The sequence below is a fragment of the Trachypithecus francoisi genome, unplaced genomic scaffold (assembly GCF_009764315.1).
Source record: "Trachypithecus francoisi isolate TF-2019V2 unplaced genomic scaffold, Tfra_2.0 Contig01579, whole genome shotgun sequence".
Classification (NCBI taxonomy): Eukaryota; Metazoa; Chordata; class Mammalia; order Primates; family Cercopithecidae; genus Trachypithecus; species Trachypithecus francoisi.
This window is the reverse complement of record NW_022681442.1, coordinates 35488888-35750087: the sequence shown is the minus strand read 5'-3', so window position 1 is coordinate 35750087 and position 261200 is coordinate 35488888. Positions and strand designations below refer to the sequence as shown.

Genomic DNA, 261200 nt, shown 5'->3' with positions numbered 1-261200 from the left:
ATTTGCATGTTTTTGTTTAAATTTAATGTGAAGTTTTATTATTAAACAAGTCCCCACTTGGATTGATTTAGCACAAAATGATGCTGATGGAAAGATGAGGATGCCATAGACAGGCTGAATTCATACAACTCATTTCCGTACAGCTTTGAATATTTACATAGCTATTTTATTAGTTGTTCATGGTTTTTAGAATTGATAGGCTGCTGCAAGTGTTCATAGGAAGGCATGGAGGACCTTTCTATATTGTATCCTTTTTACATGTGTGTTACTTTTTCAATTAAATTTTTTCCTGAAAATCATGAAATTATCTGTAATGAATCTTTTTTTCATTAAAACGTTTCAAAATACATGATTTTAAGTGGAATGTATAATTGCAAAGTTCTTTATATCATTCCATAACTAACTACAGGGCATCTGTTACATGCCAGATACTGTGTATTATATATTTAATAATGTGCTGGAGCACAGTGATGAAAAGACAAAGACTACCGGTGTGAGGCTGACATGTTTAAAGAAGAAACAAACCACAGCAAGTAAGTGAGAAGAGTTCAGGGTGTGATGAGTGCTCTAAAGGAAACAAATAGGATAGGATGATAGAGAAGGACTTTGGTGGGGATGAAGGGTGTAAGCAGAGCAGTCAGGGAAGGCCTAAGGAGGTAACATTTAAGCTGATATTTTTTAAATGATTTAACATTAGAATTGCATTCAGCTGCATGTAACAGAAACCTAACCACAGTAGCTTAACCAAACAGGGATTATTTTTCACATATCTGCAAGTCCAGAGGAGGCAGTCCAAGTTTGGTGCAAGAGGCCTACTAACTTCATCCAATTGCTTTGCCATCTCTAAAGAGACTTCTATTTTCTAGCCCAGTGGCTTTCAAATTTCAGCAGGTATAAAAATCACCTGAAGGGCTTGTTGAAACACAGATTGCTGGGCCCCACCCCCAGGGTTTCTGATTCAGTGGGTCTAGGGTGATGTCTGATAATTTGCATGTGTAAGTTCCCTGGTGATGCTAAGACGGCTGATCTGGGGAGCACACTTTGAGAACCTCAGTTCTAGCTTCACAACCATTTTCACGGCTTAAAAATGCAGAAAAGGAAGGGGAAGACAGAGGATGGCAACTGGTTCCATTCTTTTAAGAAAGCTTACCAAGAAGCCATGCCAGTAACTTCTACTTACATCCCTTTGGCCAGAACTGTATCACTCCTAGTCATAAGGTAGCCTGGGAGATCAAGTATTTTAAATGAACATATTGCTCTCCCAACTAAAGTCAGTATCCTATTGGTAAGGAAGAAGGAGAGGGTGGCTGTTGGGTAGGCAAATCACAGAGTCTGCCACCGATGAGAGGAAGCCAGTCATGCAAAGACCGGTGGCAAAACGCATTTGAGGTAGAGGGAACTGTGACTGTGAAGTCCTTCAGTCCAGAAAGAGACGCCTGGGGAGGGGAGAGTAGTAGCACATAAGTCTGGAGAGGTAGATAGGACCAGATCACGTAGGTCTTGGTAAAGAGTTTGGATTTTATTTATAGTGCAATAGGAAATCATTGAAAAGTTTTAAGCAACTGAATAAAATAATATTTTTCTTTTTTATATTTGAAATTACTTTAAAAACTATTTTTTACAGATACTCATTATTTTATATAAGTGCATAAATGTCATGTTTTTTGAAATGCAGGTTTTATTTTTCTTTCCTGGTTTTCGCTTGGGTCCCTATCCACTGCTCTTCTCTCCCCCACCCACATTGTTCACTTCTTCTACCTTCTTAGCAACCATGTTGTATGTATCCTTTCACTTCACCAACATTCTCAAATATTCATATGCCAATACACACACATATGCACATATATGCATCTGTCTCAGCAAAATGAGATGACATGATGTATGTTTTTCTGTATATTGCTTTTTTCCTTCAAAAATAATACAACCCCTCCAAGTGAACTATTCATGTTTCCTAAAGGATGCATAACATTCTACAGTGTGGGCAGGACCACTGCATACACTTAAGGAGGTTATGCACCACATGACTCAAAAGTTTATGTGCACAGACCCCTAGAGTTGTGTAGTATGTAGAAACCTTGGTTGTAAATGTTATTTATTATAGCTTTTTCAACCATTCTCCTACTGATGGGAATTTCTTTTGGTCCACTTGGTTGACATGTTTATTTTTCCTATATCCTTGCTACTTTTGTGTCTATGAGTTCTATTACTGAAAGAGGAGTGTGAAGTTGCCAACTGTAATTATGATTTTCTCCATTTCTTTTTTTTGTTTGTTTGTTTTTTTGAGGAGTCTCACTCTGCCACTCAGGCTGGACTTCAGTGGCACAATCTCAACTCACTGCAACCTCTACCTCCCAGGTTTAAGCAATTCTCCTGCCTCAGCCTCCTAAGTAGCTGGGATTACAGGCGTTTGCCACAATGCCTGGCTGATTTTTGTACTTTTAGTAGAGATGAGGTTTCACCATGTTGGCCAGGAAGTTTATTTCTTCTTTCAGTTTTGTTAGTTTTTGTTTCATGTATTTTAAGTTCTATTGTTAGATGGACACACATTTAGGATTTATGTCTCTTTAATGAATTTTTATCATTACACAATATCCCTCTTTAGTCTTAGTAATTTTCTTTGCTCTGAAGTCTGTTTTGTCTGATGTTAATGTAGCTACTCCAGCTTTCTTTTGATTAGGGTTTATGTGTTATATATATTTTCATTTTTTATTTTTAACATACCTATATAACATTTGAAATGAGTTTCTTGTAGACAGCATATACCTGAGTTATGGTTTTTTGTTTGTTTGTTTTTTGAGATGGAGTCTCGCTCTGTCGCCAGGCTGGAGTGCAGTGGTGCAATTTCAGCTCACTGCAACCTCCGACTCCTGGGTTCAAGCGATTCTCCTGCCTCAGCCTCTGGAGTACCTGGGATTACTGGTGTGCACCACCACGCCCAGCTAATTGTTTGTATTTTTAGTAGAGATTGGGTTTCACCATGTTGGCCAGGATGGTCTCAATCTCCCGACATCATGATCCACCCACCTCGGCCTCCCAAAGTGTTGGGAGTACAAGCGTGAGCCACCGCACCCGGACTATGGTATTTTTTATACCCTCTAATAATCTCTTTTTTAATTGGTGTGTTTACACTTAATGTAATTATTGGTATGTTTGGACTTAGATCTATCATTTCATTATTTGCATTTCATTTGCTGTTTCAGTTCCACTGTTTCCTCTTTCCTGCTTTCTCAGGTTATTTGAACATTTCTTAGTATTTCATTTTAATGTATCTATTATATTTTTGACTATGTGTTTTTGTATATATATTTTTAAGTTTTTCTAGGGATTATTCTAATACACATTTAACTTTTCACAGCCTACACAGAATCTACTTTTTACACTTTTAAGTGGAATGTAGAAATCTTACCACATACTCTTCTGTTCTTCTGCTTTTATGGTATAATTGTCTAATATATTGTATCTGTTGAAGTATATGCTGAAAACACTAGAAGACAATGTTCACATTTTTGCTTTTAACCATCAAATGTATTTTAAAGAACTCAGTGGAAAAGACTGTTTACCCAGACATTTATCACTCTGTTGTTCTTCCTTCATTCCTGATGTGCCAAGTTTCCTTCTGGTATTATTTCCCTTCTGTTTAAAAAATGTCCTTTCGCAATTCTTTTAGAGCAGGTTTACTGACAACAAATCTTTGTTTTCTTTCATCTGTGAATGTCTTTAATTTCATTTCTGAATGATATTTTTGCAGGATATAGAATTCTGGGCCTGACAGTTCTTTTCTCTCAGGACCTAAAAAAAATTTCAACCTTTATTTTAGATTAAGGGGGTATATGTGTAGGTTTGTTACATGGATATATTGAATGATGGTGAGGTTTGAGATATGAATGAGCCCATCACTCAGGAAGTAAGGATAGTAACCAACAGTTTTGCAATCTTTCCCCCTTCTCTCCCTCCCTGCTGTAGTAGTACCCAGTGTCTATTGTTGCCATCTTTATGTCCATGAGTACCCAATGTTTTGCTCCCACTTGCGAGAATATGTGATATTTGATTTTCTGTTCCTGCATTAATTCACTTAGGATAATGGTCTCCAGCTGCAACCATGTTGCTGCAGAGGACATGATTTCCTTCTTTGTTGTGGCACCTCAGCATTTAAAAAATTTTGTTCTACTTCTCTCTGGTCCTCTTGGTTTCTGGTGAGAGACCCATCATACGTTGAATTTTTCATTCTTCCCCTATAATGTTTTGTTTCTCTCTGGTTGTTTACAATTTTTCTTTTTCTCCAGTTTTTAGCAGGTTTTTGTGTGTGTGTTTTTGTTTTTGAGACAGATTCTTGCTCTGTCACCCAGGATGGAGTGCAATGGCTTAATCTCGGCTCACTGCAACCTCCACCTCCTAGGTTCCAGCAATTCTCCTGCCTCAGCCTCCCAAGTAGCTGGGATAACAGGTGAGCCTCACCATGCCCAGCTAATTTTTGTATTTTTAGTAGAGATGGGGTTTCACCATGCTGTCCAGGCTGGTCTCAAACTCCTGCCTCAAGTGATCCACCTGCCTTGGCCTCCCAAAGTGCTGGGATTACAGGTGTGAGCAACTGTGCCCAGCAGTTTTTAGCAGTTTTATCATGTATGTGGGTATAGATTTCTTTGAGCTTATCCTTGTTAGCATCAATCACCTGAGTTTCTGAATGTGTAAGTTTTTGTCTTTTTCAAATTAGAGGAATTTTCAGGCATTATTCTCCCAAATATTTCTGTACCATATTCTTTCTCCGTTCCTTCAGAGACTCCAATGACATAAGCATTAGACCACTGGGTACTATCACAAAGGTCTCCAAGTCTCTGTTCATTTGCTTCCATCTTTTTTTTCAGATTGTACTATTTCTATTGATCTACCTTGAAGTTCACTGACTACTCTGACATCTCCATTCTCCTAATGAGCCCATCCAGTGAGTGTTTTTAAGTTTTGTGGATTTTTCTATCTTTTTAGTTATAAATTTTCCATCTAATTCTTCTTTACGTATTCTATTTATTTGCTGAAACTTCCTATCTTTCCATTCATTTCAAGGAAGTTTTCTCTTCTTGGAGCATTACTATAATAGCTATTTTAAAGTCTTGTCAAATAATTCTCTGTCATCTTAGTGTTGGTGTCTGTTGATTGTCTCTCCCGTGAGAATTGAGATTTGTTTTTGTTCTTCGTAGGCTGAGCAATTTGGGTTGCATCCATGGCAACTTGAATATGCTATATGTTAGGAGATTTGTGTCTTACTTAAATCTTTTGGAGAGTATTGATGTTTTTTGTTGTACCCAGGAATCAGTCTGGTTGACTTCAGGCTGCAAGTTCTGGCTAGCCTTCTGTGGGTTGTGGTTTCGATGTCAGGTCCATTTTCAAAGTCTTTCAGTGCTACTCAGATCTGTCACATGTGTGTGCTGCTTAGTGGCCAGCCAGTGCTCTGAGCAGTTCTCAGTTTTTAGTCTTTTCAGAGTGGATCTATGTATGCACAACTCAGAGGTAAGCCCAGTTGTTCATAAGCACTTTGTGGGATCATTTTCCAAAGCTGCTCCTCCCTCTCCACAGTCTCCCCAGTACTTTTCAGTTTCCTGGGCCTCCCTTTTTCAGTTCTCCAGCCATAAAGTTGTGGTTTTTAGTTACACCTCTTTGCCCACACTTCCCATTATTGTACCTCCATCCAGAGTAAGGCAGTGGGAAGACAAAGGAAAACAAACAACCACAGCTGTTCTGATCAGATAAGAAGCTTTCCTTTCCTAAGTTCTAGGCACCTGTGGGCCCCTATGACCACTGTTGTGGCTACCACCAATCTGGTGAAGATTGCCTGGGGGCTACAGCAGGAGACAGAGGAAAAAGAGAGAGAGAGAGAGAAACAAAGAACCAATGAATAAATGGGAATTGCCTCACTCTGAGCATTAGGAGACTCCTTTGCTGTTCCTCATAACAAAAGGGAATCTCCTAGGGCTCTCTCTTTCTGTGCCCTGGTGCCCATTTCTAGATTTCAGGCTTCCTGAATCCAGGCTGGGGGATCCTGGAGGAAGAAGGGGTAACTCACCACCAGTTTGGTGATATTTCAAATTAAGGTATTCTTCCCCAGTTGCCTGCTACTATTTACTTTACATTGTCTTCAAATAGTTGCTCATGCAGTCTGTCCAGATTTTATAGTTACATTCAGTGGGAGAGACAGGATAAAGCTGGCTTAATCCATTGTGCTAGCGTTCTCCAGAGAAACAGAACCTACAGAATGTGCATGTGCATATGTGTGTATTTCCCTATCTATCTGCATATATATGTGTGTATATGTGTATATGCATATACACAGAGAGACATAGACATATAAACTAAGGAATTATATCTATATCTATAGTTATATATCTATATCTTACATGATCATAAAGGCTGAGGAGTCCCAAGATCTGCTGTCAGGAGCTGGAGACCAGAAGAGTTGACAGGTAGTTCCAGTCTGAAAACCCATAGGCTCAAGATGCAAGAAGAGCTGATGTTTCAGTTTGAGTCTGAAGGCCAGGAAAGACCTATGTCCCAGCTCAAATAAGTTGGGCAGCAGGAATTCTCTCTTCCTCAACAAAGGGTCAACCTTTTTATTCTTTTCAGGCCTTAAAACTGATTGGCTGAGGACCACTCACATTAGGGAGGGCAATCCACTTTACTTACTCTATGATTCAAATGTTAATCACATCCAAAAACACCCTCGCAGACACACCCAGAATAATATTTGACCAAATATCTGGCACCCAATCTTGGCCCAATCAAGTTGACACATAAAATTAACTATCGCATCCATGTTATCCAGAAATAGAATCTTATATAGCATTTTAAGATTTGGAATATTTTTCGTAAATTACAGATTACAAATATCTGTAGATTACAAATACCTGAAACACATTTTTTATAAAGTAGACTTAAAAACTATCCTTAACATTCTTCAACATGCTAAAACAGTTTGGAAATGTGATCTAGGAACTCTTGACTATCAAGCTCAGATGTGATTTATCTTTTTATGACCACTCCAACTACTAGGTGATGAATATTTTCAAGAAGGACAGGAGTAGTTGCAATAAGACCAGTGAAGAGACTACTGTACAAGTCCAACTGAGAGATGGTAGATATGAATAGTAGTTGCAATGAGTTGAATACTACAAATAGCCACAAATCAAGAAACGAGAACCAGAGCCCAGGGCTTTTGGCTCCCAGGCCTTTGCATCCAGTAGAATATTATGCTGCCATTAAAAGGAATCCTGGATGTCCTGTTATGAAAAGTTCGCTGGAATATTCTGCATGACAAAATCTAGGTACACAATGGAGCATGTGACACACTACCATTTGTACACAAAATGAGGCAAGGGAGTTTTATATATATATATATGCATGGTTATAAATACCTGGATATCCCTGGAAGGCTACAAAACAGTAATGGTGTCGCCTCTGGAAAAAACTGGGACCAGGGGAGGGAAAGAGACTTGCTAGTCACTGTATACAGTATTCTATGGCTTGAAATCTACCTTTTTCATGCATTCGTTTAAAAAACTTAAACAATTAAAAATCAGTGCTTTTCCACTGTCTAAAGTTCCTTGAGTTACAGAAGCTTTCCAGAGAATCTAGTCCCGCCTCATCTCTTGTCAAATCTACCTGTGCCTTATGCTGCAGTCACAATAGACTCTGCAGTTTCCCTATTCTGCCCTTTATATAGATGTTCTGCCTTTTTACTTCCATTCTTTCATACCGTTGGTAATCAGTGCTTCCTTGACTTAGAACATCTTTCCTGTCTCTTCACTCCAGACATACAGTGGCCTCTATTTTCATTCCAAACATGCCTTCACTTTAAGAGTCTTTGCATGTACTGTTCCCTCAGCCTGATATGTGCCTACTGCCTCACTTCCCCTTTAGAGTCTTTGCATGTACAATTCCCTCAGCCTGATATGTGCCTACTGCCTCACTTCCCTTTTAGAGTCTTTGCATGTACCATTCCCTCAGCCTGATATGTGCCTACTCCCTCACTTCCCTCAGGCCTTTGCATGCCTTACCTTATCATGAAACAAAGTCCACCCATGGTCACTTTTTTTTTTTTTTTTTTTGAGACAGAGTCTGGCGCTGTCACCCAGGCTGGAGTACAGTGGTGTGATCTCAGCTCACTGCAACCTCTGCCTCCTGGGCTTAAGCGATTCTTCTGCCTCAGCCTCCTGAGTAGCTGGGATTATAGGTGCCCACCACCACACTCAGCTAATATTTGTATTTTTAGTAGAGACGGGGTTTGACCATATTGGCCAGCTTGGTCTCAAACTCCCGACCTTAGGTAATCTGGCCTCAGCCTCCCAAAGTGATGGGATTACAGGCGTGAGCCACCACACTCAGGCCACCCATGGTCACTTTCTAGCCTTTTTTTCTGTTTTTCTTCACATCACTCGTCACCATGTGATATGTTTTTTTGTTGTTGTTCATTCTCTCTCTCTTCCTAGTGGAATGAAAACTCTATGAGAGCAGAGACTTTATTTAGGAGTTAAGTAAATACCTTATTGTGTCCACCTTGCTCTAAAGGAATTAAAGAAATCATAATAAGCCCGAACTTTGCATTTTAAGGATTTACAATCTAAGACACACTAAGGCAAAATATATGTGTAAAATGAACATTAATCCATAAAAGGAAATGGATATTGAAGTCTTCTCATCACAAGGCAAGTCCAGAAAATAATAATGATTTCTGAACAAATATATCCCAATGAACAATATTTTCAAAGTAGAAACCATAAATACAGTCTACTTCTTATACTAACGATTATAGTCTGTACCCCATTTTTCTGAAAGTATTCTTTTTTTTTTTTTTTGAGACAGAGTCTCGCTCTGTGGCCCGGGCTGGAGTGCAGTGGCCGGATCTCAGCTCACGGCAAGCTCCGCCTCCCGGGTTTACGCCATTCTCCTGCCTCAGCCTCCCGAGTAGCTGGGACTACAGGCGCCCGCCACCTCGCCCGGCTAGTTTTTTGTATTTTTTAGTAGAGACGGGGTTTCACCATGTTAGCCAGGATGGTCTTGATCTCCTGACCTCGTGATCCGCCCGTCTCGGCCTCCCAAAGTGCTGGGATTACAGGCTTGAGCCACCGCGCCCGGCGAAAGTATTCTTAAATAGGCCCTGGACAGTTAAGTCATTTAGAAGCCAAATTATTATAAAGTTGTTTAATAGTCATGAAATGGAACCCAAGGAGGTATTATTTAAATGCCATTAAAAACGGCATGAAACTTTCAGCCTGATGTGTCTACCTTCACTCTAGAGGATCCCTGCAACTGAGAGACAGGCCAGGACAGCCTTCTCCCTGGACTATGTCAGGTTAGGCTGGGATCTGTCAACTTCAGCTTCTGAGTTTCCCTTTTCTTGCCTTTGGTTTCTGCGGGCCTGCTCTCCTGGGTATAAGCATCGTCTATGGATAGGGTACGGCTCATATGTATGTCTGCTGATAATCTTCAAATGGATGAAGATGCCACCCAGAATCACATAACATGTATTTATCACTTTGTAGTAGTTCTTTATCATCATGTATCTTTTTGGACAAAGGATTCAAAGTAAAAGGGGTGAAGTTTTTAAAATATTTACGCTTTACTATTAAGAGATTGATCTACAGTCTCAGAAAAGTGGGCAGTCTCACTGTCCTAGGGTTACCATCCACCTCTTTTGTGATAATCCACCAGAGGTTAAAATAGAATTGATTAGGTTTCTTCTAATCACATTTCAGCCCCCATATCACCTCAATTGATGTCGGAGTGTTCTCACAGTTGTGCAGTTTCCTGATTTACGAGCACAGATGGTTAATTACATCCACCATGGGTTTGACAAGCAAGGTTACTAGAAGTAATCTTAAATCGCTTCATTCAAAGCTCTTGGGAATCCCTACAGCAACGAAAATAAGGAGGGGGAAGAGATTAATTAGATTTCTAGAAGAAAGGCGGAGTTTGAGGTGGAACTTAAAAAGAGAATTTCACAGAAAAAAAAAAAAAAACCGCTACAGAAACAGCTAAAGCACATTTAGAGGGCCTGATGATCCACGGAGCAGCCCCTGGGATGGAAGGGGCTGGTGCAACATGAAGTAAGGCAAACCGAATCCATGCTGTGAAGACTTTTAAACGCCAAACTGAGGCGTCGGAACTTTGCTCCGCGGGCACCGAGGAGCCATCGAAGGTTAGCAGGTGAGTGGCCTAACTAGATTGGTCACTGCAGTGATCCACGTTACAATTTCTCCGGCACTCTGCCGACCCCAGCCCGCGATCAGGCCAGCTTCGCAGTAGGTGGCGGCTGCGCGCCGCGGCAACCGAAGCGCCAGGCCCCGCCGCGCCGTCCGCGATGCTGACCCAACCCAGGCGGGAGCCGCCGCGCCGCCGCCTGGCTCTGCACCTGGACCCGGCCCGGCCGCCGATTGGACGGCTTGGGGGCGACCCGGCTGTATCGCGAGAGGAGATTGGTAGCGGCGGGGCCTCAAGTGCCCCCGCGCTGGCTTTGTACGCGGAGCCGCCTGCCGGTCCTTTAACAATGGGCGGTGCGAGCGTCCAGGCGCTGGGCCTGAGCTGAGGCCGGCGCTTAGCGGCCGACTGTCCGCAACATGAGCGGGGCCGGCGTTCCCCGCACGCCAGCGGGGCTGGGGCTGTAAGGGCCGCGGTTCCGGGTAAGGGAGCCAGCGTGGGGCCGGGCGGGTTGGCAGGCCTGGGGTAGGCGCTAGGCAGCGGACCCTCCCGGGGTGAGGCGAAGAGCCTGACTGGCCCGGCCTTTTGTTCCCCTTTCTGAGGCCGCGCGGAACGTGCGTTTCTCGGGGGTCCCGGGAAGGAGCAGGCCCCCGACGTCTACGCGGAGACCCCCGGCCAGGCAGACGGTCACCCACGGACTTTTCCATGGGAGCGTTTCCCCTTAGCGGGGCTGTGACCGTGTCACCTCTCCCTGCTCCTCAGGACGGGCGGGAGGGCTCCAGCCCCGGACGCAGGGAGCCCAAGCTGGGCCTCCCCCAGCTCTTCCCGAGCTCGCACCTGGCTCCGCGCTTTGGCACCTCAGGGCCCGAGTGGATCCCCTTTTGCCCGACAGTCGGGCAGGGAGTCTCAGAGTCCTTCGGCGCTTCCTGAGGGGCAAACCCGGCCTCGCGTGTGGCGTTGGGGGAAACGACTCGGGTCGGGCTGTGTTGAGGAAGAGTCAGGTGAAGATGAGCAGCCACACCGGGTGGCCTGAGGTCACACCCCCTGGGGAGGGGGCGCAGAGGGTCGCGGGGGAGCCGGCAGTGACCGCGCCTGGGGTGTGTCTTACAGACTCGAGTTGCCGCGTCGGGTTGGGCGCGCCGCCGGGTCCCATGGAGCTGGAGGGGCAGTGGTGGCGAGGACAGCTGGCCGCCGACATTCACCAAGCGCTTCGCTACAAGGTAACTCCGAGGCCCGGCCTGCCTTCTCCTGTGTCTCGCGCCAGTTGTTCTGAATCTCGGCTCTCTGGAAGGTCTGGTCAGGTTCTTTACTCACTATCTTCTGGGCCAGAAAAGACGAGTTTGCTCATTTGCTCAAGGTTAATTAACTTCTTGGCTCCTTCTCTGGGATGTATCAGAAGAACCTGCAACTTGAATGGGGAGGGAGATTGTAGTTGGGCCAGGGAAGGTGGAAAGGGACGTTCTGATATCCAGGTGGATCATGAATTTGATCTTGTATTTTAAAAGATATATATACTGAATTTTTGTTGGGCAGAACAGCCCTCTTTGTTCGAGAGTTGCCGTTGCATGCAGCCAGTTTAAGTCGCTTTTGTACATAAATTCCTCAACCTTTCCGCTCCCTTGCTGTAAGACTTGGGACAAGTTAAATTTCTGTTTCTTGATTTCCTCATCTGTAGAATGAGGAATAATAAGAGTGTGCTTTATGATTCTGGCGATTGTGAAACTTAAGTTAGATTGTGAAACTTAAGAAACTTAAGTCTTTTAAGTTAGTACTGTACATGTGCTTAGAAACTGCTCTTGGTAAATAGTAAGCACAAAGTGATAACTTCTTATCGCTTACCCCTCAGGATTTGGGCTGTTCAAAAGCCCTAAGTGGAGGGAGTTGGCTGCCCCTTCCTGCTGATATCAAAGGCAGAAAGTAGACCTAATATACTTAATAGATACTGGGAAAAAAATACTTTTCCAACACAAAGCAGAGTCTGTGTATTGTTGCTATTAAGTAACGATTTTACTCTGCATGTGGCAAGGCAGATTAGGCAGATTAATGAGACATTTCTGCCTCTTTGATAACCAAAAGAGAGACCAGATCCAAAATGATCTCTAGCTTAACTCAGTTTCACCTTGGATAAAGAAAGCCATTTGTTAAATGTAGAAAATTGAGAAAGAAGCAAAACAGCTGACTCTTTCAACAAAAAGGATTCTGAATCTTGGGGTTGAGATCCTGGAATGATAACGAACTTTTTATCTTGAGTTTCTGACCAGGTCAAGTAGATTGGAAAACCTAATTCTGAGTTAAATTGTTACCCTTTTCTAGGCCTGAGATTTCTAAATGCTATTACTAATTCTGACATTCAGTTTCTAAGATTCACTAAAATACAGTTCAGCCCCCTAGGAGATGGTTTGTACCACATAAAAATTCTAACTAGTGGGATCTCTGGAGTCTTAGGAAAGAGTTACAGGTTCTTTACTTGGAAAATTGTCCAAATACGCTTTTGATCTTTTTTTCTTTGGCAGATGTCATCTTTCAACGTGCAGTGTTTTCTTTTTTAAAAAAATTAATAGAGTTGTACATATTTTGAAAAGTGTTATAAGTGTCAGCCTCTTTATCCCTCTGGTATGTGGTGAAATTAATTAGTTGATATTAAGAGTACTTTTTTTTTTGAGTTGGAGTTTCACCTGACGTCAGGTTATCCACCTGCTTGGGCCTCCTAAAATGCTGGGATTACAGGCATGAGCCACTGCACCCAGCCAAGAATACATTTTTTTAATTGGCATGACACTTAAAAGGTTTTTCTTGGTGATTTCTGTAGTTTTCAATCATTTTATGTGTGTATCATTTTAATTCATGAATGATTATCTGAATTAATTTTGTCAGTTGAGGTTGGACATGGGTTTTTTTGGTTTGTTTTTGTTTGTTCTAGATTTAGATTTGTTGAAGGCTTTTGTGAATTAGTTTCTGGAGCATCCAAGGCATAAGACCCAACCCTACACTCAAGTTGCTTATGATCTATCAGAGGACAAGGTACCACAGGGTCTGAAGGAATGCCACTGAAAGTTTTCTTGGGCCACCTATGGCCTAGTGCCCTGGGTTGTCTTTATGTTTAAGCATTATGCAAACAGTGGTTCTTACTGGCAACACTTTATAAAGAATTTACATTAATCAGTAAAACTTAAAACTTGTGGAACTGGAAAGACCACTGTTTGTAATACACTGAAGAAAACTTAAAATGGACTTTTCTCCTAGAAAAGACGTGGTAATTCCAGGCTATTAATTGGTGATTGAGTCGGATAGTCATCTGTTTTTCTTCAACATGTTGATTATTTATGACATACATGATATTACGCCAGGTGTTAGAGCAATAACAGCGAACAAGACATGATCCTTGCCTTCATAGTCTAATCTTATCTATAATTTAGAGCATCCACATTTAGGTCTTTCTTTGGGCAGTTGCCAATGAGATACTGCGGAAGGTGTTCTATGTTTAGATCCAAGGTTTGTGGAGAAATATTTAGTGTGACTAGCACTGTGTTTACTAGGGAAGAGTAAAAATGACAATGAATGGAAATCATGCCAACTATCCACTCCCTCAAAAAAAAAAAACCCTACAAAGCAGCTGTCACCTTACACCCTTTTGTCTCCTTTCTTCTCATTATTTTGCTGTGTATAGTTAGTGTGATAGGCTGTTTGAGAAAGTGTTTTTAGGAACCTTAATGACAAATGAGAACAATTCTAGCTTTGTGAGAAACATTAAGAAAGTGAAGTCCATCAGTGTTTTCCAGGGAGTCTTTAAGACCATGTTCAGGCCACTTTTTGGGAAAAACCTGATCTGGTGTTGCCTTTTTTCCTAACTCCCTAATCCCTGAGCTAGGTTAGATTTTCTTCCTAAGTGTTGCCATAATAACCTGTGATGACTATATCGTGTGATAATCTCTGTATTTGATTCACCTGCTAGAGATAGGCTTAAGACTGTTTTTCCAGCTTTTATGCCTGGGTTAGTATAGCGTCTGCTACGTGGGAGATGCTCAATAAATGTCACATGATAGCAGCAAAGGTAAAGTTGCCATTCACTTACACCATCGTAAAGATCTGAAGAAACAGTTAAGGAGAAAAAAATTCTAGGAGCTGCACGAGAAATCGGCATCTTTATGTGAAAAAAAAAATTTTTTTTTTGGCCAAGCATGGTGGCTCACACCTGTAATCTCAACACTTTGGGAGGCCAAAGCAAGTGGATCACTTGAGTCCATGAGCTCGAGACCAGCCTGGGTAACATAGCGAGACCCTGTTTCTACCGAAAGTAACTGGGCGGGACAGTGAGCGCTTGTAGTCCCAGCTACCCCAGAGGTTGAGGTGGTTGGATTGCTTGAGCCTGGGAGGTGGAGGGTGCAGTGAGCCAAGATGGTGCCACTGTACTCCAGCCGGCACTACAGAAGGAGACCCTGTCTCAAAAAACAACCAGAATTGATGTATTCTTTGGCTATACTACTAAATTACATTGACTGTTTATCCATTTATCTTAGATAATATTAATTTAGGTGAATATATAACTTCCCTTTTTCATTTATTGTAAAATGTATCATCATAAAACTTTTTTCCCCAACTTTTAAGTTCAGGGGTACGTGTGCAGGATGTGCAGATTTGTTACATAGGTAAACATTTGCCACGACGGTTTACTGCACAGATCATCCCATCACCTAGGTATTAATCCTAGCATCTACTAGCTGTTCTTCCTGATCCTCTTCCTCCTCCCACCCCAACCCTCCGACAGGCCTCAGTGTGTGGTCTTCCCCCCAACATGTGTCCATGTGTTCTCATCATTTAGCTCCCACTTATAAGTGAGAACATGCGGTATTTGGTTTTCTTTTCCTGCATTAGTTTGCTACGGATAATGGCCTCCAGCTGCAACCATATCTCTGCAAAGGATGTGATCTTGTTCCTTTTTATGGCTGCACAGTATTCCATGGTCTATATGTACCACATTTTCTTTATCCAGTCTATCATTGACGGGCATTTAGGTTGATTCCATGTCTTTGCTATTGTGAATAGTGCTTCAGTAAACATACACGTGCATGTGTCTTTATAGTAGAATGATTTATATTCCTTTGGTTATATAGCGAGTAATGGGGTTGCTAGGTAAAAGGGTATTTCTGCCTCTAGGTCTTTGAGGAATCACCACACTGTCTTCCACAATGGTTGAACTAATTTACACTCCCACCAACAGTAAAAGTGTTCCTTTTTCTCCACAACCTTGCCAGCACCTGTCACAACATAAAACTTACCATTCTAACCACATTAGGTACATTTGTATTGTTGTCACCACTATCTATCTTTAGAACTCTTTCATCTTCCCAAACGGAAACTCCATACCCATTGAACGATTACTCCCCAGTTTCCTACCCTCTAGCTTTTGATAACCACTGTTCTACTTTCTGTCCCTATAAATAGGACTATTCTAAGTAACTCATTAAGTGGAATCATACAATAAATGTTCTTTTGTGACTTTTTTCATTTAGCATACTGTCTCCAGGGTTCATCCATGTAGCATATTATCAGAATTTTCTAAGTCTGAATAATATTCCATGTATATACCACATTTTGTTTATCCATTCATCTGCTGGTGGGCATTTGCATTGTTTCCACCTTTTGGTTATTGTGAATAATCCTGTTTTGAACATGTGTGTACAAATCTCTCTTCAAGTCCCTGCTTTCAGTTCTTTTGAGTATGCTGGATCATGTGGTAACTCTGTTTTATTTATTGAGGAATGTAAAATGATGTAACAACTACATCATTTTACATTCCCACCAGTAATGCACAAGGATTCCAATTTCTCCACATTAAAGCTAACACTTGTGATTTTCTGGTTTTGTTTTTTTGTTTGTTTTTGATAATAGCAATCCAACTAGGTGTGAAGTGCTGTTCGTGGTTTTGATTTGCATTTCTTAATAATCAGTGATGCTGAACAACTTTTTCATGTTTCATGATATTTGTTGGGCATTTGTATGTATCTTTGGAGAAATGTCTATTCAAGTCCTTTGCCCATTTTTATAATCACGTTTTTTTGTTGTTGTCCAGTTGTATAAGTTATATAATCTAGATATTTACCCCTTATCAGATACGATTATAAATATTTTCATCCATTCTGCGGGTTGCCCTTTTACTCTGTTGATAGCATCTTTTGTTAAATAAAAGTTTTTAATTTTGTTAAAGTCCCCTTTCTCTTTTTCTTTTTTCTTTTTTTGCAGGGCATGGGGAGTTCTGCTTTTGGTGTCATATCCCTGTTACTTCTTCTATTGTGATACCTGTTGGGTTTAGTATCAGTATTATGCTGATCTTATAAAATGAATTTGGAAGCTTTCCATCTTTATGCTCTGGAAATATTTTAATAGTATAGAATTTTTCCAATTTTTAAAAAACAAGTTGATATAGTCCTGAGATTGAACAGTGATTTTAGGTATATGAGAGGATGATAGGAAAGGACAGATCATAAAACTGTTAAAAGGGAAACAAAATTAGAAGATACTAGTGTATAGGTACTGGTTTCTACACTAATGCAAGTATAATACTGCATGCAGCATATCCACTTATCTATTACCTTTTAACCAAAAGTTTTGAGCATCTTGGAGAGGTGTAGGGCCGGCCGTGTGTGTGTTATGTGGTTGGTTTTTTGTCAGGGATGTTTTTCTGAAAACACCTGGTAGGGAAAATAGGATTGCCTTATTAAAAATCTTTGTATGATGAATCCATTTTAGAAAGCAAGAAACAAGAACATCTATAATTGTTCACATCAGAGGTGGTTAAGAATAAGGAGAAAATTTTGGTTTTAAGTGTCATTCATTATCCTTCCACTTAACTTTTTCATTTTTGTATTCCAGTCAAGAAAAGTATGTTTTAGGCACTTGTAATACTAATGTATTGGAAAAACAATGTTAAGTCATTGCATTGTGGGGATAAGTCTACAGATGGGTCAGACTAAATGTTGTTCCTTTTGACTTAGGAGCTGAAGTTGCCCTCCTATAAAGGCCAGTCCCCTCAATTAAGTCTCAGACGGTATTTTGCTGACTTGATTGCCATTGTGAGCAATCGCTTCACGCTCTGCCCTTCTGCCCGCCATCTTGCTGTCTATTTACTGGACCTGTTTATGGACCGCTATGACATCTCTATCCAGCAGCTGCATTTAGTTGCGCTTTCCTGCCTGCTTCTAGCAAGTAAGTATGAATCTGATTTACATGACTGGAAATTTCTGATGTTTATATAATAAAATAAATTTATTTAGAACTCAGTGAAATATCATCAAATCCCATTCATTCCAGTTCACTAGTATCAGGAAGCTTAAAAGTGCTTCTCAGTGCAATAATTCTTAATCAGACATTGAAAAATGGCTTTGGAACCTGTTAAAAACATGTGCCTAAGCCGTACATCCTAGGCCACTCCAGATCTACTAAGACAAAATCTACATAATGGGTACTGGGTATTTTTTAACTTTCTGAAAAAGTTCTAAAGGTGATTTTGCTTTACCTTTCCAATTGAGAACCATTGTCTTAAAGCAGTGGTTCTAAACCAGGAGCAGTTTTGTCCCACAGGGAACACTTGGCAATATGTACAGACATTTTGGTTGTCACATCTGGTGATAGAGTGGGAGCTGCTTTTTTAGCATCTAGTACATAGAGGCCTGGGATGCTGCTAAACATCCTGTAGTGTACAGGACAGTTCCCCATAACAAAATTCTCTGTCCCAAAACATCAATGGAGCTAAAGTTGAGAAACTGTCTTAAAAGTACCATACTCTTGCCGGGCGCGGTGGCTCAAGCCTGTAATCCCAGCACTTTGGGAGGCTGAGACGGGCGGATCACGAGGTCGGGAGATCAAGACCATCCTGGCTAACATGGTGAAACCCCGTCTCTACTAAAAATACAAAAAAAAAAAAACTAGCCGGGCGAGGTGGCGGGCGCCTGTAGTCCCAGCTACTCCGGAGGCTGAGGCAGGAGAATGGCGTAAACCCGGGAGGTGGAGCTTGCAGTGAGCTGAAATCCGGCCACTGCACTCCAGCCCGGGCGACAGAGCAAGACTCCGTCTCAAAAAAAAAAAAAAAAAAAAAAAAAAAAAAAGTACCATACTCTTATATTAAAATACTTTGTACTGACTACATAATGAGTTGGCTTAATGAACTAAAAGTTAATGTGCAACTACTACAAATGTGAAAGCTTTTGCTTATGCATTAGACCAACTATGTAGTAGGCTCCAAGATACAATCTGATACAACCATATTTGTTACTCAGTACAGAAAATACTGGTGGACCTTTTGGCCCCTCTTTCTCTTTACATCTTCCTGTATCTCATTTCATTGCTTGTTGGTACTCTCACTGAAGATAGGGCACGTAAAGGAATTGAAATTGTGTTTCTTTCTTTTAATAATGTGGAAGATTGTATTTGATATGGAAGTTGAATCAGTAATATAGTTTCTATATTCATGTCATTACAGTAGAAATTTATAGTATGTAGATGTATTGATAACCTTCACTTTTAACTCCCACTTGAGGGATAAAGATTGTATTTGATATTGAAGTTAAATCAGTAATGTAGTTTCTGTATGATCCATGTCATTACAATAGAATCTTAAAGTAGTACGTAGATATACTGATAACCTTCACCTGTAACTCCCACTTGAGGTTTTGGAGTCAAATATGACTGGAATGAAATAAGGAACATTCCCCCATATCCATGCCACTAAAGTTCTTCAGCACTTTTGTCCTTGGCTGCTTACAAACCTGAAACCAAATGTAGTCCTGTGTAGTATCATTTCTGGTACTAATCTCTTCTCAGATTTTAGTTTCCGACCTTTGTTCTTCCTTTGATCTGATGACCTCAACTACTTATTTTATCCCCTGGAATGTCCTTTTGTAAGTTATTTCAGATCCATTGTAGAACCAGGCTGAATGTAAATAAAACACAGCTGCAGCATGACTTCCCACTGCCTATATGTTAAGGTGGAAACTACTTAATGTAGTGTTTGGAATCTTTCATCTGGACCTAGCCACCTTTCCAGTCTCATCCCCATGTACGTTGAGCAAAATTCTTAGAATACCATTTACTTCCTGAATATCTACATTTCCCCTTTAATCTATTGTTCTCTAAAATTCAGACACTTCACTCATCCCTCACCCCTCACCCCCCACCCAGGAGCCAGAGAGGTAATGCTTGTATATTTATAATTAACCTTTAATGTAGCTTCCAATTAAAGTTTCATGCTCGTAAGTAACCATGTGTGTAATACTGTATGTGTTTAATCACTGGCTGTGAAGCCCTTTGGGGTTTAATAGTTTGTATAAGATTGGAAAAGCTCACACTTGACAGTGTAGATGTGAGTCCACAAATAAAATGGCTTTTTGTTATTGTACAGTGTGTTTATTATAGAATCAGTTTATAGTAGAGTGTCACTGGAAATCAGACATGCAAGTTAGATTATTTTAAAAGCTTGGTATCATTAATGGAAAGTAACTGTGTGGCCATCACTGTCATTTTAACACTACCATGTCCCACCTGCTCTGTGCCTGTGATTCTTGTAGTGTGGGCCAAGTGGGAGGGTCATCTTTGTGTACCCTCTTAGGTTGGTTGGAATTGAGTTTTCAATTGTTGTTATTTTTAAATTATATATTTCTATTAGTTTAAGGTCATGAACAATTTATTTTATTGAACTATTTGGATTCATATCAGTGGTAAGATGTAGTTATTTGTGACTTTGCAGTAATTAGGCATTAGGATCTGTATTTGCTAGGGTTCAAATATGAATTATCACCTATTACTGAAAGAACTGGATACCTCCCTCCTTTTTCCGCTGATGACTCCTGATTTCCCTTTCCTTGAGGAAAGAATTGCTTTTACATTCTTCCTTTTGCACTGGATAGTAGGAATGTACGTGAGGTATTCTTAAGGAGTTCTGCTCCTCCCAAGCAGCAAGTTGTTCAAAAGAGTTTGAGCTATCAGCTCTACACCAGGGTCGGGAATTGAAGAGGTTGGCCCTTAGCAGGCAGCAGTCTCTCTACTGTTGCCCCCCAACCCTAGTCTATAACTTTACAGCAGAAGAGCTTAGGATTCTTATAAACTGATAACCTGTTTTCAGTGTCTGATTCCTGTTTTAAATTTGTAGAGTTCATTGTAATGGGAAGCTGTAGGTGGTTTGGCCAAAGATGGAGCATACTTTGTAAGTTCTAGAAGCAAATGCTTATGTCTACACTATTAGAAGAAAGAGCCTACAGATTATCTCTGATTGGAGAGCTATGTGTAGTGTTTTGGAGCAATGACCATAGTGATGGATTCCCTGGGTTGGAATCTCATCAGCAATATGAATTTCAACAACCCTTGAATCTCAGGTTATTTCTTTATAAGATGGAAATAAAGACACCTTACAAAGTTGTTCTGAGGATCAAGTGGGGGTAATATGTTTAAAAGCATGTAGGAAATGGAAACATTAAAAGATTAGCATGATAATTATTAATTCCCCCATAAGTTGCTCTGTTACCTTTAGCCTGCTTCCTTTACCCTAAAGGTTTTGGCCTATTTCAAACTGGACCCTAATTTGTCCAAGGAAATTCTCCTATTCCAACTCTTTCACATGTATGCCCTGGCTTCCCTTGGCTTCTGTGAACAACATTACATTTATGGAGCATGTGGAAGTAATCTTGGAGATAACATTTCTCATAATTTGCTCAAGATCTTACATAACTAAGAAATGATCTTGGAGTCAAGACGAAGTGAAAAGTGAGACAGAGGCTTTTAGTAGTAACAATTTGTAACAAGTACTTGTTTCCCCTTGCCAACCAATACTGGGTTAGCAAAGCTTTTTACTGATCTGTGAAAATTTGTACCTCACAGTTGGTTTAATTTACATCTCAATTTTTAATGAGCTTAGAATTTTTTTCTATGAATTACTTTTTTCTTTGCCCACTTTTATATTAGATTCATCTTATAAATTTGTGATAATTCTTAGTATATGTTAGGGATGACTTTTTCTCCTCCTACTTAGTAATAAAACAATAGAATGTGGATTGGCAGAGCACTCTGTGACATCTGATCCGTGCCCTATTCAGTATATAAATCTCTACCACATACCTACTATTCACTGCTGGCTTTGAAAATGTGTTGGTTTCCATGGCTGATATGAACATATCCTATAAAGGAAAGACAACCCAGTATTTTTGTTTCTATGGCCTCTAATTCTTTATTTTCTGGGAAGCAGATATGAATTTCCTGTGCCCTTATTTCCTGTTTGGGGCCTTTATCAATATACTCACATGGCTTCTGGTATTTCCTTTCAATTGAAGAAACTGATCTTTGTGATCTGTGTGTGGTAATGTGGATAAGTATACTTAAAATGAACATACGCATAGAAGTCAGCACAACAAAAACTATAGATATGAATGCAGGTACTCATCGACATGATCATACTTCATACTTTTTGAAATCTTTTAGTATCCATGTATCTGAATATTTATTACTATACATAATGGAACAGTTCCAAAAAATTTGAACCCTGAATTAAAACTTCAAGTATGGTTATTTATTCAGAATGCAGATTATTCTTAATTTAGCAAGATCAATATGCAAAGTCCTTCACACTTGTAGTGGCCAAATATTTTATAAATGCAAACATCCCATAGATGCTTAATAATATAGAAATCTGTCAGTTCTGGTCTAGAAGTGCAAATTTGGGAATTCAGACATAAATTTTCCTTTTGACTTCCATTTTTGGTTTGATTGAACTTATCTGACCTTAAATGGATTGGCCAACCTCACTACCTTGGTTTTTGAGCAGTGAAATTGGTCATATGCAATTGTTTTCCCAGTGTTGAAGATTTCAAAGAGATAATATGAAACATTCTTACTCCTTCAATTATGATGTATTAATTTCTTCAAAGGAACTTTAAGCATAATATAAATAAACTCATTAATTTCTACAGTATTCCTTTGAAGTATTCTGTCAGTATTGCTGTTGCTACACAAATGGTAGGGTGCTTGAAAGCTGTAATGATTCATCCAGAGACACTGAACCAAATTTCTAGGTCATTCTCCTTCTGAAGAATTTCACTTTATACTAAGAACATTGGTTTCCTCTTCTTTTTTCAGGCAATATGCTGGATAACTGTGTCATACAGACCACTTTAGTGCTTTCAACTTTAAGTATTTGCTATTGGCAAAACTTGTTAAATTGATCTTTATGTGATTTTAATTAGGAAGGGCTATCTAGATTCTTAAGGTTTGAATTAAGTTTGGGATCAGCTTCTACCTGTAGCAATATTTAGAGTGGTTTAGATATAAGGAAGTTCACCTCTCTGCCATCACTCCTGCTTCTTTGGACTTAGATTCTTCACAACACATGAGCTTAGAATCTCCTGGCATAGGAGAAAAATGCCTTTTATACCAGTTCCGCTCCCTAAGCAAAGATCAAGGCAGTCAGCAGCATTTTTCCCCCAGCTCCAAAGCAAACCAACATAAGCAAATCCCCACTGGCTCTAGCACCACTGCCTGTACACTGAGCATCTGGGCTGAGTGTAGCAACTTTAATGTGTGAGGCAAACCCATCCCCTCTAGAAGAGAATCATCACAGAGAAACTCTTCTGGTTTCTCCTGGTTTGGCATTCTTTCTGGTTCTTCTCTAAAAAAAAAATTTTTAAAGAATAAAATTATAAAATTTCCAAGGAAATGAAAATATATTGAAATATATCAAAATATTAAAATAATTTTTATATAGTACTATGTGTTGCTGTAGTAACATTCAAATGATTTTGAACAAGTATGGGTGTAAAATCTATTGTGAGAAATCTGTAATAATCATAATATGATGGTTTTAAAGCTTAAATCTAAAATAGAACACAACAGTAGGAGCTTTAGTTATAATTTCCTTTCTTTTGTGGACCACCATGGAACAAAGACCCAAAGAGGCTTGATGACAACTCTGGTTCTGTTGCTGCATCTGTAAAATCATAATAGTACTTAATAGTTTGTAAATGTTCTCCAGCCGTCAGTTCTAGAAATACTTTCTAAAATGAAGGCTTTATATATAGAGACAGTAAAATGCTTGTTTGGAAAGTAAAGTGTAAGATGGTACATAATCGATAGAAACATTCTGGGGCTGGAAAAAGAATCTTTATTCTTCAGCTGTGCATAGTTGAAACCTTACAGATAGGTATTTCCAGAAAAGAAATTAATCCCTTTGAATAATGTTCAGCCATATTGTCTTTACTATTCTGCTTTCAGTAAGGAAATTTAAAAGCAGATATAAACTATCTCCCCCATGCCCCTTTTTTCTTCAACAGACTAGATTTTTGTTTTGAATTCAGAAGAAGTGGGGAATGGGGTTTTTTATGGAATGATAGTGCTTGTGTTAAATGTTCACCCAATTTCTCCCTCCAGTCTCTCTTTCTCTCTCTGGAATTGAGATTATGTTGATGCCAAGATGAAACAATTGGAGCTTAACTATGTTTTATTTCAAATAAAGCTATGACATTAAATTGTTAAAACTATCTTCTACTCTAAAATCAAATAATTTATTTTACCAGCTACCACCCACTGCAAAAAAAAATTTCCTGAAAATATTCAGCTGATGAGATTGAGTTATTTTTTTCACTGGCACATGACTATTTCCATTCTATACTAGAACACAGAACAAAATGTTTATGTATTTCAAGCATTTTTTTTTTCCAGGGGATTGGGGAAAGGTTGGGGATGGTGGCACTGGGAAAGAAAACACAGGTTCTGGCACAACTGTATCTGTGTAAGGTAAACTACGTCTTTGGATCTAAATCCTGGCAGTAAGACAGCAAATCCCATTTTACTGACTAGACCTGTAATGATCACTTGCCTAACATTTTCTCTCCCCTCCCATCCCCTTTTCTTGTAAGGTAAATTTGAAGAAAAAGAAGATAGTGTGCCTAAGCTGGAGCAGCTCAACAGCCTGGGTTGTATGACTAATATGAATCTAGTATTAACAAAACAAAATTTGCTACATATGGAACTATTATTATTAGAAACCTTTCAGTGGAACCTCTGCCTTCCAACAGCCGCCCATTTCATTGAGTATTATCTCTCTGAAGCAGTACACGAAACAGATCTTCATGACGGCTGGCCAATGATTTGCTTGGAAAAGACTAAACTCTACATGGCCAAATATGCAGATTACTTCCTGGAAGTGTCTTTGCAAGGTGGGTTGTTGTGAATACCAGTAAGTGACTTGTGCACTTGTGACTCGTGTATTCTGTTCCTTAAGTTCATTTTTGGTGTCTCCACAGATTATGCCTTTCTAAATTATGCACCTTCTTTAGTAGCTGCTGCATGTGTGGCTTCTTCGAGGATTATACTTCGTCTTTCTCCAACGTGGCCTACAAGACTGCATCGTCTTACTGCCTACTCTTGGGATTTCTTAGTACAGTGTATTGAACGACTATTGATGTAAGCCTTTTTATTCTTGTGTTTGTACTTTCTCATTAACAGTTTTTTTCATGCATGAGGTGCCCTGAAAACTTCTGAAAGGCACAGAGTTTCTAGGTTATTTGCTTTTGGCAGCAGTTACTTGCTGCCATGAGGAAGCCCATGTATGAGCAGAACTCTGGGGAAGGAGAGTCCCTTTTGGCCATTAATCAGTTAGAAGGTGTCATTGCTAGAATGATTCTGGGCACATGATAAGGAAAGGAGCTGCTTTTTTGTGTCTGTAAGTCAGTAACTCTGAGATCAGTCCAGGCCAGCCTTGCCCCATTCCTAACATCTTTGAATTTTGGGGGCCACCAGGATGTTACCAAAGTGGCAGCCACACTTACGTGCTTATTGTGGACACATCTCCCAAACTGGAAATAATCCTCAAAGCTACCAGGAAGGTTCACATCAAGGGAAATAGCTTTAGAAGGACACAAGCGAGGTCTCACTGTTGTTGGAATTATGGTGCAGTGACTGCTCCCTCAGTAGTGGTGGCAAGTGGTGGAAGAAGCTGTTGGGGAGTTGGGGATGGGGCCTGACTTTCTTGCAAATTCTTCTCAAGTAATATTTTTAATAGTTTCCTTTCTCTCCATATTTCAGTGCTCACGATAATGATGTGAAAGAAGCAAACAAACAGAGAGGGCAAGCAGGACCTCAGTCAGCGCAACTAAGTGTGTTCCAGACAGCCTCCCAGCCCTCACGGCCAGTTCACTTTCAGCAACCTCAGTATCTCCATCAGACACATCAGACCTCACTGCAGTATCGCCATCCTACGTCAGAACAACCAAGCTGTCAGCAGATTGTATCGACCACACACACCTCATCTTACACACTACAGACATGTCCTGCTGGCTTCCAAACTAGTGTTCAGGGCCTTGGGCACATGCAGACTGGTGCTGGGATGTCACTGGCAATACCAGTAGAAGTTAAGCCCTGTCTGAGTGTTTCTTATAACCGGAGTTATCAGATAAATGAACATTACCCCTGTATTACTCCATGTTTTGAAAGGTGATTATGTGTGAAGCTGATAACTGACCCAGACTGCTTTGTGACATGAAGCTATGGGTAAGCGTTTTGTAAACTTCTGTTCAAAAAGAAAGGGATCTAAGTGACATCAGAACTCTTCAGGTACCAGCACCAGGAAGACTGAATATCCCTTTTAACGCACCATGAATCCTGGGAGGACTAAGCAAATTAACAGTATGTCAAATTCTGTTACAACAAATCCCTGTATGACAAAAATGTTCACGTCCTGGCTGATGGTCCAAATATTTCAAAAATATTCAATACAATAGAAAATTTGGACAGACTCCAATTTGCCATTTTGAGGTTTGACCTGTGGTAGCATCTGGGCCTAATGTTGGCTTCTAAGTCAAAGACTAAATGTTTATCTTATCTATGGACTTGCCAAACAGTCTTTTATGAAGGAAAGTTACAGTATTAATTTTTGAAAAGGTTTTTTTATTCTGCAATTTTTTATTTTGTTCTACACATGAATTTTTGACTAAGTTTAAACTTACGATTTGTTATGCTATACCAATCTGTGCAGTAAAAAAAATTTTTTTAGATGATTCTATATAACTTCCTCTCATAAATAGTATAGGTATCTGGATTAATATACTAAAATTAAGGGTGAAAAAGATCTTGTTTTTTAAATCATGGTCATAATTTTTCTTTTTTTCCCTAAGTGATCAACCTCAAATTTTTAGAATTAAAATAGATTTAACTCAGGGAATCTGTACTACTTGGAAACACTTAACTAATGCAACATGCCTTGGGAATGTTATAGTGTGAACTACCTTTATAACATAGGTTAAAATACTCTTGCTAGGGTGTGTTTTCAAATGAGAACGTAATATTATAGCTCAGAATGAAGTGGTAGTTCCTGTGATTCATAATACATATGTAGGTTTTGCATTTCTCAGTGCAATCTGATTTATACTCAGAATCGGCATTCTTAAAAAGTTATTTCAAGGGATGGCATAACTCTAAGAGGTCAGTGCTAGAATAAAGTCCTATAGGTTTATTTTGGAAGGGACTGTGGCCAGGGTAGTTCTCAGGTTGTGCTAGAGCAGCACTTTGTTATGTGGAAGACAGGTTTTTTAAGCAACCTTTGAATCCAGCTCTAGTCCGTCTAAGCAGGCAAAGGTAACTGATGACTAAATTTCAGTAGCTACTTTCATTAGATTGACCCTACAACTGCCCTGGGACATTTCACTGTACTGGTATTAACTGCAAACAGCAATAATTGTCATTACAGCAAGGGCAGTTTGGGGGTAAAGAATTTTGGAGGAATAACCTTAAAAAGTTAGAAAGTCATTGTAGTAACTGATAAACTGTATACATTGTGCTCCTTTCTGTGGGAGAAGAAAGATTTGGTGGAGGGAAGCTTTCTGGTTTAAAAATTAGTAAGATGTGTCTTTTTGTGTTTTTTTTAAGATAGCACTTGAATAGAAGGGAATCTGCGTGGCAGATATGTGACTGCCACAATATGCATTGAAGACAAACTTACTATAAAGATGTTGTGGGTATGCAGCAGGAGTCTCAGTAATCAAGCCAATGGCCTTTGTCAGGAAGGGAAGGGGCTCAACACAGTGATGGACTGATCCAGATGGCTCCCGGGGATGAATGTGGGTGGGTAGCTTCTGCCAGCATGAATGCTTAGAGAAATATCTTTTCCTTAAAAAGAAAATAACTTTTATATTTAGAGTACATAGGGCATGATGTGGATTTATTAGTCTGGTAGATAAAATGAAAACCACTCAGGTAAGAACACTCATGGCAGTTTTTAAGCATGAAAATTGTTTTCTGAAAGTATCATCACTTTTCCTTTTTAAAGAAGGCTGCTAATTGGATTTTGGTAGTTCTTACCTCAAGAAAACTTGAATTGTTTGGGGGGAAAGTAGGCTCAAAAGAGAATATATCTTTCACATTCACATTCAGAAGCCAGCAACCTGGAGTCCAATTTTCAGTATTTTAACTACCTCAATAATGCTATGAATGTAAGATATTGGGATAGAGGTCCCAACTTGAAACAACAGCCAGTGCCTGTGGTAACTTAAATGTCTTGTCAAATACTTTTATTGATTGGTTTATATGCCGTACTTGTTATAGAAGAATATGCCTTTTAAAAAAGCTTATTAATAACACTTTCCCAATTTATATTTTAAAAAGCTAAAGAACACTGGATTAATCATCTTTTGGGGGGGGTAGAATAAAATAATTGATTACTACTGCTGCATACCCAGGGTGGGATGGGGTGGTTGGAGAACCAGAACTATTTTTAAAACATTAGGTTTCAATATAAATACAACTCACAACTGCTAGCTTTGGGGGGTGGGGGAGCATTGTGTGGGTTTTGTTTTGTTTAATTATTGATTAGTCTTCAAAGTAGGTTTTTTTTTTTTTTTTTTTTGAGATTACTGGACCATCATTAAATGTGTACTGTGAAGAGATTAATATGTATGAAGGGCTTTACCAAAGTCCACTAAATAAACACTACTCAAGTACAGACTGCAAACCAAAATGTATCTGTGTTATGACATTAATTGCAAATAGCAAGTATGGTGCTAAAGTCTACACCAATGGAATTAGATGAGTGCTATGCACTTAATTTTAAAATAAAACTAGTTTTCAGTAAAATGGCTTTGGTATTTTTGTTTCAAATACAAACTTGTATATTTGCAGCTCTAGTGAAGCATCTCATGTAATTCAGACTTGGAATCATGATTATATTTACTAAAAGCCATCAAGATGTAGAATCTAGCCATTAGTGGCATAAAACATCTGTTCATTATGTATTCCATACTGAGCATTAAAGCCCACAAAAATATATTGGACACCATTGTTGCCTTTTGAGCTTAAAATCAGTTGTTAGTATGTTAGCATCTACAGATTCTAGTTTATTCAACAATCATGCAAGCATCAGAAAATTTGAAGTTTGATCTCAAAAGTAGGGACACAGAAAATGGTTAAAGCTGTGAGAAGGAACATAGGGTCTACAGTGAGTGAGAATGGTCTGTTTACCTGAGTATAAATATCATTTGCTACTTAATTCAACTTAAATCTTAGCAGATGGAATTTGTTTTGAAAAGTAAAATTTAACAGGTTTGTACAAGCGGTTAGGAATTTACATGCCTTTTTAAAAAGCATTTTTGAAATCAGTCTCAAAAGTATTGTATCGTCACTTGTTCTGGCACAGTGCCGGGGTTTAGCAGCTCTCAAGAGTTAATATACCATGTTCTTTAGGGCTGACTTTAAGAAAAAGAACAAGCATTCCAAACCAGGCCAGGTAGCTTTGCCTTGAGGTGATCTGAGCCCCATGTGACAAGTTTATAACCAACAACTGCCTCTCAGGCACATGGTAAAAGCCTCCCTAGCCTCAAGCAGCTTACATCTATGATAAATATGACTAGCACACTTGAAGCAATTAGGCTAGTTAGAGGCCTGCTTGGTGGCTCATGCCTGTAATCCCAACATTTTGCGTGGCTGAGGCCAGCGAATCACTTGAGGCCAGGAGTTTGAAGCCAGTCTGGGCAATGTGGTGAAACCCTGTCTCTACTAAAAATACAAAAACAAGCTGGGTGTGGTGGCAAGTGCCTGTAGTCCCAGTTACTTGGGAGGCTGAGGCACAAGAATCACTTGACCTCAGGTGGAGGCTGCAATGAGCTGAGGTCACACCACTGCACTCCAGCCTGGGCAACAGAGCTAGACTCTGCCACTAAGAATTAGGCTGGTGTAGTCTGGAACTCGGTTTAATATCGTGTTGGTTTAGGAATCACTCAACATTCATTTTTCAATCCCTTAGATTTTAAAAAGTAACAAGTACAGTCAGTTGACAGCATAAAGACCAGGCTCAGGGGTCATATGGGAAGGACACCTGCTGTCCTATCCTTGCCTGACTATCACTCTGTCTTTCCTCCCATAACACCCTCTGCCTCCCACATAAGCATCACCACCCTGAATTTAGTTCTTAAGTCCATAAAGCCTTGACATGGTATGCAATTTATATGTAAATGATTTCCCCTGTTCTTAAAGTTTTGTCATTTACTCAAAGGGACATGTAGTTAAAAATGGTAACAGTCATTATCTTGTATCCATTTACTTGCTAGTTTCTCCCTACTAGAACCTTGTGTTAGGCTGGTCTTGCATTGCTATAAATAAATACTCAAGACTGGGTAATTTATAAAGAAGAAAGGTTTAACTGGCTCATGCTTCTGTAGGCTGTACAGGGAGCATGGAGCTGGCATCTGCTTGGCTTCTGGGAGGCCTCAAGAAACTTATTCATGGCAGAAGGGTAAGCAGCGGCAGGAATCTCACATGGTGGGACCAAATGGGGGTAGGCGAAGGTGCCACACACTTTCACCAGATCTCACGTGAAGTGAACTCACAAGGACAGCACCAAGCCATGAGGGATCTGCCCCCATGACACAAACACCTCCCACTAGGTCCCACCTCCAACATTGGGGGTTATATTTCAACATGAGATTTGGGTGGGGACAAATATCCAAACTATGTCAAACATATCTTCCCTCTGTCTGCCAGGCTAGAGTGCAGTGTCGCCATTATGGCCCACTGCAGCCTCAACCTCCTGGGCTCAAAAAATTCTCCCACTTCAGCCTCCTGGGTAGCTGGGATTGTAGGCACACACCACCACATGCCTGGCTAATTTTTACAATTTTTTGTAGAGGTGGGGGTTTGCCATGTTACCCAGGCTGTCTTTTTTTTTTTTTTCTTGAGATTTTTAATTTTAGAAGAGCTTAGATGTACAGAATTATTACTAAGATAGTACAGACATTCCCCATATATCCCACAGCCAGTCTCCCTTATTAATTTACTGAAATGGTACATTTGTCACAATGTAACAGTACCAATGTATTATTAGTAACAGAAATCCATGCTTTGTTCAAATTTCCTTAGTTTTTCCCTAATTTCCTTTTTCTCTCCCAGATTCCTATGCAGGATATCACATTACCTTTAGCACTCAGGTCTTAGGCAACTCTGGCTTGTGACAGTTACTCAGACTTTGTGATGACCTTGACAGTTCCGAAAATCCGTGGTTAGGTATTTCACAGAATGAACATATGTTTCTTGAGAGCAGGGATTTTGTCTTACTCATCTTATGCCCCTGTGTGTGATAGGGATCTGAAGTATGATAGCACATCATAGGCTCTTGGGACATAGGTAACAAAAAATTGGCCAGCACGGTGGCTCACACCGGTAATGCTAGCACTTCTGGAGGCCAAGGTGGGTGGGGTGGATCACTTGAGCCCAAGATTCAAGACCAGCCTGGCCAACTTGGCAAAACCCCATCTCTACAAAAAACACAAAAACTAGCTGTGTGTGGTGGTGGGTGCCTGTAGTCCCAGCTACTTGTGGAGCTGAGGCAGGAGGATTGCTTGAGCCCAGGAGGTCAAGGCTGCAGTGAGCTTGTGCCACTATACTCCAGCCTGGGTGACAAAGTGAGACCCTGTCTCAAAACAACCACCACCACCAAAACAAACAAAACAAACAAACAAAAAAACGCAGTCCAAAAGTAGGCAGTGACTAATAAACAAATGCTGCCTTGGGTTGATTTAAAAAGTAGAGTACTCTGATCATAGGAAGGCACGGTCCCATCAGATTCAGCACTGGTTAGATCATATCTACAAAAATCTTGTGAACTGAATTTTAAGTGGAATGGTGATAAACCCAAGTTTTGCCACAAACTGGTGATGGGTCCAGGAATCATGTTATATGAGTAACAGCTGAAGGAACTGGTGGTGTTTTCATCTGAAGTTTAAGGAAGGGTAAAATGCTTGTCTTCCCAGATGTGAAAAGTCCTATTACTCCAAAGGGCAGAAGTAACGCAGTGGTCCAAAGTTTCTCACATTTCAATGAACAAAGCCAGAATGTTACAAACAGAGCAGTGCTGCTTTGAGAGTTCCTGAGTTCCTAGTTAACAGAGGCCCCTGACATAGACCAGAAATGGGATGGAAGTAATCCTTGAACTTGGGTGTAAACATCTTCCAATTTGCAAGAGCTTCTCAGGCTCTAAAGAGTTTCTGGGGAGTTTCTAAAGGCTTTATGGACCTGGGACTTGAGCTGGGTGTAGAAAGAAGGGAAAAGCTTCAGCTAGACTAGGGCAGTCATCACCCCTAGTGTTGGCACAAAGCAGACTGCAGTAGCCTGGCTGAAGCCCTTCCCTTCTTATATTCTCAGCTCAATTGTTGGACAGTGAAGGCAGACTCATTGAGAAATTGTAGAGGACATAAGGCTGAGTGAGTAGAATGAGGTTGGGTTATGGAGTTTTATTTTATTATTTTTATTATTATTATTATTATTAGGAAGGAGTCTTGTTCTGTCACCGAGGCTGGAGTGCAGTGGCGCGATCTCAGCTCACTGCAAGCTCCGCCTCCCAGGTTCACGCCATTCTCCTGCCTCAGCCTCCGGAGTAGCTGGGACTACAGGCACCCACCACCACGCCCAGCTAATTTTTTTTTGTATTTTTAGTAGAGACAGGATTTCACCGTGTTAGCCAGGATGGTCTCGATCTTCTGACCTCGTGATCTGCCTGCCTCAGCCTCTCAAAGGGTTATGGAGTTTTGAAACCCAGAAGAGAATACAGTCTTTGTGGGGTCAGAGGTATCGCTGAGGACTTGTCGTATGATACTGGTGATTTCAGGAAGAATGATGATTTTAGGAAATTGGTTTTAGAAAGAATAAGGATTTTAGAAAATGGTTTTAGGAAGAATGATCTGACAGCATCAGAGTAGCTTAGTGAGAGGAGATGGGAGTCAGACAGCTTTCTGCAATAATGACAAAGTGAGTGAGAGTGGTACACGGATATTTCATGGTACAAAGGTAAACCCTAAGAAAGAAAACAAAATTGATAGAATTGAGGGATAGAATAAAGCAAAGGAAATGTACTAACTCTGTTATTACGTATAAAAGTGAATTACAGATACTAAGATACTGGCTAAACAGAAAACAGGTATTATATAATCGGTATTACAAAGGTAAGTACAGGAACAAAAACACAAAGCTTTCTAATTATTAAAAGAAATAAGAAAACAAAGCGAACTGTCCATATAGTAAAATATACTTTAAAGGTATAAATAGCAAAAGTATAAAATAATCTGACAGAATTAAGTCCAAACATATCAAATCAATAAATGAAAACAAACTCAACTATTAAGAGAAAAAGAATTTCAGACTGAATCACAAAGTGAAAGTCAAATCTATGTTGTATGAGAGACAGGTCTAAAATAAAATGATTCAGAAAGGTTGAAGATCAACGGATAAGTAAAGAGATACCAGAAAAACTCAAACAAAGAGAAAGGATCAATATCTTATTAACAGACAAGGCTGAATTTTGGCCAAAATGTATTAAACCAGATTTTAAAAAGAACACTTTATAATGCTAAGGGTTACAGTTCATAAGGATGAAGAGTTATTAATACTTCTGGATCAAATAACTGTAGCAATATTATCCAAAAACTATAAAGGTTATACAGAGAAATAACAGAAAAACATATGGCCGGGCGCGGTGGCTCAAGCCTGTAATCCCAGCACTTTGGGAGGCCAAGGCGGGCAGATCACGAGGTCAGGAGATCGACACCATCCTGGCTAACGCGGTGAAACCCCATCTCTACTAAAAACACAAAAAGTTAGCCAGGCGCGGTGGCCAGCGCCTGTAGTCCCAGCTACTCCAGAGGCTGAAGCAGGAGAATAGCGAGAACCTGGGAGGCAGAACTTGCAGTGAGCCAAGATCGCGCTACTGCACTGCAGCCTGGGTGACAGAGCAAGACTCCTTCTCAAAAAAAAAAGAAAAAAGAAAAACATGGGTGGTAGGTAAGAAACTAATTTATTTATCTAAGTCCAAGACAGATCAGTAACATTAAAAAAAAAAGCAAGGATATACAAAACCCTAACATATCATTATGGTACATCTAATGGACACATATTAAGATACTCTGAGAAGGAAATGTTACAGACCTGGAATAACAAAGATGGCAGAGAAAACAAAGGATACTGCTGGATGTACAGAGACAGCCTGTCATGCATGCCAACAACAAAATTCTGTCTTCTAAAGAGTCCTTAGATAACTGAAATTGCTTTCTTTGTTGACCCATCTAGGTGCCTGAGATCAGAATACCCTTGCTGGCCTCTTTGCTAGCTACCAGCTAATTTGCAGCTTATCCAGTGAAAATAAAATGCATGGTTTCCAAACTGCAAAAACACTTCCACTTTGGCCTTTGTTAGATGAGGTCAATCCATTACTGGATTTCACTTTACACAACAGTATACTAATAACTGACTATATTTCTGTAAGTTTTCTTGGATAATATCAAACTCTAATGTGAAGTTTTACAAAACTATGTATTAATCCACCACAAAAAAAAAAATGCATCAATGCCAAAAAGTAGAATTAATACAGAAGACATATTCTGATGAAAATGTGACTAAAACGAAACATGTAATAGGACCAAAGAACCCAAATAATCTTTGGGTCAAATAAGAAATTGAAACTGAAACTTCAAAGTATCCAGAAAATCACTTGTAACAAAAATTCTACATATCATGAGCTCTGGGATAAAACTAAAGCAATGCTCAGAATAAAATTAACATCCAACTGAAAAAGTCTAAGAACAAGAAACCAAACAAAAGCGGGAGGAAAGAAATAAGACAAAAGTAGTAAAAATGAATTATAAAAGAGAAAAAGAAAAAAACTAATACCTACCTACACATGCAATACAACTAAACAAGAGAAAATAAAATACAGTTTAAACATTGGGAAGGAGGAGGTAAAGTTATAACTATTTGCAGAATCAATGTATACCTGGAAATGCAAGGTAATCAACTGAAAAACAATCACACACAATAAGCAAATTTAGTAAATTAGCTGGCTACACAATTAAAATAGCTCTCACATATACAAACAACCAGTTAGATTTAATGCAAGATATACTCAATTATAATGGCCACCAAAATAAGACATAATGCCTAGCAATAAATATAAGACATGCACAAGATCTACAGAAAGAAAACTTTAAAATACTTATGACACAAAAGAAAGCTGCACAAAGCATACGATGTACTTTTATAGAAAGTGTAAACTTTATAAAGATGTCAATTGTCCTTAATCTATAAATTTAACACAATCTAACAGGTAATTTTTTTAAATGACCTAAATAAGCAAAAATAACTAGGAAAAAAATTTTAAAGAATAATGAATACAGATTAAAATGACCTAAATAAGCAAAAATAACTAGGAAAAAAATTTTAAAGAATAATGAATACAGAAAAGCCTCATGACATTTTAAAATATATTATAAATCTATAAAAAATAAAACACAATGGTACTGGCAAATGAGTTGACAGACAATTCTGTGAAACAGAACAGAAATTCCCAAAATAAACACATTTAGAATTTATGACATAATAAAGGTTGTATCTTAAATTAGTAGAGGAAAATAAATATTACTCAATAAATTGAGTTAGGTCAACTGGGTAGCCACCTAGAAAAACAAATTTAGATTCTACATCTCAAAAAATTTAAGTTTTAGGCCGGGCGCGGTGGCTCAAGCCTGTAATCCCAGCACTTTGGGAGGCCGAGACGGGTGGATCACGAGGTCAGGAGATCGAGACCATCCTGGCTAACACGGTGAAACCCCGTCTCTACTAAAAAAATACAAAAAACTAGCCGGGCGAGGTGGCGGGCACCTGTAGTCCCAGCTACTCGGGAGGCTGAGGCAGGAGAATGGCGTAAACCCGGGAGGCGGAGTTTGCAGTGAGCTGAGATCTGGCCACTGCACTCCAGCCTGGGTGACAGAGCGAGACTCCGTCTCAAAAAAAAAAAAAAAAAAAAAAAAAAAAAAAATTTAAGTTTTAGGCTGGGCACAGTGGCTTATGCTTGTAATCCCAGCATTTTAGGAGGCTGAGGTGGGAGCACTGTCTGAGGCCAGGAGTTCAAGACCAGCCTGGGCGATACAGCGAGACTCTCGTATCTGTAAAAAATACAAAATTAGCCAGGTGTAGTGGTACGTGTCTGTAGTTCTAGCTACTATGGAGACTGAGGTGGGAGGATCACTTGAATCCAGGAGTTCAAGACAAGCTTGAGCAACACAGTGAGATCCTACCCCTACAAAAAATTTACAAATTAGCCAAGCATGATGGTGCATACCTGTAATCCCAACTACTAGGGAGGCTGAGGTGGGATGATTGCTTGAGCCCAGGAGTTGGAAATTACAGTGAGCTATGATCTCACCATTGCACTCCAGCCTGGGCAACAGAGTGAGACCTCGTCTCTTAAAACAAAATTAAATAAATGAATAAAACATTTAAATTCTGACCAAAAAGAAACTATGGAAGAATTATTTTATAACGTCAAAGGCAGAATGTGTAAGAATACAAATGCAGGCTGGGCATAGTGGCTGCCTGTAATCCCAGCACATTGGGAGGCCGAGGTGGGTGGATCACCTGAGGTCAAGAGTTCGAGACCAGCCTGGCGAAACCCTGTCTCTACCAAAAACACAAAAATTAGCCAGGCGTGGTGTCATGTGCGTGTAATCCCAGCTACTCAGGAGGCTAAGGCAGGAGAATCATTGAACCCAGGAGGCAGAGGTTACAGTGAGCAAAGATTGCACCACTACACTCCAGCCTGGACGACAAAGTGAGACTCCATCTCAATGAAAAAAGAAAAAAAATACAAATGAAATAAAATTTATATAAATTTTTCAAAATTTTCTGCAAAGCAAAAATCATCATAATCAAAGTCAAAAGACAAATAATAACACGGGTCAAGTATTTGCAACTAATCTCCAGACAAAGGGATAATTTCCTTAACATACAAAGATGGAAAGATATGAACAGGCAGTTCCCAGAAAAAGAAATACAAATGTCTCTGAAGAAAAGATATTCAGCCTCATCTTAGAGTTTGATAACAGTGCTGGTGAGGGTGTAGGCATTATTCTACATTACTTACGAGTGTCTGAGAGGTCCAATTCTATGAAAGGTAATTTGGCAACATACATCAAAGTTACAAAGGCAAAAATCTTTTGACCCAGAAATTCCACTTCTAGGAATGTACTCTATGGGTAAGAGTTATATACATGTGAAATGGGATAGGTACAAATTATTTATTTCACCATTACTGATAAGAGCAAAGATTAGAAACAACTTAAATGGTCATCCATAGGGACTCTGTTTTGCTATTATAATAGCATTAAAAGAACAAAATATTTCTCTATATGCATTGGTATGGATGATATACAAGACATATCAGAATAGAGAGTGTGCTACCATCACACCAACGCTTACAAGATCACATGAGGTCTTTTTTTTTTTTAATTAATTTTCACTGTTTATTTCTGACTGGTCAACATAGAAAATTTGAAAAATGGGCCGGGCGTGGTGGCTCACATCTGCAATTCCAGCATTTTGGGAGGCTGAGGCGGGCTGATTGCCTGAGTCAGGAGTTTGAGACCAGTATGGCCAAATGGTGAAACTCCGTCTCTACTAAAAACACAAAAAAATTAGCCAGACATGGTGGCGTGCACCTGTAATCCCAGATACTCAGGAGGCTGAGGCAGGGGAATTGCTTGAACCAGGGAGGTGGAGGTTGCAGCGAGCCGAGATCGTGCCACTGTACTCCAGCTTGGGCCCAAGCAAGACTCCGTCTAAAAAAAAAAAGAAAAAAAAAATTTGGAAAATGAAAAATATAAAGCAAAAGGGCATAACTGGCCAGGCATGGTGGCTCATGCCTGTAATCCCGGCACTTTGGGAGGCCAAGGCAGATGGATCACTTGAGCTCAGGAGTTCAAGATCAGCCTGACCAACATGGAGAAACTTCGCCTCTACCAAAATACAAAAAAAAAAGGAAAAAAAAATTAGCCAGGAATGGTGGCACGTACCTATAGTCTCAGCTATTCGGGATTGGGAGGCTGAGGTGGCAGGATCGCTTGAGCTTGGGAGGCAGAGGTTGCATTGAGCTGAAACTGCACCACTGCACTCCAGCCTGGGCTACAGAGTGAGACCCTCTCCCAAAAAAAATTAAAAAAAAGGGGGCATAACTAATAATTTGCTTTGAAGATCTTTCCTGTACACACATATATTATTTCTACATGGACTGCATATTAAATATGTAATTTTATATATTTTTTGTACTTCACAATATATCAGCAACAATATTTTTTCATGAAATTAAAATATATCCAAAGAATATTTTGGAAGGGTTGCCCATATAAATTATATGAATAGAATATATTTAAATCATTTTCTAATGCTTTGAAATGATTTAAATATGCTCTAATAAACATATATTTTTACCACACTTCTTCAACAATAGACATTATTATCAAACAATTTCATCTTTGTAAATATATCTACAGGTAAAAAATCTCATTTTGTTTTTACTAGCATTTCTTAAATTCTCAGTACAGATGACCATTTTTGTATGAGTGTACTAACTACTTATACTTACTCAATGAACTAGCTGTTCATTCCTTTACCAATTTTTCTTTGGTTGTTAGTTCTTGGTTTTAAAAAGCATTCCAAACAGTCAGAAATTAGCCAGTTAGCTATTTTACCCGTTACAAACATTTTTACCAGTTAACCCTTTTTTATCCTTGCTTGTATTGCTGGGAGGACACGTTCCTATCAAAATATATCTTCCTTTTTCTTTTTTTCTTGAGACAGTCTCTCCCCTCACTCTGTCGCCTAGGCTGGAGTGCAGGAGTGTGACAAGATATATCTTTCTGTGTATTGAAATCTTCTTGAAGGACCCTCAGTACAACCTTTACGTTTTCTTCATATAGATCTTACACATTTCTTAAAGTTTACTTCTGGGTATCTTACCCTTTAAAAATAATTACTGGCCAGGCGCGGTGGCTCACCCCTGTAATCCCAGCACATTGGGAGGGTGAGGCGGATGGATCACGAGGTCAGGAGTTCGAGACCAGCCTGACCAACATGGTGAAACCCCGTCTCTACTAATACAAAAACTAGCTGGACGTAGTGGCATGCGCCTGTAATCCCAGCTACTCAAGGCAGGAGAATCACTCGAACCCGGGAGGTGGAGGTTGCAGGGAGCTGAGATCGTGCCACTGCACTCCAGCCTGGGTGACAGAGCGAGACTCCATCTCAAAAAAAAAGAAAAAAAAAACCACAACTGTTAATGAAATTTGTTTTTCCACTGTATTTTATCTGGTTATTGTTTGCATATATAAAAAGATGATTATGTTTTAGAACTATATTTTATTTTCAAGGTGTTTTTAAGTATACTAACAATACATGAATACATGCTTATATTTAAACATGTAGATGAGTCAATATTACTTAGAATAAAAAGAGCTATTCATTAAACATTTTTAACTTTAGAATAACATTTTAAACTTTATATAATCATCCAGAATTTATTGAATCCTTGTTTTTAATAAAATTCAGTTGATTTCTTTAGCTTTTTCAGGTACACAGTCAGATCAATAGCAACATAATTTTGTCTTCTTTTCAAAATGTATAGCTCTTATTTCATTTTCTCAATTCATTAGCCACTCCATACAAAATTAAGTAACATAATGGTATGACAGCTGACAATTTAATCCTGTACAAGACTAACAGTAATGTCACAGGAGACATGTTAGAAGAGTACATTTTAGGCATACTGAAAGTTATAAAAATAATATATTGAATATGTGTGCACATACACACATGCTTGTATGCACACTTTTAGTGCCTAACTTTAGATATACACTGCAGGCAAACACTGCTGAACATTTTTGATTGGAGCCTGAGAAAAGATAAGGTGATGCTGCATTTTTAGGAGATAAACCTAATTAGTATCTGGAAGTATATTTAGTAATCCACAGTGGGAACTTTCTCTTTGCAAGCTATGTGGGAATGAAAATCCAAGTGAGGATTAAAGATTTGTTTATTGAGTATGAGGATAGGAGAGGAATAGGGATGTAACTGTTGATCACTTTTCTTTTTGAGATGGAGTCTTGCTCTGTCACCCAGGATGGAGTACAGTGGCGCGATCTTGGTTCACTGCAACCTCTGCCTCGTGGATTCAAGCAATTCTTCTGCCTCAGCCTCCCGAGTAGCTGGGACTACAGGTGTGCACCACCATGCCCAGCTAATTTTTATATTTTTAGTACAGACAGGGTTTCACCATATTGGCCAAGCTTGTCTTGAACTCCTGACCTCAAGTGATCCACCTGCCTTAGCTTCCCAAAGTGCTCAAATTACAGGCATGAGCCACCACACCCAGCCAGATGACTTTTCGTCAGAGAACATTAAGTGGCTGGTCATCCTCTATGAGACAGCGTATGGGGTAGGTCTGTGTGTGAACTGTGGTAGGGACTTTTCAAGGGTGATGCTAGGCAAGAGCTGCTGCTTTCCAGGATTCAAGTAAGAGCCTGACTAGCTGGCACCGGGAGAGCAGTGCCTGCAATGACTGTGCTGGGTATCAAAAGACTCAGAAAACATTGGAAGACTCGTTCCCAGGGTTTGGAGTGCCTATCCTCTTTATCAGAGTAAGGGTGTTTTGATTATAAGGCCTTAGAACCAGATTCTTAGAACGGGATTCTTCTCCAAAGAGTGTTCCATTTTCTCCTACATGAAAGCAACCAAGATACAATATAAGAGCCAGAACCGAACATTTGCTTAAACATTAACATGATTTCTATGGTACCTTTTCCTCTAATGGCCATCCACCAGGGCTCAGGGAGAGTGAAGGTTAAGGCCAGCACCAGGTGCTGCAAGATACGTGCCTTAATGTACAAATTTAAGTTTCCAAGTATAATTAGTGTAAAAAAAAATAAACTTACGTTAGTGTATGCTTTTAAGGAAACACTTTTAGGGAAAGTGTTAGCTCCATGTTATAGGTAATAAAAACTGAAGTTGAAAGATTTTGACTATTCAAAGTCAGACAGCTTTAGTGGCAAAGAAAAGAGTAAAGCCCAGAAATGTCATCTGTGCTTCTATGAATTTTGACCATCTTTATATTGGCTAGAATCTGAAGAGGAAGAAAAGATAAAACTGTTTATTTTCTTTACGCAATGCAATTCTTCCCAGTTGTTGTGGAATCTTAATGTTGAAACATATTAAAAGTCATGTAATCCAATTCCCTAATTCAGCATTTGTAAGTCATAAAATGAAATTACTGGGTCGCGACCGGGTGCGGTGGCTCATGCCTGTAATCCCAGCACTTTGGGAGGCCGAGGCGGACAGATCACGAGGTCAAGAGATTGAGACCATCCTGGCGAACAAGGTGAAACCCTGTCTCTACTAAAAATACAAAAAATTAGCCAGGCATGGTGGCAGGCGCCTGTAGTCCCAGCTACTCAGGAGGCTGAGGCAGGAGAATGGCGTGAACTCAGGAGGTAGAGGTTGCAGTGAGCCAAGACCGCGCCACTGCGCTCCAGCCTGGGTGACAGAGCGAGACTCTGTCTAAAAAAAAAAAAAAAAAAAAAAAAAAAGGGAAAGAAATTACTGGGTCGCAGCCAGCAAATTAAACAGAAAAACCATCACCACCACCACCACCACCACAACAACAAAAACAACAAATAGAAACTGTAAGATTACACTGCTCTAGTAAGTACAAATATTGTTTTTACTAAACTTATTTCTAACTCTAGGTCAGAGTCCGAAAAGCTTGAACTTACTTAGTCCTGGGTTCTCAAATGGGGTACACAAGAATCATCTGCATCTCAGGACTAAAAGATTCCAATTCAGTAAATCTTGAATAAGAATCAAGAACCTACATTTTTAAAAGACACTACAGGTGATTCTGATGGAGAAAGTCTTGAGGCCTACTTGAAAAACTATGCTCCATATACATGCATGTCCTTCTCTAAAAGGTTCCCAAGATAAAAGGTGACAAACTTTTGCCATGGAAAGCCACCCCAGTACAGAAGTGCAGGACTGGATGGCACGGGCCTACAGAATGCAGCCATCTTGTAATGGTCTGCAGATTATTCCTATACCAACCTCCATTCCATATTGGGTTACATCCATACTGGGTTACCAGGCTAGGGACCTGTCCCAGAAGGGTAACAGCCATGGCTAAGGTCTGGGTCTTTTACACAGTTAAGAGTCATCAGAAGTGACCTGGTATCAACATATGTCCTCATATGACCTGAGTTCTCTTTGACCTTGATTATTAACACTATCGTTAATACTTTCATTCAATACACAACTAAACTACTGCATTTCAGGCACTGTGGTGGGCACTAGTGGAAATACAAAGATGACTGTCCCAGGAGTTTTCACACTCAGCCACCACCACTAGCCCTGCTCCCAACACAGAGAAGGCAATAAAATGGCTCAGCAAAGGTTTTGTGTCTTTTCTTTTGGCAGAGGTACTTCATGGGTTTTAGACACAAGGGAGGGGGCCTGTCAGAGCCTGAGATAAGCGGACCATATCCTCCAATTTCACATCTCTCTTCCTTCACATACCTGAGGGAAACACTGCTCACGTCTTTCAAGGACTATGGCCTCTGTGGGTCTCATATCAAGGCATGGAAAAATAAAAGTTAAGTCTAGAATCCTAGAAACCATACTCTCCAAGAAATAGCACTGAGAAATACATACTAAAATGATTGTTTGGTTATGTGCTACCGTATTAGCAACTGGTAGATTTAGTAAGACTCACATTTTACAGATATTCCTTCTAGTAAGGTGCTAAGTGAAAGTAGTCTTTGATTACAGAGAGGCTGATAGCCCTCCCTTATTCACAACTCACTTCCTGGTAACCTAATGTGTATGTTTAACTGATTCAAAGACAACTAATTTAATTTGATAATCTGGAAGGATGTCTGTCAAAGGGTCATCATAGTTATTGCTGGGTAGTGAAAATGGATTTTATTTTTGCCTTCGCAAATTTGTGTTTTCTAACTTTTCTTACAGTAATTAAGGATTACTTTTACAACTGAGAAAATATATTTTTTAGGGAAAAAAGCTTCTTAGATCAAAAGGTAGACTGACTTCATTATATCTTAGAGCAGGTTCTAGATAAAAGCCTTAGTAGGTATTTGTGCAGATATTTTTTTTCAGTTTTAAAAAAATCCAGAGGTTCAAGTATTAAAGACCTCATTCCACGAGAACCTTCTAACTCTTGATATACAACAAAATTTGGGCCTTCCCTGGCTCAAGCAGAGAGAAGCCTACAAAGGAGCCTATAAAGATGCAAGGAACCTACAAAAATGACCTGGTCTAAGGCCACTTCCTTGTAGACTCAGAAAAATCTGTCTGGCAGATAACCTTTTCCCCTCTGTCGTCCTGTTCTATGAGGATCTCTCATGGCTGCATGAATTACCAGTGACACTCAGCATCAGTGCCCCTCCCTACTATTGGTCCTGAAGAAGTGAGCTTTCTTTTGAAAATTCAAATTTATTGAGGTACAATTTACACACAATAAAATGCACATACTCAGTAACTTTTGACACCTATGCAACCACCACCACAACCAAGATACAGAACATTTCCACTACCCTAAAAGGATTCTTTGTGCCCCTCCCACTCCAATCTCCCTGTATCCAAGCCCCTGGCCCTGGCAACCACTGAGAGAAACACCCATGAGATGAGGATTTATCAACGTGAAATAAGTCTGCCTTTCCTACAGTTTCAAACAAATGGAATTATACATGATGTTCTCTTTTGGGTGTGGCTTCTTTCATTTGGCATGCTGTTTTTAAGGTTCATCCATGTTGTTTTTATTGCTGAGTACAATACTATTTTGTTTGTACTCAGTTGTGAACGAAACCAAACTACATCATATTAGAAATTCATGATAAGTGGTATTCGGGCTCATTAGTCACTTCATTCACCTATACATCTTTCCAGTGATTCACTTTTTCCTCATCCAACAAATACTGGTCTAGTATTGCCTGTTATGCATCAGGCAATGTGTTAGCCATTGGTTAAATGTAAGCTGCACACTTGGTTCTGGGATCATGTACCTAATTTTGATCCTGGGAAAAAATATTATTTTGTGTAATATTCAATAGTAGCCCTACTTATCTATGGGAATGTGAAAACTGTGTGGGGTAGTGTTAAACTTACATGGCTGGGCACCCAGTGTCTCGGTGTTCTTTGTAGACTTTGTGAATAGTCTATTTTTTCCGTCATAAGAATGACGTAAGATGGTGCAGCCAAGATAGTATGTCCATGTTCAAGACAAGAAGAGCTAAGAAACATCTGTCACTGTTATCAGAAAAGCAAAATCTTCCCAGAAGCCTCTGGCAGATTTCCTCTTATGACTCATTAACCAGAACTGGGTCACATAACCATCCACATCTACAAGAAGGCCAATGAGGGTCTTGCAAAATGAAATAAGATGGTCATGACTGACACATATGAATCATGACTCACAGACTGAGGCTGGCAATTGTTATCCCAAGCAAAATTGAGGTTTCAATAACAAGAAAGATGGAATACATACACACAGGGTAGGCAATATGGATGCTGTGTCTACCATGACTTCTCATGACGATGTCTGCAGGGAGCCTCAGGATGACTCTGGCACAGACAGGGCAATGTGAGTAATAAAGTAGAGAATGGAAAAAGAATTCCACTAGATGGGTACAACCTTCCCTAGCCCATACTAAATAAGATCTTTGGAGACTTTCAAAAATATCATACACAATTGGGACGTTTACTTTTGTTAACAAATGGATTCACAGTCATAAAATCATAATTATGAACTTTCTCCCACTAATTATAAGACAAGATAAAGACAGATAATATTTGCAGTCCCTGCCAAAAGGTACTCTCAAGCTCGAAAGCTTGAGTAAAGCACAGTTTCTAAGGAGAAGCCAGAGTCATATCATCTTCCTTCAGCCTTATTCCCTATCGTGCTCCCTCACCTCACATGTGTGCTCCTGGAGACAGGGAAATTCGATCATGATTCTACTCTAGGTTCCAGGGGGCTGATAAATGTCACCCTTTTATTCTCCCCAAAAAGGGAGAAAAGTCAGAATCAATGCACAGATAAAAATGAGAATAAGGCAGATGAAGACCAAAGTATCAGCTTTAGAACTAATAAAACCTACCTCAAAGGACATGCCTTAGATGTGTTATCTCAGTGCGTGACCTAATAGATACTTTACTACAGAATTCAGTATTCTCAACCAGACACAGGCAGGGCAGGACAACTGTAGGCCTTCCCTACCAGAATAGGCTGTGATAAACTTCCTGCATGTATGAGTGAACCAGACATGCCCCTGCTCTGCCAATGTGAAGATCAGAAGGGCAGAGAAGCCAAACATGCCCATTTCCTTATCCTCAACTCACAGATCATATAAAGTCTCCCTCCTACCCTGAGGAGGGGGAGTGGCTGAAAGTGTTCCTCACTCCTCTTTCTCCCTACGGACTGGAGTAGAAACTCCTACCCTCTGTGGAAACAAGAGAAACTAACAGTTCCTCTAACACTTCTGTTTACAAATACCCTAAAACTGTTTGGTCACTAAGTTTGGAATTTTTTTTAAGGAATAAATAGGGCAACAATAAGAACATTAAATGTAAAGGTGACTCTGGAAAGTTCATCTAAAAAGTAAGATCTCACAGCCCCCTCATTAGCTAAGTAGTAGAGATTTCATTCATGCTAACCTATATACATAAAGAATATATTATTTGGATGAGGTAAAATGCTAGTTTGAATGACAGAGACAGTCAGCTATCTGGAGAATTAAAATGCAGGGAAATTTGGGGGAGGGGTGTTAAAGAAAGCCATTGCTAGAAGCTTTCAGTGGTACAGTATATAAGTTTATTTCAGGATCTGGGCTCCTTGTTTAGAGTGAGCCTTTAGCTCATGGCACTAGTCTTCAAATATGTTACAAATTGATTTTGTTTGACCAATCCAGCATGAATGGTTTATTTGTAGCACCGAGGAAAGAAGTTCATTATTGTTATACATGATACGAGTCTAGAGAACAGTGAATCTTAAATGCCAGTGTGCGTTAATCAAAGAGCTAATTAATGCAGATTCCTAACACCCTACCCCAACTTCACAAGGTAAGTATGGGGCAGGGCCTATGAATCTGCATTTTTAATAGTTACCCTGGGAAATTCTGATTCAGATTTTGCGAGGTCCATATTTTAAGAACCATTGCTATAGAGATGAGGTGAACTTTCATCAACTCCAAAACAGCTCTAGTTTCTTCTATTAGTAGCCAATCCACGCTCCTTCAACCTTCTTTGTCAAATATATTGTTAAATGCTATCTGACAAAAGAATTACTTCTTAATGAGCCTATTAGGTCAGTAGCTTTCTTTCTAACTCTGTGGTCCACTGGTAGAATATGAAGCAGCTTTCTCATTAATCATCCCCCTACTTTTGGTGTGCACTGTTCTAATCAAAGAGCTTTGAAGACAATAGAGGTACTACAGAAGATTCAGTTTGCCTACCCTAGCATCCATTTCCCCTTTTTTCCTTCAAACAGAAGCTTGATTTGTCACGTCCCCTTTCCCCCCACATCAACATTGCAAGCTGAACCTGCCCTCAATTACAGGGAGATGACTTAGAAGGCTAATAGTTACTCATTTTCTTTGCCAGTGCTTGGTTCAGAAACTGACACATGAGGCCAGGTGCGTTAGCTCATGCCTGTAATCCCAGTGTTTTGGGAAGCCAAGTTGGGAGTATCAGTTGAGGAAAGCAGTTCAAGACCAGTCTGGTCAACATAGCAAGACCTTGTCTCTACATGCAAAATTTTCTTTTTTAATTAGCCGGGCACAGTGGCTCATGCCAGTGTTCCCAGCTACCCGCTTGGGCCCAGGAGTTTGAGATCACAGTGAGCTATAATCATGCCACTGCACTCTAGCCTGGGCAACTGAGCAAGACCTTGTCTCTAAAAGCAAGTTCTTTAAACCTAACATTTGTGAACAATCTACTTTTCCCCTTCTCCCTCCAACCCCTACTCCCATATGCTTTGATTGGTGTCATACGAATACAATTCAGGAAAGAGACTTAACCCATCCATGAAAAGGAGAAAATGGAGTGATAAGAGCTGATAGCTTTACTTGAGAGTAGATTGAATAGGGTTCTAGCATCTACCAGGGTTCAAATGACGGGTGGGATACCAACTTCAGAGAAGGGGCGCAGATGAGAGGTTGAGTAATTCCTCATTTGATGAAGTTATTTTTAGTGTCAAGAGAAGGAAATGGTCCTGGTGTTGATATCTTGCATTCTGGGCACTATCCCTTTATGCTGTCTATGCTTTACAACCTTCTTCCAAAATGGGTGGGTGCTAAGAAGATCCAGCCCCATTTTCCTCATGTAACAGATATTTTACTCTTTTTTTTTTTTTTTTGAGACGGAGTCTTGCTCTGTCACCCAGGCTGGAGCGCAGTGGCCGAATCTCAGCTCACTGCAACCTCCGCCTCCCGGGTTCACGCCATTCTCCTGCCTCAGCCTCCCGAGTAGCTGGGACTACAGGCGCCCGCCACCTCGCCCGGCTAATTTTTTGTATTTTTAATAGAGACGGGGTTTCACCGTGTTCGCCAGGATGGTCTCGATCTCCTGACCTCGTGATCCGCCCGTCTCGGCCTCCCAAAGTGCTGGGATTACAGGCTTGAGCCACCGCGCCCGGCCTGTAACAGATATTTTAAAAAAGAATCTTCTAGCCAAAGATTTGTTATTGGGGTTCTTTCGATCACTGGAAACAACTGGGGAAAAAAGATGGTGAAATTCATGTTACTTTGGGGGCTACCAATGTTTTCACCCAGTGAATACATACTGAGCATCTACTCCAACAGAGGGCTTGTAAATGGTGAGTAAAAGCAGGTAAAACCCTTGCCCATAAAGCTGATGGTTTAGTGTTATAGATCATCAGTAGCCAGATAATCACAAATACAAAAATGCAAATGTAACAGGTGTTAGGAAAAAGCACAAGTTTCTATAGATCACCAGTAACCAGATAATCACAAATATAAAAATGCAAATATAAAAAGTCTATAACAAGAGAATTCGACTTTCTTAGATTTGGGAAGTCTCCCTAAAGTGATGCTCAAGCGGTAATCTGAAGACATGAGTAAATGTTAACAAATGAAGAGGGAAGGAATGTGTGCCCCTGATAAAAGGGCTAATATATGCAAAGGACCTGTGATAGGAAAGAACATTCAAATATAGGTACTAGAAGAAAGGCCGGTGGTCGGAGGGGAGACGAGGAGGAGGAGGAGATGACACTTGTGACCAGATTCGAATTTTGAGAAGATCTCCTTGGCTGCGATTGGAGCAAGAATTAGAGTGGGGCAGAGTAGATATAAGACCAGTCAGTCATCCAAGCATGAGATAATGGTAACTAGGACCCAGGTAGTGGGGATGGAAATTTAAGACATTGATCGTATTTAATATTTGGTCATTGGTTTTTAATATGAGTATTAGATTAGACTGTATATAATTGTTTGCTAGTATTTTAGCAGAAACAATTTGACTATTTCTTTTGATATTGAAATAAGAATTACTAGTTTAAAAAAGTGTGTGTGTATGTGTATGTATAGAAGTATATATTTTTTTACCTTTTGAAAATTACTATATGTATTTATTACCCATTCAAAACATTCTTAGTTCTAAAGCCTTTTTAAATATTAATTCAGGGATTCTCATTGAATTGGTTGAGAGCAGAGACAAATGTTAAGCAAATAAATCAATTCATAATTTCCAAGTAGAATTTTACCAAGCCACAGGTCTAACTGGTCACTGCAGCAAAGTTTCTTTTTTTTATTTGGGAAGAGCCTAAATATATTCTTCCCATATACCGAAGGACAGGGGACAGTCAGTCCACTCCCCTCTACACAATCTTCAAAAGTGCGTAGAGAAGGATTCTGTTGTACAATAAGAATCAGAAACTAAAAAACATGGTGTGTCGAAGTCTCAACCCCCATTCTGCTGTCATGAAGGTTTAGAGGAAAGGGGTTGACTTAAGAGAGGCGGGGCAGGCCTCCAACTCTCTGGGTTAAGGAAAAGTGTTGTAGGTTGAGGTTGCTGTGAAAGAGACTGTGAGCCAGTGATTTGGCTATAGGTGGCTTAATGGGGATGATTCTTGAGTGTAATGTGAATGAGGGAGTAAAGAAAGCAGAATTAAGCAAAAGAAGGAGTTAGTTGAGCTGTGATGCAGTCACAACAAAGATGTCAGGAGATCCTGTAAGGGCACTCTGGAGCTGGGATGGCCCTTCAGAGTTGTTGCAAGTTGGGGCAAGGGCACAAAAGTATACATACTTTTTTAAAGAGTCATGGAAGACTGTACACTGACGCACAAGCCAGTCCCTCCTTGAAGCCTATTACATCCATTGAATATGAATAACTAAGCCTTACTTTTGAGAAAATTGAGTCTTGGACCCTTGCGAATCAATCCTCAAACTAAAAGGTACCTCTGTGATTTTAAAAGCAATTTTTATAACCAGGGTTGAGATTATTTAGCTTGTTTAGATGGGCTAATGGAACAGTCTTTTGTTAGTATTCGACATGATTCTCTTACTGACATTCATTTTATAACCGTACCCAGCTCATTCAAATGCAGATTTAGATGTGACACTTAAAGACCTGTAAAATTGCAGGAAGAGGGTGTTTGTCTTTCTAAGTGCGTTTTCTGTAATAGTGAAGGTCTACTGAGTTTCTCACTTGAGTGCCACCAGCATGCTTTGAATAACAAGAATACTTACTATCTCTGTACATATGGCTGAATTTCTAAGATGCGCAGCTTCTTCATATTAATTGGTTTAGGACATTCATAAATTACAGCACCCACGTGGGTAGGTATAATTAGCTTAAATCTTATTTTTTGCTTCAAAAATCATAGTTCAGTAGCATTCACAACCTTAAGAGCACTAGCAGCTGTAGGAGCAGGAGCCACTAATATAACACATCTCCTCAAAAGACATGGGAAGTATAAACATCTTAACCTTAAGTAAAGAGGGGTGTCTGTGTATGTGTGTGTGTCTGCGTGTGTCTGTATGCATGTGTGTAAAAAAATCTGAGAATATTCAGAAATCCAAAAGATAGCATTTTGAGGAGGGCACAATGAAATGTACACATACCTGGCCATATTGGAGAAGAATACAGAACATGATATAAAGATATCTGTATCAGTTATAATGCTTTTGGCAGCAAGTAACAAATCCAGACTCCAAGAAGATTAAATAGTAAAATTAACTCACTGATGACAGGAACTCCAGCTATAGGGTAGGCTTTGAGGCGTGATTGCCTTTATTCACTGGCACAGTAACGTCATCAAGGGCACAGGTTCTTTGCAACTCTCCGTCATACTTTATGTTACAATTGGTGGGTGAAAGTATGTAATTCTGACTTCAACATCAAACCGTTGCAAGACAGCTGCAGCAGTTCCAGGCATCACATCCAGAGCTGGCAACATTTGCTCACAGTATTAGAAAACTTCTAGAATCCTCCCAGCGGAGTTTCCCAGTGTGTCCTTTTGGCCAGATTCTAAACATGTGCCTATTTCCTTTTTTGCTTTTAGAGACAAGGTCTTGCTCAGTTGCCCAGGCTAGAGTGCAGTGGCATGATTATAGCTCACTGTGATCTCAAACTCCTGGGCCCAAGCGGGTAGCTGGGAACACTGGCATGAGCCACTGTGCCCGGCTAATTAAAAAAGAAAATTTTGCATGTAGAGACAAGGTCTTGCTATGTTGACCAGACTGGTCTTGAACTGCTTTCCTCAACTGATACTCCCAACTTGGCTTCCCAAAACACTGGGATTACAGGCATGAGCTAACGCACCTGGCCTCATGTGTCAGTTTCTGAACCAAGCACTGGCAAAGAAAATGAGTAACTATTAGCCTTCTAAGTCATCTCCCTGTAATTGAGGGCAGGTTCAGCTTGCAATGTTGATGTGGGGGGAAAGGGGACGTGACAAATCAAGCTTCTGTTTGAAGGAAAAAAGGGGAAATGGATGCTAGGGTAGGCAAACTGAATCTTCTGTAGTACCTCTATTGTCTTCAAAGCTCTTTGATTAGAACAGTGCACACCAAAAGTAGGGGGATGATTAATGAGAAAGCTGCTTCATATTCTACCAGTGGACCACAGAGTTAGAAAGAAAGCTACTGACCTAATAGGCTCATTAAGAAGTAATTCTTTTGTCAGATAGCATTTAACAATATATTTGACAAAGAAGGTTGAAGGAGCGTGGATTGGCTACTAATAGAAGAAACTAGAGCTGTTTTGGAGTTGATGAAAGTTCACCTCATCTCTATAGCAATGGTTCTTAAAATATGGACCTCGCAAAATCTGAATCAGAATTTCCCAGGGTAACTATTAAAAATGCAGATTCATAGGCCCTGCCCCATACTTACCTTATGAAGTTGGGGTAGGGTGTTAGGAATCTGCATTAATTAGCTCTTTGATTAACGCACACTGGCATTTAAGATTCACTGTTCTCTAGACTCGTATCATGTATAACAATAATGAACTTCTTTCCTCGGTGCTACAAATAAACCATTCATGCTGGATTGGTCAAACAAAATCAATTTGTAACATATTTGAAGACTAGTGCCATGAGCTAAAGGCTCACTCTAAACAAGGAGCCCAGATCCTTAATGCCTTGAAGAAAATTTCCAATGGTAGCAAAATCTTTTTCTGGGAAAAACTGTTTTCATTTTCACTTTCCATGGGCTTTTAAAAAAAATTTAAGCCTCTTGGGGCAGTTTCAAAAAATATTTTTATAAAAGTTCTGGCCGGGCACAGTGGCTCATACGTGTAATCCCAGCACTTTGGGAGGCTGAGGTGGGTGGATTACCTGAGGTCAGGAGTTCAAGACCAGCCTGGACAACATGGTGAAACCCCGTCTTTACTAAAAATACAAAAATTAGCTGGGCGTGATGGCGCATGCCTGTAATCCCAGCTACTTGGGAGGCTGAGGCAGCAGAATTGTTTGAGCCTGGGAGGCAGAGGTTGCAGTGAGCCAAGACTGCACCATTGCATTCCAGCCTGGGTGACAGAGCGAGACTCCATCCCAAAAAACAACTTTCTGCGAAGATAAATTAGAGGCCCTGAAGCAAGATTTACAGTGATATGCATCTATTTAACACTGTGTGAGAGGCTTGAAAATGTATGCCACATTTTCAGTGTATGTTTGGCAGTGTATTTTTCTGAAGAAATAGTCCCAATATTGCTTCAGATTCTCAGTCTCTAGTACTTAATATACTGCCTGGCATGTAATAAATGCTTTATAAATACACAAACAAAAGGATGAGAGAATGAATGAAGGCAAAGCCCTAAAGACAATCAAAGGAATGACCACAGAAGTAAATTATCTAACACGAGGAAACATTGGTGTCAGTGAAGTCCAAGGAAAAGAAGATTTCAAGAAGAAAGTGGATAAACTGTCACATGTTGAGCAGAGGTCAAGTCAGAGAAGGTCTGAGAAATACCCAGTGGATTTAGAAATGAAGTGGTAGTTGGTGACCTTTAAAACTGGTGATTTCAGTTGAGGTAAAATATTGCAGTTGGTTGAAAAACAAATAGTAAGTTCAAGGAAAGAAACAGTGAGTAGAGATAACTTTTTCATGAACACTTGTCTGTGACAGAGAGGTATGAAACAGAAGAGGGAAGGGCAAATTGGCGTAGGATGGTTTTATTTTTTTCTTCTAAGATAGAAAAGATGTGAGAATGGCTAAATGCAAGTGGGAAGCAGCCATGGCTAAGTAAAACAAGAAAAATCCTGAAGAGTAGGAATGAATGGGAAGAAATCCAGAGCCTCAGACCGGAAGAGGATAACCTTTTCCACTGTGCAAGGAGGAAAGGACAAAAAAAAAAAGAAGAAGAAAAAAATGTGTTATCGATGAAGTAAGTTTGAAGATTTGGTCACACTAATTTGCTAAAGTTTCCATCTTATGTTTTCTATTTTCTCTGAGAAAATGGGAGGTAAAATAACCTGCTGAGAATGAAAGGGTAGGAGATCTAGTGAGCACACAGGAAAGGGTCTAAGGTCAGCAGAAGTTTAAAACAGCTCCTGTGGAGAATGGCAAAGAGAAGAATTGCCAGGCAAAGCCATGAACATAAATGTCATAGCACTAGTTTTCACCAATGTGTGATTTTTCTCTAAGAAGTCTTTTGAGCAGAAAGGGGTTTCTAAGAAAAATCCCTGCCACCAGAGGCTACCTTATCTCTTGTGAGTGAGAATTAAGTCAAGTGACTTAAATTCAGGTTCAAAATTGTGGTGGAAATACATTTATGTGAGTATCCCATGCAGAAATTATGGTGAATCTGAAATTAAAGGTAGGAGGTTATTGGTATTATTTTAAACATCTAAAAAATAAAAGTTTGCCTCTTTAAGGGACTAAGAATGGTGATGGGAAAGTTTTTTTATACAGGGAAATGAAAACCATTGTTGAGGCCAGCACAGTGGCTAATGCCTGTAATCCCAGCACTTTGGGAGGCTGAGGCAGGCGGATCACCTGAAAACAGGAGTTCGAGACCAGCCGGGGCAGCGTGGTGAAACCCAGTCTCTACCAAAAATACAAAAATTAGCCCAGTGTGGTGGTGCACGCCTGTGGCCCCAGCTACTCAGGAGGCTGAGGCAGGAGAATCACTTGAACACGGGAGGCAGAGGTTGCAATTAGCCAAGATCATGCCATTGCACTCCAGCCGGGGCAACAGAGCCATACTCTGTCTCAAAAACAAACAAACCAACCAAAAAAACCATTGTCAAAGCAAATCCCTAAATTAAGTACAGTCATCACGCACTACATAACAATGTTTCAGTCAACAATGAACAGTATATACACTGCTGGTCCCATAAGATTAAAATGGAGCTGCACTATATAGGTGTATTAAAAAACAAAAACAACTTTCATATTGTATTTTTACTGTATCCTTTCTATGTTTAGATATATTTAGAAATGCAAATATTTACCATTGTGCTACAACTGTCTCCATTATTTAGCACAGTAACATGCTGCACAGGGTTGTAGCTTAGGAGCAACAGGCTATAACATGTAATCTAGGTGTGTAGTAGGCTACACCAGCTATGCATGTGTAAATAAACATGATGGTGAATTCACCTAATGACACATTTCTCAGAACATATTCCCACAGTCAAGTGATGCATGACGGTACTTAGAGAGTCCCACAGGTAACCTAATAACTGAAGCAATCAGCTCTCAAAAGCTTTACCCTGTCACTTCAAGTGACAATGTCAGCATCAACAAATCCAGAACAAAAGGAAGGACATCTAGAGAGAGAAATCCAGAGCAAAGACTAGTTAGAGTGGTTTTCTCAAAACAGACAGAGATGGAAGGCAACAAGAGGGTGCATGATCCCCAGCACATCTCTCCAGGCCAGCTGAGCCAAGCCTCGGAGAGGGCAATGGAGGTCCTCAGCCCATCAGCCATGACATACATATACATGACATAATCACTCAGACTCACCTAAAATTAAAAACAAACAAACAAACAAATGGAGGACTCTCTCATGCCTATTCTACCAATTTTAAGTCAGTTCAGTCTCTAATGTTCAGTAGGTCATCAGGCAAAGGTGACATCACACTCAATCTCCAAACTGATGCCTATTCTCTTTAGCTTTTTTTCTTCCTCTGGCTACAGACACCCAGAAGCAGCTGGTGACATTAAGTACCTCATCACTGTTACTTCCCTCCTTACTTGTTTTCTGGCTTGGCTGGAGACCTACGAAAAGGGTTAGTTACAGAGCCAAGGTTTAAGATGAGTGCTTTCAACATTCTCCACCTAGCAAAACCTACTCTGTCTTGAAAACAGTACAGCAGTCCAAGTGTGGAAGCAGAGAAGAGAGCTGCTTTGAAACACAGTCTAAATAAGTGGTTAAATGCACATTTTCTTTTCTTTTTTTTTTTGAGACGGAGTCTCGCTCTGTCGCCCGGGCTGGAGTGCAGTGGCCGGATCTCAGCTCACTGCAAGCTCCGCCTCCCGAGTTTACGCCAATCTCCTGCCTCAGCCTCCTGAGTAGCTGGGACCACAGGCGCCCGCTACCTCGCCCGGCTAGTTTTTTGTACTTTTTAGTAGAGATGGGGTTTCACCGTGTTAGCCAGGATGGTCTCGATCTCCCGACCTCGTGATCCGCCCGTCTCGGCCTCCCAAAGTGCTGGGATTACAGGCTTGAGCCACCGCACCCGGCCTAAATGCACATTTTCTAAGGGCAAACTTCTATGGTTTATATCCTACTGACAGTAGACAGAAATTGAGCTTTATTTTCCTCATGCACAAAATGGAGATAACAGCGCCACTGAGAATATTAAAAGAGACAGGTAAACTTAGAAGACTGGAATACAATAAGCACTCAGTATGTGTTAGCTATTACCATAATATCTGACCTAGGGTTGTGTTTTACTGGGTAAGTCTAACAGGGAAAAGGGTGCAAGACTGTAATGGTTGAAGTGATGGGAAGTAAAAAGTAAAAGCTGACTGGGAGAGAGAACAGCACAGCCAAAGCATTGGAGTTCTTGAAGCTGAAGTACAGATGCACTGGAAGTCATTCAGCTAAAAAGCTGGAAAAATGGGCAGAGAGCAGAAGAGATTTTTAAGTTTTTAAGCGTGTAGCTGCTGACATAAATAATTATAAGATTCAGAGACTGGGTGGCTTCATGAAAAGGTAAAAGGTCACTAAATTTGAGGTCAAGCAGTTGAGAACCAGGATGTTGGTTTAGTTAACCACATGGAATTTGAAGTGACCGTCATAAAGGTGGGACTTGCGGAGAAGAGGGTAACTATAAGCCAGGTGCCAAAGTCTTCAGTGAATGAAAGGAAATGAATGAGAATGGCAGGCACAGGAAACTCAGAAAATAATAAAGTAATATTGTATGAGCACAGCTAAAGAAGGATGCCAACTGCTCTTCCCAACTCCAACTGATGCTAGCTGGTGGGAAAAGACCACAGACCCAAGGCTGGTTGCAATGCTTAAGAGAGTATAACAACAGTACAGCAAACTGACCTATCCAAAATGTTACTGTTCCTGCTGAGAAACACAGCCATCGAACTGTTTAGAGTGCCTTCTCAAAGAAGCCTGGCTATTCCGGGTGTCATGGCATCTCTGAAGCCCTTTCGAAGGATCATTTGTGTCCTCTCTCTACCCCCGCACATATGGCCACCACAGTATGGAGCATACTTTATGTATTTTTTTATTGACTGAATGATTGGAGACAAGGTCTCACTCTGTCACAAGGCTGGAATGCAGTGGCATCATCACAGCTCACTGAAGCCCTGACCTCCTAAGCTCAAGCGATCTTCCCACCTCAGCCTCCTGAATAGCCAGGACTACAGGTGCAAACCACCATACCTGGCTAATGTCTTCTTATTTTTTGTAGTGATGGGATCCCTATGTTGCCCACAGTGATCTTGAACTCCTGGCCTCAGGCAATTCTCCTGTCTCGGCCTCACAAGGTACTAGGATTATAGGCATAAGCCACGACATCTGGCCACATGAATATGTTTAAATGTCACTCTCCCATAGGTACTTCCAGGGCTGAGGCAAGATGTAGTCATCTTTTCATGCCTATCTCTTAATGCTGTGCAAGCACTTCATAAATGTTATAAAAGAGTTCTCACAGCCACCAAATCAGGGAACAGAGCATAAAAAGAATACTCTCCTATGAAGATGGGTCATGAAGCATTTAAGCTTTGACTATAAAGAATGATTTTTTTCTGGGTGGGCGTGGTGGCTCATGCCTGTAATCCCAGCACTTTGGGAGGCTGGGGGGGGTGTGGGGGTGGATCCCTTGAAGTCAGGAGTTTGAGACCAGCCTGGTCAACATTGTGAAACTCTGTCTCTACTGAAGAAAAATACAAAAATTAGCTGGGCGTGGTGACGGCTGCCTGTAATCACCTCTACCCAGGAGGCTGAGGAAGGAGAATTGCTTGAACCTGGGAGGTGGAGGTTAAAGTGAGCAGAGACTGTAACACTGCACTCCAGCCTGGGCAAGAGTGAGATCAGGCCACAAAAAAAAAAGAGAAGGGAAGGGAAGGGGAAGAAAAGAAAAGGAAAGAAAAAAGAAAAGAAAAATGATTCTCCAATAAAGATTAGAAAGGAGGTATGATATTTTTTCACCAACTGGTAGGATAACACTTTTAAATACTCCCAATGAGAAGTCATGGCTGACATCTAAAAGGAAAAACTCAGGATTTGGAAAATAAATTTGTTAGTTAACTTGGAAAATCCTTTACCCAGTACACTAAATGAAAAACAATGATGTCTTAAATTAGCAAAATCCAGTTGTATTCCTTGTTTAAAAGTTAAAATTTTTAAACTTTTTAAAAATTTACTTACCCTAGAGTTTATTTTTTTGTTTTTTTTTTTTTTTTTTTTTTTTTTGAGTCGGAGTCTCGCTCTGTCGCCCAGGCTGGAGTGCAGTGGCCGGATCTCAGCTCACTGCAAGCTCCGCCTCCCGGGTTTACGCCATTCTCTCGCCTCAGCCTCCCAAGTAGCTGGGACTACAGGCACCCGCCATCTCGCCCGGCTAATTTTTTTGTATTTTTTTTTAGTAGAGACGGGGTTTCACCGTGTTAGCCAGGATGGTCTCGATCTCCTGACCTCGTGATCCGCCCGTCTCGGCCTCCCAAAGTGCTGGGATTACAGGCTTGAGCCGCCGCGCCCGGCCTTACCCTAGAGTTTAAATGAGATGCTTATAAATTCATCTTTGCTGTAGGTAAGTAATGAGAGGGTTTTAAAATTTTGTTTCTGGTCCTCCTTTCAAGTGTCCCATGTCTTTCTGTTTTATTCTTTTGAGTCACAGATTATCTCCAAATGTCAAATTTTCAAATTCATCCTTATTTGATATAAATTCTTGAAGATGCAGAAAAAGTAGGGAAAACAAAGTGAATATATCTTACGATTTTAGCCTAGGTGAATTCACATTTTGTTGGGGTGGGGGGTTTACTGTTACTCATTTACAGGAAAACAGAAAGATGGAGAAAAACGGTGTGGAAATAGTAAAAATTTTAAAGGAAAACAATTTTCAGGGTAATACAAAGCAATCCTTAGGTACTTAAAAAATTATTGAAAGAAACTATTTGCTCCAAATGTGGTGATATCACTTCTCCTTCAGTTCTTCAAACTTGAAGGTCTTTGATTAATAAGCATAAACTTCTGTGAAAACTTCATAAAATGAATTACTTTTTTGGACTAATAAAATAATTTATTGTAGGCCCTTGGCTTTATTCTCCTTTGGGTTTGGGGAACTCAGTAAAGTATACATTACAAAGTCTGTGCAAGGAAGTAAGTACTAACAGAAGTGAATACTATTCCTTCCTCATTACTGCACAAGCATAACTAAAGAATAAAAACTGTGTTTTCTGTAAAAAAGGGCTCTGAGAAAAGGAAATTCATAGTGAAAATTCCAAGATATTCATGGTTAATGTTCCCTCAGTAATGAAGTGCTATCACGTGGTACAGAGTTTTATTTTAGTGGCGGGAATTTTTGTAATTATGTAAATGACTTTACTCCTGTATTTGGTCTTTAAAAATTGAATATACAGGCATATATTCTTTACAGAATTATGTAAGTAAAATTATAGCCATAATCACATTTAACAATTGAAATGATTTTGAACATTTGGATTATTAATATAAAATAATTTTCTGTATCTCATGTTTAGTTAAAACACTGTGGTATTTGAGGGTAAAAATTTTTTTTGTTAATTTTCCCAAATCCATTCCTGATGATACGTCACACACTGGCTTTTCTGGCCACAGCACAATACTCAGCTGATTATCTACAGAAAACAGTCTACAACTCTATAATTATTCCTGTGCCACCTTCCTGGTTCTAACTGAAAGTATAGACTATCAGACATCCATAATTATGGTTGGAATAATTTCTTCTGTTACATTATTCTCACACTTGCCCACCCCAAAACTTGAACACTTTTCTGCCCATTGACATAATTTCAATACATCTTCCAATTGTAGTTTATTATTCATAACTCAGAAATATTCAACATTATTTGGAATAATATTTGGGAAAGACAGTATGCCTAATCACCTCCAGAATACTCACAAAAATTAAATAAGCTATCAACATTTTTTGAACTTTTCTTACAATGAAGATTGCTAAAAATTAAATAATGTTCCTATACTCTGGCCAGTCTAAAAATAAATCAGTTAGATTCCTTGTTGGAAAGTCTATATGCCAACACTTCAATTTTTACTATACCTCTTCAACGAACAAAATATACCCCATACTTGATGACAACCAACAATAACGAGCAGAAGAAAAGATATTTGGAAAGAAAGACGGTTTGTAACAGTGAACTTGTGAACGCAAAAAATTTCAGTGCAACATATTTTTGCACTATTAATACTATTGCAGTCATGTGCTGCATGACATTTCACTGATGGTCCCATAAAGTTATAATATTTTTACTGTACCCTTTCTATGTCTAGACATGTTTACACACGCAAATACCATTGTGTTACAACGTCTATGGTATCCAGTACAGTCTTGTGCTATACAGGTTTGTAACCTAGGAGCAATAGGCCATACCATACAGGTATGTAGTAGGCTGTACCATGTAGATTTATGTAAGTACATGCATAACAAAATCGCTCAACACATTTCTCAGAATGTATCTGTCATTAAGCAATGCATGACTGTGTATTTTATGTCTAATTCAAGCCAAATACAATTTTTTAATGTTGTATTTGTAACGTGAAATGAAGACGTGGCGGGGCACTGTGGCTCATGCCTGTAACCCTAGAACTTTGGGAGACTGAGGTAGGCAGATCGCTTGAGCCCAGAAGTTCAACACCAGCCTGGGAAAAATGGTAAGACCCTGTCTCTACAAAAAAATTTAAAAATTAACCAGTGTGGTGGTGTGTGCCTGCAGTCCTAGCTACTTGGGAGGCTGAAGTGGGAGGATCCCTTGAGCCTTGGAGGTAGAGGTTGCAGTAAGCCAAGATTACGTCACTGCACTCCAGCCTGAGCAACAGAGTGAGATTCTGTCTCAAACAAAGTAAAAAGAAATGAAGTCTTGTTTACTTCATTGAGTAAATGTTTACTGAGCACTCACTATGTGCCAAGCATGTTCTCAGTATGGGGGATTCACAGGTGATAAAGACAAACTTGGTTCCTACTTTTCCATTATCATGAAGATTAAATTTTTTAAAAATTTATTTTGCAGATGTGATCAAATGAAATCTATGTTTTATCTTGAATCATTTACATTCAAAAATACTTAATCCTGCAATAACATGTTAAAAAGTCACAGATGTTACAGAGTTAGGGTTGAAAAAGAGCTCATCAATTCCAAGATGCACATTATTTTACATTTTGACATCTCTAAAATCAGTCACATCTTACAATGGGATCAGACTAGACAGCAATGGAGATGGAGTTGGCACTGCCTATATGTGCATCAAAACTTCAAAACACAGAATGAACACAAGGGGCTTGGAAGAAAATCCCAGGTTCAACGGTAAAGGCACCATTTTTTTTTTTTTTTTGAGTAGAGATGAGATATTGCTATGCTGACTGACCAGGCTGGTCTCAAACTCCTGGCCTCAAGCAATCCTCCCATCTGGGCCTCCCAATGTGGTGGGATTACAGGCATGAGGCACCACACCCAGCCTTAAGGATTTTTGATGATTCAAGGTTCAATAAAACATAACAGTTGAAAGTTTTCATTTATTATAGGTGGGGAAAATGAAATTCAGAGTGGTCACGTGACTTGCCCTAATTCACAAAGCTGGAGAGGTAGAATAGAGTCCAGGTCAGTTTATTCTATAGTCATTCACTCTACTACCAGTGTACAGTTATATGGAGGAAAAGGGGTGTCATACAAAATAAGTAGGTAAGAAGATGGCTCTAGTTTTGTAACCATAAGCAAGGAACTTAATCCGTCCTTGCCTCAGTTTCTCCATCTATTAAAACAGGGATTTAACAAACATAACTCACAGTACTGTTGTAAGCATTAAATAAGATATGTCTGGCAATTGTCACAAAGATTGGCATATGTTAAGTACTCCATAAATGTCAACTATTTGAGATCAGACTTTACATTTATTATACACTAAGTCAAGCCCACATATAGTTGTTTGTCTAAAGCACTAGAAAACTAAATAAACTGGTCAAATGTTTCAGGTGATAAATACAATGAAAATTTCCACCTTAACAATGTTTTGTCCAGGTACTGTGCCAAGAACCCAGCAGACCTACCTGCAAGAAACCAAACAAAAAGCAAGATTCCAGGCTGGCATGATGATCAAATTACGTACTTCAATATGTGTGAATGCATTTATAAGCACAATCTCAATACATAAACAGGGAACAAAATATTTAATGTATAAACAGATCATTTCTTTTTGCTTTATTTAAAATACTATATCAGAATCACCTGAGGAACTTGATAATTTTTTTTTTAAAAACTATTATAACTACGTATATTAAGCCTGGTTAAAACCACAAGTTTTAGAGGTTTAAGCCTTCCTTACTAGGTCAGCTCTTCTAATTTTGAGAGTTTCCGTGAAAATCTAAATTATAAAACAGTATGTGGAGTAAACCTGCTTTAAATATTAGCTTCTACATTGTTTCTATAAAAATAGTAATCTTCTGTCTTTTAATATCAACTCATCACATATTAAATATTTCAGTTAAATCAAAATTTCAGTTGAAATCTTCAATCTATAAAACACACAGTTAAGCGCTTAAAAAGTAATTTTAACCACTAGGAAATGTTTAATGATTAACTCACATTTGTTTCTGTTTCACTCCATGACAAAACCTACAGGACACCCTGCAGAGAGGAAAATTCACATTAATATATCCAGAATTTTATTTTCAGAAGCTTCTGGTAATGAAAGCCTTATTATGAGGTGTCTTCATGTTACCACCGCGCAGCAGCAAAGTTAAAATATTCTAAAGATTAGTCTATTTTCTCATACTGGTTTTTTTTCTAATGCTTTTGCTAACATGTTATCTAAATTTAAACCTTAAAACGATCACATGACCCAATATGCGAACTCTGCCTATTAATTCTAAAATTTTTAATAATAGTTTGCTTATGTTTGAGACTTAAAAAAAAAACAAAACAATAACATACTGCACTATGCTCATCCTAGATATTCTCTAGGATCAAAGTCTATCTGGAGCAGGGCAGGCTGTGGTTGAGGGTGGTTGGGTCAGCAGGGAAGAGCCTTATATCAGCTCTGATCGCCTCCACGGTGAGCGAGCACCTAGAGTTAAGAGAGACCAGGCACCAAAGGGTGGGGTAACTCAAAGTTGCATTTAGAAGACTCCAGCCTCGGCCGCCCGTGACTCCTCGACGAGCCCCACCTCTCTAAGTTCCAGCATCCGGCCCGCCCCTTCCTCCCAGGCTACCACAGTATGGCCCGCCGAGCTCCTGGGCCGCGGGAAGTGACGGAAACAAAAACTTGGTACACAAAGAAGGGCTGGGTCAGAAGTGAGGCCCCACCTTGCCAAGAAGGACGAGTTTTCTAGAAAAACTTAGCGGCAAGTTAACGGGAAGCGCGACGACACAGTTCCTAGGATTGTGGGGGGCACCCTGCCGCCAGAAAATCTCATCTTTTGTCCTTTGAGAGGCCTCTTTGAAGCCGAAGGCTCTAAGTGCCCCTGGGCAACCCTTAACCCGATCTCCATTTCGGGCCCTCACTGATGGCAGCCATGACAGTTGCATCGGAAATATCGAATAGCCGCGGCCAGAGTCTCCCGGAAGTGACGCAACGCGGAGGGATCCGCGTTCGGCCGAGGGATACCGAAGTGAGCTGGTTCCCGGAAGCGGCTGCAGCTGGGCAGCTGGTGGCGGGGCGGAGGAAGGGTGGGGAGAGAGGTTGTGGGTCTTACAACCAACCCCAACATGTTTTACGTGTCGGGCGGGCATTGTGCTGAACACCTCATTGGCAAGCCATTTAATGCCTTCCTTACTACAATCCCAGCAGTCAGGAATTTATCACTTCCATTTTACATATGGGGAAACTAAGGCTAAGAGAGGGCAAGTAAATTTGTCCGAGATCGTATAGCTGGTACTTGGTGGACGTGGTGTAACTCAGACACCTCTTCTCTGTGGTGACTCCATTTTGTAAAACCAGAGCTGCTGGCCCTTGACATCCTGGTAAGCTCCTTTAAGTTAGGCACTCTGTTGCCCAGAGAGGGGCCAACCTGTAGCCAGTGTGCTCTTTATGGTGAACACAAGGCCGAACGGTGTGCCTGGGTCCCCTTGGCTAAACCTCAGATTTCACTTGGTCTCTGACACCTCACCTTTGCAACACTCTCCCTGTCTTTGCAGCGCTGGTTACCTGAGGAAACTGTCAATGATTGCTAGGCTCTGGGGAGCATTTTAACTCTGATTAGGCCCTTTTAAATCCAGGACTAAGACAGTTGGAGGCCTCTCACCATCATCAGATACTCTAGCTGGCCGTAACAGAGGGCCAAGGATCATAATCTTGGACTTTCCACCAGATCAAGTGTTTGTTTGGCTTCTGTTTCTTTAGAATATGACTGAAAACCAATCTATTGTTTAATCTTCTTTCTGCATTAACCAGTACTCAAAGTGTGAATAGCCACTAAGGCTATGTTTTTGTAAAAACAAATTATGCATAGAAAAAACACAGGAAATACATCAAAATTAACAGTGATAGTGTTTGAATAGTGGGTGATTTTTTATCTCTGCTTTCTCGGTTGCATGTCTGCTATAATACCTTTTTAAAATAGAAAAATAAGCAAACTGGCTATGGTAAAAACATTTTTAACTGCCTGCCATTGTAATGAAGGCAAAGGCATGTTGTCACATTTTGACAAATGACCATCCTTGATACAAATCACATAGGGAAATCCTGTTTGACTAGAAAAGCATTGGATTTTTGTGAGTTGATGTATTCTCAAAATTTTTGATGTTTTGTTTTGATTCTATAATCCTCACAGGAAAAGTAAAAAAGCAAATTGATGTTTTTCACACACTTTCATATGAGAATATGCTACAACCAAAAGTCATATCTAAAACAAAGTTTCAGAGGGCATGGAATGTGGGGCCTTTGGGTACTTGAAATGCTGGAGAACAAGTATAAAAAGCTATTTTTATTCTGGCTGCTTTGGGGTACAGTTTTAAGCAATTTATTTCAGACTGCCAAAGAAAGCTTCATTCTTTTTGCACATACTCTGCTTCCCACTATTGTTTATTAGTGACTTCTAAAGCAGTGACAAAACAAGAAAAAGAAGATAGAAGGGAAAAATGAGAAGTGATCACGGGAAGAAGAAAATGTGGAGGAACAAAGACAGATGGTGATATTGGGGTTGGAGTTACTTTGGAACTCCAGGGTGGCATGTAACAACCTTCTTATCCAAGTCCTGGCACAGGCCTGGTTACCTACTAAAAGGTAAATTAGCATCTATGATGTTCCCGCTCACATACTCAGCACCCACAGTGATAACTCTTACTAAAAGTTCTTCTTGATGCTCATTCAAATTAGACATATATTTTAACAAAAATGGAGTGGTTGAACAAAAAGAAATGTAAAGTAAAATCTCATCATTTTTCCTGTTTTTTTCTCTTACCATGTCATTCATTCATCCTGTGGTTAGTAGCATAACTATAAACTGGAAGTTTTGCCTGCATTATTATAAAGCAACAACTATGAAACACCGAAGTGGGGTGCCGACAAGATGTATATTTTCCAAAGAAATGTCTTTACGTTAGTCTGACTTTGATGAGAAGTTGTGATGGGATTAAATGTGCAACAATTTTATTAGAGGAAACGCCTGTGAGAGAGAATGGGAGGGAGCCAAGCAAGGCTGGGAGAGCATACAAGTCTGAAACTGAGTGAAGGAGAAAGGTAGGGAAGGGTGGTGGAAATTTTCTAGACTGCCAAATAGTCTAAGCGAGATTTAGAAAGGCTATTGGAAATCCTCAAGCCAAAATCACCTGCCAAAGGAGTCCTTCTTTCAGGAACCAGCCTGCCTTATTATCTGTGCTGCTCTCAGTCACCGGCTGGAGCAGCCCATGGGTGAAAATGTGGCCAGGGAATTCAGAGTGCAGCAAGCATCTGGGGCCCTTGATCGGTTTTGCTCCCTGTATTGGCAGCCACTGTCCAAGAACTGATTTTGCCACTCTTGGAACCTTTCACCAGTTTCGTGGGTTAAAAGATGTTGAAAGAGATGAGTTTATGAGGTGAAGTTTTGGGGAGAGCCATTGTTATGCTTCCCTACTCACCTTCAAGTCTAGTGAAGGGGGCTTCAATAGCAATACTCAGAGAACTTGATATGCATTCCCTGGGTTTTGAGAGTTACAGTAGTAGTGTGAGTCACATCTGGGAAACCCCAGGGGCAAGAGAGATGGGCCAGTGAGAATTTTGGCATAGGAGTGAAGGAGAGTTGCTATGTTGGGATCGGTAGTCACTGCCGTAGTTTGTCAAGGCAAATGATGCCTGAGTGTTTCTTGTGCAGCAGATGTGGGCCACATGAAAAAAAGAGGAAGTTTGCCTGAGACCTTTTTGACTCTTGTGTATGGAGAGAATCTGTATGGTATGGATTATTAGAGAAACCATAGCTGCAGATGGAGCAATAACTGGAGGAATAGAATGCATTGCCTATCTAGAGTGACCAACTTGTCCAGTGTGCCTTGGACTTTCCCTGCTTTAGTACCAAAAGTCCCAAGTCTCAGGAATCCATGTTTGATCATTCTACATGTCATAGGAGTTGCAGCCTCCAACAAACCTAAAAATCACCTATGAGAGTGGGTCAAGTTTAAGTTTCAAGCAGGTCTAGAGTGTAAAACCAGTTTATGACCATGCCAGTGTTAAAGTAGATTTTATCAGAGGATAATTGGAAAATGACGCTAAAGGAAAAACTTCTTCACACTCTTTTTTTGGAGTATTAGTCTTTTGACACAGCCAAAATACCATAGACTGAGTGGCTTACACACAGAGATTTATTTTCTCATCGTTCTGGAAGTTCAAAGTCCAAAATCAGGGTTTTGACCAATTTGCTTTCTGGTGAGGGGCATTCTTCCTGGGTTGCAGCTGGCTGCCTTCTCACAATATCCTCATATGGCCTTTCCCGGTACATACTCAAGATGAGGAGGCATGGGAGAGAAACAGAACTTTCTGTTGTATCTTCTTATAAGACACTAATTCTGTCAGATCAGGGACCCACCCCTTATGACCTCATTTCATCTTAATTACTTCCTTAGAGGTCCAATCTCCAAATATAGCCACAGTGGGGGTTAGGGCTTTAACATATGAATTTGAAGGGCACACAAACGTTCAATCCATCACAGAGTGTGATTCTGCAACACAGAGATACCTTTTTGGGGGAAGGGGGGTCATGAAAACATTAGGTTTGTGTTTATGTCTCACACTCTTAAGGAGAAGTTATGCTATGGTGACTTTGCAGCCCTGTATCTTTATGAACAAATGTAAATATGATCTCTAGAGATCATTTGTGACACTTTCAGAGCTTTTTAGACATTAATCTTGTCAAGGAAAGTTGAATACCCAGAGGACCCTGTTATTTTTGCATTCTGCAGAGCAGAAGATATCACACACTAATATTCACACTACTGAACTCATGAGGAAACCCACAACAGGCTCTGTGTACATAGTGATCAGGACTTGGTCTAAGCCCTGGGGCTTGTATTTAGCTACAGGGACTTAGTAAACAGTGGAACTGTTCTGATAAGAGATATGGTTCTGCTTCTATTTATGAAATTTGATTTTTTTTAAAGTTAACACAGGATTGGTTAATCAGAGTATATCCTGTTACATCTTTCTTACAAATACGAACTCAAGTAGTTGTAGGACTCCAGCTTAAAAGGCCAGTATGTTAAGAATGAATTGCTGTTAAACAAAACAAAACAAAAGACAGACATAGATTTGAGCGTCCTTTAGCATCCACTTGATCCTTCCAGGAGGCATAGCTGTTTTTTTAATTCCTTAAGGGGTATAATAGTTGGAATTATGTTCAGCTATGATGAAGTAATATAAATTTCCAAAATAAATTTATTTAAACATGACAAACTAATTTTTTTCTTTTAAGAAGTCTAGATGAAATCAATTTAGAGTTAGTACAGTTATTCATGGTGTGAGGATTCCAGGCTCCTATCTTCTTGCTCCACTATCTGTAGTGTCCATTTTCCAAGGTCATTTCATGATCTAAGATGGCTGGTAGAGCTGTAGCCATTCCAGTGAACAGGAAAGACTAGGGGATTCAAAGAAAAGCACAGTTGTTTCATTTAAGGATGGTTCCCAAATGTTACACACAAGCTTCTGCAAGACATGTGGAAAAGGTAGTATTTTATTTTCTGGCAAGCCAGTGCCCAGCTGAAAAATTAGTTTTTATTACTCTATAACAAGGGTCAGCAAATGATGCCCAATTGGTCAGTTGCCTGTATTTATAAATAAAATATTGGAACACAGCCATGCCCATTTTACCTGTCGTCCATGTCTACATGTTCTTTTTGTTTGTTTTTTTGTTTTTTGTTTTTTGAGACGGAGTCTCACTCTGTCGCCCAGACTGGAGTGCAGTGGCACGATCTCGGCTCACTGCAAGCTCCGCCTCCTGGGTTTACGCCATTCTCCTGCCTCAGCCTCCCGAGTAGCTGGGACTACAGGCGCCCGCCATCTCGCCCGGCGAGTTTTTTGTATTTTTTAGTAGAGACGGGGTTTCACCATGTAGACCAGGATGGTCTCGATCTCCTGACCTCGTGATCCACCCGTCTCGGCCTCCCAAAGTGCTGGGATTACTGGCTTGAGCCACCGCGCCCGGCCTACATGTTCTTTTAAACGATTTTATTGACATAATTCACATTATACAATTCACCCACTTAAAGTGTAAAATTCAGAGGCTATTAGCATTCACAGAATTATGCATCTATCACCACAATCAATTCTAAAACATTTCCATTGTCCTGAGAAACGCCACAACCTTTAGGTATTTCTCCAGTCCCCCATATCCACCACCCCAATCTTTCTGTCTCTCTAGATTTGTCTACTTTGGACTTTCATGTAAGTGGAATCATACAATTATATGGGTCTTTTGCGACTGGCTTCTTTCACTTAGCATAATGTTCTCAAGATTCATCCATATTGTAGCATGTATCAGTACTCCATTTCTTTCTGTGGCCAAATATTCCATTATATGGATATACCACAGGGTGTTTATTCATTCTTCAGTTGATGGGCATTTGGGTTGTTTCTTTCTTTTAGCTATTGTGAATAATGCTTCTATAAACATTCATGTACACATTTTTGTGTAGACCTATGTTTTCATTTCTCTTGGGTATATTCCTAGGAGTAAAATTACTGGGTCTTATGGTAAACATACGTTTAACCTCTTTTTTTTTTTTTTTTTTTTTTGAGACAGAGTCTCAAATGTCTGTCCATTGAGGCAAAAGAACTCATGGTATTAATTTAAATGCCACATACTGGTTCTTTAGAAATCATTTCCCTCCTCCTTTAGAAATCACTTCTTCCTTCACCTAGGACAAATCACAGATAACTGCACAGGCTCTGTAAATGGTTCCAAGAAGTCTTCAGTGATGACCCTAAGAGCATATTTGGCTCCCCTCTGGTAGATTAAATGCTACCTGTCCTGAAGAAGGCCCCCTGAGTACTGGTCTTTTTCTCCTACCACGAGAGACATACTGTAAAAGCATTAGGCATCCAGATGTTCTACTTCTCATTGCTTTTCTAAATGTTTTATTAAGATATACCTTCTACTATAAGATGACTCATAGTTAGGCGTTATTTATCAAGCAGCTATGCCAGTTATCAACTGATTGCCTCTCAGCCCCAAATTTGCCTTTTGCCTCATCAGTAAAAATGGACCTGGGTTCTTGAAATATTTCTCCTTAGCCAGTGGGCATGATGTTAATCTTCTTAAGAACTGGGAGCTGGAGAGACATTGTCGGAGGAGGAATTTTTCCTTCCTGGTCCTGGTAGCTTTTATTCTCTATTAGTTGGCCTCTATTCTCTATTGCTTTTATTTTCTATAGCTTGGCCTGTGTAGTTTTCTCTGGTATGAGGTACCTAAAGGAGGCAGATTTCTCCAGTGGCTACTGTGTCAATTTCTAGACTTGGGTGACAGAGGCATAGCCAGGAGAATGGCATGAATTTGTGCCTTCCCAGGTCACTGCTCTCTTCACCCACTCCTCAGACCCACAATGTGTACATGCCCGGAGCCCTGTAAGCTGGCTGTGAGGAGCCCTGCAAGCAACCCTAACCCTGGCTCTAGTGAGCCAGCCACCCAAGCTTTGCCTGTGCAGCTGCTCAGAGCTGCCCTTGTCCAAGCCACACACAGAAGCACTAGTTTCCTGTAGCTCCCAGTTCCAGCAGCATCCACAGTGGTGCTCTGTCTTGTTCTGTGCACTTGACTTCCTGCCTAACACCTACCTACCAGTTTGAGCTTGCCTGTACCCTCTGGCTTACCCAACAACTAGGCATAAATACATCTTTGCAACTTTGCATCTTCCAATTCATGAACATTGTATATTTCTTCATTTATTTCATTGTTCTTTGGTGTCTTTTACTAAAGTATTAAAGTTTTCTTTACAAATATTTTACTTATTATTTAAACATCTATTCCTAGTATTTCATATTTTAATGCTAATAATAAATGGCATCATCTTTAAGTTTTTAATTTTTAACTGCTTGGAGTGCAACAAATTTGTATATGTTGATTTTGTATATCCAGCGATGTTGCTAAACTTTCATATTAATTTTAATCATCTATACGTAGATTCTGTTTAATTTTCTATATCCCTCGCCGGGCACGGTGGCTCAAGCCTGTAATCCCAGCACTTTGGGAGGCTCAGATGGGCGCATCACAAGGTCAGGAGATCGAGACCATCCTGGCTAACACGGTGAAACCCTGTCCCTACTAAAAATACAAAAAAAAAAAAAAAAACTAGCCGGGCGAGGTGGCGGATGCCTGTAGTCCCAGCTACTCGGGAGGCTGAGGCAGGAGAATGGCGTAAACCTGGGAGGCGGAGCTTGTAGTGAGCTGAGATCCGGCCACTGCACTCCAGCCTGGGTGACAGAGCGAGACTCCGTCTCAAAAAAAAAAAAAAATTTTTTCTATATCCCAAATCGTATCATCTGTGAATTATTCTTTTCTAATCTTTATGGTTTTATTTATTTTTCTTGTTTTATGTACCAGTGAAGACACAAAATATAATGTTGAGAAGAAATGGTGTTAATGTCTGCCAGGCATGGTGGCTCACGCCTACCATGCACTTTGGGAGGCCGAGGCGGGCAGATTCCGAGATCAGGAGTTCGAGACCAGCCTGGCCAATATAGTGAAACCCAGTCTTTACTAAAAATACAAAAAAAGTTTAGCGGGGTGGGGTGGCACGCACCTGTGGTCCCAGCTACTCGGAAGCCTTAGGCAGGAGAATCTCTTGAACCCTTCTCTTTTCTTTTTCTTTCTTTTCTTTCTTTTTCCAGATAGGGTCTCACTTTGTCACCCAGGATTGAGTGTAGTGGTGCAATTGCTGCAGCCTCAAACTCTCAAACTCAGATGATTCTCCCATCTCAGCTTCCTGAGTAGCTAGAACTACAGGTTGCATCACCACACCCAGCTCATTTTTTTGTATATTTTGTAGAGATGGGGTTTTGCCATGTTGCCCAGGCTGGCCTCAAACTCCTAGGCTCAAGAAATCTGCGCACCTCAGCTTCCCAAAGTGCTGAGGTTACAGGCTTGAGCCATGGCGCCCAGACAAAAGTTTGGAATTTTTCAATCTGGGCCTGGAAAAGACAGATTAGTCTTTCTCAACTGATAGAGATATGAGGGTAAATGAGATGCCATGAAAGACTTAGAAACAATAACATTCTTTACTATCAGGACAAAATTTTTTTTTGCAGTGAGATAAAGCTGACATGTAAAGAGAAGCTGAGATAGGAGATTGATGGGAGGAGATCTGTAAATTTTCACATCACTGTTTCTGGGATCTCCTGAGACCCAGTATTATGTGTACCCTTTCAGTAGTTATGTATTCAACCCTTCATTTCATTATGAAGAATATCATACCTTGATATTTTTTCAATAAATTTGTATTTTCAGCCTAGTTTGTTTGCAACCATAAGGAAGTCTCATTGCATACATGATTGTTGCAAAAACGTACAAAAATTATCAAGCAAAAAGCAAGGATTTTCCCCTCTCCTTCTACATTACTGTTCTGATTATAGTATTAACTACTCACAACAGTTTTCTTAATATCTTTCCATGTTCATTCTATGCCTATTACACATGTGAAATTATATCTTTATAAACTACTTTCATCACTGTTTCACTCAGTGTTATATTGCAGAATTCTGTGTCAAGATACAGAAAATACACTTTTGTCTTTTTAGTAAACGTGTTGTATGGTTATGCCCCTATATGTCTAACTAATTTCCTATTGACAGATATTCAAAAGATGTTCCCAATTTAATTGGTGTTACAAAACAAAGATATAAAATTATTTGCTTCATTTGTTAATTCAACAGAAATATATTGCCCATATTATGTGCCAGACAATTTTCTTGGCAAGTAATTTTTCAAGCTTCTACTGGTAGAGAGGGGAAGAAATAAACAAGAAAACAAATATGTGTGAACTAAATAATTGCATCTAGTGATAAGTTCTGTGAAGACAGATAAAACAGGGAGATTTCATACAAAGGGAAAGATGTGGGTGTAGAACTTCTTCAGAAGGGGGATCTGGGGAGGTAAGCAGTGGCTCATACCAATGGAGTCCCAGTGCTTGAGGAGTCAAGGTGGGAGGATCACTTGAGTGCAGGAGTTTGAGAACAACCTGGACAACATAGCAAGACTCTGTCTCTACAAAAAGTTAAAAATAAAAAAGTTAACTGGGCATCGTGGCATGCTCCTCTAGTCCCAGATATTCAGGAGTTCAGGAGGCTGAGGTGGGAGAATTGTTTGAGGCCCGGCCTAGGAGATGGAGACTATAGTGAACCATGATCATGCCACCCCAGCCTGATCTACAGAAGGAAACCCTGTCACTTAAAAAAAAAAAGAGGAGGATCTGGGTCGTTTCTGCTGCAAGGTGGGTGATATTTGGCCTATATCCTGAATGATTCAAAGGAATGGGCCTTGTGTGATCAAGGCAGACAAACATGGAAAGCAAAGATCCTAAGGCGATAACAACTTGGCAGTTTGGAGGAAAAGAGAGGTGGCCAGTGTATCAGTTAGACTTCTCCTTGCAATCAGTAGAAACCAATATAACAGTTTAAGCAGGAAGAGAATTTATTGAAAGATACTTAGCAGCTCACAGAATCTCTGGGATGCCAAACAACCATCTTGGAGACTGGCCTGCCAAGGCAAATTCCCAGAATCACACTGCGGAACTGGTCTAGTGGGAACATCACTACTGTGCTTGCTGGTTATGGATGCTATTGCTTGCACCAATAATGATACTGCTACTTCTGACTCTTAAATTTCAGTGTATCTGCCACCTTACTCTCCACCCTTATTTACAACACTAGTTTCCAATTTAAAGTCTGGAGAAGTGACTCACTCATGTAGATCCTATATGTGTTTGCACATTTGTACTGGTATTTTTAGACTAAATTCCTGAAGGAACTGTTGAGTTTAAGGAGAAGCACATTTACATATTTTTTTAAGACAGGGTCTCACTCTTTTGCCCAGGCTAGAGGGCAGTGGTGCAGTCATGGCTCACTATAGCTTCTACTTCCCAGGCTCAAGTGATCCTCCCACCTCAGGCTCCCAAGTAGTTGGAACTGCAGGCATGCACCACCATGCCCAGATAATTTTTAATTTTTTGTAAAGGCAGGGTCTCCCTGTGTTGCCCAGGCTAGTCTTGAACTCCTGGGCTCAAGCAATCCTCCTTAGTCTGCAAAAGTGTTGGGGTTACCCAACACTTGGTATTACTTATTAACTCTAGATTTATGTTTTAGGATTGCAGAGCTGCATATATTTGGATTTCATCTTGGCTCAGTGGCAGTAATTGTGCATCATTGGGCAATTTAGTCTAATTCTCTGTGCTTCATTTACCTTGTGTATATAATATGAAAATGACAACCATGTTTCTGAGACTACCACTTGTCCCCCAGTATCCTCTTTCCCCTTCGATGCACACAGAGCCCCAAATTTTATCTAGATCCATACCTATGTAGAATCAGTACTAATTTACTCTTTTCCCTTAGTCATAGCCATCATTAAAGCCTGTTGAGCCAGTGTCAGCAATTTGTGAGAAAATCCTAGAGGTTAATAGTGAAGCACTTTTAAAAAAATGCTGCATCACAAAGTTTCTTTATGGTACATGGGATGATACTGGATAGAAAAACAGATACTTGTGCCACTGAGTTAAAGTGATTGAACACAAATGTAAATGTGAAGAAATTTTAGAAATACCTTAAGTGATTTGTTTTGCTTACGTATTTCTTTTTATATATACAAAAATTATATAGAGTACATGTCTAAGTAAATCAAAAAGGTATATTTCAATAAGCACACAATAAAAATATTGATAAGAAAGCATATCACAATTTAATTGAAAGCATTTTTAAAAATTTTTAGATTCAATTTAAAATAGAAAATGTGGTACATATACACTGTAGAATACTATACAGCCATAAGAAAGAATGAAATTATGTTCTTTGCAGTAACATGGGTACAGTTGGAGACTATTATCCTAAGCAAATTTATGTAGAAACAGAAAACCAAATACCACGTTTTCACTTATACATGGAAGCTAAACAATGGGTACCTACACTGTTTTCACTGTTTTACTCAACATTTTGAGAAGTAACTGCCTCTGACTTCAACTCAAGAAAACACTTTTTTTGTTGCTAATGTAATCGGTTTTTGTAATGGCGTAAGCAAATAAAAGGATGCTTATTTAAAAAAAAAACAAGATTAGACATAAAGATGGGAACAATTGACACTGGGAACTACAGGAGTGGGAAGGGAAGGAGACAGAAAAGGTTGAAAAACTACCTATTGGTTACTATGCTCACTATCTGAGTGACGGCTTCAATCATACCCCAAACCTCAGCATCACACAATACAACCATGAAACAAACCTCCAGGAGGGTCACTTGAGGCCAGGAGTTCAAGGCCAGCCTGGGCAACATAGAGAGACCCCCATCTCTTAAAAAAAAAAAAAAAGTAAGAAATTGGCAGGGCATGGTAACACATGACTGTTGTCCCAGCTACCCAGGAGGTTAAGGCAGAAGGATGGCTTCATCCTAGGAGTTCAAGGCTGCAGCAAGCTGTGATCACACCACCGTACTTCAGCCTGGGTGACAGAGTGAGAATCTGTCTATATTTTTATTTTTTAAAGCTGATATTATAGGAACAATGTTCTGTGACAAACATGAAATAAAATTAAAAATCAATACAAACAGTTAATAATTAGTTGTGAAAACAAAACCTTACTTCCAAACAACTTAAGGTCCAACTAAGAAACCAAAAGATAGTGAAATCACTCCAGATAAACAACTGGTGCAGTGCAGCTAAAATGGAACTTAGAGGGAACTTGATAGGCTTTACATTTTAGAATACAATAAATAAAAAAACCATAAATAAACCAAGTACTTAATTCATGAAGTTAAAAATAAGATAGAATAAACTCAGATAATATAGAAGAAAACAAGCAGAGTAGAATTTAATTATTTAGAAAACAAAATAACAGAAAAAGAGATAATACCTCCAAAAGTTTTTTTTTTATTTTGGAAGAATAATAAACAGACCAATATAGAGATAGAGACAAAAAGAAGGAAAACATAAAGAATCAAAACAAGAAAAACAGCTATCTTAGAGACTTAAAAAGCCTTAGAAGGATAATTTGAATAGCCATATTCAATAAATTTGTAAAACCTAGATGAAATAGATTATTTTCTATGAAAATATAAGTCACCAATAAAGCTTAGAAAATCTGAGCAAATAAATAATCATTCAAAAACAATAATATTAAAATGTCTACCTTCTACAATAAAGATGTTATCTGTATATAGATTTATAGGCAGTCTTAACAAATGTTCAAGAAACAACTAAACCCTATCTTACACAAACTGCTAAAAGATTATTTTTAAAAAATTCTTTTAAAAGGAAACACGGCCAGGCATGGTGGCTCACACTTGTAATCCCAGCACTTTGGTAGGCCAACGCGGGTGGATCACTTGAGACCAGGAGTTTGAGACCAGCCTGGCCAACATGGTGAAACCCCATCTCTACTAAAAATACAAAAATTAGCCGGGCATGGTGGTGGGTGCCTGTAATCCCAGCTACTCAGGAGGCTGAGGCAAGAGAATCACTTGAACCTGGGAGGTGGAGGTTCCAGGGAACCAAGATCGTGCCACTGCACTCCTACTCCAACCTGGGTGACAGAGCAAGACTCTGTCTCAAAAAAAAGAAAAAAAAAAAAAAGAGGAAGCATGACCTGTTAATTTTTTTGAGACCATACAAGGGCAAGGAAAGAAAATTATAGCCACATTTCTCTTATGCACATGGATGTAAACACATTAAATATATCAACAAGTTGAATCAAACAACGTATTAAAAAATAGACCGTGACAACTTTACATCAGAAATATAACAGTGGTTCAACAACTAAAATTATATCATTGTAACTCACAATATTAAGGAATCAAATTTTAAAATGTGGCCATTTTAATGGTCAGTGGATGACAAAAATCTGTTTGATGATATTTAAAATCTATTCATGATTCTTAAAAAACAACAACAACAAACAAAAACTCCTTAGCAAAAGAGGAAAAGAAAGACACCTCTTAATGTCATGATTGACATCAGTGCAAAACCCATAAACACTTTCACTTAACACCATTATCACTTAATGGTTACATTTAGAAGCATTTTTATAAAAGTTAGGACGCTATGTAGATGCATAGATATTTTCTGTTACTGTTACTACTCAGGATTACATTGGAGACCTTAGACATGTTCAGATTGGCTTCTTATTTTATTTTATTTTTTGGCTGGAGTGCAGTAGCGTGATCTCGGCTCACTGCAACCTCCGCCTCCTGAATTAAAGCAATTTTCCTGCCTCAGCCTCCATGCGCGGCCAAGTTTTTGTGTTTTAGTAGAGATGGGGGTTTCACCCTGTTCCCTGGGTTGGTCTCGAACTCCTGAACTCAGGCAATCCACCCACCTCAGCCTCTCAAAGTGCTAGGATTACAGGCGTGAGCCACCTCACCCAGCCCAGATTGGCTTTTTTTATCAAGCAAATATGTACTTAAGTTTGTTCCAGGTCTTGCGGCTTGATAGTTCATTTCCTTTAATGGCTAAATACTAAATAATATTTCACTGCATGGATAGATATACTACAATTTGTTTATCCATTCACCTTTTGGAAGGACATCTTGGTTGCTTCCAGTTTTTGGCAATTGTGAACAAAGCTGTAATAAACATTCCTAGCAGATTTTGTGTGAAAGTAAATTTTCAACTCATTGGGGCAAATACCTACAAGTGCAATTCCTGAGCTCTATGGTAAGACTATATTTAACTTTGTAAGAAACTGCCAAACAGTATTTTAAAGTGGCTATACCACTGTGCATTTCCACCAGTGATAAATGAGAGTTTGCATTGCTCCACATTCTCCCCAGTATTTGGTATTGTCACTTTTTGGATTTGAGGCATTCTAATAGGCGTGAGGTGGTATCTTGTTGTTTTAATTTGCATTTCCCTGATGACATAAGGTGTTATTATGTCATTAGGCATATGGTGTATGGTGTATGTGGTCTCATATGTTTATTTGCCATCTGTGTATTTCCTCTGGTGACGTGTTTTTCAGATCTTTAGCTTATTTTTTAAATTAAGTTCTTAGTTTTCTTATTGTTGAGTGTTAAAACTTCTTTATATATTTGAATACAAGTTCTTTGTCAGATATGTATCCTGCAAATATTTTCTCCCAGTCTGTGGCTTGTCTTTTAATGTTCTTAACAGTGTATTTCACAAAGCAAAAGTTTTAACTTTAAGTGAAGTCCAGATTATCAATTTTTCTTTCATGAATTGTGCTTTTGGTGTAGTATGTAAAAAGTTATCACCAAACACAAGGTCACCTAAATTTTCTCTTGTGTTATCTTCTAGAAGTTTTAGTTTTGCATTTTACATTTAGGTATAAGATCTGTTTTGAATTATGAGTTGTGAAATGTGTGAAGTCAGTATATATATTGTTTTAACATGTGGATGGCCAGTTGTTCCAGGAGCAATTGTTGAGAAGCCTAGCCTTTCTCCATTGAATCTCCTTTGCTCCTTTGTCAAAGGTCAGGTGAGAATATTTGTGTGGATCTATTTCTGGGCTCCCTATTCTATTCCACTGATCAGTTTGTCTATTCTTTTACCAATACTACACTGTCTTGATTACTATACATTTATGCTAAGCCTTGAAGTCAGGTAATATTAATTCTCCCAGTTTATTCTGCCTCCTCAGTATTGTATTGGCTACTTTGGGTCTCTTGACTGTCCATATAAATTTGAATTTGTTGATATCCACAAAATAGCTTGCTGGGTTTTTTATTTGAATTACATTGAATCTATAAAGTTGGGAAAACCAAACATCTTAACAATATTGAGTATTTTTATCCATGAACATAGTCTCTGCATTCTTTTAAATATTCTTTGGTTTCTTTCATTGGAGTTTGCAGTTTTCCTCATATAGATATTGTACATATTTTGTTAGATTTATTCCGAAGTACTTCATTTCTTCATGCTAATAGTATTGTGTTATTTTTTTCTTTTATTCCTATTTTAGGTTCGGGGTACATGTGCGGGTTTGTTATATAGGTAAACTGTGTGTCACGGGATTTGGTGTACATATTATTTTGTCATCCAGGTAATAAGCATAGTCCCCAATAGGTAGTTTTTTATTCTTTCCCTCTTCCCACCCTCCATGCTCAAGTAGGCCCCAGTGTCTGTTTTTCCTCTCTGTGTCCATAAATGTGAGCACGCAGTATTTGGTTTTCTGTTCTTGGATTAGTTTGCTTAAGATAATGGCCTCCAGCTCCATTCATCTTGCTGAAAAGGGCATGAGGTTGTTCTTTTTAATGGCTGCATAGTATTCCATGGTTATACGTACCACATTTTCTTTATCCAAACTACTGTCGATGGGCATTTAGGCTGATTCCATGTGTTTGCTATTGTGAATAGTGCTGCATCAAACATAGACATGCATGCGTCTTTATAACATAATGATTTATATTCCTTTGGGCAATACCTAATAATGGGATCTATGAGTCAAATGGTAATTAGGTTTTTTGAGGAATCACCACACTGCTTTCCACAAGGACTGAACTATTTTGTATTCCCACCAGCAGTGTATAAGTGTTCCCTTTTTACCACAATCTCACCAGCATCTGTTATTTTTTGACTTTTTAATAATGGCAATTCTGACTGGTGTGAGATGGTATCTCACTGTAGTTTTGATTTGCATTTCTCTAATGATTAGTGATGTTGAGTATTTTTTCATATGCTTGTTAGCCATGTGTATGTCTGCTATTGAAAAGTGTCTGTTCATGTCCTTTGTCCACTTTTTAATGGAGTTGATTTTTCTTTTACGTTTAAGTTCCTTATAGATTCTGGATATTAGACCTTTGTCAGATGCATAGTGTGCAAATATTTTCTCTCATTCTGTAGGTTGTCTGTTTACTCTGTTGATAGTTTCTTTGGCTGTGCAGAAGCTCTTTAGTTTAATTAGGTCCCATTTATTAATTAGTGTTTTTGTTGTCATTGCTTTTGGCATCTTCGTCATGAAATCTTTGCCAAGGCCTATGTCCAGAATAGTATTTCCTAGGTTATCTTCTGAGGTTTTTATAATTTTAGGTTTTGCATTTAACCTTTAATCCGTCTTGAGTTGATTTTTGTGTATGGTGTAAGGAAGAGGTCCAGTTTCAATCTTCTGTAAATAGCTAGCCAGTCATCCCAGCACCATTTATTGAATAGAGAGTTCTTTCCCCATTGCTTGTTTTTGTCAGCTTTGTCAAAGATCAGATGGTTGTGGGTGTGCAGCATTGTTTCTGGGTTCTTTCTTCTGTTCCATTGGCCTATGTGTCTGTTTTTGTACCAGTACCTTGCTGTTTTGGTTACTGTAGCCTTGTAGTATTGTTTGAAGTTGGGTAGCATGATGCCTCCAGCTTTGTTTTTTTGTTTTCTGGGTTTTTTTTTGCCTAGAATTGCTTTGGCTATTTGGACTCCTTTTTGTTTCCATATGGGTTTTAAAATAGTTTGTGCTAATTCTGTGAAGAATGTTTGACAAGGATAGCATTGAATCTGTAAATTGCTTTGGGCAGTATGGCCATTTTAACAATATATTGATTCTTCTTATCCATGAGCATGGAATGTTTTTCCATTTGTTTGTGTCATTTCTGATTTATTTGAGCAGCATTTTGAAATTCTCCTTGTAGAGATCTTTCACCTCTCAGTTAGCTGTATTCCTAGGTATTTTATTCTTTTTTGTTGCTATTGTGAATGGGATTGCATTACTGATTTGGTTCTTAGCTTGAATATTTTTGGTGTATAAGAATGCTATTGATTATTGTGCATTGATTTTGTATCCTGAAACTTTGAAATTGTTTATTAGCTTATGGAGCTTTTGGGTAGAGACTATGGGAATTTTTAGGTATAGAATCATGTTGTCTGCAAACAGGAATAGTTTGGTTTCCTCTTTTCCTATTTGGATGCCTTTTATTTCTTTATCTTGCCTGATTACTCTGGCCAGGACTTCCAGTACTATGTTGAATAGGAGTGGTGAGAGAGGGCATCCTTGTCTTGTTCTGGTTTGCAAGGGGAATGCTTCCAGCTTTTGCCCATTCAGCGTGATGTTGGCTGTGGGTTTGTAATAGATGGCTCTTATTCTTTTGAAGTATGTTCCTTCAATGCCTAGTTTGTTGAGGGTTTTTTTAACATGAAAATGTTAGCAGAAAGGGTCCTGATCCAGACTCCAAGAGAGGGATCTTGGATTTCACGCAAGAAAGAATTCGGGGCAAGTCCATAGAGTAAAGTGAAAGCAAGTTTGTTAAGAAAGTAAAGAAATAAAGATAGGCTACTCCACAGGCAGAGCAGTGCTTGAGCTGCTCAGCTAAGGATACTTATTGTTACTTCTTGATTATATGCTAAACAAGGGGTGTATTATTTATGAGTTTTCTGGGAATGGGGTGGGCAATTCTGGGAACTGAGGATTCCTTTCCTTTTTAGACAATCTAGAGTAACTTCCTGATGTTGCCATTGCATTTGTAAACTGTCGTTGCACTACTGGGAGTGTCATTTAGCATGCTGATGCATTATAATTAGCATATAATGAGCAGTGAGGACAACCAGAGGTCACTCTAGTCACTATCTTTGTTTTGGTGGGTTTTAGCTAGCTTCTTTACTGCAACCTGTTTTATCAGCAAGGACTTAATGACCTGTATGTTGTGTGGACCTCCTATCTCATCCTGTGACTTAAAATGCCTAACCTCCTGGGAATGCAGCCCAGTAGGTTTCAGCCTTATTTTACCCAGCCCCTATTCAAGATGGAGTCACTCTGGTTTGAATGCCTCTGACAAAGGGATGTTGAATTTTATCAAAAGCCTATTCTGCATCTATTGAGATAATCATGTGGATTTTGTTTTTAGTTCTATTTATTTGATGAATCAGATTTATTGATTTGCATGTGTTACACTAACCTTGGATCACAGTAATAAAGCTGGTTTTGATGTACTGCTGGTTTTGGTTTGCTAGTATTTTGTTGAGGATTTTTGTGTCTATGTTCATCAAGGATATTGTCCTGAAGTTTTCTTTTTTTGTTGTGTCTCTGCTAGGTTTTAGTATCAGGATGATCCTGGCATCATAGAATGAGTTAGGGAGGAGTTCCTCCTCTTCAATTTTTGGGAATAGTTTCAGTAGGAATGGTACCAGTTATTCTTTATACATCTGACAGAATCCGGCTATGAATCCATGTGGTCCTAGATATTTTCTTTGGTTGGCAGGCTTTTCAGTACTGATTCAATTTTAGAACTCATTAGTGGTCTGTTCAATTTTAGAACTCATTATTGGTCTGTTCAGGGATTCAGTTTCTTCCTGGTTCAGTCTTGGGAGGTTGTATGCATCCAGGAATTTATCAGTTTCTTCTAGGTTTTCTAGTTTGTGTGCATAGAGTTGTTCATAGTTGTCTCTGAAGGTTTTTGTATTTCTGTGGGGTCAGTGGTAACATCCCCTTCATCATTTCCGAATGTGTTTATTTGGATCTTCTCTCTTTTTTCTTTATTAGTCTAGATAGCAGTCTATCTATCTTATTATTTTTTTTAAAAAGCCAACTCCTGAATTTGTTCATCTTTTGTATGGTTTTTCACATTTCAGGTTCCTTCAGTTCAGTTCTGATTTTGGTTGTTTCTTGTCTTCTGCTAGCTTTGGGGTTTGTTTGCTCTTGTTTCTCTAGTTCTTCTAATTTTGATGTTAGGTAGTTAATTTGAAATCTTTCCAACAGTTTGATGTGGGTGTTTAGTGCTATAAACTTCCCTCTTAACACTGCCTCAGCTGTGTCTCAGAGATTCGGGTATATTGTATCTTTGTTCTCATTAGTTTCGAAGAATTTCTTTATTTCTGCTTTAACTTCATTATTTGCCCCAAAGTCATGCAGGAGCAGATAGTTTAATTTCTTCTCTTTTTCTTTCTTTCTTTCTTTTTTTTTTTTTTCAAGAAATTTCAGTTTTTACTTGTTTAAAGAGTGTAGGTGGTAGTTTCAACAAAAGACTTTTGGTAAAAGCAGCTAGCAATAAGATCATGGCTATCAAAGCGGTTTCTTTCAGAGAAAATGGCCATTCCTTTAAGTGCTATATGTTTTTGGAAATTTCTTAGAACAGTCTTAAGGTTGTTTAAGTTCTATGTAACTGTGTGGTTTTGAGTGATTTTTTTCAGTGTTGATTTCTATTTTTATTGTGCTGTGGTCTAAGAGTGTGGTTGATATAAGTTAGTATTGTGTTATTAATTTCACATTTCAATTGTTCACTGCTGGTATATAGCAAAGCAATTGACTTTTGTAAATTAACATTGTATCCTGTAACCTTGCTGTAATCACTTATTAGTTCTAGCATTTTTTGGTCAATTATTTGAGATTTTATACATAGATAAATATGTTATCTGTAAGCAAAGAAAACTTTATTACTTCCTTGTCAATCTGTATATTTTTTATTTTCTTTCTTTGTCCTACTGAATTACCTAGGATTTTCAATATAATATTGAACAGAAGTGGAGAGAGGAAGCAATTTTGCTTCATTCCTAATTTTAGTGAAAAGCATCTACTTTATCATTATTAAGTATGATGTCAGCTATGGTATTTGTAGATATTCTTCATCAAATTGAGAAGTTCCTCTCTATCCTAGTTTGCTGGGAGTTTTTATAATGAATAGGTATTGGATTTTGTCAGATGCTTTTTCTGCATCTATTGATATGACTATGTAATTTTTCTTTTTTAACCTGTTGATTTGATGGATATAACATTAATTGATTTTCAAATACTGAATCAGCCTCACATAGTTTGTATAAATCCCACTTGGCCATGGTGTCTTTTCATCAATTATAGAGATTTTTAGTGATTATTTCTTCAAATACTGCCTCTCCAGCATTTTTTTTTCCTACTAGAACTCTGATTAGACAGGTGTTGAAATTCCTAGTCTTTCTTCTGTGTATTTTTCATCCTTTTCATTATTTTCATCCCTTCGACTTTCAACGCTGCACTCAGGAAATGTTTCCAGATCTGTCTTTCACTTACTTTTTCATGTGTTTTTAATATTTAGTTTAATCCAGTTCCAGAGTTTTAATTTTCAATTACTATGTTTTTGCTTTTTGGAAATTCTGCCTGGTACTTTGTTAACTTCTCTGGCCAGTTTTGATAGACTCTTGGATTTTTACCTGAGGGAAATTTGCAATTTTTAACATAGATGATTAAATAAGATAGATTCAAACAGAAAACACTAGTGCCACTGGGCTGAGGAGACAAACAAACAGAAATTGAGAGACAAAATATCAGAGCAGAGAAAATCAAGGAAAGTAAATCCAAAACTTGCATGTCATCTTCCCTCAAGACATTTGCCAGTTCCTAAGCTTTACATGCACAAGATGAAAGTTCAAGAAATCCAGGATAAAGAAGCATCTTTGAGGCTAAAGAGCCGAACAGGGATTTCAGCAGCTTTGGGGTGGTAGGGACACAGAGGTTCAAGTTAAAAAGATCGGCAAAGGTGGAAAAACTATATAAATACCACAGACTTTTAGAAGATACCACAGAAAGCCATATCCTAGGAGTAAGGGCAAAAAACAAAACAAAACAAAAAACTGAATCATCTTTTACAAAGCCTAAAACCAGGCCTATATAGAATTAAGATAATCTGTCCCATCTGTCAGAAGAAAACTGACTTAGGAAGGAGAAAACACTAGTTAAACCTTTTACAGTTTTAATACACAAAGTCTGGTATTCAGTAAAAATTATGAGGCATGCTATAAGAAGAACCACATAACGAAAAAACAAATTTAAAACAGATGGAGAAATAGCCTCACAGTGATTCAGATATTGAAGTTAGCAGACAGAGACTTTAAAATAATGATGATCCATGTTTAATTGCTGACCAAAAAGAAAAAAGAAAAGTTTCTAAAAACAATAATTAAGATAGCCAATAGAACAAAGGGAAAGACAGAATTTCAGCTGACACTTGGAATCTATTTAAAAGGTCAAATGGAAATTTTAGAATTGAAAATAATCTGTAACTAAAATTAAGAAGTAAGTTGATGTGTTTAATAGATCTGACACATCGAAACAGGATATTTTAACTGGAAGACATATGAGTAGAAATTATCAAGATTAAAGCACAGAGAAAAAAGAATGGAAAATACATAACAAAGATAAGAATATATAGAACATGGTGACATCTTCTGACTTGTGTATAAATCTCAGAAAAGGAGGAGAGAGAATAGAACAGTAGCAGTATTTCAGAATATGTTGGCTGAGAATATTTTTCTACTGGTGAAAGATATCAAACCACAGATTTGAAAAGCTCTCTAAGAACCATAGGTAAGATAAATACAGATTATCATACTTGAGATCAGCATAGTCAAAGACAAGCAAATTATAAAAGCAACCTGAGAAAAATGAGATGTTTCTTTCAAATGGGCAGTTGAGTGAGAAAAGCCAGATAAATGACTTTTCAATAGGATCAATGAAAGTCAGAAAACAATAGAGCAATATATTTAAGTTGTTGAAACAAACTATCCATAAAGCTATAATTCTACAACTGGCAAAAACATTCTTCACAATTAAAAAAATTGAAAAGCAAATAACGATATTTTCAGGCAAAAACGTTGAAAGAATGTTTTGCCAGCCGATTTTCACTAAGGGAAATATTAAAGGGAGTTGTTCAAAGGGAAAAGAAATGGTCCCAGGTACAGAATACAAAAAGAAATAAAGAGTGCTGGGAAAAGTAAATATGTGGGTATATTAGAGTGAATATTGACTTTATCAAATGACAAAAATAATGCCTTGGGCTTAAAATATTTATAAAATGAAATCTATGACAACAATAGGACAAATTGGGGGGCAGGTAAATGGATTTAAAATTTGTAAAGCTCTTTCATTGTTTGTGAAGAGATAAAATTACTAATTTCATAGGGACTCTAACAAGTCAAGAATATATAATGTAAATGCTAAATTATTAAGGACTGTATAATAAACTAATAAGGGGAAAATAAAATAAAAATACTTGAGTCATCCAAAAGAAGAAAATAATTAGTAAATTAACTAGTAAACTTTAAGATATGTCAGAGAAAAACATCAGAAGAATAAAATACCAAGAGAAAAAAGAAAATATTTAGAAAAGTTTAAGACACTAGGGAATAAAATGAAAAGGCATTGCATATTGTATAACATGTTTGTATTGGAGTCCCAGAAAAGGAGGAGCAAGAGAATGGTAGAGAAATAATGTTTGAAGACATAATAGCTGAGATTTTCCCAAAACTGAAAAGTGATCTCCAGGCTTAGAGATTTCCACAGTGATTTTCGCCTCCTGGTATTCACCCCTCCTATATAGTTTTCTCCCACATTGCAGAGGACTAATCTGTATAACCAATAAAAGAGTGCAGAAAGGATGGAGTGTGCTTTCCAAGGCCAGGCATAAAGGACATTTCACCTTCCATCTTGCTCTCACAGATCACTTTCTGAGAGAAGCTAACTGCCATGCCATGAAGACATTTAGATAGCCCAATGGACAGATCCATGTGGCAGGAATTGAGGCCTATTTTCAAAAAACAGTACTAACTTGGCAGCCAATTGAGTAATTGGAAGCAGATCTTCCAGGCCCAGTCAAACTTGCAGATAACTGCATTCTTAGCTGTCTTCTGTTATTCAACCTTAAGAGACCCTGAGTCACAGCCATAATCATTAAGCCGCTCCAGGTTTTTCACCCCAAATAAACTGTAGGAGATAATAACTGTTTATTGTCTTATGCCACTAAATTTCAGCTAATTTGCATGCAGTGACAAATAACAAATACAGATTTTTGAGGCCTGGAGTTGGAGTGCTGCTGTAACCAAAACCTAAAATGTAATGGCTTTGGAACTAGGCAGCATACAAAACACAAAATGGTGAAAACCTTGAAGAGCCTTTAGGTGTTTGTTAGTAGAAACCTGATGGCATTTTAGAAGACTGCAGGTGAGGACTTAAAAGGAAAAGGAGGTACATTTTACTGAATATTGGAGGAAAGGAAATCTTCCTTATGTAAAAACAAAGTTTAGCAAAACTAGTACCTGCAGTAACATGGAAAGTAGCAAACATACCTGATGAGCTATGTGATCTAGCTAAAAACAATCTTCAGGCAAAGTATTGTGTGCCTCCTTGATTCTTCATTTTGCTTATAGGAAAATGTGAAAGGTGAGAGGAAGCAAAAAATAGAACTGCTTTTAAAAAGTTGAGTAAGAGAAGCCAGAAATCATTGGATTTGAATATTCTCAGCCTCTCCAAATGACACAGAATGCTGAAATTAACAATGGCTTCCAGATAAAGGTCAAATTTAAGACACTTTAAGAAAAACTTGGTCTTAAGATGAAGCTGAGAGTGTGCCTATAAAATCCTTTTAAAGAGCTCAGAAGGGGCCGGGCGCGGTGGCTCAAGCCTGTAATCCCAGCACTCTGGGAGGCCGAGACGGGTGGATAACAAGGTCAGGAGATCGAGACCATCCTGGCTAACCCGGTGAAACCCCGTCTCTACTAAAAAAATATAAAAAACTAGCCAGGTGAGGTGGCGGGCGCTTGTAGTCCCAGCTACTCGGGAGGCTGAGGCAGGAGAATGGCGTAAACCCGGGAGGCGGAGCTTGCAGTGAGCTGAGATCCGGCGACAGAGCGAGACTCCGTCTCAAAAAAAAAAAAAAAAAAAAAAAAAAGCTCAGAGGGATCCAAGGTGATGCTTTAGATACTTTTAATCAGAGAATAAAGGTTATGTGACTCCTAGGTGTGCTGTCCTCAGCAGCATCAGTGGAAGTCCAGTGTAGAAAAGGGATCACTTCAATGAGATTTGTGGGTGTGGCTTTTGCTTAATAGAGTAGTAAATCCAAGAACTTTCACAGAATACCCACAGTTTTAAAGATACTTTTATTGGTGGAAACACCACTAGCTTGGACTTAATGGGTCAGAAATAGCAAAAAGGAAAATAAGTCCTTGGATTTGGAAACATTTATAGGCATGAACTAGGCCAAGAAAATCATGCAACCAAAACCAATGATAGTGTTTTATGAAAAAGGAAGAATAACTCAAAGAAAAGAATCAAGACCCCAGATGGTAGAGCCAAGAGATATGGAGAATTGTTCCTGTGCAGGATTCGCAATGAATTCCGATCAAGGACTTTAAAAATTTGTCCAGGTGAATTTCAGAATTGCGGTGGACTGTGTGTTGTACTCATTCCCCCATCCTTTTAAACAGGAGCATCTATAGCAGTTATCCTTTGCCTGTGCCACCATACGGTTTGACATGGGAGACACTAACAACTTGTCACTTTAGTTCACGTGCCTTCAGATTGAAAGGAACAATACTTGAGCTTTTATGAAAGAACTACACCCAAGAAGACTTACCTATATCTGGACCTGATATAAAGTTTTGTACTTTGAGCTCGTGCTGTAATGGATTAAAACTTTTGAGGGTGACTTTTTTTTCATATGAGAGGGACATGAATAATTGGGTTACAGAAGGTGGAATGTGGTAGTTACCCACCAAGATGACCTCCAGTGATTTTTGTTTCTTGGTATTAAACTCTTGGGTAGTCCCTTCTCATTCCAAATACAGTTGGCCTCTGTAACTGATACTTCTGAGACAATATAATAAAAGACAATGTGGCTTCCATCTTGTGTTCTTTTAGATCACTTGCTTTAGTAGAAATCAACTGCCATGCTAGTATACTCACCCAGCCCAATGGAGAAATCCATGTGACACTGCATTGTGACCACCTGCTAATAGTCAGCACTGATTTGCCATGCATGTAATCAGATACCCTGGCAGTGGATCTTCAACCTTAGTCAAGCCTTTAAATGACTGCAGTCTTAGCAAGCATCTTGACTGCTATCTCATGTGAGACCCTGTGTCAGAAACACCTAGTTAAGCTGCTTCTAGATCCCTCCAACATAAACGCTATGAGATAATAAATGTATTTTTGTTTTGTTAAGAGATGGAGTATATGTTGCCCAGGCAGGCCTTGACTTCCTGGGCTCGACGATCTTGCTGCCTCAGCCTCCTGAGCAGCTGGGACTACAGGCATACATCACAGTGCCCAGCTTGATAATAAATGTTTATTGGTTTTACCTGCTAAGCTTTGAAGGTAATTTTTAAATGCAGCCATAGATAGCTAATAACATAATTTTTTTCCAAAACCCCGACGGGGGTTTTCCCCAAAAAAACAACATGAAGGATAAATATATGAAATGACATAAGAACCAAACTGCTAAAATCAAAGACAGGGAAATTTTTTTTTTTTTTTTTTTGAGATGGAGTCTCGCTCTGTCGCCCAGGCTGGAGTGCAGTGGCCGGATCTCAGCTCACTGCAAGCTCTGCCTCCCAGGTTCACGCCATTCTCCTGCCTCAGCCTCCCGAGCAGCTGGGGCTACAGGCGCCCGCCACCTCGCCCGGCTAGTTTTTTGTATTTTTTAGTAGAGACGGGGTTTCACCGTGTTAGCCAGGATGGTCTTGATTTCCTGACCTCATGATCCGCCCGTCTTGGCCTCCCAAAGTGCTGGGATTACAGGCTTGAGCCACCGCACCCGGCCAAGACAGGGAAATTTTTAAAAGCAAAATTCTGTTCATAGAAAGATAAAAAACACATATTATCTTCAATAGAATAACAATTGAATAGATAACTGTGACTCCTCAACAGAAACAATGAAAGTCAGGGGCACCATAAAGTTATCGTCAATGTGGTTTCAAGAAAACAACTGCCAACCTAGAATTCCATAACAAACAAAACCGTCTTTCAGTAATGAAGGTGAAATAAGTACATTTTCAAGAAAACAAAAACAAAAAGCTTTATCACCAGTAAACCTACACTAAAAAATCAAGTGTTTCCCCCATCACCCCTGCAAGCAGAAGAGAAAGGATCCCAGACGGAAGCTTGGAGTTGCAAGATATTATGAAAGCATGTAAAAGTAAATCTGAATCAATTATGCAATTATGTCTATGTAAAGCAGTAATAACAATGTCTATTGGGGCTTACGATAGAGAGAAAATTAAAATGTATAAACAATAGCACATAAACTAAGAAAGATGGGATTAAACTGAGTTAAAATGTTCTCTTAATTGACAAGAAAAAGGAAAAAGTACTGATATACATTAGACATTAATAAGCCATGGGTAAATAATATAAACTATAATAAAGCACTTAAAGACAAGTAAAGAGTAGTTTACTATAAAACTGATAAAAGGAATAGTAAAACAGCCAATCAATCCAAAAGAAGAAAGAAAAGGAGAAAAATGATAGTGGAAGAGGTAGAAAAAAAAAACAACAAAAAAAAGATAGTAGATTTAAGTTCACATACATCCCTATCTAATTATATTAAGGATAAATGACTCTATTGTCCAGCTAGGAGCAAACCATTTTATTAGGAAGAGAAACTATGATCTGCTGTTTATAAGAGACAAACTGTAATGAAAGAAACGCTTAAAGATAAAAGGTCATGTCATGTAAACACCAACTTAAAGAGACCTGGTGTAGATATATATCACTCTCAGATAAAGTAAAATTCAAGAAAAAATGTCTGACTAGAAATACAGTCCTATTTCATAAAGATAAAACTAATTTATCAGGAAGATATAATAATTTTAAAATTATATGTGCATAAATAACATTGTCTCAAAACACATAAAGCAAAATAACAAAACAACAAGGAAAAACAGACACATCAACAATCATACCGGGATTTTTAAAGATACTTCTCTCAATAAGTGAAAAAATAAACAGACAAAAAAAATTTGAAAACCAGTGAAGACAAAGGGGTAAAAACAATGATTTAAATGCACCTAAGAGACATGCACAGAACACTACACCCATTACCATGGAATACACATTCTTTTCAAGAGCACATGAAATATTTATAAATGTTGACCATATCCGAGGCTATAAAACAAATCTCAATACAGTTCAAAGGATTGAAATTGTGGAATACATGTTTCCTGATCACAAGGGAACTGAGTTTGAAATCAATACGAAAACAACACACACAAGTAAACAATAAAAGAGAAAAAGGAAAGAAACACCATATATTTAGAAATTAAACCATACATGTCAAAATATCGCATGGATTAAAAAGAAATCACGATGGAAATTTTAAAATAGTTTGAATTCATTGTTAATGAAAATACTGCAAATCAAAAACTGTAGGATATAGCTAAAGTAGTTTTGGAGGGAAATTTATAACTTTGCATACAGAAGAAAGGAGAATGACCGAAATCATTTAGGGATTCCTCTCAAGAAGTTAGGTACAGAGTAACAAATTAAACCAAAGAATATACAAAGAAGAAATAATAAATAGCAGAAGTGAATAAAATAGAAAACAAATATTCAATATAGAAGATCAACTTACCCAAAAGCTTGATTCTTTAAAATGACTTAAAAAAAAAGAAAAGGAAAAATCTCTGAGATAATGATTTTGAAAGAGAAATCACAAATAATATCAGCAATGTATAAGTGGATATCAAAACATATCCTACAGATGGGAAAATGAGTAAATTGTATTGTTAGTAATTTGCCATTTAAGAAAAACTGGACAAAATCTTGGAAAATATAACAATAAAATAGACACAAGAAGAAATAGCTGGTCCTAGGACAGAAGGGTTTAAAAAAAAAAAAAAGAGAGAAGAAACAGCCAGAATAAATGTACGCAAAATCCATTTGCAACTCAAGGATGTCACCGTTGACACACCATTGACACACACTTTGTTTTGAAGATTGCATTTTCTAAAAATCATCAAATATTACTTCATTTTTTATCTTTCATTTTAAATAAACTTTTATCCATTTTGGGGTAGTGCTTCCGTATTTTTAATGAGTTATTTTTAGTTATTGCTTTAAAAATTTTATTTGAGCAATAGGCATGTTCAAAAATGTGTTTTGCATGCTGTTTTGCATGTTTTTAAGTTATATTTGAAATGTGCTTAATATTTAGCTTTTCTATTTTAAAAATTTTATTAATCTTGGAAATTTTAAAGAAAATACCCATCTTGGGAGGCTGAGGCAGGAGAATGGCGTGAACCCGGGAGGCGGAGCTTGCAGTGAGCTGAGATCCGGCCACTGCACTCCAGCCTGGGGAACAGAGCGAGACTCCGTCTCAAAAAAAAAAAGAGAAGAAAATACCCATCTTCACTCATATTTCAACACTATATGAAATAAGACACAACTCTATCTATATTGCTATTTTGTCCTAGTTTTACAATCTCTAGTTTGCATGGTGTTGATTCTAGGAAAGGTGTTGAAAAAAAAAGTTCAAGTTTTGTAAATATTCCACTTATCTATTGTCAGCTTTAGTGCAGGAGTATATAAATTAGTTTAAGCTTACTGATTTTGTTGTTGAAATCTTCTACATCCTCACAAATTTTTTAATCTGTTTGCCCTATCAGTTTCCAAAAAAGGTGTATTAAAATCTTCCTCCACGATTGTAGATGTCTCAGTTTTTTTCTATTGGTTGTTATATTTTACTTTATAAATTCCAATCTTATGTTGTTAATTATAAGTTGAGGATTATGACACCTTATTCATTAATAGTTCCTTTTATAATTACTATGTAGTGACTATTTTTAATCCTTATTAAAGGTTTTGTCTTTAAATGATTATTTTGGACTCATGTTAATATTTTTAACCTATTGTAACTGAACCAGACCAGTCGGGTTCAACTTCTATGTAACAAAGTTGTGAATTGCTTTTCAGTTGCTATGGACCTCCCAGGTTCAAGGCCATGTAACCTGAGCATCCCCAGATGAACCAAATGTGCAACCACTGGTGGAACCTAAGTGCTCAGACCAAGGAACAGGGACTGAATTAAGAAGCAGACACGGCCGGGCGCGGTGGCTCAAGCCTGTAATCCCAGCACTTTGGGAGGCCGAGACGGGCGGATCACGAGGTCAAGAGATCGAGACCATCCTGGCTAATACGGTGAAACCCTGTCTCTACTTAAAAAAAATACAAAAAACTAGCCGGGCGACGAGGCGGGCGCCTGTAGTCCCAGCTACTCGGGAGGCTGAGGCAGGAGAATGGCGTAAACCCGGGAGGCGGAGCTTGCAGTGAGCTGAGATCCGGCCACTGCACTCCAGCCTGGGTGGCAGAGCAAGACTCCGTCTCAAAAAAAAAAAAAAAAAAAAAAAAGAAGCAGACACCACTGACATCATGACTCCCAGCAGCAACTCATTGCAAGCTCCAATCAGATCACCCCTCATTATCCTATACTTAAAAAACCTGACCCAGGCTGGGCGCTAGTGACTCATGCCTGTAATCTCAGCACTTTGGGAAGCCGCGGTGGGTGGATCGCTGGAACCCTGGAGTTCTAGACCAACCTGGACAATGTGGCGAAACCCAGCTCCACAAAAAAATTAGCCGGGCATGGTGGCATACTCCTGTAATCCCAGCTACTCAGGAGTGGCACTTCAGCCTGGGCGACAGAGCGAGGACCCCGTCTGAACAACAACAAAACAAAAAACAAAAAAAACCAAAACAAAAACCTGGCCCAACCCCCAGCTTGGGGAAACAGGTTTGAGTGTTTCCTCCTCTGGTCTACTTGCCAGTGCAGTCACAATAACCCTTTCACGTTGCAAAAACCTGGTGCTTCCGTGTTTGGCTTTGTGTTTCGCAGGCAAACTGGCCGGGTTTGGTTTGGTAAAGCCATCTTCCATTAGTTTAATATTTTCTTGGTGTATCTACCTAACTTTTACTTTCAAACTTTATAGGTTTGTTATTTTCTCTTGTAAGCAACACAGTGATGGAATTTGTTTTTGAGATATATTCTGAGGATCTATCTGTCTCAATATGTAAGCTTACTCTGTTAAAATTATTGATGAACTTATGTTTATCATAATATTTGCATTTACATTTTCTGTTTACCATCTTTTATCACTGTGTCTTTATTTTTCCTTCCTTAGATCGGATTGAAAAACAAATGTATTGCCTTTTGATTCCTCTCTTGGCTTAGAAGCTATAGAATATATTTCTCTTCTTTTAATAGGAACCCTTAATATTTGAGGTACATAACTCCAAATAAATTTTTTTTAACAATGTCTGTAATTATTCAATTTTTATTTTATTATTTTATTTTTTTTTGAAACAGAGTCTTGCTCTGTTGCCCAGGCTGGAATACAGTGGCTCGATCTTGGTTCACTGCAGCCTCTGCCTCCTGGGTTCAAGTGATTCTACTGCCTCTGCCTCCGGAGTAACTGGGATTACAGATGTGTGCCACCACACCTGGCTAATTTTTGTATTTTTAGTAGAGACAGGGTTTCACCATGTGGGCCAGGCTGGTTGTACTCCTAACCTCAGGTAATTCACCCTCCCCAGCCTCCCTAAGTGCTGGGATTACAGGCATGAGCCACCACGCTCAGCTTGTGATTACCCAATATTTGTATCTTTCTTCTGAATACCACATGACTTTTATCCATTGAGCATCAAGACCAACTCCAAACCTTGTAATTGTTGCATAGCATTTTAGCTTCAACTTTTTTCAAAGATTAGAAAATGTTTTCTTGAAGAGTCCATTACTCTTCTCACATATTTTGTAAGTTTCAGAACTCAACATTTTTGCTATATTTTATACTTTTCCTCTTGATTTACTTACCTTCTGACTGAAGTTCATTATTTAATATTCCTTTGCAGAGAATATGTGGAGGTAAATTTAATCTTTAAATGATGGCAAATATCTTTAAAATTGCCCTCATAACAATAGTTCAGCTAGGTATGAAATCCTATATACAGTCATTTTCTCTCACCACTTAAAAAAATTATGATGTTGTTTTATAGTATCTATGAGGTATTGAAAAATTCTGTTTTTAGTCTAATTCTTTTATATTTAATTGTCTTTTCTTTCTGGTGACTTAAAAAAGAATTCTCTTTTTTTTATTTTCATAATTTTATTATGGTGTGTCCAGGTATGTTTTTATTTATTCTATCCAGTGTTTGTAGCACATTTTCAAATGGGGACTCTTTTCTTTTTATGTTTTTAGTTACAATTTATTTTATTTTTTTAATTTTTGTGGGTACATAGTACATGTATATATTTTGATACAGGCATGCAATTCATAATTACATCATGGAAATTGGAGTATCCATTCCCTCAAGCATTTTCCTTTGTGTTACAACCAATCCAATTATACTCTTTTAGTTATTTTAAAATGTACAGTTAAGTTATTATTGACTATAGTCCTCCTGTTGTACTATCAAATACTAGGTCTTATTCATTCTTTCTTACAATTTTTTTCGTACCCATTAACCATCCCCACCTCCCTGCTATCCCTGCCACCCACCCTGGAGGAATCTTGTGTGTTCTCCAATTCAGAAACATGCTTAGCCTTTATCTTTTCCAATACTGCTTTTCTTCCATTAACACACTTGCATGCACTCCTATAACAGGTGTATGTTGAAAACACTCAATCTTTCTCCATTTCTATTAAAAGCTCTTTCATGTATTTCAATGTATTTGTTTCTCCTTACTGCATTTCAGAGAAATTCCTCAGGGTCATTTTCACATTGATTCTCTTTATTATAACCACTGTAGGCTTTATTCCATCTGTTAACTTACAATATTTCAATGACTATTTTTTTTATTTCCAAGATATCTAATTATAATTCTAATACATTCTTTTAAAATATCACTCTGCTTGTGCTTCATTTCTGCCTGCTTATTAATTCATTGCTTACTGTTTTTAATAACATCATTTTTTCATTTACCTTTTTGTAAGACAGTTTAGTTTCTTCAGGAGTGAACTTACATTATAAAGTTTGATTTATTGGCTACTTTCATATCATTAGATTACTTTATGGGGTCTGGAGTTGAATTTGCAGAGTCAATTTGAATAGGAATTTTATCCTTCCTTCCTTCTTTCATTTTCTTTTTTTTTGGTGGGGGGGACAGAGTCTCACTCTGTCACCCAGGCTGGAGTGCAGTGGTGCCATCTTGGTTCACTGCAACGTCTGCCTCCAGGGTTCAAGCAATTCTCCGTCTCAGCCTCCTGAGTAGCTGGGATTATAGGTGCCTGCCACCACGCCCTGCTAATTTTTTTGTATTTTTAGTAGAGATGAGGTTTCACCATCTTGGCTAGGCTGGTCTTGAACTCCTGACCTTGTGATCCACCTGCCTTGGCCTCCCAAAGTGCTGGGATTACAGGCGTGAGCCACCGCGCCCGGCCATTCTTTCTTTTTCTCTTTCTGTCACTCTTGATCTTGCTCTCTGCTCACTCTTCCTCATTTAGTTATTTTGAATTTGTCTTTCTTAGCCTACCCCAGTCCGTCAGGCTGGAAGGAGATTTCATATTACAGATGACAGGCCTCTGTTTTAGAGTAAATTGAGGCTAACACAGTTCCCCAGAGAGCCAGTGGATAATTTTGTTTTGTTCCTGGTACTTCGTTTTTCTATTATTCTGAGATTTTCTTACACTTTCTCCTGACTTACACTTCCTATTATCTGATTTCTGAGTTTTACTCTTTCTTAATTTACTCCCTGAATTTTAGTGAAGCATTACCTTTTCGGGAAAAAGCGCAAGGGAGGTAAGTTTTAGAGCATTTCCCTTCCTAAAAATGTCTTGATTCTACTCTTATGTTTAATTGTTTAATTTGCCTTAGAATTTAAAGGTATTACTCCATTGTTGTCTAGTTATTTGTGTAATTGTTGAGAAATCTGATTTTATTTTTATTTACTATCTTTTGCATGTGACCTCTCTTTTCTCTTTGTAAGATTTTAGGCTCTTTGTATCTTGATGTTCTAAAATCTACAGTGATGTATCTTAGCATGGTCATTTTGGTGACATTCAGTGTGAAATTCAGTATAGAAAGTGACATCCTCCAGTTCTAGGGCATTTTATTGTATTGTTTAATAATTTCTTCTCATTTCTCTTCACGGAAAAGAGGAGCTCCTGTTATCTGGATGTTAGGTTTTAATTTTTTATGTTTTCTATTAGTTGTAGTGAATAATTCTGCTATGAATACAGTATACAAATATCTCCTCAGGATTCTGTTGTTAATTATTTTAGGTACATACTCAGAAGTGAAATTGCTGGATCATATGGTAATCCTATTTTTACTATTTGCATGAAATGTATTTTTCCATCTTTTCACATTCAACCTATTTGTGTCTTTGAATCTAAACTGAGTCTCTTGTGGACAGCATTCAGTTGGATCATGTATTTCTATCTATTCTTCCAATTTCTGTCTTTTAATTAGAGAGTTTATTTATATTTAAAGTAATTACTGAAAAGGAGGGACTTTGTTATGTCATTTTGCTTTGTTTTCTATATAACTCATAACTTTCTTGTCTCTCATTTCCTTACGGTTTTCTTTTATCTTTAGTTGACTTTTTATAGTGAAATGTTTTAATTCCCTTCTCATTTCTTTTTGTGTATATTCTATAATTATTTTTGTGGTTACCATGGGGATTATATTTAACATCTTAAAGTTATAACACTCTAATGTGAATTTTTACCAGATTAACTTCCAATAGCGTACAAAAAGTCTGCTCCTTTACAGCTCCATGTCCACCTCTTTTTATTATTGAGGTCACAGAATTACATCTTTATATATTGTGCATCCAAAAACATAAACTAGTCACTGGTTTTTAAAATTCATTAGTCTCTTAAATTATGTAGAAAATGAAATATGGATTTACAAACCAAAGTTATAAGAATACTAGCCTTCAGACCAATAATTGTTTTTTAATTTATTGGTCTCTTAAATCACATATAAAACAAAAAGTGGAGTTACGCCGGACGCAGTGGCTCACACCTGTAATCCTAGCATTCTGGGATGCTGAGGTGGGTGGATCAGAAGGTCAAGAGTTCGAGACCAGCCTGGCCAATATGATGAAACCCCTTCTCTACTAAAAATACAAAAATTAGCCAGGCGTGGTGGCGGGTGCCTGTACTCCCAGCTACTTGGGAGGCTGAGGCAGGAGAATCGCTTGAACCTGGGAGGCGGAGGTTACAGTGAGCAGAGATCATGCCACTGCATTCCAGCCTGCGCGATACAGCGAGACTTGGTCTAAAAAAAAAAAAAAAAAAAAAGTCGAATTACAAGTCACTGTTGGCCTAGCGTGGTGACTCATGGCTGTAATCCCTGTACTTTTGGAGGCTGAGGCGGGTAGCTTGAGCCCAGGAATTTGGGACCGGCCTGGGCAACATGACGAAACTCCATCTCTATGAAAAATACAAAAAATTAGCCAGGCATGGTGGCACATGCTTGCAGTCCCAGCTACTCTGGAGGCTGAGGTGGGAGGATCACCTGAGCCTGAGGTCAAGGTTGCAGTGAGCTGAGATCATGCCACTGCATTGCAGCTTGGGCCACAGAGCGACACCCTGGTCTTAAAAAACAAACCAACAAAAAACCAAGTTATTGTCACCATAAAACTAGTTTTAATAATTGCCCATGTATTTTTCTTTATTAAGACCTTTATGTTTTCATATAACTTTGAGTTACTGTCTAGTGTCCTTTTATTTCAAGCTGCAGGAACTATCTTTAGCATTTCTTGCAGAGCAATTTTTGTTTTATTTTTTCCCTGTGATTGTGCCATGCTTTCCTGTATCTTTGTATGCCTTGTGATTTCTTTGTTGAAAGTTGGCCACTGGAATCTAATAATGTGGCAGCTGGTAATCAGAGTCCTCCCCATTCCCACAGGGTTTGCTGTTTTTTGTTGTTTGGGTTTTGGTTGTTGTAGGCTGTACTCATGCCAAGCCAAGGATCAACCTAAGGTGTAAACCAGTCTCCTCAGGTGTTTTCTGAGCCTGTGTTTTTTCCTGGGCATGTGCAGTGACTTTCTTATTTCTCCTGGATAAGCAGTTGCCTTTGAATGTCCTAGTCTTTAATGTTTGGCTCCCAAAAGGGCAAAAAGGAAAATGGAGAGGAAAAAGGCGCTGGCCCTTTAAGTCTCCTGGCAGTTGCTTCAGCCTGAGGGGGAGGGACTTGCCACCTTGGAGGAGGGGTTGGGTGGTGGTGGTGCAACAATGGCTGTCCAACTCTGTGCGGACACTCTTAGGAACAGAAGTAGCAATCAGCAGTCAGAACACAGATCCCCAGTATTTGGAGGATGAGTACTTGCTCCTTATTGCCACCCAAGCCCAGCAAACTGCAAGCAAGGGACTCCAGGAACAAGTGCACAGCTGCCTTGCTGGAGGCTACAGGGTGGGGGATGGTAGCTATTGCGGAGCTAAGAGGTGAAATTGACAGAAACTGCAATTTACCTTGCAAGCCTTCTATAGATGCCAGAGTTCCAAAATAGTTACATCAGACATATCCTGCCAGTACCACTTGTTGACAGATTCCTGCTGCTTCCTATGTTGCCATCTTCCCAGAATCCTCTCTTAAAAACTTTTGTTCTTAAGTCTTTTTGGTTTGGTTTTGTTTTTTGGAGGGGAAGAAATTTTATCTGTACCCCATGAGTTTTATTAGTGACTTTTACTATTAACTTTTAAATTAATCTTTCTGCGTCAATAATTGTATAGGTCCAGTCCTCTTAACTCCCTTTCCTGTTTATCTAGAAACTGTATTAATTCTTCTGTCAGACTTTAAGCTAGGAGCTGGATGTTGATAGTTTCTATTTTTCAGTTACTCAGCTGCCTGAGGAGGTTGGGGAGATGGAAAAAAAAAGGGAGTGAGGTAATTTCTGTCTACATAGGGGCATTTTTCATTTAAATCTGTTGAATCTCTGCATTTTGTCCAGAGGGTCAGTTCATTTTGCCATATCTCTGCTTTCTTGTGTTTAAAGAACATTGGTCATCTTGGTGCCAGGATCAGTTAAAGTGAAGACCTATGACTTGTGGACATACATGAAATGTGGTCTTATATTTTATCTGTAAATATTTCAGCATGTGTCTCTAAATGATAAACTTTAAAGACATAACAAATATATTACATCTAAAAATTAACAAAACAATTTAATACAATTAAATATCCTGTTTTCAAATTTCCAGTTGTCTCATACATGTCATAAATGTGTTTTTGTCTGTTTGCTTGAATCAGAATCCAAGTAACTTCCACACATGATTAATTGATATATAATTTAAGTTTCTTTTAATCTTTAGGTTTTCTCTTTCATCTCTTTTTTCTGTGCAACTTTTTGTTTGGTTGAGAAAACAGGTAATTTGTCTTATACAGTTTCACAAAGTTTATAGTTGGTTTTGCTCATTGTGTAGTTTAGTATGTTCCTCTGACCTCTGTAATTCCTGTGACTTGGTAGTGCTATAGGCACTCTTGTTTTCCCATAATGACTGGTTTTCTCCCATTTTTTTGTGATATTGACAGAAGTCAAACATTTTTATATGCTAACCAAAAGTTATTCATCCTTCCTCCATGCTAGTTAGAACCACTATTTTGCTCAGTTGTCAATTTGCCCAGTCTCAGGGTATAAGTCATGATTGGTTTGAGTCAATCACAGCAATACTGTTTTTCTTCGCTATCAATTTGTTCTAGAGATGAGTATGTGATTCCATGTTGGCAAACGAAATATAAGAAGTTCATTAGAAAAGGTTTTTCTCTCCAGTAAAATTTGGAAAAGTGTGAGAAGAAAGATCTTTTTTTTTTTTTTTCTTTTTCTCACTTCTTACTGCTGAGGGAGGATACGATGCCTGCTGCTGTGATAGCTACGTGATCTCAATCTGATTCTTATTCTGTATAAGTGATCTTTTTATCTCTGGAAACTTTTAGAAGTTCCACTTTGTCTTTGATATTCTTCAATTTCGTTATAATGTATCAGGGTTGGGTTTTTTGTTTTTTGTTTTTTCATTACGTCTCTTGCTGGACACCTAATGAACCACCAAACTTTCATTAAAAGTTTTCTTTAAAATGTAATGAACCATAATTATCTACTTTTACAAGTTCTCAAGTATAATTTATTGGTATTAGCATAGTCCATATGGCATTGATCTCACGAAAATCAGATTTATCTTTTAAGCCACTTTAGACAAAAAACCAATTAATTTCCACTAACAAAAAAGAAAAGGAAAACCCTATACTTTTTTCTTTTAAAACTTTAAATAATGAAATGTTCTATGCGTATACAAGAGAAATAAAGGAGTATATATAACATATATATGTACCAGGTTTGTTCTTAAATGTAATTAACAAGTATTCCACTGAATTCTTTTTTCTTTTTCTAAGACTTGAATTAACTGTACTATTATCGTTCCCTCAGGATACAGAGAGTATTAGGAAGAATTTGATGTGATTGGAGGTGGGGAGAGGTACCCTAAAATATCTAGGTAAGACCAATATAGTTTATACAGTTCATTTTAATGTCCTTTATGGTGAATATAGTATCCATGAAAATAACTAAGAAAGAGGGACTCATAAAAACTTAATAAACATGTCTTGGTCATCTAAGAAGTGTGAATTGAGAGGAAACTGTCAGGATGCCAACCTAAAGAAAAATCTTTCTCATCCTGTGTTACAGGATCTGAAATCTCATCTTTAGAATTGCTTTGTTGGATCATAAAATATTTTAAATATTCAATAAAATTCCATCGAATTGATGGTACTCCACGAGGAATCATGTCTTATTTATTGCTAGCAGTTTCTGGCACATAATAGGTAGTCAAGAAAATGTCTGCTTAATAAATATTAAATAACAAAATTGAAAAGAACATTGAGAAGAATAATACTTAAAGACCAACTAACACTTGTATGATAGATTGCCACAAGTAATTAAGCCATAATATCTTTGACCAATATGTGTAACCACTTTATGTTGTATCACCCAGACTCTTCCTATCTCTTTTCTTTTTTTTTTTCCCATTTCTGGTTGCACTTGATTATATTGTTGGGGGTAGAGAACCTGGGCTTGAGTTCATAGATCAGCAAAAAGAAGAGAGGCATTTTTAAGAGACTCTTATTATCCAAATTAATATCATTTAATCTTTTGTTATCACAGTGCTTATGAGTACCAACTTATCTATGTCTTAAAAGTATGTTTACATTGTTGTAAGAACAAATACAAGTTTGTTGGTATGATTTACAGGTGAGAATCCTTAGAGAGAGATGTATTTCCATTTATATATTATTTTTAGGAGAAAATTTCACTGTCTTAAAGTGAGCTGCTTTATGACAGTGTCCATGAATTGTATGTATATATTTTTTTATCCTTCCACCTCAGTCTCCTGAATCGCTGGGATTTTAGGCACAAGCCACTGCACCTGGCATCAGTTGTATATTGAAAAGCAGAAAGAGGTTTGTAATCAAGATGGAAACTTCATTACTATCACCACCATCATCACTTTTATCATTTCCATTACACTCTTGGTGCAATGGCATTGAGTACTCTCTCCAATCTATCAAACAATATATAACATATTAGTTATACGTTGCACAGCTCTGAGAAACTCAGAGGTTAAATGCTATCAGCTAGTAAACAGTAGTAAGGTCTTCGGAGGGATCAACTATTTAAAGCATTAATCAAATGCCCTATCCCCACTAACTATCCTTCTCAAGTAAAAAAGTATTCCAGAATCCTTTCCTAAGCTATGATTTAGCCCTCTCCCTTTTTCTTTTTCTCCCTTTTATCATCTTCCCTTCCTTCTTGATTCACTCTCCTCTTTCCTTTCCTTTCCTCCCTCACTGTTTTTTTTTTTTTTCTTGCTAACCAATATGTTCAAAACCTGAAAGGAGATCAAGAGATAACTTTCAGGTTTTGAACACAGAGGTTAGCAAGAAAAAAGGTCCTATGAATGGTGAAGAGGTGAGATGAATGGTGGAGGAGAAAGGGGAAGAGATAAGGTAAGTCTAACAATTTATTTTAACTTTCTCCAATTCTTCTGTAACATAAATGCAGGTTTGCAAGATTTTGTAGGTGAATGTATACGTAGAAGTAAAATAAAGTTATAATGTGAATACTGTTGGGGGGGATGCAATATCCTAATCTGAAAAACAAAAACTACATCAAAACACAGAATAAACAACTCTACCCATTTTTCCAAACTAACATCGTTTTTTGTCATTAAAAGAAAAATCTTGTTCTCTCTTTCTGCTGGGATGTGTGTGCATGTCTGGCTTGCACGGAAATGAGGACCTGAACAGAGATGGGGGATGTACGATGCGGCGTAAAATCCACTTTGTAAACATGTTCATCATTCCACAATGGCATCCCCTTTGGTATTTACAGAAGATTTCTCCTTGTGTGTTTTACACAAGCGTCAGTATGACTAATGTGAATTTCCGCTCATTTGCCTTTTCTAGGTGGAATTGTGTAGCCCAATAAACACAATAATAAAGAAGGCTTCCTAAAGACAAAGTGAGGATTTCTCAGTGTGCTTTTTATTAAAGGATGGAGAAAATCTTGCATTTGGCTACAGGTTGACATTTTCAAAAGCCTACTCTGAGACAATTATGTATCACACACATTTTTAAAGTTTCTAGAAAACTGTCAATGCCATACATGCTACTTAAGAAAACATGGAATAAAAAAAAAAAGTGAAAAATCAGATCATAGTTTTGCTTTTAATTTATTGGTATATCCTTCTGCGCCAAGGTATTTTGTTGTTGCTTGAACGTTTGCCGCTACTTATTCCCTCCCACATTTTAAAAGGAAGATAATTTATGTAGAATTATGTAGAAAGTGAGGTATCAATTAATAGGTTGGATTTATAAAGAACAGAAGAGGAGCCATACTGGCCTTTGGGGTAAAGCCAACCATATTAACTGTCCAGCCCTGTTGTGAGGTACAGGAAGTATTCCTTTGAGGGGGATGCGAGCCTCTCATTGTAAAGACAGTTTTTGATCAATTATTCAATATGTCCATGTCTGAAGTTCAGTACGTCTTCTAGAACTACTGGCGACAGCTTCTTTCCTTGACATGGGCTACAATGGTTGCTAAAACCTGTGTGCCAGAAGCAACGGGTGGGGAGGCGCCATTTGCTAAACCGGAACTGGTTAAAATCTCAGGGTGGAGACCATTCGCAGTCAGCAAAGGCTTGCGAAGTGCATGCAGTTCCTGCTCCTGGTGTCTACTCTGAAGAGCACAAAGTGGACGTTTGTCTGCCATTTCACTGGCAGTAGGATCAGCAGCTGCTGGTGAGCAAAGAGGTGGTAGTGAGTCACTGGAGTGGTGGGCGCCGGGGCAGCGCCCTATGTGGAAAGGTCAGCGGCGAACCCAGCTCCAGGGCCTAGTCTCGTCAGACCGAGCGCGGACCCTGCCGGCTTCCGTTCTCTTCCGCTTGTCCCAGGTGCAGCGCAGATCCCTCCGCCGTAGCGTGCGCTCCCGGTAGCGCTGCGATCAGCTTTTCAGCAATACCCGGATGGAAGTGTAATGGCCGCCATCAGGGACTCGCAGGCAATGGGGACTACGACAGGTACTCCCTGTGAGCGGGACTGCCCAGACTTTTTAGGATGCCGGAACTTCTAGAGGGCCAACCAGCAGGCAAACGGCGAGTTTGTGGACCGTCAGGGTCCCCCAAACAGGTCCAGGGATCCGCCTCTTGTGAGAGGAAGCGCAAGTTAAATAGTCCCGGCCATTCAGCGCTTCCGCCTAACTTGCCGCAAAGTTTTTCTGGAGAAGTCGGGGTGTTTTTGCCGAGCGCTTTTGCAGGCTGCTAGAGCTAACCCTTACTTTCTAAACCTGGGATTGTTTTACGTCCGGGGTTTTTGAACTCTACACTCTCCTACATTCTAGGAGCTGGGTGGGAGTAGGGCACGGTGTGCCTCCGCGCTCCGCCGCGGGGCAGCCGAACCCCGGAGGAAGGGGCGGATCGGGCGCGGTGTTTGGGGTGAAGCTGGGCGCGCGGCGCTCGAAGCACTCACTCGGCGGGTTTCCTGGTTGGTGGAGACAGCAAGGGCACCCCGCAGACCGCACCCCTCGAGCTATAGGTTCGCGGGCCCGACTCGACGGCGTCCCCATTGCTGGCCCAGCCTATGGTCATTGGGGGCCATTTCTTGCAGAGATGCCCAGCTCCCTGAAGCGCACGCTCTTCTCCAGAGTTGGCCAAAGGTGCTCTTCCCCGCAGACCCTAACCACACCCAGTGGCAGATGGATTTCTTTGTAACTGGCTTTCTCACATGTAGGGTTCATTTTGACTCTATTCTTTACATGGTGTCCTCTTTGTCAAGTAGACAGTCTCTTCCTAGGTGGCTGTGGTAATTGAAAAGTATATGGAGTGAATGTATATAAGGAAAAATGTTTTAACTCTTAAGCGGACCGATCAAACAGATGTAGCTTTAAAGTTTAGAATACAACAGTTAAGACTCAGTGTTCTTTTTAGGTTTAAATTTGATAGCAAGTAGTGTATATGAGCTGTTTGAGTGCAAACATTGTTGAGTATGTTGTCAAACGTCTAAAACAACCCTAGAAAAATAAAGTAAGTCAATGTTCAAGGAATTCATAAGAATGTTGGAATTTGTACAGTTGTCACAGTGATAAAACATGAAGACACCAAACTGTCAGGATAGGAATTCTATTAACTTGAATATGTGCATGTTAGATCTAGTTACTGGTAATTATTGAATTGCTTTTTCTGCAGCAAGGGGTCTGATTTGAGTATACTCTAAGGTTGGTATCCTCAGATTTAATTTAAAACATTTAAATTGATTCAGTGAAATTTCCTAACATTTTCAGAGTTTAACTGCAAATTTATAGAAATGCATTCACTACCTTTCAGCAAAATTCTCTTTTCTGAAATTTATAAAGAGACATTGCGTTCTTTTAACACTTTGAGGGTATTGGGATTTCCTGGGGAAGGTAAGCATAGTAAACAATGTTGATTTTTGCTATAAAAACTATAAATTAGATCATCCCTGGATGCAGAAAATTGCCAACAAAAGGGGGAGGAGAATAAAATGTAGGTATGTTACACAACCAAATGTTTCCTGTTTGTTGCAGTGAAAATAAGTATAATGACCACTTAAAACGTTTTATATCTGGTTTTATGGAAGGACAAAAGACAGTGACCACAATGAACACCCACTATATGCATTGATAATGTATGAACTTTTAAATGCTTCAGTTTTTTGCCATGGTCACACTTCGGATTCTGTTCTAGTCTCTCTGGTAATAGTATGCTGTAATCCCAGAAGTTTCTGTATTTTGAAACATTACAGAGGGACTGTACTTTAGCCTAAATCTATAATTTGACTTCGAGATATACTTTAAATGCCTTTTAAGTTTATTTTTATTGTTTGCTTTTCTGTATATAGTTGTTTAGAATTGTTCTCATTGAGGCGTTCTGACATTGCATACTTTAGAGCACTTAATACAACTTTTTTTTTTTTTTTAATGATAGGAGACTTTAATCTTGCCGACATTCCTTCGGGTATGCTACTGAAGGTTTTGTGGCAAAGTGCTATAAGCAGAAGAAAAGGTTTTAACACAGTCTTGAAATTTTTGTTTATTATCTGGTCCCAGGTGTGTAGGCTGTGAGTATTTCAATTCTGTATGGGATATTGGCGTCTCATGGTGAGCAGTTTTCATGGCATATTAGATACCAGAAATGAGTGTTAAGGGTTAGTATTGTGGTTGTAGGATAACTGAGTTGGAATCAGATCCAGATATTAGTTCTAGTTTTGTGACTTTGGGCAAGGCTCATTTTCTTTTTCTTGTAATAAATGAAGATACTGAGTCAGATTGATTCTAGGCTTTAGATTGTGACTTTTGCAAATTTATGACATGTTATCACTGGGCATCAATGATATATGCTTAAGTGTAGAGAGGTTTTCTTAGTTTTGTGTGTGTGTGTGTGTGTGTGTGTGTGTTTTTTAGGTTTCTTTATACACCTTAAGTTGAATGTGACGTGTAATTGAACAGTTTTTGTAGTCAAAAGTTTTAAAATCTTGGTCTTCATTTCCAGATATCATCTCTTCTTTTGATCACTGTTCCTGATTGTGACATTGTGCAAGTGTTAAATTGTGTGCCTTTTGTTCCTGAAGAAAGAGGTATGGTAAAGATTGAACTACTGGAGTATATAGTCTATTAAGTAGTAAGTTAGTATGTTTTAATATTGGACTAAATAAAATAAAATACAGGTTAAGTATCCCAAATCCAAAAATCCAAAATGCAAAATTCTTTTGAGTGCTGACATGATGGTCAGAGGAAATGCTCTCTGGAACATTCTGGATTTTGAACTTTTGGATTTGAGGTGCTCAACTGGTATAATGCAAATATTCTAAAATCCTAAAAAAGAAAAAGAAAAAAAGAATGAAACCCTTCTGTTCCGAAGCATTTCGGATAATAGACCCTCAACCTGTAGTTTACGTATACATGAGTTTTCATAAGTTATGTATTTTATTTTTTGGCCAAAATAAAATACTTAAACATGGGTTTTCATTTTAATCTAAGCAAAAAAAGTAATTTTTGGTTTCATAGTTTATTGCTTAACGTTTTATTAGAGATCCAAATACAACTTTAACTGTATCATCCTTCTAAATAGAAAGGTGGCATTAAAGGCTTCTGGGTAATGAACAGTGGAGATAAAGGTGGCAGATAGATGTTTCAAAGCTGTATGAATGGCCAGAAGAGTATGGTTGTGGTCTAGTAAGTGCAAAGCAATGTACCTAAAGAAAAGTTATCTCATATATGTTTATATTGTGACTAATAGCATCTTCATTATGAATCAGGAACGGGACTTGGGAATCACTATCGTGTTATGATTAGTTTCTTGAAGACAATCGTGAATGTCTGGGTGTAGACAAAAAAGGAGGAAAAATATGCCAACAAATCTATGGTGTTATAAGGAAAACTTTGGAAATGTAGTGGAAAATATTGTACCCGTGTAAAAAAACATGTTTTTTCTACCCTCGAAACACAGATGTCTCTTACTGTTTGTGTTGGATAGGTCCTGGGATCTTTGAAATCCTAAGATTCTTGGATACTACAGTATCATAAAATTCCTCTAAATGCAGTAAGTATACACATAAGTATAACCATAAATTAGGAATAAGATTATTTATTTAACTACTGAAATAGCTATTGTATAGTATACCACCTTACATTATTGGTTTAATTATCATAACTGTGTTCTTCTCTGAACTTCACCAGCAAATGGATTTCTGTTCAGGGCCATTTTTTTACAAAGGCGTGAATTTTCATTTTGTCAGAAAATAATGTACATTGAGTAGAGAGCCGTAGAGCTGAGTTGAGGATACCACGTTATCATTTATGTCATTAAGTAACTTTTTCCTATATAACATTTGTTTGACTTCCTCCCATGGGATTCACATGGGTACTGTGTTATTCCTGAAGAGGTAAAGTAATTCTGAATGCTAAGAATTTTCCTAAAGGTTGAGCATCCCAAATCTGAAGACCTGAAATCCAAAATACTCCAAAATCTGAAACTTTTTTAGTGCTGACATGAAGCTCAAAGGAAATCATCATTGGAACATTTTGGATTTTGGATATTCAGCCAGTAAGTAGTGCAGATATTCCAAAATCCTCAAAAATCTGAAATCTGAAACACTTCTAGTTCCAAGCTTTTTTGTTTTGTTTTGTTTTTTTGAGATGGAGTCTCACTCTGCCACCCAGGCTGGAGTGCAGTGGCGTGATCTTCTCGGCTGACGGCAACCTCTGCCTCCCGGGTGCAAGCAATTCTTCTGCCTCAGCCTCCCGAGTAGCTGGGACTACAGGAGCATGCCACTATGTCTGGCTAATTTTTTTTTTTGTATTTTTAGTAGAGACGAGTCTTTGCCATGTTGGGCAGGCTGGTCTCAAACTCCTGACCTCGAGTGATCTGTCTGCCTCGGCCTCCCAAAGCGCTGGGATTACAGGCGTGGGCCACTCAATTACAGGCATGAGCCACTGCTCCTGGCCTACTTCCAAGCATTTTGGTTAAGGAATATTCAGTTTGTACTATTTGAACCAAACTACTCAGAAAAAGTAATGTAATGAAGAATGAAAGCTTTAGTTGTAGTCAAGTAAATAAGAGACTGCTATGTGATGACTGACCAAAATGATTTGTATTAATTTATCTTGAAAAGTTGTGAGCAAAGTCTGACTAAAAATTTAAAGCTGTGACTGGTATGGCTGCATGAAACAAGTGTCAGAATATTAGAATGAAGGTACATGATGTGAAGTTTCAGAAAATTAAGTGGGCTTCACATAGGTGTCATTTCATGAGGAAAGTCAAATAATTTCAAAATGTAGTAAGCTTATCGTCAACTCCTGATTAAAATTGGTTTGTTGAAGGCTGTGGCTGGTAGAAGACATATCATATATTGTTTTTGTCAACTCAGTATCTCTTCATTTAGGGAACCACTCCTCCCCTATTCTGAGTGGTTGGTGGGCTCTCCGTCAGTCTTACTGTCTTATAACCTGAGCTTGGTCATCCCTATTGCAACAGTGATTGCTGTTACTCATGCAGAACCAGTCAGAATCCTTTTTCAACATTTATAGGCGAATGCTAGGACAAAGGTAGTACCTTTTCTCTGAAAATTGTTGATCTGGGAAGGTGCTGGTGACATTCTTTACCACGTGTATGAAAAGCACATCTGTGTAGTGGGAGAAAGTGATGCCATAAGGAGATGGGAGATGGATGGTGGTAGTGCCACTTTCAGTCTCAGGGAACATGGTAAGTGGTACCTACTTTTGATTTTGTGAGCTATCCTGGTGTCCTTCTCAGTCCTTGTGCCAGAATTCTATGTATAAATTGGTTTGAATTGGAGCAGAAAGTGTTCTGATGAATATATGGCCCTTATGAATTTAAGTCTAAAGTTTCAGATTGATCATTCACATCCTTCTGTAGTTTGCCACTTTCCTATACCTTATAAAAGGTTCCCTTTATTTATTCATCATTTGTGCATATGTTCAATCCACTTTCATTCAACCTACAGACATTTTTTGAGTGTCCATTATGTATGAGTATGTGCAACTGCGTGGATAGGCAAGGATTATATGTACTAGACTGAGTGGATGGTGGATATATGACTTATTTTTTTTTATTTCTGGTGCACAGATCAACAAGCATGTGTTGAGAATAATGACTGTGGTGCTTGGCATCTAAGTAATAACGTGAGAATAAGAATTCTTGTCTTCTAGTTAAAGAGTTCATATTAATATACAGCAAACACAACAGAAAAAACAGATAAATGAATGCACAATTGTATTTTAAGTCAATTTTGATGGGAAGGAAGTGAGCAGGTTGACCCATTTAGGAAGATTTTGTGAAGAATATATAACTTTAAATGTATTTCTAGTTATGAATGTGGCTTTGATAGGCACAGAGAATAACTGAAGAGAGGATGGAGTTAAAAATGATTATAGTCTGATCCAGGTTGGAGTAGAGATTGGTTTCACTATAACAGTATGTGTTCTTTGGAAATGAGGTAGTAGAAAATAAGGTGACTGTTTAAGGTAAATCTTTATATGAGGCCTTTGGAAAACCAAGCAGAAATTTTGGCTTTCTACTAAGGTGGAGATTTCTTTGAAAAAATGTGTATATTTCTTTTCATATAATTTCATTTTTGTACGCTGAAATGTAAAGTATGATGGAATACTGTAAAATTATTCATTATGGTGAAAACCTTTATTATATTCATCTGTCTTGAAGATTTTTTAAAAATAGCAAATAACTTGAAATGCCGATTTATAAATATGTATGTATAACCTTTCTCAAAAAGGGAAAGGTAAGAAGAAATAAATATATATAACATTTCTTCTTACCTTTCCCTTTTTGAGAGATCTCTTAGTAATAGTCAAAACCATACCCTATTCCTTATCAGTAAAGCCAGTTTGAAATGAATGTAGCAATAGATGTAAAAACATTTAAAGGCTGGGGAGGTGGCTCATGCCTGTAGTCCCAGCACATTGAGCAGCTGAGCTGGGAGGATTGCTTGAACCCAGGAATTTGAGACCAGCCAGGGCAACATAGTGAGACCCCATCTCTATTTAAAAAAAATGTTTTTAAAGATAAGGAACAAAATTAAAGTGATGATTGATTGCTCATAGAATGTTCATTTTGAGCTCCAGAAACTAGGAATGATGTAAAACTTATTGTTGGGTCATTGTCTCATTAAATGCTGTACTTCCTATGTCCTTGCCTACCTTTCCTCATAGCCTCGCATCTGACTCTCAGCTCAGTAACAGTTGGATTAATCCAGTTGGATTATTCCAAGGTTGGCAAGCTTTTTCTGTAAATGGCCAGATAGTAAATATTTTAGGCTTTGTGGGCCATATGGTTTCTGGTGCAACTATTGTAACACAAAAGAAGCCATAGGCAATATGTAAATGAGTGAGTGTGGCTGTATTCCAATGAAACTTAATTTACAGAAACAGGCAGCAGGCCAGATTTGGCCCGCAGGCTGTCATTTCATTCCACAGACTCTCTCAGTCACATCTGCGCACCTGCTAGCATCTTTATTTATCCTCCCCTCTAGTTACTATAGATGGATCATGTTTGCTCCTTTCTAAGTTCACCTCTTCAACTCGTTCACTAGATTTTGTCCCTTCTAACCTGAAGGATTTCGCTGCTGCATTTCTTTCCTATCCTCCATCATCAATTTTTTTATTTTTACTAGATTATTTTAGTAAGCATGCAGTCATACTGTAATTTCTCCCACCTTTACAACACAAGAAATAAAATTAAAAAAAAAAAACAACTCCTTTATCGTAAAACTCCTTGAAAGAGTTGTCTGCACTACGTCACTACTTCCTCTCTTCCCATTTTGCCTTAACATCCAAGCTTGTCAGCCTTTCTCCTCTATAACTCCACTGAAACTCTTCTAATCCATGGTACCAGTGATCTTCACATTAAGTCTAGTTAGTCATCTTCTTACTTGACAGAGTTGTTCAATCCCTTATCCAGGAAACATTTTCTTCATTTTGCTTTGATTTACCTTAAGTCTTATTGGTCTTTTCTTTCCTGTCTCACTTGCTGGTTCTTTTTAATCTCTTCCTGTTGAATGTGTTACAGAATCTTAAGGCTCGCCTTGGACTGCTCTTTTTGTTTATTTCCCCGGTGATTTCATCCTGCTCCAAGTACTTGAAAGTACATATGTACATATACGCACACCGATAACTCCCCAAATTTCATCATCCACCTAGCCCTGTGTAGTCTATCACAGCCTACACAGTCCACCTTTCCTCTTGGATGTCAGATAGACATCTCAAATGTTACATGCCTAAAATGGAACTTTTGGTATACTTTCCTACTACTTTAACAATCTTTTATATCTCGGTAAATAGCAATTCAGTTCTTTCCATTGCTGTCAGAACTTCTAGAGTTATCCTTGACATGTCGCTTTCAGAGAAAGCATGTCAGGATATCTTGTAGGTGCTAACTTCAAAATATATTCAATCTTAACCATGCCTCATTAAACCAACCAAACCACCATCAACTCTTACTCGGATAATTGCACTGTATATTCTTTGTCTTTACTCTTAATCCCTCCTGAATACTCTGTTCTTAGCATGGCAGCCCAAGTGATAGAAGTAATTCAACTCATGGTAATTCTCTGCCCGCAATGCTCCAGTAGCTTCCTCTCTGATTCAGAATAAAACCAAAGCCTTTATAGTTTCTATCAGGGCCTGTTTCTGTCCCCTTGTTACTTCTCTGACCTCATCTTCTAGCTTTCCCTCTAATGCTTTCTGTTGTGGTCATACTGATTTTCTTGCTGTTCCCCAAATGTGTTAGGCACATTGCACACTCAGGGTCATGGCACTTACTGTTTTCTTTTCTTGGATTGTTGGCTTCCTCAGCTCCTTAAGATCTTGACTCCAAAAAGACCTTTTCAAGTGAGGGCTCCCTGACTTCATATTTAAAATTATAGCACTCTGATTCTGCCTTTCCATCTTTGCTTTATTTTTCTCTGTAGCATTTGTTGCCTTTGAATATACATTATAATTTACTTGCCTTGCTTATTACCTAAATAATCAGTAAAATGTTATCTCCGTGAGGGGAGGGATTTTTGTCTGTTTTGTTTACTGCCATATTCCCAATGCTTAGAATGTAGATGTGGTGCTAGCTATAAGCCTGGTACCATCCCACATGCTGGTGATACAGTAAAGAACATTACAGATGTAGTTCTCATCCTTATGCAGCTTATATTCCAGTGGTAGAGATAGATAGAAAATAAATTGGCAAATAAAATATTGCCAGAGATGTAAGATGTAAGTGTTACAAAAAAGAAATACAAAAGGATAAAGTGGCGAACAATTTTTTTTTTTTTTTGAGGAGGGGATGGTTTATAGGGAAGGGCCCTTCTGGGGTGGTGACATTTGACCTGAGACCTAAAAGATGAGAAGGATCTAGCCTTTTGAAGAATGGAAGAAAGCACATTTCAAGTAGGAAACAGCTGATGCAAAGGCCTGAGATAGGAAGGATAGGAAGAATATTTGAGGAGCTGGAATCTGTGGCAGCTTATTGGAGTATATGTACAGTGAGGAGAGTGGTGTGAGATGAAGTTGAAGAAAAAGGCCCAAGACCAGATACTGCTGTTTCTTGCAGGCCTTTGTAAAGGGTTTAAATTTTAAGTGCCTTGTCGCTATGGACTGAATGTTTATGTCCCCCTTTGCCATCCTCAGATTGATATATTGAAACGTATTCTTCAGTGTGATGGCATTTGGAAGTGGGGCCTTTTTAAGAGGTGATTAGGTCATGAGGGCAGAGCCCTTAAGAATGGAATTAGTACTCTTATAAAAGAGACCCCAGAGAGCTCTATTTTGTCATGTGAGGACACAGTGAGAAGATGGCCCTCTGTGAACCAGGAAGTAGGCCCTCCCCAGACACCAAATCGCCAGTGCCTTGATCTTAGACTTTCTAGCCTTCAGAATTGTGAGAAATAAGTCACCCAGTCTATGGTACTCGGTTACAGCAGCCAGAACAGAGTAAGACACTTGGGAAACCACCAAGGAGCTTTAAGCAGGGGAGCTTTGTGATCTATTTTATTTTAAGAAGAACATTAGCTCCTGTGTGGAGAGTGGACTCAGAGGAGGGTGGTAGACAAGGTGGAAGCATGGATGCCAGTTGTGAGGACTATTTTCATTCATGTTAGAAATGATGGTGGCCTGGACTAAGATGATGACAGTGGACAGGAAGAGAAGAAGGGAAATACAAGAGCTGTTGTTTCTTTTTTGGTTTTTGTTTGTTTTTTCGAGATGGAGTTTTGCTCTTACTGCCCAGGCTGGAGTGCAATGGCGCGATCTTGGCTCACCGCAACCTCCACCTCCCAGGTTCAAGAGATTGTCCTGCCTCAACCTCCCGAGTAGCTGGGATTACAGGCATGCACCACCACACCCAGCTACTTTTGTGTTTTTAGTAGAGGCGGGGTTTCTCCATGTTGGTCAGGCTGGTCTCAAACTTGCAACCTCAGGTGATCCACCTGTCTCAGCCTCACAAAGTGCTAGGATAGGTGTGAGCCACCTCACCCGGCCCAAGATCTGATTTTGAGATAGAGTTGACCAGGGTTGCTTATGGGTTAATGTGGGGAGTAAGGGATGGAGGAATCAAGGATGAATCTTGATTTCTGGCTCGTGAAAGTGTGTGGATTTTAGTGCTACATACTAAGATGTGGACATGCAGTTTCTAATCATGGAGGCAGGTGCTGTATAGACCTAGAGAAAAACCATTTATATTATTTAGTGAAGCTGAGCAGGAATGGATCACGTGATAACATGTTCTCCCAGCAAACAGCAGTACGTCTTTTGATTTTCTTCCCTCCCCTCGTGTATTCTAAATCAAAATCTGCCTATTCTAAATCACTGTCACAGCGAAATGACAAACAGAAGAAAAGAGCACGAGATGAAAGTAATCCCTTTCCTATACTGAATTCAATGGTGCTTATGTCACTTTGGACAAATTAGTTCAGATTTTTCTCCCAATTCCTACCTATTAAAAAGGTGATTTCTGCCAGAGTGTGGTGGCTCATGTCTGTAGTCTCAGCACTTTGGGAGGCTGAGGTGGGCAAATTGCTTGAGACCAGGAGTTCAAGACCAACCTGGGCAACATGGTGAAACCCCATCGCTAAAAAAAAAAAAAAAAAAAAATTGGACAAATTAGCTTGGCATGGTGGTGCACACCTGTAGTCCCAGCTACTTGGGAGACTGAGGTGGGAGAATCAATTGAGCCCAGGAGGGCGAGGCTGTAGTGAGCCATAATTATGCCATTGCACTTCAGCCTAGGAGACAGAGTGAAAAAAAAGATGGGGGGTTGTGGGAGTGGTTTCTGACTCAGTGTGTTTTAAACCAAGTTCCAAATTATTGCAGCAAAAAAGTTTACATGCTCTTTGAAGTTTGCTATAAATTGATTTAATCTAAAATCGTAGTCATATTTGATTTGAAAATGAGAGAATGAATCGCTTAAAAATATATGGGTTAGGTACCTGTTTACCCAGTCTTCTGGTTTTTGTGAGGGAAAAACGAGAAATATTAAGTAAAACTTGCATTTAGGAAGCTTATAAATTATCTGGGGAGGTAAAACTTAAATAATGAAATTATGTAATAGTATAAAGCAGTTTGTAATAAATGGTGAGCACTGGCTACTCTTTAATTCAGAGAAAGGAGAGATTTAGTGTGTATTGTAGAAGGTTACATGTCCCTATAGGAAGCAGAATTTGAAAGGAAGTTTGAATAGTATTGAATTTAGATAGAGGGAAAGAGATGCCATGCCTGGTGACCGAAAATTATATGAACAGAACAAAGGTCAATAAAGGTGTATGTGTGGGTAAGCATCTTTTATATTGGGCACAGTGAGAAGTCATAGTTTCAGGGAGTAATAAAGACTAAGGTTTACCTGAACCAAGAACTGCTTCTGTATTTTAATTTTTAATTTTAAACTCCTTTATAATTGTATACCAATATCAACTGCATACCAGAATGGTATGTGACCCACAGGTACACTAGAATTTTGAACATTTCTAGATCTGTATTTAATTAGTTTTGCATATTTAACCCTACATTTCTTTTTTTTTCTTTTCTTTCTTTTTTTTTTTTTTTTTTGGGACATGGTCTAGCTCTTTTGGGCTGGAATGCAGTGGTGCTTGGCTTGCTGCAACCTCTGCCACCCAGGTTTAAGTGATCCTCCTACCTCAGCCTCCTGAGTAGCTGGGAATACAGGCACATGCCACCACACTTGCCTAATTTTTAAAATGCTTTTGTAGAGATGAGATCTCACTGTATTGCTCAGGCTGGTCTTGAACTCCTGGGCTCAAGCAGTTCTCCCGCCTCTGCCTCCCAATGTGCTCGGATTATAGGCCTGAGCCACCGTGCCCAGCCTACATTTCTTTTTCCATGTTGAAGTTGTTCATTAAACCACAGTGATTTGGAAAGAGCTGGATTTGGTTATGTATGTAAACTGTATAAAACCATTTCTTGCACTCTCTTAAAATGTGATAGGCATTAGTCTTGCAGGTAAACTTTCGGAAAACTTAAAACAGGTACAAAAAAAGGTAAGTCCAAGATGTTTGTTTCAAGTAATGAATAGATAATAGTTATTTTGAGGGTACTAAAATACATTCTGCTTTGAAAGTAATATTCTTAGGGGGATGTGTGTGTGTGTGTGTGTGTGTGTGTGTGTGTGTGTGTGTGTGTTTCTAGACTTCTTTTAGCAGAACCTTATATTTTTCAGTAAGCTTTTACTGTACATGCTGCTTTGGTTTTATCACCACTAATGTATTCATTCATATGACTGTTTTACCTGTATTTATTTGCAGAAAAAGGATTGAATGACTTAAGGAATGCAGTAGTTTTTTATGTGATGAGACAACTTACAGAGCTACATGCTGAGTCACGAATATAGCTAAGCTAAAACTAGAGTTTTCTAGTTTTCTTTGGTTTTTAAGCAACTTGAATATAGTTAAGTAGCACATAGATTCTTCCTTTTTAGACTCTGTAGAATGCCTTTGACTTTTAATTATCGTAGAAAGCAAATATAACTCTCTAGAAATGTTGCCTTTTGATGAACTCTTCATATCTTCCTTATCTTTGGCATTGTACTTTGGGAATTATCTTTTAAAAGTCTTTCTGGACCCAAGGTGTGATTTCTGTTTTTTTTCTTTTCTTTTTTTTATTGCAACAATCTCACTGTCACTTGGGCTGGAGTGCAGTTGGCAGTTGGCTCACTGCCAACCTCTGCCACCTGGGTTCAAGTGATTCTCGTGTCTCAGCCTCCTGCAGGATTACAGGTACCCACAACCATGCCCGGCTGTAATTTTAGTACAGATGAGGTTTCACCATGTTGACCAGGCTGTTCTTGAACTCCTAACCTCAGGTGATCCGCCCGCCTTTTCCCCGCAAAGTGCTGGGATTACAGGGGTGAGCCACTGCGCCCACCTGTGATTTCTGACCTATGTGTGTTAACGTTACTAGTTCCTTGGCTCCTCACTTTTTATTTGGGTTGTCACTGTAGTCATTTAATTTCCTCATTTCTATTTTTACTCTTTCTCCAGTTTATCTTGCTTTCTAGTACCCTTCTAATATTTCTTTTTTTTTTTTGAGGCGGAGTCTCGCTCTGTCGCCCGGACTGGAGTGCAGTGGCCAGATCTCAGCTCACTGCAAGCTCCGCCTCCCGGGTTTACGCCATTCTCCTGCCTCAGCCTCCCGAGTAGCTGGGACTACAGGCGCCCGCCATCTCGCCCGGCTAGTTTTTGTATTTTTAGTAGAGACGGGGTTTCACCGTGTTAGCCAGGATGCTCTCGATCTCCTGACCTTGTGATCCACCCGTCTCGGCCTCCCAAAGTGCTGGGATTACAGGCTTGAGCCACCGCGCCCGGCCCCCTTCTAATATTTCTAATGTACATCTTTTATAACTTTTTTCTGTTCATAAATTGACAATTGCTTCTGTTAATCTTTCATTTCCAATTCAGATCTGTCCTCTGTAGTCTGTTCTCACTTAACCTCCCCATCATGCATTCTCTTTTTGATCTAGACCCTGTGGTACCTTGGGAGAAAAATAGTTTTCTTTCATTGTTTCTTTCTTCTGTTCTTCTGGTTTAGATTGCCTTTGCTCCTTTCTTACGTGTTTAAGTCCTGCTACTCTTTAAAGGGTTCTCACAAAACCTACCTTTCTATGAAGTAAACACAGTCATCATTGATTTGTCAACTTTTTATATTAAGTAAGAAGCCTTTGATTACAAGCAGTAGAAACCAATGTGAGCTAGCTTATGTTGAAAGCGGAAATTATTTTAAGGATACAGAATTTCCTGGAATTCAGGAGTAGGAATATATAGGCAGACCTCATAAAGGCTTGTGGTGGTGACATTGCCCTCCTGGTTTCAGTCAGGGTTCTTAGGAGAGCTGATTATTTTTCTCCTATTGATTTGGTTTTCTGGTTTGTGTTTTGCTATGCCATGCTGTCATTTCTTAAAAAAAAAATTAAACTATTGTCAGTAGTTTGGAGGATACCCTTCTGCAGATCTGTGCTTATATACACGTATGCTTATAAGATCTTTCTTCTTAGCATGAAAATGAGGATCATTTCTCCTACTTTAAAAATGTATTCTGTGCCTCAGTCTGCAGCTTCCTTCGTTGTTGTTTTTTTAGACAGGGTCTCGCTCTGTCACTTAGGCTGGAGTGCAGTGGCGTGATCGTGGCTCACTGCAGCCTTGACCTCCCAAGCTCAAGCAATGCTTCCACCTCAGCCTCCCAGATAGCTGGGACTACAGGCGCACGCCACCACGCTTAGCTAATTTTTGTATTTTTTGTAGAAATGGGGTTTCGCCATGTTTCCCAGGCTGGTCTTGAACTCCTGAACTCAAACCATCCACCCACCTTGGCTTCCCAAAGTGCTAGGATTATAGGCATGAGTCACCATGCACAGCCTACATCTTCTTTTCAAAATTAAAAAAAAAATTACATAGAATAAATATTGTTTGAAGTCAATTCAGTACACATACTTCTTTCTGTATAATTTCATGTGGATGTTCATTATTTTATAATTTTCCTATTCCTGGGCATTTAAGTGATACTGGTATATATATATTTATATGTTACGCTTTTTAGGGGGTAGGATATTCTTAAAAGTGAGGTTTTTCTGAGTATACAAAATTGAGTATTATCAAGGAAAATATAAATTACCGAAGTGACTCAAGCACTAGAAAATCTAAAGAGCCCAGAAACCATAGAAGAACTTGGAAAGGGTGTAAGGTCTAAAAAGCTGAAGTGTTACTAGTTCCATATGGTGTTCTTGGTGCAGTCTGTATAATTTTAAGGAAAGAACAAAAATTAAACTGTGGTCAGTAGTTTGGTTAGTGAACTATTTCAGAGCAGATGAAATAGTGGTAAGTGCTGCAATCCATTTTACGAACCCTCTGTAACACCACTGCCCAAACTGTTATAGATAGCAAAAAAAGAAAAAAAAGTCTAAATAACATTTTGTCAGATGAAATTCAGCACTTTATTAATATGCTGCATATTGCAAAAATAGCTCAACATTATAGTTGCTCTTCATTTCTTTGTATAGCATACAGAAAGAAATACAGGCAAAATTAAGTGGGTGTTAAAATTTTTAGTATTTCTTTTAACAGTATCAAGATCAGGAACCATATTGTTAGTTGAATACCGTTTGTTTTTATATAAAATACGCATATCTTTTTATTTTTTTATTTTTTTGTTGAGATGGAGTCCCGCTCTGTTGCCCACGCTGGAGTGCAGTGGCATGATCTCAGCAACCTCCATCTCCTGGGTTCAAGCGATTCTCCTGTCTCAGCCTCCCGAGTAGCTGGGATTACAGGCATGGGCCACCACACCCAGCTGATTTTTGTATTTTTAGTAGAGATGGGGTTTCACCATGTTGGTCAGGCTGGTCTTGAACTCCTGATCTCGGGTGATCTTCCCACCTTGGCCTCCCAAAGTGTTGGGATTACAGGTGTCAGCCACTGCTCCCAACCACATCTTTTTATTTATGTAACAACACTGCATACATAACTGCTATTCTGGTTGTATTAATTCCCATTACTTTTTAGGTTGCCTCATTCCTCACAAATTAATTGTTAAACAAACTAAAAACACAGCATGAATTTATATAACATGAGTGAAATTTAGTAACATAATTCATCATTTTCTTGAGTGTTTACCATTAACTTTGACGCTGGTGTTAAAGTGTTCTCTGCACTGGTATGAGTGGGTATGTGTGTGTTGATATGGGGAACACAGAATTGAATGATACCTATATTGTTTTGATCTCTTCTTCATCTTTAGTGTCAACATTCTCCTATTTTATACTGGCAGCAAGTATATTATTTTGAGTTTGTTCAAGAAAAACTCAGTTGGTTTACCACAGAAGTCACTTGCTTTGTTTGAGAATTTCAAAATTATCATGGCTTCATGCCACTTTATTTCATAAAGTTTCATAAAATTGCAGTCTAGAGGCAAAAAGATTGCTGTTTTCACAACATCCAAATGTAAGTTGTTTGCTTGTGCTATCATAAGGTAGTATTAGCCAGTGTGGAGGCCCTGGTGATCTAAGACAGCATTTTATGAAACACTGACCTGAGAGTAACCAGTGATCACTAGGAACATTTTTGTATGTGTGTTCTTCTTGACTTTTTACTTTTTACACATTTGTTTATCCATTCTGTATCCATCTATCAGTATTTGAACAAATTAAACTCTATTATGTCTACTGTTAATTTTTTCTTCACTTAAGGTATGTTACATATCATCATGTTAATAAATGTGAGTTTACAGTATTGATTTTTAGGTTGCATAATATTCCCTTAAAATACCATACTTGATTTAATCATTATTTATTGGTGGACACTTATTTTTAATTTTGTGATTTTATAAACAATAGCACAAATATATTTCTGATTATTAGCTTTAGGATGCATTTCTAGAAGTGAATCAAAAGTTGTATGCCTTTTCCCCCAGACTTTTTATGTATGTATTGCAAACTGTTCTTTATAAAGGTCATGCCAGTTTTATCTCCATCATTAGTATATCATTGTGCCTTTTTTCCCTCACTGACCAACACTAGGTATTAAAAATATGTAACATCTTTTGCAGTCTGATTGGCAGAAGTTTTCTCATTTTTGTTTGTTTTGAATTCTAGTGAAGTTGGGCATGTTTTCACTTATATTCCTCTGTGACTTTCTTCTTTGGGTCTTTTGCCCAGTTTGTAACTTGTTTTTATTTTTATTATGAAATGTGTTTATGTACAAAATGCACACTGTGTATATGGTTTAAAGATAAATATCTGCATACCAACTGTTTGAGAAACAGAAGCTCCTTTCCTCTACCCTCATTGTGTTCTCTCTGGTCATATCCTCCTCTTTGCTCCTAACCAGTATGAAACTACCATTCTAACTTTTGGTATTTTGATGACTATAAACACCAAATTGTTTAGTTTTGAAAATTTGGTAGCAAGCCTAAATCTAGCTGTACAGTGAAAGGGTAACAGTGCCGCTAGTAGATGAAGGCTCCCAGGAGAAGTTAAGGTAACAGCATACCTAGATCACAGTCTGGTTTTAGCTTCCCTAGAATTTACCAGAGCCGCTTTTGGGGAAGTCTAGGTAAGTCATGAGTGAATCCTAGCAACCTTAGGGCTCACTGTAATCAGAGAATCTGGCAGGCCCAGAGTATAGACCAGATAGTGGATGTCTGAGAGAGGCTGCTCTGTAATTTTGGTTTCTTTTTTTTTTTTTTTTTTGAGGCGGAGTCTCGCTCTGTCACCCAGGCTGGAGTGCTGTGGCCGGATCTCAGCTCACTGCAAACTCCGCCTCCCGGGTTTACGCCATTCTCCTGCCTCAGCCTCCCGAGTAGCTGGGACTACAGGCGCCAGCCACCTCGCCCGGCTAGCTTTTTGTATTTTTTTTAGTAGAGACGGGGTTTCACCGTGTTAGCCAGGATGATCTCGAACTCCTGACCTCGTGATCCGCCCGCCTCGGCCTCCCAAAGTGCTGGGATTACAGGCTTGAGCCACCGCGCCCGGCCTAATTTTGGTTTCTAAGCTCACCATGCAGTTGATCTGGATATAAAGGTATGGAGGGAAAAGCAGGAATATGATGAGTTTATGTCAATACAAGCCAAATACAGATAAGAATCTGGGCCAGGCTCACCTGGGGATTCTGTCCAATGGTTGAAAAGATGGTACAGTGTCAGTGATGTTTTTGGCGATGGAAGTCCTCAGTGTGTCTTTTGGTGTCCAAGATGTCTTGTCTTTGGACTGACAGGAGCATGTGATGTGTGGTCCAACTGTTTGTTATCCTGGTATTTCCCTTTACCATCATCTTGGGGATATTATTTACTTCTCTCTCTTCCATTTGATCCCACAATGCATATATTTCATGTCTTTCTCTCGGTTTATTCTTTCATTTTGGTGGAGTATATCTTATGGTAACAACTTGGGGGAGGATGTCTGGCAGGTAAATTTTGAGATTTTGCATGTCTTCATTTTACCCTTTTACTTAGACCCTTGGCAAAATGTAAAATTCTCGGTTGAAACTTTATGCCAGAATTCGAAGGTATTGCCCCCTTTGTGTTTGTCCATCTGTTATTTTTGTTATTGTTGTTATTTGATTTCTAATTTGTTTTCTGACCTTTTTTGTTTCTTTTTAGAAACTGGATTTTGCCTCTACTGTTTGGAATCTTTGCAATGATATGCCTTCGTACTTTACACTGAGCACTTGAAAATGTCCATTTGGTGGACATTTTCATCCAGGAAACTGCTTTCCTACAGCTCAGTACTTTAAAAAGTTATTTTATTGATGATTTCCTTCCTCTTTTTCTTTGTACTCTCTTCCTGCCCTCCTGTTAGTCAAATGTTAGACCTCCTAGATTGCTCCTCTAACTTTCTTACCTTGTTTCTCCTGTTTTTCATCTCTGTGTTTTGTTTTTTTCTGAGAAGTTATTTCACCTTTACCTTACAGCCCTTCCATTGCCCCTTTTTGCTTCTTTATGTTTTCTTATTTCTTAGAGTTTTTTTTTTTTTTTTTTTGAGACGGAGTCTCGCTCTGTCACCCAGGCTGGAGTGCAGTGGCCGGATCTCAGCTCACTGCAAGCTCCGCCTCCCAGGTTCACGCCATTCTCCTGCCTCAGCCTCCCGAGTAGCTGGGACTACAGGCGCCACCACCTCGCCCGGCTAGTTTTTTGTATTTTTAGTAGAGACGGGGTTTCACCGTGTTAGCCAGGATGGTCTCGATCTCCTGACCTTGTGACCCGCCCGTCTCGGCCTCCCAAAGTGCTGGGATTACAGGCTTGAGCCACCGCGCCCGGCCATTTCTTAGAGTTCTTTTTGTTCTTTTGATGTTCCCTTTTTGTGGCATCCTGTTCTTATTTCTTATATCCCTGGAAAGCAATGAATTTTTAAAAATGTATTGTCTTGGCCGGGCACAGTGGCTCACACCTGTAATCCCAGCACTTTAGGAGGCTGAGGCGGGTGGATCACGTGAGGTCGGGAGTTTGAGACCAGCCTGACCAACATGGAGAAACCCCGTCTCTACTAAAAATACAAAATTAGCTGAGCATGGTGGCCCATGCCTATAATCCCAGCTCCTAGGGAGGCTGAGGCAGGAGAATTGCTTGAACCCGGGAGGCAGAGGTTGCAGTGAGCCAAGATCGTGCCATTGCACTCCAGCCTGGGCAACAAGAGTGAAACTCCGTCTAAAAAAAAAAAAAAAAAAAATTGTCTTAATACATAGTCTCAGTTTCTAACAAATTACTTTTTAAAATTTATTTGGTCTGGATCTTGAAACTAATATTAGAGGGTTTTCTCAGCTATCCGGTAATCCTTGGCTGTCTGCTTGTGTCTCAGAAGCTCCTGGAAAGCCCAGTCTGAACCCATAGAAGGGTTTGTAACACAAGGTTTTGATTCCCACTGTCGGGAGCTCTTTGGACTGGGCCAGGCACCAGAATCTGGCCCAGTGCTTCTCCAACTGGTGAAGCTCCAGGATTTTTTTTCCTTTTTTTTTCTTTTTGAGACGGAGTCTCGCTCTGTCGCCCAGGCTGGAGTGTGGTGGTTCAGTCTCGGCTCACTGCAAGCTCCGCCTCCCGGGTTCACACCATTCTCCTGCCTCAGCCTCCCAAGTAGCTAGGGCTACAGGAGCCCACCACCATACCTGGCTAATTTTTTGTATTTTTAGTAGAGACGGGGTTTCACTGTGTTAGCCAGGATGGTCTCGATCTCCTGACCTCATGATCTGTCTGCCTTTGCCTCCCAGAGTGCTGGGATTACAGGCATGAGCCACCGCGCCTGGTCTGATTTTTTTTTTTCCTTTTGCCTCTCAGTCTATTACAGCTGATAGTTTTAAAGCATAATAAAAATAAATTGCCAGAATAATGACATTTTAAAAATGAAGACATATAAAACACAAGTATGCATTTTTATTGTTAGATTTAACAGATAATAACCCTAACTCTGAAAATTTGTGTAATAGGTTATAAATGTTTATTTTCGGTTTCGGTACTTATCTTGTCATGGACTGGTGACAGATGGCTTATGGACCATCAGCAGACCATAGTTTAAGGAGCATTGTTGTCGCCTAGGAGCCAACCTAGAAGCAGAAAAAAAAAGGGATATGAGGTGAGGGTTTGTGTCTCACGTATGTGGTGATTTAATCCTCTTGGTTTTGGTGTAGTGCCTACTCTCTCACCTGTGCCTGGTCTCCCCAAAAACAAAGATTCTGTTTTACCCACTGTAGAGAGTAAGCCTCTAGACTTCCGTAGTGGGGAAACAACAGTAACTGATAGCTTGATAGAGTGAGGAAGAGAATCTTAGCATCTAACTAAAAGTCAACCAGCTTTCTCCAAATTTCTGTTTTAGCCTCCCCCTCACTCCTTCCTCCCATTTTGTAGTTGCTTGGTGCTGCCAGTTCTTAGGCCTCGTAAAGATTCAGAATGTAAAATGTGTTAGTTGCTAGCTTTCCCAAATGTCTGCAAGGTCATTTATGTGCTTTTCAGTATCCAAAAGTTTGTTGCTATTGTTTCCTCTTCTGTTTTCCGTTGTGAATTTTGCTGTAAGGGATTCTAAATATTTGTTGTCGCAAGTGTTCTTTTTCTCCAGTCTTTTCTGCTTTCTTAACTATATTAATAACAATGTTTATATTCATTTCTGTGTTGTAGGTTATATTGTTCACAGATATTTCTTCTATATTTTTTTTTGAGTTTTCTTTGTGATTTAAATTTGAATTTGCTGAAGTATTTACTCAAAACTTTTTTCCTTCAAGAGTACATATGTAGTATATTTTCTGAATCTTTGCATATCTAAAATTGTGCTTTTCCCTCACATATGGGAACTTTTCTGGATGTGAAATTAATCTTGGGTTACCTCAGAACTCTATATAAATATTATTCCATTTTCTTCTCGAGTTAGAGTTGTGAATAAAATGTCTGATTAATATTGGTGTTTGGGCTGGGTGTGGCGGCTCACACCTGTGATCCCAGCACTTTGGGAGGCCAAGGCAGGTGGATCATTAGGTCAGGAGATTGAGACCATCCTGGCTAACATGGTGAAACCCCATCTCTGCTAAAAATACAAAAAAAAAATTAGCCGGGCGTGGTGGTGGGTGTCTGTAGTCCCAGCTACTTGGGAGGCTGAGGCAGGAGAATGGCATGAACCTGGGAGGCGGAGCTTGCAGTGAGCCGAGACTGCGCCACTGCACTGCAGCCTGGGCCGCAGGGCAAGGCTCAGTCTCAAAAAAAATAAAAATAAAAATAAATTTAAAAATTGATATCTGATTAAAGGTGGTGTTGCTGATGAAAAATCCCTTTTTTTAGGTGACTATCACCACCTTTTTGGATAGCGTTTCATTTTTATCTTTTAAGCTAGAAATTTTTACAAGAATAAGTTGTAGATTCTGAGCTTTATATTCTCCTTCTACCTTGTAATCTTGCCTGGTATTTGGAGAGCCTTTGATTTTAAAAATCGGGCGCGGTGGCTGAAGCCTGTAATCCCAGCACTTTGGGAGGCCGAGACAGGCGGATCACGGGGTCAGGAGCTCGAGACCATCCTGGCTAACACGGTGAAACCCCGTCTCTACTGAAAAATACAAAAAAAACTAGCCGGGCGAGGTGGCGGGCGCCTGTAGTCCCAGCTACTCCGGAGGCTGAGGCAGGAGAATAGCGTGAACCCGGGAGGCGGAGCTTGCAGTGAGCTGAGATCCGGCCACTGCACTCCAGCCTGGGCGACAGAGCAAGACTCCGTCTCAAAAAAAAAAAAAAAAAAAAAAAATTAGGTCTTATTGAAAACAAACAAACAAAAACCTAGGTACAATTTTTTCTCATTTTCAAAATCATTATTCCTCACGCATCTACTTTGTTCTCTCTTTTATGACAGTCAATACACTTTTTTTTTTTTTTGAGATGGTGTCTCGCTCTGTCGCCCAGGCTGGAGTGCAGTGGCCGGATCTCAGCTCACTGCAAGCTCCACCTCCTGGGTTTACGCCATTCTCCTGCCTTCCTGCCTCAGCCTCCCAGGTGGCTAGGACTACAGGCGCCCACCACCTCGCCCGGCTAGTTTTTTGTATTTTTTTTTTTTTTTTTTTTTTTTTTTTTTTTTGAGACGGAGTCTCGCTCTGTCGCCCAGGCTGGAGTGCAGTGCCGGATCTCAGCTCACTGCAAGCTCCGCCTCCCGGGTTTATGCCATTCTCTCGCCTCAGCCTCCCGAGTAGCTGGGACCACAGGCGCCCGCCACATCGCCCGGCTAATTTTTTGTATTTTTTTTAGTAGAGACGGGGTTTCACCGTGTTAGCCAGGATGGTCTCGATCTCCTGACCTCGTGATCCACCCGTCTCGGCCTCCCAAAGTGCTGGGATTATTTTGTATTTTTTTTTAGTAGAGACGGGGTTTCACTGGGTTAGCCAGGGTGGTCTCGATCTCCTGAGCTCGTGATCCGCCTGTCTCGGCCTTCCAAAGTGCTGGGATTACAGGCTTGAGCCACCGCACCTGGCCCTCAATGTGCTCTTTTTTTCAATATGCTAGTTATTACCTGATTTTTTTTTTTTAGGTTTTCTCTTTTTTTTTAATTGCAGTAGCTTTCTTTTTGTTTTTTGTTTTTGTTTTTTTTTTTTGTGACAGAGTCTCATTCTGTCACCCAGCCTGGAGTGCAGTGGCGTGATGTCGGCTCACTGCAGTCTCCACCTCTATCTCCTAGGTTCAAGTGATTCTTGAGCCTCGGCCTCCTGAGAAGCTGGGATTACAGGCACCCATCACCATGCCTGACTAATTTTTGTGTTTTTAGTAGAGATAGGGTTTCACCATGTTGGCCAGGCTGGTCTCAAACTCCTGACCTCAGGTGATCTGCCCTCCTTGGCCTCCCGAAGTGTTGGGATTACAGGCGTGAGCCACTTACTCCCGGCCTTACTGCAATAACTTTCATTATGGTCACAGCTGGATGGGAGAACAGGGGAGAGGTTTCTCAGAGGGTTCAGATTATTTTCTCTTTTTAGAGCTGCTGTATCCAGTGATGTTTCTGCCTACTTATCTTTTTTTGTTGGCATTGGTGGTTAAGATGAATTCCTAGAGAATACACCAAGATTTTCTCAGTGTTTTTGTTAGGAGAAGGGGAAGTTGAGATTTAACGTCATTTATTTTTCTGACAGTGTAGAGATAATTCAGTTATGTGGCAAAAGGACAGGGCTCTTGAGCAGAGGAAGATAGCCATGGGTGTAGGAAGATTCATCTTTGTTCAGAAATAATGTCCTCTTTGCATCTCTCCTGACAGTTGGTGCTAACAATCCCCTACTCTGGCCTCTGGACCTAGCTTGAAGTTCTGGATTAATTTCCTTCTTCCTTGTACCTCAGCCTGAGCCTTCTGTCACCCAAAGGGTTCCAGCTTTTTTTCACTCAGGCCTCACTTTATCTTCCAAGGTATGTTTAGGGGTAGGAGTAGTCAGAATTATATCTCTCACTTCTTTACTTGGGGCGTAATGGGCAGATCCTCATTAAATATTGATTGGATGAATGTTCCTAGTGAACTCCCTCTTTAAAAATGGTGGTTGGCAGTGGGTAGGTGTTTGTTTTTACTCCCCTCTCACCAGACCATTTCCTATCAGACACCTTGCTGTATGTATATGGAATGTTTTTCTAGTTCCTAGCCATTTTGTAGGAGTTTTTAAGTTATATTGTTTGGTTGTTTCATTAGGCAGTTAGGAGGAGGAGGAAGTCAGATGTTTTCAGTTGCCATGTTCTTATAGGAAACTGCAGATTATTGTAATACTTTTACAAAATTGTATTATTTCAAGACTTATTGAGATGTTGGTCAAGTCTTATGCTGTAATAATAAATATATAGAAGGCAGTAGTTTAAATAGCACATTTAAAACCAGTAATCTGGGCTGGACATCGTGGCACACACCTATAATCTCAGCACTTTGGGAGGCCAAGGCGAGTGGATCACTTGAGCTCAGAAGTTCAAGACCAGCCTGGGCAACATGGCAAAACCTCATCTACGCAGAAAAATACAAAAATTAGTGTACTGTGATGGTGTATACCTATAGTCCCTGTTACCTGGGAGGCTGAGGTGGGAGGATTACTTGAGACCGGGAGGTTGAGGCTGCAGTGAGCTGAGATCACACCGCTGCACTTCAGTCTGGGCGACAGCGAGACACTGTCTCAAAATAAATAAATAAATAAATAAATAAATAAATAAATAAAACCAGCAATCTTTGTTGGTGGGTAGAGATTGGACTGTAGTAAAAAGAACATTAGCTCATAGGTTGGAGGATTACAATTGTAATAAAATTTTTGTTTTTTTATGTTGAGATGTTCACAACATGTTTTGTCCATATGTGGCAACCTTTGTATAAATTACTGTCAGATATCATGTTTGTGTATTAGTCAGAATTCTCCAGAGACACAGAACCAATAAGATACATACACAGTCATACCTTGTTTAACGATGGGAATATGTTCTGAGAAATGAGTCATGAGGTTATTTTGTCATTGTGTGAACATCAGAGTGTACTTACAAAAGCCTAGATGGTGAACCTGTTACACACTTAGGCTATGTGGTATAGCCTTTTGCTTCTAGGCTACCTGTATAGCATGTGACTGTACTGAATAGTGTATGCAAATGTAACACAATGATGAGTATTTGTGTATCTAAATGTAGAAAAGATACAGCAAAATTACAGTATTACAGTATTATAATCTCTTGAGACTACGTTTATTTGGTTCATTGTTGACTAAAACATAATTATGCAGCATTGACTGTATATGGATTGATAGATATATAAATACATGAGAGGGGATTTATTAAGGGAATTGACTCATGCGGTTATGGAGGCTGAGAAATCCTGTAACAGGTTGTCTGCAAACTAGAGACCCTGGGATGCTGGTAGTGTGATTCAGTCCAAGTCCAAAAGCCTCAGAACCAGGGAAGCCGATGGTCCAATTCTCAGTCTGAGGCTAAAGGCCTGACCAAAGCGGGGCTGCTGGTCTGAGTCCTGGAGTCCTAAGGCTAGAGAGCCTGGAGTTCTGATGTCCAAGGGCAGGAGGAAGAGAGTAGTATCCTTGCTCCAAGAGAGAGGCAGGGGAAATCCTTTTCTCTCCTTTTTTGTTCTGCCAAGGCCCCTGGCCGATTGGATGGTGCCCACCCACACTGAGGCAAATCTGCCACACTCAATCTACTGACTCCCATCCTGGTCTCTGGAAACACCCTCACAGACAAACCCAGAAGTAATGTTTTACCGGTTTTCTAGGTGTTCCTTCATCCAGTCAAGTTGATACCTAAAATTAACCATCCCAGATTGCTTCCCCATGCAACAAGTTGAACATAATTGAAGACATATAATAGACTCTCTAGAGAAACTTAAAATTTGAGGGCAAATAACCCCAAACTACCTAAAATACACAAACTCCTCTAGTGCTATATTGTATATGCCATTGAATACGAAAAAGATTGACATTCAACTTTATTTAACAGTTACCAAGCTTAAGTAAGAGCTAAGTGGATTTCCTAATAAGATGGTCTCTTTTATCCTTATTGTTATGCCATTTTTTTGGCTTACAAAAATGTTCCCAGTGAAGCTTTTGAACCTCTTGTATTTGAAGTTGAAACTAGTGAAAACACATGAAAACTCGAGTAGCACAGAAGAGGTGTCAAATGTGAAATAGGACATAAGCAGTGTAAATACTGAGTTTCCATCTGCTAGGCATCTAAAATTTTTTGATACTCAAACAGAAAAAGTGTGTATTACATTTTAATAATCCTATTCTCAAAGTCTAAGTGAGACATTATTAGAGAAGGAAGCCAAAGCTGTCTGTTATGTTTTATTTCACAACCATTTTGACTCCTGAGTTACATATTAGAGTATCTTACAAGATTAGACAGTTTGATTTCCTACCTCTACATATATTCCATTTCCCCACTCTTGCCCTAGTCCCTGAAGGAGAACTGAACACTTGATTTAGTAATACTACTTTCTTTTTAATAAACTCATACAATTCTTTCTACACCTAGCCTGGGCAACATGGTGAAACCTCATCTCTACAAAAAATGCAGAACATTAGTTGGGTATGGTGGCGCATGCCTGTAATCCCTGCTGCTCATCAGGAGGCTGAGGTGGGAGGATCACCTGAGCCTGGGAGGTCAAGCCTGCAGTGAGCCGTGATGGCGCCACTGCACTGCAGCCTGAGCGACAGAGTGAGACCCTGTCATCATTCTTTTCTTTCTCTTTCTCTCTCTCTTTCTTCCTTTCCTTTCCTTCTTTCCTTCCTTTCTTTCTCCTCCCTCCCTCATTCCTTCCTTTCTTTTCTTTCTTTTTTTTCCTTCCTTTCTTCTTTCTTTTCTTTTTTTCTTTTCTTTTCTCTTAACAAAGCAGTGAGTTAAAACCTGACTGTTGGATTGTAGAGCCTTCTCTTACTGGTAATTAGTGTCTAGTTCATTCTCCTAGAAAGGCAAGTGCTCTGCTTTGCTAGTCATTCTGAAATCATCTGTAAGCCCCATCTTTGTTTAAGAATAGCAGTCAGATAATTCTTCTCAGCCTTTTCTCCTGGTTTCCTGACAGTTCCAGTTACTTTTTCAGCTTTTCTTGTTTTAGGGCCTTAAAAACCCTTCATAAGGCCTTCATCTTGTATTACTTTTTCTTTGTAATACTAAAGTTTTATGACAAACGTCCCATTCTAGATTCACATTTTACTGTATTAGTCGTGGCATGTAAAACAATTCAATAATTGGTATCCTTCTGATTAAATTATTATAGATCTCTTAATATGTAAGTAATTCAACTTTTAATCATTCCCTCAGTAAAAGATTTCTAAAACACTAAAGTTCATAGGTATTTAGATTAATTGAAGTTTAAAGCTGAGACCTTTGGATAGACATTATGGAAGGGGAGCTTAATGTGATTTATACTATGTTTTGTTTAGCTTATCTGATTTTGTCTATTCATATATATATAGCACAAAATTAAAAACATGTAATTTTTCTAATAATGCAATTTGATATTTTAATGACTGAACCTTCAGTATTCAGATTCCTGTCTCAACAATATATTATGTCCCACACATGATAATCACATAGAGTAATAGTGGTAGCTATGATTTATATAGCACTTTTAAGGATATTTTTACATGTACTTTCTCATTTTATATTCACAACAACATTGTGAAAGACATAGGGGAAGTACTAATTTTTTCCCCCATTTTACAGATGAAGGAACTAAGACACAGAGGTTGAGACTTGTCTAAAGTAACATGACCAGTAAGTGCTTGAATTAATGCAGGTAGGTAGTGATGGGTATGTTCTAATCTGCCAAGGGCTTTTCCTTGCTGTCATCTGGCTAGAGTTCTAGGGATATAAATCCACATAGCAAAATGGTAGGGAACCAGAAAGGTAGTAAGTAGATAAACTTTAGGACTACACCAGGAAAATGGTGCTGCTGTTCTTTTAAATTTCTTCCTTTTTGTTCTTTTTGTTTGTTTGCTAACCTGTTAGTAATGATAAGCAGATACTATCTTTGGTTGTTTCTGTTAGATGAATGAAGCTTTTGTTTTAACTGTAGATTATCTCTGAGCTAAGGAAGTAGAAAATCTGGAGAGAAGTCTGTTGGGATTCTCACAGGGAATAGCTATTAGATCAACTAAGCAAATGAAAAAGTGAATAGTATATGGATAAACCACATGTGTGTAATTGGAACTTTTTAGGATTCTGAGATTTTTAAAGTCTTGTTTAAAAACTGTGTTATCACCTTAATATAAAAATCTTAGCGCTTGAGCGTACTTATCCAACTGTGGTTTTCTTTAGATGAGGAAACTGAGGTCCAGAGAAGTTGAAGCTTTCCCAAGGTCACACAGCAGAGCTGGAACTAGAGCTTGCATTTCCTGACTTCCAGATTAGTGTTATTTTTACTTCAAACTATTACTTCTTGGTAAGCTGTTCTTAAAATACTTAACAAGTCTTTTGTATATTTAATTTGTGTTTTTGATTAACATTCCTACTTTGTGCCAAAATGAACTTACAGATACGAAATTTACTATTATTTTTTATGATGAGAATTTCAATTCTTTGTTTAATTTTAGGTGAGTTATTGTGGGAAAAATCCTGTATTTTGAAGATGTCTCTACACAGTATCGTTTCCTGTTTAAATTACAGATAACTTCAAGAGTTTTCAGAAAAAAAGAAATTGGGACTTTTTTGGTTAAATCATGCCATCTGAACAGAAAGAGTTATTTTGTGATGAAAAACAAACTACTTTAAAAAAAGATTATGATGTGAAAAATGAGATAGTTGATAGATCAGTGCTTAAACCAAAAATTTCAGAAAGTATTCATTATGAACTAAAAAATGTGAAAATTCATTTGCCAAAAATAAATATTCCAAATGAAGTCCTATTGAAACATGAAGTTGACAAATACAGAAAATTATTTCAGAGTAAACAGCAGACTGCAAGAAAATCTATCAGTATAAAGACTGTAAGCTGTGTAGAGGAGTGTACATTGCTTCATAAGTCTGAGAGAGCTGAAGAAGAGGGTATAAAAATGTCTGCAAAAATACTCAATTTCAGCTGTTTAAAATGCCGAGACAACACTCGATATAGCCCAAATGATTTGCAGAAACACTTTCAGATGTGGCACCATGGCGAATTACCTTCATATCCTTGTGAAATGTGTAGCTTTTCAGCAAATGACTTTCAGGTATTTAAACAACACAGACGAACCCATAGAAGCACTTTAGTAAAATGTGACATTTGTAACAATGAGAGTGTATATACTTTACTGAACTTGACAAAGCATTTCACATCCACACATTGTGTTAATGGTAATTTTCAATGTGAAAAGTGTAAGTTCTCCACCCAGGATGTTGGCACATTTGTTCAGCACATTCATAGACATAACGAAATTCATTATAAGTGTGGTAAATGTCATCATGTATGTTTTACCAAAGGAGAGCTTCAGAAGCACCTTCATATTCATTCTGGTACTTTTCCCTTCACTTGTCAATATTGTAGCTATGGTGCCACCAAGAGAGAACACCTTGTAAGACATGTTATAACTTTGCACAAAGAACATTTATATGCAAAAGAAAAACTGGAAAAAGACAAATATGAAAAAAGAATGGCAAAGACTTCAGCAGGACTTAAGCTAATACTGAAAAGATATAAAATAGGTGCATCAAGGAAGACATTCTGGAAACGTAAGAAAATTAACAGTGGAAGTGATAGAATTATAGAAAAGAACACGCAAGTGCTTCAAAAAATGAACAAAACACAGACTAAATCTGAAGACCAGAGCCATGTTGTTCAAGAGCATTTAAGTGAAGAAAAGGATGAAGGACTACACTGTGAGAGTAATGATAAAGCCCCTGAATCAGAGTCAGAGAAGCCAACCCCTGTGTCCACTGGGCAAGGTAATAGAGCTGAAGAGGGACCAAATGCTAGTTCAGGTTTCGTGAAGACTGCTGTACTAGGACCTACACTGTTAATGCTGAAAAATAATAAAATAGCAGTTCCCCCTAACTATAGTGCTAAGTTTATGGGCTTCAGGATGATGGATGGAAAGCAGCATATTGTATTAAAATTGGTGCCTATCAAACAAAATACATGTTCACCAGACTCACACTCAGCTGCTGCAAAGGACAGTACTGCTAATTTGCAGCCCCAGACTTTGGACACTAATGGATTTTTGACAGGAGTAACAACTGAGTTAAATGACACAGTTTATATGAAAGCAGCTACTCCATTTTCGTGTTCATCTTCTATACTTTCAGGGAAAGCAAGTTCAGAAAAAGAAATGACTTTGATATCTCAAAGGAATAATAAGCTTCAAACAATGGATAATGAGAAAAGTGTATCTTCTTTGTCAACAATGTCAGAATTGGTTACATCATCAGTGAATTTGACCACAAAATTTGAAACAAGAGATAATGTTGACTTCTGGGGAAATCATCTCACTCAGAGTTACCCCGAGGTATTAGGTACCACCATTAAAAGTCCAGATAAAGTCAACTGTGTTGCCAAACCAAATGCATACAGCAGTGGAGATATGCATAATTATTGCATTAATTATGTCAACTCTGAGCTACCTGTTGAATCCTCCAACCAAGGATCATTACCTTTTCATAATTACTCAAAAGTGAATAATTCTAATAAACGTCGTAGGTTTTCAGGAACAGCAGTGTATGAAAACCCTCAAAGAGAATGTTCATCCAGCAAAACAGTTGTCCAACAACCAATTAGTGAATCATTTTTATCACTAGTGAGGCAGGAGACCTCAAAACCAGATAGCCTGTTAGCATCTATTAGCCTTTTAAATGATAAGGATGGAACTTTAAAAACAAAATCTGAAATTGAAGAACAGTATGTTTTAGAAAAAGGACAAAACATTGATGGACAAAACCTGTACAGTAATGAAAATCAAAATTTAGAGTGTGCGACTGAAAAATCTAAATGGGATGACTTTTCTAATGTCGATTCACCTATGATGCCTAGAATCACATCTGTTTTCTCTCTCCAGAGCCAACAGGCATCAGAATTTCTGCCACCTGAAGTAAACCAATTGCTTCAGGATGTATTGAAAATAAAACCTGATGTAAAACAAGACTCTAGTAACACTCCAAATAAAGGCCTACCACTTCATTGTGACCAGTCATTTCAAAAACATGAGGGAGAAAGCAAAATTGTTGAATCTTCGAAAGATTTCAAAGTGCAAGGCATCTTCCCAGTTCCACCTGGCAGTGTGGATATTAATGTGCCTACAAATGATTTGAATTTGAAATTTGGAAAAGAAAAACAAGTGCCATCAATGCCACAAGATGTGAGAGATTCAGAGAAGATGCCTAGAATTTCAGGCTTTGGCACATTACTTAAGACTCAGTCAGATGCAATAATAACACAGCAGCTTGTAAAAGACAAACTACGAGCCACCACACAAAATTTAGGTTCTTTTTATATTCAGAGTCCACTTTTAAATTCAGAACAAAAAAAAACTATAATTGTTCAGACTTCGAAAGGATTTTTAATACCATTGAACATTACTAACAAGCCTGGGCTACCGGTTATTCCCGGAAATGCACTTCCATTGGTTAATTCACAAGGTATCCCTGCTTCCCTTGTTGTCAACAAGAAACCTGGGATGATTTTAACACTTAATAATGGGAAACTTGAAGGTGTTTCCGCTGTCAAAACTGAGGGTGCCCAAGCTCATGCAACTATGACTAAGGAGCCCTGCAAAACACCTATTTTGAAGGTAGAACCAAACAATAATTGTCTTACACCTGGACTTTGTTCCAGCATTGGCAGTTGTTTGAGCATGAAAAGTAGCTCAGAAAATACTTTGCCATTAAAAGGCCCTTACATTTTGAAACCAACAAGTTCTGTGAAAGCTGTTCTTATTCCTAACATGCTATCTGAGCAACAGAGCACTAAGTTGAATATCTCTGATTCAGTAAAACAGCAGAATGAGATTTTTCCAAAACCACCTCTTTACACCTTCTTGCCTGATGGCAAACAAGCTGTTTTTTTAAAGTGTGTGATGCCAAATAAAACTGAGCTGCTTAAGCCCAAATTAGTCCAAAATAGTACTTATCAAAATATACAGCCAAAGAAACCTGAAGGAACACCACAAAGAATATTGCTGAAAATTTTTAACCCTGTTTTAAATGTGACTGCTGCTAATAATCTGTCAGTAAGCAACTCTGCATCCTCATTGCAAAAAGACAATGTACCATCTAATCAGATTATAGGAGAGCAGAAAGAGCCAGAATCTTCTAGAGATGCCTTACCCTTCTTACTAGATGACTTAATGCCAGCAAATGAAATTGTGATAACTTCTACTGCAACATGCCCAGAATCTTCTGAGGAACCAATATGTGTCAGTGACTGTTCAGAGTCAAGAGTATTAAGGTGTAAAACAAATTGTACAGTTGAGAGGAACTTCAATAGAAAAAAGACTTCCAAAAAAGTTTTTTCAAAAACAAAAACTCATGGAAGTAAAGATTCTGAAACTGCCTTTGTATCTAAAAACAGAAACTGTAAACGAAAGTGTAGGGATAGTTACCAAGAACCTCCAAGAAGAAAAGCAACATTGCATAGGAAGTGTAAAGAAAAGGCAAAACCTGAAGATGTCCGTGAAACATTTGGATTTAGCAGACCTAGGCTTTCAAAAGATTCCGTCAGAACTTTGCGGCTTTTCCCTTTTAGTTCTAAACAGCTTGTGAAATGTCCTAGGAGGAACCAACCAGTTGTAGTTTTGAATCATCCTGATGCAGATGCACCAGAAGTAGTAAGTGTAATGAAAACTATTGCTAAATTTAATGGACGTGTACTTAAGGTTTCATTGTCAAAAAGAACTATAAATGCTTTACTGAAACCAGTTTGTTATAACCCTCCTAAAACAACTTACGATGATTTTTCCAAGAGGCACAAAACATTTAAACCTGTTAGTTCTGTGAAAGAAAGATTTGTGCTAAAATTAACACTCAAAAAGACAAGCAAAAACAATTACCAGATTGTGAAGACTACCTCTGAAAATATTTTGAAGGCTAAATTTAACTGTTGGTTTTGTGGTAGAGTATTTGACAATCAGGATACTTGGGCTGGTCATGGGCAGAGACATTTAATGGAAGCTACTCGGGATTGGAACATGTTAGAATAGTTGACCATAATTACCAAGGAAAAGAGAAGTAAAATTACCTTAGGAGAAAACAATGGGTTGAATTACCGTAATGCAGACATTTTCTACTTCAGTATAGTACCTGAAATTGAACATTTAAAAAGTTGATTATATTTCTGTGGAAGAGTAAAAGTTGTATGTATGATATTTGAAACTGCTATCCCTGCACTCAGAAGTTTTGAAAGAAACTAATCACAGCACAGAAGTACCTTGATTTAATTTTTTAAACGTGTTCTTGGGAAGTTAGGGCTAAAGAAAATTTTGATAAAACAATTTTCCCACTTTAGTTCTTTAGTGACTCTTAGTAGAGGGTAATGGCTGACACCCCCATTCCCTCTCTTCTTCCACCAGCCTTATGCATCTAAGTGTAGCTCCTCTGGAGATGGAGAGCTCTTTCATCATAGAACTGAAGGAGTTTCTCACATTTGTGAAGATACTTTGAGAGAATTTGGGTAAAGAAGTTAGTCTATGTCTGCTAAATATAGTTATTTTGAAGGATTTTAGGCTCCTTGAAAACACATTTAACTCACTACAGTTACACCTCATATAATGCTTGAAGAGTTTTTGGCAAGTAAATTTGTTTTCCAGTTGAACTCTGTCACATATCAGAGATTGGGAACACTCTCCCAAGGTGATTTTCTTTTTCTAAATGACTATGTCAAACATTGCAGTAGATGGGCAGCTTCAAGAGAAGAATTTACACTTTTTGTCTCATTGAAAGTTTGGTTAAAGAACTTGAACATAGTTGTGAATTTGATTATGTTCTCTGATGATCCCCTGGCACAGAACTATGCTTATCTCATTTAAGTTGTTTGTCCACCATAAACAAATGGCCATTTTTTCTTCTTGGCTCCCATCCCTTTAAAAAGAATGGAACATAGGAGCACTTCCAAGGAAGTGGCTTTTCTTGAAAGTTAAAATTTTTTACCAAAACAATGTATTTTTGTCTGTATTCACTTTGTTATTTGAACATGTCCAAATTAGGACAAACCATTTCGGTTAGCTGCTTCTCAGTGTGACTGACAACCCAAAACATATATACAGATTGTTGGCATTTGAAAAAGAAAGCATCAACAGTGGACCCAGAGGCAGTGCATAAAACCTTGGGATAGATTCCTAAGGGACATGCCCAACAGAGTTTTAAAATGGATGTTTTCATGACAACAGAATCATAGATTTAGATTTTTCACCTTGTAAGTTTGAATCAAATTTTGTTGGATCTTTGGATGATGGAGTTCTTGTATTACAAAATTACATGCTACATGATTTTTTGTTACATTGTTACAAGTGTTAATGACATTTTCATTGATTGATGAAAACTTCAGGGCTTCTTTTCTGTATATATCAAATTAAATCTGTACATATTTTTGTACCTTTTATGTAAATTTTGCACAGAAATTTTTGGCATAAGTTTATTTTCTTTCAGTTTAGTTCTGTGCATGCACTAATAAAACTGGTTGTTTACTTTAAAAGGAATATATAAGACTTTACCCATGTTATTTTCTTGGTTTTTATTTCAGATGTAGATTTTGTTTTTGAGGTAAATTCGTTTTTCAGGGATTGAACACTATTGTTAGCAAGTGCCTAAAAAAGATGTGAAACCGTTTACATATGTCAACTGTAACAGTAGGTCCCAAATGGGCCCATTCCCCTAATAGTTTTATTTTAAAGAAAGCCATACATAGAATGCTTCAAGCTATCTTGCTATGCACATTATACTTGTACTGTTTTGTGCAGTTTGTCTACTTTCTTAGTGAAGTATTTTTTGTATAAAATGTTACAATTGTGTTTCTTAATTGAGCCTAAGAATGGAGTTAATTGGAAATATACAGTATATATTAATAATGTATATGGTGTTTAAAGAATGGTAAGCATTGTTAATTTCTGTAATGAGCATTTTCAATTAAATTTATCTTAAGTTTGTGTTTACACAAGAATTTTTTTACTGTGCTAAAATCTAATGGACATTTTATTCCCTAACTAGGAAATACAGATTTTAAAGTGTATGTGTTTTTTCAATGCTAGTTAACTGTACAAGATAAAGTGTGGGATTTTTTTTCTTCCCAAAATCATAGATGATATATTGTTTAAGAAAGGTAACAGATACCATAATTTTACTATGGTTATGCTGGCAAGGTAAGCCATAGAGAGGCTTATAGTCTTCAGTGCCCTAAAGGCAATAAAAATAAAATGCTCTGTTTGTTACATACATAAAATGCTCTGTTTGTTACAGAGGCATCATTTGCTGTAAATAGAGAGGAGAGAGAAGGAACTTCCCTGCTAATATTCGCAGCACTATAAAATTACATTTCAGAATAGCCCTATCAGGAAAATAATGTCGAGATATGTACTTCCTGCCTTAAATTTTTAACAGCCATTTAAGCTTCATGCTCCAGATATTCTAGTTGGAACTTTTTCTGATTTTGTTAACTTAGGGTTATTCTCAGGGAGGCAAACCTGCTTAGAGCTTCATTATTGCCATTGCAGAAAATCCAAAACAAAATCCTGTATCCTTTATTTTTTTGTGGCTTTTCAAAGAGGACTTTCCAAAATATATTCAGTAGTTCAAGGTTCTTATTACAATTGAAGAGTTAGTTTTAGTTTTGCAGTTGAAATTCTGGGTCAGGAATTTGTTTTATTTTTTCCAATTTGTCCATCTCCACTGAAATGCGTCTCTCACTATTTGGCATCTACTTAAAAAACATTCATTTTTCAAAGAATTTATCTTGCTAAGTATTCAGTAATACGAATTGAAATGTAATAGGTTTTTTAATGAAAAATGTTTTCATTGAGGGGCTAGCAAATTTTTTTCAATAAAGGGTCAGATAAATAACTTAAACTTCGTAGGCCTTCTAGTTTCTGTCCTTAACTACTCAATTCTCACAATGCAGAAACAACCGTAGACAATATATAAATGAATTAGTGTGGCTATGTTTTAATAAACAATTTACAAAAACAGGAAGTGGGATGAATTTGGGCTACCAGGCATAGTTTACCAACTATTGCTTGAATTCCCTAAAGTCTGCTTTCAGAGTGGGATTTTTATTAAAAAACATAAGCTTGATAAGTTTGGTGATGTACTCCACCTGTGTAAAAGAGCTACAAAGTGTACAAACTAAAATGTATGTATATAAAGTTTCTAGGGTAGATGTATTTGTATAAAAATGAAGAGACTGTAAATGTAATGACAGTGGTTAGTGGGTAAAATAGGTCATTTGTGTGCTAAGAGTAATGCAACTTATGAAGGGATTAAAAATGAGATAGAGCAGAAATGCTGTGAGAAATTATGTGCAGGTTCGATGGGAAAAGGACTTAGATATAGTGATTTGAAATAGCTGTTAAGAAAAAGTAATAGAAGTTCTTGGGATGGGAGAAAATGGAGGTGAATTAAAAACAGAATATTATATATTAATTCCATACAACTTATCTTGATTTTAAAAAAATAAGATTCCTTTTCACCATTGACATCTACTTCCTTCCTTAACTTTGTTAACAGAGCCATTTGGGACATTCGCTCTGTTCTTTGCCTTAGCATCTTCTTAGGATCCTTGCTGTCAGCATATTTACCTTGACCCATTAGGGATCTCATCTAGCAAAACTTACTAGGGGGATATTTCAGGGTGCTGGTTGTTGCTAGTTCGCAGAGTATGGCATTAGTGGAAAATTTCCCCTATAATGGAGAGTTGAAATGGTTGAGTTTGATGTTTATTAATTTATGTATGCCTCGCTCAATAAGTGGAGAATTGAGAAGTAATTAGTATCTTGGAGGAAGTATTTTATGAAGTCATCTTTGAGGTGCTTTTTGACTAGTTTAACAAAGCTTCTGTTAATGCCTCCAATTTAGGAATCTTTTCTGTTTGAAAACAGAATAATTGTTACAAGAGTGGAAACTTTCAAGTAAATAGTGTGGAAAAAATATAATGTACATCAATTTTAGAAGTCATGGTTTTAGGAGATGCCAAGAATGTGCCCAATTTGAATACTTATTCCTAGTGAAGACATTTCTAACGTGTTAAAATAAGAATTTTTCCATATACTTTAAAGTGCTTAAACCAAAAGTGAGGGTTATGTTTTTGTGGCAGCTTTTGAAATACGTCTTTCAATTAAGGAGTGAAATGTTGCCTGCTATCATCAATTACATGATAAGCTATTGCTAATATCAAAGAATAGGAAAGCAAAATGAAAGTTAAATTTGGGAGAGAGACCAACATAATTGTAGATGACATGCTTTTAATATCTTGAAAGTTTAAAGGAGTACACTGAAAATTACCATTCCTTAACAATTAACAGTAATCAACAGGGAAACAATAAAAGAAGACCCATTTATTTGTTTTTTGAGCTGGAGTCTCACTCTTGCCTAGGCTGGAGTGCAGTGGCACAGTCTTGGCTCACTGCAGACTCCGCCTCCCGAGTTCAAGTGCTGCTCCTGTAGCTGGGATTACAGGTGCCCACCACGATGCCCAGCTAATTTTCATATTTTTAGCAGAGATGGGGTTTCACCATGTTGGCTAGGCTGGTGTCGAACTCCTGACCTCAAGTGATCCACCTGCCTTGGCCTCCCAAAGTGCTGGGATTATAGGCGTGAGCCACCACACCCAGCTGATAAGACCTGTGTATAATAAGAGGCACAAAGTAATACGAGCCTGCCAAAAAACAACAGCAAGCAAAAAAACAACAACAACAACAAAGCCAGACACCAAACCAAACCTGTAAGATGTAACTGGGAGATACATAGTATTTCTGAGTGGAAGACTAAATATACTCGCTTGGCAGATTAGATTTTTACAGCTTTGTCCCCCACCCCTACCCCTATTCCCCTCTTCCTCCAACAGAACTGTTCTACAGGGAGGATTGTGGTTTGGGCATTCATTGAGGAGCTGATTTCCCATTCTCTCAAACTGTTCCATAGCGTAAAGGTACAGAGGTTCTGTTCATTGGAGGATTGGAGTGAGCTTCAAAAACTGACTACACACCATTACAAGAGGCCTGAATTAGGGTTTTTCAGAGATACAGAACCAGTGTGAGAGATCTTGTCTTGAGGGAATTGGGTTATGTAATTATGGAGGCTGAGAAGTCCCACACTAGGCTGTCTGCTAGCTAGAGACCTAGTGATGGTGGTAGCATGACTCAGTCCAAGTCCAGAAGCTTCAGAACCAGGAAAACTGATGGTGTAACTCTCAGACTGACATAGAAGTCCTGAGAACCAAGGGGCCATGGGTGTAAGTCCCTGAATCCAAGTGCCTGAAAGCCTGGAGTTGTGATGTCCAAGGGCATGAGAATAAAGCTGTCTCAGCTCCTGGGGTATGCGGTTGGGGTTGAGGGGAGAAGATTCAGGGAAAGAATTAGTTTTTTCTCTTCCTTCTGTCCAGGCCAGGCTCCTAGCTGTTTGTATTGTGCCACAGTCACATTGAGGGCACATCTTCCCCATTCAGTCTAATGGCTCACATGCCAGTCTCTGAAAACTCTCTCACAGACACACCCAGAAATAATGGTTCACCAGTTCTCTAGGTGTTCCTTAATCCATTCAAGTTGACACTGAAAATTAACTCTCACAGGACCTGACTTTATTTGTAACAGACTTTAGAGTATTGTAGAAAACAGTAGAGCAGTCAGTAACAGTGGAGGTTGAGCAGTCAGTAACAGTGGAGGTTAAACAGTTGCCAGGTCATACCAACAGATAACCAGAAGCTTCAAGAACGGATCAGGGAGGCCAGGCACAGTGGCTCACGCCTGTAATCCCAGCACTTTGGGAGGCCGAGACGGGCGGCTCACGAAGTCGGGAGATCGAGACCATCCTGGCTAACACAGTGAAACCCTGTCTCTACTAAAAATACAAAAAATTAGCCGGGCGTGGCAGCATGCATCTGCAGTCCCAGCTACTCGGGAGGCTGAGGCAGGAGGATGGCGTGAACCCGGGAGGCGGAGCTTGCAGTGAGCTGAGATTGCATCACTGCACTCCAGCCTGGGCAACAGAGTGAGACTGTCTAAAAAAAAAAAAAAAAATCAGGGAAAGAGACAACCTAGATAAAACTACAGACATCCCTTGTCATCAGGAAGACTGTGCATACTGAAGGCTGTCATCTCAGAGGAGTGACCAGAGAGAACTTCTAAACTACAAGTTCCTGGCCAAATGCAGGGCAAACTTGTAAACTCCCTAAGTAGTGAAAGCAGTCTTCAAGCCATACATTAATTAGTCAAGCCAAGTCACTAAAGGGAAGATGATCAGTGTGTCAGTGTGCAGAGATCCTATGTTACCTAAAATGTCCAGTTTCAACCCAAAAATTGAGATATGCAAAGAAACAGAAAAGTATGTGTCCCATATGACAGAGAAATGTAGGAAATATAAAGTTGTTTTGAGGGATACCAAATTTAGGATAAATGCTAAACAGCTGTTATATGATCAGAGGCTGGGTGCAGTGGTTCATGCCTGTAATGCCAGCAGTTTGGGAGGCTGAGGTGGGTGGATCGCTTGAGGCCAGGAGTTTGAGACCAACCTGGCCAAAATGATGAAACCCCACCTCTACTAAAAATAAATTAGCCAGGCATGGTGTTGGGTGCCTGTAGTCCCAGCTACTCAGGAGGCTGAGGCAGGAGAATTGCTTGAGTCCAGGAGGCAGAGGTTGCAGTGAGCCAAGATCGTGCCGTTGCTCTCCAGCCTGGTAGACAGTGAGACTCCACCTCAAAATAAATAAATAAACCCAAAGAACTAAAGGAAGCCAGATGTAAAGAATTAAGGAAAGTATTCTAATGTCTCACCAAGTAGAGAACATAGAGAACTTTTTTTTAAGAACTAAATGAAAATTCTGAAGTTGAAAAGTACGATAACTACAATTTAAAAAGTTACTAGAAAGGCTCAATACTAGATTTGAGCTGGCAGAAGATAGAATCAGCAAACCTGCAGATAGATTAATAGAAGACATGCAACGTGAAACAGAAAAATAAGTTTGAAGAAAAAATGTTCCTCACACTATGTATACAAAAATGAACTCAAAGTGGATCATAGACCTAAATACAAGCAAAAACAAAAAATATAAACAAATATTTGTGATCATTCTCTAGGCAAAGCTTTCTTAGCTATTACACCAAAAACAACAACAAAAAAATGCAATAGATAATTTGTTTTAAAAGACAGCATTTTTATTACAGGAGATTGTAAAAGTAGGCTGTTTTATCTGTTTCAGATTAATTTCAAGTTAATTTCAATAGTGAAAAATTTGCTCTATATACTTTTCATTCTGCCATGCTGTTATTGTCACAAACTACATCTTTATAATAATTATGTGTCCATCAACATAGTTTTATAATTACGCAGTTTTAAAAATCAGATAGGAGGGAAGAACAAGAGTTACAAACAGATATACATTGTCTTGCTGCTCCAAAATCTGCCATGTAAAAGGCCCCATGCACAAGGGCAACGTGCTTATTCTGTTGGAGTCAGAGTGAGAGGCCCAGAGGTTGCACCTCACTTGGCTGCTCACTGGGTCTTGGATGCAGGGTTCAACCGCTTGGCCAATGGGAATGGTGTGCCAGGATCTGCTCCTTTATTTTATTTTTTGTTCACCACATGGGAATTGAGATGCACCCTTAAATAAAGCATTTGTCTTCCAAGTTAAAAGACTCTTTTATGTTTATTTGTGCTGGTGAATATATTTGTCTTTCCAGTGTTTTTTTTGTTTTGTTTTGTTTTTGTTTTTTTCTTCGTGTGGGTTCGAGTTGCTGTCTAGGGTTCTTTGGTTTTAGCTTGATACTCCATTTAGCTTTTTTTTTTTTCTTGTAGAGCAATTCTGCTAGCAACAAACTCAGTTTTTGTCTGTCTATGAATATCTTAATTTTTCTTTTTAAAAGAATAGCTTTGCTGGATATAGAATTTTTGGTTGATAGTTTTTTGTTTTTTGTTTTTTTAATTTTCCATTCAACACTGTTAATATGTCATTCCATTGCCTTCTGGCATCCGTGATTTCTAATGAGAAATCAGCTGTTAATTCTCCTGAGGTCCTTTGGATGTGATGACTCACTTCTTTCTCTCTTGCTGCTTTCAAGATTCTCTTTCTGTCCTTGTCTTTCAACAGTTTGATTATAATGTGCCAGTGTCCATATCTTTGAGTTTATGTTACTTGGAGGTTCTGGAGCTTTGTAGAATGGTAGATGAATGTTTTTCATTAAATTTCTTTTTTATTTCATTAAATTTGGGAGGTTTTCAGTTATTCAGATATTCTTTCTGATGAATTATCTTTTTTCTCTCTTTCTGAGACTCATCTTATGCGTATGCCGGTATTGTTACTGTTTATTTTAGAAAGGCAGGTTCTTGCTCTGTTGCCCAGGCTGGAGTGCAGTGGTACAGTCATAGCTCACTGCAACATTGAACTCCTAGGCTCAAGCATTCCTTCCACCACAACCTCCCAAATAGCCCAGCTAACTTTAAAAAAAATTTTTGTACAGATAGAATCTTGCTTGTTGCCCAGTCTGATCTTGAACTCTTGGCCTCCAGGGATCCTCCTACCTTGGTCTCCCAAAACACTGTGATTACAGGTGTGAGCCACTGTGTTTGGCCATATGCTGGTATTCTTGATGGTATCTTACAGGTCTTTCAGGCTCTGTTCATTTTTTGGTTTCATTTCTATTTCTCAGACTGTATGCCAACTGATCAGTCTTAGAGTTCACAGATTCTTTGTTTTGCCTGCTTACATCTACTGTTGAGCCCTTTTAGTGAATTTTTATTTCAGTTACTGTGCTTTTCAACTGTAGAATTTCAATTTGGTTCTTTTAATAATTTCTATCTCTTTGTTGATGTTCTCTTTCTGGTTGAGCTGTATTTCTCTTTAGTTCTTTAAATATGGTTTGTTTTAGTTCGTTGAACATACTTAAGATAACTGAGTTGAAGTCTTTGTTCAAAATGTACGATGCTTTAGGGAAAATTTCTGTTTATTGCTTTTTTCTCTGTGTATGGGTCATACTTTCCTCTTTACATATCTCATTTTTTTGTTGTTGAATAATTTAAAAGTGTGAATTTTGTAATGTGGCAACTGAAAATCAGATTCTCCCCTCCGATCTCTCAGGTTTGTTATTCTTACCGCATTTTGTACTTGTTGTCTAGTGACTTTTCTGAACTGATTTTGTAATGCTTGTATTCTTTGCCATTTGTGGCCATGAAAGTCTTTGTTCTGTGAGTTTAATGGTCAACTAATAAGTAGACAGAGATAAACTCTTGGAATGAATAAATCTTCCAGTGTTTGCTAAGGGACTTGTGTGTTTTCGTGACACATCTTCAACATTCAGCCAGGTGGCTTACAACTCTGCCTTCACCTTCAGCCTCCAGAGTGGCCATTGTGAGAGTTTAGGGCCTTCTCACGTCTTTTCTTAGCACACATATGGCCCTGGGCATGAGTGTGACCTTCTAAATTCTCAGGAATATGTTAAAGCTTTCCAAAGTCCCTGTGGACATCTCATTTCCCAGGCTTTTCTTCCAAGCTTTTTGGTTATTCTATTGCCTGTCCCAGTTGTTGTCTGTCACCCCAGGCAGCAGCAATTAAAGCATTTGCCTGCTAATATTTTAAACATTACCCCTAGTTAGCAACTTTAGCTCTGGACCAACTCCAAGTTAGGCAAAATAAAGACAGGCCTTCTGAGCTGGTCTTCCAGGGAGCCACCAGACAGGTCGGTATAAATAGTTAAAGTGTTTTGTGATTGAAGTCTGTTCTTCCTCTAGTACTGGGAATGAGGGCTGTTATTTTCAGGGCTGTTGCTGAGGTAAGGAGTGGAGAATGAGACTGGAGTAACTTAAAATACCACAAAGCTGTTGTTCTGAGATTCAGCCATTTTTCTTGGGTAAGCATTTCCTGGGATGCTGAAAGCTTTTGATTAGTTTCTAAAGTTCCAAAAAAGTTGATTCTGACAGTTTCTTTGCCAGACTTTTAATTGCTTTTATGTTAGGGCAGTTTCAAAGTCTTTACTCTGCTGTTTTCACTGACACCACATTATAGATAAATTTAACTTCATTGAAATTTGAAAAAAATTATTGCTTTAATGGATATCATCAAGAAAGTGAAGACAACCCACAGATTGGGAAGAAATATTGTATATCATACATCTGATTATGCATTTTAATTTAGAATAATGAACCCTTACAACTTAGAAGACATGTAACCCAATTTAAAGTGGGCAAAAGATCTGAATAGCATTTCTCTAAAGAGGACATGCAGATGGCCAAAAAGCACCTGAAAAGATGCTCAACATCATTAGTTATTAGGGAAATGAAAACCAAGATCACGTGAGATACCACTTTATACCCTCTTGGATGGGTGTTGAGAAAATAAAAACCCAGGTGATGAGGCCAGGAAGAGTTTGGAACCCTTATACACTGTTGGGAAAGCAAAATGGTACAATCATCTCAGAAAACAGTATGGGACTTTCTCAATAGGTTAAATGTAATGTTACCCTGTGGCCCAGAGCTGCTTCTCCTAAGTGTATACCCCAAATAATTTAGAACAGGTGTTCACACAAAAATTTATACAAGGAGGTTCGTAGCAGTATTATTCATAGTGGCGTAAAGTGGAAATAACCCAAAGTCCATCAACTGATGAATATACAAATAAATGTGATATATATGTACAATTGAATATTATTCAATCATAAAAATAAATGAAGTAGTAATTTATGCTACAACTTGGATGAATGTTGGAAACGTTAGGTTAGGTGAAGGAAGCCAGTAACAAAAACATATGAGTTCATTCATATGAAATGTCAACAGCGGGCGCATTTAGAAAGAATGAAAGTAGATTAGTAGTGGTTGCTTAGAGCTAAAAGCGTTTAAAGGAAATACATAGGGGACTGCTAAAGGACAGGGAGTGATAAAAATGTTCTAAAATTGTGATAGTTGTGTAATTCTGGGAATTTACTAAGAAATCATTGAAGTATACATTTTATATGTGTGAATTATATGGTATGCAAATGATATCTTAGTAACTCACACAGAGACACGTATAATGTGGGACACCATTAAGGGCAACATACGTGTAATGAAAAGTTTTTTAAGTAGTCAAATAATGACTAGAAACTTCCCAAGTTTGGTGAAAAACATATTTCCAGAAGTTCAACATACTCCAAGTAGGATAAATGCAGAGATTCATAAGTAGACATGTTATCATCAGAATGTTGAAAGACAGAAAAAAAAATCTTGAAATTATCATGAGAAAAATGATGCATGGAATCCCCAATAAGATTGATAGTTGACTTCTCAGCAAAACCAAGGAGGCTAAAGAGAAGTGGATAACATATTCAAAGTTTTGAAAGAGAAACAAAACTGTCTTTCAAAATTGAAAGCAAAATGGATATTTCAAATAAGCAAAATGAGAATTCATTGGTTGCAAACCTACCTTTCAGCAAATACTGAAAGTTTTAAAACTGAAAGCAAATGACACCAGACAATAATTTGAATTCACAGGAAAAAAGAAAGACATTACATAAAAGTAACTAAGTATAAAAGAGAATATAATTGCATCTTCATTTTCCTTTCTCTTATTAAAAGGCAATCAAATAAAGCATTATGCATATCATTGTATTTTGGGGCCAATAATGGAAACGTTGTAACAATACAAGGAAAGTAGATGGGAACAAAGCTATTTTGCAGTAAGGAAATGACACCAGATAGTAACTCAAATTCACAGGAGGAAGTGAAAAAAGTCATAATAGTAAATAAGAAGGCTCATATGAAAAACTATAAACACGTACTTGTTCTTTTTAAAATTACCTTTAAAAGACAAAAAAATTATATAGTAAGTATAACAATTTATTCTTGGGTTTGTAACATGTAAACCTATTGTGTATAACAATAATAGGGTGGGGGAGGGAATAGAGCCATATAGTAGTAAAGTTTTGATATTTCACTGGAATTAAGTTTGTATTTATCTGAAGTAGATTCTGATAAAGATGCATATTAGAAGCTCTAGAGCAACCACTAAGAAAATTCCTCAAAACATCATTAAAGGAATTAAAATTTGTTTTAAAATAGCCAAAGAAGACGGTAAAGGAGAAACAAATTAACAAAAAAAGAATGAGACCTATAAAAAATAAAAGCACACTGGTAGACATAAATCCAACCATGTTAATATAACATTAAATGTGAATGGATTAAACAGTCCAATCAAAAGACAGAAATTTTTTCAGACTGGATAAGTAACATTCATATGCAGTAAACTCGCCATGTTTGTAGGTTCTACATCTGCAGATTCAATCAATCATGGATCAGAAATGTAGTCGGGCATATGATGGTTGTGTCTGAACATGTGCAGACTTTTTTTCTTATTTCCTAAACAATACAGTATAACAACTATTTAGATAACATTTGCATTGTGTTAGATATTATAAGTAATCTGGAGATTAAAGTATAGAGGAGGATATTTGTAGGTTATATGTGAATACTATGCCATTTTTACATAAGGGACTTGAACATCCGTAATTTTGGTTTCCACAAGAGGTCCTAGAACCTCTTGGTGGCTAGCCCCCATGGAGGCTAAGAGAGAACTGTATATTATGGAAATTGGCAGCTGATACAAACCAGGGCTTTTTATAACCCCTGACCGAGAGAGCTGATTTCACCAGCACCCTCTGTGGAGATCACAGTTCTAGTTTTTGTCCCTTGGATCTGAACAAATCATTCTGTCTACAGGAGTTACACTTTAGACTCGAAGATATTCATAGGTTGAAATTTTAAAAATGGAGAAACATGTTGTCTCAGTCATTTTGGGCTGCCATAACAAAATACCATAGACTGAGGGGATGAAACAACAAAAATGTATTTTCAAAAAACATTACTAGATATAAAGAGGGAAATTTTATAATAATAAAAGTGTCAACTCATCAGGAAGCTATAATAATTTTAAACACATATGCATCAAATAACAGTACCACAAAATCCATGAAGCAAAAACTGACAATGGAAGGGCGAAGTAGACAAAGAATAATAGTTGGGGACTTTGATACTCCACTTTGCATAAATGAATAAAATAACAAAAGATTGGCAAGGAAATAGAAAACTTGAACAGCACTAAAAAGCAACTAGTTCTACTGTATCTGTGAAATCCACTCCAAAACAGCAGAATAGATAATTCTTTTCCAAAGTACATGGAACATTCTCCAGGATATACCATATAAAACAAGTCTCAATGAATTTGAGAGGATGGGAATGATACAAAGTGTGTTCTCCAGTCACAATAGAATTAAATTAGAACTTAAAAACAAAGAAAATTTTGACAATTCATAAATATATGGCAATTGAACAATACTCATAAATAATCAATGAGTCAAATAACAAACTCTCTTGAGGTTAATAAAGAAAAAACCTACCAAATCTTGTGAGATGTGACTAAAGCAGTGCTTGGAGGGAAATTGATGTCTGTGAGTACATTTAAAAAATAAAAAAACTTAGTGCCACAGAACTGTACACTTAAAAATGGCTAAAATGGTAAATTTTATGAATATTTACCACAATAAACAAGAAGAAAGATTTAAAATTAATAACATAACTTTATACCTTAAGGAACAAGAAAAAAAGAGCAAATTAAACCCAAAGCAAGCAAAAGGAAGAGAATCATAAAAATGAGGTGGAAGGAAATTGCATTGAGAATAGCTAATAGAGAACATTAGGGAAACCAAAATTTGGTTCTTATCAAAGGTCAACAAAATCGACAAGGTTTAGTTGGACTGGCTGAGAAAATAAAGAGAGAAGACTCAAATTACTAAAATCAGAATGAAAGAGTGGACAATACTACTGCTCTTGAAAAATGAAAATGAATCTAAGGGAATGCTATGAACAATTGACTGCCCAGTAATTAGATGACCTAGATGAAATTTACAAATCCCTAGAAAGATACAAAAACTATTACAAAAATGGCTCAAGAGGAAATATAAAATCAGAAGAAACCTATGGCAAGTAAGGTATTGAAATTATTCCCCCAAAATTGTAAGAAAAACCCAGGTTTAGATGACTTCAGAATCCATTAGTAAACTCTACCAAAAAAAATCATAGATAGATAGATGGATAGATGATAGATAGATAGAAGAAAGATAGATAGGTAGGTAGGTAGGTAGGTAGGTAGATAGATAGATAGATAGATAGATAGATAGATAGATCCCAAATGCATATACTGGTGCCTTAACCTCCAATTAAGGTATTAGGATGTGGGACCTCAGGGAGATACTTAAGTTTAGGTGAGGTCATGAAGATAGAGCCCTCACAGTGGAATTATTGCCCTTATAAGAAGAGGAAGAGACACCAAAATTTTTTTTCTCTGCCATGAGGATACAACAGGAAGTCACCATTTGTAAGACAGGAAGAGGGGCCTCACTAGAACCCATCTATCCTGGCCACCTGGTCTCAAACTTCCCAGCTTCCACAACTGTGGGAAATAAATGCCTGTTGTTTGAGCCACTCAGTCTACAATATTTTGTTATACCTCCCAGAGCTGACTAAGAAATGTACACTTCCCAACTCATTCTATGAGGCAAGACAAGACATCTAAAGAAAGTTTCCTTATGAATATAGATGCAATAAAAACTAGTAAATCAAGCCTGGGGACATATAAAAATAAATCACTGCAAGACATTAGTATCTGGGCCACCACTTTGTACTTGGGGCAATTCATGCCTTACATACCCACAGGATAGGTTCTCATTGTCTGCTGGGTAATGAGTAATCTGGTCCCAAAACCTCGTCTTTACTTCCTGCTTTATTGGACTACTTTAGGTACTAACTCTGTCAATTGGGTCTTCTGGATAAGATGCTGACATGGAGTTTGGAATGCAAGAGGTTTATTGGACAGTAATTCTTGGGAAAATTTAAAGGGGAGGGAGGATAATTGAGTAAGAAAAGCCTGCAAACCATAAGGCAGGTCTGATAACTGGGGAAAGAAAGGGGTTGGTGAGTGGAAACTGCACTGGTTATAGAGAGTCTCAGATTGTCATGCATCTCATATACAGTCAGCCAACCCAATGGGTATTTCAGGTCACAGTCTGTCTTTTAGAAGAATTCCATGTTGATCAAAAATGTAGACTGAAGGGTACTCAGGAAGACCTTATATTTGGCTTGAATCCTGAGACAGATTCTGAAAGCCCTAATAGCTAGAGGCTGTCAACCTAATTGCACTCCTTGCAGTTGTATTACAAGTCCTCCCTCCCTCCCTCCCTCCCTCCTTCCCTTCCTTCCTTCCTTCCTTCCTTCCTTCCTTCCTTCTTCCTTCCTTCCTTCTTCCTTCCTCCTTCCTTTCTTTTGTTTTTTTAGAGATAGGTCTTACTCTGTCTCTCAGGCTGGAGTGCAGTGCGATCATTGTAACCTCAAATTCCTGGGCTCAAGCAATCCTTCTGCCTTCTGAGCAGCTAGGACTTCAGGTGCATGGTACCCTGCCTGGTTATTATTATTTTTTAAGTTTTTGTAGAGACAGGGTCTACGTTGCCCAGGCTGTCTCAGACTCCTGGCTTCAAGTGATCCTCCCTGCCTTGGCTTCCCAAAGCACTGTTATAGATGTGAGCCACTACACTCAGCCTATAAATTTTTTCTTGAAGGGAGATCCAAGCTGTACACTTCCGTGAATGCCACACTATAGGGCAATATCAAGTAGTACAACATTTATGTAATTGGAGTCCCAGAAAAGGAGAAAATGGAGAAAAAAAATTTGAAGCAATAATAACAAATTTTTCCCTAAATTTTATGAAAATGATAAACCTAAAGGTCCAGGAAGCTACCTGAAGCCCAAGCAGGAAAAGCATAAAGAAAACCATCCCAAACACATCATGATCATATTTCTGGCTGAGTGCCTATAATCCCAGTATTTTGAGAGACTGAGATGGGAGGATCACTTGAGCCAGGAGTTTCAGACTACCTCGGAAACATAGTGAGACCTTGGCTCTACAAAAAACAAAACAAGGGTGGGCACAATGGCTCATGCCTGTAATCCCAACACTGGGAAGCCAAGGCAGGCAGATCACCTGAGGTCAGGAGTTTGAGACCAGCCTGGCCAACATGGTGAAACTCCATCTCTACTAAAAATACAAAAACTAGCTGGGTGTGGTGGCAGGCACCTGTAATCCCAGCTACTCAGGCGGCTGAGGCAGGAGAATCACTTGAACCCAGGAGACAGAGGTTGCAGTGAGCTGAGATTGTGCCACTGCACTCCAGCCTCGGCGACAGATCAAGACTCTGTCTCAAAACAAACGAAAAACAATAAAAACAACTTAGCTGGGTGTAGTTGTGCATGCCTGTAGTCCCAGCTACTTCAGTGGCTGCAGTGAGAGAATACTCGAGCCCACGAGGTTGAGGCTGCACTGAGCCATGATCATGCCACACTGCACTCCAGCCTGGGCAACAGAGTGAGTCTCTGTCTCAAAACAAAAACAAAAACAAAAAACACATCACATTTCTGAAAGCAAGTGATAAAAATTTAACAGAAGCCAGAGGAAGAAAGTACACATATGTATTGAGAAGCAAAGATAAGAGTTACTGCAGACTTACATCAGACACTATGCAATTCAGAAGATAGTGGAATGATATTTTTAAAATATTGAAGGGAAAAATAAGTCATCCTAGAATTCTATGTCTAGTGAAATCATGTTTTAAGAATGAAGACAAAATGAAGATATGAGTCCAGCATTATCCTGATACTAAAATTTGATGAAGACATTGTAAGTAAACTACAGACCAGTGTTCCCTATGGATGTCTATGTAAAAATCCTTAATATATTAGCATTAAAAACCCAGCAATATATAAAATGGATGCTGTATGTTAAGTAGGGTTTACTCCAGGCAAGAAAAATAAAATATTCACAATACATATGTCTGTCAAGGGACTTGTATCTAGAAAATATAACATTTTTACCATTTAATGAAAAGACAACCTAATTTTAAAAAAATGACAAAGGATTTGAACAGATTCCTCAAAAAAGAGGATATATGGGCACATGAAAAGATACTCAATATCATTAATCATCAAAAAATGCTAATTAAAGCCACGATAAGATACTACTACACAGCTAGTAGAATGGCTAAAATTAAACTGACAATATCAAGTACTGATAAGGGTGTGAAGAAACTGAACTCTCATACATTGCTGAGGTCCCCATAGAGTTTATCCAAAGTACATCCACTTTGTAAACATTTTGGCAGTTTCTTATAAACATGTACTTTCTCTTTGACCCAGGGTTATAGTCCTAGATACTTTTTCTAAGAGGAATGAAAACACAAACACTTCCACACAGAAGCTAACATACATACTGACAGACATACAGCAGGCTCAATAAATGTTCACTGGTTGAATGAAAAAAATAACACTTTTGAACTTTTTACAATTCTTCTTCTTCCTCCTCCTCCTCCTCCCCTTCTTCCTCCTCCTCCTCCTCCTCCTCCTCCTCCTCTTCTTCTTCTTCTTCTTCTTCTTCTTCTTCTCCTCCTTCTTCTCCTCCTCCTCCTTCTCTTCCTCCTCCTCCTCCCTTTTTTTTCTTCTTTCTTTCATTTCTTTTTCTTTTTCTTTCTTTCTTTTTTTTTTTGACATGGAGTCTTGCTCTGTAGCTCAGGCTGGAGTGCAGTGGCACAATCTCAGCTCACTGCAACCTCTGCCTCCTGGATTCAAGCAGTTCTCCTGACTTGGCCTCCTGAGTAGCTGAGATTACAGGCACCTGCCATCATGCCTGGCTGATTTTTAGTAGAGAGAGTTTCACCGTGTTGACCAGGTTGGTCTCGAACTCCTGATCTCAGGTGATCTGCCTGCCTTGGCTTCCCAAAGTGCTGGTTATACAGGCATGAACCATAGCACCTGGCTTTTTTTTTTTTTTTTTTTTTTTTTTTTTGTAGAGCTGAGGTGTTGCTATGTTGCCCAGTCTGGTCTCAAATTCCTGAATTCAAGTGATCCTCTGCCTTGGCCTCCCAAAGTGCTAGAATTACAGGTGTGAGCCACTGCACCCAGCCTTGAGCTTTTTTTTTTTTTTCTTTTTTTTTCTTTTTTATATTTTAAGTTCTAGGGTACGTGTGCACAACACGCAGTTTGTTACATATATATACGTGTGCCATGTTTGTTTGCTGCACCCATTAACTCATCATTAGCATTAGGTATTTGTCCTAATGCTATCTCTCCCCCATCTCCCCACCCCACAATAGGTCCCAGTGTGTGATGTTCCCTGCCTGTGTGCAAGTATTCTTATTGTTCACTTCCCATCTATGAGTGAGAACATGCGGTGTTAGAATTTCTGTCCTTGCAATAGTTTGCTCAGAATGATGGTTTCCATCTTCATCCATGTCCCTACAAAGGACATGAACTCATCCTTTTTATGGCTGCATAGTATTCCATGGTGTATATGTGGCACATTTTCTTAATCCAGTCTATCATTGATGGACATTTGGGTTGGTTTCAAGTCTTTGCTATTGTGAATAGTGCTGCAGTAAACATACGTGTGCATGTGACTTTAGAGTAGCATGATTTATAATCCTTTGGGTATATACCCAGTAATGGGATTGTGGGGTCAAATGCTATTTCTAGTTCTAGATCCTTGAGGAATTGCCACACTGTCTTCCACAATGGTTGAAAAGCGTTCCTATTTCTCCACATCCTCTCCAGCACCTGTTGTTTCCTGACTTTTTTTTTTTTTTTTTGAGTTGGAGTCTCAGTCGCCCAGGCTGGAGTGCGGTGGTGCAATCTCAGCTCACTACAAGGTCCACCTCCTGGGCTCACGCCATTCTCCTGCCTCAACTTTCTGAGTAGCTGGGACTACAGGTGCCTGCCACTACGCCTGGCTAATTGTTTTTTGTATTTTTAGTAGAGACGGGGTTTCACTGTGTTAGCCAGGATGGTCTCGATCTCCTGACCTCGTGATCCGCCCATCTCGGCCTCCCAAAGTGCTGGGATTACAGGCATAAGCCACTGTGCCCAGCCTGTTTCCTGACTTTTTAATGATCGCCATTCTCACTGGTGTGAGATGGTATCTCACTGTGGTTTTGATTTGTATTTCTCTGATGACCAGTGATGATGAGCATTTTTTTCATGTGTCTGTTGGCTGCATAAATGTCTTCTTTTGAAAAGTGTCTGTTCATATCATTTGACCACTTTTTGATGGGGTTGTTTGATTTTTTCTTGTAAATTTGTTGAAGTTTTTGTAGATTCTGGATATCAGCCCTTTGTCAGTTGGGTAGATTGCAAAAATTTTCTCCCATTCTGTAGGTTGCCTGTTAACTTGGATGGTAGTTTCTTTTGCTGTGCAGAAGCTCTTTAATTAGATCCCATTTGTATATTTTGGCTTTTGTCGCCGTTGCTTTTTGGTGATTTAGTCATGAAGTCCTTGCCCATGCCTATGTCCTGAATGATATTGCCTAGATTTTCTTCTAGGGCTTTTATGGTTTTAGGTCTAACATTTAAGTCTTAATCCATCTTGAATTAATTTTTGTATAAGGTATAAGGAAGGGATCCAGTTTCAGCTTTCTACATATGGCTAGCCAGTTTTCCCAGCACCATTTATTAAATAGGGAATCCTTTCCCCATTTCTTGTTTTTGCCAGGTTTGTCAAAGATCAGATGGTTGTAGATGTGTGGTGTTATTTCTGAGGCCTCTGTTCTGTTCCATTGGTCTATCTCTCTGTTTTGGTACCAGTACCATGCTGTTTTTTTTTTTACTGTAGCCTTGTAGTATAGTTTGAAGTCAGGTAGCATGATGCCTTCAGCTTTGTTCTTTTGGCTTAGGATTGTCTTGGCAATGTGGGCTCTTTTTTGGTTCCATATGAACTTTAAAGTAGTTTTTTCCAATTCACGATATTTATTCTTCCTATCCATGAGCATGGAATGTTCTTCCATTTGTTTGTGTCCTCTTTTATTTCATTGAGCAGTGGTTTGTAGTTCTCCTTGAAGAGGTCCTTCACATCCCTTGTAAGTTGGATTCCTAGGTATTCTCTTTGAAGCTATTGTGAATGGGAGTTCACTCATGATTTGGCTCTCTGTCTGTTATTGGTGTATAGGAATGCTTGTGATTTTTGCACATTGATTTTGTATCCTGAGACTTTGCTGAGGTTTCTTATCAGCTTAAGGAGATTTTGGGCTGAGACAATGGGTTTTCTAAATACACAATCATGTCATCTACAAACAGGGACAATTTGACTTCCTCTTTTCCTAATTGAATACTCTTTATTTCTATCTTGCCTGATTGACCTGCCAGAACTTCCAACACTGTGTTGAATAGGAGTGGTGAGAGAGGGCATCCCTGTCTTGTGCCAGTTTTCAAAGGGAATGCTTCTAATTTTTGCCCATTCAGTATGGTGATGACTGTGGGTTTGTCATAAATAGCTCTTATTATTTTGAGATACATTCCCTCAATACCTAGTTTATTGAGAGTTTTTAGTATGAAGGGCTGTTGAATTTTGTCAAAGGCCTTTTCTGCATCTATTGAGATAATCATGTGGTTTTTGTCTTTGGTTCTGTTTATATGAGGGCTTACATTTATTGATTTGTGTATGTTGAAGCAGCCTTGCATCCCAGGGATGAAGCCCACTTGATCATGGTGGATAAGCTTTTTGATATGCTGCTGGATTCGGTTTGCCAGTATTTTATTGAGGATTTTTGCCTCGATGTTCATCAGGGATATTGGTCTAAAGTTCTTTTTGTTGTGTCTCTTCCAGGCTTTGGTAGCAGGATGATGCTGGCCTCATAAAATGTGTTAGGGAGGATTCCCTCTTTTTCTATTGACTGGAATAGTTTCAGAAGGAATGGTACCACCTCTTCTTTGTACCTCTGGTAGTATTCAGCTGTGAATCCATCTGCTCCTGGAATTTTTTTTTTTTTTGGTTGGTGGGCTACTAATTATTGCTTCAATTTCAGAGCCTGTTATTGGTCTATTCAGGGGTTCAACTTCTTCCTGGTTTAGTCTTGGGAGGGTGTATGTGTCCAGGAATTTATCCATTTCTTCTAGATTTTCTAGTTGATTTGCATAGAGGTATTTATAGTATTCTCTCATGGTAGTTTGTATTTCTGTGGGATCAGTGGTGATATCCCCTTTATCATTTTTTGTTGCATCTATTTGATTTTTCTCTCTTTTCTTGTTTATTAGTCTTGCTAGTGGTCTATCAATTTTGTTGATCTTTTGAAAACACCAACTCCTGGATTCATTGATTTTTTGAAGGGTTTTTTGTGTCTCTATTTCCTTCAGTTCTGCTCTGATTTTAGTTACTTTTTGCCTTCTGCTAGCTTTTGAATGTGTTTGCTCTTGCTCCTCTAGTTCTTTTAATTGTGATATTAGGATGTTGATTTTAGATTTTTCCTGCTTTCTCTTGTGGGCATTTAGTGCTATAAATTTCCATCTACACACTGCTTTAAATGTGTCCCAGAGATTCTGGTACATTGTATCTTTGTTCTCATTGGTTTCAAAGAACATCTTTATTTCTGTCTTCATTTTGTTATTTACCTGGTAGTCATTGAGGAGCAGGTTGTTCAGTTTCCATGTAGTTTTGTGGTTTTGAGTGAGTTTCTTAATCCTGAGTTCTAATTTGATTGCACTGTGGTCTGAGAGACAGTTTATTGTGATTTCTGTTCTTTTACGTTTGCTGAGGAGTGCTTTACTTCCAACTATATGGTCAATTTTGGACTAAGTGCAATGTGGTGATGAGAATAATGTATATTCTGTGGATTTGGGGTGGAGAGTTCTGTAGATGTCTATTAGGTCTGCTTGGTTCAGAGCTGAGTTCAAGTCCTCAATATCCTTGTTAACCTTCTGTCTCGTTGATCTGTCTAATATAGATAGTGGGGTGTTAAAATCTCCCATTATCATTTTGTGGGAGCCTAAGTCTCTTTGTAGGTCTTTAAGGACTTGCTTTCTGAATCTGGGTGCTCCTGTATTGGGTGCATATATATTTAGGATAATTAGCTCTTCTTATTGAATTGATCCCTTTACTGTTATATAATGGCCTTCTTTGTCTCTTTTGATCTTTGTTGGTTTAAAGTCTGTTTTATCAGAGACTAGGATTGCAACCCCTGCTTCTTTTTGCTTTCCATTTACTTGGTAGATCTTCCTCCATCCCTTTATTTTGAGGCTATGTGTGTCTCTGCATGTGAGATGGGTCTCCTGAATACAGCACACTGATGGGTCTTGACTCTTTATCTAATTTGCCAGTCTGTGTCTTTTAATTGGAGCATTTAGCCCACTTACATTTAGGGTTAATATTGTTATATATGAATTTGATCCTGTCATTATGATGTTAGCTGGTTATTTTGCCCGTTAATTGATGCAGTTTCTTCCTAGCATTGATGGTCTTTACACTTTGGCATGTCTTTGCAGTGGCTGGTACCGGTTGTTCCTTTCCATGTTTAGTGCTTCCTTCAGGGGCTCTTGTAAGGCAGGCCAGGTGGTGACAAAATCTCTCAGCATTTGCTTGTCTGTAAAGGATTTTATTTCTCCTTCTCTTATGAAGCTTAGTTTGGCTGGATATGAAATTCTGGGTTGAAAATTCTTTTCTTTAAGAATGTTGAATATCAGCCCCCACTCTCTTCTGGCTTGTAGAGTTCCTGCTGAGAGATCTGCTGTTAGTCTGATGGGCTTCCCTTTGTGAGTAACCTGACCTTTCTCTTTGACTGCCTTTAACATTTTTTCCTTCATTTCAACCTTGGTGAATCTTACAATTATGTGTCTTGGGGTTGCTCTTCTTGAGGAATATCTTTGTGGTGTTCTCTGTATTTCCTGAATTTGAATGTTGGCCTGCCTTGCTAGGTTGGGCAAGTTCTCCTGGATAATATCCTGAAGAGTGTTTTCCAGCTTGGTTCCATTCTCCCCATCACTTTCAGGTACACCAATCAGATGTAGGTTTGGTCTTCTCACATAGTCCCATATTTCTTTGGAGACTTTGTTTGTTTCTTTTTACTCTTTTTTCTTGAAGCTTCTCACTTCCTTTCATTAATTTCATCTTCAATCACTGATACCCTTTCTTCCACTTGATCAAATTGGCTGCTGAAGATTGTGCATGCATCACATAGTTCTCATGCCATGGTTTTCAGCTCCATCAAGTCCTTAAAGGTCTTCCCTACACTGTTTATTCTAGTTAGCCATTTGTCTAATCTTTTTTCAAGGTTTTTAGCTTCCTTGAAATGGGTTCAAACATCCTCCTTTAGCTCAGAAAAGTTTGTTATTACTGACCTTCTGAAGCTTACTTCTGTCAATTCGTCAAAGTCATTATCCATCCAGCTTTGTTCTGTTGCTGGCAAAGAGAGGAGCTGCAATCCTTTGGAGGAGAAGAGGCACTCTGGCTTTTAGAATTTTCAGCTTTTCTGCTCTGGTTTCTCCCCATTTTTGTGGTTTTTATCTGCTTTTGGTCTTTGATGATGGTGACCTACAGATGGGATTTTGGTTTGGATGTCCTTTTTGTTGATGCTGATGCTATTCCTTTCTGTTTGTTAGTTTTCCTTGAACAGTCAGGCCCGTCATGTTGCAGGAAGTCAGGGACCCTGAACAGAGGGACCAGCTGAAGCCGTGGCAGAAGAACATAAATTGTGAAGATTTCATGGACATTTATTAGTTCCCCAAATTAATACTTCTATAATTTCTTATGCCTGTATTTACTGCAATCTCTGAACATAAGTTATGAAGATTTCATGGACACTTATCACTTCCCCAATCAATACCCTTGTGATTTCCTACGCCTGTCTTTAATCTCTTAATCCCATCATCTCCGTAAACTGAGGAGGATGAATGTCGCCTCAGGACCCTGTGATTGTGTCAGCTGCACAGATTGTTTGTAGAGCATGTGTGTTTGAACAATATGAAATCTGGGCATCTTAAAAAAAAAACAGGATTAACAGCAATGTTCAGGGAACAAGAGAGGTAACTTCGAACTGACTGCCAGTGAGCCGGACAGAACAGAGTTATATTTCTCCTCTTTCAAAAACAAATAGGAGAAATGTCACTGAATTCTTTTTCTCAGCAAAGAACATCCCTGAGAAAGAGAATGCACCCTGAAGGTAGGCTTATAGACAGCCCCTTTAAGGCGTGCCGCCTTTTATGGTCGAAGCTGAAGGGATGAAATAAGCCCCAGTCTCCTGTAGTGCTCCCAGGCTTATTAGGATGAGGAAATTCCCACCGAATAAATTTTGGTCAGACAGGTTGTCTGCTCTCAAACCCTGTTTCCTGATAAGATGTTATCAATGACAGTGCGTGCCCAAAACTTCATTAGCAATTTTAATTTCACCCCATCCTGTGGTCCTGTGAGCTCGCCCTGCCTCCACTTGCTTTGTGATATTTTATTACCTTGTGAAGTATGTGATCTCTGTGATCTCTGCACCCTATTCGTGCACTTCCTCCCCTTTTGAAAATCGCTAATAAAAACTTGCTGGCTTTTCGGCTTGGGGAACATCACAGATCTTGCTGACACGTGATGTCTCCCCTGGACACCCAGCTTTAAATTTCTCTCTCTTGTACTCTTTCCCTTTATTTCTCAAACCAGCCGAGACACTTAGGAAATAGAAAAGAACCCACGTTAAACATTGGGAGTGGGTTCTCCCAATACCCTCAGCTGCAGGTCTGCTGGAGTTTGCTGGAGGTCCACTCCAGACCCTGTTTTCCTGGGTATCACCAGCAGAGGCTGCAAAACAGCAAATATTGCAGAACAGCGAATATTGCTGCCTGATCCTTCCTCTGGAAGCTTCATCTTGGGGGGGCACCCAGCTGTATGAGGTGTCAGTTGGCCCCTAATGGGAGGCGTCTCCCAGTTAGGCTACACAGGGGTCAGGGACCCACTTGAGGAGGCAGTCTGTCCGTTCTCAGAGCTCAAACGCCATGCTGGGAGAACAACCACTCTCTTCATAGATGTCAGACAGGGACGTTTAAGTCTGCAGAAGTTTCTACTGCCTTTTGTTCAGCTATGCCCTGCCCCCAGGGGTGGAGTCTACAGAGGCAGGCAGGCCTTGTTGAGCTGCAGTGGGCTCCACCCAGTTTGAGCTTCCCAGACTTGAGTAGGCTTTGTTTACCTACTCAAGCCTCAGCAATGGCAGATGCCCCTCCCCCAGCCAGGCTGCCGCCTCACAGTTAGCTCTCGGACTACTGTGCTAGCAGTGAGCAAGGCTCTGTGGGCATGGGACCCACTGAGCTAGGCACTGGATATAATTTCCTGGTGTTCTGTTTGCTAAGACCATTGGAAAAGTGCAGTTTTTGGGTGGCAGTGTCCCGATTTTCCTGGTACAGTCTGTCACAGCTTCCCTTGGCTAGGAAAGGGAAATCCCCTGACCCCTTGCACTTCCCAGGTGAGATGACACCCCACCCTGCTTTGGCTCACCCTCCATGGGCTGCACCCACTGTCCAACCAGTCCCAGTGAGGTGAACCAGGTACCTCAGTTGGAAATGCAGAAATCACCTGTCTTCTTCTGCATCGATCACACTGGGAGCTGCAGACTGGAGCTCTTCCTATTGCCATCTTGGAATGGAGCAGCTTTTACAATTCTTAATATCCTCATCGAACAATAACATAAAGTAGGTTGCTTTTTTTCGTTTGTTTTTGACGGAATCTCTCTCTGTTGCCAGGCTGGAGTGCAGTGGCACAATCTTGGCTCACTGCAACCTTCGCCTCCTGAATTCAAGTGATTCTTCTGCCTCAGCCTCCTGAGTAGCTGGAATTACAGGTAACATGCCACCATGCCCAGCTAATTTTTGTATTTGTAGTAGAGACGGGGTTTCACCATGTTGGTCAAGATGGTCTTGATCTCTTGACCTCGTGATTCACCCGCCTCAGTCTCCCAAAGTGCTGGTATTACAGGCGCGAGCCACTGCACCTGGCCTAGGTTGCATTATTATCTTCATTTTACAAATGGAGAAACAAGACAAATAACTTTCCCAAGTTCACACAGTCTGTTATTGGTAAAGCTGGGATTAGAATTATTGCAACTCACACCAAATAACTTGCCCTAGACCACAGCAGTATCCTCCTTCTTGTCTAATGGAGGAGTTACTTTTAGACTCATTCACATATTTAGTAGAATAATATGTCTATCTTGATGCATCAAAGGTTAAGAAAAATGTTGAGTCCTTAGTCTTGAATGTTTGGACCTTTTGTCCATGGATAGGCCCCCAGAGGTCCAGGAATCTCATGATATTTGATGTGAGTTTCTGTGTATATACATACATGAATTTTTCCTCAGGCCAAAGACCCATAGTTCTCATCAGATTCTCAAAGAATTTTGTAACTACTAAAAGATTAAGAATCATAGATGTAGAGAGAATATTTGAGATCTTCCTAATACATAATTATAATTACTAAGTGTTCTAAAATATTTATAGATGGGTTCATTTGAAGAGTTATCCACAGATCATTTTTTATGTCTGCAAAGAAGATTTTGGTTAGGGGACTAGGAGGTAATGTTTATCAGGCACAACTAGCTTACTTTAGCTCTTGCGTCATCGCTGGAAAGATATTGTTTACCCTTACCTAGAAATAGAAGCTGAGTTATATGGTGTCTTAAGACCATTTTGAAGGAGAGGAATTCATCCCTGTTTTAAGAACATGTCTCACGTGGTGCTGGTTTTGTCTCACATCGCTGAATTCTGTGCTTTGGGACTTCCTTTTAGGCAAGACTGTCCCAGCTACTACGGTAAGAGTAGTTTAGCTCCCAGAGTGCAAGGTCTCCAAACCATTGCCCTGGCTAACTCATGATAACACAATTCAGGCTTGTGCTGGTCACAGACCTAGCTTTTTCATGTCTATTGTCCTTTTGAACAACCTTGAACAGCCTTCCTACTACTATAGCTGCAATCTACTTTGCAACGGAGAACAAGAACTGTTTTTTTTTACTTCTTCAGCTGCTACACATGTACTTCTTGACTAGTGTCTCCTATTCCACCACTGAGCTTGCCTGAAAATTTCTTTATGCAAAACCATTTGTTTGTCAGCCATTGAGACACTGAGATCACAGACAGGTGTTTTGAAATTTCTTATTTATTTATTTTGAGACAGAGTCTCACTTTGTGGCCCGGACCAGAGTGCAGTGGCATGATCTTGGCTCACTACAACCTCTGCCTGCCGGGTTCAAGTGATTCTCATGCCTCAGCCTCCTGAGTAGTAGCTGGAATTATAGGCGAGTGCCACCATGCCCAGTTAATTTTTTCTAGTTTTAGTAGAGACAGGATTTCACTGTGTTGACCAGGCTGGTCTTGAACTCCTGGCCTCAAGTGATCCACCTGCTTCGGCCTGCCAAACTGCTGGGATTATCAGTATGAGTCACCATGCCCAGCGTCTTAAAGACTTTTCTAATCTCATCAAGAATATCACCTGCAGAGGTGGGCTTTAGAGAAGCAGGTAGGATCACCCTCAGTGGACTCTTCTGCAAGATGAGGGAAAAGACTGGTATGTTGGATTGGGTATTTCTCCCAGCTGGGGAGGAGTAGAGCCCTTAGCAGAGAATGGCCTATCTCTGAGTTCTCCCAGCCTCTGCTCCAAGAAATCCACCACACAGTACTGAATATCAACCAACTGAGGATCAGTATAATCTTAACAGCTATGCTGATCACCTAGCTGGAGTAGGACACTTGGAGGAGGAGAGGAGGAATGAGGCAGAAGAGGTTGTTATGGAGCCAGGGTTGCTGTGGTAGCGGGAATTAATGAGGATTTACTTAAATAGAAAATAATTCCATGTAACACTGAGGAAAACTGAAACTAGAGAGCTGATACCACATACTACAAACAGATGCTCTGCTTTACCAAAAAATTACCCCAGTTTCCCAGTTTAAATTGTGACTCATCCTTTCTAGTACATTCTAAATGATTCAATGGTTTTCCTAAAAGGAGAAAAAAAAAAAAACCTTTCCATACAAAATTTCCCAAATCCCTATATACCTGAATGTAAAAAATGCATATAAATTTTATTAGATTTATATGGCCACCATAACAAACTGGGTGGCTTAAATATCCAGAAATTTATTGTCTTCAGGTACCGGACACTTGAAGTCCAAAATCAAGGTGCCATCAGGGCCATGCTCCCTCTAAAACCTGAAAGGAAGTCTGTTCTTGCCTCTTCCTAGCTTCTGATGGTTTGCAGGCAATCTGTGCAGCTCCCAGGCCTCTAGATGCATCACTCCAGTCCCTCATCTTCATGTAGTAATTTTTTTTCAATAGAAACCATGCTACTTTATTAAAATACTGAGTTTTAGTTCACATGTATATTTTTGTCTCCCCACCATTTCCATGTCTGACCACTGCTACCACTACGTCCTATCACAACATTCCATATGTATTTAAAACAAAGCAAAGGGTGGAGTTCCATCTTTAAAAACTAAACAGGCATTTTGGACAACACATTCTTGGCAATGGAACCCGGACAACATTTATTAAACATGTTAGGGAGAGTTCTCACTCTGCATTATAGAAAGGACAGCCAGATATCAACTGTTACAGAAATGAAATAAGATGGAAAATTTTTAACAAATTGTTTAAACTATTTTCTTAAAGAGACTTCCTCCACTCCAGAGATCTTGAATAGCCTCCTGGTCAGTTGTCCGGAAGCAATTCTTCACATAATTGATGAACTTGGCTTCCACTTTCAGAAGAGAACCACCTTCTTCTATACTTGCTTGCATTTTTGCTTTAATGTCTTCTACAGAACTAGACCCTTTTAGTATTTTAGGAGTTTTTTCCTGTTTTTTGAAGGATTCTTGTCCTTTTGATCTTGGTATTGACGATGGGTTTAAGTGTTTTCCATTCTAATTTGACTTTTGTGCATTTTTGGTTGGAGTATCTCATATAGATTTCTTCACTGGTGCTTTTCTTCAATTTCCTGATCATCATTATCTTCATCAGCAGCAAGTTTTACTTTTATTCTCTGGAACCTTGCTACCACGTCTAGGGGCAGACTGCTTTCCAGATATCCTTAAAGAGTTTCACATCCTCCTCCTCTTCATCTTCTGACTCTACATCTTCCTCCACAGCTACTAAGTGCTGTCCACTAATATGCACTGGCCCTGAACCGCACTTCAACAGTAAGAGCACTGGTGGTGTGATTTCAAAGCCCCCAAGGGAAACCGTTGGCTGTACAGACATTTTCAAAATTGCCAGTGTTACTTTAATTGGACTGCCTTCATAATTCATTGCCTCTGCTTCAACAATATGTAATTCATCCTTTGCACCAGCCCCTAAACTGACCGTCCTTAAAGATAACTGGTGTTCATTTTCATCATTATCCATCTTAAAGTGATAATCATTGTCAGCCTTTAGTTCAAAACTGAAAAGAGAGTTCTGGGCCTTGTGGGGCTCATGTCCATGTCCATCGAATCTTCCATCGGGTGGCGGCACACATTTAGGTGGGAGAGAAAGCAGAAGAGATAAACGACCACTGCTCAAGAGAACAGCCATACAGGACGGAATCACCAGGGGTATTCTTCCTGTGTGTCTCTTCTCTTCATATAGTCTTCTCTCTGTGCCTGCCTCCAAATTTCCTATTTTTATAAGGACACCAACCATTGTATTAAGGCCCACCCTACTGACCTCATCTTGACTACATCTGTAAAGACCTCATTCCCAAATAAGGTCACATTCTGAGATATGTGGCCTTATGGATTAGGACTTCAACATATCTTTTTGGGGGGACCACAATTCAATCCATAACATAGGTGGTAATTATGAAAGTGTATGACATTTAAATATACAATTATCTTTACAATTGAGTCATGAGTTACTCTGAAATTACTACCTTCTAGCCTTTCAAAATACTTCCATAGATTGCTATCTTATGCAGTGGCCGAGTGTGTTCCCCAATTAATTATTAGGCTTAATTAGCTGCTTTATCATTTCAGTGCTGTCTGAAGTACACAGTAGAAATATATGACAAAGTATGATACATTTCTGGGATGATCTAAGACCTCGGACCTGATTCTCCATGACGGTATCTTTTATTCCTTGGTGTTCACCAATGTCTGCTTTTCTGCCTTTGTTTTGTGGGATATTTATTTCTCTAGGAACTGGCTTTTAGTCTAGCTTTGCTGTCACTCCACTTGGAAACTTGATATGGTTTGGCTGTGTCCTTACCCAAATCTCATCTTGAATTGTAGCTCCCATAATCCCCAAATACCATGGGGTGGGGGAACCTGGTGGGAGGTAACTGAATCATGGCGGCGGGTTTTCCCATGTTGTTGTGATAGTGAATAAGTCTCATGAGATCTGATGGTTTTATAAAGGCAGTTCCCTTGCACATTCTCTCTTGTGCAGCCACCATGTCAAACATGCCTTTGCTCCTTCTTTGCCTTCTGCCATGATTGTGAGGCCTCCTCAGCCATGTGGAACTGTGAGTCCATTAAACCTCTTTTTTTTTTTTTTTTGTAAATCACCCAGTCTCAAGTATGTCTTTATTAGTAGCATGAGAATGGACTAATACAAACCTCATATCAAGTTTAGGTTCTATTTGATAGACATACAGATCAAAGAGGGTATAATTATCTTTAGTAAGCAAAACTAACAGCATAATCCTAGACAAGAACTTATAGAAAGTTCATATCCATATGTATCTCCCATGGTTGAGAGTGCTCACAAAAAGGAACCATTACATCCTTCTTGCCTATACTTACAGATATCATACATTACCTGTAATACCTTATTTTCTACAAATTAAAATTTTAACCAAGATTTAATTATCAAGCGTTGGCAGTGGTGAGCCCAGCTACATTAGTGTACCAATAATCATTGTGGAGGTTTAAATTTCTAGCCACTTTGTTCTATGCAAGAGCATTATTTTCTTATTTTGATAATATACTTTACACTTATTTTTTAAAATAAAGATATTTATTTGGAAAATATTAGTAGCATGATAACTCAGCCTCACCAGATACTAACAGTTCATCAGGTCAGGCAATAGGTAGAACAAGTCCATGTGAGCTTCTTAAAAAGAAATGGATGACCACTCAATAGCTGACTCCATCTTCCATTTTATTACTGGATGATTCATAATCCAAAATATGAAGTTTTGGGACTTTTTCTCAAAAGGAGAAACTTGGGGAAAATGTTTGAAGCAATGTTGTTGATCTTTTTTTTTTTTCCTTTATGAAACTTTAACTGCATACTTCAGTCTGGTGGAATCTTTTGTGTTATTCTGACTGTCAATAAGAACCAAAGGACTATGTTGATGATTCTTGATGATTTCAGCAACACTTCCAAAGTACTAGAGGAGGAAAACACAGATGAATTACACATTGGAATTTGTGTTAACTTTGAGCTCCACTCCTCCCATCTTCTCTCATTCTCAAGTTAGTAAAAGTTATTACGCCCCAGCTGACATCATGCACAAAAAAAACCTGGTTTAACAAAGGCTATAACCTTCAAGGTGGCAGACTTTGGATTTTGCTGTATTAAGTATGAAGAAAAACACACTGACAGCCTCAATTAGCATAGCTACTTAGATTACTTAACTGAGTTATGATAAAATATCATAATATATTGCTTTTCATTTACTGTGAAATGTAAAACTATCATACAATGTATTTTTCTACATTCTTTACAAAACATAGATCATCTCTTACTTTGCACAAGTCTCAGATACAAGAACTGATGTAATAAATTAACCTTAGAATTTAGTACAAGGGAACAGTCATTTCCTAAACAAATTTATGTCTTGTTTTCTTTTTTAAACAAATAAAGCTTTAGAAACCTTCATATTTCCATTTTTACTTGGTTCCTGGTAAGCTTAGAGTTAACTTAGTGCCTAATAAATAATGAAATTTCATGCTAGGCTCTCTCCTTACATACTTATTTTTCCAAATTTTGATCCTTGTTGTCTATGGGTTTTAATTTAAAATTATCACAAATTTTGTTCTGAAAAATAATTAAAGTTTTGAAGGAAAGATAAAAACAAATGTAACACAGATCATGAAATGAAATGCATCAAGTATACAAAAGTGCTACAAGTTCACACTCACTAAATGTATTTAGAATCACTTTTAAAAAGTGGTGATTGTTTTACAACAGTGCCATGAGTTTAGCAGTTACCATCAATTGATTTTATTTTCTCGATTTTTTCGATAAAGACAAACATCTGGAGTAAAAATTTTAAGCATTTATTGTTTGGATGACTTCCAAGTATCTACATATCGACTAAAGTAAAATATTCAGAATATTGGCCAACATTTTCAAATGACATACCAGTTGTCTTTTAGATAATTGGCTAGCTGAATATTCAGTCAGGGAGAGACGTAAGAGACAGGGACTTTCAAATACCTTTAGTCTTTATTCTTTACTTCCTATTCAATCATTTAGCCATCTTGCAATTGCCAATGAAATTCTTTCATTATAAATCCCATAAAACATTCATTCTGCTTGTTTGCTTGTTTGGCATAATATGTTGCTAAACCAAATGCAGCTGAAAGTTAAATGTATGGACTAAAGGGCCAGAAAATGAAATAGGGCAATGTCTTTGAAGTGGATTACAAGGGAAAAAGTGTGTCCTGAACCTAGGAAGCATAGGAGAGGATTGCTATACTTACACAAATATCTCATTCTGTCCCTCTAGTCCCTGAATATTTGTGAGTATTGCTTTGTTGTGGTGTTTGGGGATTGAAGTGTTTACAGTAGAGAGTTGAGCTGAGTTGAAACATTTGAAGTAGGGAATAAAGTTGAAGAATATTTGTTATTTAATTTTAAAAAGAATTGGGCATAACATAGTTACAGCTTCCCTTCACTCTCCTTTTTTTCTGTTTTTATTAATACAGTGTATTTGAGAGATACATTCAGCATATTTGTGGACAGAAAAACAACTCATTTGATAACTCAACATCTCATGGCCAATAAGATAAAGCAGACCGTTGTCAAAACTGTAAAATTACTCAATGCTGTATCACACAATGCCAAAATAGCTGCATAAAAAGTTAAATAGTTAATGAATTGGTTACTTTTTCTAGCCATATACACACAAATACACACAGACTTTTAGAAAAACATCCACATGATTGACATCATGTAACCAACACTTTAATTTTCCATTCAGATGTTCAGTGTATAGGGGACATAATCCTTTTATTATAGATACTTTAAGTAAGAGTTTTAATTGACTGTCAAGAGTTTAATTGACTCCAGATGCTATTATAGTAATATACTACTTATTTTGGAATCCATAGGCTGAATATGTTGGAAGTGAGGTGAAGCTCTAGTCTATTCATTCTAAAGTAGAGATGAAGATTCATTAGGCCAAGAGGAATTCCTGTTTACCAGAGTTTCCTAGCAGGACAACAAAATCCAGAGCCCCTCAGGGAGTTCAAAATTTGTGAGAGAATTTCAGGACCTCGAAATAGAACAGCTTCTTCACCCACCCTTAAGCCTCTTATAGAAAAGTTAGACTGCTGGAGAAGCTTTAGGATGTTAAATGATAATGCAATCTACATTTTAAAACCAAAGACTGGTCTTGATTAGTGCTCTCAGATTCAAGAGTTTTGCATTATAAAATTATCTGAGACTTTATTAAAAGCAAAATAAAATTCCCCGATATAAAAATTCTAGAAGAAAATGTAGGGGGGAAACACCATGACACTGGATTTGGCAATGATTTTTTGGATATGACACTAAGCACATAGGCAAAAAAAGCAAAAATAGACAAGGCAATATCAAGCTTAAAAGCTTTTGCTCAGCAAATAACACAATCAACAGAGTGAAAAGGTAACCTATGGAGTGGGAAAAATATTTGTAAATCATTTATCTGCTAAGGGCTAATATCCAGAAATATAAAGAACTTCTAAAACTCAGCAACAACAAAAGTCAAATAACCTGATTATAAAACGGAATAGGCATTTCTCTGAAGATGACATACAAGTGGCCAAAAAAGCATATGAAAAATGTTCAACATCACTAATCATCAGAGATATGCAAATTAAAGCCACAATGAGCTATCACCTCACACCCATTTGGATGGCTACTATAAAGCCACAACAACAAAATTCAGAAGATAACAAGTGCTGGTGGGGATGTGAAGAAGTTAAACCCTCATGTGCTATTGGTGGAATTGTAAAACGGTGCAACTACTATGGAAAAAAGTATGGGAGGCTCTCAAAAAATTAAAAATAGAATACCCATATCATCTAGCAGTCCCACTTCTGGGTATATACCCCCAAATAATTGAAAGCAGTGTCTTGGAGAGATTTGCACACCCATGTTCAGCACTATTCACAATAACCAAGAGGTAGAAGCAACACAAATGTCCACTGATGGACGTTAGACACACAAAATGTGGCATATAGATACAATGAGATACTATGCAGCCTTAAAAAGGAAGGAAATCCTGACACATGCTACAACATGGATGAGTCTTGAGGACATCATGCTAAGTTAAATAAGCTGGTCATAAAGGACAAATACTGTGTGATTCCACTTGTATGAGGTATCTAAAGTATTCAAATTCATAAAAATAGAACGTGGTTGCTAGGGGCTGGAGGGAGGGGGAAAGGGAAGTTGTTGCTTAGTGGGTATAGGGTTTTAGTTCTATAAGATGAACAAGTTCTGGAGATCCGTTTCACAACAATGTAAATATACTTAACATTACTGAGCTGTACACTTAAAATGATTAAGATGGTAAATTTTATATGTGGTTTTTTTAACCACAATTGTCTAAAAAGCAAAATAAAAAATACACATGACTTTTTCAGTTTGTTTTGCAAATGCTATTCTCCTGCCTGTAATCACTCAATCAAATCAATTCAGTCGCTTAATAATTATTTATCAAGTGTACACTGAAGTCAGATACTGTGCTCTGATTCTGGAAATACAGAGATGAAAAGACATTGTCCTTGGCTTCATGTAGTGGAGAAGACAGACACTTCAGCAGTCAAGACACTTTCCAACAATTCAAATATTTTCTAACAGGTGCTGGGTTTGGAATGGTGTACCTTTTTTCTGAAGGCATCTTGAAAGTAAATATTTCTTACCTTGAATTTTGTTTATGCTATTTTCTCTGCATAGATTGTTCTTCCCATTTTTCTCCTTCTCCTTCCCTCCAACTTACATTCTACCCATTCAAATTCAACCCAGAATTCAAAACCAGAATAAGTATCACTCCATTTCTAGACCATTCATGGGTTACTCCAGCTCATATTTCAGAGTTCATTTATAGGAGCAGGCTGGCTAAACTGAGATATGGTAAGCATTGAGTTTGGTCCAGATTAAAGAGGCATTAAAGTTAATGTCTGGTTAATATTTAAGACCCATGTGATTTTTTTTCTTGCTGCAGGCCCATAAGCTCATTCTGGTACAAGGGCTATAATCTGATGTTTTAACTCAAGTTTCTGCATCTCTTCTGGATCCTTCCCTGGTAACCTACCTTGGTACTTTAGTTGAGACTTTAGGTCTTGACTTTGGAGGTCTGGACCTTGACCTTAATTCTTACAACCTTAATTCAACTTGACATTTCTTTTTTTTTTTTTTTTTTTGAGCGGAGTCTTGCTCTGTCACCCAGGCTGGAGTGCAGTGGCCGGATCTCAGCTCACTGCAAGCTCCGCCTCCCGGGTTCATTTCAACCTTGATTTATATTTGCCCCTGGACTAAAATCTCAGGTCAGACTGACCTCATTAAATAACTGAATGAAAGAACTAGGATGTATATCACACAACTTCTTCCTTTTCTGTGTTCCTATAGGATATACTGCCTAAATATAGTATTTTATCTTGTTCTCTATGACATTTATGCAAGCATAAGAACAAGTACTTTTGTATCCTTTCTCCTGATCTCTAGCATCTAATACAGTATTTGATGTCATTATTCTCAATGCATAGTTATAGAATTGAATTTAAAAAGAAATCACTGACCTCTTCACCATTTTTCTTCCTGCCCAAGGCATATTGTTTCGTTGCTTCAATAAATCGCACAGGAATATTATATACTCGCTTATTAAAGAATACAACTAGTGTATATGGTTGTTTGGAATCATGGCCAGAGCTTTTCCGAATAAGAAATGATCCATCCTGTTTAATTTTTTTTAAAAAAGCATAATTATGGTTAGTATTACTTATATTTCTACAGGTTCAAAAAATCATTTTGTGAAGAACACCTATATTACATTCCAAAGGTAAATTATTTAGCTACATTATTTTTATTATTGATTAGTGCTTGTCCTCTTATTTCTAAGAAAATAGTCCAGGAAAATATATACTCATAGAAAATCCTGAGTGAGATCAATGCTTGCCTTTTTTTAAAAAAAGGTAATAATTAGTTATTTTTAGAAACAGTCTCACTTTGTTGCCCAGGCTGGTGTGCAGTGGTGCAATCACAGCTTACTGCAGCCTGGAACTCCTGAATTCAAGCGATCCTCCCACCTCAGCCTCCTGAGTACCAGGGACTACTGGTATGCACCACCTTGCCCAGCTAAACGCTAGCTTTTTAATGTGCTAAATAAGGTTTTATGTTTATAAAATTTAGAAATATGTGAAGGGACACATTAAGATAAAATCTAGAGGACTGTCTTGAACTGGGAACCATAGCCAGCAGTTGTCTACGAAACAAATGTATCAAATTCCATTCATAAGTACTGTAAGAAGAAAACAGAGATTGGGAATCAAAACTTTCAGCTGATGAAAATTCTCTCCTCAAAGAATTTATATAAGAAAAAATTCCCTAGCCGGGCATGGTGGCAGGTGCCTGTAGTTCCAGTTACTCAGGAGGCTGAGGCAGAAGAATGGCATGAACCCGGGAGGCAGAGTTTGCAATGAGCCGAGATCACGTTACTGCACTCCAGCCTGGGCAACAGAGCGAGACTCCACAAAAAAAAAGAAAAAAAAAATCCCAAAACTGTAACACAGTAATTCAAATTTTATTAAACATTTTATAAAAATATTGAGAATCATAAAAAATTATGAACAAAGATGGACAAAAAGCAGAATGAAATGCAACAAGAGTTGATCAAACTCAGGAAAGAAATTGAAGAAAAAGACAAACCTATCTCAACAAAGAAAAAAATTATAAGATGTCCAAGGGACGAGAGCTTCAAATGAAGATTTAAGAAATGACACTTGAAGGAAGGTATGGAAACAACCAGAAGAGAAAATGGGATTTATTAAAATAAGTACCGTAGAATCAAAGACAGTGATGGGAATGAAAAAGTGACAAAAAAGATCCAAAACGCATGTAAATTGAGTGCTTGCAGAAGAAAAACAAAACAAGGGAACAGAACTACCCTTTAAGACTATGATCTAAGAAAACTTACTGGATATAAGAGAAAACAAATCTACATATTGAAAGGGCTTCTGTCTACTTGAGAAAATTGATTTGGAATTATCAATCAGAGATATATTCTGGTAAAATGATTAGACTTTAAAAAGTCTGCAGAGCCACCAGACTAAAGTATCAAATTTCATAGACGGGCAAGAAAGTCACACTGGTATCAGACTTCTCAAGAGCTTCATACAGAACAACACAATCTAGTGGAGCAACACTTTTCAAACTCACGTTAAGGATTCTATAGCCAACCAAGATTTCTTCCAACTACTAGGATATGAGAAAAGAGTTTTTTAACTCTCTTTCTCTTTTCATTCCCCCACAGCAGTCTCACTCTTGTTGCTGAGGCTGGAGAGCAGTGGCACGATCTCGGCTCACTGCAACCTCCACCTCCTAGGCTCAACGGATTCTCCTGCTTCCGCCTCCCGAGGAGCTGGGATTACAGGCACCCGCCATCATGCCTGGCTAATTTTTATATTTTCAGTAGAGATGACGTTTTGCCATCTTGGCCAGGCTGGTCTCGAACTCCTGACCTCAAGTGATCCACCCACCTCAGCCTCCCAAAGTGCTAGGATTATGGGCATGAGCCACCATGCCTGGCTGAGAAAACAGTTTTGAATGTGCAAGAACTCAGGGAATAATGTAAACATGGATTTTCCTTAGAATCTACTACAGGTACACTTTAGCAAAGGAAAGAGACGATGGTGGAAGTCAACCAAAGGACTGATGGAACACACTGATATATTTACTTGTAGAGATAGGACTAAAACAAGGGTGAGGAAGAACAGTATGTAAATGCTATATATTCTGACAAAGTAGGGTGCAAGAAAACAAAAACAAATGGGAGGAGGAGAAAGAAAAAGTGGCACTTTAATCTTGAATTGTCCAAGCTGTGTCTGGTGTTCCTACATGACTGAAGTTGGGCTCTCCAAACATTTACTTCCAGGTATTTTTTGTTTGTTGCTTGTTTGTTTGTTTGCCATCTTGACTCAAATTTTAAATCCTGCACATTGATCCAAAATAGCCTGTCACTGTTCACTCCTCAGTGGAGCTCATGCAGCACCAAGCCTTCCACAGACCTCCTCTGGAACTTTCTTCTCTACCACTGTTTGGAGGGCAGTGGAGGCTGTGGGTCCTTGCAGAGATGAAAGGACAAGTAGAAATGAGATGGAGGAACTTGAAAGAGAGTAGGGGATAGCAGTTTCCTTGTATCTATACTTGTTGCAATTATTTAATTAGCATATCATAAGGTTAACAACTGTGTCTATTACAGGCTGAGGGCAAAACGTATGATTTAAAAATGATCAGACTTTGGCAGGGCACGGTGGCTCACGCCTGTAATCCCAGCACTTTGGGAGGCCTAGGCCGCCGGGCGGATCACCTGAGGTCAGGAGTTCGAGAGCAGCCTGGCCAACATGGTGAAACCTCATCTCTACTAAAAATATAAAAATTAGCCGGGCATGGGGGCACTCACATGTAATCCCAGCTACTTAGGAGGCTGAGACATGAGAATCACTTGAACCCGGGAGGCAGAGGTTGCAGTGAGCCGAGATCGAGCCACTGCACTTCAGTGAAACTGTGTCTCAAAACAAATAAATAAATAAAATAAAAATAATAAATAGTAAAAATGATCAGACCTTGTTTGATCTGTGCAATGCCTCTTCAGCAGACTTTCGGTCACAGTCACCAGCATACCATGGCTTGCAGAGAACACCAGCTTCCTGTGAAATGGAGGGCACAGATCAGCATGGGCTGGTGCCTACTTAACTCTAATTTCTGTGTACTAGAAGCAAAGACCCATTTGCATTATGAAGACAGGCCTCTATATTTAGACCAGTAATTTTAAGATGAGTTTTATTTTTCCTTTGATTAAACGCAAAGATTATACTATTAACTTGTTTTTTGTATTTTTTATTTTTTCATTTGGCCTTAGCTAGGTTCCTGAATTACTTCTTTCTTTCTCCTAAATAAGTAATAATCCCCCTTTCCATTGTGTTCTTATTGCTCTTACTTTGTGGAGTGCTTTGTAATTTCCAAAGCATAAATACCATCGTATTTGATTCTTGCAAGAAAGGATATATGCCTTCTTTGAAGGCAAGAAGGACACATGCTATCATCCATATTTTACATTTTTACATATATTTTTATGGAAACGTAGAAAGACTTGCCCAAGGGCACACAGAGTCCTTTCTCTGTCCCTTTTTAAACTGTGCTGTCTTGTATGTGATTTAATATCATCAGCCTCTACAGATCTATTTGGAGGAAATTACAAAGTTTAAATAAAATCTATGTGAGAGGAAGGACAATGAAAACAACACATTTCCTTGCTAGTTTTGAGGAAACATTAACTGGAGCAATGTCTTAGTCATTGAAAAAAAACAACAACTGGGTATTCCGTCCCTATTACCAAATGACAGTTCACATAATGATGTAAAATACAGTCTCTGTCCTCAAGGTTCACTCCAAATGCCCTCTTCTCAGAAGACATGCTCTTTCCTGCAGTTTCCTGGTAACAATTTACTGAGATCAAGAGTTCATTTCATACCTGTTCTGAAATAGTGGAATTAGATGAAAAACTGGGTACGGGCCCATCCACAGTTGGGTTTCCCCCTTCTGTAAATCCTGAAAGGGATCAGAAAAGTCCTTCAATTAATCTTCATATTTATTGAAGTCTTTCTATGCCTACACCCTAACACTGTGCTAGGTGCTGCTGGGGACACATGTACCAAAAAAAAAATTCTTAAGGCAATGGTTCCAAAAGTGTGGCCCAAGGACCCCTGGAAATCCCGACAATCCTTTCAGGGGGTTCAAGAGGTCTTTTCTTTTCCAATGACCTATCACTGTGAAACCCAATTTTCTTCATGTAGTTCCACCAGAAAAACATTGCAACAGATTAAATGTAGAAACAGAGATGAGACTCCAGCAGTCTCTGTTACGTTGCAGTAACATACATTAAAGAGATTTACAAAATGTAAACTAATGCCACTCTTTTCTCTAAATTGTTTTTGTTTGTAAAATATATTTTTCATAAAAATGTTATTTATGTTAACATGTGATGAGTTTAATATGATTTTTAAATGGATTAATAAATGTTTTAAATGTCTCCGTTTTAATTCTTAAAATACTAGGTATCAATAGAAACATGTAAACCAAAGCTCTGTGGGTCTACAATTATTTTGAGAGTATTAAAGTGGTTCCGAGACCAAAATGTTTGAGAATTGCTGTCTTCAGGCATCAGCTCCCGCAGAGAGTTTACAGTCTAAATGTGGAAACATGTGAAATACAGAAAACGTATCTGCATTCATTCGTTCATTCATTCACTCTTGTTTCTCTGCCATGAATCAAAGGCACTGGGGATATACAGCAGTTAACAAAACAGCAAAATGCCCTGCTCTCCTGGAACTTAGATTTTAATGGATTGAGATGGGCAATAAAGACATAAATAAATATATATATGTATGTGTGTATATATATATAATATTAGAGGGTCATAAATGCTATGAAGAAAAATCAGGAGAGTAAGACCTCACTGAGGGAATAGTTGGGTGAGAGCTGCAGGTGGAGAGGGAGGAGGCAGTGGACATCCCAGAAAAGAATGTCCCAGGTAGAGGGAGCTGTGAACGCAAGGCCTGGCATATCTGAGGAATAGCAAGAGTGCCACTGTGCCTGGAGTACAGTAAGAAAAAGGGAGAAGAATAAGAGATACAGTCAGACAGGAGGCAATGAAGGGACCAGATTTATAGGACTTGGTGGACCCTTAACAGGAGTCCAGAGCTATAATGAATATGATAAAGGAAGCTTTCGGAGGGTTTTGAACAGGGGAGTAACATGATCTGCCTGTCTTTTAACAGGGTCATTCCGGCTGCTGGGCTGGAAACAGAGGGTGGCAAGAGCAGAGTAGGGGAGGCCAGTTCGGTGTTCTTGCAGGAGATGACAGTGGCTTGGACAGATCACACGGTGGAAGTAGTGAGAGTGGTTGGATTCTGGATCTATTTTGAAGGAATAGCTGGAAGGTGTGTGAAGAAGGCAAATGAGAAGTCAAGGGTGACTCTCAAGGTTTTTGACAAGAGCAACCAGAGTTGTCCTTTATTAAGGTGGGGAAGTCTGCAGGAGAAAGAGTTCTGGATGAACTAAGTGCTTCAGATAATAGTGCCCTGGATGTTCAGAGAAGGCAGCCAACATTGTAAGAGGAGGGGGCAGTAAGGGCTTGGCAGGCCCAACAAAGATGGGCCAAAAGGAAGGGTGTATTCTAATAGGAGGGGAACAGTACTCCCAGCTGAGGGCAGCAAAGGTGAGTGAGCAAACAGACTTTCCCTAGGTGCACAGTGCAGGGCGGTTGGTGGTTTCTGCAGTTCTGGCAGTTGGAAGAGTACCCATGGCTAGTATTTTCTCACACCCCAATGTGCCAGGCCTATTCTGTTTTCAGCATGTGCGCACCTCATCCTTTCATCAGCTCTTTGTGGAAGGAGCTATTATGCCCATTTTACAGAAGAGGCCTTCTCAGACCACCCTGTCTGCAGCAGCAGCCCCCCCTGCCTCCATTACTCTCTGCCACCCACCCCTGCTGCTGTGCTGTAGTTTTCTGTATAGCACTTTTAGCATTTACCTGATATGATATTATTTGTGTGTTTATTTTTACTATCTGTCTCTTCAATAGAATATAAGCTTCATGAGAACAGGGTCTTTATTTGTTTCATTCATCCTTGTATCTCCTGTGCCTAGAACAGTGCCTGGCACATGGCATATGGTCACTAACAACTGAATGAATGACTTGGGTTGAAAAACAGTAAAAGGTATAATAAAGATTTTTAAATAATGAAAATAAATTTCTGTAGTCAAATCATTTTCACTTTGTGTTGTCAGAATTAAAAAAAAACTAGTAAAGGTTTCATTTATTTAAGATGAATATTATTAAAAATCTAAAAAGCCAATTTATGTTTAGTAAAAAATGCATATAAATTTTTTGCATGTGGACAGTTACTGTTTATTTAAATGGATTTAAGCTTGATTATTTTGGAATATATGCCAAATTATCTATGTAAAGCAGAGCTTTTTTCTTCCTTTTTTCCCACATTGAGTTGAAGGCAAATTAAGGTTTGGGCAGTTACAATCTGTGAGCCTGACTTATCCAATTCATACATTTTTAGGGTGATGTTTGCCTTAGGAAAATTATCCAGATATTTGCCGTGTCCTCTTTTTAGGGTACCTTTTGTAGATACGTTTTGTGATCTTTAAAATGTATTTTAGACTTAATTTAAATGGGTATTATTTGTTTAGAACCAAACACTATAGCTGGTGCTTCCCATATGTTATTTTACTTGATCTTATTATTTTGAAAACAGTTGTATTGTTTTTGTAAAAAAAAAAAAAAAGTTAAAAAAGGATGCATGACCAGTAAAATATTAAATCGCTACTAAAAAAAGTAAAAATTGCCTCAAATATATTTACTTTTCAAAACAACTCTGTGAAATAAACATTCTTGGCCCCATTTTACAGGAAAGGAAACAAGTAGGAGAAGATGCCAGGACAACACAGCTGGAAGTGACAGTGCTGTGTTAGAACCAGGCCAATCGGACTCGAAGATCCAGCCTCGACCACTCCCTGATACACTACATGGCTTCGTTGTACTTACTTGGCAGAGGTATGGGTTTTTGGTGGAGTTGTCTGCAAGGAAGAATTTCAGATAATTAAAGGACAAAGCACAATATGAGTAAGTTTGACTTTTTGTTTACACTGATGATGCTGTGAACAGGCACATCACAAATAAATCAATACAAATGGCCAATAAAATATATCTAAAGATAGAAGAGGCACCAGAACCTTAAAGATAAGTAAGACTCTTAGTTTTGAAAAAGGAGGAAATCATGACTAAAGTATTGTATTTTAGTCAAGTTCAATAATTAACCCAATTAGTAGGTCTCTGCAACTCTACACAGTTATTTTAAAGTTGCTTAACATCTTTTAACATGTAATTGCAAAACAATGAAATGTTGGATTTTTACCTAGCACTACAAGTCAGTGTCACTGTGCAGTGAAACAATGCACATGTTAATTCCTGCAGCAACAAGAGGAAACCGATCTTTAAAGGAAAGCATTCTTACTTCTGGGCGGGAGGAAACACTGGTGACTGCACAGCTTCTTGTCTGTGACTTGACCCTCGGTGACGTTCAGCAGGTATAGGTTTTTCTGAATCAGGAAAATTATCATATTAGGATTAGAGTGAAATGTCTATCCTCATCCCAAAACCCAGCAACATTAGCTGAGAAGAACCAAATTTGATCAGAAGTCTTCTCAGGAACATGTCTTTTACTGGGATGTCATGGATCTGTGCACTTGCCAGTCTGCTGAGGTAGTTGTGCTACTAGGACCAGGACTCACTCCCAGTAGTGTTACAGGTACATCCTACCACCTCTGCGTTCATCCACTGGCAATGTACATACAGACTGAACCCACAGGCCCTGAAACTTTAAGTATGTGAGTATAGGTGGAAGCCAGAAGATGAGAACATTTTAGCCACCCTCTAAACAACTCACCCTCTACTTTCCATGTGGCCTCCACACAGGTGGAGATAACACCCTGGTGGGTCTTGATTAGTCGTAAGACATGGTATACGCAGTGTGTTACTGATAAGAGGCACACTACTGAGTTCACAAATGATCTCTTTTTGCAAAATTAATTGGATCAAATTCAAGGTTACCCTATAATAATGTAAATCTCACTTGCATTTCACTGTGTTTTCCTGAGCAGAAGAGGAAAGGGTGGGAAATGGGCATAAACCTGAAGTGTAAGAAATTTATGTTGAAGCCCATGGTGAACTCTACTGCTGAACCATTCATAAATGTGATCATAATTATTTTAATACTTTACTCTCCCTCAAATTTGTCCTTGGGGGGTAGGTTGTGTTAAAATCTTGGTATGTTCATGTGTGAGTCTCTGCATGGAAGAAAAGTCTGAGAACTACAGAAACACCAAAGAAATAAAAGTAGTAAGAACTCAAAGATTCAAATAAATGGTAAAAAAGACGTCAGGGTTTCTTACCATTCAGTGGTGCACTAAAGCTTGGAAACCTTGAACCTCTGAAGATTGTATTTTGAATTTGTGGCAACTTACTTTAAACCTCTACGTTAGAGGTTTTGCTCATGACGTTAAAACTTGGTAATTTCAGGAGAAACAATGAACCCCTTAGGTCTTGCCAGCCTATAAGCTTTGACCACACCTGCTTTGCCTCCGCCATCCTGAATCCTTCCTAGACTAGTAGAGGCCACTCCCTCGCTTTGCATTTGGATAGCAATTGCCTATGCTCTTGAAATAAATAACAAAGGAGGGGGCATGCCTGGCAGGCTCCTGTACTGGGAGCCCTTTGAGAATGAGGACACCTAAGCAGCAGGGGACATGCCACGGGCCCGCTTCTCTCCTGGGTTTTGGAGGCTCTTGTAGCCAAGAAGTCTGCACAGGGTCGTACTTACTTCCTACAGATGCTCAGAGCCCCTGAGGTCACTATCACTCCACAACCCAGCCTCAGCAGGTCTGAGAGGCTGCAAGGAATGGAAGGACAGAAAAGACAAAAGCCTCAAAGGGAAGGCAGAAGAAAGCAAAATGGCAGAAAAGGGGTGATGCCTCAGAAATAGCCTAGGGAAGCAAGATGTGGGAGACAGGATGAAAAAACCTAATGGCATCATTAAAGCAGAGAAGTGAGTTGTAGTGCACGCTCAGAAAAGATCTACTGTCCATCATCAGAGAAATGAGAGCGCTTTATGTAGATATACACACATTAACTCAGGGAATGGGAGAATACTCACTACATTTTTAACGCAGGGTATCTTCAAGTATGGAATGAAATGGGTACAGGGCAGGAACTTCTATATAATGTTTTAAGTGTTGATATTATAGATGATTCTTCTATTTTTTCATGGTAATTTCCAAACACAATTTTTTTTAACATGGGCAGTTTCTAAAAATATATATAAAATTTTTGAGTGATGATAAACGAAGAAATTCTAAATTACTCAAGAGGCTGAGGCAGAAAGACAGCTTGAGCCCAGGAATTTGAGACTGCAGTGAGCTAAAATTATGCACCACTGCACTCCAGTCTGGGCTACAAAGCGAGACCCTAACTCAAAAAAAAAAAAAAAAAAAGGAAGAAAAGCAATTGAAGATATACTAAGAAGACAGATATTGAACTTTGAAAACATTATCTTGAAAACTTAGCAAAAGAATTTGTTCAAATGAACAGATTTTTAAAATTTTCATTACTTTAAGTAAACTATTAATTCTAAAACATGTGAATGACTCTACATTAGTTTTCAAATCTATGTAAGGTCCTAGCACTATTTCCTGGCAAGTCATACCTGTCTGCCAACAGGCAGGTTTTTGCATGCATTCTGTAGCCTACTCTAAAGATGCTAAGGTTCTGAGCTAGTTTTGCTGTTCATTGCTCATTATGAAAACTATTTTGTTTGGAAAATTGAGTTTCATGTTACAATTGCCCCCAAAATAATGGAATAAACGTGTATATACAAATCCTTAATTAAAATAACTTTTAGAGGATGTGCTCATCCTTCAAAATAATAGATTTTACCTTCACAAACACTTGAAGCATTCTGTTGAGAGGCAACTGGAGTCTATGTAAAAGACAAAAAGGCAAGGATATTCAATATAGCAGAATATGGAAATAAATGTCAGAGCAATATTATTAAAATAAATATTTTGGGAGCATCTTTTCTTTGATGCATTGCTATTCTTTCAATCACAATAACAATTACAAATCCACAGTCCCTAGCCCAACCTTTGCATTAAGCAACAAACAGCCGGAAGTGTCTTAGGAAGGAGCAATGTCACTGCGGTGCAGAAACCTCCCTGCTTTGTCAACAGGGTGGATGGAAACCATGACCCCCCAGCAGCTGCCACATAGTAGCCCAGGTACAGCAGGCATCTGACATCTGCTTTGGTCTCATGACCCCACCTTCCGTGTGTTTGCTAAATGATTGTAAATGTCAGGCTTCACAGTAGGGACTAGGTCCAGGTGGGCTCCCTTACGTAGTGTCGTGGCCCAGGTTCACCATGCTCTGGCCAGAATCTGAGTTTAGTGAGGCCTATGTGTGCCTAGCACAAAGGTCTACCATTAACTGTGGTGGGGAGTGGACACAGAGGCTTCCTGTGGGGAGGGCAGGGAACCTGGCTGCCCCTCTGATCTGCTGCACACACTCAGTGAAGCTGCCGGGATCAAGTGAGGATGAGCTCCTTCTATGCCCCAGGGAGGGGCATCCTCCCTGGCTACCTGAGGATCTGAAGCTTCTCTTGGTCTGCTTGGGCAGCAACTTCAGTTGCTAAGATTGCTGTGTGCACCATAGCTGGAAGCATTTTCCACTTTAAATAAATGGATAAGAATAAACACTGCAGGAAATATGAAGCACTTTTAAATGCAAAATTAACTTACTGTCTTCAGTGGTGTCATTGGTTTTTTCCTGGGGAATAAAAAGAGATGAGCTTTGTTAAAACATAATGAGACAAAATGGAGCTATTTACCATTATTTTAGTCTCAAATGTAAGCTAGAATTATGAAAGCGATACGAGTGTGTAGAAGACTATCCTTGCAAGGTGGAGAGGGATGGAAGTGGGATTTAGTTATGATCCTCCTAGGCTCAGACAGAGTCTGCTGACAGATGGGGAAGGGGTCAACTGGGGATAAAGTAGGGCACCAGTTGCCAGGGAATCGGCAGAACTAGACTCTTGCACCAGTTGCACTAATTACTCGGCGGGTGACCTTGGGCCTCTTTGTCTTGGGTGTGAGGTTAGATTCCTCACCTGTGAATTGAGGACTGGGATCAGTATTTTCAGTGTTTCTGTGGAGCCCCCTCTTCCCCAACAGCTCCCTGTAGGGGTTACTGTCCAGGACAGAGGGTAGAGGTAAGAGAATGGTTCAGCAGGTGAGGCTGCAGCCGCGCTTGCCCGCTCCAGCTTCCCCCCTGTCTCTAGGGACTATTCTCCGCTGGTCTTCTGTGCAGGCTTTCTTTCAGAGAGATCCAAGACCAAAACAAGTTTGAAAACCACTGATGTGTGGTCCTGAAGGTACTTGCCTGCACTAACATTCTAGTTTGCAAAATGATTCAGGTTCTGGAGCTTCTGAAAGTCGGGGTGTCTTGTGGAACACTGTAAGTCAATGAACTCAAGATTCCAATAGAGACTGGAGTCTAATATTGATAAGGTTGTATGCTCCTTTTCTGTGTGTTAAATTTCTTAATTAAAAAACCCTCACCATGTCTCTCTCTTGCTTTGTTTTTGGCTGAGAGCTGAAGTGTGGGGGAAGAACACAAGCATTCCTGAGCACCTGTAAGATGCCTGGCACTTGGTTAGGCTCCTCACTTGTTATTTAAACCTTACAGTGACATTTTAAGCTGAGGAAACTGAGGCTCAGAGAGACTAAGTAACTTGCGCAAAGTGATACAGCTGAACTAAGAGAGACGTGTGCAGAGTTTTGGTTAACAAACTTTCAACATGGAGGCTTTCTTTGGTTTACACAGAGGCAGAAATAAGATTAGAGCCACGCAGGCCAGATTTAGACATATTTAAATTTGCTTTCCAAATAACCTGTTGAGCCAACATAATTTTATGGCGTGATGTTTGTAATATTAACACATGACAATCCTCACCTGACTGTTTACAAAGCCCTTCTAAATTCAATAAGAAAGAACGACTGTCACTTTCGAGAGGAACCTCAGTGGTATGGGTTTGATGGAGCGCCCTGGTCTGACCAGCACATGGTATATATCTACACACTTATTTGTAGACGGTAAAACTGAGGAGTAGAAAGTAAAGACAAAATCTGCTAGAGACTCTAAAAATGATTCAGATGCTGGAGCTTCTGAAAGTCGGGGTGTCTTGTGGAACACTGTAAGTCAATGAACTCAAGATTCCAATAGAGACTGGAGTCTAATATTGATAAGGTTGTATGCTCCTTTTCTGTGTGTTAAATTTCTTAATTAAAAAACCCTCACCATGTCTCTCTCTTGCTTTGTTTTTGGCTGAGAGCTGAAGTGTGGGGGAAGAACACAAGCATTCCTGAGCACCTGTAAGATGCCTGGCACTTGGTTAGGCTCCTCACTTGTTATTTAAACCTTACAGTGACATTTTAAGCTGAGGAAACTGAGGCTCAGAGAGACTAAGTAACTTGCGCAAAGTGATACAGCTGAACTAAGAGAGACGTGTGCAGAGTTTTGGTTAACAAACTTTCAACATGGAGGCTTTCTTTGGTTTACACAGAGGCAGAAATAAGATTAGAGCCACGCAGGCCAGATTTAGACATATTTAAATTTGCTTTCCAAATAACCTGTTGAGCCAACATAATTTTATGGCGTGATGTTTGTAATATTAACACATGACAATCCTCACCTGACTGTTTACAAAGCCCTTCTAAATTCAATAAGAAAGAACGACTGTCACTTTCGAGAGGAACCTCAGTGGTATGGGTTTGATGGAGCGCCCTGGTCTGACCAGCACATGGTATATATCTACACACTTATTTGTAGACGGTAAAACTGAGGAGTAGAAAGTAAAGACAAAATCTGCTAGAGACTCTAAAAATGATTCAGATGCTGGAGCTTCTGAAAGTCGGGGTGTCTTGTGGAACATTGTAAGTTAGTGAACTCAAGACTTAACTAAAACTTCACAGGAGGAAATACTCCTATATTTATTTATTTGAGATGGAGTCTTGCTCTGTTGCCCAGGCTGGATGCTACAATCTCAGCTCACTGCAACCTGCAGAGGTTCAAGTGATCCTCCCGCCTCAGCCTCCCAAGTAGCTGGGATTACAGGTGTGTGCCACCATGCCTGGCTGATTTTTGTATTTTTAGTAGAGACGGGGTTTTGCCATGTTGGCCAGGCCAGTCTTGAACTCCTGGCCTCAAGTGAGCTGCCCACCTCGGCCTCCCAAAGTGCTGGGATGACAGGCCTGAGCCACCACACCTGGCTCGTTCGATGTTAGCAGGGCTCCTTACTCTTGGTCCAAGTTGCAGCCTGCCATGGGGAGAACTTCTAATGAAGTCAACAGGGCAGTGGGGTATCACCAGCCTCATTCCCCAGATCTCAAAAGCTGCTTCCTGCAACAGGTACTTACCCGGCCCGTGGCAACGGGGATGGCGCAGCTGGTGAAGGTGACTTGCTTTCCCAGGCCCCACTGTTTCGACCTGCACAAACATATACACTACTCAGTCCCTAAGTCCTGAACCAGGGGCTGATGGTCACAGTGAGGCTGGCCTTTCTGGCAGGCTCAGAAATATTCGCACATATTGTGTTGCGTTCAGGTAAGCACTATAGGTAGTTATATTGAAGCTATTAAGGAAAACCTGTGGGCAAAGTGATGACACATTTTAAAAGTGTCAGTGTATAAACTCAGAACTGGGATGGGGATTAGGGACTCCACCTTAACATTTCTAAAGGACCTTCCCCTTACCCGCACCACCCTCCACCCCCTGCCCCATGGGGCAAGTCCTGAGCCCACTAATTCTGAGAACTCAGTGGGGGCACCCACAGAGGTCCTTGAGGAAGGGAGCCAACAGCTCGCACCTGCATCTGCACACTGCACAAATGTGCACGGCAGAGGTGCCCAGAGAAAGAGGTTCCAACCTACAACTCCTGACACAGACCTCAGACACTGCTCCCTTATAAGCACACTTAAATACAGGAAATGCCTCTAACTTCACATTTGGAGGATATTTACTCATTCATCTCTGAGTTCTCACGGCCTTTGCCCACAGGTTTTCCTTAATGGACAAATTGAGACAAGTGCAGGCTGCTGCCCAAATCTCATCTTCTCAGGTCATAGAAGGGACCTGAAGGGTCTTGTCCCCTGCACCCAAACTCCCTTCCTGTACCTGAAGATAGATGCCAGACAATCGTTATGGGGGAGGAAGTGAGAGAGAGGCAGGATGGATCTTCACTGTGGGACAGTGGGACAGAGGGCAGGCCAGGAGGGGAGAGGCCAGAACTGAGCCAGTCCCCTCAGCATCCCCTGGCTGCCTCAGACATGATGCTCACCTGCTTGGACACCATTGCTCAGTGAGACCAAGGGGGCTCTTCATGAGGCTCTTCATTAATTTAACTGAATAAATGTTTTGTTAAGAACTTACTACACATATAAGTCCACAATTCCCCCCACTTTTTTTTTTCTGGGTCTTGTTCTGTCACCCAGGCTGGAGTGCAGTGGGGTGATCACAGATTACTGGAGGCTTCAAACTCCTGGACTCAAGTGATCCTCCCCACTAAGCCTCCTGAGTAGCTGGGACTACAGACATGCACCACCACATCTGGCTAATTTTTTGTCAAGGTGAGATTTTGCCATATTGCCCAAGCTGGCCTTGAACTCCTGGACTCAAACCATCTACCTGCCTTGGTCTCCCAAAGTGCTGGGATTACAGGCGTGAGCCAGGGTGCCCGGCCTTCAATTCCTAATGGACTTACAGGGCAGACTCTGTAAGTACAGGCTGGACCTGCTGCCCTCAGTCTGTACTTTCTTAGTTTGTGAGATAGAGCACAGATAAGCACACATTGAAGTAATAATCCATTACCAAGGATTATCGAGGACTTGGTACATGTAAAGCCCTTGAAGGTACCATGTTAGGGGCAGAGGAAGAGGTGAAGAAGCAGACATAGGCCTCTGCCCTCTCAGAATTTATAACAGGGAAGATATGTGCACCCCCGTATCATCTCATCCAAACACAAACAAGAAAAAGAAAAGGCATCAAAAAGTATTGAATTAGAGATTAGGAAGTTCCTTCCCATGTGTGTCACTGGAGAGAGGCCCCCAGGCTTCCACTCAGAGCCTCCTGACTCTTTTCCTAAACCCTCATAGGTGGGAACAACAGCAAAGAGTGGGTGGCGTGTATTGTACCTGGTGGCCTTCCCCAGCACCCTGGGAAGCAGTGCCCCCTCCATGACAGCTCTGTCTTCCACGGCACCTGAACTGGGTCTGATTTTTTGAAACATTTTGGAAAAGAGATTGCATTTGGAATGTTTACATTTCATGTGACAACATGAAAACAATAAACTGAAATGTCACCTGAATGTGTAGTAGGAGTCTCGCTGTGTTTAAGTGGCTTGGTGTATCAAATTGAATACTTAAGACTGACACTGTTAAAGTACCCTTGACTACTCAGAATTTGATGGAAGATCTCGGGGAAGCGGAACAAAATCTTGTCTGAAAAATAAGGAAGTAGAAAGAAGGTCTAAGTCTGAATTTCTCGCTTCTGAAATGCTGAGGGCTCATTTGACCGCTATATTATCTTTGTCAGACCTCCCGCCTGGCTTTTCTACTATGCTTCCCTTTCTTGCATATCTCAGAATAGTCTGCCAAAACCTTCCTTTCCCTTTCCCTCCCTATAAATAACTTCTGGTGATAAGAGGACAGCATGAGCACTGGTGGAAAGCCTATGGTCTTGCCTCAGGAAGACAGAGTTCTAAGGAAGGATGGAGCATGTCTCCTCTGTTTCATGGGCCAGTGACCCATGAAACAATATCGTTCCCTGAGAATATCTGCCAGAATGGTCATGGATCAAAGCAGGTTGAACAAGGGATTCTGAATAATAACAATAATAATAACAAAGCACTAGCATTTTATGAGTGCAAGTCATCTATAGTGAGTCACTTAATTCTCATGATGTCTACTCATGATACCCCTAGGCATAGGTGCCATTTTATCAGAGGAAGAAACTAAGAAACAGAGATGACTTCACCTGTTCAAAGTCTGGCACTTAGCAAATGTCAGAGCCAGGACCTGAACTATTTCACTTCTTCCCTCCTCCTGTAGGTGCTCCCACCTGTATGTGACAATCACATAACCAGGACATTCTTTTCTTGTTTAGATTTCCTTTCTTCATCTGATGGCTCTAGTATTAAAATACAGCTATACCAGGTTAATAGCAAACTTATGAGTAATAAATCCAGCTGGTTAATGCCCCTTTGGTGATTCTTTAAATATTTAATACAACCAGTGTTTGAGGACTCATTCACCCTCTCAACCAACTGACCCCTCCACAGTCTTGGCACCTCCCCTGAGCCAGATCCTGGGGTAGGCCCTGGAAACAGCTGTGAGCAAAGAAAGACAGAAATCTCGGGGCATGTGCAGGGCACTACAGGGATCTGCCCCAGCATGGGGCCAGGTAAAGCCTCCTGAGCAATGACATTGAAGGCAAGGTCTTCAAGGAGCTTGCAGTGTACTTAGGAAGCAATTAGACTGAGACACAAAGTAATTAGGGAATAAGTACGGGCTAAGTGTAAGGGGGAAGAGACTTCCTGCAAAGGAGAGCTCTCTGAGGGCTACAGAAACCAGAGGAGGCTTCCTGGAGGTGGAGGCCTCAAGCTGGGCCTTGAAGGATGGATAGGATTAGGTGTCCTAAAAGTGAGAACACAAAGACCAAGAAGCAAGACCCATGAAATACAGGCTGATTGGAGTACTGGGTGTGTTTTAGGAAGAGGAGGTCCTTTTAAGGCAAGTAGAGCTTTGTAAGAGGCAAACACCAGATATTAGTAATCTATTTCTCTAAAGGAGGGTTGAGGTCTTCATTTATTTATTTGTTAAAGGGTTTTCTGTTCCAGTAACAACAGCCCTCATCCTGTGCTATCGGGAGTTAGGAGTCTCCATTTCAGCTGGGGCCTAAGCAACCTGGTCACAATATTTTAGATTGGCATGTTGACCTTTGCCTCCCCAGAGGGTAAGATGAGCTGGCTAAGATGGTCCTGAGCTCCACTCCCCACATATAAAGCGCTTGTGGGTTCTGAGGAGAGGATAAGTAAAACCAGCACTTGTGAAGAAAGTGAATAATTTCATAAGAAATGAGTCCAGGAAAAGGTTTTTAAAATACTCGACTCTTCTTTCATTTTCTATCAAGGAGCCTGTCTCTGGAAGCAGAGCTCAGCCTCTCAATGACTTGTGTTCAGCTCTGTGAGAGAAGAAAGTGTGTGTGTACGAATATGTGTGTGTGTGTGTGTGTGTGTGTGTGCGCGCGCGCGCGTGAGCATATGTGTGCCTAGGGGAGAGGGATGAGGGGAGGGGGAGAGAGGAAATGCCCATGAGAATGCTGGAGGGCAGGCTCCTATACCTCTCTGTGCTGTTAATGGGGGTCATGGGTACCCCTCAGTGTCTTGGGCTCAGCCTTGGGGGTTGCCAAAACCTATAGGAGCAACCAGGAACATTTATGGTTTGGTGGTAGAGGTGACGTGGCAAAAACTAGCTTGGTGGTGAGATGAAACTGGTAACATCTGGAGGAGTTCAGCAGCTCAGTCCTTGTCACTGAGGAGAGAGTCGAGAGGGAGGGGTGTGGCCGGTGGACTGCTGCAGACAAGAAGGTGCAATGTGGCTGAGTAAAGAAAGCCCGGACTAGGGTGGTCACAGCTAAAATGGAACAGCAAATTCAGGAGAAAAAAAAGCAGGATTTGGAGTATGTGGCCTGGAGGCTCTACACATTGAGAAACAGGGGTGCCCACAGGGAAGGGAGGAGTGAGTTTAGAGTCCTGCATGGGAGCATCAAGGTGTTCCAAAGGGAAGTCAGGTCGGGCTGGATGCCAGGGAGTTACCAGTGTAGACTTGAGACATGAAGCCGGATTACTCGATGAACCCTACAGAAGTGAAAAATCATTCTTTCTCCTCAGCACTCAGTGTGTGCCAGGCACTCATTAAGAGTTTCACATGCAGCAGAATTCTCCTGTCACAGAGTAGGGGCTATGAGCACCATTTACAGACAAGAAAATCTGATACTTGGAGAGGCGGAGTACAAACTCAAGGTGGCATAGCTGGTAACGGGGCACACTGGGGTTCCAACCGAGGGCTGTCTGGCTCAAAACCAAGCTTGTAACCATCATGATGTTCTGAAAGAACTGAGGGTTGAGGGCTGAGGGCTAAACTCTGGGACTCCCTCAGTCAAGGGAGGGGACACGGAGAAGCCAGCAAGGCGCCCAGGAAGGTAGGGTGAAAACCAGAACTTGTCTAGCAGATGCCAAAATGCCTGGGGACATGGCCGCTTCCACACACGTGCCACAAGTGCATGAGGATGAGGACTGGCCTTCTGTTCCCATTATTAAGACATTTGCAAATACAAGTGATTACTTCTTCATAGTTCATCTGAGTCGTTTTTCTTACTTGAAATAGCCATAAAACCAAACCAAATCACACATACACTTTACCTGAAGCTGTTCCTGGAGGAGAGGCAGGCGTTGAGGAATTTGGCTTGGTTGATCTATTCACCATGGGAGCTTAAACACAGAAATATATATATACATATATATAAAACCATTACAGATACATGCCATTGAGGGAAATTCACACTCAGGGAAAAATGATGACCAGACCAGAGAATTTGCAAAGAATGGGAGACACACTTACTAGACACACAAACCAATAAAAGAAGCCTTCTCAGAAGAAACATCTTTAGAACGGAAATATCAATGACAGATTCATAACTTGATATATTATTATTTGATTATTTGATGATAGAGATCTTGTTAAAGTGAATAATGGCTTGGAATTTCATTTGCCAAATGGGAGGTCTAAGAGATAAAGGAGTTTTACTGTTTTCGTTTTTCATCAAGAGTGTATTGAACCCCTTACTGGAGGGGCCCAATTAATAGCTCCACCTCCCCTAGCAGATGCAATACACACCATTGCGCTGGGATTTCAGGGGGGGTTTCTTTTCTGTTCTGTTCTGTTCTGTTTTTTTAAGAGGGGTTGGTAAGGAGGGAATGTGTATTTGTTGTTTTGTGGTAATGGACGGCTTGGGAATTCAGGTGGGTCTTGAAGCTGTTGGTGATGGGTACGGAGTGTGGGAGAGGGTTGCTACATGATGGCGGACTAAAGCCTGAATATGGCTACCATGGAGTTGACAGTAGCAGATGAGCAATGTTACCTGAAGAGGTATCACTTGTACTGGATCATATTCTCCATAGTAACTATATTCAGAGTAAACATACCCTGTTTCCATGCCTAATCTTATGTAGCACTGGCTTTTTAAGATTAATTCATTTGTCATAGCATTTGTTGTCCTGTGAAGGGTTAACAGATGAAATGTTTCTCGTAGGCCTAACATACTACTAAATTTAAAGAGCCAGGACTCACAGCATATTTCACTCTTTCATTTTTTCGCTCTTCTGCAGACACTGTTCTTGGTGCAGTGTTTACAAGGCCAACATGGTGGCTTGCGACATTGTATTAGGTTTTATGAGAAATCCATTTAAAGCGAGGGCAGCTGAAGAGAACTACCCAGGTGCTTTCATAATTTGAGATGGCAGGATTAAATCATGGAAGAGGAAACAGAAGGCGGGGAAGGGCTATGACACAGAAATGGGTTGTCACTGATGATGTCTGCCCAACCAGCCAAAGAAGCACACACTGTGGCCCTGGGGAGAAAGGCCTGGACACTGTCATTTCTGAGCCTCTTAGTACTTACTACCAAATACTCTCGTACATCTCCATCAACTGCTAAAAATTTTCAGGTGCTTAAGGTGACAAACTCTTACCTCTTTCAGGTGGAGGTGAACTGCTTTCTGTGGGATGAATATAGTTTTCATCATTATCTTCTACAGGGACCACATAATCAGCCTAACAGAAATAGAAAACTGAATGAGGAGAATGCTATACATTCATAGTTGACTGTATGGGAGGGAGTGATTTTTTAAAAAAGCATTACTGAGATGCAATTCACATACCATAAAATTCTACTATGTAAATTGTACAATTTGGTGACTTTTAGTATATTCACAGATGTATGCAACCATCGCCACAATCTAATTTTAGGACATTTTTATCACCCCAAAAAGAAACCTTGCACCCATTAGTCACTCCCCATCCACCACTCCCTTGACCTACTCAACCACAAATCTACTTTCTTTCTCTATAGATTTTGCCCATTCTGGACATTGAATGTACATGGAATCGTACAATCTGTAGTCTTTTGAGACTTCTTTCACTTAGTATAATGTTTTCAAGGTTTTCCTGTGGTATAGTATGTGTGACAACTCCAGCCTTTTTTATGGCCAAATAATATTCTATTTTATGAGTATCCCACATTTGTTTATCCATTCATCAGCTGATGGACATTTGAGTTTTTTTCCACTTTTTGGCTGTAATGAATAATGGTGTCATGACTATCCATGTACAAGTTTTTGTGTAGACATATGTTTCTCTTGGGAATATCCTGGAGGTGAAATTGTTGAGTCATATGGTAGCTCTATGTTAAACAGTCAGAGAAACTGCCAAACTGTTTTCCAAAGACACTGCACCATTTTTCATTCCTGCCAGCAATGTATGAGGGCTCCAGTTTTCCCATATCCTTACCAACACTTGTTATCATCCTTTTTATGACAGCCATCCTTGTGTGTGCAAAATGGTATCTCATTATAGTTTTGATTTGCATTTCCCTGATGACTAATGATGTTGAGTATCTTTTTATATACTTATTGTCATTTTTTGTATATTCTTTGGAGACATGTCTATTCAAATCTTTGCCCATTTTTAATTGGGTTGTTTATCTTTTTACTGAGTTATAAGAGTTCTCTGTATATTCTAGTTACAAGTTCTTCATCAGATATACAATTTGCAAAACTTTTCTTCTATTCTGTAGGTTGCTTTCTTCTTTCTTTCTCTCTCTCTCTCTCTCTCTCTCTCTCTCTCTCTCTCCCCCCTCCCTCCCTTCTCTCTCTCTCTCTCTCTCTCTCTTTCTTTCAGACTGAATCTTGCTCTGTCTCCCAGGCTGGAGTGCAGTGGCTCCATCTCTGCTCACTGCAAGCTCTGCCTCCTGGGTTCACGCCATTCTGCTGCTTCAGCCTCCCGAGTAGCTGGGACTACAGGCGCCCGCCATCATACTCGGCTAATTTTTTGTATTTTTAGTAGAGACAGGGTTTCACCGTGTTAGCCAGGAGGGTCTCAATCTCCTGACCTCATGATCCGCCTGCCTCGGCCTCCCAAAGTGCTGGGATTACAGGCATGAGCCACCGCACCCTGCCCGCTTTTTTACTTTCTTATTGGTATCATAGGTGGCACAAAATGTTTACATTTTGAAGTCTGTTTTATTTATTTTTTCTTTTATTGCTTGTACTTTTGGTGTCAAATCTAAGAAACCATTGCCCAACCGAAAGCCATAAAGACTCATACCTGTGTTTTCCTATAAGAGTTTTAGAGTTTTAGCTCTTATAGTTAGGTCTATGCTACATTTTCAGTTAATTTTTGTGTATGGTGTGAGGTTAGAAGTCCAATTTCATTCTTTTGCCTGTGGATACATCTAGCACCATTTACCTAGCACCATTTGTTTTAAAAAAATATTTCTCCATTGAATCGTCTTAGCACTTTTGTTGATAATTAAATGACATAAATGTAGGCAGGGAGGGATTTTATATTGACAAGACACAAATGAGGTAACCAGATTTCAAAAATGGTTTTTACTACCCGCCCTGGTGGGCAGCCAAGAAGGGTACTGGGAGAAACAAATTCAAAAAGTTATTGCCAAGTGTTCTTCTAAGTACTTTACGTGTTTTTTTCTCATGTAATCCTTCTAACAACACAATAAGAGAGGTACCACCATTGGCTCCATTTCCAGATGAAGAACCTGAGGCACAGAAAAATTAAGTAGTTTGCTCAAGTTGTCAAGTTTAAAAGTGGTAGACCCAGACAAGCACAGTGGCTCGTGCCTATAATCCCAGATCTTTGGAAGGCTGCGTCAGGTGGATAGATAGAGTCCAGGAGTTCAAAACCAGCCCGGGAAACATGGTGAAATCCTGTCTTTACAAAAAGTATAGAAAAATTAGCCAAACATGCTACTCTGGAGGCTGAGGTGGGAAGGTTGCTTGAGCCCAGGAAGCTGAGGCTGCAGTGAGTTGTGATAGCGCTTGGCAACAGAGTGAGACCTTGTCTCAAAAAAAAAAGTGGTAGATCCAGCATTTGAACTCAAGCAGTTCAATAATTTAGCACCCATACTTTTATCCACCACATTCTAGTACGTTCCATCCTCCCCCTCCTCTTTCTGTCTAATCTACCCTCTCTTCATTTAATTGCTATTTCTTATCTCTTTCTTCACCTCTGAAGCTGACCAAGAGGCACCAGAGAGTTCTACTCACATATCTCAATCTGCAGTTGTGTTTAGAGATGATCTGGCTGAGGGAGGTGAGGCTTTGGAATCATACAGACCTGGGAGGAAATCTGTGCTTGGGTCTTTTCTAGATGTATGACCTGTTAGGGAGTTAATTGCTGAATCATCGGAAGTTCTCCTGGATTCTGCCATTTAGAAGTGGGCACTTGCTTCTCTGTGGCACAGGGAACCTGGTCCTCATCTCTGCTTCATCTCTGGCCCCACAGTGTCAAACTATGAATTCCTGAAGGACAGAGCCTACTCTTTCTCTGTATTTGTGTTTCCAGTATCTGGCCAAATGCCTCACTGAATTGAATTGAAATTGACTAACCCAATAGCCAAAGCTGGGATGGGCTGACTTAGCAGCTTTGAATAACGGGATGTTGAGTGGCTGCAGTATCCCTGGAGGACCTTTTTGAGTCCATGGGTCCACCTTTTTGGATTCATTAGTAGCCAGAGTGACATGCTTTATCAGAACCCAACTTCTCTTCTAGGGGTTAGTTCCTATAAAAGGAGAGGTTGAGCCCCCAGGAGGCATGCCACCCTCTTAAACCCTGTAGTCAACAAAATCCTTAAACATCGTATATCTGAACACAGAATATTGGTATTGACACTCGGCAATGATGCCTGAATGGATATAGGGAAGTTGGAAGCTCCAGGCCCTAACCTAGTCCTACTTAACCACTTCAAAATTTATTCTTTCTTCTGTATTCTCAATTTTATACTTGCTTTGTTCTGCAGGGCTTGATTACAGAAAATGTTTTTATCTGCAGTGTTTAGAATCTGAGATGTTTAGAGTCATGATGATATAGGAGTTAAGAAAAAATTACTTAGGCAGATAGTGAGGGTAAGATGTCCTTGGTAAGGTTTTCCTTTTAATAAAAAGCAGCCCCAAATCATTTTCTTTTCTAACAAAGAGCAGCCTGTAAAATCAATCTGCTGATAGAGACGAGCAAGCTGGAAGCTTGCATGGATGAATGCTGGCAGTTGTGCCAATGGGAAAATGCTACCTGTGCCTAGGCGTGATCAAAATGGTGGCTCTGTCTTCCCTTCTCTTTGCCAGCCACCTGTACACTAATGAGTAGACAAGACGGCACTGGCCAAGTAGAAAACCCGTTTGTATAATAAGATTAGGGTGGGGCAACCAGCCTCTTCTGCACCATGTAAATGTCACTCCTGATCAAACCAATCTGTGGGCCCTATGTAAATCAGGTATCTCCTCCTGAAGCCTGCCTATAAAATCTGCTGTGGTCCACCACAGGCCCGGTTTTCCTTTTAGGATTCCACTGTCTTGCAAGAGAGAGAGAGATGCTCTCCTCTCTCCTGTCTATTAAACTTTCCGCTCCTTAACCCACCCACACATAGTGTCTATGTCATTAATCTCAGTGCGAGACGATGAATCCCAGATATGTACCCCAGACAACGATGCCACTTCAGTGATATTTCTGGAATGGAGACATTTGTATTCGCAAAGAATGATAGGAAAAAAAGACTTGATCCAGTCTCAACAAATTCTATTTGTAGTGTCTGCCCAACTCTCTCATCTTTATAGGGTTTTAGGAGAAGGTATGTACAATGTATATTCCCAGCATTGCAATTCAATGCTTTAATGTTGTTATTGCTGAAATAAGTAAATGATGAAGAACCATCGTATTTTATATCCTTTATTAGGATATCATGTGGTCTTATTGACCGCTTTGACACTGCTGCAGTGTTTTAATATCAACCCCCTTATTTCATGAACAAAACACAAAAACTTGTCTTTAGTGAATCAGTGATTGGTCTTTTGAAGCCAGGTAGATTATTCTACTACCATCACCTACAGGTATTAGAAATCCTTCTTCAATTATTACAATGACATGATTCCAAATTAAAAATAGATTTAAAATCATCTTAGATCAACTCCAATGTTTAGATGTTTCAGTATTAATACGACACTTGTCATAAGTGTTTACATGTTTGCCTCCCCCTAGGACTACAGATTTGAAAAATAGGAGTAACATTAATTTATCTTATTTTCACTTTCCCATTGGCTCATACCCTATTACTTAGCAGGAGTCATTTTGATTAGCTATTAAATGCCCACATGAGCTGCATCCTCATTACCACTCATATGAGCATTTAAAAGCTTTACGTACATTATTTTATTGAATTCTTATAAAAATACCCTTTAAGCTAAGTATATTCCCTCTGTGACCTTGGACAAGTTTTTTTTTTAGCCCCTTTACACCTTTGTTTCCTCATCTGTAAAGTGGGGCTGATGATAGACTTCATGCGGTTGGTGTGAGGATTTAATGAGATAATGCACACAAAGTGCTCAGAACACCAGTGGATACACAGCATTCACCAAGTGTTAGCCACTCTCATTATAGCACAGATGCTTCTTCCCCCTAAGTGTCTTTGCCTCACCTCCAGCTTTCTGTTTAGCCTGTATCTCTATATTTTGCCTATAACCTGTAGAACAGGGTTAAACATTTTTATTTATTCTGGTACTTGACTTCTTCTTTTCCCAACTAATGGTTCAGCCATATCTTAATGTTGGCCTCTGTTTGTTTGTGTATTTGTTTTTACACCTCTTTCTTATTATTGGCTTTCCATCTGCCCATTCCAGAATGCCCCCACCTTCATAATTCTCTTTTTCCCACTGGTGAAGACTTGTCTGAGCCATCTCCACAAGGCTGCTATTAGCAAACCTCTGCCTTGCCTCCCTGGGGTCCATTCTCAGTTACTTACAGAAATGAAGAGCCTTACATATCCCACAGTATTCATTTGCATTCTGTATCTGAATTTGTGTCTTCATATGGATTTGCCAAATGCTGAAATAATTTACAGTGAGACCCTAACAGCTGGTCTCCCCATCCTGTCCCCTCCCCTGCTTAGCTTCTCCTTGCCACCCTATTTGCACCCTTGAAAGGACAACGTCGCCTCTCAGATGGGAGGAGTGTGCGCAGGGTGAGGGTGTGTGCTTGCACTGTATGTGTCGTGGGAGCTATGACAAATCAAAAAAGAGGCCAGGGGGCCGGGCGCGGTGGCTCAAGCCTGTAATCCCAGCACTTTGGGAGGCCGAGATGGGCGGATCACGAGGTCAGGAGATCGAGACCATCCTGGCTAACACGGTGAAACCTCATCTCTACTAAAAATACAAAAACTAGCTGGGCGAGGTGGCGGGCGCCTGTAGTCCCAGCTACTCGGGAGGCTGAGGCAGGAGAATGGCGTAAATCCGGGAGGCGGAGCTTGCAGTGAGCTGAGATCCGGCCACTGCACTCCAGCCCGGGCGACAGAGCGAGACTCCGCCTCAAAAAAAAAAAAAAAAAAAGAGGCCAGGGATTCACAGCCGAGGTGGGGGGTGCCCTGGGGCACAGTTGCTTTGAAGCCACTGCTGGCCTGGTGTTGCCAGATTTCAGTTTTCAGAAGAAACTAGAAAACTGGATTTTGTCAAGAATCTAGAATATGGTAGAAAGGAATCCAACATATATTAAACCCCTCTGTGTGTGAGGCACTGTATTTAGTGCTGTACATATGTTCTTTTATTAAATTCTCAAAATAACAGAGATGAGATGAAAAACAGACACAAAGAAGTTGTCTAGCTTGCCCCAAATCATACACCCAGAAGGGCCAAAGCAGGAATTTGGGCCTAGATGCTGCCTCTGTTTTGATTTAAAAGTCCATCTTTTCCATCTCCTGCTGGGCTGCAAACTTTATAAAAGTGGAATGAAGATCATTTCACAATATGTGTGTAAGCCATAAATTTTATCCTCTAGAGGCAAGTTATTTCTTAGAGAAGCTGCAGGCTGGTCTCTGTCCTTATTTAAAATGCAAGGACCTCTGGGAGCCATAACACATTAGGCTTTATCAGTTATTACAACAGTTTTGATGAGTTTATGTATTCATTTTCAAATAGGAGCAGTTCCATAGGGAAAACGACACACAAACTCTAAGAGCTCAGAGAGGGAAGATTGAGGAGGTAAACCCAGAGTTGGATGCTGGGCCATCTGAAAAGGTGGGTCTCTGGACACCTGGTGGCAGTGGGGGTGGGGCAGCTGTGGGGAGGGAGGAAGTGAGAAGCAAGAGCTGTCAAAGGGAAGTCAGGGGTCAGTTCCTCCACAGGTTGTGCGGGGTACCTTACAGACTAGCGATCTTCATTGTACATCCTGGCCCATGTCACCCTCTGCATCTGAGAAGAGGAAAGTGGAGAAGCAGAGAGAAAAGAAGGTGGAGGAAAGAAAGTAAGGTGGAGACAGTGTTACAGTGGGTATAATAGCTAGTCAGGCATGAGCAGGGCAGGAGAGGGCTCCCCTGCCCCAGGAATGTCAGGAGACTATCAGGTGATTGTCAGGTGGTTGTTAATTGTCTCTCTAAAATAATAATTGGTCACAGCCAGCACCAGAAAAAGGCAGTCTCCCAATAGATAGAAAAAACCTGAAACTAGTGATGAGCAGTTTCCCAATAAGATCTCAGGAGTTAGGCAAGTGGGCTCAAGCATGCGCATTAAGAGGCAAAATGGCAGAGTTTAATTGGTATTTGACCTTCTAGAAACATTCAGCTGGTAAGGCAAGAGTGCCTCAAGGGAGTGTGCATACAACTCTGGTAAGCACACTGCACATGCTCACCTCCAAAATGCTAGCAGGCCACTGCACAAGCAGACAGCCCACACAAAGGAAGAATCGGGGAGAAGGGACACAAGACCCCAGAAGTGTGCCAGCGTATAAAGCCCCAGGTCAAAGGTCAAACAGCACACTGGATCTCTCAGGTCATCCACTTGGCCCTCTTCTAAGTGTACTTGACTTCTTTTCATTCCTGCTCTGAAACTTGCCTTGGTCTCTCCTTCTGCCTTATGCCCAGGAGGCAAGAATTGAAGTTGCTGCAGACCCATATGGATTTGCTGTCGGTAACAACAGGACAGAGAAGCAAAGGAGAACAAAGAGAGGGGAAGAACATCTTAGGGAGGAAAGAAGAGATTCACAGGAAACCACAGGGAAGAAGGAGGGAATAATATGAGGGGCACAGACTCAGTATTGATATTTTACCATACACCTCTAGTAAACTGACATGCTTACAATAAGCCATTTTGGAGAAAACCAAGTCCCTTTGGTATAATAGTGGAGAGTGAGAGGGGACAGTCAATAGCAGGTTGTAAAGAAGGAGGACAGCCAGCGGGCAGGCTGTCCTGGTCGCTTGCCCCGCCCCCTCTCTGTGTCCTGGAAAGCCTTTGGGACAGATTTACTTTACCTCATCCTCAAGGAGGCCTTTGGGTTTGGGTGGGACTCGAGGTTTCTGCAGAGCAGTGAGGGCCGGCAGGGTGGAGGTGAGCCTTGCTTTCTCTGAAGGCCAGCTGGGCTTACTGGGAAGTGTCTTGCTGAAGGGTGGGGAATGCCTCTGGCTTGATCGATTGTCTTGAAAGGAACAAACAAAAAACATAACATAAAAGAGGCTTCGGATCATTTCCTGGGTGGAAGCCATTGAGATCTAGAAAGTATAAAACCACGGGTGTCTATGTCGCCATAAATGATCCACGGGCATTCCTTGAAAGAGTAAAGTGAAATGTTAGGCCAAAAATTTCAACTGCCTATTGACTTAAACAACAAAATCTGGAAGAATGTCCTCATTAAAAATATCCTTTCAGGGCAGTGATGGTCACCCAGAGGTTCAGGAGAGCCAACAACCCAACACTTGGCCACACAGACAGCATGGAAGCAGCACTGGTGGGTGCGGGGTCGGGGTGAGGTGCTCCTGGCTTTTAAAAATGCCAAGGTCTAGGTTCCACCCCAGCCTGGCAATGTCTGAACTCCTCAGGAGGAGTCTGGCATTACGGGTTGGAAAAGTTCCCCAGGTTATGCTAAAGCATATCCAGGTGGTGATTACTCATGTGGGTCAACCTCTATGCTCCTTCCCTTAGTGATTTCGCTCCATTCACAGGGAATCTTTGGTCCAGGACTGTCCTTCTCAGCAGGTATCAGAAAAGGAGTCAGGCTCTAAGGCCAACTGGATCTGAGTTCTGCCCCTTGCTCAGCCACTCACTATCTGTGCTCTTTGGGGCTGGTTATTCAACCTCTCTGGGACTCACATTCTTCACTGTTATTTTTAATTTTTTATTTTTTTGAGACAAAGTCTCGCTCTGTTGCCCAGGCTGGAGTGCAGTGGCGTGATCTCTGGTCACTGCAACCTCCGCCTCCCAGGTTCAAGCAATTCTCCTGCCTCAGCCTCCCAAGCAGCTAGGATTACAGGCATGCACCACCATGCCTGGCTAATTTTTGTATTTTTAGTAGAGATGGGGCTTTACCATGTTGGCCAGGCTGGTTTTGAACTCCTGACCTCAAGTGATTCACCCACCTCAGCCTCCTGAAGTGTTAGGATTACAGGCATGAGCCACCATGCCTGGCCAACATTCTTCATTTTTAAAATGAGGATCATAATATCGACCTTAGAGATCTTGCGGGGATTAGGAAGACGGCAGTGAAGGCAGTAGGTGCAGTGTGTCTGCCTAATAAGTAGAATTCATATCACCTGTGCCATGTGAGTAAGGCCTTAGGCGGCCTCAAGTCTACCCCAGCAATTCAATGAGCTGAGCAAAGATTCAGACTGGTGTGTTTTAGGAAAATCTTAGCATAGGAATAACCTGGCGTATTCGTCATACTGCAAACAGCACAGGTGCTTGCACTGGCCTCTGGATTGCATCACTGGCTTGCTGCTTCCTCCTGTGACAGCCCCAGCTCACCTGGTGCAGCTGTCCTTGCCTGTTAGGCCCCTGCCTCTATGCTCACCTCCTGGTGCCTGCCCCTGCCCTCGGCCCTCACTCCTTGTTGAAGGTATGTGGTTAACTTCACCTCTGCTGCCTCCTCAGAAGCCTCTTTCTGGTGGTGTGGCTGTACTCAGGCACGAGGGCATCCTTCCTTCTGTGCCTTAACTCTTGTCAGTTTTATTTGCAGCTCCTGGAGTTTACTCAGATTTCTGAGTCAAAAAATATTTAATGTAATATTTAAGCCCATCAGAAATAGCAAAACACAGGAGACAGGCTTTGAAGAGTGTGATTTATTTTTTTTTTGAGACAGTTTCACTCTTGTTGCCCAGGCTGGAGTGCAGTGGCGCCATCTTGGCTCACTGCAACCTCCGCCTCCTGGGTTCAAGCGATTCTACTGCCTCAGCCTCCCTAGTAACTGGGATTACTGGCGTGCACCACCATGCTGGGCTAATTTTTTTGTATTTTTAATAGAGATGGGGTTTTGCCATGTTGGCCAGGCTGGTCTTGAACTCCTGATGTCAGGTGATCCACCCACTTTGGCTTCCCAAAGTGCTGGGATTACAGGTGTGAGCCACCGCACTCAGCCAAGAGCGTGTTCTTGAATGAGCCACTTAACCACCCTGAATTGCAGTAGCCCTTTCCTCCCCAGGTTGTTGTGATGATTGAAAAAGGTCATTCACCAAGTATGGGGGGTGGTGCATAGAGCAGAGTTGTGAAGAGCTGGGCTTTGGAAGCTGAGAGCCCTGTCTTGTATCCCAGCTCCATCACTTAGAGAATCTTGACCCAGTCAGTTCACTCCTCTGACCTCTTTCACAGGATTATCAAGGGGGTTAGGTAGACCCCCGGGGGAAAGCACTAAACTGTAAATTAGAAGATCTCTGGGAGTATGTGCCTCTTGCGTGCAGCTAAATGCTCAGTGCTTAGCATAGTTCTGGTGCATGGCAGGTGCTCAACAGATCAACTGTGGCAACCCGGTAAGCCGAGCTGGCCTTCACTTTACTTTCATTCAGTGAAGCAAGGAGCGGTGCCTGGTACACTGTAAGGAAGGGGTTAATGGCAGTGAGATGTTCAATGTAGAGCCAGTCCACACAAATGCTGGCATCGCCATGACCATCATGGACATGCTCTCTGAACCTTTGGGGAACTCAGTCACCTGCCAAGACTGGAACAAAGATGGGCATTAAAATACATACTTGGGGCCAGGTGCAGTGGCTCATGCCTGTAATCCCAGCACTTTGGGAGGCTGAGGCAGTTGGATCACTTGAGGTCAGGAGTTCGAGACCAGCCTGGCCAACATGAGGAACTCCTGTGTCTACTAAAAATACAAAAGTTAGCCGGGTGTGGTGGTGGGTGCCTGTGGTCCCAGCTACTCCAGAGGCTGAGGCAGGAGGTTGAACCCAGGAGGCAGAGGTTGCAGAGACGAGTTCGTGCCACTGCACTCCAACCTAGGTGACAGAGTGAGACTCTGTCTCAAAAAAAAAAAAAAAAAAAAAAAAAACCTCTGCCAGACCCAAGCTGTGTCCGTTTAACCCATGAGGCTCATTCCAGGTTTGGGGCTCCTGAGCACCTGTAACCGCTGGTAAAACCCCACAGTCTGGACTAGACATGGGAGGAAGGTGAGGCAGACACTGGGATCCTCGAAGGTCATTGTTCTGTACAGACTTCTTAAGAGAAATCCCAGAATCTTTAGCACACGAAGCCCTAAAAGTGGGGACTAATCTCAGGGTTGCTTTCCCTGGGAGTGTTGGGCAGGGGTGGAACCATCAGGGTATGCTGGGTTTGTTTATTTCTTTATTTATGCCTGCTTTCAATGTTCCAGATCTAGGAAAGATGTCTCTTCCCCTGGAATGGGAAAACCCTACAGCTTGGGATCCTTTACCTGGGAGCCCAGATCCCCTGCTTGGAGATGGTGGGAGTGGGAGGCAGGCAGAGGTCCTCAGGCAGCAGCCAGGTTTGTCCCCACCTTGCAATCTTGGCCATCCCACCTCCCCATGGGCCTGGAAGGCAGAGTGCCCAGGTCTGCGGGGGACCTCACCTACATACTCTCCCCTGGCGAAGGGCAGGGCTGGGTGAACTGGCCTGGTCTCCTGCTCTACCGGAGGCGGCTCATAGCTGTCATCAGCATTCTCCTCGGCGGGCATCACGTACATCTCTGAGTCGGAGTGCTCGTCTGGATTTTCATAGTCGCTGTCCTGCAAGCGCAGATGCAGACACTGTGCTCAGCGTCTCTGTCTGTGCTGCCTGGCCATCAGGACCATTCCTGCCTTGGGAGGCCAGAGCAGTGACAGGAGATAAGGCTTGGAGAGATTGACTTCACAAGGATAGGCAGCCGGTAAGAGGCAAAGCTGGGGTTTGAAGCCGGCCTTTCTGCCTCCAAAGTTTATCCTCTCCACCACTACACTGTCCTGGGGGGACACAGGAACTACTTAACGCTAATGGGAGCTGACACTCTGTAGAACCACAAAGAATAACAATAGGAGATAATAAAATATATTTTTAAAAGATAGAAAAAGGACCCAATAAAATAGAATAACCATCGGGTTTTATCTATTATGAATGCTGATCACTGAAGAGAAAGTAGGTTTAATACGAAGAGGGTGAGGAGACACACAGGGCCAGCTACATATCTTTCAGATGAGATTTTTAAAAAATTCCAAGCAGAGTTGGTAAGCTGCAGGGTCAAGACTTCAAATGGACTCAGAGTTCACTCTCCTTATTTTTGTTTTTTTCTTTTTTTGAGATGGAGTCTCGCTCTGTTGCCCAGGCTGGAGTGCAGTGGCACAATCTCAGCTCACTGCAACCTCTGCCTCCTGGGTTCCAGCGATTCTCCTGCCTCAGTCTCCCAAGTAGCTGGGATTACAATCATGCACCACCATGCCTGGCTATTTTTTTTTTTTGAAACCGAGTCATGCTTTGTCGCCCAGGCTAGAGTGCAGTGGCACAATCTCAGTTCACTGCAACCTCCACTTCCTGGGTTCAAGCTTTTCTCCTGTCTCACTCTCGAGTAGCTGGAATTACAAATTGCGCCACCAAGCCCGGCTAATTTTTGTATTTTTAGTAAAGATGGGTTTCACCATGTTGGCCAGGCTGGTCTCAAACTCCTGACCTCAGGTGATCTGCCTACCTCGGCCTCCCAAAGTGCTGACATTACAGGCATGAACCACTGCGCCCAGCCTGTTTTTTTCAAATCCACATTTTATTTAAGTCCACATTGAAAATACATTGTCATGGTCTAAAGTCCAAATGGCTCAGAAGGATATAAGGTGCAATCTCCTTCTCAGCCTCTCTTCTTCTCACCACAGAGGCAAAAAGAGTTACTAGGCTTCTTGTGCATGTTTTTCAGAGGTGTTTTATGTATATATCATTTGTACATACATTAATGTGGAGGAAATATTTGACTCAGGACATAAGAGTTCCTCTGGCCTCTAAGTCCACCGCCCCCACACTCTGCCTGTCACATTACATGATCTGTACATGACTTTCCACTTGCTTTTTGGCCTGTAGCCTTTCATGAGCAATTTTATATAGCAGGATTTTTTTTTCCTGTTGATCTTTTAAAAAAAGAATTGTAGGGGTACATAGTAGGTGTATATATATATGGGGTATATGAGATATTTTGAAACAGGCATACAATGTGTAGTAATCACATCTGGGTAAATGGGGTATCCATCTCTCAAGCATTCATCTTTTTCTGTGTTATAAACATTCCAGTTATATTCTTTTAGTTATTTTTAAATGTACAGTAAGTTATTGTTGACTATAGTCACCCTGTTGTCAAACACTAGGTCTTATTCATCCTAACTATATTTTTGCACCTGTTAACTGTCCCCATTTCCCTCCCCAACCTGCTGCCCCTTCGACCACCCTTCTCGGCCTCTGGTAAACGTCATTCTACTGTCTATGTTTGTGAGTTCAAGTGTTTTAATTTTTAGCTTCTACAAATGAATGAGAACTTATAACAGGAATTTTTTTAATCAAGAAAGCCTGGAGGCTTTATTAATAAGGCCGGATTTCATTCTACGTGCAGGGGGGATCCACCTACTGACATCAAAAGAGCTGTGAGTGAATGCTTACTCAGTACTTAGTATGGCTGGTATCTTCATTTTGGTCGTTTGATTTTGGGGAAAGTCATTGCCTCCTCTCCAGGCTGATTTTATTTTGTGCTTTCTAAGTCCCCATTGTGTGCTCTTTTTCATCCACCCAGCTTGCTCTGTTTTCTTCTCTTACCTCTGGATGTGGACCAACCAATTTCTTTGCTTTACGTACGTGTGTGTGTGTGTGTGTGTGTGTGTGTGTGTGTGTGTGTGTGTGTAGCCAGCAGGGGGCGCAGCTGCAGTGCGTCTCAGGGCGCTGCGGTGGCTGGGCCCCAGGAGGAGCTCCATGACCAAGAGATGGGCAGAAAAGTCACCTCTCCCTTCCCCTCACTTTTCTTTTCTTTTTCTGCAGTTGAAGGAGGAGGAGCTCCTGTCTCCTGAGACTCTGTATGAACTCCAGATAGTGTGCACAGCCCAGAGCTGGGCACAGGACTGGAGGTCTGAGTCCTGGGTTCTCATTCCACTGAACTGGGTGATTTTCATTCTCCTGGCCTCAGTTTTCTTATCTGTGAAATGGGTATGTGGTTGTATGCAAGGCTTCTTGGGACCTTTCCAGATCTAAAACTCACAGGTTGGAGCAGGCTAACATTCTGGATGATTTGATATAAGTGAGGAATAATTATTGTGAAGAAAAGTTTTTAGGATGTCTTGTCCCTACAACACTCAGACCAAGAGAGAAGCGAGTACAGGGGCTTGCAGATTTCAGAGCTACCTCAAAGAAGTAATTCCAATACAACCTCCCCAGTGTCATCATGGCTAGGTCCCTCTCTCTCTCACTCTGTGGCCTGCGGAGCTCTGCTAATGTTCTCTTGATCACAGCAAGCACCTTGGTGGCAAAGAGCCTGGTCCTGAGATCTGAGGGCCTGGGTTTGAATTGTGGAACTGCAAGTGACTGAAACTTTCTCTACCTTGGTCCTGGAGGCCCCCTGATGTGCCAGACACTTATTCTTTAGTTGCTGGTTCGTTTAGGGCTCCTGGGTGGGGATCACGGAGTGATGGGGCACTGGGGAGTTTAGGGCAAAGGCATTTGCCAACTGATATGGAAACATTTAAACATTTTTACACCTGTTTTGGCTGTGCTAGTGAGTACTCTGAACACCAGCACTGAAGGTGGGCATAAGCCTCCAAGGGCTGTGGTGAGGTTTAAATGGGGTTATGTGTGGAAAACTCTTAGCCAGGCACACAGTGAGTGCCAGTCAAGTCAGCTGGTATGCAGTATGCCTTGCCTGTAGGTGACCTTCCCAAGTCTGCCCTCTTGGGACGTGCAGCTGACCACCAGCATGTAATTCAGAAATAAGACCTTCAAAAGGCCTCCCATGGGACCCTGATGCCCTCCTGGTTCCAGGAGCAAATACTTACAAAGTCATCGGACCACTGCTCCTCTTCGTCAGCGGGGCTCTCTGCAACAGCAGGGGAGAAGCAGAAGGCACAAGCGTGAGCCTCAGCTGGCCAGCCCCAGTCCATCCACACATACTTTGCACCTGCCTTCCCTTCCCTTTGGGCTTTCTGGTGCCATATACTTGACCTTGGGTTCGTTACTACAATCATATGTTCACTTACTTTTGACTTTTTTAAAAATGTGAATTCTCAAAGCATAGAGAGAAGTGCCACTGGGCAGAGCAATGTGCATCTGATCCATGTGTGGGCTTTATTAAGAGACATTTCTGGGTCCCCCAGTAGAGACCTACAATTCATACTACATGGCTTCTAAGGACTTCAGAGGATGGCATCGTAGGAAGAGCACTGGACAGGGAATCAGACAGACCTAAGTTCTTATCCAGGTTCTGTTTCAAATGTGTTGGAGTATGGGCAAGACCTCTAACATCTCTGAGCCTGTTTCCGGATCCATACAATGAGGGGATCATTTCTATGATCCTCTCTGGCTCTAACTTCGACTTTTCTTGTTAAAAAAAAAATTATCGAATGCTTTACTATGTGCCAGGCAATGTTATCAGAGCTTTGTCCTCCTTTAACCCTCTCAAAGACCCTGTGAGGGGCTGGGCATTGGACTTATGCCTGTAATCCCAGCACTGTAGTCCCAGCACTTTGAGAGGCCAAGGCAGGGGGGTCGCTTGAGCCCAGGAGTTCAAGACCAGTCTGGGCAACATGGCAAGGCCCCATCTCTACAAAAAAATAAAATGATTAGCTGGGTGTGGTGGTCCACATCTGTAGTTCCAGCTACTTGGCAGACTGAGACGGGAGGACTGCTTGAGCCCAGGGGGTCGAGGCTGCAGTGAACTGTGATTGTGCCATTGCACTCTAGCTGGGGTGACAGGGTAAGACCCTTTCTCAGAAAAAAAAAAAAAAATCACCTAAACTTTGTGAGGAAACTGAGGCCTAGAGAAGATAAGTCACGTGCCCAAGGTCAGATAGTATAATAAATGGCAGAACCAGGAGTTGAACCCCACAGGTTGCCTTCCACGGGCATGCGCTGAGCCCCTACATGGTGCTACCTCGCTCCAGGGGCAGGAGGTGCCGTCCTGGGCTCTGCACGGGCATATAAAAATGGATATGACAGGTTGTGGTCCTTAAGTAGTTTATGAGCTTGTAAAATAAAATAAGTCTGAATTTTGACAGCCCAGGCGAATATTTGACCCCTTTCCGTCCAAAACACATTTAGAGTATGAGAAACTTAGCATCTAGCCTATCACATGAACTGACCTTCGAGGTTAAACGGGATTCACTCTGCTGTGTAGGAACGAACCAGACACAGGCCCATGTGGCAGAGTGGCTCCATGACAGCACCACAGAGGGTCCCAGCTCCCTCCTGCCCTGCTGAGCAGCCACTGCCACAGAGGACCCAGGGGATGTTCCTAAATTCCCCAGAACCTCAACAGAACCTTATCTAGTTTTATTTTTATGTTTTTGCTATTTCTACCCCTGCCACAGCAGACCACCAGACTCCAGAGAGTCAAACATTTGGGTTCTCCAGAGGCACCAGCAAAGGAATTGCAGAGATGAAATGGGGTCAGGAAGGAGACTGTGGGATCAGAGTGGCCACATTTTAAGCAATGGCAGCAGCAGCAGCACCCTCTTTTGGGAAAAACATGATAGAAGGAGACTTACTCTACAAGCCAAACATGGGTCACACTTTGACGTGAACAGAAAAGAATTCTTAACACATTATTCTTTGGGTTGACTAATGCTGAATTAGAGTGTACTGCAATCACTGGGGTTGGGCAAGAAACTCTAGAAGACTGGGTGAATAAATCCTCTTCCCAATATGATTACCTGGCACAATGGGGGAGTACATTTCTTTTTCTTTTACTTCTTTTTTTTTTTTTTTTTTGAGATAGTCTCACTCTGTGGCCCAGGTGAGAGTGCAGTGGCACGATCATGGCTCACTGCAGCCTCAATCTCCTTGGTGCAAGCAATCCTGCTTCCTCAGCCTCCTGAGTAGCTGGCACGTGCCACCATGCCCAGCTAACTTCTGTATTTTTTGTAGAGATGGGGTTTTGCCATGTTGCCCAGGCTAGTCTTGAACTCCTGGGTTCAAATGACTCGCCTGCCTCTGCCTCCAAAAGTGCTGGGATTACAGGCGTAGGCCACCGCATCTGGTCAATATGTTTTCTAATACCTTCAGTCTGGGGATCACTGAAGATCAACACTTAAGATGGCAAGAGTTTTTGTAACAACCATTTAAATGGAAACCTTTATAAAATGCCTTTATGAAACCCACTTCCCTACCTGGATAACTGCATTTGATCCACCCTTTCTCAGTGAGTGGGGGCCTACTTTATGATCAGTCTTTGGTGAAAGTAGCTGCATTAGCCATCTAACTAGTGTCCCTGTCTCCATTGTCTTTATTCTCCAATCCATCCATCCTACTGTTTGTAGTTGTTTTATTAAAATAAAGGTTGGATTACACTGTTCCTTTCCTTAAGAGTCATCAGTGACTCCCTATGGAATCAAGTCCAGGTTTTGCGTCAACACATTTCAATGCCTCCGCCTTCTGTCCCACCTCCGACTTCTTGTGGCAGGCTCCCACGCTCACTGAGAGTAACACCAGACAGCTTCCTCCTCCCGTCGTGCACTTTGCTGATTCTCTGCTCTGCTCGTGCCATTCCTCCAGCCCATCTTCCTTCTTCCATGGAAATCCGTATCACTCCTCCTCCACAAAGTCTACCCCAGTCTCTTGTCGTAATCAATTGCTTCTTTTTCTGGGCCCTCTTGGAAGCTGGTGGCACCGTGATGTCACACGTATTTCGTTCTGTCCTGTGCTGTGATTAAGTTGTTCATGTCTTGCTGTACTGGAAAGTAAGGCCTATCTAATTTAACTTTGCATCTGGGCAGAATTTTGCATTTGTAATTAATGTATTAATAACAGTGTGAACTAATAAATGACTTAAATAAAGGGACATTAGGACAGCAACAATAGATTCCACTTACTGAACACTTCCTATGTGCTGGGTGCCAGGCTAAGTGTTCTAAAAGTATATTCTTACAATAGCACTATGTGGTAGGTGTTATTTTTATCTTTATTTTACAGTAGAGAGACTTGGTTTTGAAAGAGGTTGTAAAACCTGCCTGAGGCTACATGGCTAGTGAGTCTGGGAGCTGGGTTGGAAGCCAGGCTGTGTTGGCTCCTGCAGCTGAAATCCCATGTGAGCCACCTAGCCCTCTGCTGAGCACTTAGATAAAACCGTGGCGAAACGAGAATGACCCAATCCAGACATCTCGGCACATGGAGACAGAAAAGAGAGAAAAGCATCATATGGTATGGGATGGAGGTTGTTTGTTGGTGCTGCATCGATCCTTAGAGAGACCTATCTACTTCCGGTCCCAAGTGCAACTCACAGCATCATATTCATAAAGGTACAGCCTTACAGGCAATTGCCAAGACTAAAAAGCATGGGAGTCCAGGGTATTAGGTCCAAAACAGTAGTCAGTTTTCCAGTATCTTGGGTAGCTTCCCAAAGTGCACAGGTGGCGGTTTTAGAGCCAGGCTTTCTAGGTTCAAATCCTGGCTCTGCCCTTTACAAGCTGCTTGGTCTTGAACCAATAATTTAACATTGTTTAAAGCTTCATTTCCTCACCTGTAAAGCAAGGATAAGAACAGTGCCTGCATCCTATTTTTGTGAGAATCAAATAACAGAATACATGTGAAGCTCTTAGCAAAGCCTGGCACACAGTAATGCTTTAGTAATGTTACCGTCATCTTGAGCATTGCAAAGAATGCCTCAATTAACACTCAAAACACCACTGATTCTAATTCACTCCCATGTCAATCACACACTATGGCTACCACAAAGAAATGGATCCAAGAAAGCCTCTATTGTAGTGAGTAAAATTTGAAGGAGGAGAAGTTCGAGCTTCATATGGGCCAGGTGGTTTGATTTTGTGTGTGTGATTCCATGGTCTCTGCCAGGAAGCTGAGATCCTGGGAGGGCCCTCCTGTCAGCGAAAGCCCTTCCTCTGGTGTGGTTTACCTGGTTTGGGGCTTATGCTCCATTTACCATGTCATAATCCCATGCCACACAAGACTCCTCCCTTTGCCTGACCCAGGTTTTAAGATTCATGTAGCCCTCCCCGGCCTGTGGGTCCAGCACCAGGCACAAGGAGATGTGAGAATGGTCACAGCAGCCCCGATTTGGGCTTAGGCTCTGCGGTCCGACTGCCTAACTTAGAATCCTTATTCTGCCATTTTCTAGGAGTGAGATCTTAGCTAAATTGCTTCACCTCTGGGCTTCAGCTTCCCCTTTGCTAAAATGGACATTATTAATCGTGCTTAGAAGAGTATCTGACAGAGAGTAAAGGGCTCAATGAATATTAGCTATTACAATGAACTTACAGTCTCTGCAGTTCTCAGAACAATCTAAAGGATTGGTATTCTTATCCCCAGGTCAGAAATTGGAGGCTCACTCAAGTTACAAAACTGTTCCAAGTTCACATAGTGCTTAGGGAGCAAAGCCAGGATTCCAACCCAGGCCTAAAGGACTTCAAAGTCCAGGGTCTTCTCACCAAGCCACACTGCGTAATACAAATAAAGATTTAAGGACCAGAAGGATGACCACATGAGACTGAGGACAACTCAGGGCCATGTAGTTTTCTGAGAGATGTCCCCACACCTGGAATCATTGCCAGGAGCGGGGAAAGTTCAGAGAAAGGTGTGCCCAGTGACAGCCAAAAACTTGCATGAGGCCATGTGCCCAAGGTGGGGCCAAATGGAGCCTTGAAGGATAAGCAGGATTTGGAGGAGAGAGTAAGGATGAAGGAGTGTGTCCTCCTCCATCATCTGAGAGAGGGGCTTATGTGTCAGCCCCAGAAGCAGGGCTTAGAGGCAGATGAGTGCAGAATGAATGCACTGGGCTGGAGAGGGACAGGAGATTCTGCTGAGCGCTCACACAAACCTGATGTGCTGCCAGCCAATGCGGGCTCCAGCCACAGTGGACACTGCAGGCTCCAGTGGCAAGCTGAGATGGGGAGCTGATGAGGATGGTGTTTAGGAACTCAGGCATAGAGAGATGAAAGCTGATCCAGACCAGGGGGTCTTGGGAATGGGAGGGGATGACCGGAAGGACAGTACAGAACTCCGTGGTGGTGGCTGGGGCAAAGGGAGTGTGAGTCCAGCCTCTCACTTCTGAGTCAATAGGAGCACCAGAGCCCCTGGGGCAGATGCTGGGGGCTTCACAGCATGTCTGACATTCTGCCTCAGCTGCAGCGCTGATCCTGCTCTGGAGGCTACCTGGCCGCCAGACCCTGCCCATTGCTCCCCTGACAAAGCAGGTGGTGGCACACAGGGAGCCAGCGGGAAGACCGCAGTGGGACACAGAAGGAAGGAAAGAGGGAGGGTGGGCCGGTTGTGGTGGTGGGGACAGACACCAAAAAGGAACAGAAAGCAGAACTACTACAGAGGCTGCAGGGGAGGCGGTGGGTGGCCAGCCCCACCAGTGCTGCCCTAAGAGGAGAAAGGGACATGATTTAATGTGAGGAACTGAGGACAAGACCCAGATTCAGACTGGCTGAGAGAGGTGTTCTGAGTCTAAATACTTAACGTCTTAGACTGGTCATGGTGAGCTCACACCTGTAATCCCATCACTTTGGGAGGCCAGGGCAGGAGGATCGCTTGAGCCCAGGAATTTGAGAACACCCTGGACAACATAGTGAGACACTGTCCCTACAAAAAATATTTTAGAAAATTAGCCAGGCATGGTGACACATGCCTGTGGTCCCAGCTACTGAGGAGGCTGAGGCAGGAGGATCACTTGAGCCCAGGAGGTTGAGGCTGCAGTGAGCCATGACTACACCCTTGCACCCCAGCCTGGGTGACAGGGCGAGACCCCATCTCAAGAAAAGAAAAAAGAAATACTTATCATTACAGAAACTCCCTTCTTCTGTATGTCTATTCATCCCTTCACAGGATCATTAACAGAGGGGTGAGGGTACAGCAATGCGGGCTATAGTCCTGGCTCAGCCATCACCTCACTACATGACCTCAGGAGTCACTTTGCCTCCCTGGTCTCCAGTTATTCCTAAAACGAGAAGCTTGAATTGGGCAATCTTTCAGGACTTTCTAAGCTTTAAAATACCTTTGAGCCCAAGTGTCATCCCTCTATTCTTAGTTCCCTGTGGCAGGACTGATGTTGGATATAGCTCTCCCACGTCAGTGTAAGATCAGTACCTCCAGGGGAATGTGAACAGGGAGACAGAAAACCAGGTAAATGCTGGCTCCACTGGGAGCACCAGGGCCATGACAAAAGCAATGTTAAATCTCACTTCTTTAGTGGACAAAGGATCGTTATGCATGCCCCATACTTCTGTGTGGGCATTTACCCAAGAATCCCTGTCCAAGCGCCTTCTTTGCTCTGGATTTTAATTTTTTCCACGTAAGTGAGTTTGCTGCCCCTCCACCCCATATTTGCTCTGATCTCCTTCCTGCATGATAGCAGAGCCAGAGGAAGAGTCACAGGTGGACCTCCCAGGGATGCCACCCCATCACAGCCCAAGAGTGCAAGAGAAGGGCTCTGTTCAGTTCTGACTCCTCAAGGCCTTGTAGGATAACCAATGAGGCATCTGCAGTGATCCCAGCAGACTCTCAGCACCACGACTGGTCTCCCTCTGACCTCCATCCCCAGCCAGACCTCAGACTTCAAAGATACAGAAGGCTGTTCAACTGTGAAAGCGCAGGAACTGGGAAGCAAGTTCTTGTGTTAATGTCAGGAACTCTAGTGCCTTCAGAATAAGAAAAAGTATCCCCCAAATACGTAAACACTTGAGCATGGGTCAAAGCAAGGAGCGGCAAAATGGGAGTCGGGGATGGGTTTTCCTCTTAGTGGCTGCGGTCACCTTGGACAGGATACTTAATGTCCCTGAGACACGTTTTCCTCATCTGCAAAACAGAGATCGTAATTTCTATATAATGGTGCTAATGAGAAGATTAAATGAGGTATGTCTGTGAAGAGCTTAGCTTAATGCCCAGAACAGAGTCAATACTCAACAGATTTTGAATCTTCCCTTCCCACAGCAATGCTAGCTGCTTGGGGCAATGCACTCTGCCCAGTGGGCCAGCAGTTTCTTAAGGGCGATGTTTCCTCCTCAGGGAAAGACTGAACTGGGATTGCTGGGTCTGAACTGAAGGCAGCAGGCTCCACACTGGCGTGACCTGCATCCCTGGAGGAGACCCAGGTCTCCATTCTTTGTGTAATTCAAGCTTTGTCCTTCTGTACTCTAACTAGGGAAGGGGCTATGGTGACTCTTCTACTGACCTCCTGCGGGGACGGTTGCTGGTCCTTTCTATCCTCTGCTCTCTGAAGGTCAGCATCACCAAGGTCAACACACTCTTGGCTTAGACGGTTTGGGGGAGCCATTTGTTTCCAGAACTGGAAAGAGGACATAAATCCAGCGTGTGGGGGGAAAATGGCTGGAGCATTTCAGGAGCCTTCGGTGGATCAAGTGCTCCAAAGGGCACATGATTGGCCTCCCAGGCTCAGGAGGTCTGGTGGGCTCTAGCCTCCACACACTAGGGTTTCCAAGGTCCTGAAGATTCCCCAGGTTCAGGAGGAGCTCTCAGGGCTGATTTCTGAGGCCCTGGTCATGCAGCTGTGCAGAAACCTCAAGGCTCAGGGGAAGCAGCTAGAAATGCTCCTGGGACATGAGCTGGGGTTGGGGAGAGAACGGCAAGGGAGGATGCTAACTGCAGGTGGTGATGGTGGTTTTGGACCATTTCCGGGGATTGAGTGTAAGAGCAGGGGAAACTGCGCAAGGCCCCAGTCATCTGGCAAAGCAATAAGATGCATTTCTGAGACCCTGGAAACCAGTGGATTTGCAGGGGTCAGGGGCTGAGGGAGTAAAATCTACTTGTCTTTCAGTTCAGGAAAGGCAATAGGGACAGAGATGATGGTTTATAGCAGGGTTTCTTAAGTGTGATTTACATTCAAATCCCCTGGAGATCTTGCTAAAATGTAAATTCTGATGCAGTAGTTCTAGGCTGGAGCCAAGATTCTGCATTTCTAACAAGGTCCACATGAGGTTGATACTGTCAGGCTGGGAATCAAACTTTGTGTTGCAAAGGCTTAGAAGACCGTGTTGGGCCACACTTCTGCATTCCAGGAGAGATTAAATGTTCTGACATCAAGACTATTTGGAAGGGTTCCAGGAAAGGGAGCAGGTGTCTGAGAACAAAAAAGAGAACACTTCAGAGCATTAAGGAGATTGGAAGATGTGAATTCCTAAAGCCAGGGAATATTAGGAGAGGCTCACTTCACTGGGCCCTGAGCCCCAGAGATCTGTGTTTCTGCAGGAGTGCAGAACAGTTAGTATTAGAGGGGACCTGACAGATCTTCTAGTTCAGGCCTGCATAATATAGATGAGGAAAGGAGCATGAGTTGCCCAAGGTTACACAGCCAGTTAGTGGCTAGACACTGAAAGACCTTGTGTAGGGGCTCAGTGGTTTGCAGTTCCTCTTGTTGGCGATGTAGAGCCATGAAAAGATTTAAAGAGAATTTTATTTCAGAACAATTTTCTGGTGGAAGTTGAGAGGACCACATGCAATCAGGAATTAAGCAGATTACTTAGAGCCTTCTACCCTAGGACAAGCAAGAGATGATGAAGGCCTTAGCTGTAGCAATGGGAATAGAGAGGGAAAAAATATTTAAGAGGCATTTAAGAGCAAATCAATGAGATTTGGAGATTAATTTTTGTAGAGGGTGAGGGAAAAGGAGGCATCAAGGTTGAGCCCAAGGTGTGTGGGTTAGGCAAAAGGATGAATAATAGATGGATTCTACCTCCCTTTTCCCCAAGCAGAAATAGAGGGGAAGGAGAGGGCCTGGGTGAGTAGATGAGCAGGCAGACAAGTGAGTGTGAGGGGACAATCAGGAGAGATGTCCACCCTGAAATCAGATATGTCAGTCCACTTAGGTTTCCAACAATTGACTCTGAACTCCTGGCATCTGTGTCCAGCATCTCTGATGCTGTTGGTTCATCTAAAAGTGGCAAATATTCCTGCACATTTGTCCCCGAATTCTCGAATTAAATGTCACCTTCTCAGACAGACCTTCCCAGACCACCTAAGCCCTTCTCCTACCCCAGACGGATTCCCCATCATTGCACCCTTCCATTTTCCCTCACATCTGGTACCATGTTTGCTAATTTATATTTACCTGTTTGCTTTCTTGTTTCTTATCTGACTCCCCACTAGTCATTCAGCACTGTAAGGTCAGGGATGGTATTTTGTTCCCCACTTCAGATCTAGCACAGTGAGAGTCACACAGGACACACTCACGAAACACGTGTTGAATGAATCAGAAAATGTGTGAAACAGCTGAAGCACCTGGAGATGTTTATCCCAGAGAAGAAACCACTCAAATGACCTAACTTCTTAATTCTCTCCTTTGAAGTTGCACAGGACAATTCTATTTCTATTTTTCTTAATTTTTTTTTCTCGTATTTTAAGAAATGGGATCTCACTATATTGACCAAGCTGGTCTTAAACTCCTGGCCTCAAGCGACCCTCCCATCTTGGCCTCCCAAAGTGCTGGAATTACAGGTGTGAGCCACTGTGCCTGGCTCTACTTTTCTTAATATTTAAAGGCTTGAACTGTGTGGCCATCAGGATAGACATAGGAAGCCACAAGGAAATGGATTGTATTTATATCCAGCCAGGGCCATCTGTCCCTTGCCAGACCATGGGAAACTATCACAGAAAGGGTCCAAGCAGAAGCTGGGCCTTGTGCGTGGAGGAGCATGGTGGTGGGATAGGGGTTAAGCCCTGGATCAGATATTGGTGTACATGACCTCTGAGGCTCCTTTTAAACCCAAGACTCCATGATTTTATCATTTTCCCATCAAACTTCTTTAGTTCTTTAACAGGTTTAGTCTGTTTTGGCTTCTTTTCTTTATTTAGAACTTGGAAAGAAGAATGTGTTTGTTCTCATGTAACTAGGAAGCTTCCTTGACTTATTGATTAGGTAGATATTAAAGCCCAGAACAGGGTCCCTCTTTTAGTGCCAAACTGTACTAGCATCCCCTGAACAACTGTCTAAACTTGCTGACTGATTGGCAGGGTGATGCCAATAAATACTCTGTGAATTAATGAGTGGTCCAACAGGCCTGTAACCAGACTTGGGCAGGTTGGTCAGCATTTCTCAGTGTGATAAGATTCGCTTTGGAGGAACTGCACTGTCTGATTTATTACTATCTTGATCAGTGGCAAAAAAATAAAATAAAATAGTAAGCATCATTTAAGGTTATGGTTTGGTTTTAAGCTGTTTCCCTGTTGAGAATCATCAATGATATCTGTAGCTCTGTGGTTTTCACTGAGGGATATTCAGGAAATCTTTATATTTAATGCTATAGAAAGATATTTTAAAACTATCCTCCAAGGTATTTGTTCTAATAAAGAAAAGCATGTTGAATATTTTACTTGGCTCACCACTGCCAGAAACACTACAAATCTCAAAACTAACCCTTCTTTCCTGCCAAAGTTGATCTTGGCGGGAATGAGGTTACAGGCTAAATTTGGAGAGGACTGAGTGTCAGCAATGTGCCAGCAATAATTTATTATCCCCACCCCTTCAACAATCCTCAAGTATCAATTTAAACAACTTTTGATGGAGGAAGTCATTTCTTCCCCACTTCCCCCACACTCCCAACCACAGATTAGATTCAGTAGTGCTGCTGTGGAATTCCAAAGAACTTTGTGCTTCCCCTGTCACTGGATTGTAATTACTTTTCTTTTCTTTTCTGTTTTTTAATTTGAGACAGGGTCTCACTCTGTTACCCTGGCTGGATTGCAGTAGCATGATCACAGTGCACTGCAGCCTCGACCTCAGTGATCCTCCCACCTCAACCTCCCAAGTAGCTGGGACTACAGGTTTATGCCACCACACCTGGATAACTTGCACTTTTTGTAGAGACTGGGTTTTGCCATGTTGCCCAGGCTGATCTCAAACTCCTGGGCTCAAGCAATCTGCCTTCCTCAGCCTCCCAAAATGCTAGGATTACAGGTGTGAGCCACTGCACTTGGGCCTATAATTACTTTTAACATAATTGATATGGTTTGGCTGTGTACCTCCCAAATTTCATCTTGAGTTGTAGCTCCCATAATTCCCACATGTTGTGGCAGGGACCTTGTAGGAGATAATTGAATCATGGGTGCAGTTTCCCCTCTACCGTTCTGGTGGCAGTGAATAAGTCTCACAAAATTTGATGATTTTATCCGGGGTTTCCCTTTCTCTTGGCTCTCATTCTACCCTGCCTGCCACCATGTAAGACATGCCTTTTGCCTTCCACTATGATTGTGAGGCCTCCCCAGCCATGTGGAACTGTGAGTCCATTAAACCTCTTTTTCTTTATAAATTACCCAGTCTTGGGCATGTCTTTATCAGCAGTGTGAAAACAGACTAATAACAATAATCTGTCTTCCCTTCTAGACTATAAATTCCTCAAATGTAGAGTCTATCTTTAACTTTTAGCACTGTATTCCTGCCTCAGATCTGTGGGTACCTGGCGCATGGAAGATGTTTAATAAGTGACCAACAAATAGGTGGGTAGATGGATGGATACAAAACTATTATCTCCACTGTAGTCAAATGCCTAATAGATTCAGTCATTCTTGAAATTAGGAACTATACCTTTTGTTTTCAAATGAGGATAGCAGATTTCCCTTTCCATAAGCATAAATGTAAATATGAACATTAAATTAGTCAAGAGTCAGTTAAAGTATCTGAGAAATACTTTACCTGAAGCGTAGTCCCTTCGAGGAACACTTGGAGGTGCTTTGACTTTTAGCCTGGAGGTAACAACCATGAGACAAAAGGTCAGTGAGCAGAACAACGATGGTCAAAGCCGATGCTACAAGCTGATATAGAAAGAATAGATAGACAACTAATAGCATAATGGCTTCTCTTGGACCCATCAATGGACAGATTTGGTGTATTGTAAATATAGTGAAGCCCTCAGTCAGGGGTTTTCCACCTCTCCCAATCTACCCAGTGAATGCACAATGTGGCTATGACTTGGCAAAGGTGAAGTCAGGTGGAGCAGGGCTCAGAGAGGTCAGAATATGATAATAGTAAGCACTGAGTTCAGAGGTTCAAAGAAGATAAGTGTTGATTGACTGGTAAGTTAAATGTTGATAAGAAGGTAAGATAAGATGGACTATATTTTAATGACTTGGAAATGTGTAACAGGAAAAAATCAGCTGCAATAAGTATTTTGGTTGTAGGTTGGGCTAAAATTATTTTTGTATCATTTTAAAAAATGCAAATAAGCCAGACACACTGGCTCATTTCTCTAATCCCAGCACTTTGGGAGGCCAAGGCAGGAGGATCACTTGTACCTAGGAGTTCAAAACCAGCCTGGGTAACATAGTGAGACTTCATCTCTACAAAAAAATAAACAAAATGAACCAGGCATGGTGGCATGCACCTGTGGTCCCAGCTACTTGAGGGGCTAAGGTGGGAGGATCACTTGGGCCCCAGATGTCAAAGCTGTAGTGAGCCATGATCACGCCCCTGCACTCCAGCTTGGGCGACAGAGCGAGACACTGTCTTTAAAAAGAAAAAAAGCCAAACAAGTGAACAGTGAGTGTCTCAGGATTGGAGATTATGAGACTTAGCATATTTAGTATTCAACTTGTTTTAAGCACTCTCAAAACTACTTTAGTACCTTTATGCACATATGAAATGTGCTAAATAGTCACAATCCTTCCTCATTCAATAAAAGAAGAAAATTGAAATTACATTTGAGAAAACTATTCCAAGTTTTGTAAGTTCTGATACCTCCCTTTCCACTACTTGAAATGAGTAAGGTTTACAGTCAATTATTTTTAATAATTATTACCGATTTTAACTGAGAATTATTTGTTTAATGAAATATAAAATATACATAAATAAAACTTATATCCAGTAGCCTTTATTTACTAAAATATCATATCTTCTATAGAAGCAGTATAACTGCTATTATATACAAACATTTCATGTTTCGAAAAAAAAGGAGCATAGAAATTTGTGTTTGATTAAAAAACACATACAAAAAGAATTTATGAACCAAAATTGTAATTTGCAAAAATAACAATACATATATTGACATAGAAATTCTGGTTTTCTTTTTTTCATAGGCTCTCCATATCTGTTATTTCATTCAATTCTCCTCGCAAGCCAGCAGGGTGGGCTGGGAAGATACTATCATTAAGTCCACGATGAGGTATAGAGACAGAGATCGTCCAAGATGTTGCAAGGAAGAAAAACAAAAACAAAACTGGGTCTGGTGCCCAGGTTGGTTCGAGGAATAGTAAAATTTCATGGTCCGGCGCAGTGGTTCATGCCTGTAATTCCAGCACTTTGGGAGGCTGAGGCGGGCGGATCACAAGGTCAAGAGATCGAGACCATGGTGAAACCCTGTCTTTACTAAAAGTACAAAAAATTAGCCGGGTGCGGTGGCGGGCGTCTGTGGTCCCTGCTGCTGGGGAGGCTGAGGCGGGAGAATGGCGTGAACCCGGGAGGCAGAGCTTGCAGTGAGCCTAGATGGTGCCACTGCACTCCAGCCTGGGCGATAGAGCAAGACCCCATCTCAAAAAAAAAAAAAAAAAAGGAATAGTAAAATTTCCAAAAGCACAAACCACCTGTTATCCATTATTACTATCATTTCATAAAAGAAAAGGAAGGATATTTTAACACCCCCAAATCATCTCAGAATAAAGGAAAAACTCACTAAAGGACTGTTGGCCACTCAACACTAGGAATAAAAGGCGTAGCTGAACTTTACTCTGTAGCTGGCTGCTGCGCACAACCCCCAACACTTCATGGTCCTTATTTTCTCACGTGACCATAGACCAGTGAAAACTCTGTCACAGTCTTGTGTTAGGGAACCAGCGTGTTCAAGCGTGCTTCCTCCGTTCAGGGTAGCACCTGTGGCCTGGCTTCAAGTAAAAGTGTAACTGCAAGTCACTTTGAGCTAAAGGGCCCCTGACGTCACCCAGGGTAATGACTATGGTGGCCATAATTTCCAGGCTGAGAAGAACATGGTTTGTCATATAAAAGTGCTTTGGTCATCCAATGGGCAGAATGTTTGAAATAGAGGCTGTTAGCAAAAACTTGAGCTCCACGGCTGCTATAAATATGACTGGCCATGGAATAGAGAGACACTGCAGAGGCTTCATGTTATTGAGAACTGCTGTATTGTAAAACTGGCAACTGGGGCACGGACTAGAGAAACATTTTATGTAGAGGCTTCATGTTATTGAGAACTGGTGTGTTGCAAAACTGGCAACCAGAATTGCTAGTGATTGTAACAAGGACTGTCTCAAAAAGAATGAGATTCTATCTGTAGCAGAAATAATAAGCGAAAATCATCACACCCCTCTCCCAGTCACCAGACAGAACATGAAGCCAAATTCTCCTCCTCTGTAAGATGACCACCACCTCACAAGCAGAAGGCTTGTGTTTTATGTTTTATGATGATCACTTGTGCATAGAGACTCATTTACATTTCATAGTCTGGAAATACCACCAAAAGTCATTTCTTATTTTTAATTTTAGCATAGGTTAAAAAGAATAAGGATGCTGTTTTGAATGTATAGAGAAATGAACTTCTATAAACTATTTTTTGGTCCAAAATTTGGGGAGAAAAATGTGGTAATAACAATCAAAACTTTAAGGACACAACTCCTTCTATTTGGAAATTTCATTTTAGGAATTTAGCCTACTGGTATATTCAAGGTCTGCAATGAACATGTATTAAAGTATTATTCATGACATTTAAATTGGAAGAAACAACCAGATAATTTTGATTGCTATTATCAAATTCCTCTCCATAAATGTTATACCAGTTTAAATTCAAATCTGCCCTTAAAGATGACCACCAATATATAGCTAGTTAATTGAATTGTAATACATTTAAGGTAGACTATTAAATCATCTGTTCAGAAAAGAATGTGGTTAATTTTTACTTACTAACAAATAAAAATGTCCATGAAATAGCTTAAGTAAAACCAACAAAGCAAGTTGGTAGAATGGCGTATGCACTATGATACCATTTATGACAAAAATGTATGTGTATATTATGTACAATGGCAGTGTATGTATGTTTAAGCACACACATATATACATACTTATACACACATACATACATATATATATACACACATTGAACTTACCATGACAATGTCCCTTTCTGGGGAGTGGGTTAAGATGGAGATATAAGGAAATGGGAGATTTTTGACTTCATACAATTGTTGCCGCTTTGATTTTTTTCCCTGGTGAATCTGTATTAGTTTTATTTAAAAAACATAAAGACTTAACAGAATACCATTTCCCATTTTCTCTTGAAAGAGACTTACCTACTAAGGTATATAAGACCTACTAAGGTACGTACATCTACCTTAGATTTTGAGTAGGAAATGCAGATATGTACAATTTTTATTCTCTTTTAAAGAAAAAAGCTTAAGAGTTTTTGATGTACAAGAAGTTTTGAGATGCTAGCTTTCCCTCTCCAAGTGCCAACTGAAAAGTTCATTTTAAGGTAATAATTCAAAAAGCAGAAATCAAAATATGGAAAACTGGCTGAGTGCTATGGCTCAGGCCTATAATCCCAGCACTTTGAGAGGCTGAGGCGGGCGGATCACCTGAGATTGGGAGTTCAAGACCAGCCTGACCAACATGGAGAAACCCTGTCTCTACTAAAGATACCAAATTAGCCAGGTATGGTGGGGAGTGCCTGTAATCCCAGCTACTTGGGAGGCCAAGGCAAGAGAATCTCTTGAACCCAGACGTGGAGGTTGTGGTGAGCTAATATTGTGCCATTGCACTTCAGCCTGGGCAACAAGAGTGAAACTCTGCCTCAAAAAAAAAAAAAAAAAGAAAAAAAGGGAAAACTCACATGGCATCTTGAAGAAGCTAGGGCTGTGTTTTATAACTTTTCATTTGGATTTCTCCATACATGTTTTCATAGCCCTTAGCTAAATGGTTATAGAAATGATTTTCCTGCTTTGACATTTGTTAGGCACCTTGAATGGGCATAGTTCACTTTCCCTGCAGTGAGAAGGAAAATCAAAGTCCACTGAGTACCACCGCACTCACTTGTCCTGTTCCAGAATGTAGACCCAGCCACCATGGATTCCAGCCAATAATAAAGAAGGATTACGTGCTAAAGAGGTTGAAACTTCTCATCCAGGTAGCAGAGAAATTTGTTTTCTTCCATGTAGCACATGTTGACTTATTTTATATAACTAAGTATTTAAAGAGAGTCAAACTTACTTTTTGATTTTATTCATTATTCCACCTTCATTGTTTTTAATATCATGGACCATCTTTTGAAGCTGCCTGTAAAAAACAAAATTAAACATAAGATACTAATAACCAGCCTGACTTTTTAAAAGAAGTCTTCTACTCTTCTCAAATACAAAAAAGAAGGGTGAAGAACCCTACCAAAACAACCTCCAAACAGGATGAATTATATTGTATTTAATTAAATTGACCATCTGCTACTTTAGCAAAGGAGAAGCATGACTGATTCTATAAGGACTGTGGTCACTGGGCTATGTACCCCTCCATTGGGATGTCTGGGCCAGTCTCAGGCTGTGAAGAAAGATACTCTGATTCCTTGCTCATTGTCTTAGAGCATCTACATTATGAAGATAGGTGCTACTCTGTGGACACAGAGAGGCTTCAATCAGGCCCAAGGTTCTTTTTTGTTAAATGTTAGTAGGTAGTATCTATTAAAACTTCCATTTAAAAGTTACTCCTACCTAGGAGTCATAAAGAAAAATGACTATTAAATCTGGCTGATATTTGAAACTTCTGTAGAATGAAAAGTAATATTGAGGCAGGAGAATAGGGTCTGGAGGTAGGAAACCTAAGGCCAGTTTGCACTGACTGCCTAGAACTGAATCAAAAGGAAAACCCCACCTCTCCACGCCCAACCAACAAAAAGATCAGAGGCTACTACCTTTGCACTGTGTTATAGATGAAAAATGGAAAGTGCCTCTGATTGGTCCCCTCCTGTAACCAATCAGACTGGTCCCAGGCCAAGTCTTCCTGTGTGACTTGTACCTTCACTTCAGCCTCTGACTGATCACCTTCTGCAACCAATCAGACTGGTCGTGGGCCACTCCTTCATTTACATAGGATGTAACCAAGTAACCAATGGGAAACCCCTAAAGGTTTTTAAACCCTGGAAAATTCTGTAACCAGCGCTGTTGAGCCACTTGGTCAAGCCCATTCCCACTCTGTGGAGTGTACTTTCATTTCCATAAATCTCTGCTTTCATTGCTTTATTCTTTTGTTGCTTTGTGCAGTTTGTCCAATTCTTTGTTCAAAATGCCAAGAACCTGGAAGACTGGTAGTCAAGACCCTCCACTGGTAACAATATGTACAAAATCAAAAGATAAATGACATGCTGGAAGAAATAGCTGCAGTATATAGTAATAATAATAAGAACAACATATTAGGTTGCTGCAAAAGTAATCACGGTTTTTGCCACTAAAAGTAATGGTAAAAACTATGATTATTTTTGCACCAGCCTTTCTTGATTTACAAAGAAATCTTACAACTCAGTAAGAAAAAGAGAAATAATTCAATAGAAAAAATGAGCAAAAGATATGAACACACAGCTAACAGAAAACAAATACAAGTGGCCAATAGACCAATGAAAAGATATTGAACATCACTTATATTTAAACAAATCTAAATCAAAACAACAGTGAGATGTCTTTTCGCCTATCAGACTGGCAAAACGCAACAAGAATGATAATATCCAGTTTTGAGAAGGTAAATTGTTACAATCAATATCTGTCAAGATTTAAAATGTTCATGACTTTTGACTCAGCAATTGGACTGCTAGGAATTTGTCTTATGAATATGGTCACAAAATGATGTCAGTATACACATATAAGCATGTTTATTGCAGCATGATGTGTAAGAACTCTCTAATCCTCCCTGCTTCTCCTGCCCTCCCCACAGCCATAACTCTGACAACAACCCAATGCTCATCAATCATTAAAAGAAATTCTGATAGATCCATGCAATGAAATGCCACAGACCCCTAAAAAAAAGAGGAATATACCTCTATATTGCTGCCTGGAACTTCTACTTTCTACAAAGGAGATTATTATTTTATGATGTTTTACAATATTTGAATTTTTATAGCATATGTATATATCATTTATATTATCTGCGATATATAAAAATATGGAGAAAAATGTTATAATGGGAGGATAGGGCCATGTTATGTTTTCCTGATAATAATTTTATGACTTAAAAAATGTATAATAAAATTTCACATGGTTCTTCCCTGAAAGAGTAGGATGTTTTAATTCACCTTTCAGGTAAACTCTTCCTTTCTTCCAAGAAAACTATTTGACTGGACCCTTTAGATAATGAGCTGTACACAGCTATTGTTCTTATAGGAAATGGTGATTTCCCCATAATCCTGAAAGCAGATTTTTCTGACTCTGGGAGCCAGGCCTTGGGATAGGTAATAGAAATAATTTAGCGTAGGTCTAGGAAACTGTTGGTTGAGGACATCTGAGAGAAATACTGCCTTGGCCCTTTGTGAATTTAAAACGCCCATGCAGTGGAAGAGTTGCTTTTTGGTGTGGTGGTGGAGCAGTGTAGAGGGTAAGAGGACAGCTTGTCAGAAGAACTCTGCCCGGGCAAGCCTGTGGGTGTCCTCTACCAAGTGTTAATTTAAGGCTAACACTGCAGCGATGCTGGTGGTCTGCCGGGGCTGCTCTACTGAGGGCAGGCCCTCTAGCACTTAAGGAGTGGAGCGAGATTTACCGGATAGGGAACTGAGAAAAGGGAGATGCTCAAACGTAAAATGGCAACTTAGACTGCGGATTTTGGGGAGATCTCTCTCCTTCTAGGGTTGATGGCTGTTAGGCGCTAGAGTGCTGAAGAGCACAGACAAACCTCGGGGATTTTCAGTGGTGGGGGTTGGGGCGATGGCGGGGTTGGGTGGTAGTCTTGAATCTGAGGCTGGGTCTGGGCCTCTGCTCTGAGAAAAGCCACAGCCAGAGCCATCGCTAGCTGTTTTCAACCATATAATCCCTCTCCGCTGTCCCTGAATCTTCAGTAAGATCTTGTAGTAGCTTCAGCCCGGCCTCAGCTGGGCCTTGGGGAAGAGAGTGTTCCACAGGCATGGAAGGGCGGAGGGAGGACAGGCTGGAGGTTGGAGTAGAAGGTTAAGAGAAACTTCTTTTGGGACACCCTTAAGGCAGCATCTTGGAGAATTATCTACATAAGTGAGGGACCCACTGAGAGGCCCATGTTCAAATGTATGTGTCAGGGTCTGGTGCCACATCATTGTACTTTGGGTAACATAGGAAATGAGAACACATTTTATACTCCCTAGCTAGGGAGGCCAGAGGCCAGGCACACTGATGATACAAGTGTAAGAGCTCAGGGAAGAGCCAGGCACATATTACGGGCTCAGTAGCAGAGAGAAAGGATAGTTGAGAGATACACAGAGGGTCCCTCAGATGGGCTCTTGAGTTGCCTCAGAATTCTACAGTTTTCTAGAATTTGTTCATGTATACTCTATGCCAAACCCCTTTCTCCTTTTCCTGAGGAACTATAGAGAATCTTTGAGATAGAGGAAAGAAGGAAATGAAAATAAGGGGTCTGGCAATGGGGAGAAAGAGAGATTGAGAGACAGACGGGGTGAGGGGGAGAGAAAGAGAGAGAGAGAGAGAGAGAGGTTGAAGTGGATTGATTGCAAGGAAATTCAATAATTTTACATGGAGGGCAGAGGGCAGCTCCGGTTGTAAGCTGACTATAACTGAATGGAGTATCTTTAACCTAAGTTAATGCTTAACCAGGTTGAGGAGCAAAATGAGCCAGCAGTAGGGACACAGGCGGAGTAATAGGGAACCAGGGGCCAATTTGCATAAGTGATTTTGCTGTGGATGTAAATAAACAGATGCAAAATGTTGCAAAAGAATTGGATGCAATTTTGTCATTTGCTCAATTTGGCATTTGGTGCTTCTTGGCATTTCCTAATTACTTTTTATTGTGTATTATTAGAACTATAACAATTATACTATGTAACTATATCATTATAGTAAGTTACTGAAGTGTTACATAAACTATACTTTTTAAAGTCGATGCATAATAACAGTAGATATTTATGGATGCATGTGATATTTTGATACATGCATACAATGTGTAATGATCAAATCAGGGTAATTGGGAAACCCATCACCTCAAACATTTATCATTTCTTTGTGCTGAGCACATTCCAAATCTTTTCTTCTAGCTATTTTGAAATATACAATAAATTATTGTTAACTATAGTCACCCTAGATAAATTATACTCTTTATATTGTAAAGTTTTCTTCTCTCTCTGTATCTCGTTTACACAAATTCTGATGTCTATAGACTGCTTTGTTACAGCTGCCAAACTTCTGTGATCTGGGAAGACATAGTGACCCCAAACCAAGATTTGCTGTGATGCTCTTAGCTCATTATGTCAACTCTGCATGCATCTGGTGGTGCACCAGTTCTGTTGCTCTCTAGTATTGGCCATTGTATCTTGGAGTGCTTTTTGCCCCTTATTACAACTTATAACACATGCCATAGCAAAAGAATGCACAACTGGCTGTTCCAGGAGGGGTTGTTCTGGATTCAAACAGTAATCCTTTTACTGAGATGAGTTGTGTGTAGGTAAAGATAGGTAAGGCATAAAACAGCTTCACTTTAATGATTTCATTCAGAGATATCCTTCCATGGTGGGGAGATGGACAATACAGTCACAATGTCCTAATCTTCTAAAGTCATAGAGAGACAGCCATGCTCATGTAACAAAATAAAATGAAGAACAAAGCTTATCTAATACATGTTTTAAAATATGTATTAATATTGTAATTTTAAGTGGTATGGGCATTTTGGTATTTAAAAATGGTGAGCAGGTCATAAAAATAATTATAATACTTGTGTAAACTGAATCAAATTTTATGTTCTCTCTTTTGTTTTTAATTTTCAAGCTTTTGAATTAAGACACATAATTTAGTCACACTGTAGTAGTGTGACCTTGGGTAAGTCTGAATCTTGAGAGATTTAAATCCCAGGATGCACTGAGAGTAGAAAAGTCACCATTTGAAAGTTACAGCAGTTTTTTGCCTTTAAAGTGCCTTACTTTAGAATCCGATAGACCTCAGGAGGGCTATTGGACCACGGCTGGCTGGGCCTGGAGATTCTCATTGGGTTGTCTATGGTGTGTCAGAAAATCTGCTTATTATTATTATTATTTTGAGACAGGGTCTCACTCTTGTTGCCCTGTTGGTAGGGGATGGGCTGTCTTTGCTGTCACTCATCCTGCAAAAACTCCAACCTAGAAAAAGGATGTAAGAAAATGAGGATGTAGCAGGCAGGCCTCAGGCTTAGTACTGTGATGTTTCCTGTCTTCCCGGGGCCTCCTGGTTGTTGGTCCCTGTGCTGCAGGTTGAATAGAGGAATCTTCTAGAAGGATTTCCATTGAATAGCCTTCCAATTTTTACTACCCATGCATAAGATGCACAGATTTTACACAACTAAGATCACTCTTGACATTTTGAAATCTGTGTGTTCCACTTAATATATTGTGAATATTTTCATACGTGAGCACCGTCCTTAGGCTTTATCTGTATCTTTCCTTCCTCCGCAAACTGAGAGGCTTTTAAATAGCTGAAACTCTGATCTAAGTAGGTGTAACTAGAAGCAGTGAATCAGGACCCCTCAGCTTGAGGGATGAGAGAGATTACCAGACCACATGGCCAACTGAGACCAGGAGAAGCAAAGGCTGTGTGAGAATAAGTGCCGAATGTCTTGCTTCTGGGAGCCTGGGATCAAGAGGCTTGGACCTGAGGGGCAGGGAGGAAGGGAACAATCTCTGGTTCCCCCTTGTGCCTTCAAACCCAGCCTCTCTTCCAGATCACCCTCTGAAACAGTGTTTTCTGGATTAAGGTCTAAAGATTGCCTGTATTTGTTTATTAAAAATTCAGATTGCTGGACCCTAAACCATATTAATAGAATAAAAATTCCAGGTAGGGCCCAGCAATCTGCATTTTAACAAATTTCCTAGGCCTGGTGACTCTTATGCACACAGAAGGTTGAGAGCCATTTTTAAAAGAATTAGGCCAGGCCAGGCGCGGTGGCTCACGCCTGTAATCCCAGCACTTTGGGAGGCCGAGGCAGGTGGATCACGAGGTCAGGAGATTGAGACCATCCTGGCTAACACGGTGAAACCCCGTCTCTGCTGAAAATACAAAAAAATTAGCTGGGCGTAGTGGCAGGCGCCTGTAGTCCCAGCTACTTGGCAGGCTGAGGCAGGAGAATGGCGTGAATCCAGGATGGGGAGCTTGCAGTGAGCCGAGATCCGGCCACTGCACTCCAGCCTGGGCGACAGAGAGAGACACCGTCTCAACAACAACAACAACAACAACAACAACAACAACAACAACAAAAGGCTTAGGCCAGGTTTATCCTCTTCTACACTAGGTTTAAATGGAAAGAGCAAAAGAGACGACTTCCCAACCTCCAGAGTATCTTCCCCCATCCACCATAGACTGGAATAGCTTTAACAACAAATCTTACTCTTTTCTCCATAATGAGTGGCCAAAGGCTTACCCAGGCATTCTTCCCAGGAAAGGAAAGACACTGGCAATGGAATCTTAGTCAATGGTATGATGTCTGCTTTCAACAAGGGGAAGACAGCAGAAGGAATTGGCTGTGGTTGCCAATGGCCAGGCATTCACCTTTACCTGGACTCAGATTAATACAAGTCGGGCACAGTGATGCTTCCAGCCTGTCTGCCTTCTCTTCCCAGGCAGCCTGGTGTCAGAGCAGGGACTCTGACCCCAGGAGCTGAATGTATACACCCCAACCTTCTTCAGTGAGTCTTTTTTTTTTTTTTTTTTGAGACAAAATCTCGCTGTTGTCCCCCAGGCTGGAGTGCAATGGCATGATCTCGGCTCGGCCTCCTGAGTTCAAGCAAGTCTCCTACCTCAGCCTCCCGAGTAGCTGGGATTACAGGGGCATGCCACCACGCCTGGCTAATTTTTGTATTTTTAGTAGAGACGGGGTTTCACCATGTTGTCCAGGCTGGTCTCAAACTTCTGACCTCAGGTAATCCACCTGCCTCGGCCTCCCAAAGTGCTGAGATCACAGGCATGAGCCAATTCACCCAGTCCTTCAATGAGTCTTTTATGAATCGAAGTTTAGACCTTACATCAACTGGTAGTCTTTCTACAGCTCCTTCTTGGATGAAAAGGTAGGTTAAAGAAATGGTCTTGACTTTGGCTGTACATTAGAATCACTTAGGGGACTTTAAATAATCCTGATACCCAGGCCTTGCCCCTGACCATTTAAACCAGAATCATTGACTGTCAGGGGATCCAACATGCAGCCAAGGTTAAGAACCACTGGCAGTGTTATCAGGATAGGAGAACTTTGTACATACCCCAGGTAATATCGTCTGGCCGAGCAAGCACAAGGAGAGGAATCCATAGAGAGAATCCACAGAAAGGTATCTGCAGGCTGAGAACAGCCCCAGGCACGTAGAAGGATAAACAAGTTCAGGAAGGATGGAATTGAAGGACAGCGAGCTCTTCCACGGCCAAGAGGGCGTTGGGGGAGGGCAGCTGCACACAGATATTTTGGCCAGATCACCAGAGTTGTCCAAGGAATTACATATTTTACAAAAACACTTTTCCAATAATTTATATTAAATACAGGAGATGATTTAACAGATGATATTATTTGTAAGAAGTTTTGTTTTTTTTTTTTAATTTAGTAGAAATAAGAAGATTAGAAAACATCTTGTTTTCCTTGTGACTCTAGTGCTGTCACAGAGGACAATGAAAGGCAGGTTTCAGGATTTTTTTTTTTTTTTTCATTTGTCTTTCAGAAAGGGTGGAATGCAAAGCATTGCTAATCAGAGAAAATCCCTGTTTAATCTGCATGTAGGAATGGATTAAAGAGTGTCTCAGGTGAAAGTGACTCTTTGTAAACAAACTGAACAAATAAATCCTTCCTTCATCCCCTACATCTTAACCTCAGGTCCAGTTCTTGAGTTTCATCCTTTCAGTGTTCATAGGGCTGGTCCTCCTCTCTGAGCCAAGATCTAAGCCTACACTTTCCCCTTTACAACAGGAAAATGCAGCAGCTGGCAGCGGGGCCCTCCCACTCGTGCTGTGAGGGTTTGTTAGGGCCTCTTTGAGCGAGTGTTTCTAAAACCCAGATTTCAACAGATGACTCCCTGCTCAAGAGTGCAGCAGCTCCCCGGTGTCTAGTGAATCAAGCCTGAGCTTTTTGTCATGGCTCAGAGTCACTCAGTCTCACCCTGAGCTCCATGCTCATATAGACATTTTATTTTTGTTACTAAATTTTAAAACAGCTCTATGATAGAAAATTGAAAACTGCCAATAAGAACAAGGAAAAGGGCCGGGCGTGGTGGTTCACGCCTGTAATCCCAGCACTTTGGGAGGCTGAGGAGGGTGGATCACTTGAGGTCAGGAGTTCAAGTACTGCAAGCACCCCTGGGGGCTGCTGGCTCAGCCCTTTGCTTTATCCACATATACTTGGGTATATCCTTAGAACATCCATGCTAATACGGTTGACCTGGTATCTCCAACTTATATGTTTCTAAAATCAATTTGGAGTAGAAATCTCTGTAATGCTTTCCTTGGCATATATAGAAACAAAAATGCATCCATGAATACTTTTTACTATCAATGGATTTTTAAAAACACTTTTTTAAACTTAAAATTCAAATAAATTTAAATGCATTTAATTTAAAAATAAAAAAATTAATGTTCATCATTAGGTCTGCTGATTCTCTAGTTGACTTCCTCCTTTTTTAGGTGTTTAATATAATTGACTGTGGGTTTCTTTTTAAGATGCTACTCATATAGTATGTTTTATTTTTGTTACCAAATTTTAAAACAGCTCTATGAGAGAAAAATTGAAAACTGCCAATAAGAAAAAGAAAAAGGGCCAGGCATGGTGGCTCATGCCTGATTACAGGCACTTTGGGAAGCCAAGGAGGGTGGATCACTTGAGGTCAGGAGTTCAAGACCAGCCTGGCCAACATGGTGAAACCCTGGCTCTACTAAAAATAGAAAAATCAGCTGGATATGGTGGCACGTGCCTCTAATCCCAGCTACTTGGGAGACTGAGGCCTGAGAATCGCTTGAACCCAGGAGGCAGAGGTTGCAGTGAGCCAAGATCCCACCACTGCACTCCAGCCTGGGCGACAGAGTGAGACTCCATCTCAAAAAAAAAAAAAGAAGAAGAAGAAAATGGAGTTTATAAGCTGGCATCCTTGGATCTTCAGGCTTGAAACTTCTGAATGTTCTTTAACCCTTTCTCTCTGTCTTTGACTCTTCATCTCACATCTCCAGTCACATTAAAAGGGTGAGGAACAGCAGCCAGGTATCAGAAATAGCAAGTGCAAAGGCTCAGAGGTGAAACTGTCTGAGATGTTTGGGGTCCGGTGAGCAGCTGAGAGTGGCAGGAAAGTAGGTGTTGAGGGGATGTTTACAAGACAAAGATGAAACTGCAGGGAGCAGAGACAGATAGTCAAGGGATCTGTTAGGCCAGGGAGATGGGGGTTACAGGCTTCCTGCTGGAAGCCCTTGGAGACCTTTCCTCGGGGTGTGTCATCACGAGGGTGGAAGAATGGAGGAGGACCTCGGCCTGGAACAGTGGTGGCTGGAACACCAGTATGGAGGCAACCCTGCCAGGCCCAAGCCTCAAGCTCATGACAGTGTGGTACCAAAGGCAATGTGCCCTGTGGGCCTCAGCTGTGCAAAAGGACCAACAACTCTCCAAGAGGACATTACTGAGACAGAGTGCCATGCTGGCCATACTGGGGCCTGAGACAAGATAAATCAGCAGGACTGATTCTGTCTTTGTTTAAAATTCCAATAATTTCTTCATCATGGATTTGTGGGCATTCATTTTGATTTTTAAAATATTATATTAAATACTATTTGTATCAATTTATTGATGGGGGTTACCCCTTAAAGTTTAATGTCATGATTTGCTGTTTTATAAAAGACTCATTTTGTTTTATTCCACAAATATTCAGTGTGTGCACACTGGGCATGGTATATGCAAGCCACAGAGCTAACCTGAACACAAACGCAACCCTCTTGTCCCTTTCAGCACCTTATAACATGACAGAAACCTTCCGGCCTATGTGAAGCCAGGGGACAGATATAGGCAGACTGGATAATTCTCTGATTCACAAAAAACATCCTCCTCTCAGGTCACTTCTGTCTTAAAGCTGAAGTCTTTGGCCACCAACCCATCGTTCTGAAGCAGCATGATACCTTTTAGTGACTATCCTGTTATTTGCATGCAGCAGGACTCCTATGACAATTTCCCCCCCTCCACTCTTTCTAAAGCCTTGTCCATTTCTGTCCCCAGCTTCCTAATGCTCACTTCCTCCAGCCTGGCCTTCCTATGAAATAACAGCAATTATATTTAGATTTGTGAATTCAGCACTGGAGGCTGCTTCCTTCTGAAAAGAGAGCTCATGGTGGAGCTGGCAGAATTTTGACAGCTTTGGCAGTCTCTTCCATGGTGTGATAATGTGAACAAGCCCCTCAAGGTCGAGTTAGTGCCCTTCTCCTCCATTTCACATATGCAGATACTGAAGCCCAGAGAGATCAGATATCATGAGTGTCTCAGACTATACAGCAGACTCCGAATTTTCCCTATAATTAAGATAGTCACAGAAATTTGGAAGCGAGAGAGACTTTGGGAATATCCTGGGTCAACCTCCTCTTATACCAAGGGAGGCATTTAAATTCCAGGGAAATTTTGTGATTGCCCCGAGGTTAATGTAGTTGAGGACTCCTCCAACTCTTTTAGTCATACCTCTTCCTTCCCTTTCCACACACAGCTCGAGCCCCCTGCTAGAGGAGAAACTTTTCCATGGCCGGAGGTACCCCCCACATTCTTACGCCAAAGTTCAGAGCTGTGATTACAGTATAAGCCCAGTAAGCCACTGTTGAAAGAAGTGTCATGCATGCCAGTGATCAGACTTGGAAAATCAACAATGGTAAAAGCCAGCATTTATTGAACATGTACTATGTTCTTGGTACTTTGTGTGCATTATCTCATTAACCCTCACAACTACCCTGTGAGGGAGGTACTATTATTATTCGCATGTTTATATTGTGATAAAAAACACATTGGCCAGGCACGGTGGCTCACGCCTGTAATCCCAGCACTTTGGGAGGCCAAGGCATGTGGATCACAAGGTCAGGAGATCGAGACCATCCTGGCTAACATGGTGAAATCCCGTCTCTACTAAAAATACAAAAAATTAGCCAGGCATGGTGGCGGGCACCTGTAGTACCAGCTACTCGGGAGGCTGCGGCAGGAGAATGGCATGAACCCGGGTGGCGGAGCTTGCAGTGAGCCGAGATAGCGCCACTACACTCCAGCCTGGGTGAGAGAGTGAGACTCCGTCTGAAAAAATAATAATAACAAAAAATTTACCATCTTAACTATTTTTAAGTGTCCAGTTCAATAGCATTAATATATTCACATAGTTGTGGTTATCCCTATTTTTATAGATGAGAAAATTAGACTCAGAGAGGTTAAATAATTTGCCCAGATCCTACAGCAAATAAATGACAGAGCTGGAATTTGAAATCAGGTCTGACTCCAGAGCCCATACTCTCAACCCACTCTGGATGATACAGGCTAACTTGTTTCAACTTGACCCCTCACCAGGGCAGGTGACTGGCTTCACCACTTACGTGCCTCTCTGGATACCTTCCTCTCTGTCCCTGAAGACAGCATTCATTCCCTCTACCAGCCCAGTAATCTTTACTGTGACACATGTGCCCCTACCCCTGGCTATTGGTCCCCAAGATTAGACATTTTGCTAGAGTAGAGCATTGGCTCTTAAGGGCCTGTTTCAGACTTTGGGAGGAAGAGGGAGAGTAAAATGAGGAAGGTACAGATGGCAGGGGAAACAGGAAGGAGAGTGGGTAGGGCACGTGGGAGGCAGGAGAGAATGCGGTAGCGGCCCTCTAGGGTCTGGAATGTGCTCAGAAGTAGGGTGGCTGAACAGAGCAGATGGAAGGACACCACCATAATCCATGCATCCTTTCTCAACATCTGAGGCAGAAAGGCCACCTGAGGGTCCTGGAGTGGAGGGGCTGTGTTCCCTTACACACCAGCATCTTGCTGCCAGGGTTGTTTCTTACTATCTACTTATTAACCGTATAAAGTAATTTGTAAATTTCTCCAGGCAGTTCATACCCTACCTTTTTTTTTTTTTTCCTTGTTTCTTTTTTTTTCCTACTGAGATCTGCAAATATTTTGTGGTAGTCTTTGGCATGTCTGAACGGCTGAGCTTGGTTATAAGCAGTCAGAAATTGGGCTGACTTGGCACAAGCAGGAGTAAGGATGATTCCACTAATACCCTGTGTCCTTCAAAATCTCTGGTAGGATTTACCCTATTGGAGGCAGTTAGACATCAGGCACACCACCCTGAGACTGATGAGATGGCAAGGAAATGAGGCTATACCTGCCTTAAGAAGTTCTTAAAAGCTTTGTCACTTGATGTGACAGCTGAAATTGGCATGGCCCTTCCTCTCTCTGACTTTAGGGGCCAGTGGTCCTTGAGGCCTCCAGGGATACAACACTTTCCTTTCCTTTAGCACATTGGAACGCTTGCTGAACCCTGCCCTCACCACCCACCTGGCCGAGGTCTTGGGTAAAGGGAAACTTCCTCATAAAACTACATAAAAGCAGACTGCAAAAACCAAAAAAGTTAAGGGAGACTCCTGTGTTCATAGATGACACAGACTCTTGGGTTTGGAAGAACGCCAAGAGGTCATGTCATTTAGTCTCTTCACTGTGTCTGACTCTGATGTGTTCATTGTTCTGACGAGGTGCTGACAGCTGCACTGTGCCTCTGTTCACTGTATGTCCTCTACCAGCATAAAAATGCGAAACTGACATCTCTTAAATCAAACCAGCTGCCAATAGGTTTGTAAAACCAAGCGACTGATAAGTAGCTCTAATCATGTTTCTGAAAATGCAGTTCTACATAATTCCAGAAAATAAAAGTGTCTTAAGAATTTGAATACATTCTTTTAAAAATTAACTTAATGAGGGGAAAAGGAACTTTGGCTATATCTACATGGCATGATATATATAGTATTGTCATCTACTTGTCCTGGCATCCATTTCTGCAGCTAAAAGCAAAGATATTTTCAGGAAGTAAAGAGTGATTTTGAGGGATGGCATTTCTCATACACTGAAAAAGTTTGACCCAGTTAAATTCTTCTTGGCTCTGAGAAAACAAAGATATTGGAAATGTCTTGTATGTAGGGGTAGGGGTGAAAGGAAGCATTGTAATTCATTAAAAGCATCTAAAAATGTTTGTCAATAATACATTTAAATAAAAACTTTGAAACAATATCTTTTTTTTTTTTTTTTTTTTTTTTTGAGACAGGGTCTCAGTCTGTCACCCAGGCTGGAGTACAGTGGCATGATCTCGACTCACTAAAGCCTCAACCTTCCTGGCTCAAGTGATCCTCCTACCTCAGCCTCCTGAGTAGCTGGAACTACAGGCATGTGCCACCATGCCTGGCTAATTTTTTGTACTTTTTGTAGAGACAGGGTTTCGCCATGTTGCCCAGACTGGTCTCAAACTCCTGAGCTCAAGGGCTATGCCCACGTCGGCCTCCCAGAGTACTGGGATTCCAGGCATGAGCTACTGTGCCTGGCCAACAATATCTAATTGGTCAAAAAAATATATAATCATGGGTCCCCAAAATACAGTCGTTTATGGTAAATATAGGAAATTGTTTAATTATCAAATTTTAAATTGTGGTAAAACATACATAATGTAAAATTCACCATTTCACCCATTTCAAAGTGTACAACTCAGTGGCATTTAGTAAATTCACAATATTGTGCAACCACCACCACTAGCTAGATAAATAAAACCCCTAAATAAAACCCCAGACCCATGAAGCAGTCATTAGCAATTTCAAAGAAGATTTTTGAAATAATTTACTTTTGAGGTATTTTCGTGAAAGTTTTTGTTTTCCTCATGCTAAGAGCTTGTTAACAGAATTGACCCTAATAGGTAGCATCGAGTATATTAAGCTCAATTATCTAAGATTGGTTTGGCAACTATGACGTCTTTGAGTGTGAAGATGATGTGAAATCAGAAGTCCTGCCATGGTAAAAAAGGGAACTTTGACCCTGAACATGCTGTAAAGATCATCTAAAAGCCAAAGTCATCATATATATATATATATATATAGGTAGAGAGTTCATTTTTTTCAATGATTTTATATCACATTTGCCATTTTCTGTTTTGAAGTTATAGTTCTTATGTTTGTATGTGATTCTCATAGTTATTTACACTAAAATGAAATACTCTTTCCTTCCTGGTATGTTCAATATTGAGTAGGGCCATTAACACACTTTTTATGCTTAACAAATTATTTTTCATACTGAAGCTTTTTATACTTTGAACCAAGTAAGGTTGTAAAATGAAGGGATAAAAAATGGAATGGGGTTGGGAGTCATTTCACTCTAGGTATGAGCTCAGACTCTTGTCTTCTACTCCAAGCACCCTTGGTCATAGCTTCCCTCTGGAGAACTCCCGTTTACTTAGGTGTGGTCTCCCACCTCTGGTCTTTCCCCACTTCTTATCACCATGTTCCTGAACAATGTCCCATTTATCCAGCTAGACTATTGATTGAACCACCTCTGTGGGTGGGTAGGAGAGCTCTCTGCCCCCTTGGTCTGAGTTGGTTATCAGATAAATGAGTCCTGCGTGAGTGCTAGTGACAGATAATGGCTCAGTGCCTGAGCCTATTGCACTTAATGATGTTTAATTTTGAACCAGAACATTGAGACACTGCCATATCCCACATACATGCCTTTCTAACAACACAATCCAGGGCACCAGGGAAACACAGACCAGGAGGAAGGGGGCATTCATTGAGCTTTTACTCTCCAGTATATAGAGGTACCATTCTAATACCCCTGCTTTGTGTTATATATTATTGAGATATTATTATTCCCATCATTCAGATGAAAAACCTGAGGCTAAAAGGGATTAAATGATCTTCTCGAAGACCACGAGCTGGTAAGTACAGAGCAAATGTTCAAATCCATATCTGCCTGATTCTTTCTTTTCAGCAAGACAAAAACACCTTCCAGGGGCACCTCTTAAAATACCACGTTGGTGCTGTGTGCTTGGTCTGTATGTAAGACCAGCTCTGCTCTTCATAATTATAACTCACTCTCAGATTACATGAACGATTGTGGGAGCATTCTTTGCAAAATATATAGCAGTAGGATATCAGACACGCCTGAGTCAGTGTGGAATTCAAGTTTGGGCCTGGAACACACAATTGCCTGAAATACTGACAGCAGGAATCCTCAGAAGACTTTCTGACTAGTAAGTGACTGCTTTTTAATTTTAAAACAAATGTCTATGAAAAGTAAAGAACACAGACAAAGCCTGAATGTTACACTGGCCAATAAATTACACAGGCAGACATGGAGGGGTCATTCTAGAGCTTGAACAGGTGACCTGGCCTCTCTAGGCCTCAGGTTTCTCACCTGTGGAATAAAGAGGCTGGAGAGGTGTCCTTTCAGTCCTTGCAAGGCAAATCTCTGTGCTTCTCCATGGAAGCCTGTGTCTCTGCACATTGTAGAAGTAGGCAAGGCCCGAGTCCTCATGGAACCCCAACCAGCACTGACTACATAATTTCTGGGGCCCAATGTACAATGCAAATGCAGGGCCCCTTGGTCAAAATTGTTAAGAATTTCAGGACTGCAACAGCAGAGCATTAAAGCAAGCAGCAAGCTCTGAGCACAGGACCCTATGCAACTGTAACCTAGCAGACCTGTGCTGCGTGTTCCCTACAATGTGTGAAGGAAGGGAATCTGGAGTAGGTCTGGGGCCCCCAGCCAGCGTGGGAGGCAGGGATGCTCCTGGGATAATGACAGCCTTCCTTAGGAAACTGGCCAACAGAGAAGTGTGGCTCAGCAAGCAGTCACCACATGTCCCTCAAGCTGGCTTCTTTGTCTTGCTTTTGAAATAAACATTGAAATAGCCATGCTGGACTGAGGGAAATGATCTGTTTGGAGGCCTAAACTATTGTGCTGCAAAAGGGTCAAGAAAACATCAGGTTAAAAAATAAGGCTGCAGGTGTAGCTTCCAGTGGACTCCCTTTCGGAAGGGAGGTGAAGGCAGGGGAGGTAGAAAAAGATGGTGAAATAAGGAGGAGGAGGGGCTTGTGGGGTGGGCTCTTTATGCAGGAACAGATAGCCCTTGGCTGTAGAACAAAGCACAGGGAGGAAGGAGGTGAAGTCAGACTTTCTTGCTCATTGCTAGACGGAGACAAATACACCAGTAATGAGGAGGCTCGACACACAGTCAAGAGGAACAACCTCCTGAGAGGGTTTCCACTGCAGCAGCCAACCCCAGTGTCCAGTGTCAGCCCAACACAAAAGCTGCTTCCCTACAGCTGTACTGGAGAACCCTGAGGTCATGTAGGACCTAGAGGATGGCAGCCAGCATCACACTTCAGGGTCCTCTGCTCCCTTGATCTGGAGCAGGGACTTGGGTGGAGGCTGGAATTCCACCCCATCAGCAGGTGAGGCCCATTTCTGGAGCAACAGGTGAATCATACTCTTAATTCCCAATAATGTGCATGGTTCCTAGGGGCCTAGGAAGCCCAGCATAAACGCGGAATGAAAAACCTAAGGCTGTCTTTGAGTGTTTAAACCTCAACATCTGACAGAGCAAACACAGAGAAACAAAGTCACCCTAAACAAGCAGAATGTCCCCAAATCTATGAGATTTAAGGGGGACCTGATGGAATGTAATCACCAATCCAGAGACACAGGGTGTCCAATGGGAGGCAGTAGCGGTACCTCTCTGACCTCCATTCTGCAGAGATGGAGTCTTGGTTATGTGGACTTAAAAGGCTTCCTTAGTGAGGCTCTATCTACAGTGGGCAAAAGCACCGCAGCCCTGCAAGCCTGCAGGCAGGATTACCCAAGAGCCTTGAGCATCTGACATTACAACAGAGAGCACAGGCTCTTCTGAGCACAGGACCCTGGGTTCCTCACATAGACCTCCTCTCATCATTCCTAATATGCAGAACAATCACACAAAGCGTTTCCTGAGATCCAGATACAATCAAAACCAATTTAAAGAGTTATTTTGGAGAGGGGCAGGGGAGACATAGAAATGCTCAATAGAGCTGGAAAAAAGTCTTCAATGAAAAAGACTGAACCCTTAAAACCTACCCATCAGTTTCAAAAAAATATATATATACACACTGGCCACAGGGAGACCAGACAAGACAGGGTGAATCCTGCTCCAGAAACTCTCCCAGTTCATGGAAGAATTATTCCAAATACATGCCTCTTGGACACTGCCACAGAATTTTCATATACAACCAGGAAGATTAAAGGATGGACAAGCAAACGCATTTCATCTCTCCTCCACCAGCTGCTTTGTCTTTTATCCAATATCTTCAGGCAATGTATTCTGCTCCAGGACAAGCACAGTGTGTGCACCTCTGTCCAGAGTTTGGTCTTATTATTATTATTGTTATTGAGACATGGTCTCATTCTTTCACCAGGCTGTAGTGCAGTGGCACGATCTTGGCTCATTGCAACCTCAGCCTCCTGGGCGATCCTCCCATCTCAGCCTCCTAAGTAGCTGGGACTACAGACACATGCCACCACACTAGACTAAGTTAAAATTTTTTTTTTTTTTTTTGTAGAGATGGGTGTCTTGTTATGTTGACCCGGCTGGTCTTGAACTTCTGGCTCCAAGCAATCTCCTGCCTCAGCCTCCCAAGGTGCTGGGATTACAGGCATGACTCACTACACCCAGCCAGAATTTGACCACTGGATCAGACTCACCAGCCCTTGAACTTCTTAATGGCTGTGTTATCACATAATGTGCTTTTTACCTCAACATTGAGAATTTCCACTCAAGATTCGCTCAGTCTACTTGAAGAAGTGGAAACAGACTATTTATTCCAAGATGACCTTATGTCTGGAAATCTTTTCCTGCTCTCACTTTTCTACCCAGGAGAGAGCAACTTATACCTCAGTGGTGCATATAGTTCATGGGATCCAGTTTTGTTTGACACAATTTTTTAAAAGGAACAACAAATTGAAATGGAGGCTGAAGGATTTATTGCCCCTCCTCTAGGCAATCCCTCACCCAAACCATCCCAGACAGGAAACCCAGTGTGATGTGAGCAAAGACCACAACAATGGCAAAGATATGTATTGCCTATTCTGAACTTTAAATACATATTGTCACTATAAGCAAATAGAAATGAATATTTGCTTACTGTTCTGAAGAGAACATTCTACTAGTCTGACTCGGGGTTCCTCAGCAGTGGCACTATGGACATTTTGGGCCAGCTGATTCTTTGTTGTGGAGACTGCCCTATACAATGTAGCATGTTTAGCAGCATCCTTGGGGACTAACTACTAGTGTCTGTAACACTCCCCAGTTGTGACAACCAAATGTTCCCTAGGGGACAAAATTGTCCCTGATGGAGAACCATTGATCGAAATGATCCAGCTGTATCTTGTGGGAGGCTGGGGAAGAATGCTTCTGTGGAGTCTATTAAGAAACCAAAGAAAGCCAAGTGTTTTAATTTCCCTAGAACAAGCTATCCTTTAATTTCTGTCTCCCTTTTTTTTCTTACTCATGTAAGGCCTTCTTTGAAAATGAACCAAACTGATAAATTCTCCAAAGAACAGATGGGGTTAAATCATCTGTAGGGAGAAAACAAGAGCTTGTCTGTAAACATATGCCTGAAGAGTTTGGCACAAGCCCAGTGCCCTTCAATCCAGTAATCTAGGAGGCAGGGCTGGAAAATAAATGTGATTTGGTCCTTGGAAACCTAATTGATTATATCATAGTCCATTTGGAAACATGTTATGTGAAAAGGAAGGTGTTGTCCAGCCATGGTACACAACCATTGGATCCAGAAGAGAGGTTCCTCGGACATGTGGACTCTGGTTTAGGGTTTTCCTAGCACAACCATGCCCAGAGTGGGAGAGGAAGTTGCCTTGCGTTTTCTTGGCTGATGACTCTGAAGTCCACTCGCACTAAGTCAGTTTCTGGTGATGTGGCTCCCGTGCGGCTTGCCCACAGGAAGAAAGAACCCTTTCCAGCTGCTCTGGGTAGTCCATCAATCGGTATGGTGCAAGACGGCCCAGTTGAGTGGCTTCTCAGCCAATAGGAAGCAGGTAGGCAGTGTGAGGAGGATGGGAAACCGAACTGTCCAGGAAGTGGATCTAATCTCCACCACTAGATGCTGTGCCTCCTGACTGCAGCTCCCCACTCTGCTTGCCACCCCAGTTAAAAGGAGTTGGAACCACATATATGAAGAAGAAGAGAGATAGCAGATGGCCACTCAGCATGGGTGGGTTGAGGTACTGGTGGTTGTGTTTGCTTTTTATTGACTTGGTGTACTGACTAAGTGGCAAATACTCTTCTGGGAACTTCAGTCCATGTTGTTTCACTTGGTCTTCACACAAGCCTGTGAGGAAAACATCTCTAGTTTTGTTTGACAGCTGGGAAAACTGAGGTGCAGAGAAACCGAATGGCTTCAGGATTTATAGCTAGTAATTGGCCATTAGAATCAGCCCTGTTGGGCCCCAATGGCATAGTCCTTCTAAATGTATCAAGAAATATTTCCTGAAAGTCCTGAGATAAAATGGTAGCCTTTGAGAATGTAACATATGTCAAACGTGGTCTCTGTGCTTAAAGGATCACAGCATCAGAACTGAGAGGGACTTTGGGAAATGTTCTCATTTTGTAGTTTGAACCAAACAAACAGAGGGGACATGGGGGAGCTGAGACCCTATCCCGGATGTTGTAGAAGAAAAGGAAAGAAAAGGCATATATGGAAGAGCCATAAAGAAAACCTGCAGGGTGTGGTAGGTGAGTGGGTGTCAGTTGAGGTGGAGAGGGAAGGGTGAGTCAGTGTGAGGGCTGATGAGGATACCATCAACCAAAACAGGGAGGATCTGAGAGGCAGCTAGTTGTGGAAAGGTGAAAAGAAGGTGAATTTGTTTCTGGAGAACTGAACCAGAAAAATCAAGGAACTAAAAATTCTAGTTGAAAACTCCAAGCCCTGAGAAGAGAAGGCATGTCTCAGAATCCATCAAATAGGGTCTCAGTGAGACCCCTACCAAGAAGACCCAGACACCCACGGTAGGGCTGTGTCATGCTTAACATTATTAGTCACTTAGATGAAGGCACAGAAGGAATGTTTGTCACATCTGCAGTTCATGGAAAGCCAAGTGTCACAGATGTCAGAATCAATAGACAAAATAGTCAAAATAGCCAGAAAGAAGAAATGGAACCAACATGAAACTTATCAGGGATCAATGGAAAGTCCCTGTTTATCTTCAGAAAATCAATTACACAGCTATATAATTAGAATAACAACAGTAATGATATTAATAGCTACTATTTTAAAAATCCAATAGTCACTATGAGCCAGTTGCTTCACAGAAAAATGTGTTTAAACCTTACAATAGCCCTACAACATTGGTACTGTTATTATTGTCTTTATCTTACAGGTGAGGAAACCAAGGAGATTAGGCAATCTTGCCTAAAATCACATAAACCTTGACTTTTCTAACGGAAAAATGCCATACTCTTTAACCAATAAGGTAACTGGGGAGACCCGATTTGACCACACTTGTGTCAAAGACCTTTTCTAGTTGTAAAAATGAGCAGGTATGTGTTTGTTTATGCTACAAAGAAAAATACACAAGCACAGATGATGAGTCAATTGGGAGGCTATTAAAAACTAAACATTTCATTTTCAAGTTTGTTTTACTAATTTGAAAAGGGATATTTGCAAAGTGATGCAGGATTGCAAATTTTGAAATGTTCCCCTAGAAGGGTGAAATTTTTATGATCATAGGAATGTTTACTGTGGAACAATTGAGAACCCAGGTCTAGCCAGGTTTCTGATGATATCTTTACCTCATACAATTAAGGGAAAATCATAGCTAGGAATCAACTAAGAGACCCTGAGTGTCTATGGACTCCAACTAACAGAGAAGCCTACTTCAGCAGTGCCTCAGTGGGAGCAAAAACATGAGAATCTGTGCTCACACCTCTCTGTGGTCACAAGCAACTTAGCCATCTCGCCTATCTCTATTCCTATACAGCAGAAACTCTCAAGGTGATGACCCATCCCCAACTGGGTTCATCCAGAACATTCCCTTTCTCCTTCATTTTGAGAATTCCTTGTCTCCTTCCAATCCTGCATGACCTCCTTTCCTTGGATGACTCTGCTTCCCCTCTCCTTCTAGTAATTCCTTCTTCTCTACTCTCTTTTCAGTCCTGGGAATATACTCCCTGGATCAAGGTCATTCCTTTCAGTTCCCTGGAAGAACACTCACTGTCTTTCTATTTTTGTGGCTAAGAATTTGAGCAAATTCTCACCTAAGCCTAAGAGTATAAACATAACTGTCCACTTTTGCTGTCATCTGGTGCCAAATAATTATGTTGTTAATCAACCTCCAGAATTGATGTCAACCAGTCAGGACAGAGGACACAAATCACAGGAGGCAAGTATTTCATCTATTAACTCCTCACCATCCCAGCTATCTAATTATGGAAAAGAGTTAAGATGGTGCTTCGAGCCCATTGAATTTACAATTTCATTTCTTTGAAAAGTTCCACGTCAACAGTGTACATTTTATCACAATGTGATGATTCTATAAAGACAACTGAGTAATCAAGTGGGAAAAACCTTACTTTTATGTAAGCAGATGAGTGTAGTATATGATTATCTGTGGTATAATTTTGGTTTTCTATTCCATAATCTATGGTTGTATATTGCCCATCAACTGTTCTGTGATCAAGCTGGACTTTGTCCCAAAGGGAGGAATCATAAAATGATTTAAGTTCTAGCACCTTTACTTAAATTCCCATCTGGATTCCCTGAAAGAGAATACGTCTCTGTATAGATCTACATTATGCTATATGTCTGAAAAAAACATTTGGAATCCTCCTGTTCATTCAGAGGAGGGTACCTAGTTAGTTTCTTTGCCATGTCTTTCTTCCCTCTCTTTCTCTCTTCCTTCTCACGGCTGTGCCCCAAGTCCAGGCCTACAGCCCTGGATGCTTGGGTTACTTAAGCGCTCCTCCCTCCCACCAGATCCCTGCCTCCAGTGTCCCTCCCACTCCAACACATCCTACTAGACTCCTTTAAGCCTGCTGTCATGACATCACTAACAGCATAACCTGTTCTCCAACACTCCCTATGGTTAGGGCCCTCACCACCCTTTGCAACGTGGACCCGCCCTATGTGTCCAATTATACCAGGACCTTCAGGTCCTACATGCCCTACTCTATAGTTTCCGCTAGACAGAAAACTTTCCTCACCATCCCACAAATGGACTGTATTTGTGTTAAGCTTTGAGTGACAGCCTCTGTATTTCCTCCCTCCCAGCACATACATGTTTCCTCCAATTCTCCAGTATTTTATAATTTTACCCACCTCTCAAAGTCTACCTCTTAAATTATCTTCTCTATGAAACCTCCTCCTGCTACTCTAATTCTCTTCTTATATTCCTTCAGTCACTTACAGCTTCTGTTGTATCATCCCTGCCCCTCATGAGGGTGTAGCTATTTGAGACCAAGGGCAAGAATGAGTGCCTTCCTGTCCCATCAGTGCTGATCACACAGCAGAACTCAACAGCATGTTCTTGAAATGGTTGAATGCAGTTGATACTGCCTACTGATCCCAGATCATTGGTGCATATCACATTACCTTTTACCAAGCACCTCCTAGGCATAAGACCTGTATTCTACTGTGAAGGGCTGTCCCTCTGCCAATTCCAGACTTTCTCTTAAATACTGTCTCAAAAGCTTCAATTCTCTGGCTCCTTGTTATCTGGGATTACTTGTCTGCTACACGTGTCACATCACCCCCTGAACATTTGGCTAAGTTCTGATATGTAGTCAGAATAGAAAACACTCCCTGAATGGAGGGGAACATCACACACCCGGGCCTGTCAGAGAGTTGGGGGCCAGGGGAGGGAGAGCATTAGGAGAAATACTGAATGTAGATGACGGGTTAATGGGTGCAGCAAACCACCATGGGACATGTATACCAATGTAACAAACCTGCACCTTCTGCACATGTACCCCAGAACTTAAAAGTATAATAATAATAATTTTAAAAATTGTTTTAAAATGTGGGGAAAAAAACCCCACTCCCTGAACTTTAAAAGTTCCAGTCTCTGAAAGCCATGATGCCATTACAATGAGACAAAAAGACGACCTTCAAAAGCAACATTTGGGGAAGTTGTCTTTTCCATAGCTCCTTGACTCATGCCCGTGGGGCCGCTTCTGGTTTATTCTTTTTAAGAGGCTTGTTATAGATCATTGTTACATTGACATGAGGGTGTTGGAAAGACAGATCTAATCCCCCCAAACACACTTGTAATATACACCCACAAAATAAATGAGACAATAAAACAATGAATAACAAATGATTACAGCTATCCTTAAAATTAAATAGTAACCTGCAATAAAATGGGTGAGGACTCAGTTTAGAGAAACCCTTCCTTAGAAAAGTTGGTTGCATTCAGACTCTGAACGTTGACCTTCAGTAGAATCTAAGCCCTTGGTATTTCTGTTTTATTATCTTTCCAGAGCTTCATACTTTATTGTAAGAGGTAGCTAAAGCAAGTCTCTCTTGTTCCTACACATTTCTTTAAGAACTCAGTCCACTTCCCTATAGCAAGTGCCACCCAATGCTTTCCCTAGAAGCTCAGTCCACTTCCCTATAGTAAGTGCCACCCACTGGAAACTAGCAAAGCATTCCAGGATTTCAGTATTTCTGAGATGCCATAAGAGCATTCGGGCAAAAAAAAGGAGATGAAGAAGGGTAAGTATTGGGTGGGGAAAATCTTACCTCAACTTCTGACTGGCAGGGACGGTTATTTTATTAAGCTTGTCCATTCTGTTTGGTAATTGTAAGAGACACGAATAAGTGTCCAGTGGTCACGTCAGCAGTTCCTGGCCCTCCTAAGGAGCAGCATGGTAAGCCTCTGGTCTCGAGGGTTCCGGCCACTCAAGTCTGATTTCTGAGAGTGCAGGCTGCTGGCAAACACCCCTGCTCTAGGGAGAAGTAAAACTTGCCCGAGCACATAGTCAAGTTTCATGTTTCTACATAATCATGTGATCTGGATAGCCAGCCAGCTTGATGATTACTCCACGTTCTGTAAACTTTAATAGTGAAACCTACTGGGCATGCAAATTTCTTTCCAGCTGCTTTCTTTTACAATCAGATTTGTAACCAGGTTGGGACAAGTTTCTGGCTGGTCACTACTTCCTGTTTGTCCCAAATAATATAGTCTGTTTCCAGCAGGTGCATGCTATAACTGGGAACTTCCTGGGCTCAAGGAAAAGCAGAGTAATCAAGTCCATCTGAACCTCTCTTGGAGACTTTCTGCTTATTTGCATAAAGTAATGGATAAGCTTTTTCTACTTATAGAACCATTATATAAAAATGACATTTTTGTGCTTTTCCCTTCCCGCCCCTGATGCGAGCAATATGTTTAAAAATAAATATCAGGGTGGCAGTGACATGGTGGTAACAGTTTACTCAGAGAATTAGAGTCTCTCTTTTTCTGGAGCTCTATTTAAAATGGGATGGGCAATTCTCTGTTCATCTGCGGGTAGGGATGGGTGACCCAGGAAAGGGGAGACGAACTCTGTCGTAAGATGTGCAGCCTCCTTATTGCCTGGTAGAGTCAGGAGTTACCTTGCCGATAGCCAGATGCTTTCAAACAAACCAGGATGTACCCAAAAGTCAGATGAGAATAAATCTAACAGTTTCACAACAGTGCAATTCCTACATCAGGCCATTCTGAAGTCCTAAAAGCAGAATGCCACTCCCCTCCTTGCATTTGCCTCTTCCTGTCCTGTCCACCGCTTGCTCATCACAGCCAATGACACGCCAGACACAAGGCCATCTCGAGCTCAGACAGGTGGGGTGAGGTTGGGAGGAGGGAACCATACCTGTAGGGGCTGAACGTATTCAGAGAACTCTACTTCCCTCCTGGAAGACTTCACATTTCCTTCTGCCTAATCTGAAACATGCTGATTTATCTGTTGTTTAAAGAGCAGCCCGCAGTCTAGGGTCAGGGAGGAAGAAAATGGGAGGAATCTTTTGTTCCTGGACATACTTTTTTGCAGCCATTGAGAATGCCCTGCTCACCCTTGTGGAATAAAGTACACATTTCCAACATTTATCAAGGGAACCAGTCTTCTGGGTCAGAAGAATACACAGCAGGACAAAGGAAAGGGCTCTCAGTTACCTCTCCTGTTGTAGACCCAAGATCTGACTGAAGACAGTGGGGAAAGAGGAGAAGACAGAAAAGGGGAAGGAGGTGGAGGAAGAGGAGGAGGAGGAGGAAGAAGCAGAGGAAGAGGAGACAGAGGAGGAGGAGGAGAAGGAACAGTGACAATGGCAAAGGTGGAAACCGTGGATGGATTTCTTCCCTCCTGTGCCTCTTCTTTGCACAAATGGATGTTCTGTCTTTCTTGAGGTAACCTTGATTATTCACATTCATCACTGCCTATGAATTTCTGGTTTGACCAGATGTTTAGGAGCAGAATCTTCAGAGCTGTTGAAGGGTGGGGCCCTTCTGCTTGGCCAGGCCACTGACTTGGCCAGGCCAGCAAGAGAGCAGACAATGTTGCATGAGAAAAATGCAAGTGTTTGTCTCCTGCCATCATTCATTTTCCCCAATCTGGCTGCTCAATTTTCTTGTAGTGCATCGTGAAGGAGTTCTAGACCCTGCCTCCTGCTCTCCTATAGTTCCTAACTGAAAGAAACAAGTAGACTAGGATGGTAAAGGCACATACGATGTCATCAAAGACCAGGAAATTCAGGCTTCACTGAATAAGATAATAGTCAGCTCATTTTTTCTGAATTATTGTAAAATGCACCCCATAAGTCACTTGACTTTTCTCTCCACCAACAACTTTGCTCAACACCTGGCTGACAACTTCATATTTCCCCAGAGAAAAAGACCAGAGGCCAAGGTTACACTTCTGCTTTTTCTTTTTACAGCCACTTGCCTTTCTTCTTTTTACTGTATTTAGTCTAACATGATGAAAATGAGAGACTGTGTTTCCAGACTGGACATTTTGCCCCATGTGAAGTACAGTGTGACAGCCTAATGTTCCAGGCCTGCCACAGCTGCTTTGGCTTCTAAGTTGCTCCATGACTAAATGAAAATTTTAAATTATTTGACTCTAATTTTGAAGTGGAGAAAACCTTTTTTTTTTTTTTCTTTTTGAGACGAAATCTCGCTCTGTCACCCAGGCTGGAGTGCAATGGTGCAATCTTGGTTCACTGCAAGCTCCACCTCCCTGGTTCATGCCATTCTCCTGCCTCAGCCTCCCGAGTAGCTGGCACTACAAGCACCTGCTACCACACCTGGCTAATTTTTTGTATTTTTTAGTAGAGACGGGATTTCACCAGGTTAGCCATGATGGTCTCGATCTCCTGACCTCGTGATCCACCTGCCTCGGCCTCCCAAAGTGCTAGGATTACAGGCGTGAGCCACCGCGCCTGGCCAGGGAAAACCTTTTTAAGCAAAACACAAAAAGGAAAACCATAATAAATCTAGATACATATAAATTTAAGCTTTTATGTGACAATGGCACCATAAATGAAAGTTAAAATACAAATGACAGGCCCCCATAACTGGATAACCAAGAAGGTTAAAGCAAAGGTGGAAACTGATGATACCAAGTCTTAGCTGGTGACTTATAAAAGGAATGAGACCACACAACGTGGTTCCACAGCACACACAGAACAATATACCATGACAAGCCTTCAAGATCGGTCTACACAGCACAGTGGACATGGAAATTAATGAATCACTAGATTCACAGATGAGAAATTGACAATCCCAAACTTAAAGAAAATTTGGAGTGCCTATGCACTGTGGCTAAAAGTATAAGGTGCAATCACTTTGGAAACAGTGTGATATTTTCCAATAAATTTGATGGCATACATACCTATGACCCAGCATGGATCACAGATGTTGCGGAGGACTTCTAACTGTGTATATCAAAGGCATGTGCTAGAATTTTCACTGAAGCACCATTTCTTTTCTTTTCTTCTTCTTCTTTTTTTTTTTTTTTAGATGGAGTCTCACTCTGTTGCCCAGGCTGGAGTGTAATGGAGCGATCTTGGCTCACTGCAACCTCTGCCTCCCAGGTCCAAGCAATTCTGCTGTCTCAGCCTCCCTAGTAGCTGGGAATACAGTTGCACGCCACTGTGCCTGGCTACTTTTTGTATTTTTAGTAGAAATGGGGTTTCACCATATTGGTCAGGCTGGTCTCGAACTCCTGACCTCAGGTAATCCACCTGCCTCAACCTCCTAAAGTGCTGGGATTATAGGCATGAGCCACTGCGTCCGGCCTAGTCACTGTGCCCAGCCACCATGTCTAATAGGGGAAAAAAAGGCCCTGGAAATAATCCAATTGTCCATCAACTGGAGAACAAATAAATTAATTGTGACATCTTTTCATAATGGAATACTATTCAACAGTGAAAATGAGTGAACTCCAATGGCATCAGTATGGATAAATAACAAAAATAACTTGAGCAATAAAGGCAAGCTAAAGAAGTGTATACAGCATGATTCCATTTATATTAAGGTTAAAGACATGTAAAACTAAGTAATATGTTATTTAGGATACATACATCTATGGTAAAACCAAGGAAGGGAATGAAAAATGAATAAGTCACCAGGGAGCAGGATTGGAGCGAAGGGACATGCAGGGTTTCCAAGCAATTGTAGTATATTTCTTAAGTTGAATGGTGGGTATAAATGTTCATTTTATTGTTATTCTTTATATCTTATGAATATTGTAGGTATTATATATTTAACACAAATAAATTTTAAAAGAGCTGATCTATCTTTGAACTTGTGTTGTAATAACAACAAGCAAAAAAAAAGAAAAAGAAAAAAAAGGAAAAATATCTGGTCTAGAATTATGGGGCAAAGTCAAGATAGCATGCCTAAACCTAAGTCAGATGGTGATGATCCACTATCTCTGTGAGATGATGAGACTTGAGAACAAGAAGACGGATTGTACTGCTTCTTGGGATTGAGACCCAACCAGCCCTAGTTTTTCTTGGGCTCTTTGCCTTGCATCTGTGGATGACAACTACAACACCATGTTTATTGAACGCTTTCTGTGTTTCCTGTGCTCTGACGACATTCATTTTACATGTGAAAAAACTGATTCTGCGGGGCGGAGCAAGATGGCCGAATAGGAACAGCTCCAGTCTCCAACTCCCAGCGCGAGCGACACAGAAGACCGGTGATTTCTGCATTTTCAACTGAGGTACTGGGGTCATCTCTCTAGGGAGTGCCGGACAATCCGTGCGGGTCAGCTGCTGCAGCCTGACCAGCGTGAGCTGAAGCAGGGCGAGGCATCGCCTCACCTGGAAGCGCAAGGGGGAAGGAAATCCCTTTTCCTAGCCAGGGGAACTGAGACACACAACACCTGGAAAATCGGGTAACTCCCACCCCAATACTGCGCTTTAAGGAAACAGGCACACCAGGAGAATATATCCCACACCTGGCCGGGAGGGTCCCACGCCCACGGAGCCTCCCTCACTGCTAACACAGCCATCTGCGGCGATCTATCCGCAAGGCAGCAGCGAGGCTGGGGGAGGGGCGCCCGCCATTGCTGAGGCTTAAGTAGGTAAACAAAGCCGCTGGGAAGCTCGAACTGGGTGGAGCTCACAGCAGCTCAAGGAAGCCTGCCTGTCTCTGTAGACTCTACCACTGAGGACAGCGCACAGCTGCAGTCCATTAGGGGAAAGAGCGGGGCCGCTGCAGACCCGAACGACTCTGTCTGACACCTTTGGGGAGAGCCGTGGATCTCCTAACGCGGAGGTTGAGATCTGAGAACGGACAGACTGCCTGCTCAGGTGGGTCCCTGACCCCTGAGTAGCCTAGCTGGGAGACATCCCCTACTAGGGGCAGTCCGATACCCCACACCTCACAGGGTGGCGTCACCCCTGAGAGGAAACTTCCAAAGAAAGAATCAGACAGGTACACTCGCTGTTCAGCAATATTCTATCTTCGGCAACCTCTGCTGCTGATACCCAGGCAAACAGGGTCTGGAGTGGACCTCAAGCAATCTCTAACAGACCAACAGACAGTCCTTCTGACTGTCAGACGGAAAACTATCAAACAGGAAGGACACCTATACCAAAACCCCATCAGTACGTCACCATCATCAAAGTCCAGAGACAGATAAAACCACAAAGATGGGGAAGAAGCAGGGCAGAAAAGCTGGAAATTCAAAAAATAAGAGCGCATCTCCCCCTGCAAAGGAGCGCAGCCCATCGCCAGCAACGGATCAAAGCTGGTCAGAGAATGACTTTGACGAGATGAGAGAAGAAGGCTTCAGTCCATCAAACCTCTCAGAGCTAAAGGAGGAATTACGTACCCAGCGCAAAGAAACTAAAAATCTTGAAAAAAAAGTGGAAGAATTGACAGCTAGACTAATTAATGCAGAGAAGATCATAAACGAAATGACAGAGATGAAAACCATGACACGAGAAATACGTGACAAATGCACAAGCTTCGGTAACCGACTCGATCAGCTGGAGGAAAGAGTATCAGCGATTGAGGATCAAATGAATGAAATGAAGCGAGAAGAGAAACCAAAAGAAAAAAGAAGAAAAAGAAATGAACAAAGCCTGCAAGAAGTATGGGATTATGTAAAAAGACCAAATCTACGTCTGATTGGGGTGCCTGAAAGGGAGGGGGAAAATGGAACCAAGTTGGAAAACACTCTTCAGGATATCATCCAGGAGAACTTCCCCAACCTAGTAGGGCAGGCCAACATTCAAATTCAGGAAATACAGAGAACGCCACAAAGATACTCCTCCAGAAGAGCAACTCCAAGACACATAATTGCCAGATTCACCAAAGTTGAAATGAAGGAAAAAATCTTAAGGGCAGCCAGAGAGAAAGGTCGGGTTACCCACAAAGGGAAGCCCATCAGAATAACAGCAGACCTCTCGGCAGAAACTCTACAAGCCACAAGAGAGTGGGGGCCAATATTCAACGTTCTTAAAGAAAAGAATTTTCAACCCAGAATTTCATATCCAGCCAAACTAAGCTTCATCAGTGAAGGAGAAATAAAATCCTTTACAGATAAGCAAATGCTTAGAGATTTTGTCACCACCAGGCCGGCCTTACAAGAGACCCTGAAGGAAGCCCTAAACATGGAAAGGAACAACCGGTACCAGCCATTGCAAAAACATGCCAAAATGTAAAGACCATCGAGGCTAGGAAGAAACTGCATCAACTAACGAGCAAAATAACCAGTTAATATCATAATGACAGGATCAAGTTCACACATAACAATATTAACCTTAAATGTCAATGGACTAAATGCTCCAATTAAAAGACACAGACTGGCAAACTGGATCAAGAGTCAAGACCCATCAGTCTGCTGTATTCAGGAGACCCATCTCACATGCAGAGACATACATAGGCTCAAAATAAAGGGATGGAGGAAGATCTACCAAGCAAATGGAGAACAAAAAAAAGCAGGGGTTGCAATCCTAGTCTCTGATAAAACAGACTTTAAACCATCAAAGATCAAAAGAGACAAAGAAGGCCATTACATAATGGTCAAGGGATCAATTCAACAGGAAGAGCTAACTCTCCTAAATATATATGCACCCAATACAGGAGCACCCAGATTCATAAAGCAAGTCCTTAGAGACCTACAAAGAGACTTAGACTCCCATACAATAATAATGGGAGACTTCAACACTCCACTGTCAACATTAGACAGATCAACGAGACAGAAAGTTAACAAGGATATCCAGGAATTGAACTCATCTCTGCACCAAGCGGACCTAATAGACATCTATAGAACTCTCCACCCCAAATCAACAGAATATACATTCTTCTCAGCACCACATCGCACTTATTCCAAAATTGACCACATCATTGGAAGTAAAGCACTCCTCAGCAAATGTACAAGAACTGAAATTATAACAAACTGTCTCTCAGACCACAGTGCAATCAAACTAGAACTCAGGACTAAGAAACTCAATCAAAACGCTCAACTACATGGAAACTGAACAACCTGCTCCTGAATGACTACTGGGTACATAACGAAATGAAAGCAGAAATAAAGATGTTCTTTGAAACCAATGAGAACAAAGATACAACATACCAGAATCTCTGGGACACATTTAAAGCAGTGTGTAGAGGGAAATTTATAGCACTAAATGCCCACAAGAGAAAGCAGGAGAGATCTAAAATTGACACTCTAACATCACAATTAAAAGAACTAGAGAGGCAAGAGCAAACACATTCAAAAGCTAGCAGAAGGCAAGAAATAACTAAGATCAGAGCAGAACTGAAGGAGATAGAGACACAAAAAACCCTCCAAAAAATCAATGAATCCAGGAGTTGGTTTTTTGAAAAGATCAACAAAATTGACAGACCGCTAGCTAGACTAATAAAGAAGAAAAGAGAGAAGAATCAAATAGACGCAATAAAAAATGATAAAGGGGATATCACCACCGACCCCACAGAAATACAAACAACCATCAGAGAATACTATAAATGCCTCTACGCAAATCAACTAGAAAATCTAGAAGAAATGGATAATTCCTGGACACTTACACTCTCCCAAGACTAAACCAGGAAGAAGTTGAATCCCTGAATAGACCAATAGCAGGCTCTGAAATTGAGGCAACAATTAATAGCCTACCCACCAAAAAAAGTCCAGGACCAGATGGATTCACAGCTGAATTCTACCAGAGGTACAAGGAGGAGCTGGTACCATTCCTTCTGAAACTATTTCAATCAATAGAAAAAGAGGGAATCCTCCCTAACTCTTTTATGAGGCCAACATCATCCTGATACCAAAGCCTGGCAGAGACACAACAAAAAAAGAGAATTTTAGACCAATATCCCTGATGAACATCGATGCAAAAATCCTCAATAAAATACTGGCAAACGGATTCAGCAGCACATCAAAAAGCTTATCCACCATGATCAAGTGGGCTTCATCCCTGGGATGCAAGGCTGGTTCAACATTCGCAAATCAATAAATGTAATCCAGCATATAAACAGAACCAAAGACAAGAACCACATAATTATCTCAATAGATGCAGAAAAGGCTTTTGACAAAATTCAACAGCCCTTTATGCTAAAAACGCTCAATAAATTTGGTATTGATGGAACTTACCTCAAAATAATAAGAGCTATTTATGACAAACCCACAGCTAATATCATACTGAATGGGCAAAAACTGGAAAAATTCCCTTTGAAAACTGGCACAAGACAGGGATGCCCTCTCTCACCACTCCTATTCAACATAGTGTTGGAAGTTCTGGCTAGGGCAATCAGGCAAGAGAAAGAAATCAAGGGTATCCAGTTAGGAAAAGAAGAAGTCAAATTGTCCCTGTTTGCAGATGACATGATTGTATATTTAGAAAACCCCATCGTCTCAGCCCAAAATCTCCTTAAGCTGATAAGCAACTTCAGCAAAGTCTCAGGATACAAAATTAATGTGCAAAAATCACAAGCATTCTTATACACCAGTAACAGACAAGCAGAGAGCCAAATCAGGAATGAACTTCCATTCACAGTTGCTTCAAAGAGAATAAAATACCTAGGAATCCAGCTTACAAGGGATGTAAAGGACCTCTTCAAGGAGAACTACAAACCACTGCTCAGTGAAATCAAAGAGGACACAAACAAATGGAAGAACATACCATGCTCATGGATAGGAAGAATCAATATCGTGAAAATGGCCATACTGCCCAAGGTTATTTATAGATTCAATGCCATCCCCATCAAGCTACCAATGAGTTTCTTCACAGAATTGGAAAAAACGGCTTTAAAGTTCATATGGAACCAAAAAGAGCCCGCATTGCCAAGACAATCCTAAGTCAAAAGGACAAAGCTGGAGGCGTCACGCTACCTGACTTCAAACTATACTACAAGGCTACAGTAACCAAAACAGCATGGTACTGGTGCCACAACAGAGATATAGACCAATGGAACAGAACAGAGTCCTCAGAAATAATACCACACATCTACAGCCATCTGATCTTTGACAAACCTGAGAGAAACAAGAAATGGGGAAAGGATTCCCTATTTAATAAATGGTGCTGGGAAAATTGGCTAGCCATAAGTAGAAAGCTGAAACTGGATCCTTTCCTTACCCCTTATACGAAAATAATTCAAGATGGATTAGAGACTTAAATGTTAGACCTAATACCATAAAAACCCTAGAAGAAAATCTAGGTAGTACCATTCAGGACATAGGCATGGGCAAGGACTTCATGTCTAAAACACCAAAAGCAACGGCAGCAAAAGCAAAAATTGACACATGGATCTAATTAAACTAAAGAGCTTTTGCACAGCTAAAGAAACTACCATCAGAGTGAACAGGCAACCTACAGAATGGGAAAAAATTTTTGCAACCTACTCATCTGACAAAGGGCTAATATCCAGAATCTACAAAGAACTCAAACAAATATACAAGAAAAAAACAAACAACCCCATCAAAAAGTGGGGAAAGGATATGAACAGACATTTCTCAAAAGAAGACATCCATACAGCCAACAGACACATGAAAAAATGCTCATCATCACTCGCCATCAGAGAAATGCAAATCAAAACACAATGAGATACCATCTCACACCAGTTAGAATGGCAATCATTAAGAAGTCAGGAAACAACAGGTGTTGGAGAGGATGTGGAGAAATAGGAACACTTTTACACTGTTGGTGGGATTGTAAACTAGTTCAACCATTATGGAAAACAGTATGGCGATTCCTCAAGGATCTAGAACTAGATGTACCATATGACCCAGCCATCCCACTACTGGGTATATACCCAAAGGATTATAAATTACTCTACTACAAAGACACATGCACACGTATGTTTATTGCGGCACTATTCACAATAGCAAAGACTTGGAATCAACCCAAATGTCCATCTGTGACAGACTGGATTCAGAAAATGTGGCACATATACACCATGGAATACTATGCAGCCATCAAAAAGGATGAGTTTGCGTCCTTTGTAGGGACATGGATGCAGCTGGAAACCATCATTCTTAGCAAACTATCACAAGAACAGAAAACCAAACACCGCATGTTCTCACTCATAGGTGGGAACTGAACAATGAGATCACTTGGACTCGGGAAGGGGAACATCACACACTGGGGCCTATCATGGGGAGGGGGGAGGAGGGAGGGATTGCTTTGGGGAGTTATACATGATATAAACGTCATGCACATGTACCCTAGAACTTAAAGTATAATAAAAAAAAAAAAAAAAAAAAAAAAAAAGAAAAAATGATTCTGAGAGAGGCTAAGTAAACTGGTCTAAAGTTACACCACTCATCAATGGAAAAGCTGGGATTCAAACCCCGGTCTGTTTCCATAGTCTAAGCTACTAATCATAGACTCTGCCATTGCAAGACAGATTTTCTGTTATTCAGCAGACAGCCCTGCTCTGGCATCAGGCACCAACTTAACCATGACCTTGGGCAAGTCTTTTAGTCTCCCTCACCTCAACTTCTTACCTCTAGAGCAAGAGATTCAAAGAGGGGCTTGGTCTCCATCTGACTTGGAATCTGGACACTGCCAACGTGCACAGAAACTGGTTAGTGCCAGTGGAAACATTCACAGAATTTTTAGAAGAGAAGTCTTGACTTCTCTTTACTAGACTGCTTCCCAAAGAAGGGCTCAGTGGCTGTGGCAGTTTACAGTGTCTTGGAGGGAGTGCAAGTCCTCACTGGAACTGGAAAGTCAGGCACAATTCACTATCTTGTCTGCTACCCACCCACTGATGGCTTTTCCCTTGCCAGGGCCAGTTTAGGCAAACTGTCACAGGAAGTTTGCAAGGTGTGATGTTGGTGCCATGCAATCTGGTTCTATGCAGAACTATAACCTGTTTCCAAGAGGCTCAGCTTCACAGCTCCATGGGGGCAAAGGGTACTATGGTCATTCCCATTTTATGATGTGAAATCTGATCCTCAGAAGGGTGACAAAACTTACTCAAGGTTGCCCATCTTCTTGACATCTGAGCTAGGGCCTTTAGCCCCCAAACCATTCACCCACCTTTTCTTTCTTGTGCTGGCCCCCTTTCTCAGGGTTGGGACAGGGATGCATCCTGCATCAACCACAGACCCAGTAGCTTTCTCACACATGCGGGCCAAAGTGGCAGGAGCTTGTGGATGGACAGGCCCATGCCTGGTTTTCTCAGCCAGTGCCAGTGAAGGGCCAGAGGGAAAAAGGTTGGGAGGAAGCTAAGAAGCCTGGGTAAACTAGTGGAGGAAACAGCAGAAGAGACTAGGGGAAGGCAAAGACAGACAAGGAAGCATGGCAGATGCTGGCAGTGGTTTTTCTGTTCTTCTTTTTTGTGGAGACAAGTGGTAGGAAGGGAGAAAGAAGGAAGAAGAGAAGACATCTGAGACTTGAGCAAATGGGCAAAGGCCCTTTTAGGCTCAAGGTTTTACTTTCTGTGAGACAAATTGGTTCCCTATTTTATCTTTTCAGTAAACTCAACATTCTATACATTAAATTGGCATGGAGTGCGTATCTGTTTTATTAGGAGAATGGCTCAGATGAAAACACCGTTTACTCATTGCATCCAGCCAAGCCTCTATTGGCAAGAACATTACAATAGCCTAATATTGGGATGTACAGCTCCTGGCCTGTGCATCATCTTTACCTCCTCCTTTGCTTTCTGTCCTCAGAGCCAATCTGCCAACAAGATTCTCCTTGGAAGTATTTCCACGTTTACCCTGCTCTCACTATAGCCCAGGCCCCCACTTGGTTCACTGATCAGCCTCTTACTATTTCTCGGTAGTGAGATCCAGCCCCAATCTCATCCCCATGCCTCCAGCTGCTGACCCTTCTTAAGGACCTCAGAGGAATTTCCTTTCTTCTAGAACCAAGTACCAATGTCATTCATGCCTCACTGTGACTGAATCTCCTCGATAGTCCGTCTTATTCTTCACTAATTCCCAGCAGGTGACCATCCTTTTAGTCAGACAGGTCATCAAACACTCCTTTCTCCTCATCAGTCACATGACTCAGCCACTAGTCAGAACCACCACCCAGAAGTGAAGAAGCAGATACACAAGGCCCTAGGAAATCAGGAGGCCAGGTAGTTTCCATCAGTCAGGGCCATTATGGAGCCAAAGAGCAGGCAAGGGTGGAGAGGCAGTTTTCTATCCAAGGAATGGGTGTATCAGAGATGTGGAAAGCTGAGATAACACTCGTGACCTCCAGGAGCTGAGGGTCTATGATATGGTTTGTCTGTGTCCCCACCAAAATCTCAACTTGAATTATATCTCCCAGAATTCCCACGTGTTGTGGGTGGAACCCGGGGGAGGTAACTGAATCATGGGAGCTAGTCTTTCCTGTGCTATTCTTGTGGTAGGGAATAAGTCTCATTAGATTTGATGGGTTTATCAGGGTTTTCCACTTTTGCTTCTTCCTCATTTTTTCTTGCTGCTGCCATGTAAGAAGTGCCTTTCACCCTCCACCATTATTATGAGACCTCCCCAGCCATGTGGAACTGTAAGTTAAATTAAACCTCCTTTTCTTCCCAGTCTGGGGTATGTCTTTATCAGCAGTATAAAAATGGACTAATACACTCTATCTGCCCTGTGTTCTCAGTAGGAAATGCTGTGGCTATTGATTATCATTTTCTGTTACCTTTTATCTGATGAAGTTTGACTAGTCTTCCAGTCTTTCTACTTAGGCAGTCCATCTGGATTCAAAGGGTCCCCAAACAAAAGCAGAGTAGACTTGAGCAAATATTTTATGTTCTTAAAGATTTCATTGTCTCCAATTCAATATATGTTTGTGATCCCAGTCCCATCATAAAGATATCATAAAGATTTCCATTATCTCCAATTCAACGTATAAATTTAATGTGATCCCAATAAAAACACCAAGAGGATCCTCTCCCTTCTCCCATGCCAGATCTAGACAACTTGACTCTAACATTTCTGTATGAAAATAAACAAGCAAGAATAGCCAAGAAACCCTTGAAAAAGAAAATCAAGGAATGGGAAGGGACTAGCCTTCCTAGACATTAAAGTACAGTATGAAGCCTCTCTAATAAAAACAGCGTGGTATTGCTGCATGACCAATGGAAGTAATGAGAAAATATGTAGATAAATAGAAGATTATAAACAAATTAAGTATATTATGAATGTGGCATATCTAATGGGGAAAAATAGGCTTTTCAATAAACAGTACAATTGCACAGCCATTGGGAAAAGTACAAAATTTAGATTCATACCTCAAATCACTTGCCAGAGTGAACTCCCAATGGATCAAAAATCTAAATGTAAGACATGAAGCCATAATATACCTGAAGAAACCAGAGTTAAATTTCTTTATAACCTTATCCACGATTTAAAATCTAGAACTAATAAAAGAAAATCTTAATAAATTTAACTGGAAAAACATAAAAATATTTTTCATAGCAAAAACACCATAAGCAGTATCAAAAGATAAAAGATAAATTGGGAGTCAAGAGTTGCATTATATATCACAGAACCGAAGGTTAATATCTCCTTAATAGGTAGAGATCCTAAAATTTGAGATAGAAAAAAAACCCGACTAGATAAAAAGTGGGCAAAACCATGACCATGAAAGGCAGGAGGCCTTTAAATGGATGAAAAGTATGCTTAACTACACTCATATTAAGAGAAAGATTATTATAATCAAGCTGAAGAAATATTTCAGATAAGCAAAAATCTAAAAGTCTGATGATGGTGTCTGTTGTTAAGGCTCTGAGGAAAAGACACCCTTTGCTTGCAAAGTGTTATACTCCCCTAGGAGGGGATATGGCAATGAGGTAGGAGGTGGGGCTTGGACACTAGACCAAACTGAGGACTATCTAAAACAAGTCCAGCTGGAAGCACCTCCCCATAAGACACATCCACCAGTGTGCCATGTCAGTTTACCATTGCCGTGGCAACACCCAGAAGTTACCACCCTTTTCCGTGGCAATGACCTGACAACCTGTAAGTTACCACCCTTTTCCTAGAAATTGCTGCATAAACTCCCCCTTAATTTGCATATAATTAAAAGTGGATATAAATATGAGTGTAGCTCTGCCTCTCAGCTGCTACTCTGTGCACACTGTCTATGAGTAGTCCTGCTCTGCAAGGAGCAATACTGCTGCTGCTGCTGTAGGCTGCCGCTACAATAAAAGTTGCTGTTTAACACTTGCTGGCCCTTGAATTCTTTCCGGGACAAAGCCAAGGACCCTCTGGAGCTAAGCCCCAATTTGGGGCTTGTCCATCCTACATCAGTAGTACCTAATAAAATTACTAGAATTTACCTTATGACCCAAGCAACCTCAATTCTAGGAACCTATCCTGAAGATACACCTTCACATATGTACATATGCAACATCTGCACACATTTATTGCAATTTTATTGGCAATAGCAAAAAATCAGAGACATCTAAATGTCTATCAATGGGAAACTGGTTGAATACATTTTGTGTATTCACACACACACATACATAGGCACTTGTTATTGCAACAAGAAACACCAGAAGGGTAAATCAGAAGCTAATAAAAGTAGTCACCCATGGGAGGCAGAAGGGAGCTGGAAATAGTGGGAAAATGACAGGGATTAGATAGATTCCTTGGGTCTATCTGGATCTATCTTTTTTTTTTTTTTTTTTTGAGATAGAGTCCCATTTGTCACTCAGTGCATCAGGCTCCCTGCAGCCTCAACCTCCTGGGTTCAAGTGATCTTCCTACCTCAGTGCCCGAGTAGCTGGGACCACAGGCAGACACCACCATGCCCAGCTAATAGTTTGTTTTTTTGTAGGGATTGGGTCTCACCATGCTGCCCAGGCTGGTCTCAAATACCTGGGCTCAAGTGATCTGCCAGCCTTGGCCTCCCGAAGGTGCAATTACAGGCGTGAGCCACCGTGCCCGGCCTGGATCTATCTTTTTATGAAGTTTTGACTTTTAAACTAGGTAACCATTTGACATAAACTAAAAAAAAAAAAAAAAATTAAGGCAAACAAAAAAAGCAAATCTTAAAGACAAAAATAAACAGAAACAAATGAATTTAGATGTTAACATATCACAGAGGAGAGAATTATTTCAAGTGACTCTTTAACACAGTCCTCTGAGCATTCTCTGTGAAACTTATTCTAAGAATAAAAATAATTGCAAAGAAATCTTGAACTTTACTCAGTATTTTTATTTTTAGTAGTAAAACTGTGGGTTTTGCTGTTCAAAGTGAAATTTTGTATATTGTATGAAAAATTAGTAGGAATGAAGATTTTTAGTACAGGAGAAGAAAGTAAAAATATAAAATCAAAGAAGAAAAAAATTTGATAATTTTAAATTTAATGGAAAATATCAATCTGAACTCATGATTTTTCTAGCACTAGACACT

The 261200-nt window shown here is 40.3% G+C and overlaps 3 protein-coding genes, 1 long non-coding RNA gene and 1 pseudogene across 29 annotated transcripts; 2 read left to right on the top strand and 3 right to left on the bottom strand.

Moving 5' to 3' along the window:
• Positions 1 to 10346: 10346 nt before the first annotated feature.
• Positions 10347 to 28284, top strand: CCNJ (cyclin J). Of its 4 annotated transcripts, none has more exons than XM_033187603.1 (6): positions 10347 to 10664; positions 11293 to 11402; positions 17175 to 17385; positions 24075 to 24374; positions 24495 to 24621; positions 25243 to 28284. In XM_033187603.1, exons 2-6 carry the CDS (start codon positions 11334 to 11336, stop codon positions 25652 to 25654), a joined length of 1119 nt encoding a protein of 372 aa, XP_033043494.1. In that variant the 5' UTR covers positions 10347 to 10664; positions 11293 to 11333; the 3' UTR covers positions 25655 to 28284. The 4 variants fall into 4 exon arrangements, with proteins under 4 accessions (XP_033043494.1, XP_033043503.1, XP_033043512.1 ...); XM_033187612.1 differs by having other exon boundaries at positions 10521 to 10664; positions 24498 to 24621; XM_033187621.1 differs by having other exon boundaries at positions 10526 to 10664; positions 24270 to 24374; positions 24462 to 24621.
• Positions 28285 to 57205: 28921 nt separating this feature from the next.
• Positions 57206 to 62393, bottom strand: LOC117069427. Of its 2 annotated transcripts, none has more exons than XR_004431543.1 (3): positions 62007 to 62392; positions 61287 to 61328; positions 57206 to 57381 (listed from the first exon to the last, which is right to left on the bottom strand). It is a non-coding gene; the product is annotated as an uncharacterized LOC117069427 (long non-coding RNA). The 2 variants fall into 2 exon arrangements; XR_004431546.1 differs by lacking the exon at positions 57206 to 57381 and adding an exon at positions 60297 to 60751 and having other exon boundaries at positions 62007 to 62393.
• A 39816-nt stretch (positions 62394 to 102209) lies between these two features.
• Positions 102210 to 179157, top strand: ZNF518A (zinc finger protein 518A). Of its 17 annotated transcripts, none has more exons than XM_033187428.1 (7): positions 102210 to 102254; positions 105020 to 105104; positions 106004 to 106069; positions 125750 to 125895; positions 129679 to 129729; positions 130273 to 130396; positions 130548 to 138087. In XM_033187428.1, the coding sequence occupies exon 7, from the start codon at positions 130674 to 130676 to the stop codon at positions 135117 to 135119; it is 4446 nt and encodes a 1481-aa protein (XP_033043319.1). In that variant the 5' UTR covers positions 102210 to 102254; positions 105020 to 105104; positions 106004 to 106069; positions 125750 to 125895; positions 129679 to 129729; positions 130273 to 130396; positions 130548 to 130673; the 3' UTR covers positions 135120 to 138087. The 17 variants fall into 17 exon arrangements, 14 of the variants coding, with proteins under 14 accessions (XP_033043319.1, XP_033043286.1, XP_033043294.1 ...); XR_004431518.1 differs by lacking the exons at positions 102210 to 102254; positions 130548 to 138087 and adding exons at positions 102270 to 102532; positions 177795 to 179157; XR_004431514.1 differs by lacking the exons at positions 102210 to 102254; positions 130548 to 138087 and adding exons at positions 102270 to 102532; positions 160658 to 160714.
• LOC117069389 lies at positions 163424 to 165276 on the bottom strand (annotated as a pseudogene).
• On the bottom strand, positions 165878 to 245888 carry BLNK (B cell linker). Of its 6 annotated transcripts, none has more exons than XM_033187535.1 (17): positions 245637 to 245883; positions 221929 to 221994; positions 217414 to 217463; positions 205595 to 205635; positions 202177 to 202333; positions 198632 to 198795; positions 190800 to 190881; positions 189471 to 189539; positions 184411 to 184480; positions 181735 to 181762; positions 180877 to 180919; positions 178400 to 178484; positions 177931 to 177962; positions 174844 to 174920; positions 173936 to 174019; positions 170894 to 171049; positions 165878 to 166272 (listed from the first exon to the last, which is right to left on the bottom strand). In XM_033187535.1, the coding sequence occupies exons 1-17, from the start codon at positions 245681 to 245683 to the stop codon at positions 166153 to 166155; spliced, it is 1371 nt and encodes a 456-aa protein (XP_033043426.1). In that variant the 5' UTR covers positions 245684 to 245883; the 3' UTR covers positions 165878 to 166152. The 6 variants fall into 6 exon arrangements, with proteins under 6 accessions (XP_033043426.1, XP_033043448.1, XP_033043437.1 ...); XM_033187557.1 differs by lacking the exon at positions 245637 to 245883 and adding an exon at positions 238437 to 238444; XM_033187546.1 differs by lacking the exon at positions 245637 to 245883 and adding an exon at positions 229109 to 229198.
• Positions 245889 to 261200: the final 15312 nt, after the last annotated feature.

What these genes read in the sequence shown, in the direction of transcription:
- CCNJ (XM_033187592.1), top strand. Translation starts at nt 11,334, where the DNA reads ATGGAGCTGGAGGGGCAGTGGTGGCGAGGACAGCTGGCCGCCGACATT. An exon ending in ACCAAGCGCTTCGCTACAAG is followed by an intron (nt 11,403 to 17,174) that starts GTAACTCCGAGG and finishes CTTTTGACTTAG; the next exon opens with GAGCTGAAGTTGCCCTCCTA. An exon ending in TGTATTGAACGACTATTGAT is followed by an intron (nt 24,622 to 25,242) that starts GTAAGCCTTTTT and finishes TCCATATTTCAG; the next exon opens with TGCTCACGATAATGATGTGA.
- BLNK (XM_033187535.1), bottom strand. Translation starts at nt 245,683, where the DNA reads ATGGACAAGCTTAATAAAATAACCGTCCCTGCCAGTCAGAAGTTGAG. An exon ending in AAAACCCATACCTCTGCCAA is followed by an intron (nt 174,921 to 177,930) that starts GTAAGTACAACG and finishes GATCCCTTTCAG; the next exon opens with GATTTACAGAAGGGGGAAAC. An exon ending in ATTCCACTATTTCAGAACAG is followed by an intron (nt 174,020 to 174,843) that starts GTATGAAATGAA and finishes TCCATTTCACAG; the next exon opens with GAAGCTGGTGTTCTCTGCAA.
- ZNF518A (XM_033187428.1), top strand. Translation starts at nt 130,674, where the DNA reads ATGCCATCTGAACAGAAAGAGTTATTTTGTGATGAAAAACAAACTACT.